The 288,358-nt window shown below is 36.9% G+C and overlaps 2 protein-coding genes, 1 long non-coding RNA gene and 1 pseudogene across 13 annotated transcripts; 1 reads left to right on the plus strand and 3 right to left on the minus strand.

Moving 5' to 3' along the window:
• Positions 1-35,101: 35,101 nt before the first annotated feature.
• Positions 35,102-139,723, minus strand: SCFD1 (sec1 family domain containing 1). 7 transcript variants are annotated; one of them, XM_003901676.5, is made up of 25 exons: positions 138,408-138,983; positions 132,672-132,742; positions 130,518-130,606; positions 126,991-127,081; positions 122,790-122,912; positions 121,162-121,249; positions 117,615-117,704; positions 111,304-111,359; positions 110,241-110,326; positions 107,414-107,513; positions 92,407-92,546; positions 89,450-89,540; positions 88,808-88,881; positions 87,733-87,814; positions 73,553-73,649; positions 68,187-68,257; positions 66,104-66,183; positions 62,827-62,889; positions 60,639-60,714; positions 53,225-53,278; positions 49,787-49,839; positions 46,944-46,977; positions 46,248-46,313; positions 36,051-36,119; positions 35,102-35,302 (listed from the first exon to the last, which is right to left on the minus strand). In XM_003901676.5, exons 1-25 carry the CDS (start codon positions 138,463-138,465, stop codon positions 35,279-35,281), a joined length of 1,926 nt encoding a protein of 641 aa, XP_003901725.2. In that variant the 5' UTR covers positions 138,466-138,983; the 3' UTR covers positions 35,102-35,278. The 7 variants fall into 7 exon arrangements, 6 of the variants coding, with proteins under 6 accessions (XP_003901725.2, XP_009209609.1, XP_003901726.1 ...); XM_009211345.4 differs by having other exon boundaries at positions 126,991-127,098; positions 138,408-138,480; XM_003901677.5 differs by lacking the exon at positions 132,672-132,742 and having other exon boundaries at positions 138,408-138,545.
• Positions 79,169-79,743, plus strand: LOC108586842 (annotated as a pseudogene).
• A 1,591-nt stretch (positions 139,724-141,314) lies between the features above and the next one.
• Positions 141,315-195,040, minus strand: G2E3 (G2/M-phase specific E3 ubiquitin protein ligase). Of its 5 annotated transcripts, none has more exons than XM_031668216.1 (13): positions 194,931-195,037; positions 193,370-193,465; positions 174,597-174,637; positions 168,914-169,011; positions 163,577-166,412; positions 162,499-162,615; positions 159,248-159,372; positions 159,012-159,144; positions 155,110-155,417; positions 152,829-153,010; positions 148,487-148,659; positions 145,345-145,535; positions 141,315-144,572 (listed from the first exon to the last, which is right to left on the minus strand). In XM_031668216.1, the coding sequence occupies exons 5-13, from the start codon at positions 163,606-163,608 to the stop codon at positions 144,316-144,318; spliced, it is 1,518 nt and encodes a 505-aa protein (XP_031524076.1). In that variant the 5' UTR covers positions 163,609-166,412; positions 168,914-169,011; positions 174,597-174,637; positions 193,370-193,465; positions 194,931-195,037; the 3' UTR covers positions 141,315-144,315. The 5 variants fall into 5 exon arrangements, with proteins under 5 accessions (XP_031524076.1, XP_031524074.1, XP_031524075.1 ...); XM_031668214.1 differs by having other exon boundaries at positions 193,370-193,501; positions 194,931-195,036; XM_031668215.1 differs by lacking the exon at positions 193,370-193,465 and adding an exon at positions 177,883-177,999 and having other exon boundaries at positions 194,931-195,035.
• A 42,591-nt stretch (positions 195,041-237,631) lies between these two features.
• Positions 237,632-248,745, minus strand: LOC108587037. The gene is made up of 3 exons (XR_001905214.3): positions 248,601-248,745; positions 239,910-239,970; positions 237,632-238,932 (listed from the first exon to the last, which is right to left on the minus strand). It is a non-coding gene; the product is annotated as an uncharacterized LOC108587037 (long non-coding RNA).
• Positions 248,746-288,358: the final 39,613 nt, after the last annotated feature.

Genomic DNA, 288,358 nt, shown 5'->3' on the forward strand with positions numbered 1-288,358 from the left:
GCATAGAAGAATTGAACATTGAAAACACGGTTTAAAAACAAACGGTATTAAACACTACATATAAGTCCTCAAAGATTTTGCTTTTTGTCCTTTTATTAGGGAGGAGCATTTAATATCAAAATTACTATCTGAGTGGCCATAATTCAAGAGAAAAAAACTGCAGAGGCTTGTGATTTTAGTAGGAGAATTTTTTGTAGCTATCTGTCTCACAAAGAACATCTGTGGGATGCATTCTTATTTGAAGGAAGTTTAACTGTCTCGGAGCTTTTGTGTTTTTACATCGAGGAGCGTACATTTGAAGGAGAAGTTTCTATCCTTATATTTCAAGCAGATTTGCATCAAAGCATAAGCTTCATGCACTGTTCAAGACCTTCCCACTAGGTTGTATCCTATTATTTTGCATAATTGTAACCATACTTCGGTGCTGCATTGATTCTCTAACCATTTCCTTTGGGATAATCGGAAACATCTCTTTTGAGATTGAGTCAGGAATGTAGAAGTAGAACTAATCAGGTTCCTGTGGCGTGTACCCGTTTCAAACCACCGTGCTCTTGGAGCTTTCTCCATTTCTTTCTGTGGTATGTCCGTTTACTGGAAATAATCGCCTCAAAACAACTAGGTCTATCTTGCTGAGTTTTACCCGATGGTTTACCTTTTCTCTCATCTTCTCTTTCCTCTTGCCTTCATGCCTCCCCATACTTCAGGAGTTATGCTCCTTTTCTTTGTGACATTTACTTGATGAGTATGACTGTAAAGACACTGTTAATGTCTCCCCTCGCCCCCACCCTCCCCACTCATCTTTGTGTCCTGGATAAGGGAGAGCTTTGATTTGAGGGAACTAAGAGTGAATGGTGAGTGAGCAGGCTGGAGCTCCTTGGGAGCCAGGCCATGCATCAGCTCCAACAAGCCCCGCCACTCAGGTGCAGCCATCTCCAATCCTGAGCTCATTTTTATGTCCCCAGCAAACATGCATAATCTTAGACAAATAAACAATCCTGCCAAAAAGGGCATCCAACAGTTCCTTAAGACAGAGCAACAATTCTTGGCTCCAGGATCAGTAAAATTATCTATTTTCAAAACAATCCCTGTTAAAAAAGGAACCAACAAAGAGGATAGTGTTGTTTATGTAACTTTTTTGTAAGGTTATAAAGTTTTTTTTTTTCTCTCTCTGGGTACAAAATGGGTACGGTATGTGTTCCCAAGCCTAGAGAGGTTGTTTGGGAAAGCAATGATATCTCTTGAGATTTTCCTTTGCTAATGACTTTAGCCTTTCTCCCTTGTGGAAAAAAAAAAATGTTGTTTTTAACGTTCTGCTCTACAAGTTCTTAGGAATGGTTGTTGGGAACCGGGTACCTTGGATCATTTCTCTTGCCCCTGAGAGCTGTTCTCAGGCCCTGTGAGGTGAACGGTCAGGGGTGACCTAGCATGGCAGCCATGGAGCTCCTTTGTTGCAGGTGGGAGGAGGTGGCGGGATCCTTGCAGCAGTGACTCCAGCTCCTGACTGGTACCTCTGGCCTCTCCGGATGTCCACCACGACTTTTTTAACCTGGCTGAACACAATTTCTCTAATTGTTTTTTTCTTACGACCTTCTGGCCATCAGCTTCCACTCGTTGCCTGCCAGTTAGCTGAAATTAGCATTACTGGAGCCCATCTAGAAAGAGGGCAACATATTATATGTGTGGGGAGAGTGGAGGGCTTCACACAGCCTTCAAGAAACCTGAAAAATGAAACCAAAAATTTAAAAATCCACAAATAAGGGATTCAAAAATCTTATATGCTCAGAGGCTACTGTAGAGAGAAAAGCAAAGATGAAAGAAAGCGAAGGGCACCCTGCCATCTTAAACAAGGAAAGAAGAATAAATTAACGTGAAGAGAGCTTTGTAGAAGGAAGAATGTCCAAACACAGGAATACAAGGCAGACTAGAGGTCCAGGTTACACGGAGTTGATCAGTGAATTCTCACCTAGTATAAGTACCAGTGGCACCATTTAGGGATGTGAAATGTGGGAGACAGTGGGATCTGTCCACCGCACCACTAGGGATTCTGGTGGGGGTCATCCCCAGCATGCTTTTCCTTGGAACTCCCTTTTCTTCATGTCTCGTGTCATTGGCTGTGTCATTCAATGGGGACGGAAACAAAAACGAGGCAGTTATTTGAGTTTCAGATCAGCTGTACCCACTAGCTATATTTCATTTGTTTGTTTTGCAGGGAGTAACTTAGGATCTCCAATGTAATTTCTGATTTTACTAGTTATCACTGAGAAGCAGTTCACATCAAATTTCAGCTGCATACCATGCTCCCATCTCCACTTAGGCTTAGATTGGACCTGGTCTTGGGCCCCTTTGGGATCTGAGTGTGTTTCATTTCTCTGTATTTCTTGGCTTAATGAAAATTGTCAGATATGTCTTAACTTTACTCATTTGCTCAGAGATAACCTTCAGGACACAGTGAAAAATAAGGATATTAGGCCAAAGGTCACCTGTTTGTTCAGAATTTCTGGAAAATACCAAAAATATTACTTGTTTTGACTGTACAAGTAGAGTTTTAAATTTTATTTATTTAAATTTTAAAGTACATCTTGCTCTTAAGAGCTGCTGCTTTGATTTTGGAGAAGGATAATTCTCACCCACCAACCATTTATTAATTTAGTACCTACTAAATACTATAAAAGAGCAGAGTGCAGAAAGGGCCTGGTTGATGTGACCCATAGATTTGGGCAGGCTTCCCTGAAGTGGGCTTTGACAAATGAGTAGGAGCTTCCCTGATGGAGACAGAAGAGGGAGGACATTTCAAGCATAGCAGAGCCCCAGAGCCATGCGAATAAAGGGCTTGAGAGGGGCAGCGACAGCTCCTGAGTGAGGCAAGCCAGCCAGATGGTAGAGCGAGAGGTAGGCATTGAGGTTAGAAAGAAAGATTAGGGTCAGGCTTTGTATGCCAAGAAAAGAATTCAGATTCTGTCCTTCAAGCACTGAACAGTCATCTAAAATTCTTAGGATTATGATATGGGAGGTATAGTGAACATTTTGCACCCTTCTTGGCTGGCCAGCAAACAATGATGCTGGAGAGATGGTGGAGAACTGGCTTTCTGTGTTAGAGGAGTTCCCCACCTTATGATGCAAGTAGGCCCCTGCTATAGGTGCTGAAAGTGTAATGTACCCTCTTTCCAGTCTTCCTCGAAGTTCAGGAATGGGCACATGACCTGGGCTCTGCCAATCAGATGTCTCTCCACTCCAGACTGAATAGTGACATGAAGAAGCAGAGACCTCAAGCAAGATCCATTTCTGGAGATGGAGCCATCGGTTCTAGAAGCAGCAGAGGGCAAACACCTGAGGGTCAGGGTCAAGTGTCCACTGGTTCAGGGTGGTGATGGAAGTTTGTGTGTCTCTGCCCAGCAGGAGCAATGATGCTTTCCCCACACCATCTCCTCAGCATGAATTTGGGCATTGCTGCTGGCCGCATAGCTTCCAAACCTGGCTTTTTAGCTCTCCAAGAGATCCAATGAGCTGCCTCATGTTTAAAAAATTTTTTAAGTCATGTCTTTTAAGGTTTAACTTAGAGTAAGATGTACCCTTTTAAAGTTTATAGTTCAATGAGTTTTGACATATATAGTTGCATGATCACCACCATAAAATATAGACTATTTCCATTAGGCCAGAAAGTTCCTTTGTGCCCCTTTGAAGTCAACCCCCTCCCTATTCACTCCTGGCGACCTCTAATTTGAATTTTTGTTCCTGAAGTTTTGCCTTTTCCAAGCACTCATATAAATGGATCATATGGCATGAAGCTGTTGTGTCTGAGATTTTTTTTCATTTAGCACCATGCTTTTGAGATTAATTCATGTTGTTGTATATGTCAGTTTATTTCTTTTTATTGTTGTTATTAGATTGTTTGGTTTTATCACAATTTGTTTATATGTTCACTAGTTGATGGACATTTGGTTTCTTTCCAGTTTTGGGCTATTAGGCATAACACTATTATACTGTGAACATTCATACAATTTTTTTTTTCCATTTGGTAAATACCTGGGAAAGATCACTGGGTCATATGGAAAGTGTAAAACTTTATAAGAAACTGCCAAACTGTTTTCCAAAGATTATACCCTTTTGCATTCCCACTAGCAATGTATGTAAGTTCCACTTGCTCTGCAGTCCTCAACAGCAATTGGGATTGTCAGTCATATAATTTTAGTCATTTTAGTAGGTGTGTAGTGATATGTCATGGTGGCTTTAATTTGCATTTCCCTAAAAGCTATTAATGTTGAACATCTTTTCATGTGCTTATTTGCATCCATACATCATTTTTGGTGAAATGCATGTTTAAATATTTTGCCCAGTTTTTATTGTGTTGCATATTTATCACTGTATTATAGGAATTCTTTATTCTAATACAAGTCCATCATCAGATATTTGTTTTCCAACTATTTTTCCAAGTCTGTGGCTTGTCTTTATTTTCTTAACACTACTTTTCAAAGAGCTGAATTTTTAATTTTGAAGAAGTATAATTAACTTTTTATAGTTCATGATCTTTTTGTGTCCTAAGAAGTCTTTGCAGAAAGTTATAAGTTATGAAATATAATAATATTGGATAGTCTATGAATATGATTTATCTATTAGGGTCTTTAGTTTCTCTCAGTAATGTTTTATAATCAATGTATATATCTTATGCATTTTTTGTTAGATTTATTCCTAAGTATGTCATGTTTTATAAGACTCTTGTAAATGATATTGTTTTTAAATTTAAATTTCCAACTGTTTGTGGTTAGTATATACAATTGATTTCGAGCAAATCATCCACTGCATCTAAGTTAGCCTAAAGTTCTTTATTTTTCCTCATTATTCTTTTAATATTTGTAGGATATGTGGTGATATTTCCTCTTTTATTTCTGGTATTGATAGTTTGTATCATCCTCTTTTTTTCTTGAACAGTCTGGCAAAATGTTCATAAATTTTATTGAACTTTTCAAAGAACTTGCTTTTGGTTTCATGAATTTTCTGGTTTTTCTGTGTCCCATTTCATGGTTTCTGTTCTTATTTTATCATTTCCTTCCTTCTTCCTACTTTTCTTTCACCTGGTCTTCTTTTCCTAGTTTTTTAAACTTGATCTTATCCAAGAGGCTGAGAAGTGATATTTTCCTAATTCATAAATGTAAAAGATTATATAATTGATTAAAGACCTTTTTTCTTTTTCTTTTCTTATTTTTGTAAGAGACAAGTCTTCACTGTTGCCCAGGTTAGAGTGCAGTGGCATGATCATATCTCACTGTAGCTTTGAACTCCTGGGCTCAAGTGATCCTCCCACCACAGCCTCCTGAGTAGTTGGAACTATAGTCATGCACCACCAAGCCTGGCTAATTTTTATTTTTATTTTGTAGATGTAGAGTCCTGCCATGTTGCCCAGGCTGGTCTTCAACCAAGTGATTATCCTGCCTTAGCATCCCAAAGTGCTGGAATTAATGCTAAACATTTATCTCCAGGCACTGCTTTAACTGTATGCCACAAAATTTTGATGTGTTGTATTTTCATTTTCATTCCATTGAAAATATTTACTAATTTATTTATAATTTCTTTTTTGGCTCCAAGGTTATCTAGAAATGTATTGTTTAGTTCCCAAATCTTTGGGGGGATCTTCCAAATATATTTCTGTTATTGGTATCTCGTTTAATTCTACTCTGTTCCAAGAACATACTTGGTATGATTTCAGTCCTTTAAAATTTCTTGATTTGTTTTATGGCCCAAACTATGGTCTATCCTTATGAGTGTTCCATGTGAACTAAAAAAAAAAAAAGTTTATTCTGCTGCTTTTGGGTGGAGGATTCTATTAATATTAGTTAGGTCAAGTTAGTTGATGGTGTTATTCAAGTCATCTATATCACTGCAAATATTTTCTTGGTACTTGTTTTATCAAATGCTAAGAAAAGAGTGTGTTGAAGTCTCCAGATATAGTTGTGGATTTGTCTATTTTTCCTTTGATTTTCATCAGTTGTCTTTTATATATTTTGAAGGTTTTGTTATTAGGTGCAAAGACATTCAGAATTCTTATATCTTCTTGGTGAATTGACCTTTTTATCTATATTTAATGCTTCTCTTTATCTCTGGAAATATTATTTGTTCTGATGTCTTTTTGACATTAATATGGTCTTTCTAGCTCCTTTTTGTTTCGTGTTTGTATAGTGTAGTATATCTTTTCTCATTCTTTAACATGTAACAGATATATGTCTTTATACTAAAGTAGTCTCCTTGTCAATAGATTTTTCTTTCAATCTGACAATCTCTACCTTTTAATTCTTAGGTCATTTACATTTCATGTGATCATTCATGTGGTTAATTTACATCTACCTATCTTGCTAGTTTTCCACTTGTCCCATCCATTTTGTTTTTATTCTCTTCTTTTCCTATATTCTTTTCAAGTTATTAGGTATTTTCAGTAATTCCATTTTATTTCTACTATTTGCTTATAAGTTACATATTTTTTTAAAGTTGTTGCTCTTGGGTTCACAATGTACACATCTTTAACTCTTCACACTTGACCTTAAAACATCTTCTATCGCTTCTCTTAAATAAAAAATATGCTTTTATTTCCTCCCTTCCATTCTTTGTGCTATTGTTTTGTTTTTTACTTCCAAACATGTTATGACCTCAAAATATATAGTTACTGTTTTGCCTTAAACAGTCAATAATCTTTTAAAAAGAGCAAACATTTTTTTACTTCCATTTGTTACCATCTTCAGGATTCTTCAATTCTTCGTATAAATCAAAATTTCCATCTGGCTTCACAGTCTTCCTGTCTTTAATATTCTTGTTGTGTACTAGTGCTAGCAATTCATTTTTTTTTCTGAAAAAGGCTTTATGTTATTATTTTTAAAAGATGTTTGCTGGGTATAGAATTCTGTGTTAACTCCTCCTTTTTTTCCTTTCAGCGAATAAATAATGCCACTTCTATTATCTTCTGACGTTCATATTTTTTGACAAAAAGTTTGCTGTATATCTTACCTTTCTTCCTTATTATGTAATCTTTCATATTTCTCTGGATGCTGTCTAGCTTATCTCTTGATATTGATTCATAGTAGTTTGATGTGTTTGTTGGGTGTGAGGAATATGTGTCTTAAATTTGCTAATTCTGTTTGGGGTTCTGTGAGCTTCTTAGATCTGTGGTTCACTAATTCAAAAAATTTAAGGCCATTATCTTTTCACATATTTTCTTCTGCCCCAATTCTCTATCTCCTTTCCTTTTACATCTTCAATTAATCCTGTGCTCTTATTTTCTACTCTTTTTCCTCCTGATGCTTCAGTTTGCATAACTTCTACTTACCTGTTTCAACTTCATTGATTCTTTTCTCTAGAGCATTTAGTTTGCTGATAAATCTATTAAAGGAACATTTTCTCTCCAATATTGTTTTTAATGTCCAGAATATTCATTTGAATTTTAAAAATTAATTTCTATTGATCTGCTGAAAGTTTTCATCTGTTTATGGATGTTGTTCGCTTTTTCCACTAGCTTTTAACACATTAATTATAGCTATTTTAAAATTCCATTCCAGGCCAGGTATGATGACTCATACCTGTAATCCCAGCAATTTGGGAGGCTGAGGCAGAGGAGGATTGCTTGAGCCCAAGAGTTGAAGACCAGTCTGGGCAACATAGGGAGACCCCATTTCTACAAAAAAATTTTTTTTTAAATTAGCCAGGTGTGATGGCATGTGCCTGTAGTGCCAGCTACCTGAGGCTGAGGTGAGAGGATTGCTTGAACCCAGGAGGTCGAGGCTTCAGTGAGCCATGATTGCACCATTGCACTCCAGCCTGGATGACAGAGTGAGACCCTGTCTCACAAAAAAAAAAAACAAAAAAAAAACCAAAAAAATTCTATTCTGATAGTTTCAACATCTGGGACATTTATGGGTCTAGTTCTGTTGACTGCTTTGTATCTTGAAAATGTTGTTTTTACTTTTCTTTTTTGCCTTTTGTGATACTTGTATAATTTTTCACTGGTTGCTGAACACTGTGTGTAGAACAGAAGAGACTGAGGTAAATCAGAATTGGGCATGCTTTTTATTCTGTCAGGCCATTACTGTGGAGAGTTGAGTCAATCTAGTCAGCAGTTTAGCTGGGCTTGAGTTTTGTTTTCCTTTGGTTACCTTAAGTGCACCACAGACTTCAACTTCTTCTGGTGGTCAGTGGCTGTTACCTCATACTTTGGGAGTAGTCCAGAACACTGAAGGATTTTTCTCAGTTTACACATTGTACCTACAGCTTTTAGCAGGTACTTGTGGTGTGACAGGCTCAACAAAAGTTAAAGTTTTATAAACTAAATTATTACTTTTTTCATGTTCTTAGGGTGGGAACAACATTCTCTTGTGGTTTTCTACGTCTGAAGTGGTTTTCTACATCTACTACACTTGGCGTTCTTTTAATAACCCCCCTTTTCTTTTAAAATCAGTTTTACACCACCAATATTTTTTCCTAATAGAGGAGACAAAGTATGGTAATAGTTAAGGGTGTACAAAATAGGATTCAGACACAACTAGTTTTGAATCCTAGCTCTGCCACTTAGCTTATCACTAACTTTACTAGCTGGATAATTGAGCACATTATTTAACTCTGTCATTCAGTTTCCTCATTTGTAAGATAAGAATAGGATGAAATAATATTTGTAACACAATTTAGCAATTTTTAACATTTAATGCCTGGCTCATAGAAAATGCTGTGATTGGTCACCATTATCAGGTTTGAATTTTATATGAGTAAGCCTAGTGACAGATTGGAGGGTAGAGAGGATAGACTAGTGGCTGGAAGACCAGTTAGCAAATAAATTTAGGAGATCATATGAGAATCATAAAGGCTTGAAATACTCCACAACAAAGAAGATAGAAGAGGCTGACCTGAAACGGCTTGTGTATAAACAATAGTCCCTTCATGTCATGTCATGTGCTTGTTATTCCATCATCCCAGTACTTCTCTATCTTCTGTATCAACCTGTGTTCAGTCTAGTTTTACACAACAGCAAGTGTTTGTTTGGCTCTCTTTCTCTCCCTGCTACATGTGAATTCTTTGAGAGATGGGCCATGTCTGATTCTCAGGAGTGTATCTCTGATGCTTCACAGAGGGTGCAGCACATAGTAGGAATCAATAAGTTCATTGACTTAAACTCGACAGGAAAGTGATATCCTTTTTTTTTGCTAATACATCACTTCAAATTGTGTGCAGCTAAATACACAATTGTTGAGCATTTCTATCTCAGTAGCTGTGACAAGCTGAGTAACCCCTCTGTTCTGATTCTAGCCAAACACTGGATTTTCTGGTGATCTTGTCCTATCCCTTGTTGGTTGGCTGGGGGAGACAAGGCCAGAACAGGGGCAAACTGTGAAACATGTTGGGGACCTAGACCTCTACCAAACAGCCAGAATGTCCCACTGCTTTGATGCTTTGATTTGTTTGGGAGTTTTTTTTTATTTTTTTATTTTTATTTTTATTTTTTTTTGATGAAGTCTTGCTCTGCTGCCCAGGTTGGAGTGCAGTGGTGTGATCTTGGCTCACTGCAAGCTCCGCCTCCCGGGTTCACGCCATTCTCCTGCCTCAGCCTCCTGAGTAGCTAGGACTACAGGAGCCCACCACCATGCCTGGCTAATTTTTTGTATTTTTAGTAGAGACAGGGTTTCACTGTGTTAGCCAGGATGGTCTCGATCTCCTGACCTTGTGATCTGCCTGCCTCGGCCTCCCAAAGTGCTGGGATTACAGGCTGTTTGGGAGCTTTATACTCTCTTGCATCTGTCTATATCAGACATCCCAAAGATGCTTTTCTTGATTTAGGTTCCAATTTCATTGACTATTAGTATGCAAATAATCAATAGGGTACCTATATTTACCTGTACTGCCAGTGAGTGTCTCTCCCTCACCATAGGAAATCCCTGTTGATCTGTGCCTTCTGGCTTCTTGGATTTATCGGCTTATAGACCCATGCCAGTTCTGCAAAGGTCCTTATGTAACCAGATGAAAGAAAAAATTATGTTCAGCAGAATTCCTTTCAGCAAGAGGGTTGTTTTTGTTTGTAAGAATTTCCTTGATAAACATTTTCGGAGTAAAAATTGATACCTCAAGGGACCTCACTGGGAAGAGAACAAATCTGAGAGAAAAGGTGAAAGATTCATCTCTGGCCCCTGCAGGAAACTCAGAACCTGGAGCTGAAGAGGTGATGGAAGGTGGCTTTCTTTGTAATGTGACTCCTCTTAAGTCTTCCTTCTTATCTCCCACATCATCAGTAAAGTCACCAACTTTGTATCATGCTTGGAGTGAGAAGCTCAAAAATAAAACCTAATATAAAAGGATTAAAAGCAGGTGTTTAAACAAAAACTTGAACATGAATGTTCTTAGCACCACCATTCACAAAAGCCAAAAGACAAAAGCACCCCAACTGTCCATCAGCAGATGAATGGACCCACAAATATGGTACATCCATACAATGGAATATTATTCAGTCATTGAAAGGAAGAAGTACTCTACATGCTACATGTGGATAAACCTTGAAAGCACTACGCTAAGTGAAAGGAACCAGATACAAAAGCCAACGATTTATCATTCCATTCATATGGAATACCCAGAGAAGGCAAATCTTTTCCCTTCCCTCCCCTCCCCTCCCCTTTCCTTTCTTTCGACAGAATCTCACTCTATTACCCAGGCTGGACTGCAGTGGTGTGCTCTTGGCTCACTGCAACCTCCACCTCTGGGTTCAAGCAATTCTTCTGCCTCAGCCTCCCTAGTAGCTGGGATTACAGGCGTGGGCCACCACGCACAGCTAATTTTTGTATTTTTAGTGTATATGGGGTTTCACCATGTTGCCCAGGCTGGTCTCGAACTCCTGACCTCAAATGATCTACGTGCCTTCACCTCCCAAAGTATTGGGATTACAGGCATGAGCCATCGCACCTGGCCTAGAGGAGGCAAATCTATAAAGACAGAAAGCAGATGAGTGATTGCCCATGGGAAATGTGTAGTGACTGCTTATGGTTATGCCATTTCTGTTTCTGTTTTTCTGATTAAAAAGCTCTGGAACTAGACAGTGGTGATGATTATATAACATTGCAAATGTCACTGAATTGTGTACTTTAAAATGATAAATTTTATGTTGTATATTTTACCACAATAAAAAACCCGTGTAGGTGCTGGGCTCTGAATTCACATAGGTTGAAGAGAGAAACCAGGGTGGACAAGAGAATGTGGAATTAGTGAAAGGAAGTAAACTGCAGGAACACCTGGAGAGAACTGGACGGCTTTTGACTATCTCAGTCGACAGCAGTGGGGTTAGGGCTAAGGCGAGCCAGATCTGTTGGAGACCCAGAGACAAGGGAGCACATTACAAAATATTTTTAAAATGTGCAAGTGCAGGCAATGTCTGAATAATGTATAATATAGTAAAATCCAAAGTGCATGGGTATTTATAGACGTACTGTCAATCTAAGCTTATGGTATTGTTAAAATGATTTTTATAGTGTTGGGTAATCACTTGATCTATTAACCATTATAGATTGTGGGTGTGGTTTATGTCTGTTCAGTGGTAAAACTGTCAGATCAAAGTTAAGTTTTGTGAATGTAGAAATATGTCCTGATACCGATTTTCATCACCATTACATATCATCTCAAGTATGGATATACAAATTTATTTAATAAGAATGAACCTAATAGAAAGCTTCCCTTGAAATTGACCATGGAGGATGATGCTGGGCAGCTAAAAACCCTAGAGAGGCAGTGGAAGGAGAGGGGCCTTTGTCATCCGAATGCCTGTTCAGCATCCTGGCTCTCAAACAGCACTGGAGTGCGTGACCAGGGAGCATTGCTGAACAGCGGTGCAGAAGGAGGGCCTGCACCTGACCCTGATGAAGAGCGCAGAACTGCTAGGATTCGCCTTTTTTCTTGTCATTAGCCCCTGTTCTCTATTGCGATCCTGAGGACCAATTTATTCTGGTGCTGAGGTCATAGTGACTCAAATGGTCTTAAGAAGTTTCACAGCATTTCTTCTAAGTTTCACCTCCTTCAAGTCTTTGCTGAACTCTGACCTTTCAATGAAGCCTGCCCTGGACTACTTAATGCTACTCTTCCTGACACATTTCCCAGCCGTCACCTTGTAGAACTTTTCTTTTTCCAATAGAATTTATATGAGTCTGCATTCTAGAGAGAGGAGACAGAAAATAAGCAATAAAGTTGACAAGTTACCTATTATGTTAAAAGAGTATAAATTCTGTTCAGGCACGGTGGCTCACACCTGTAATCCTAGCACTTTGGGAGGCTGAGGCAGGTAGATCACTTGAGACCAGGAGTTTGAGACTAGCCTGACCAACATAGCAAAATCCCATCTCTACTAACTATGACGCATATATGACACATATATGATGCGCATATGGTGCATATATGGCGCATATATGGCATATATATGTGTATATTCATATGACAGAGTCTCACTCTGTCACGAGGCTGGAGTACAGTGGCACAATCTTGGCTCACTGCAACCTCTGCCTCCTGGGTTCAAGCGATTCTCATGCCTCCAGCTAGTAGCTGGGATTTGCGGGCATGTGTCATGCCTTCCGGCTAATTTTTGTATTTCTTTTTTTTTTGGTAGAGATGGGGTTTTGCTTTCCTTGATGGTCCAAAGGCTGGTCTCAAACTCTGATCTCAAGTGATCTGCCCTACCTCAGCCCCAAATTAGGATTACAGGCAATATTTCTGTTACCTATTATAATCTTTAACGCCAATAGTAACTTATCCAGCTTTTCAATTCTTTCCTTTTCCTCTCTAGAATACCTGAACAATGCCCTTGTGAGAAATTAACATCCTTTTCCGGGTAATTATATTGGCCTTCTGACAACTTGGACACGACTTTACTTACCTAATGTCATTCAGCCGGTAGATATCAGGCATAGTTGAAGGTCTCGATTGTTCTCAAGGTCATTCCTACTGGATATCTAATTCAAAGACATCTGACTTCTGTGGAATTCTTCTCAATAAAAATTAGTTTTTATTTTGCATGTTAGTGTTGATTTTGAACTTCAGTGAAACAGTTGAAGGTGCAGTATATACAATTTTTTAGCCACATTGGAAACACTAGATAATGGTGTTGCCAACTGTTAAAATGGAGCTGGTTTGGCTAGGAAGAGTCACTTAAAAAAAAAAAGCTTCCCCTATATAATTTAACATTCAAATGTTAGCTTACAAGTAATTCATACTTAAAAGTAATTCACACTTTGGGAGGCTGAGGTGGGCAGATCACCTGAGGTTGGGAGTTCTAGATCAGCCTAACATGGTGAAACCCCGTCTCTACTAAAAATACAAAAATTAGCCAGGTGTAGTGGCGGGCACCTGTAATCCCAGCTACTCAGGAGGCTGAGGCAGGAGAATTGCTTGAACCTGGGAGGTGAGGTTGCAGTGAACCGAGGTTGCACCACTGCACTCCAGTCTGGGTGACAGGGTGAGACTCCATCTCAAAAAAGTAATTCATGTGCTTATTATAGCCAGAGTTGGTGCTGTTCTAGGATAACTCAGAGGGGTGAGTGGCGGTATTTAAGAGGACACCCGGGAAGGCTGTGCAGCCCAGTGATGTCTTCAAACAGCATCCGTAAAAACACGAAGAGAATAGCCACATTGCTATAAACACGGATAGGTGAGTTCTTGTCCTACATGGTAGCTGAGGACTTTGATGATTTTGTCCGTTTTTCTTTACGTCACGGAATTTACACTTCCAGTGGATTATCTGACCCAAAGGAAGACTGTGGTAGTCAGGAAAAGCCAGGAATACAATAGGCACATCTTTTCACCTGGGAATGGATGTGTTTGGGAGATTTATAATGTGAAATTCGTGGCTCTGATACACGGCCCCATGGCTTGTTCATTTATTCAGCCCTCTCTCCTCTTCTCTTTCTCTCTCCTCTGTCATTCAATCATTTTTTAGGCTTTTTCGTGTATCGGGCACCATGCTAGGTTGTGAGGAAACTGACATAATTAAAACTTTCACACTATTCTAGAGTAGCTCACAGTTTAGTTCATACCTTGTAGTTTAATGAGTGTGTAAGTTTGTATATTACAGACCTTTGTTTAGATTCTGTCACAGATGTTGTCAAGATTGGATGTGGTAAGGAGAATACTTTATCTTAGGAATAACACGTTAATAGTCTCACACCTGAAGAAACATTGTTTTCTTAAAAATCAGGTTTCAAATACATTAAGGCCTTTCTAATAACAGTAGCAAACCAGAGGGCTCAGAGATTTTCCTATTCCCAAAGCCATCCCAAGTCCCAGGCATGAGAAAAGTACAACATGATTATTGGTTAAGGCCAGCAGTGTGCCTTGGAAATGGGGAAGCAGAATTGTGTTTGTTCAAATTTAGCAGAGAGTAAAAACTTCAATGGCAACCCTTGAATAGCATGGGATATTCTGCAGAGCCTGGAGAGGCAGCCAGACCACCATTGCTTTTGTGTGGTTGTCGACTGGCCCTGGGAAGTAGACAAAAGCTGACAGAGACATAACAGTGTTCTCAAGATGGCAGTGGAAGGCTCCAGCTAATGTAATAGTTTGTTATCAGTGCTTTTTACTGCCCAACTCCTAGGAGTGTTAGACTCTCATTGTCAGATAAGAAACAAGTTCACGAGTGTGTATGAATTGATGGAGACGTGGAGGCTAAGAAGGAGTGCTCATGAGATTGGGTTGAGGACCAGGAATACCAACAAGGCAACAGCAGCATGAAAAAGCCAAGCCAGAGGTGATCCCAGGAAGCGCTGCTCTCTGCAGCTGTTGTTCGCTTTCCTCTTTAGTGCTGCTGAGTCTCAAGACTGTATTAGAAGAAGCAACCATTCCCAAACTATTTCCATAAAACCAAAACTGACCCTGGTTGATTGGTTTAATAGAGTAATTTGACTGGGCATGGTGGCTCACACTTGGAATCCCAACGCGCTGGGAGGCTGACGCAGGAGGATCACTTGAGGCCAAGAGTTCAACACTAGTCTGGGCAACAGAGTGAGACTCTGTCTCTACAAAAAATAAATATAAAGAGTTTAGCTGGGCGTGGTGGTGCATGCCTGGAGTCCCTGCTACTCGGGAGGCTGAGGTGTGAAGATCACTTGAGCCCAGGAATTTGAGGCTGCAGTGAGCTGACTGAGTCACTGCATTCCGGCCTAGGTGACAGAGAAAGACCCCGTCTCAACAAAATCCCGCCCCCCCACCCCAGCCGGCCAACAAAAACAAACACAGGGTAATTCTTTTGATGGTTGCTAGCTGCATGATCAGAGACTTCCCCCTCTGACTAAGTCAGAGATTGGATGGCTTCACTGTGAGGATTCACATAGACCCAGATAACAGTCATCTTGCCAAGCCTGTGGGGCCCCTGAACAATCCTATAGATAGGACTCATGAGTCCTGAAAGGTCAATGAGGATGCTGTGATTTAACATCTCCCCTCAGAATCTGGACTTCCCCAAATCAACTCTAACTCTCTACTATTAGCTGAATTCGGTCACTCTGAGTCCTGTTAGTTCTGATTGCTCCGAACGGCATTCTGCTTTATACTGCTCCTAACTGCTGCTCCCCTCTGCATACCCTGTCCCCAGACTCCTTGAGAGAGGATCTACTGGCTCAGCCACTTCCAAATATGAGATCCTCCTCTTGGGCTGAGACTGTCCCATGCCAGCTGATAGGTTTAAGTGCCATTGGGTCCAACTGCCAATGGCTACAGCGGTAGATGATGAGTTCCAGAACACGCTTAGGGGCACAGGGCCCACAAGTGCGACAGTCTCTCTCAGTGAAGATCAAACAAGATAGTCACTCAAAATTTTTGCTGGGGCAGTTTTATTGTGACCGGAAGACAATGAGCCTAGTGTCATGTCAAGGCTGACGCTAGGTGAAGTGTATCACATGCAAAGGATTGAGGATGACCATGATGTCAGACTCCACCTCCCATCATCAACCAGCTATGGGAGCACAGAGCTCACGGGGACACTCCACTTGTCCTCCCCACACATGTCTGGGTCTTTGTCCAGGTAACCCAAATGCTGCTAAGTGGACGGGAAATGCAGGGAAGAGCAGTCCTTGGAGTCACAGTCCTGGCTTCCAACCCCAGGATTACCACTTCCTTTCTAGACCAGTGGTGGTGGAAGAACCTCTCCACGCCTCAGTTCTTCTTGCTGGTGAAATGGGTGTGTGAGTGCCTACCTTGTGGGGTGGTTGTGGAGGCAGAGGGAGCGGCGTATGGAGCTAGAGTGTTCAGGCTTCAGCAACTCAGCGTACAATGTGGTCTGCTGCTTAATGCCTCTAATGTCCCCTGAGGGCAGAGATGGGGCCCTCAGTCCTCCCTGTTCTTGTGGCTATTTTGGAGTCCCCCAGTGAGGCCTGAGCTTCCCCTCCACTTTGTCCAGGCTGCTTTCTGTGACTCTCATTCTTTTTATGTGGTGGTTTTTGATGTCTTCCTTCTAGCCTGCTGGCCATCTTTTCACTGAACTCCTCTCTCCATCCAGAAGGAAATGTTTCCCCATTATGACCAGTTCTGGTTCTGAGGTGGGCAGAACCCACAGTGGTAGCATGGCTTCCATTTTAACCACCTGCCTCCTTCCAACAGGGTATTTCCAGCAGAATGGCTTGGGCTTTAGTGACACAGTCTCTTTTTACCCCAGAACCTTTCCTTTCCAGGACCCCCAGAGGTTCCCCGGAAGGCTGATTTTCCTATATTTCTTCATCACTTAAATGTGATTTTCCTCCTCGAGCATCTCCATGGCTCCCACTCTTGTTCATTACCCACATCTGAACAGACTGTGGACAGGGATTTTGTTCTCTCCCTTGTGGCTCGGGGGAATCTGAGGAGGCGCTGGGTACAGGCAAGGAGGCAGTGGCTGTGTTGTGCACATGGAACTCTTGCAGGGTGGTGCTTCAACGTCACAGTCGGCATGCTGAAATCCTCCCCCTGCCCAGCTGCAACCCCTAGACACATGTGTAAAGTGCTTGGCCAGTTCCTGGTGCATGGGAGATGCTCAACAAATGATTGCTGCAACGATTATTTCCATCTCTGCCAGGGCTACTTTGAAATTATTATTCTCTCGTTCTCTCTCTAATCATCTGTCTAATCCATCTAATCTACCTACCTATGTAGTATAAATATTCAGGATATATATACACACATATATACATCATTTGTACATATACATTTTGAATGTGTGTATATATACACACACACACGCCCACCTTATATACAGATATTCAGTTCCTTGAGTAATTGCCACTTTTGCTGGTTACTGATTATACTAACATTTTCAAGGCTTTTTAGGTGGTCTGTATTCAGCTTTCATCGCTTTAGTAACTCTTACATGAGGCACAAGTTTGTTGAGGAGGAATTCCATGAAAGATCTTTGTTATTTATTTTGTGTGTGTATGCATATGTAGCTGATATAACTTACCCTGTAGTTAAGAGTAGGCAGAACTTTTTCAGGATGTTGTGATTTTCTATTTTCCTTTGTACTCAGCTGAAATCTCTACTGAAACTTAAAGGGCGTGAAATCCCGAGGCCTGTTGTGGCCTCTGCATACCCGGTGACCATGGGCCACTTCTGTGGGTACATGGGGCACCAGAGAACACATCAGCCAGGCAAAAGGAAGGTTTGAATTTAATCCAAAGAAGGCAAAAGGACGCAATCTGATGCGTCAGTTTTCCTGTGCTGATGAAGCCTTCCTAGTGCCTGCTGCCTGATGGGATCGTGCACGCCTTTCATCTGGGAGGATGCTAGTGGGACCTATACACAAGGCCTGTGTATTGCATGAAGTCATTCATGGATCCTGTTCACACATGTACTATGCTGTGCTCCACAGGAGATGCTTTTCAGTAAGTGGAGCTTGTAAACATTCTGTCAGGACCCTCAGTGGCTCCATGAAAACAGAGACGTCTGAAGAATTGGTGAGGCTTCCTCTGCAGGAAGACTCTTCTGCCGTTACACACACACCGGCAGTTCTAGAACCACCTGTTCTTTAATGATGCTCATTTCTTTCAAAGCAAATTGCTACTATTACGGTGATGACAAGAAGCACAGTGTCCAAAGTTGGACTTGCAATTGAGGTGGAATTTCCTGAGCTTTCTTATTGTCTGGCCTGGCTGTCCTGAGACGGCTGCAACTGTCTCGTGCATCAAATATAACCCTGACCTTGAAGGACTGCTGGCCTGGGTGGAGGCCTGGTTGGTGGAAGGGTGATAGGGGGAGTTTGAGCAGTTGGCCTGGGAGCTCCATTCCCGAGCTTTTCTAAGTTTCAGAAGCTTTGATCTCAGAGAATACTAAGGCAATGGCTCCCAAACCTGGTTTGATGTCAGCCCCGATGCTCTCTATTCACTTATTACCATCCCTTCTTTTTCTTTTCTTTCAAAACAAAATAATGTCCTCATAATTTTAAAAAACAAGACATAGTTCCTACAGGCTGAGATGGGGACTTGGACCAGGGGTCAAATGATAGGAGGCTACAGCTCCCCGGTCAGTGTGCACAGGGCCACCGCAGTGAGAAGGCAAATTATATTGGATTATTTGAAAGGAGTTGGGAAAAACTCCTTCAATGTTGCTTCTCCCTCGACATCAATTTTCTGGATCTATCTGGGGTAAATCTATCAGATTGTGGAGTTTCCTGTTGATGCGAAAGGTCAGGTGTGTGAGCAAGCAGAGGAGGAAAAGAAAACATTAGGTGAGAAGGGCGATTCCCTAAAGGGGACGAAGAACAAAGGCCCCTTTGAGGCGGGAGTTTATTTTTACTTTTTGAAAAATATTTTTATTTTTACCAGCTTCAGATTCAGAGTGATCTCCTCCATCCTCACCTTTGGATTGCTTTTCCTCTAAACACAAGCAGCTCACTAGAAACCTGAGCATGAGGCACTCTGGAGCCCTAGGATTGTCTCTGAGGCGACATCCACTCTGCTCTCAGCATCAGGGGTGTTGGCCATCAAACATTTCTCTGAATTCTGGGAGCCTGGGTGCCAGGGCTCATAAGGCTGAGTCTTGGTGTTTGTGGAGACCTGGAGCAGCCTCTTGATGTCATGTCAGGCTTCAGAGTCTGTGCCAAGGCAGATGCACGGGGGTGGGCACTGGCACACTTGGCCCTGAGGGCAGCCAGGAGAAAGGTTACAGCTGGCACGCATCTCCCATGCAGACCACATGGGGGTGATCACGTCAGACGCTGTGCCAGGCGGGAGGCAGAGCAAATCACACATGACACCAAGGATCGAGAAAATGGGTTGACTTATTTCCTCCCTTCCTGTTACTACAGCCTGAGGACAACTGGGAACATTTTGCGGCACTCAGAGAGGAGATATTTGAACCACTGCCTGCACAAAGGCTAATGAGAGAGACTTGCCTTCTTGAGCGGAGAAATGTGATTGTGCACTCACGGGGGCTGCACCTTTGACCCCGACTTTTAGCAGCCTGGGAAAGGTGCAGAATGGGACACAGAATCTTGCTTCGCTATCCACAGAATCTCGCACCTACACTCTAGAGCTTGCATCATGACCATAGCGGGCTTCTTGAACAGCAATGGCACCAGAACCTCTGAGGCATTAGAAAGGTCTAGGCACATTTCTGATGTAACCACATAGACTGTCCTGGTTTCACTGTCGAGAGTCTGGTGCCTGGATTCTTGTTGGTAAGAACCACTCCAAGTGGACCCACAGCACCTTGGGGCAGTAAGGCCTCTGCTGGGAACAGTTAGCAGCTCCGAGTGCATCATGGAGCCCTGCCCTCATGGAACTTACATGCAGGCATAGTAAGAGCTAATGTGCACTGAGCTTCAAAGCTTGTCTCTAGCACTTTTATGGATTAGGTCATCTTATATGCATAGCAACCTTTTGAGGTTGGACAATTATGTCCCCTTTTCCAGAGATGAGGGGATTGGCGTTTACAGAGGTTAAGTACCCTGCTCAGTACACAGCTAATAAGAGATGAGGCTGGGACTGCATTCAGGCAATCTGACTCCAGGTGCTCAGCTGTGAACAAACATTTTTAAATACTGACACTAGTAATGACCCTTCTAGTAATGAATATCCATTCTTAGGTTTTCACTGATGGCAAGATGTGGAAAACTAGGTGCTTCTCTACAGCGTGATCTATGACACATCCAGTTGCACTTTTTCTTACCTTGATCCTTACCCAGAATGTCTGGACCTCAGGAATGACAGGAACAGACTGCAAATCAAATGACTCTACCTTGGTACTTTAAGCGAAGGATGCCCAAAAAGAATTTCAAGGAAGGAGTAGGCAACAATGTTAAATACTACACAGAGATAAAATAAGGTGGGAACTTAAGAGATTCGAGCAGATTTGCAGCAAGATTTGGTGAGCTCAAATTGTCTCCTTAATAATGGGAGGTGTTTTTTTATACACATGGTCCTAAATTTAAAATATATAAAAGTATACGATGAATAGCCTCCACACCTGCCTCCCATCCCTGCACCCCAGGCACCTATATTTTCCAGGAAAATAATATTATCAATGTATTGGGTACCCTTCCTGAGATACTCTATACATATATTAAGTGTATATACTCTTTTTCTTTTTTACACATATGGTACCGCACCCTATCCAGTGCTCTGTACCTTTTTGCTTTTTAAATTGAACAATACATCTGTGGTCTTAGAGTTATACATCCCATAACACTAAGAAAGAACTTCCTTATTGCTTTTGGCAGCTGCACAGGGTTCCATGGTACGGATGTGCTCTAATTTATTTAATGAAGGTATTTTTTTTTTGTTTTTTGTTTGTTTGTTTTTGAGATGGAGTCTTGCTGTGTTGTCTAGGCTGAGTTTAGTGGCATGATCTCGGCTCACTGCAACCTCCGCCTCCCGGGTTCAAGCGATTCTCCTGCCTCAGCCTCCTAGTAGCTGGGATTACGGGCATGTGCCACCATGCCCAGCTAATTTTTTTTTTTAATGGAGACGGGGTTTTGCCGTGTTGGCCATGCTGGTCTTGAACTCCTGACCTCAGGTGATCTGTCCACCTCGGCCTCCCAAAGTGCTGGGATTACAGGTGTGAGCCACCGTGCCTGGCTGTGAAGGTATGTTTTGAACTGATGCTGCAAAAGCATCAATATCTAGTAAAGATGCTGGAAATGGCATCTTTCTCTTTCAAGGACAGCTCTATTCATTCCCTTAGGGTATGGCGAGATAGCTCTCAGGAGAAGCAGATAGGGCGGAGGACCATTTGTGCACTACGGGTTACCTGTCCTAGGTCTGACTGCTCCTAATAAGAATTAGATTACTGCTGAGGGGTTTTCTTACATCCTACAACCTTACATTATGATTTAGAAACTTCAGTTATGAAAATGGCACCTCTTTTTTTACATCAGCTAGAGGAAGCTCCAATCTTTTGGGAAATGAGGCAAGTTATAAACCTGTCTTTCCATCTTTGTAATTCTAGCATCCCTGGAGTATCTTGTACATAAGAGGCGTTTAATATTTGTTTACTTGAATGAATGAATGAATGAATGAGGCCATATGGCCACATTGGATTTTTGAAGTAGTCAACAAATGAGGGTTTGTGACTAGAATCTGTCCTCATTTATCACCTGTTCTTCCATCAAACATTTACTTTAAGTACCAGTGTCTGCTAATTAATCTTGGGTATTAAACATATACCTTGACAAGTCAGCAGGCTGAAATAATTTGTGGGAGTATTTCTTAGTCACTCAGTTTTCTGCCCTCAAACTCCTAATTTCAAATGGAAAAGGTTCTAGATTCGGATCTTACCAGCTCAAATTCCACCACTTACTAACTGAATGACCCTGGGCAGTGGCTGAATTCTGGACTTGCATTTGCTCATCTGTAAAGCAGGGATAGTAGTATGTATTTTCCAAGGATTTTTGTTAGGATTAAATGAGCTAACACATAGAGCACCTAACAAAGCCCCTGACAGATGACAGAAGCTCAAACTGTTAATTTCCTCTTCTTTGTAATTTCCTTCTGCCTCCTATGAGATGTGACCCATGTGATTGATCATTGCTGATTCTTGGTATATGTTAACTTATAAATTACAAGTTTAGGCTGGATGTGGTGGCTCACACCTGTAATCCCAGCACTTTGGGAGGCTGAAGTATTAGTGTCACTTGAGCCCAGGAGTTCAAGACTAGCCTGGGCAACACGTCAAAATCCTGTCTCAAAAAATAAAAAAAATTAGCTGGGCATTGCGGTGCATGCCTGTAGTCCCAGCTACATGGGAGGCTGAGCTGGGAGAATAGCTTGAGTCTGGGAGGTCGAGGCTGCAGTGAGCCGTTATTGCATCACTGCACTCCAGCCTGGGCAACAGAGCGAGACCCTGTTCTCCACCCCCACCCACCCCAAATTACAAGTTTATAAATCAGCTTTCTGTGAGTTTGTTTGCAATCTTAGACTATTAATAAGAGTGGGGCATTTGACGATTATCTAATCCAAGGTAAAGTAGGGGATACATGATTAGAAATTCATTTGTGTATGAATTATACAGTATGAACTGTATAAGTTTTAAAATTAACAGAATTAATATTCAAAACACATTTTCACAGCATAATACAAAAGGTAGTACAAAACCAACTTAATCAATTTTTACCTGAGGAAGGTTCATAGTTGTAGGCCTAGTGTAAGTAATTGGTCAAATATAATAAAAATCAAAGAGACTTCTGGTGTCTAACAGACTAGGGAGTTCTTGAACTGTGGTTTTTATTCTGTGGGCACATCTCAATTCTGAACCCATGTCTGTGTCACTAATGTGTTTGGGCACCAGATCGTGGTTCTGTGAAAGAACCAGTTAGACTGATTATTGGCCAGAATTTGGCAATTATCTCATGACTTGTTTTGCAAATGAAAATCCTTTCAAGCTTTCTTAATCCAAAAAGGGGATTTATTGACTTAGGTAATTGAAAGAGAGAGCTGTAGGTCAGTGTAAGTTTTTAGTGACAAAAAATATGTAGGAGCTATTTTTGTTTACAAAGTTGACTTTTGGTTCATTAAAACTAAACTGAAAAAACTCAGTTCTTCATAGGCAAAGTTCAATTTATAAACATTCCATTAATATACTTAGCAAATTTTTAATCTTAGACATTAAATTTTTCAATTTCTAGGAGTTCAATCTGGGTCTTATATCTTCTACATTTCTATTTTAAAATGCTCACATTTTTCTGCCTTGAATAAATGGAATCTATTTATACTACTTAAAGTCCTTATTGACAAGTAATTCTAACATCTGTGACTTTTCTGGAACTGTCTCTATTGACAATTTTTCCCTTTACTATGGGTTTGATTGTCCTGTTTCTTATTTGGTAAGTTTTAATTTGGTTCCAGACATTGTGACGTTTACCTTGTTGGGCGATAAGATATTTTTGTATTCCTCTATTCTTGAGCTTTCTGGGACATGGTTAAGTTACTTGGAAACAGTTTGATCTTTTTGTGTCTTGCTTTCAAGGTTGTTAGATGGGACTAGAATAGTATTTAGTTTAGGGCTAATTTTTCCCATTACTTAGGCAAAACTCCTTTGAGTGAGTCCTCTGCCGGATACCCTTGTGAGCTGAGAGGCTTTCCACTCTGGCTGGTGGGAGCAGACGCTGTTCCTGGCCCCACATGACCACAGAGGGTTGTTCGCTTCTCTTTCATCCTTTTGTGGGGTTCTTTCTTTGGCCTTTGGTAGTTTCCTCACACACAGGCACTGATGAGCTGAATACTCAAGGGGGGACCTTCTACACATCTCTGGAGCTCTCTCCTGGGGTCCCTCTCTTCTCTCTGGTACTCTGCCTGTGAATTCTAGCTTCCTTCCCCTCCCTGGATGCCCCACTCTCTCCCCTCCATTCAGGGAGACTCTGGGCTAGCCTTGCCTTTGCTGCAGCCTGAAAAACCTCTCCAGGAAGTGAGCTGGGGAAATCACAGGGCTCACTTTGTTTCTCCTCTCTGGGGGCTCACCGTCCTATGCGTCCAGATGCCCATTGTCTAAAAACCATTGTTTCTTATATTTGCTTGCATGTCTTTGGCTCTTTTAGGATATTTAAATCATCTATTGGATTTTGCCTCTGTCTCAAGGTTTTCTTTGCCTCTGTGGCTGCAACTCTCACGTTAGTTTTTTTTACACTAATGGATAGACCCAGGGTGTTCAAATGATGTCACTAGGACATCTCTGGGCTCCACATTCTCAGGCTTCTTGGGCTGATATCCACAGCCTCATGTTTAAGGCCCCCCAGTTTAAGTTTAGCAGAAGACAGAGTGGCCCTCTTGTGCCTCAGAAGCAATGACCTCAGCAGGAGCCTAATTACCTCTTATTCGCTGGGTTTGGTTACATATCCCCTAACCAATTACTGTTGTCAGGAATGGCATCAGCTCCACCTGAGACAAGTGGATGAAAGTGGGGAAAGAAAGATCGGGATGACAAAAATCAGGGAAAATGATGCTGGCAGGTAAATCCACATACTGTTATTACAGTCAGCCATCATCCCAGGAGGTCCCAGAGTTCACATCACTGTCTCTGGATTCTTAGGGTACCATGCCATCTTCGTACATACAGCTTGCAATCAGCTTAGTGCGATCAGCTGTTCCTTTTGAAGTTGAGCCACATTGATGGGCTGATGCTTGAGAATCTAAAAACATCCTGAGATTTCCACTATAAAAGCATCTACAGATATTTAAAGACTGATACATATTCACCAACATCCAGGAATCTCTTCGGATATCAGTTTTTGAAATCCCACAATTCTGTTGAGCCTGGAGCAATTCAACAAATTCAAGTTGAACAGTCCCTAGTTGTCTCTGCTTAATGCGTGTTTATTTTGATGTGGTTGCTTGAAGAAATCAGAAATCCAGTTTCTAATTTTCTTGATACACATAGCATATTAGTACAGTCTCCTCAGCCCCTGAAGTCAGGTTGTCCCATGCCTTGTGATTAAAACAAACAAACAACAAAAACAAAAAAACCTCAAAAAAATTCACCAAGTGTCCACAGTCTGATCTGGATGCATTTAAGTGAATTCAAATCTTTACATCCTGCTTCAAGCTTCTTTTGATTACTACTGAAAGATTGCAAACTTTAAAGGTATTCGTTGAAAATTCACAATTTTGAATACATCAGGATGTGAGTCTGACTTGCAGGTTGTCACTATGTAAAACTACCTGATCGGTAATGAAACGGGTGTTTCTGTTTTAAGGCAAACTTATGTTTTGACTTGTATTTCCTCTCAGCCCTTTTTTCTTTACTTTTTTTTTTTTTTTTTTTTTCCTTGAGACAGAGCCTTGCTCTGTCGCCCAGGCTGGAGTGCAGTGGCACAATCTTGGCTCACTGCAAGCTCCGCCTCCCAGGTTCATGCCATTCTCCTGCCTCAGCCTCCTGAGTACCTGGGACTACAGGCGCCCGCCACCATGCCTGGCTAACTTTTCTGTATTTTTAGTAGAGATGGGGTTTCACCGTGTTAGCCAGGATGGTCTTGAGCTCCTGACCTCGTGATCCACCCACCTCGGCCTCCCAAAGTGCTGGGATTATAGGCGCGAGCCACTGCGCCCGGCCTTTTCTTTACCTTTTTCCCCACCATACGGCCCCATTTTATGCCGAGTGAATCGATCTTTCCCATGTTTGTGCCAAAAGTACTCAAATTTTCCCCAGCAGTGTCTAAGCTTGCTAGTCCCTGTGGGAGAGCTCATTAGACAAGGCGCTCATGTTGTTGAACGTCCTGAGCCGGCTGGTTCAGGTGGGCTGCATTGCCTCCAGGGCCCTGTCAGATGCTCCTCTCTGTGTAAGTCTTGTTGCATACAGGAGGAAGCAGAGGGGTAAAGTGACTGGCTCGGGTTGATTGGTGAGCAGAGGCCCGTCAAGGCTCTCAGCCTCCTGCCTCCCCAGCCAGGGAATTCTGAGCAGTGGAAAGGGGATGGATTTGGAGCAGACAGATGCGCATTTGCTCTTTGGCTCCACCATGTACCAGCCATGACCTTGAGCACGGTACTTATCCTCTCTGAGCTTGTTTCCATCTCTAGAATTGGAGCTGTACCACCTACATGGCAGTGCTGTTTGAGGATTAATTGATGTAATTTTGGGAATCTCCTGGTGGAGGAGTTCTCTTTCTTACTGATCTCCACCCTGCTCTGAGTGTTCTCAGGGGAGGGATCAGTTCCTCTGAGGAGAGTCACCCTTTGGAAGGCAGATCAAACTGGCTTCTGAATTAGCCAAACTGTGGGCTTGTTGGTACAGGACTGCTGAGCTGCCCAGCCTAAGCGAGCAGGCAGTGTTGTGGATGGCCGTGCTGGATGACCCACGCCAGGACAGACAGGGCTCAGCTGCAGACAGTTTGAGAAAGGATAGGGCAGCTGGGCACAGTGGCTCATGCCTGTAATCCCGGCACTTTGGGAGGCTGAGGCAGGTGGATCACCCGGGGTCAGGAGTTTGAGACCGGCCTGGTCAAACTGGTGAAACCCTGTCTCCGCTAAAAATACAAAAATTAGCTGGGCATGGTGGCAGGCGCCTGTAATCCCAGCTACTTGGGAGGCTGAGGCAGGAGAATCACTTGAACCCGGGAGGCAGAGGTTGCAGTGAATCAAGATCGCACCATTGTACTCCAGGTTGGGTGACCAAGTGAGACTCCATCTCAAAAACAAAACAAACAAAAAACCCAGGGCTTCCCTATAAAGATATTTTAAGGATCAAGAATTTTTATAGGTCCCATGAAAAAGTTTTGCTCTCAGAACCTTGGCAATGACCTTCTTTATATCTACAAGACAAAGTGTTTATGTGAATTTAAGACAACCTTGCAAAAAATCCTATACATTCATTTATAAGGCGCTTTCTTTCTTTCTTGAGACAGAGTCTCGTCTGTCCTCCGCGCTAGAGTGCAGTGGTACAATTTTTACTCACTGTAATCTCCAGCTGCCAGGTTCAAGCAATTCTCCTGCCTCAGCCTCCTGAGTAGCTGTGATTACAGGCATGTACCACCATGCCTGGCTGATTTTTGTATTTTTAGTAGAGATGGAGTTTCTCCATGTTGGTCAGGCTGGTCTCAAACTCCTGACCTCAAGTGACCTGCCTGCCTTGGCCTCCCAAAGTGGTGGGATTACAGATGTGAGCCACCACGCCCAGCCCATTAATAAGGCTGTTTCTTTCCAACTGATTTTTAAATGCAAAGACTACATGAAAAGAGACCATCTTCTTTGTATGGTTTTTGTATAGTTTCTACCTGATAAAATATTTCTGAACAAATGTTAAATAGTTCAAGTAGGACTTCTCCATTTCTAAGGAAACAGAGGGACATTATCTCCTCTGTACCTTAATTTCTCAACCTTGTCTTCACACAACATTCTCTCCTGGAGTCCTGGGCACCAACTGCTTTGATGGCTTTGGCAGATGATGTGGCCTCTGCTTTGCTAGGCAAGGTCAGGTGTATGTGACCCCTACCCCTTCTTTCCACTTTAAGGTAGCTCCTTCTCTTCTTTTCCTTTCCCTGTTTCATTCAGCTAAAGTAGGCGCAGCACTGGCCACATTCCTCTTCCTCAGGGAATATGCCTGGCCAGAAGCAGTCTCCTGGCCCAAAGACACACCTGCTTCCTGGGGACAGCCTGTATCAGTGACTGCTTGGCAAGCAGTATGAAGGACCGACCTCTTCACTCCAATTCACGATGAGTCAGGCCATCTTAGCTCTGAAGCTTCCTGTTGCGGGGCTGGGCCTTTGCTGCCCACTCCTGCTTCTGTCCCTTCTGCCATGCCTGTTAGTCCCGATCATCTTCCTCATGCCAATAACCTTCCCTAATAAATAACCTTCCTGCATGCTAAATGTGGTCTGAGTCTGCCTTCTGGGGGGCTAACCTGTGACAACTACTTTCCAGATTTCTGTTATTGATTTATTTTAAAATTTAAGTAAATTTAAAATTTATTAAGACATTTTTAAAGGTTCAGAATATGGTATACTTTAGTAAATGTTCTGAATGTACTTGAAAAGGGTGTGTATTCTGCTGTTTTGGGGGTGGAGTGTTATAAAGACATTATCCTGGATTATTTAGGTGGACCGAATGTAACCATGAGGGTCCTTTAAATGTGGAAGAGGCAGGCAGAAAAATTGTTGTCAGAGTTCTACCTGTGTGTATTAGTCCATTCTCATGCTGCTAATAAAGATATACCCAAGACTGGGTAATTTATAAAGGAAAGAGGTTTAATGGACTCACAGTTCCACATGACTGGGGAGGCCTCACAATCATGGTGGAAGGCAAAGGAAGAACAAAGGCATGCCTTACATGGTGGCAGGCAAGAGAGCTTGTGCAGGGGAACTCCTATTTATAAAACCATCAGATCTCATGAGGCTTATTCACTACCATGGGAATAGCATGGGAAAAACCCACCCCCATGATTCAATTACCTCCCACCAGGTACCTCCCATGACATGTGGGCATTACAGGAGCTACAATTCAAGATGAGATTTGGGTGGGGACACAGCCAAACAATATCATTGTGAGAAAGACTTTACTGGCCATCACTAGCTCACAACATGGAGAAGGCAAGCATCAAACTGTTTCCAAGTAACTTAACTACATCCCAGACATACTTCCCAGGAATGCAAAATGCCGCCCTTCCTGGATTTTGGCCCAGTGAGAACCATTCTGGACTTCTTACCCCTAGAACTGTAAGATAATATGTTTGTGGTATTTTAAGCCACTACATTTGTGATAATTTATTATAGCACCAATAGAAGACTAATACAGACATGGTAGGTTTTGTCTTTAGAAGTTTGATTTGGGTCTTTGTTATATCTTTCATGCCCCTACTCAAAAAGGTCAGTCTTCCCCTAACTTCTTGAACATATGAAATAGCTATAATACTTTACTATCCTCATCTACTAATTATAGCATCTGTGATGTTTTTGGTTAAGTTTAAATGGATTTTTTTAACCCTCATTATGTTTTGTGTTTGCCTGTTGCTTTGCATTCCTGGTAAGTTTTGATTAGATTTTAAACGCAAATTTTATGTTGTTGGGTGCTGGATATTTTTGTATTCCTATAGTTATTCTTGAGCTTTGGTCTGGGATATAGTTAAGTTACTTGGAAACAGTTTGATGCTTTTGGGCATTGCTTTCAAGCTTTGTTAGGCAGGACCAGAACAGTGCTTAGACTAAGGTTATTTTTTCCTTGCTACTAAGGCAAAATATTTGTGAGTTTTTAAATGCGATTCTCTGTGAATTACGCATTTTTATATTCTGGTTGGTTCCTGGTCCATCTGAGGACTATTCCTTCTAATGCTTTTGGGTGGTTTTTCTCCCAGTCTCAGGTAGCTTCCTCACTTGCACATGTCAAGCTGTCCACTTAACAGTACAGGAGAACCCTTTGCTGAGCTTGAGTTTGCTATGTAGGGCTCTCCTTTCTGGTACTCCACCTTGAAAACTATAGCCCTCTTGGTCACCTTGGACTCCCAGAACTGCCGCCTCAACTAAAGGAGACAAGGGGTCTCCACCTGGGTTCGCCCTTCTGGCACCACAGTCCAGAAACTTTCTCCAGGCAATAAGCTGAGGCAATCTAAGGACGCTCCCATTTATTTCCTGTCTCTCAGGAATCACAGTCCTTGTTGTTGATGTCCAATGTGTTAAGAACTGTCACTGTATTTTGTCCAGTTTTAAAGTTGTTTCTGATGGGAGGTTAAACCTGGTACATATGACTCCATCCTGGAAGAAAGCAGTGGTTTCATTTTTTAATATGAAGTGGTTTCATTTTACTTATACGATATCTACAAGATGAGTAGTAATGTCCCTTTTTTCATTCCTAGTGTTGGAGTTTTGTGTCTTTTCATTTTCTTTTTCTTTTTATCTGTTTTGCCAGAAGTTTGTTCTTCTCTATATCAGCTTGGGCTGCCATGACAAGATACTGCAGACTCAGTTGCTGAAAGAACAGACATTTATTTTCTCACAGTTCAGAGGCTGGAAGTCTAAGATCAAGGTGCCCTCAGGGCTGATTCCCAGTGAAGTCTCTTGGTGGCTTGCAGATATCCACCTTCTTGCTGGGTCCTCACACTTTTCTTCTGTGCACATGTGGAGAGAGGGAGACGTGTCTGGTGTCTCTCCTCTTACAAGGACACCAGTCCTATTGGATTAGTGCCTCATCTTTATGACCTCGCTTAACGTTAATTACCTCCTAAAGCCCTATCTGTAAGTGAATGTAGTCACGTTGGAGATTAAAGCTTCAGCATGTGAATATGCCACAGGGTGGGGGTGGTAACACAATTTAGTCCTTAACATTCTCTATCACGTTGGATTCTGACTCATTAATTTCTGCTTCGTTATTTCATTTTACTACCTTTTTCGTGTTGATTTTATTATTTTTCCAACTTCTTGTGATGGATGCTTAGTTTATCAATTTCAACCTTAATTTTTATAATTTGTTTTTGAATTCTAAATGGGCCTTAAAATTCTGTAGTTGTATCAACACATTTTAATATGTAGTATTTTTGTGGTTGTTCAACTTACTCATTTTAAAATATTTCCTGATTTATAACTTATTGGGTTAATTAGAACTGTGTCTCAACTCAGCCCAATGTGGGCTTTTGAATTGAAAGTCTGTTATTGATTTCTAACTTACATTGTGATTCAGATATGCTCAAAATTATTTTAGTCATTTGGCTTGCTTCATGGTAAGATCAGATTTTAAAAATATTCCATACCTGCTTCAGAAGATTATGTGTTCTCTAATTGTTGAGTACAGGTTCATTGTAGTCAATTAGCAAGGTTTGTTAATTGTACTTTCAAGTATTTTACATCTTTTTCGTGTTTGTGAATGCCATGTAAGAATCTCCCAGTATAAAGTTATTGATGTAAAATACACATAAAATGCGTTTTAAAGTTTACAATTCAGTGCATTACATATATTCACAATGTGGAACCATCACCACTATCTAATTCCAGAACTTTTTCATCACCCCAAATGAAACATCGTACCCATTAAGCAGTCGCTCTCCACTCTCTATTCCCCTAACCATTGCAACCACAAATCTGCTTTCTGTCTTTATGCGTTTGCCTGTTCTGGACATTTCATATAAAGGGAATAATACAATATGTAGCTTTTATGTCTAGTTTCTTTCACTTCGCATAATGCTTTCAAGATTCAACTACGTTGTAGCATGTGTCAGTACTTCACTCTTTTCTATGGCTGAAAAACATTCCATTGAATGAATATATCGCATCTTACTCATTCAATGATGGATATTTGGATTGTTTCCACCTTTTGGCTATTGTGCATAATACATTGGTGTACAAGTTTTGTTCAAACAGTCATTTTCAGTTGTTTTCAGAAGATATCTAGCAATAGAATTGCTGGGTCATACAGTGTGATATTGTGATTTGTAATAAGAAATATAGATTTGGTCTTTGTTCCCATTTCCTGGCACACTGATCCAGAAACCCTTGTCATAGCCAAAGTAACGTCTTTTTGTAAGGTTCTGAGATGCCTGATAGCTGGGAGCTCCTTGGTAGCCACCGGACAGGGGCTGGTTGCTGGGGGAACTCACCGTGTGATTAGAGGGTTGGAACTTTCAGCCCCATCCCTTGATCTCCAAGGATAGAAGAGAGACTAAAGGTTGAGTTGATCAGCAGTGGCCAGTGATTTAATCAGTGAAGCCTCCATTAAAAACCCGCAAGTACAGAGTTTGAAGAGCTTCTGGGTTGCTGAACATGGGGAGGTAGCTGGAAGGGTGGTGCCCCACACGGGGCATAGAAGCTCCACACCCCTTCCCGTATACCTCCCATAGCCCGGGAGGTTAAGGCTGCAGTGAGGTGTAATCACGCCGCTGTACTCCAGCCTGGGCAACAGAGCAAGCCCCTGTCTCATACATACATACATATGTACAAATATACAAACCCATAAAGTTAATGAGTACTTAAGAGATGGCAAAATGGGTTTATCTGTTTTACGAAATTATTAGGTATCATCTCCAGTGTTATCACTGCCACATTTTATCCAATCAAGGACCTTATGACACTGGCCAAACCTGTGGTTGGTTACCCCAAAAGTAGTGGCAGTTAAGTTTCTGCAAGTGACTACCCCCAACTGTTCTGAGATGGTGCTGGTTGGGATTCCAAAATCAGTCCAAAATATGTATTAGGCAACTTACAGGGTGCTAGAGTGGTACTTGTGATGGAGTAAGAAAAACAGATGTTCTACTATGTCTGCAACAAGGGGATTGGGATATGAATTTTATGTGGGGTTTAAGGAATACAGCTGAGAGCCAGGGCTAGTGTCTACATTTCATCTTGCAGTGTTTGGGCAGCAATAGAAACAAACTTATCAGTGCCTGGGAATGTCGCAGCTTGCAGGGGAAAACATGAAGCTAGCCGGGCCACACCGTGGTCAAGGCATTTTGTGTGTTGTGTGTCAGGGCAAAGAAAAATTGGGATTTGGGAGACCCTAGTTTCGGATCATTAAGAGTTCTTCCAATTTGGGTTGTGATGTATGTAAATTCTTTTTTAAAAAAACCGTAAGTTGTTTCAAACAACAATGTTCTTTTAGTTTTACGTAAGTTTTATTTTCATTCCTTTTCACACCTGGAATCACTTTTCTCCCATGTGAAGTACATACTTTAGACATTCCTTTGGTGAGATTCTGCTGGTGGCAAACTTTTTTTTTGGTCTGTGTGTACTTTGTCCTCTTAAGAGCATTTTGCTAGACATTAACATATACGCTGGCAGTTTACTTCCATCAAAGATGCCATTCCACAATTTTATGTCTCACGGTTGCACCTGAGAAGTCAGCTCTCTCCTCCTCCTCCCGCCCCCTTCCCTTCCTCCTCCCTCCTTAGAAGTGAATCTTATTTTTCTTGTACTGTTTTTGTAAGAGTTATTTTTGGTATTCTGCAGTTTCATGATATCAAGGGGTGAATTTTTTATTTTTTATCCTGCTAGGAGGTGTCTATTTTGAAAAATTATGAGGTATCATCTCCTCAAGTGTTATCACTGCCACATTTTACCTCTTTTCTCCTTTGGGAACTCCAGATGACTGTTAGACCTTCCCAATCTTTAGATAAGGTCTTGCTGTTTCCCAGGCTGGAGTGGTGGGACCACAGGCACGTGCCACCAAGCCCAGGTAATTTTATTTTTTGTAGGCGGTGGGGGGCTTCCTTTGCTGCCTAGCCTGGTTGTCCTTCCCATTATTCATCTATTTTATTTTCCTTTGCTCCCATTATCTTTGTGTTACACTGTGGATAATTTCTTTTGCTCCATCTTCTGATTCAGATTTTCTTCTTAGTCACATTTCATCTGTTGCTAAACCCATCCACTGAGCTAAATTTTAGGTATTTTATTTTTAACTTCTAGGTTTTTTCAAATATGCTTTCATATTTTTCTATCTTTTAGGTATTTTCTAACATCTTTTATATCTGTACACTCACAAAATCTTTCTCCAGTTAATTTTTTTTTTTTTTTGAGGTGGAGTTTTGCTCTTGTGGCCCAGGCTGGAGTGCAGTGGTGTGATCTTGGCTCACTGCAACCTCTGCCTCCCGTGTTCAACAGATTCATCTGTCTCAGCCTCCTGTGTAAGGTGGGATTATAGGCACCCACCACCACGCCCAGTTAATTTTTGTATTTTTAGTGGAGACAGGGTTTCACCACGTTGGCCAGGCTGGTTTCGAACTCCTGACCTCAGGCAATCCGTCCACCTTGGCCATCCAAAGTGCTGGGATTACAGGCATGAGCCATCGTGCCCGGCCCAATGTTTTCTTTACAGAAAGGATCTTGACTTTTTATACCTAAATTTCATCTTTTTTTTTCCTCTCTAGCCCTATGTCATACTTTATTTCTGGAAAATAGATATTTTTGACATGTTAATATATGGAAAATTTATATTTATGTCTCAAAGACTCAGTATAACATTTAAACAAATTAATGTGCAGGAAAAGTCTGAACTTACATTTCAAATACTATTAGTACACTGTCAGGAGCAGTGTGGAAGTTTTGCAAGCTTGATGAACACTGAAATAAAGTAAACGTGTGATGCACATTGCTGGCACTAAGAGAGGAAATACCATATTTGGTGTGAGCTATTCTCTGCCATTTTGTGTTTGTCCTGAACACGTTTCCACAGTGCCTTTTTTTTTTTTTTTAAAAACAGCCAAGGTTGGTATTTGATAACATTTGCTATAACATTTTTTTCAGGCTATAATTACTGGTGTTATCAAACTTCAGTACCCTGATTACTTATTTGTATCTGAATTAAGTTAAAAAAATATAATCTGGACCCTGACTAGAGATTCTTTTGTTCAGCTCATACCCCAGTGAGGTAGAGGCTTACCGTTTTGGGATTGTGTACTTTCTAGGCTCCTTTTTTAGGGATATGACTTTAGCTAGCTGCATAGGATAAATGTTATTTATGTTACTTAACAAAAACTGCTTGATGTATACTCAGTCCTTCCATTCCTCCACACACTTTACATTTTGTCTCAGGAATAAGTCAGATTAACAGACCCTTACCTATCTAGAATTATTTTTCTTGACCTGTGAATCTTGCATGTATTGTCAGTATATTGTTTGTAACATTAGAGATTCCTGTTGATATGTGGCTCATTAGAAGGGAAAGCTCCCTGGCCTTTAAAATACGAAGCGTTTATTTTTATTCCTTTCAAGCAATTGGCTTTTTATCTTATGGACGTGCTGAACGGTATGACGATACTCATACCATCATGCTGAACGGTATGACTGATCAATACTCTTTGTCAGTACTGCATACCAAAGAAGCTTGGAATCAAGTTTAACACTAACTTTTACATATTATTTAGAACTTTGAGATGAATGTTTTGTATATATGTCCATTCCAACTCATGTTAGTGTTGCCTTGATCACCATTATATGAAGGAGGGACTTTATGTGATAAAATGTACATAGGTGTGCCAGGAGTAGAGACATTAAAGTGGCTTAAAATCTCCATCTAAAATCTAGAAGCAACATGGATACCCTACAAAATATGAAAAAGTAGTTGTACAATTAAAATGTATACAAATAGGGGATTCATGAACCAATCAAATAAAATTTGTATATGATAACCTTAAAATGTAAACAGCTTCAATCATAACCTATTAGTTATTAGTATTTTAATATTATACTCAGATGGAGCTTGCCTTACTTCCAAAGTACTTTCTCAAACAGAGAAAATGAACAACGCTGAAATTTTATTTCTGAAATGTTTTATTCTTTTAATCAATACATATTAAGTATAGAATTTCCTTAAAAATTAACAAATAACTGATTTTCACTGTTAGGACACTGTTATGCTGCTCTTCTAACTTTTCTTTTCACATTTATCCACATTCCAAGTAGATTATATCATAGAAAGGTTTTTGTGTGTTACTTTTGTCCAAGTTGTGACAACTGAAACAAAACACAAAATCATACATAAAACTTTTAAAAAAGATCACAAAAGAAACATTCAAACATATTTGTAAACCCCTTAATAAATTACACTTCCTATTTTATTCACTACATTCCTAGAATAATAAATCTTAATGTTCACCACTAACTCAAATGTTAAACATTTATAGATATTTAAAAACTGAAGGCTGGGCATGGTGGCTCATGCCTGTACTCCTAGCTACTTGGGAGGCTGAGGCGGGAGGATCACTTGAGGCCAGGAGTTTGACACCAGCCTGGGCAACATAGCGAGAGACTGTCTCTACCAAGAAAAAGAAAAGGAAATGGAATTGCAATAAACATTGTCATAGCAAAAAAAATGTAAACATTATTAGTTAACGTTGAACTGATGGAAAACAAAAACCCTGGGAATTAAAAAAATTAGTGCTAACTTCGTGAAAATGTAAAGAGAAATGTCATGAGTGAAACACTACTGACAGGTCTCATATATTTTTGTGTTTCTAAAGGATCATTAAAAGCCAAAGAAAAGGCTTTCAGTTCCGGAAGGATGAGCAAACTCCTACTGGAAACGTTATTACTTATCAAGGTTTTGTTAGTCGCCCATGACAACACCTTATCTTGGTATAGCTGGATGGCTTTGGTTGCAGCTGGTTCAGGTGAGTAAGAGGTTTTCTTTCTCTCTTTTGAAAAATACCAATAGCAACTAGGGTATGTTAACAGAAACAAACAACAAAGGTATATACTTTACCTGTTTTATGAACTGTGTAGCATTAAAAAGCTCACTGCAGCCATATAAAATGTGTTTGCCTTGTTTCCCCTGTAAAAATCAGAGTCAGAACTTAGATACAAGTAACAAGAAATATATTCAATATTCCCAAGAAAAGAGATTAATATGCTAGTTTTTTTTTGTTGTTGTTAACAGTCTTTCTTTGGGATAGTGTTGGATTTTAGTGTCCACATCCACCTAAAAATTGCATGAAATGAAGAAGAATAAAGTGGTGAAATGAGCATAGTATTTTTGTCCCCCAAAATATATATTATGGCATACTATTGGTGCCATTTCCTGTTACACTAAAAATAGAAGGAATCTGACTGTCAAATTTCACAGGAGCAACAGTTACCTATAAAATCTTAGAACAACATTCTTTCAGTGTAGGATGTCTACTACTTGAATACATTCGAGTTTCTTTATGCTGAAAGTGGACTACGGTGCAGGTAGCATGGATTGTGCTTTTAGTCCCACTTGAGCAACACAGTATTTATAAGTTAATATATCTCATTCCATGTTGTCAAAATCAGGAATAAAAGTAATAGTTACAATGCTGGAGCCCAATCACAACAGCCAAAACTTCTCTACTGGGGATTTGCTAATTTCTTGTATGTATTCTAATTTCTTGTATGTATTGTGAACCTGAAGGTAAATTCATGAGATTTCTTTTGTAATATAAAAAAAGTTTATTCTAGCACAAAGTAATTTGATGATTCATCAAAGAACAGAGGAATGATGGCTTTGTCACACAACTCTGTGATGTATAAGCTGAGCAAACATTAGTGGCTGAGTACATGTCCTAGATGACCATCTCTGAGAATAAATAAAAAGCCACAACTCAGATTTTTTTCAAAATGAGATGGTATATAGGTCATATAATTGGGATTCTTGTGGCTAACAGGCATTAATTAAAGGTAGAGGTCGCAGTCTACAAGGAGAAAGCAGGCACAGGGAAACATTAGAGGGGTCCAGAACTTCTAGGCATAGCTCCCAGGAGAACCTGATTCTTGTTCAAGGAGAGGTCTTTTATGCCTCACTGGTCAGGTAGGCAAAATTGGGCTGCATGACCAGACTCAACTGCAGAAACCAAGGGAACATGACAGAAACCAGGTGCAAAATGTAAAATCAATCTTTACATTTCCTACTAAACAATGCTGGCAAGCCAGCGCAAGGTTGCCCCCTGGTTTATCGTAGTCTCTAGTCCCGGACTAGAATTCATCACTAGTTAGTACTTCATTCAGGTTTGGCTAAACGAACATCAGCACCATGGATCCCAGTATTCCTGGAGATAAGCACAAGGGTATAGTAGCCCAGTTGAGATTAATCCTGACTTGTACAGTCCCCACCCTGGGCCAAGCTTTCTTAACCAAATTACTCATCATCATTCTTTTCTAATTGCTTTTAGCCATCCAATGAAGTGTAGGTGTAATTTTAAAGAAACTGCAGTTTACCAAACATTCCAGTGCAGACTTGTTCTTAATCATGTACAAGCTTGATGACCCCTTTACTTCCTCTCTCAGTTAAAAATTGAACTTTATGGGCTGGGCGCAGTGGCTCATGCCTGTAATCCCAGCACTGTGGGAGGCCAATGCAAGTGGTTCACAAGGTCAGAAGTTCGAGACCAGCCTGGCCAGCATGGTGAAACCCTGTCTCTACTAAAAATACAAAAATTAGCCAGGCGTGGTGGTGCGTGCCTGTAATTCCAGCTACCCAGGAAGCTGAGGCAGGAGAATTGCTGGGAAGCAGAGGTTGCAGTGAGCTGAGATCACGCCACTATACTCCAGCCAGGGTGACAGAATGAGACTCTGTCTCAAAAAAAAAAAAAAAAGAAAAAGAAATTGAACTTTATAAAACGTACCAATATATTGATTCAATGTAAAATTAACTCAATGTAGTTCTTTCTCTAACCAATCACCTTCTATCAAGAGAATACCTTGTGGTTTTAAGTCAAGTTCCCAATTCGCCAATATCAGTATTATCAAATGTTTTGATAAAATCAGTCAAATTATTTTTTACCAATTATACCAAAGTTATGCCAAATAGCATTTACATTATGGGTTAGATTAACAACATTACTAAATAAATCAGAATTACAGCAGTATTTTCTGGCACTTGCCCCTTATGTCGTGGACTATTATAAACCAAGGGTCATGTTACTTAATTCTGTATTGCAGGTCTCATGTAGGCATAGTCGCGTGTTTAGTTTCATACTCCAAGACTGCACTGACAGAGGTTTCTAATGATGTGAGGAAGGCTGTCATAGACCTACTAGCTCAGTTCCTTCTTAATAGGGCTGAATGGTAGGGAAAAGATTGGGATTATTCAGGACAAAAAACGAAGGGATTTAAAAATCCTCTCAGGACAATTAAACTGGGGGGCTTAGTAGCTACTAAAAATTTAATGGATCTAAAGGGCATCTATGAATAATATAATAAAATATATAATATAATGGTCAAAGACTAGATGCTTTGCCCCTATGATCAGAAAGAAGACAAGGATGTCTGCTCTTGCCTCTTCTATTCAACGATGAATTGAAGGTTCTAGCCAGGGCAGTTGCAGAAGACAGAAAAGAAGCAATACTATATCTATTTATACATAACATGATCTTGTATATAGAAATTTCTAAAAATCCATTAAAAACAATTGGAATAAACTCAGCAAGGCTGTGAAACGTAAGATCAACATATAAAAATCAGTTGGATTTTTAAGGACTTCAAATGAAGAATCCAAAAATGAACTTAAGAAAATGTCTTTTATAACAGCATAAAAATATACTCTGAAGACTACAAAATATTGAAAGAAATTACAGATATAAATGGAAAAACATCTCATATTCATGGACCAGAAGCCTTAATTAAGATGAAAATACTCCCCAAACTCATCTACAGATTTAAGTATGCTCCCTATAAGAAAGTCTTTGTAGACATTCACAAATTCTAAAATTCATTAAAAAATTGCAAAAGACCCAGAAAAGCTGAAACAATAAAGTAGAAGGACTCACATGTGTCCTGATTTCAAAAAGTACTAAAAAAGCCATGATGATCAACACAGTATAATACTGGTGCAAGAACAGACCTATAGATCTGAAGAATGGAACTGAGAGTTCAGAAATAAACTCATACACATCAAGTGATTTTCAGCAAGGTTGCCAAAACCATTATATGGGGGAAATAATGGACTTTTCAACAGAAGGCAGTGAAACAACTGGATAGCCATATGCAAAAAGATGAAGCTGGATCTTCATACCATATTAAAAAATTATATAATTCTTAGAAGAAAACTCAGGGTCAAATCTTTATGACCTTAGATTTGGCAAAGGATTCTCAGATATGCCACAAAAAGCCCAGGCAACAAAAGAAAAAAAGAGATACACTGGACTTCGCTGAAATAAACTTTTGCGCTTTAAAAGACACCATCACAAAATGAGAAAAGACAACCCAGAGAATGGGGGAAAAAGATCTGGAAATCATATATCTGATACGGGAATTGTATCAAGATTACATAGAGAATTCTTACAACTCAATAATAAAAAGGCAAAATAACCCAAATAAAAATGGACAGAGGGGTCCGGCGTGGTGGTTCAAGCCTGTAATCCCAACACTTTGGGAGGCCAAGGTGGGTGGTGGTGGCACGTGCCTATAATCCCAGTTACTTGGGAGGCTGAGGCAGGAGAATCGCTTGAACCCCGGAGGCAGAGGTTGCAGTGAGCCGAGATTGCACCACTGCACTCCAGCCTGGATGACAAAACGAGACTCCATCTCAAAAAAAAAAAAAAAAAAAAAAAAAACCCCACAAAGGATCTAAACAGACATTTCTCCAAAGATATACAAATGGCCAATACACACGTGAAAATATTCTTGACTTCGTAAGTCATCAGGAAAATACAGATAACAAAGCAAGTGTTAGTAATGAAGTGGAGAAGTGAGAACCCTCATACACTGCTGGGGGGAATGTAAAACGGTGCAGCTGCTTTGGAAGATAGTCTGTAGTTCTTCAAATGATTACAGAGTTACTAAGTGACCCAACAATTCCACTCTTAGGGATATACTTAAAAGAAGTGAAAACATACATTCACACAGAATTATGGTGGCCATTATCTATGGTTCCATGTGCACAGCAACAGGTCTTGTCTAGAATAGACACTCATTTGGATGTGTATACCTGGTAGCTGCAGGAATCACCTTTAACATTATTAGAGGCCACAGCAGAAACCATTTCAATTTAGACCTCCTACTTAGGTATGATCTGATAAAGAAACCCACTTTACTGCAGGTGCAGTTCAACAATGTGCTAACCACCATTATCTACCATACACTAACTTATCTACCTCACCAAACACAGTGCTCGCTTCGGCAGCACATATACTACCTCACCAAACACAAAGTATTGGAGCAAATATCTGAAACACTTTTCAAATTGCTAATGAGAGACAGAGTTACTTGCATGATGGAATGTGTGTCAAAACATAAAGGGCATGGAATTAAAGGGGGAATCAACACTAAATAGATTATAGAGATACTTCAGGAAAAATAAGGGAGGGTAGAATAATAACACAGGAACTGATAACAATTTCCTCCATATTTCTGAACATTTTCCTTTTTCTCTGACTGATCATGTAGAACATGGATATGGATTACATTTACAAGCTCAGAAAGAAGGATCAGTTGCAAACATGACATGAAGATAATACCTCTAAATATAACTGTCTGAGGAATGATGGAATGGACTGTTTTTATTTTCACCGATCTAAGCTTGGAATTAATGGTTTTTTTGCATCTTTCCTCACACGTGGGCAAGACAGTCCTATAAACTTGTAGTTATTCACCCCAACTTCATGTGACTGGGAATGGACGAAGGGGAAAAGCACTGGCCAGTCTCACATTGCCGTCTGCTCCACAGGTAAGTCCTCTTGCCGAATCTGATGGTTCCTAACTCAAGGGTCGAGGTCTGGGTAAAAAACTAACGACAGGAGAAAGGAGGAAAAGTCTTTACTCTCAGAAAGGGAGCCAATAAGTAAATAATGCAAAAGAGAAAGTTAACATTATTTTGGTATCTTGTAAAAGCCTGGGCGCAAGAAACTGCTCTCAGCTATATTTATAGATGCCCGTAAGACCTGATGAAATTGTCTCCTTTACTTGAAGCTGTCTAAGGTTGCAGAAGATTTAATAATTTAATCTGCAGAATTTTATCTGAATCTTGATGGTGCTAATAACATCTTGAGGATAAACACAGAATAATTCTAATGCTTGCCTTTTGGCTCCTGTTGGTTTTATCTATTGTACAGAACCGCTTTGGGGAGGCAAAATTAGGACACTGTTGTCTCTGAAATGCACACAAACGATTTTGTTGAACAACGAAGTCACAGACCACCATGTAACTATTAAACACAGTTATGATTTGTTAAGAAAGGTGCCCAGAAACACAGACATAAAATAACTGCTGCATTTCCAACTAGTCATAGTGTCGTGTGCTCTAATGCCTATGGACCTTGTTTCTGTGGGTGGAAGGCACTGAGGTTAAAAAATTCTTGGTACTGAAACCAAGTAAGGGGTAACTAGGTGGGCTTCCCCACTTACCATTGATAGCCCTGCTCTTTCGCTGAGAATAATTACTACTCATATGACACTGTCTCGGGGAACGGAAAACTTTTGTCTCCCCTCCTCCGCCATCTCTCAGAAGGTTCCTGAAAGATTTTGGATCCAAAAGATATATTCAAACAATATTCAAGCTATAAAAACTCAATGGCAACAACATATTTGGTGGTTAAACCAATTTGGGCAGAAACACTGGCACAGTTCTATGAGTCCCATGCTAAGCCCAATTTGCCTTTAATGAAAAGAGACATACTGAGGAAGATGACTTAATGACCTATTGGTTGTTTACAAGAAATGTTATTTCAGGAGGAAGGGAAATGGTGGCAAGCAGCCTGGAAAAATGATAAAACAAACTCAACAGTTACATAAAGATGGGAAGACACATGCACCCAGACTCAAGAAGGATTAAGTATGCTCCTCAATTAAAAGCTGAAGCAGGGCAAGGAAAATGGCCTGGTATCTTGGCAGAGTGAGCAAAAAGAATGAATTTATGGGAAACTTACAGTGCCTCAGTCAATTATAACATTTTGGTATATAAGCAAGAGTTGATTTTGTTGAGAAAGACGAGAAAACATTTAGTAAGCAATCTAAATCATAATGTAATTGCTACTTGGTGCAAATGGTATCATTGGTGAGGTTCTAAGCAATCTAAATCATAACATAATTGCTATGTGGTGCAATACTGGTATCATTGGTGAGGTTCCTAAGAACAAATCCTATGACCAAATGAATGAGCAAATGTATAAGGAAATTGAATTAAAACCCCTACAAGATGGTCTTCTGGTAAAAGGCCAGATTATCAGAGAAAGAACTAGACTAATAATTGTTATAAAATTTCACAAAATTCAACTTTCTGTGGTAGAAAGAGGTAAAACTGTCAAGCTTGTACATGATTAAGAACAAGTTTTCACTGGACTATGGTAAACTGCAATTTTTTAAAAAGTTATAAATCTACTTCAGTCACTACAAATGATTAGTATTTTGGTGTTTATCTTCTTGTTTTTCTGTTATATAATGTAAAAGATGCCAAAAGAAGAATGATGACAAGTGATTTAAAAAGCTTAACTAAGGGTAAAGAGTGTGTGGAATGCATAAGTGTCTATTGCAACCATGTGTTTATCCCTAGAACACCTGGAACCAGTCATGTTGCTAACTATTGGCCAAATCTGAATGAAATGTTCTCAGTAGTGATGAATATAGTCCTGTGCTAGGGTCAAGACTAGGGGGCAACTTGTACTAGCTTGTCAGCACTGTTTATAGAGATGGTTTGCATCTGGTTTCTGTCATGGTCCCTTGGTTTCTGCTTTTGAGCCTGGTCATGCAACTTAATTTCTGCTATGAAACTAGAAGAGTATTAACCATTCCCGCTTGAAAACTGGCACAAGATAAGGATGCCCTCTCTGACCACTGCTATTCAACATAGTATTGGAAGTTCTGGCCAGGGCAATCAGGCAAGAGAAAGAAAAGGATATCCAAATAGGAAGACAAGAAGTCAAACTGCCTCTGTATGCAGATGACATGATCCTATATTTAGAAAAGCCCACACAGTCTCAGCTCAAAAACTTCTTAAGCTGATAAACAACTTCAGTAAGGTCTAGGAAACAAAATCAATGTGCAAAAATCACTAGCATTCCTATACAACAGTAACAGTCAAGCCGAGAGCCAAATCAGGAAGAAGCTCCCATTCACAATTGCCACAAAAAGAATAAAACACCCAAGAATACAGCTAACTAGGGAGGTGAAAGATCTCTACAAGAACTACAAACCACTGCTCAGATAAATCAGAGATGACACAAACAAATGGAAAAACATTCCACGCTCATGGATAGGAAGAAGAAATACCATTAAAATGGCCATACTGCCCAAAACAATTGATAGATTAAATGCTATTCCTATTAAATTGCCACTGACATTCTTCACAGAACTAGAGAAAACTATTTTAAAATTCACATGGAACCAAAAAAGAGCCAAAATAGCCAGGGCAATCATAAGGACAAAGAACAAAGCTGGAGGCATCATGCTATCCGACTTCAAACTATACTATAGGGCTATACAGTAGCCAAAACAGCATGGTACTGGTACAAAAACAGACCTACGGACCAATCAAACAGAACAGAGAACCGAGAAATAAGACTGCATACCTACAACCATCTGATCTTCCACAAACCTGACAAAAACAAGCAATGGAGAAAGGACTCCCTGGTCAATAAATGGTGCTAGGAAAACTGGCTAGCCATATGCAGAAAACTCAAACCGGACCTCTTCCTTACACCCATATACAAAAATCAACTCAAGATGGATTAAAGACTTAAATGTTAAACCCAAAACTATCAAAACCCTGGAAGACAACCTAGGCAATATCATACTGGACATAGGAACGGGCAAAGATTTCATGACAAAGACACCAAAAGCAACTGCAACAAAAGCAAAAATTGCCAAATGGGATCCAATTAAACTAAAGAGCTTCTACATAGCAAAAGAAATTATCAACAGAAAACCTATAGGATGGTAGAAAGTTTGTGCAAACTATGCATCCAGGAAAGGTCTAATATCCAGCATCTATAAGGAGCTTTACAAGAAAAAACTACCCCAGCCCAGATGCGGTGGCTCACACCTGTAATCTCAGCACTTTAGGAGGCTGAGGTGGGCGGATCACTTGAGGTCAGGAGTTCGAGACCAATCTGGCCAACATGGTGTAACTCCGTGTCTATTAAAAATACAAAAATTAGCTGGGTGTGGAAGGGCGTGCCTGTAATCCCAGCTACTTGAGAGGCTGAGGCAGGACAATCACTTGAATCTAGGAGGCAGAGGTTGCTGTGAGCCGAGATGGCACCACTGCACTCCAACCTGGGCAATGGAGTAAGACTCTGTCTCAAAAAAATAAATAAATAAATAAAAATAAAAAAAATAAACACCCATAAAAAAGTGGGCAAAGGACATGAACACTTTCAAAAGAAGACATACATGTGGCCAAAAACATATGAAAAAAAGCTCATCACCACTGATCATTAGAGAAACGCAAATCAAAACCACAATGAGATACCATCTTACACCAGTCAGCATGTTTTTTTTTTTTTTTTTTTTCTTTAAGATGCTGGTGAGGTTTTGGAGAAAAAGGAACACTTATACACATCCCTTTTTGGAATGTTGATGCAACTGTAAATTTAGCCATTGTGGAAGGCAGTGTGGCGATTCCTCAAAGACCTAAAGACAAATACCATTCGACCCTGCAATCCCATTACTGGGATTTGGGGTATATACCCCAAATGATATAATCATTCTATTCTAAAGATGCACGCACAGATATGTTCACTTGCAGCACTATTCATGATAGCAAAGACATGCAATCAACCTAAATGTCCAATGATGTTAGACTAGATAAAGAAAATGTGGTACATATATACCATGGAATACCACGCAGGCATAAAAAATAATAAGATCATGTTCTTTGCAGGGACATGGATGGGGCTGCAGGCCACTATCATTAGCAAACTCACTCAGGAACAGAAAACCAAATACTGCATGATATCTACGTGAGAGCTAAATGATGAGAACACATGGACACGTCAGAGGGGAACAACACATACTGAGGTCTGGTGGAGGGTGGTAAGAGGGAGAGGATTGGGAAAAATAAAAATGGGTACTAGGCTTAATACCCGAGTGATGAAATAATCTGTACAACAAACCCCATGACACAAGTTTACTTATATAACAAAACTGCACGTACCCCTGAACTTAAAAGTTAAAAAAATAAAAATAACCTTTGTACAAGACTAGGGCTCTTCTGAAACTAATGTATCTCACACATATATCTTGGTGGTTCACGATGCAAAGATGAAGCGTGTCCTATGAAACTAAGATAGAATCCCAAGTATAGTTGTTTGTTTTGGAGCTCTGTGGCATCTGCCTGTGTGTTTTTGTCTTCATTGTACCATAACCCTCTACCATCATTAAGGCATAAGGACATAAAGAATGATCATTATTTAATGTTAAGTGAATAAATGAAGATTACAAAATGACATTCTAAAAATAGCTAATTCTGTTGCCCGTGAATTTTAAATAGTGTTTTTCCTTTTCAAAGTATGTCCCTTCCTTCCTTCCTTTTTGCTTGTCTGCCACTCCCTGCACTCCCCTTCATTTGCTACCTCTATAGCTTCTGTTTGCTGAAAAAACAAAACAAAAAACCCCAAGTTTGTTAGAAGTATGTTGCTGATTTAAGTTAACAGGAGTAAAGTGCATATTATTCAGATAAATGAGTTTTGTAAATCATTTCATGAGAGTTTTGTTTTTTTTTTGGAAGAGCTTGCTTGAGGTCTCTAAGCATTTGATGTTATATTAAGACAGGTAGCTGCAAAGTGCATTTATCAATAAGATACATTGTTTTCTAGATTAAGTGCAATTTTAGGCCAGAAATGAATGTGATAGGAATAGGAAAACAATAAACATTTAAAAATCATATATGCATGATTTTTGAAACTACCTTTTAGAAGTTATAAAAGGATCAGGATAGCCATCAGAGAATGCTAGTGTTCTACCTATGAAACCATCTAACAACAGAATAAAAAGTCTAAATAAAATGTACCTTTATGTAGTCAACAAGATTTTGATATTCAATGTAGTTGCCTCCTCCCACCACAAAAACAATGGCCTAAAATGCAAACAGATTAAAAAAAAGCAACACGGTTTTTAGTCTGAAACCTATTCTAAAATTAAGGTTAAAAAATGCTAGCCAAAAGTCATATTCTAAGCACCTGATGCTATTTTAATTATTAGGAAATGTTTCTAAAAAGTCATATAAATTTCTATAAATTTCTAATGTCTCTTGAGTAGTATGAAGAGATTTTTCAGAAACAATTTAGAGGAAAATAACTATAATTTCCAGTATATGTTATTTACTGTATTTTTTATGGAGAAGCTTCTTTGTATTTCAAATGAAAACAGTCATGATATCTTCACAAATGTTTGGAATCCAATTTCAGAAAAAGGTTCCACACATGTAAAAAACTCTCACTGCAATCTGAAAGACTTCATTGCTTGTGAATTATTTGTCAGTTATTTTTAAGCTTAAAATATTATAAATATAAGCAGCTTTATAAATTAGAAAAATACAATTGCTAGGCCAAATTTTTTGACAAGAATCTTGGGTATACACAACTGGATTGATCAAAATTACCATACACTAGTCATCATAAAGCCACATTTGGAACAGACAGTCTTCAAGATTGGTCACCTTTCATCTTTCCTTTCTAGGAACAGAGAATTTTTATATGAAACTTACCTCTTGGAATGGATTCTTATTTCTGGGAACTGAGCTGTAATAAAGAAAAACCGTACTGAAAATTTCACCCATGGCTTTTACTATGAATAAAATAGGTATGGGAAATACACACACATGCACTATTAGATAAGTATTTACCATTCTACCTCCTTCACTTCCTTAGAGAGGTGGGTCCTTTAATTTTGCAGAGCCAGGTAGTGAACTGGGTTTCATAGGAAGAAGCTAGAAGAGGGAGATATCTCAGAGTCTAAAAGAAAATGGGTCAACCTATTACTTTAAAATAAAATTCTAGGCCGGGTGCAGTGGCTCAAGCCTGTAATCCCAGCACTTTGGGAGGCCGAGACGGGCAGATCACGAAGTCAGGAGATCGAGACCATCCTGGCTAACCCGGTGAAACCTCGTCTCTACTAAAAAATACAGAAAAAAACTAGCTGGGCAAGGTGGCGGGCGCCTGTAGTCCCACCTATTTGGGAGGCTGAGGCAGGAGAATGGTGTAAATCCGGGAGGCGGAGCTTGCAGTGAGCTGAGATCCTGCCACTGCACTCCAGCCTGGGCGACAGAGCGAGACTCCGTCTCAAAAAAAAAAAAAAAAAAAAAAAATTCTAGATGAGCAGCAGCTCCCATGAGAAGGAGTATAAGTCTGGGTATGTGGTGAATGGATAAGGCATATATTTTATGTGGTAAATTTTTACCACACTCAATATTATATATAGTTTGTGGATATCTACATTTGTGGAAAAACTGTATAAATACATCTATGGGAAGAATAACAACTCAGGAAGCAAATGGGGAAGGGAAGGAGGGATCTGAATTTTGCTGTAGCTTATTTATTAAAGATCTCTTAGACACCAAAGTATTATAAAAATATACATAATAAAGACATTTTTCAAAGCTTGTGCGAGTCTAGACTTATATTTGAGTGCTAAAACAGGTTGTACAATATGACTTAAAAGGACAACTTAGATTTTCCCCAAAAGTAATTTCTGAAAATCTCAACTGAGAAAAGGGGGCTATTATAACTTTCCTTAATTGTTCAGAGGCTGATGACACAGTTCTATAATCTTTTCCTCATTTCTATGGCCTGTCTGAATATTCCACAGAAGAAGCTACAAGTCCACCTGACTGAAATGCCTCTTCAGTGTTTCAGTTCCTTAAAGAGTAGACATGGATGAGGACAGGTAAGACTTACAGAATAGTATTACTAGTTATTAATCACCAAGATTTAACTGTGATGGGATAGCTCAGGAGAAGGCTCTGTTAAAAATGAAACTCTAAGCTTATCTGTCTTATCAATGCTAATATTCTTCCTCATTACCATGCATAAACTACATTAAGGATTAAACATTTCTCAGTAAATTTTCAAGAAGCCAAGTATCCCTTAATATCCATGAAGGACTGGTTCCAGGAACCCCCATAGACACCAAAGTCCACAGATGCTCAAGTACCTTATGTAAAATGGTGTAGTGTTTGCATATAACCTATGCACATCTTCCCATATACTTTAAATAATCTCCAGATTACTTATAATACCTAATACAATGTAAATGCTATGTAAACAGTATAACAAACTATATAGTTTACATTATATTAGGTATTGCTTAGAGAATAAACACAAGAAAAAAAAAGTCTGTACATGCTCAGTATAGATACAACCATCCATTTTTCCCCCCAAATATTTTCGAACCCTGGTTAGTTGAATCCATGGATGAGGAACCCATGCATATTGAGGGCTAACTGTGTATCTACTTGATAGCTAAATGCAAGGAAGGAAAAAACGTAAGCTGGAGAATCATCAATATAGGAAAAAGTTGCTAATCTATTGTTGTAAAGTGTACAATCAGTGGTTTTTAGTATATTTAGAGTTGTACAACCATCACTGTCTAATTTCAGAACATTTTTATCACCCCTAGAAGAAGTCCTGTACCCATTAGTAGTCAATCCTCATCCCCCTTTCCGTAATCCATTCTTTGTCAAATTCTCTCTTGCCAACAGCAGCTGCTGTTGGCAGTTCTTATGCAACTTTGCTTGTTATTTCTGGTAAATTCAGAAAAGGGAATAAGATTTCAAGTTATCAAGCAATTTAATCTAGTGACTAGATTATTTTCACACCATCTACAAAGATGTGAAAGCTTGGGATAGAGCGAATGTAAAGTTCTGAAGATCCCAAACATAAGGAAGAGGCAAGAAACTAGCTTCACTAGCTTCATCTACAGACAAATCATTCCAAGGCAGTTATTCCTGGCTCCCCACCCCCAATTCTGCCTATTCTTTTTCTGTATCTTGTAGGCTATCTGTCATACCACCGCTAATTAAATCATGAAAAATAATATCCATAAGGATATCTTACCATCCAATGTCTGTGGTAAAATGCAGAGTTTATTTATAGAATGCTTCATTGACACAAGGTGTTATATAGCAACAGTTCCCAGAGACTTTAATTTTATGGACCAGTTAAATAAAAACAACCAAACAACTGCTATCCAATATAAAGCTCCTATTTTTTTCAATTGGTCCAATAAGAATATTCATTTAAAAACACATGTTATCCAAATTTCCCTCACCTACAATTAGTTTCTAATACCGCCACCATTTCATAAAAAACACCAGTAAACATCTGAATGGATTTGTGTGTGTGTATATGTGGAAGGAAAAACATCTAAATGCTAAGTATCATTACTAGAGATATCTCTGGATAATGAGATTATACATACTGTTTCCTTATGAGTTTTCCATATAGTTTGGATTTTTAATAATAAGCAGTACTATATAATAAAAAAATCAATTATTTCCATTCTTGAGGGGAAAAAATCCATAACAAGTTAAACAAGACCAAAGCTGCTTACCTGTCATTGCCCCGTAGCATTTTGGGATCAAAATATCTATAGTCATCAGTTTCCTATTAAAAAAAATAGAACTTTACCATGACTGTGGAATTTCTCTTTAGAAGGTCAGTTTGGCTTAGAGTATCCTATTTTAATGAATCTATCCATTTTGTAGAATGTATAACAACCACCCCTAATACTTAATGAACACTTACTATGTGCTAACCTTTATTCTAAGTGCTTTAGATGAAATTACTCAATCCCAATAATGGTCTATCAGGTCGTTACTGTTACTCTCGTTTTTCAGATTGGCAGTGTGGGGTACAGAAAAGTTATGTAACTTTATAAAGTTACATGATTAGTAAGTATGGGAACTACAGGATTTGAACCCAGGCAGTCTAGTTTCAATGCCCAAGTTCTTAATTACCATGCCAGAGAAACTAATTCTCTTCTAGAGTGTTGACAGTCCTATCAAAACCTGATTCATGACAAATCCGCTACACATGCTGCTACTATTTAGTCCTGTACCCAATGGTGGACACTGCTAATCAATCATAGCACTCTCAGTAAACCCAAATACAGTGTAAGGATCCTTCAACACTTTGCTTCAAGAAACCACAACCAGCCAGACTTACAAGGCACGATAACCTATCTGATATCTTGCCTTAATTTTAATTTATTTAATTAAGAAATGAAAGGAAAACATTTAATAAATGAACTGAAAAAAATGCATCTAGAATTAGGTTACAGCATTTTAAATGGATACAATCGATTATCTGTCAGGTCTAACTTAGTATACTTTGCTAATCTCTTTAGTATTTTGCTAATCTCTTCATTGCTTCCAAATCAATTTGTCCATCTGGGAAGAGAAGGATGAGAATGCAGGCAACCGCCTCACCTAGCAGATGAAGAAATGCTTTCAAAACAGGAAAAGTTACTTTTTCTTAGTTAAGTGAAAAAATATCCATCTGCAATAATATGCCTTGAGTTATAAAGTCAAAGTCAAGGGAACTCATCAATGAACTTTCATAGCTTGGAGAAACATTTCGGTAAGATCCACAAGGTAGCCATCCATGTGTTCATGACAGAGAAATCTGGAAGGAATGTGTATGCTGGAATGAGCACCAGGCAGGAACATAGCAGTAGTAGGTTTCTGGTTCCAGTTCTGCTACTAAAAGTAGTGTAACTTGGGAAGTCACAACATTTCTTGGTTGCCTCTCCTCCACTGTTAAGATGACTTACGTTTCTTTAACTCTCTAAGTTCTGGGATTCCATGAAGGGAATGATTCTTGCCCTAATTGATACAGCATAATGGTAAAAAACTTGGCCTTTAGTTAAAATCTTAAGTCTGCCATTTACTAGCTGTGTGTCCGTGGGCAAGTTAATTGACTTCATTACACTACAGTGTCTTCATCTATAAAATGAGAATGATAATACTAGTACTTAGAAAGTTCTAATGAGGATTAGGTGAGATAATAGGTGAAAAATGTGTTTTTTTTTTTTTTTGAGGCAGAGTCTTGCTCTGTCACCCAGGCTGGAGTGCAGTGGTGTGATCTCGGCTTACTGCAAACTCTGCCTCCAGGGTTCAAGCAATTCTCCTGCCTCAGCCTCAAGAGTAGCTGGGATTACAGGTGTGTGCCACCATGCCCCACTAATATTTTGTAGAGACGGGGTTTCACCATGTTGGCCAGGCTGGTTTTGAACTCCTGACCTCAAGTGAGCCGCCTGCTTCGGCCTCCCAAAGTCCTAGGATTACAGGTGTGAGCCACCAAAAAATGCTTTGAATGATTTCTGGAACATGATAAGTACTCAATAAATGTTAGCTATTATTATTATTACTGTCATTATTTTTCATCTCAACTTCAAGATTAGGGACAGTAACAAAATATCACAATTTTTTTTTCTTTTTTTTGAGACAGGGTCTCACTCTGTCACCCAGGATGGAGTTCAGTGGCACAATCTTGGCACAATGCAGCCTCAACCTCCTGAGCTCAAGTGATCCTCCTACCTCAGCCTTCCGAGTAGCTGGGACTACAGGTGCACATCACCACACCAGGCTAATTTTTTGTATGTTTTGTAGAGACGGGGTTTCACCATGTGGCCCAGGCTGGTCTCAAACTTCTGAGCTCAAGTGATCCACCAGCCTTGGCCACCTAAAGTGCTGGTATTACAGGCATAAGCAACCACGCCTGGACAATATCAAAATTTCTTAACCCAATATCAAAATTTCTTAACCCAATATCAAAATTTCTTAACCCCCCTGTGTATTTGGCACCTGTCTAAATTTTTGCATTTACTTATATTTTTAATCTTTATAGTTGCTTGGCATAATATCTTGTGGAAGTTTATTGCCTATTAGGAAGCAGTATTCTCTAAATCAGTTAGTCATAAATGAATACCTCTCTTAGGCTTTTCAGGAAGAACCTTTTCTTCATGTATTCTAGAATGTAGTGACAAAGTCTATTATTATTTCATTGTATACCACTTTATCTGTATTGATTGCCAGATGGAAGAATCCAATCCTTTTTAGCTTACTATAAACGACTCTCCCATTCCTTTCATAATACTAACTGCCCTTTTGAGATGTTTTACTACACTGTATCTTTGTTTTCACACCAGTGAATTTTAAAATTTGTTTTTGTTAGTTTTTTCTGTTATTACAGTCATGTTCTGACAATTACAAAAAATGTCACACTCGTCTGAAGATTCTGTTCTCATTTTTTCTTAGGACTGGAATCCTAAGCCTCACTGCCAAGTCTATAGGGATTTATATCAACTCAAACCAGGGTTTTGATGTGGGTAGGATCATGCTGCCTGTTTTTGATTCCAGATTCTTGTGGTAATAACCACCTTTTGGTTGTGACAGTAACAGGACGGGATGTTTTATGAAACAGATTGTGATGATTTTTACATTCTTTTTCGAATTACAGATAGCTTAGAAACCCATTCTTTAAGTCAATGCTAACAATATTGACCCATTTGTCTATTCACCCAATGATTTCATTGTCAGTTTACTTATTCAGCCCAAAATAATTTAGTGCCCTATAAACATATGCACTTAACATTTTTACTATGCACTGCTTTCCTAATTTAACTTTTATAAAATTAAATTGGTTTGGTACTCTTTATACTACACCAACAAATGCTCACTGGTTCTTTTTTCATTTACAGAAATTTGTTCCTTAGGATATATTTCACATTTAATTATACAAATAGAATATAATCTACATGACATTTGAATGAGAGCTGGCCAGAATGGGTATAGCAGCTGAGAAAACCAATTCCCAGAATCTGTGATAATGGCTAAAAAAGGCTTCTTGAGAACATGGACTCTTCCTTTCTCTCATGTATTCTGCTGTGATTAGGCTCACAAGGAACTCAATCTGATTTTATCCTCTTTCATACTAGTCAGTTTGACACATTCAGGAATTTACACAAAGTAGGTTATATGGTACTCACAGGGTTTGACTTCATCTCCATAAGATTGTCCAAAATACGAGTAACAGGTAGATTCTGTGGAAAAGTATTTTGTTAAATATTAGAACGTCAAACCAAAACCATCTGATCATTCTACAGTTAAGTATGCTTACCTTTCAATTAAACACATTCTAAGATTAAGTAGTCTGTGAAGGGTAAAGGTGATGTCAAAGATGTAAATACTCTTGGCACTACTCAAGTTTCCATAGGAAAATATAATTCTAAGTAAAAAAGCTTCTTTAAGTGTGTAGGTGTATTCAGGTTTTAGTACAAATACATGTTTCGGCTTTTTACTTTGTTGGGTGTTTGCTTTTAATACTAGTAACTGCAAGCTTTTGTTTTGATCAAAGAAGAATCCCCCCCCCTTTTTAAAAATTTTTTTTAATTTTTGAGATGGAGCCTAGCTGTCATCCAGGCTGGAGTGCAGTGGCGTGATCTCGGCTCACTGCAGCCTCTGCCTCCTTGGTTCAAGCGATCTGCCTGCCTCAGCCTCCCAAGTAGCTGGGAATACAGGCTCATGCCACCTTGCCTGGCTAATTTTTATATTTTTAGTAGAGAGAGGGTTTCACCATGTTGGCCAGGCTGGTCTCAAACTCCTGACCTTAGGTGATCCACCCACCTCAGCTTCCTAAAATGCTGGGATTACAGGTGTGATCCACTATGCATGGCCAGAATCCCACTGTATTTTTTTCATTTCCTCTCTGTGGATTATAAAAGTTTTCTTTACAAATAAAGTAACTTTTAAAGTTCGTGCAAATGTATGATATTAAATGATGTAAGAGTTCATTCATTTCTAATAAAAAGGTATTTTTTTGTACTTTGGAAAATGGGGATATGGATACACAAACAACTTTATTGACCATTTTTATTTTGCCTGGGATAAATTCCAAGTTTTCAATGTTGTACTGCATCATCTTACAGAACAGATTCCACTTTGAACATGAAATGTACAACACAGGTGCTGGCAAAAGGCTGTCTCCTGACTTGTTTACAGGCTGTGGCATAAGAAATACTGTTACATTTCAGTCTGACAAGTTTTATTATTTTGAACATAAGTCAAATTTAGAAAATTTAGTAGGTGACTATTAAGTTTATTCAAAGTGCATTCCTAATGAAGTGTTATTCTGTTCATTTTGAACTGATATTTCCTTTGTGAATTGTACAGGATGTTCTGAAGAGAACAGTCTTGTATCTATTGTACTTTATGTATTTCAGAGACTTTGTATGACAAAAACATTCAATCTGATTGTTTATAGATCAGACTAAAATCTATAGATAACACATTACTATTATATAAGGATTTTCTGTTTTCTTAGATCATAAAACATTTTATTGTAATTAAAATGGACTGTCATTAAGGATACTGCTACCTTCCCTAGACTGGTAAAGTAAAAACCTTTTAAGATGGTCTCAGGCAAGTAAAATTAAAATTAAAGCTATTTCGTTACTCTCTGATATTTATGTTGGCTAGGTACTTTCAAATATAAATACAAGCATCAAATGTTCAAGCTGTCTGAACATACTTCCTGAATACTATTTAGATTTTTTTTTTAAAAAAAGGTGGCTCAAAATTTTACCTTTTAAGTTTTGTTTCAAATAAAATCGAGTCTGTTCACTTAAGAGTGAGTCTAAACCAATTTCTCTGAAGAGTAAATGGGTGCAGATTTAAATGTGCTTTAAAGAAAGATTTTAAAATGCTTTATCCAAAGGAGAAAAACTATAGTTATGTATTCCAAGTAATACCAACAACAGATATGAAGTGCTTTGCAACCTAACGAGAATAAATAATTTAAAAATTCTAGAACAAAACATTATAAATTGTTTTGTAAAATTTTACTAAACTTGACAACTTTATATCAATTTCTCTATTTACACTGAATTCTGTGTTTAGCTTCCTGCATTGTACTCTTAGATATATACAATGGAGGAAAATTTAGAAAAGATTATATGTAATAATAAACCATAAGGGTCATCTTATTTTTATTATATTTGTGAAAATAATTGGAAGTTTGAATATTCATACCAATATTCCATGGTAAATCTTTAATTAGTATAAAATGAGATTTTCCTAAGGATACAATTAAATTTTACTTTATGTTTTATAGTTCTGCTGTATCTGAAGACAAGTCTCCCAAGTAGGTCATTAAGTAACATAAGAAAAATTTCTTTCCAGCAAAGTTGTTCAAAAATTAAAGAGCCCAGAGACAAGTCTTTCTTATGTTTTTGTCTGGTTTTTACAACCAAATAACACACCAAAATCATCTACCACTCCTATACACTACAATATTCACATACTCCCATATATTAAAGGAAGCTTCAGGTACAGAGAATGGTTTTAAAAAATATATAATGTCTTTAAAATGGAAAGAGTACTTCAGGAAACAACTTTTGAGATCTGTCACCAGGTAATGCTCTAGCTAGCCTCCATTCTTTGCCTAAAGGCCTGAATTGACTTAATCATTAACAAAAATCAATTATATATTTAGGATAATTTACATTCCAGGTTAATCAAGTTTTACTGGTTAAGAAAACCAGATTTTAGCAGCTAACATACCAGCATATGGAAAACATCCAAACAAAACCATACAATATTCTTTGCTCAACAAATAGTGTGTTATCTTATGTGTCTTTACAAACATAAAAAGTCTGTGTGCTTCAGTAAAAGGGGTATAAACAAAATTTTATCAAATGAAAAACTCAATTGTTTTAAGAATTCCCAAGCATATTTTGTTCTTAGAAATTGTTGTTTAGAAATAAAATGGAAAACATTATTGTATAGTTTGCAACTAAATTTTTATTAGAAAGCTATTATAGATATAGATTTGAGAGACAGAGTCCTATACACAGGAATATCCTAAATTAAAGTTCTTCAAATTTGAAATACATGAACTAGAAACTATCTGAAAAAACATAGTGAGAAATCTATTTCCAAAAATCCTAAGTCATTTTATGACTTTAGTCATGTTTTATGATTTTAGTCACTGGAAAAGCTTAGGTAAAAACAATGTTAACTTTATTTCTGATGGTGTATTACAAAACAAAATAAAATATGCACAGAAACTCAAAGACAACTAAGAAATATAATATAGTTCTATAACCAAAATAAGGAAGTTTTTTTTCCTTTGAGTTCTCCTAGAATTAGCCACTTGTTGACCTATACTGACAACTGATCTATGGTGACTATTTCTAACTTTCCCCTTGCAGCCCTCGGCTTCAGATGATGCTCTGATGTTGAAGCTGGCAGTGGGGATGGGACAAGAGTTGCTACTGTCTTGACTACCAGAGCCCTGGAGAATGAAAAAGCCCTATGTGAACCTCCTGTAAGAGGACGCTTATCTTGAAGGCAGTTATCAGCCAAGTAAAGAATTAGATGGCATGTGTGGACACTGGAAACACTGGAGATGAGAGATGTATCAATGATAGAAGGGTGGAAAGTTGCCAGTGAAGTGAAGTTAGAAGGAGAGGAAATAAGATGGGCTGTCTCCAAAATTTAAAATTATCAACCAGACTGGGATCTACAGAGTGTATCTAACACCCTTATCTTACAGATGAGTTTACAAAATCATCTCATGTCCATGGCAATAAAATAAATAAAATGAGATTATGTGAACTCACTAAGACACATCTATCCCTCTATCACCCAGTTTCCACAATTATTAACTTGTGGCAAATCTTATTTCACCTATACTGTCACCTACTACCCATTCCCCTAGGTTGTTTTAAAGTAAGTCTCCAATGTACAATCATTTTAGCCATAAATATTTCAGTACACATATCCAAAATATAAAAACTCTTAAAAACCCCATAACACTATTACCACTCCTAAAATAATAAAGTAATTATTAATTTATAATTTATAGTATTATGTAATTAGTAGTGATTTATTCTCTTCTGCAGATTTATTGAGGTATGACTGACAAATTGTATATATTTTGGGTGTACAACATGATGTTTTGATATATGTATTTGTTATGAAATAATTACTACAACTTGATATCCAGTCACTGTTGTATAAATTATCATCCATCTCCCAGGCTCAAGTGATCCTCCCACCTCAGCCTCCCAAGCATGTGCCACCATGCCCAGGTAATTTTTTTGTATTTTTTGTAGAGATGGACTTTTGCCATGTTACCCAGGATGGTCTTGAATGCCTGGGCTCAAGCAATCTGCCTGCCTTGGCCTCCCAAAGTGCTGGGATTACAGGTGTGAGCCACCGTGCCCGACATATAAAATCATGGTTTATAGTTTTCTTGTTCAAATGATAATCTTAAGGGCCAAACATTGCAAATGTGTATTTTAAATCTTTTTTTAATCTATGGATTTTCACTGCTTGTAATTTATGTGTTGTTCACTTTTAAAGGAGGGATTATTTTTGCAAATAGGCCAAATAAAGTAAAACAGAAGTCTAAAATTATGCAACTGTATGCTACATTATTCATCTTCACATTCTTGTACAATTATCCTCACACAAACAGATTCCAAATCTGTGAATAACATTCAACTGGGTGTATGTGATAGTTGATACTTGTGATGCACAAAACTTATGCTGCCCATAAAACAAGGTATAAAAAGCTCTTATAAGTGACCTAGAAAACTGGATGTAGCTAATCCTATTCTGTCTAATTTATTTACAGTTTAAACTGTTTATTCAAAGATCCAAAACAATATTTGGAGATTTAAGAGGCATAAATTACTCATAATATTCCAAGAGTGAAACAGAACTGATCTTCAGCAGTGTCTTCTTTGATACCTCTTACCTCTCAGTTCCCAAACTGCCCAAGACCTCCCACCACAGTACCTCTAAATTTTAGAATATAAGGGTAATAGAGCTTTAACATGGACTTCTCTGAGTTTACATCTTTCTAGAGACTCCTTACTCGAGGATAATTTGGTAATATTTATTAAGAACAATTAGAAATGTCTACACTCTTGATTCTAGATTTCAATCTCAGCAATTTGTCATGTGGGCAGAAGTAACCAGAGATGACGATGTACCCAGAAAAAAACTAACATTTAAAGCTTAGATAAGCCTAAGTATTTGTCTTTCAGTACCATCTATTTTTTCTCTTTTTAAAGAGCAACAAAAAAAGACTATATTGTATGACTATTATTTTTACTTGAAGATAATATAAAAAGAACCATTCCTACCCCCTGTCAATACCTATTTCCTCTAACTCTGAACTTTTTTTTTTTTTTTTTTTAATGGCATAGCTCTTCTGGTAGTGGTGGCAAAAATACAGAGATGGGGTGACCACTGATCATTTCAAATTTTACTTTTGCAAGTGAGAAACTGCCTATGTCAAAGCGCTATGTTATTTGCAATATTAAAAAAAAAAAACAGAGATATAAGATCACAAAGAATTATTTTTATATTTTATGCACTCCAAATAAACTTTTGTGTTAGCACAATAAAATATTTAAGAATTGACCAATTTAGATGTCTTTTACAGGTATCATAGGGGATATATACCATGTGACTCTAAGGTAATAAGTTCAAAAACCATGATTATTCTAAAGCTTAAAGTCTAACTTCTAAATACTATGAGTTATATGTTATAAGAAATACTTTGTTTAGGGAAATCTTACTATTGGGATTTACTTCTAACAGTGACATGTGAAGAAAAATATGTAAGTCTCCTTAAAAATAAACTACATATGGTTATGTAATAGCCAGTCTATCCAGCAAAAGGCAGACATTACCATAGAAGTTGGAGGTCCCCCTTTGTCTCATAAAACAAAATCATTTTGTCCACAGTTGACGATAAATAAGAACGGGCCCAGGCTAAGCCATAAAGTATAGCACAGTTGTCTCTAATGTGCCCAAACTTCCTATTGTGCCTTTTCACATACAGTCTAAGAGGGTGAAGATAAGCTGATTCTGGGCAGTACTGTGAACGATTAAGAAAAAGTAGATTAAGTATTTGGTAGTAGCTCCTTACCAGGAGGTAGAATGAGAGGGACTGACAATAATTTCTAAAAGGGATAATGAGGCCAGACACAGTGGCTTGTACCTGTAATCCCAGCACTTGAGAGGCTGAGGTGTGAGGATCACTTGAGCCCCAGGAGTTCAAGACCTGCCTGAGTGACATAGTGAAACCCCATCTCTACAAAATATACAAAGGTTAGCCAGGTGTGGTGGTGCGTGCCTGTAGTCCCAGCTAGCACCACTGCACTCCAGCCTGGGCAAGAGAGCAAGACCTTGTCTCAGAAAAAAAGAAAAAGAAAAAAATAACTTATTAAACCACAAATAAAGATTATGTATGTAAAATACCACAAGTAAACATTATAAGAAAGAAACGTGTGGAGGAAAGAAAAGGTTTTGTTTTCTGAATACAGGTAAATAAACAATATTCAGATCTGAATAACTGATTCTTTTGATTTGGCCTTTAAAACCCTTCTCATTGCAAACTGAGTTTCTGTGTAAAACATTATCTCAGTTTTGCCTTAAAATATTCCAGTAAAAGTAAATAAAAAACACAAATGGGATAGATGAAACAAGAATGGATACTGACTTAATTGAAGGATTCAGAATTTGATAATGCATATTTGAAAATTTCCAAAATTAAAAGTAAAAAACAAATCTTTTGAAAAGACACCAAATGAATTAATGACTGAAGCAGAATATCTATATATTACAATAGAAAAATCACAAAAACAAAAAAGTCATTTAAAAGTGTCCTATATACAAAACGAAGGACTAAAAGAAAATGTGAAATCAAGGTACAATTTTATTATCCCCAAATATAAATTCTATTTAAAATACTTTGTTTAGTCCAATTTACATAGGACTTTAGATGTTAAGTTCATTAGCTTATTAATATTCTGATTATATGTTAAAATAAACGATACTCATTATGTAGCAGTTCACTATTCTAAATAGGTTAGGTTCATTCTTTCAATTAACGTACTTTCAACAACCTGATGGTAAAGACAAATCAAAATGTAAGTGAAGTCCAAATCCAAATCCAAATTTTTTTAAAAGGTATAAAATTACAGAGCTCTGAGCTACACATGCAAAAATACCTCAGAGTCTTAAATACACTAATAAAGAACTCCTTGGAACAGAAAACCAAATACTGCATGGGAGCTCAACAATGAGAACACATGGACACAGGGAGAGGAACAACACACACCGGGGCCTGTCAAGGGTGGGGGAAGAACAACAGGGAAGAGAGCTAATGGATGCTGGGCTTAATACCTAGGTGATGGGTTGATCTGTGCAGCAAACCACCATGCCACACGTTTACCTATGTAACACACCTGCACATCCTGCACATGTACCCCAGAACTTAAAAAGAACTCCTGAATAAATCCAGAAGTTGCTTTACCTGAGCAGTTAGCCTGTCAACATTTACGTTTAAAAGTTACCAGTATGTTTTCTAGCAAGTGTACTTACTTGCTGTTTCAAAACCAGGTTCTTCACTCCTTCCATCACAAACTGTGATCCTGTATTCATGACTCGTGATAAGAGACTAGGTGGGGGCAAAAGAGAAGGACCATTCTAAGTACAAAGTGCCTCTCCAATCGGTCACAGATAAATATTTACCTGATTACACACCACATGCTGATGATGCTTGCTGTACCTACCACCTTTGTTTTCACTAAACAGAAAGGTCTTGAGAATTTCTGCTGCCATGGGTGTCACTGCTGCAATTTTATTTAACAATAAAATAGTAATTAAAATACTCTGATTAGTCAATAATTATTAAAAAATATAAAAATAAAGAGCTGCCCTCAAAATATACATATTAATTTCCTAGTCTTAGCTATAGTTTTTTTTTGCAAGTTATAATTTGAAGAGAATTCCTTGCCTTCCTGATTGTCCAATCCTAAAAAAAGAAAAACAATTTAAAGCTAGTAACTTGGACAACTTGCTTTAGGAGTTCAAACCACAAGAACATATTGAAAATATATATGCCAGTAAGTACTATGAGTAAGTCAAACATTACTGTATTCTCTTATATCAGCAGGTGGATCCAATCCTACATTGTATATTGTCTCTCCTCCCTATACATAAAATCTATCATATAAAAATGTGAAACAGAACAGACTTACTGAATTTTGCCTCAACTCTGAAGAATGTTGTCTACATTTTAAACAACAACAAAGCACCAGTAAGTGGCTTGCCATACTGGGTTTATATCTGTGGTTCAAACGGTCTCTCACATGGAATTAAAAGATGTTTTGTGAGACAGAATAGTAATCCTGCATTAAAATCTCAGAAGGCTAGGGACAGCTTTCAGATCACCCAAGAGTTTCTTACAACATATTTATCAAAATCCCAACTGCAAAATCATAAGAAATCTAATAGGCTTTAATGTTCAATAAGATTTTTAAGGGATGAAACTGAAAAGTCTATTTTATTAAATACATGGAAGTAATTTTCCAAAATTATTTTCCTTTTCCTCGTCTTGCCTTACTCCACTCTGAAATGAAGAGATGGACAGGATGGAAATCTTTTCATTCACAGAAGCAAGAGAAAGTAATCTTTGTTGGAACGAATGGCCCTGGGTGATTCCTGTCACCAGGCAACTCTGAGGGGGTGTGCTAACCTGAGCAGCACTGTCTGAATTGGCCTGAAAATCCAGGCCAGCTGGATTCCTTTTGCCAAGTACTTACAAGGCTGAGTGCTTTTGTTTTTGGAAATTGTTTCATTAAAACCAGTTACTCAGTGTGGGGCTAGGATAAACCTGTTCTCCTCTGGCTTCCTGCTTTTGTTTTAGCTCTAAAAAGTAAGGTAGGAATTGGAAACTGTATGGTACCAAAAAGAGTAGTCAGAATTACCCTGTTCAGTTTCTCTGAAAATCACACATACTCCACTGGGGTCTCTGGAGTAAGATGTCATACCTAGCCCTGAGGACTTCCTATCATTCAGCACTGCTTGAATCTATCCTGAAGCTAGGCCTAGCTGCAAGTCTATATTAGTTATCAACATTGATATTAAAATAGTTTTAACCTTCAAATGTTTTCTGAAAATGAAAAATATGTTATAATAACAAACAAGTATATGAATAAAAACCATTTAGAAGACAATATTTGTTGTAGAAAATTTGGAAAATAAAGAAAAGTACCCAAAAGAAAAGAACTATACCCCTTAGAATTACCCACTATTAACATTTAGGTGTGTATCATTTCAGCTATGCAATTAAATGTATGTATGTATACTCATCCACACAGATACACACAGATGGATAAATGGACATATAGGGATGATACTGTAAAAAATGTCATCTAAGTTTCAGCTTATACCATGTAAAAGACATTAACTTACATTTTAAAGTGAGAATTTGAATGTGCCCAACACTAAAAAACAATGTTTGAGGTGATATACTAATTACCCTGATTGGATAATTACACATGGTATGTATTAGCACACTGTACCTCATAAATATGAACAATTATTACATGCCAATGAAAAATAATTTAAAAAAATAGAAAAGAAAAAGGAGAACTTCAGCCATCTAAATGTCACCAAAGGTATGGTGACATTTTCCGCATTCAAAGTGTCAGACATTGTGTTTTTAAGGCATGAAAGTCTAAGGTTTTGAGTACAAAGATGCAACAGAATTATTAAAAATACTTACCCCATTGGTTTAGTGGTAGTGCTGCCATAGCTGGCAGGAGCTGAGGCCATCTTGGTAAAAGCCCTATAAAAGAAGGAAGTTGTACTTAAAAGCTAATTATTAGAGCTAACTTGGGTGTCATGGCATTAAAATATCTATTGACTAACTTCTATGATGCAGACATTTTCTGAAAAGAGAATTTTTAAACTAATATAACTGTACTACAATTAGTACTAAAACACTGAATTATTATTTTTTGAGACAAGATCTCACTCTGTCACCCAGGCTGGAATGCAGTGTTGCCATCATGGCCCAAATGCATTAGTTTTCCAAACTTCATATTTTTCTTCATTTCTATGTGATCATTTAAATAAAAAGAACTGATATAGAGACTTGATAGCTTAAAAGAACAATCATATAATAATTTAGTCTTTTTACTGTTTCCTACATTCTATGCTCCCTTGTTTCCAGGTACATGCCTTTGCTCATGCTGTCCTTTAGGAGTATACATTCACTACCTTATTCAATAGAAACTGTATATTTCCTTTTAAGGCTAAGATCAAAACCACTTTCTTTGTTAACACTTCTAACTCTACCACTCAATGATTTTTCCCTTTAGTTATATTCTATACCAGACTTTTATACTTAATTGCATATATTATTTTCAACTCTTTCTAAATGTCCAGAATCTCTGTAACTAAACAATACAATGAAGGATGGGCAGAAAGATGGCATTTAGATGTGCTTTAGAAATATTTTTATTCTGAGAGTATTTTCATTGTAGAGAATCCAGAAAATATAAAATGCTCCCAGAAGAATCCTACCACTCTGAGGTAACCCCTGTTAAGATGTTGGTGTAGTCTTCTAATCTTAGGACACATGCCTATTTAACATATATGATTTAAAAACCAAAGTTAGCATCATATTCTATATACTGTTTTATAACACATTTTAGTAGCACACCATAAACATTTTATGCCAATCAATATTCTTTCATAATGATTCTTATTTTAAATGCTTTGTAACTGGGAAAAAAAGAGTACCTAAAGAAAATTTTATAAGGGAAAAAAATGTAAATCACTAAGATGTGGTAGTAGAAATGCTAAAAATACTCAGTTTCAATCTTGACAAAATCTGCCAACAACAGAGAAATCTCAAACAAAAATTTCAGTTCAGAAAGGAGGATGTGAATCAGCAGTGGATTAGAATTTCTGCATTAACAACAACAACAAAAATAGTTTTCCACTAGAAACAATATCTGAACAACAAAGAAGGGTTAAATAAATAACAGTGCATTTATATGGTTTAATATTAGGCAAACAGTAAATACTTCCATGAACTGGCATGACGAAAGCTATTAAGAACTAGAATACAAAACTGTATCTCTAAAAATGATTTCCCAGTTTAAAAAAATATCTGGCTGGGTGCAGTGGTGCACACCTGTAGTCCTAGCTACTAAGGAGGCTGAAATGGAAGGATCATGAGCCCAGGAGTGTGAGGTGACAGTGAGCTATGATTGTATCACTGCACTCCAGCCTCAGTGGCAGAGCAATACCTCGTCTCTAGAAAAAAAATCTGTCATATGTATAAAGAATGAAAGAATATACACTAATGTTTACTTGTACTGCAGACACGATGCCACAAGTAGAAAATTCCACATCTGACCTCATGTCAGGTTGCAGTTCAAATGCACAACTTAAGAATATTGATAAAATTACCTTTAGGCTATGTATATGAGACAATAATTGATTTTTTTTGTTTAGACTTGGGTCCCATCCCCAAATATCTCATTTTATATATATGCAAATATTCCAAAATCTGAAAAAATCCAAAATCCAAAACACTTCTGGTTGCAAGCATTTTGGATAAGGGGGACTCAACCTGTATTATAAAAATTGAGAAAGACAGTTTTCAGTTTTCCTTTTAAACAAAGGTTTGTTGTGTGTTTTTTTCTTATTACAAGAACACAGACAAAAGTAAGTTTCAAAAGTATAGATAATAAAAACACTCGTAATCTCACCACTCAAGAGATAACTACTGTTAACAATTTGGTATAATTCTCTTGCTATGCTTATTTTTTTTATATAATTGTGATCAGAAAGCATATTTAATCCTTTCATCTTAAAAAATTATTTTAAAAACTATTTTGAAGGCAATACTTTTTGTAGAAAATTTGGAAAATAAAGAAAAGCACCCAAAAGGAAAAAAAATTCTACTACTTGGAATTATCTACTATTAACATTTAGTTGTATGCCATTTCAACTCTGTAATTACATGTTTGTATGTATATGCTTATATGAACACATACATATGGATGAAAAAATGGATAAACAGGGATCATACTGTAAAAAATGTCATTTAAGTTTTGGCTCAAATGTGACTACCTACTAGATGCTTTCCCTGATCTGCTAAGCAAATTTAGCTATCACCCCCAGCAGGTTAAAATCTTATCACTTAAGTTTTATTTCCTATGTCATTTAACACAGTTTTAACATTATTCTGTTCATTTATTTGCTTATTTGTTAATTGTTTCCTCAACACAAATGTAAATTCACTGACAGTTGGGGCCTTGTTTATCATGCTCGCTATTAGGAAATATTTATCAAACAAATCAATAAAGAGTGTTATAATTTTTTTTTTTTTGACTTTACAATATAACATGAGCACTTCCCAATGTCACTAAGTAAGCCTTCTGATTTTTAATGACTCGACTGTATTTATCTTACAGAAATGCCACAATTCACTTACTAATACTACTGCTAGACATTTAGATTGCTTTTAAAAATTTCATTATTACAATTGTATCTAAAATCTTAGCTTCAATTACTAGTGGTCAGAGTTATTTTTAAAGAACTCTTTATACCATCCAGAAAATTTTTGACAATTTATATTCCTAATAGCAGAGTATAAAATGCACACATGAATTTTCCTGTATCCTTGGCATGGTATTTTCTAAATGTTTGCATTATGTTAATTTGCCTTTCTTGGATTGCTAGTCAAATTAAAATTTCCTCTTAATGCCCTGGAGACATTTGACTCCAGACATTTCAGTCTTTGACTTTCTCACCTTATCAGTAAAGAAACTATAAAGCTTGCCCAGGAAAGAAAGGCATAACTGTTTTACATAATTTTAAGCTGTAAACAGGGTGGGCCAGATAAGGAAATATTTATGCCACTGGATATATAAAACCACCAAGGCATTGTTCAGTTTTCTTATTAGCATTCCCATTTTCTTGGGAATGAAGCCTCAATTTTACTCCTTTAAATGACAGGAATTAAAGAAGAAAATAAAACTTACTTCCACTGTTTGATATATTGTAAAGGATTAAGGTTGCATCCTGCATCAGTTAAAGCTTTTTTATACTGCTCCAAATCAGCCTGAAATAAGAAAAGAACTATATGACAAAAATTTTTACTTTCATGAAAGATGTTATTTGATTAATTAAAAGTAAGACCAAAGGCATGAGTTTAAATTCTTGGCACCCAAGTAGAGTGGAGTCACGTCTTAAATGAGTACCCATGTGACCACCCAAGACAAGAAAATCGCATATAATGAAAATTACCTTTAAGAGGCTCCCAAATCACCTATAAAAGTACAGTATTTTAAAATTTCTCAGTAAGTCCAACAATGTTATTTTTTTCCTTTACTGCTGGGATAGACTGCTTTTCTTTGGGACACGCACTAAATGATTTGGTTTGACCAAGAATATTTCTAAACCAGAAACACAAGGGGAATGACACCAACTCAGGGGAGCTGCAGATTTGGGTTTCTCATCTCATTTTCATTCTAAGGGTCCAGATTCATTAACTGGACAACAGGTGTCCTGCACTTCAAAAAAAATTTTTTTTTCCAACTCTTCCTTACTCATTTCCTGATAAGTCTGGCTGAATTTGTGTAACTTAAAGGAGCCTATCTTAATGATCACTTACATTTATGAAAAGACATAATCCTTACCAAAAGTAAATAAAAATACTGTGGTTAAATTAAGGGAATACTGAATTAAGTTTTAGAATCATATATTCTTAAGAAAAATATTGTATTAAGCTATCAGAATCCCCTGAGATATATAGGTAAAACTCTGTTGATGAGAGAGATACTTTTCTTTTTGAGATAGAGTTCCACTCTTATTGTCCAGGCTAGAGTGCAGTGGCGCAATCTTGGCTCACTGCAACCTCTGCCTTCCAGGTTCAAGGCATTCTCCTGCCTCAGCCTCCTGAGTAGCTGAGATTACAGGTATGCGCCACCACATCCAGCTAATTTTTGTATTTTTAGTAGAGATGGGGTTTTACCATGTTGGCCAGGCTGGTCTCAAACCCCTGACCTCAGGTAATCTTCCCACTTTGGCCTGAAAGAGATACTTATAAAAAGAAAACCACACTGTCTTAAAAAATTAGAAGTGAAGCTTTGTGTTCCCAAGGTAAAGTAGAATGGCTGAGAGCAAATAGCAGGTTTAGTTTTGCTATTTTAATATGCCAAAGATTTTTGACCAACAGAAACCCTATCAATTTACCAGATACTAAAAAAAAAAAATTGCTGCTGGCAAAGCAATGGAGTTTAGAACAACCACATTCTAAATGGCATCTTGAGGTTCTTATGCTTCTTGCTCATCCAGTAAAACTATACAGTTAACATTAGAGTCAACAGTCTCTAACCCAGTAAGAAGTCTGATACCAAAATCACCACTTTCTTTTATAGAATAGACTATATTTTCTATATTGGACATTAGTTTTAAAACAATCTTAAAATAAGGTTAACCTTTCAAAAAGCACAGCAAATCTGATTAACTTAGTTTAGAATAGTTATTTTCCAAAAATAAGAATTTTGGCCACTTAAATTCAGTTCACATTCCAACAACTTAAAAGTAGATGTTTCACGGGTAGTTTCCCCTGGTAACAATAAAAGTTGCTATAAAATACAGCAGTACATAGAAGCAGCCTTAACAAATTGTTTTTATTTCTTTTCTTTTATTTGAGATGGAGTATTGCTCTCACCCAGGCTGGAGTGCAGTGGCGTGATCTCGGCACACTGCAACCTCTGCCTCCCAGGTTCAAGCTATTCTCCTGCCTTAGCCTCCCCAGTAGCTGGGATTACAGGTGCATGCCACCACACTTGGCTAATTTTTGTATTTTTAATAGAGACGGGATTTTGCCATGTTGCCCAGACTGGTCTCAAACTCCTGAGCTCAAAGTGATCTGCCTGCCTCGGCCTCCCAAAGTGTTGGGATTACAGGTGTGAGTCACCATGCCTGGCCATTTTTCTTTTAAAGGAATAAAGTAGATATTTAGCTGCAGTGACTTTTACTTCTATTTTTAAAATCTGAATTGTAGTAGTCTACAAATAAACATTCCCCTTCCTCCCAATAACTGAATAAAGGACATACCTCAGAAGGTGCTTGCTGTGTGCTTATATAATAGATAAGAAACAACCTCATTTTATCTTCTGGAGTTCCTGCTGCATAGGGGAAAAGAGGTTAAAAAAAGATTTTCATAATTGTGGTTATTATGTATTATAGTCAATGCAAGTATGTTACATTTCAAGGCATATATAAATGTGACAAAACAAAACATGGCTCTTGATTTAACTGAGCTAAGGTGACAGGTACTATAATCACAACCATGTAAAATACAGATATGGAAAAGATTAAATGAGGTGGGATGAGAGGGCTGTGATTATGACAGCATCTCTATTGTATTTTCCAAATTGTGTATAATGTTGAGATTTCCCTTTTAGATATAAACTCATAATGAAAGGAAAGGATATAAGCAGGGTAATCATACAATTCCAAAACAGATACTTTTGAGGTGGCAAAAGGGGTGCCACTAACAATTACATAAGGACAACTGGTATGAAAGTGGGACTATCCTGGGAAACCAGATGTATGGTCACCCTAGGAATTGGGTTATGAAACTTTGCTGGCTAAACAAAATCAACTAGCTGAGCCTAAAGCCATATTTCTCAAACTGGGGGCCCCTAAATACACGTGTTTCTGAAGGCTTTTATATTACTATAAGAATGGGAAAACCATATATTTTTGTTTAAAAAATTGTTATATCACATAGAATATATCTGCCTCAAATTTTAAGACAAAACATAAGATTTCAAACAAATATCTTGCTTGCAGTGCTCTGAGTTACTACTCTTACTACCGAAAGTCCAAGACTGTCCAGAGAAACTCATTTATTGTCTGTTCTTCTATAACGTGCACTTTGGTGGAAATGTGATGAAGCACTGGTCTTGACAAATAACAATATTCAGTTTCACTTTAAAGTGTATCGTAAGATGCAAGAACTCAGAATTGTTGTATTTTATTATAGAATAAAAACTAGTTGATTTTTTTCAAAACATAATGACTGACAGGACACTTATTTTTTATATGATTGGGAACACTAACACTCATTCTCTAATTATCTGTACTTCCTGAATATGACAAAGAATGGTAAAATAAAGATCAAGTTCTCTAAAGTTCTCATGTCTACAAATAAATATTGTATTTGGGGCATTTTAAATATTAGATTATGAGACTCCAGGGCCTGTTAAATCCTAGGACAATACTGATATTTTTGTTTTAGCAGGTAATTAGCCTGATTCAGTACGGGCTAATGTTCTTACCAGCCTTCCGTAGGTTATTCTTCCATCATCGATTCTATTTTCAAAACCTTTCGCAGTGCTATTGGGATCTGTCCCACCAACCAGTGGTCAGTCCGGGGACTGGGAGGTAGTCGTCTAACTCTTCCCCTCTCAGTCTTTGAAATGCTGTTTAGGATCAGCTTCATACATGTGCAGTTCAGGGGTGAACCCAGGAATTCATGAACAACTTTACGAGGTTACTTTCCTGAGCTCCTTCCTCTCCACAATCTCCCTGGTACTTTCCCATTTCCTTGGCCTTCCCTTTTTGGTGCCCCAGCTAGAAAGCTTTGGCTTTGGTCACCCTGCTTCACTGAGCATTTCCTGCCATAACTGCTGCAACTATGATCGACCAGCTAGAGGACAAAGGGCACAAGAGTAATGAGGCTTGTCCTACCCACTTGGGACCACAGATCCTAATATACAAGAGGAAGGTTCCCCTCCCTCAGTTTTCAGGGCCTGTGGGTCCCTGAGTTTGCTTTAAGTATCTTCAGCATCTAGCATAGCCTTTTCTAATAGCAGATACTTAATTCGCTTAAAGAAGGAACAGCTCCCACTCTTCTTCAAGGGGAAACATACTTTAAAACTGCTACAGTGTTAATAACTGCCTTAGAACATCTGCTAAGGTTTTAAAGACCAATCTGATGGTAAGGGCTGCTGATGGTAAGGGCTGCGGAGCATACTGATGGTTATAATGACATAACCACAGGGAAACCAAACTGAAAATGTTAGCATGTGTCCTTTACAACTATGATTATTCTAAAGCCTATAGCTACAGCCTGGAACCTCTTGTCACACGTACCTCTCTCCTTTGACTGCTACTTTAAAGTCAGAATTCCCTTACTGAGTAATCTGGTGTATTTTAGAGAAAAGTTTTAAGTACAGTTTGGAGAGCTTTTGTTCTCCCTGAAATTCTGAGAGTAAGATGCTGACCTGCTGTCCCATCACCCCCAAATGTTAAAGACATTCTCTAACACAGCCTCAGTAAAACAATTAGCAAAATGTGATATTAACACTGACACATTACATTGATGTGATATACTACATGATACATTCATTACCATTTAATCCTCAGATCCTATTTCAAGTTTTACCAATTACGTCTACAGTATATTTTATGGAAAAAGGATCAATTTCAGAATCACGTGCCACATACAGTTGTCATGCCTCTTTAGTCTTCTTCTGTATGAAACAGTTTCTCCATTTTTCCTTGACTTGCATGGCCTTGGTTACTTTTTAAGACTATAGGCTGGTTTCTTCCTAGAATATCACACAATTAAATTTTGTCTAATATTTCTTCATGATTAGATTTAGGTTATACCAAGGCAAGAATATCACAACAGTGATGCTGTGTTCTTTGCACTGAATCCTACTAGCCCTTTACCTCTCAGTCTTTCCTGAGCTCCTTCCTCTCCACAATCTGCTTAGTACTTTCCCACTATTTTATGTCTCTTTACTGACGATGTTCACTGTGGTTACCTAATAAGATATTTATCAGGCTTCTCCACTGCACGGTTACTTTTTCTCCCTTACGGCTAATAAGTATTTTGTGGGGAGGTATTCTGAAACTGCATAAATATCCTATGAAATTTCAATTTATTCATTTATTATGTCCACATGGACTCTTGGCATCCTCTTCTATCAGTGGGTTATAATCTGTCATTATTTATTTTGATGCTCAAATTGTCATCTTCAAGTTGACTTCTGGGTTCTTTTGACAAGTTCTATTATTTTTGGAGTCCCGTCCCTGCCTTCTGATACAACAAAAATGTTCCAGACTCATTTTGTACTTTTGCTCCCTGCCCCACCTCTGGAATCAGCCACCTCTCCAAGGAGTCCTAGTGGAAACTGTATTTATAAGCCAGCATCTTTACTAGTTGGGTATTGCAGGCCCTTTCAGTTAGCAGAGCTAGGGAATACATGAGTGTACACACCACCCCCGCTCCCACATACAATCTATATTTATTTCTGTATCTGAACAGATATATAGTGAAAACACTAAGTTCACACCAACACCTCTAATTTCAATCCAACACTACAGGGTTCATTCTAATTTTTTCCCTTTATATATTTATAAATTCCCTCTCTGACAATGGAAAATTGGGCTTTCTTTATACTATCCAATATATTTATCTAGCCAGTCCCCTGTATATAACAAATATCCCATCTCTGTTTCCATCCCCTTGCTGCATGGATGCCCTTCTTACTTCACTTGAGCTCTGATTTCCTGCAGTGGACCCATCCACATACCTAGACATACTTCTCACCTCACCTAGGCCCAAGCTGGTTTGTTCCTGCGTGGGGGTCACCCTCCTCAATCTGTTAGGGTTCTCACACACCTTACTAGACTACTCCCACATGTGGATACTCTGCTTTCCTTTACTGAACTTTGACATCTAATGCCTGATTACTAATCCTCCCTTTATCCCATGAGTGGCTGCCCTTAGCCATCTTGCTCAGGTTCCAACATCTTATTCTGGACCAAAGTGGCACTAGACTGCTACTTTGCATGAATGCCTACCTTGCTCTATCCTACTTAGTATCTTCAGGGATAAATCGTTTGAGAAAGGGGAAAGGAAAAAGCAGGACTGATTGCCTTTCTGTCAACATGCTTTTTTGTTTCAACTTTACTTGAAAGTTACTGTAAATAACAAGGAATAGCTCAGAAATGATGGACTTCATATAACTTTTTGAATTTCACTGTAAAATGCATATACCTTTAAAATGCTATGTTCTCACCACAAATCTAGCTTTCTAAAAGTGTGAGCAATACTTATGGCTTCTCAGATGTTTGTATAAATAGAATCTTTAATCATAAAATAGTTTGGACTTTTAAATTATTTTCTAATGTGGATTACAGTCTAAATTTCATACCAAAACTACAACTCAAAAACCATCATTATGCAGCTTAAATAGCTTATATGCAAAATGGGTCCCAGGCTTTCCATTTGTTTTGGAAAAAGCGGAGATTTGAATTCAAAACTATTCTGAAATGATCTATAGGTCTCTAAAGTTTAGGGAATTTCAGAGGCTAAGACGCTATGTAGATCCCACAATCTTTATAATTAAAAGCCACAATTGGATTACATTAAAATGTTTTTGACTATTTTTGCCTGTGATTTTTTTTTGAGACAAGGTCTTGCTCTGCCACCCAGGCTGGAGTACAGTTGTGCGATCACCGCTTACTGCAACATTGTACTCCTAGGCTCAAGGGATCCTCAGCCTCCCAAGTAGCTGTGACTACAGAGGCATGCCGTCCTGCCTGGCTAACTTTTTTCATTTTTGTGTGTATACGGGGTCTTGCTTTATTGCCTAGGCTGGTCTCAAACTTCTGGGCTCAAGCGATCCTCCTGCCTCAAGCTCCCAAAGTACTGGGATTACAGGCATGAGCCACTGTGCCTGGCCAGTCTTTACCATTTTTAAGTGCACAGTTCAGTGGTAAAAAAAAGTTTTATATTTTTTTGTTCCCTTCATGCCTCCACCTCTCTCCCTTTCCTGGCCTCTGGTAACTCTATCATCATAAGATCTACTTTTTAAGCTTCCAAATGAGTGAGAACATGTGATATTTGTCTTTCTGTGCCTGGCTTATTTCACTTAACATATTGGCCTCCACAGATCATATTTTCTAAGTACAAATAGTTATATTTTAAGAAAATCTAACATACAAATATTTAAAGTGATTGGCCATAGAGTTTCTTTAAAAGTAAATTCCCTAAACATGTAAAACAGAATTTAGTTTTAGATTCATCTTTTCAGGAAACTGAGGGTAGACCAAAGTAATTAGGAAGCGAATCACTTAGAGACACCTGCTTTGAATGTTATACCTTCAAATCTTCCTGGAACCAGTAGAAATTAAGCTTTACATATGAATAGCCTTAAACAAATGAATATAAAAAGTGCTTAAATACTATCAAATAAAAGTTCAATGAAATGAAATGCCAATCATTTTTCCACTATAGGAACTGCTAAGTTGTAAAATTTTCTCAGAAAATAGCTCATTTAATTATCTTGATATTAGCATTGATTGTCAGAAAAACAACAATTCTATTCAGTTTACTCAATTGAAAATGCTGGTTTCATCGGATATGAAACTTACATTAGCCTCAAATTTTTGGTACCTACCATCAGGGTCTGATATTATATCTAGAAGAGATTTATCCAGAGTAGTTTTGCTCATTATTTTTTCTTCATATTCAAAATATACATCCAATTTTCTTGCCTGTTTCAAAATAAATATGAGACTATATTAAGTCATTAAAATACATGCTGGTCTACTTACAAGTTTCTATTTTCTATGATCAATTTTAAGACATGTTCTTTGAGACAGGTCAAAAGTACAGTTCAGAAGTACCAGGCTGAAGTACAGTGGTGCAATCTCAACTTCCCAGGCTCATGTGATCCTCACACCTCAGTCTCCCGAGTAGCTGGGACCACAGGTATGTGCCACCACACCTGGCTAATTTTTTCTGTATTTTTTATAGAGATGGGGTTTTGCCATGTTGTGCAGGCTGGTCTTGAACTCCTGAGCTCAAGCAATCTGCTTATTGGCCTCCCTAAATGTTGGGATTATAGGTGTGAGCTACTGTGCCGGCCTTCATTTCTTAACAGAATTTAAAGTGCCTTACTTTTGAATACTTTTGAATATATATTTAATATAGGAAAAAAATAGATTATTTTGTTTACCATATTTGATGGATAAATTCAGCAGTAATTCTGCATACCATACATATATTAGCAAAGATAAAAACACAATTCTTACTTATTGTATTGGTTACTGGCATACAAATCATATTGTACTCCATGCAAAATTCATGTCAGGTGGTCAAGTTGTGTTTACTACTTTAGTGTGCAAATCCACACACATTCACATTAACTGGATGGAAAGTTACCTTAACTAAATTATTGTCCTTTTTGTTTTTTTTTTTTAAAACTAAAACTTTCCTTATTAGTTTTCCTGTTTAATATCTTGAAGTTTAAGATAATGGAAACTAGTAAAACTTGGCTGTGTGAGACCTTTCCTAATTGAAAATTTTGTTGATTAAAATTATCCAAATAAAGTTAACATATTAAGATCCTCAAAAGCAAATAAAAATGATCAAATATCTCTTAAGTTATGCTTCAGATAAATCAGATATTATTGAGGGTGTTAATAATCAAGTGGGAGTAGAAACCATTCATGAAATTATAAAAATCAATTTTTATAATTAAAGGTGTAAACAAAGTGGGAGTAGAAACCATTCATGAAATAAATTAGAATTTATAGTAATACCAACATAGAACCAATATACAAATATACAACATAAATACATTATGCTAAAAGGCAGAATGAAATAAATAGCCAATTGAGGAGGAAGTGATACATTCTGAGTTGAAGTCTGAAAGTGACTTAGGGACACAGATATAGTTCATTTCAGTTAAACAGATCATGCCAAGGCACAACAAGGTAGAAACATCTCAATAGTAGACTAAGGAGTGAATTTCATATATGGAGCAAGAAGAAATCAGAGTCCTCTCACTCCCACTCCCTTGGAGTGGCACGCAAGGCCAAAGTTTAAAAGATTAAATATCCAGACAGTTCAAAAATGAATACAACATAAAAAGACATATACTGAGAAGTCTTATTTTTCATCCCTGTCCTCTTCCACCCCATTTCTACCTGCTTCTATAGGTATTTATTATTATTATTATTTCTTCTAGGTTTTTAGAGTTTCTTTGTGCAAATATAAGCAAAGGGTCTGTATTCTAATATCTGTCTCCTTCCTGACACAAGAAGTATGATACTGTACTTTTCCGCCCTTTTCTTTCACTGAACAATATATTCTACATCAGTATGTAGAGGATTCCCTATCAGTGAGCTCTTATCTATGAAATCTCCAGCCCTTCATATTCTTCAGACTCTCTGATATAGGAACTATTTTAGTTACTCTATAAAGTTATTTTGAATACTAAAACAGAGAAAAAGTAAAGTCCTAGAAATGAGAAAGTCCCACCAATAATATTAAAAACGAACAAAAGAAATATAAGAGATTCTAGGAAAAAGACCACAGTAGTAGCTGTGGGAATAGAAAGGACAAGATGAGTATTTAATACTTTACATGAGAGAAAGGATATGGGATACAAAGCAGTGAAAGAAGAAAAAGAAAACTTTGGGGAACAACAATGATACTAGAAACTATTAATGTGAATATTAGCTTGGGAAAAGTCGTTATTTGCAGAGTGAAGTCAGGAATGGAAGGGGAAAGGTGCTAAAATAAGATGTTAAACCAACTTTCAGGCCCTCTGATCCAGCTAACCTTTACTATTTTATCACTACTCACTAAATTCTGTTTCCTCTAGTTACATCAAATAGTTATTTCATTAAACTTTTAACTTTTCATTAAATACTGTGTTCGCTTTTAATTCTCTAGTCTTAGGCTCAAGTTATTCTCTTAGCTTTTGCAGAATATATTCCTCTTCTACCATTTACTCAGTGAATTCTATTCATGCAAGATCTACCTTCTCTGTAGCTTTTCTGCAACTCTTCCTTCAATCCCTGCTCTCTCCCCTTTCTGACCCTCTCCCAGTGTCCTCCTTGGCCAAAATAACTCATTACTCCTTTATCTGTGTATCAACAGCACTTTACACACCTCATCATAATAACAAAGATCACAGTATATTACTATCCTTTGCTTATGTGTCTAAAACTATAAACTCCTTAGAGCATATCTAATTAACTGTTTAACCCTAGGAGTCTAACACAGCACCTGGCTTATAACAAGCACTTGCATTTGTTGAATTTCGAAACCAAGAACAGGACGTACACAGACCAAGCAATCATTTTAAAAAGTCATGAATGTAGATGAATGAACTTCTGGAAGTGGAAAACATAAATAATCTAGTCTTTTGTGACTGAATATATAAAACTCAGTATGCTAAGGTGTGATGGCACATGCCTGTAGTCCCAGGTACGTGGGAGGCTGAGGTGAGAGGATCGCTTGAGCCTTGGGAGTTTGAGACTAGCCTGGGAAACACAGTGAGACCCTGTCTCTAAATAAATAAATAAATAAATAAATAATCTAAATATGCTAAATGCCATAGCAGAATCTAATTTCTGTAACTATATAAATCAGTAAAAAGAACATGGCTCACTTACTTATGTTAAGTACAGGCAATTGGTTCACTTTGCTCCTTTTGAGATGTAGTAACTTACTTATAACATCAACTTCTAACGAACAATGGAATTAGGGTCCAAAAACAACTTAATGTGATTGCCACTAGGTAGGGGGTTTCTTTTTGAGATGACAAAAATGCTTTAAAATTAGATTGTGGTTGCAACCACTCTGTAAATATTCTAAAACCTATTGAATGATATGTTTTAAATTGATGAATTGCAAAGTATGTAAGTTACATCTCAATAAAGCTGTTAAAAGTAACAGCCCGTTAATATACTGATTATGAGGGAGCACCATCTAAGAGGAAACGGAGTGACGTGCTATACAGATTTTCTAACCTGCATAAGAGAACTAGTATCTCTTCGGCACCTACCATGTGTAAGGCACTTTACTTACAACTACGGCTTTCAAGTGTTTTTAAAAAGAGAGCCTCAGGACCCTCTTTCTCACACCAAATCTTCTGCAGAACCCTAAACACAAAATAGATACAAGTGATCCATTAAATGTCTCCATACAGCTCTAGGGTACCAGAGAACAGGGTTCAAAAATTACTAACTTACATGATCTCATTTAATTCTCCAAATAAAACTATGAGCTAGGAATTATTAATCTCACTTAAAGATGAAGAAACAGACATAAACATGTATTTGTTCAAGATTACCAGAGTAGAAGTAGTACAGAGTTGAGATTCAAATCCAGGTCATACTCTAATGTATACCATAGATAATAGGGAAAATTACACTACCCTCAAGAACAACTTATTGCTTCCTTCTATGGGCCTTTTCTCAAATTCTTGAAATGAGGAAAAACACTAAGAGAAACAAATTCTGTAATTCCAAAGATTAATTCTTCTTATATAACATGGGCTCAAAAGAATACAGTTTGGGTAATAAGAGTGACATAAAAAATGAACAAATTAAAAATACAAAATGACAAGGTCAAGATAAACTGAGATTCTTTGGTAGCTTCAATAAATATTAAGAATAAGTGAGTAAAAGGGGAACATTCTAGACAATCAAAAGCATGGAATACAGATTATATATAATGAATATAAACTCTGAGAGCCATGCATTTCTCAAAAATCCTTTTACAAGGACATTCTATGAGAGGAATCTCATTAAAAAAAATTCTAGTGCTTTTCTCCAAATTTTGGTCATTAGGTAAACAATCAGACTGATTTTACATTCATTTTTCAGTACACTGCCTCAATTTATATTATATCAAATGAACATTAACATGCTGTGCACACATACACACATATACAGATTGTGTTAGACATTTGATTGGCCACGGCCCACAGGGTTTGGAAAGAACAAAGGAAGGGAGCCCTTTCTAAAACTAGCTTGTCCCTTCTCACCAAAAAGGAATAATCTTAAAACTTATCTGACGCTAAAGCTGGACACCGTGGCATGCACCTGTAATCCCAGCTATTCAGGAAGCTGAGGCAGGAGGATCACTTGAGCACAGGAATTCAACAGAAGCCTGGGCAACATAGTGAGACTTGTCTCTAAAAAACACTTATCTGAGAAGTACAGGTAGTACACATGGTTTGCTTTTTGAAAATCCATAACCTGGGACATTTGCCAGATGACCAAGACACAAAACAAATTCCCTTTTCCTTTATATAATTAATTGCAGGGATTTTTCCTTCTGTTTACTATTTCTCTCCCCAGTCTAGCTACAGACACTACTGTTCTAGAACTCTATTCACTGCTAGCGATAATTCCCATTTCTTTTTTTTTTTTTTTTCTTTGTAGATGACATAATTTTTTTTTTTTTAATTATACGTTAAGTTCTACGGTACATGTGCACAACGTGCAGGTTTGTTACATATGTATACTTGTGCCATGTTGCTGTGCTGCACCCACCAACTCATCAGCACCCATCAACTCGTCATTTACATCAGGTATAACTCCCAATGCTATCACTCCCCACTCCCCCCTCCCCATAATAGGACCCGGTGTGTGATGCTCCCCTTCCCGTGTCCAAGTGATCTCATTGTTCAATTCCCACCTATAAGTGAGAACACGCGGTGTTTGGTTTTCTGTTCTTGCGATAGTTTGCTGAGAATGACTGTTTCCAGCTGCATCCATGTCCCTACAAACGACACGAACTCATCCTTTTTTATGGCTGCATAGTATTCCATGGTGTATATGTGCCACATTTTCTTAATCCAGTCTGTCACTGATGGACATCTGGCCTGATTCCAAGTCTTTGCTATTGTGAATAGTGCCGCAATAAACATACGTGGATAATTCCCATTTCTTACCTCTGTCTAATGACTGGGTTGATGACCAAGTCTAGAGTGATCCTTCTTGGCCTTCCCTGTTCTTCAGACCCCAATTCTATCCCCAATTACCATTCAGCAGTGAAAAGAAAGACAGAAGGGAATAAAGAGTTATACCTCCTTTCTCCCTACTTCTCAGGAGGTAGAGGGAATGATAAACCTTTCTCTGTTGCAATGCTACATTAGGAATAGTCCAGATTACGAATTAGATAGGGTTTGTGAGACAGAAACCTACCTACCACGTAATATCTATAGAAAAGTGTACCCCCACAGTTGCAGTCGTGAGCTCTCCGAATTCCTGTCTCTCTGCCAGCATCGCCTGGATGGCCTCCCCAAATCGCGACCCAGCCACCACTAGCATCGCAACCTCCTATAAAGGAGCCGAGCCAAGCTGGGGTGCCGCGCAGGGTCCCATGGGCAAAACAGCAGGAACTCATGACTCATGATGTGTGGTGACAAAGGCATTTCTGCCTTCCCTGAAGCAGACCACCTTTTCACATGGGTAGCCATCCATGGAGCAGCTGGCAGAGTCTATGAAGACCTGAGGTATAAGCACTCGCTAGAGTTCCCCAGTGGCTACCCTTACAATGCTTCCACGGTGAAGTTCCTCACACCCTGCTACTGCCCCAGTGTGGACACCCAGGGTAACATATGCATATGCCTGGACATCCCGAAGGACAAGTGGTCTGCCCTGTATGACATCAGGACCATTCTGCTCTCCATCTAGAACACTCTCCATCTCCAGCCTACTAGGAGAACCCAACATTGATAGCCCCTTAAACATGCATGCTGCCAAATTCTGGAAAAACTCCACAGCTCTTAAGAAGTATCTGCAAGAAACCTACTCAAAGCAGGTCACCAGTCAGGAGCCCTGACCCAGGCTGCCCAGCCTGTCCTTGTGTTGTCTTTTTAACTTTTCCTTAGATGGTCTTTTTTTGTGATTTCTGTATAGACTCTGTATCATCAGCTATGGTATTATTTTTGTTTTTGTCTTTTAAATTAAGCCTCAGCTGAGTCCTTGTGATGTATATTAAATAAATACATTTTGGTCATTAAAAAAAGTATATCCCAAGCTACAATGAACCTAGAACCAGACTTTCAGGATATAACCTACACCTAAGTTGAAGACTGTTTATATTCTAGCCATTCCTGTTTTTTTCTTACTTCTTCACATGTTTCATTTCTGCCATCTTTCAAAGGGCTGTATTTGGATATCCAGGTGGGTAGCACCAGTAATGCTGTATTATAACCATCTGTTGCTTTGTATAATATAACAAAATAGCCGTTTTTAATTTATTTTCAGTTATTCAGGTGTGCATTTTGCTGCAATTCATACTGGTGGGCTTGCCACTATATGCATGGGTTTGTCAATGTGAAAAATTACGTTACAAAAAACCAAGATGGTCCATAAAATTTATTTAAAGGTGTTCTATGATACAAGTGGCTGAAAACATTTACTTGTTGGGTTCCCAAGCTACAACGAACTTAGCTCATGTGCCATAGTGACTTAGGAATCTTGAATAAAATTCCTCTTTTTACTTCTACCTCTCTTCTGTGCACAGATAGGACAGTATACTATCAAGGTGAGAAACCTGGTTATATCTTCAATTTCCACAACAGATTATCAATCTTACTTAGTTGGTTATCTCATTTCCAAATATATGCATTTTTTCTCTCAACCAAGAGCATCGAATTTCTAGCATTCCAGGCCCAAATCAGAATGTATAACCTCAACTTGTTATCTCACTCCTATCAAAAGTCAAAATGAAAAAATGATATTACAGATTATTCAAAGAATATGCAATCTTTCCACTCCAGATACTAAAAATTCTATTCTTAGTTTAACAACAGGACGTATACAGAGGAACCATTAGAGGGCAATAAACTTGGACTTTGCTACGTCAGTAACTCATAGAACTGCTCTCATTGAATTGTATTTAATATTATATCCCTGGCTTTCATGAAAGCTGCTATATGAAACAGTCACATGAAATCTATACGGGTAACTGATATTGAATACTACATCATCACATCACTTAATTTATTCTAGATAATGCCCAATCTGAGCAATGTCTTTCGTAATGTGATGCTAAGAAATGGTTTGCTTAGAATAAAAAACAGAAAATCTTTCTGACAGAAGGTTTTTTTTTTTTTAAATCTTAATCATCTCTCTCTTTTTTATCTTGGCTGTGAGAAAATTCAAAGCCAAATTTGAGAATTAACATTATAACTATTGAGCTTTTACTGAATTATTTTTGAGCTTTTATTGGATTGTTTTCATTCTATGTGCTATTTGAGGGAGCTGCCTTAAATCTATTTTAGAATATGAACACAATATTTAATCTGTAAGTTTATCCTATGTATTGACTTGTGCTAAAAATATTTAAATTCAGACTAAAATGATCTATATAATAAAAAATTTAAAATGTACACAAAGTGATCTTTATAGATGGCAAGTATAAAAAATATAAACAGAAGTGACCTTATCATGAAATAGTGAAAACTGCTTTATGATATTTCTGTGACATTTGTAAAGTGTTGTCTTGTTTTCTATGGCTCTCAGAAATCATTTCGTTTTAATTTATTCAACCAGTATGTTGAGCGCTTTTTTTTTTTTTTTTTTTTTAGACAGAGTCTCACTCTGTCATTCAGGCTGGAGTGCAGTGGCACCATCTCAGCTCACTGCAACCTCTGCCTCCTGGGTTCAAGCAATTCTCATGCCTCAGCCTCCTGAGTGACTACAGGCATGTGCCGCCACATTCGGCTAAGTTTTGTATTTTTAGTAGAGATGCAGTTTTGCCATGTCGGCCAGGCCGGTCTCGAACTCCTGGCCTGAAGTGATCTGCCTGCCTTGGCCTCCCAAAGTGCTGGGATTACAGGCGTAAGCCACCGCGCCCAGCTGAATGTTGAACTCTTAAAATATATACTTAGAAAAAGAACAGCAAGTTAAATCCAAAATAGGCAGAAGAAAATGAGTAATAAAAATTAGAGCAGAACCAGTGAAATTAAAAACAGGAAATCAACAGAGGGAAATCAACAGAGAAAAAATCACAGACTATAGAGGTTCCCTACTACTCTCTATTTTTTGTTATTTTTATCTTTTATGAGATGGGGGTCTTGCCATGTTGGTCAACTGGACTTGAACTCCTGGGCTCAAGTGATCCTCCCACCTCAGCCTGAGTGGCCGGGATTACAGATGCATGCCATCACACCTTGCTTGGTTGTTATTTTTTCAGTTTAAATTATTCTTAATCCTATGGTTACTCTAAAGGGATTACAAAAGAGCAAGCAATTCTCATTGAATTTTAGTAGATATGTTTTACGGAACTACAGCATGGTAGAGAGAACATGGGACTTAAAAACCCAAGTTAAAATTCAGGCTTTAGTAGATGGTCTTAAGCCAAGTATTCAGTATTTTTGAGATTCAATTCCTCTGTAGAATGCGGGAATATACCTATTATGTTAAATATCTAACATAACAGTGAAAAAAAAAAAAAGTTTATTCTCCTTTTAAAAGAAAAAAAAACACCCCACATCTTATGTTCGTATTTTCAGCCAAGGATTGGTTCTGTTTTTCTGGGGAACCCTGGCTAATACAGGTTGTTTGCTTTCTCATTATTGAGTTTTGAGATGTCTTTATTCCTCTGAATTTAATCTTTATGAATCTATTAAACTGGGTCTTGCTAAATGACAATGCTTCATCCTCACAAAAGCAGGTATTAGGGAAGTGAGAGCCAAGAGCAAGAGAAAGTTGATTTCATACTCCTTTTTTTTTTTTTTTTTTTTTTGAGATGTAGAAGTAGTTCCAGAAATTCACAGTAAGGAGTTGAAGGATATTCCACTCACTGGAGAGCTATCTTTTGTCATACTTGCAATAAAAAACAAAACACTTCAGATTCTCATAGTCATTAATCTTATTTTGAGATGGGAAGAGATAAGAGACAAGTGATAGCTCATCCACTGTGACCTTTCTGATACAGAATATATTTTTCCTCTGTCTTGAAGACACCAAGGTAATAAGAACTTTCACTTGATATGTATACTGGACAAGAGATCATTTTAAACAAATCAGCACAAAATCCAGCCAGAGAAATGTTCTGACTTCTAGTATAGTAAAAGTCCTCTAATGTGATCAGGAGCAATAGTGATCAGTGAATCAAAGTCAGTTAATGTTAAAAAAAAAAAAAAAAAAAGTCAGTTTATGTGAAGAATAAAACAGGATCTATGCTGTATGTTTTAAGACCCAAAATATACAGTCTGTCAATCACTGATCTATGTCCAAGATTTCCTCTTTAAGTATAGAGATTCACTGACTGACATTTTTTTTTCTTTCTTGCATAAAGCACACCTATTGGAAATCACCTATGATTTCCAGGTTCGCTTCTTTTGGAGTGGAATAAAAAATTTCAGAGACATTGCAAAGCAATTTCAGTACACTATAGTATTTTCTGAGGTTTTCCAATCTTTTATGGTGAAGGTTTTTTACCTACACCTAATTCAAACAATATTTAAAGACTCATGTTCACTGAGTCTAAGATATGCAACTTAGTTTTATAGAAACAATCTTCTTTTCATACTCATACAATTGACACAAATGCATTAAAACACAAATAACTCATTAGTAAGCAAAAAAAAAAAAAAATCCAATCATGAGACCAGAAAAAGGCACAGGATAATAAGGAAATTGTTATGAGTTATCAACATGTTAATAATGTGGCTACTGGCCACTATGGTTTACAGAGGGCAACAGTTAATTTGGTGTGTTGACTAAGTGGAGATCAGTTAAGAGAGTTTCTACTTTATTTTGAAAGCTTATCTTCCCCATAAAAATATAAGGCAGTTGAACCAAAAAATAAAAATAAAAAATCAGTCCTCAGAAGGAACACTAGTGAAAAGCTAGCATTGCCAACAAGGGTTAAGCCTTCTTTAGAGTACAGACATCACCTAATCAGATGATGTCTTAGATCTAATTCAGTCCCTGTAAGACTGTCTATAAGAACCAGTAAAACAAAAATGAGGATCCAGTAACAATTAAGCCTTGCCTCACAAAGTTTATTGATACCTTATTCTTTACCAGCTATATCCAGTTGGTTGGAGCATTTAGATGTGGGTGCTCTTCCTGTAAGGTGGGAACACTGGAGGAAAGAACACATGATACCATTTCCTCTCTCATCTCATCAACTATGCCTTACAAGTAGGTTACTTTTCTTTAGGTATCTGGAGCTAAAGAGTACTTTATTCAGGTTAGCTACATAGGTGAGCTAAGAATAATTAAAATAGGCTGTCTACAAATTATGTAAGTAATCCCAGAAGCCATTCTTTAACGACCAGCAAGTGGGAAAGTTGCATTTCTATTTAGGATGAAAAAACAACTAAAGAAAGGGTTTAAAAATACAGATTACTCAACACAAATGAGTATTCGACAATTTACTCTTTATCAGACCCAAATTACCCAAATCACTAAAATCCTCAGAATATCAATAAAGTGAAAATGTTTCTTAAAGTTATGACAAACTGGTGTGCTCTAATTTTCCACCCAAACATCCTGCCAGGACTTCTAAAAAGATTAATTTCTTCCTTAGAAAACGATTGAAGGAAATGTAAGAGGCTGCCATACTCTTAACAAAAGAAGAAATATGTAAAACTAATACAGTCAAATACGAAGAGAAATGATGAGACCTCTGCATGACACAATCTTCTAGCTAATAAAAAATATTTACAGCCGGGCGCGGTGGCTCACACCCATAATCCTAGCACTTTGTGGGGCTGAGGCGGGCGGATCACGGGGTCAAGAGGTGGAGCCCATCCTGCCCAACATGGTGAAATCCTGTCTCAACTAAAAATACAAAAATTAGCTGGGCGTGGTGGCGCATGCCTGTAGTCCCAGATACTCAGGAGGCTGAGGCAGAAGAATCGCTTGATCTCGGGAGGTGGAGGTTGCAATGAGCTGAGAGCGCGCCACTGCACTCCAGCATGGTGACAGAGTTACCATGTCAACATGGGGGTTAGCCAGGATGGTCTCGATCTCCTGACCTTGTGATCCGCCCGCCTGGGCCTCCCAAAGTGCTGGGATTACAGGCATGAGCCACCGTGCCCGGCAAACTTCTGATTTTTAATTGGACTTAGAATGACCCAACTAGGAGTAGTGTGTTCCACAGATGACAGTATTTTCCCTCTGTAAAGCGAATGCCCTCAATAGCACACTTTGTTTAAATCAGATCTTGTGATGAAAAGGATCTTGACCGGGCGCGGTGGCTCAAGCCTGTAATCCCAGCACTTTGGGAGGCTGAGACGGGCGGATCACAAGGTCAGGAGATCGAGACCATCCTGGCTAACCCGGTGAAACCCTGTCTCCACTAAAAAATACAAAAAAAAACTAGCTGGGCAAGGTGGCGGGCGCCTGTAGTCCCAGCTACTCGGGAGGCTGAGGCAGGAGAATGGCGCAAACCCAGGAGGCGGAGCTTGCAGTGAGCTGAGATCCGGTCACTGCACTCCAGTTTGGGCGATAGAGCAAGACTTCGTCTCAAAAAAAAAAAAAAAAAAAAAAAGAAAAGAAAAGGATCTTTAGCAAGATAATGATTCAATAATATCTATTTTTCTGGCTGGGTGTGGTGGAATGCACCAATAGTCTTAGTTACTAGGGAGGCAAGGCAGGAGGATCCTTGAGCCCAGGAGGTTAAGGCTGCAGTGAGCTATGATCGTGCCACCGTATTCCAGCCTGGGTGACAGGGAGAGATCCTGTCCAAAATAAACAAATAAATAAAATCTATCTTTTACATAAAACCACTCAATATCTTGAATGACAAATTAGTTTCTTGGCATAAGATGCTCTGCCAGAGAACCAGCAACACTAAAGGAAACACTTTCTTTTATAAGACCAAGAAGTCTTCAAGTAGAATGGTTTAGGTCAGGCACGGTAGCATATTAAACTATCTCAGACAGATGGCCTCTGGTAGCAAAAACTGATCTGAAAAACTCACCTAAAATCATTAGTGTAAAATTATAAATAAGCATCATAAAAAATTTCACAAGTAAATTATGTCTTATAAATCATTTTTCACCTAGACATCTCTAATAGTTTCCTTACAGTTCCACTTTTATTTCCAGAACTCATCGTCCCTTATCCTCCACAGTCTTCTTTATTTTAAAACATAAATCAGATCATGTCACTAACCTCTAATGAGTTATCATACTTACATTTCTTTTTTTTAATCCCATATCCTACCCATCACTCTTTCCCTCCTCAATAAAGCACATTTGTCTTCTACGTTCTCAAACACACCGAATTTGTTTGTTGTAGGGCCTTTGCACTTCTTATTCCCTCTGCCTGGCATGGTTGGCCCTGAGATCTTCACTAATTGGCTCCTTCCTGTGATTCCTGTCTCAACTCAAACATCACCTCATCAAAGGTGATTTCGCTCACCACTTACTCCAGAGTAGACCTCTCAGCCATTCTCACATCCCATTGCCTCACATCACCCTACCCAGGTTTTGTTGTTCTCATATCACTGAAATGCCTGAAGTTATCTTGTTTTCTAATTTGCTTACTCCATTTACTGTCACTACAATATAAGCTCCAAGAGAACAGAGAACTTGTCTGTCTTGTTTACTACAGTATCTTCAGGGCCCAGTACAATATACATAGAGCCACTCAATAAATATGATTGGATAAGTAAATTAACCAAAATTTTCTCAAACTGTAAGCTCTAGTCTCCGATCTGAAGGAAATTCTCAATATAGCTCTCTGTTGTATTTCACCTGATGATATATCTATATATCTATATCTGTATCTGTATCACCTCCACAAGAGACAATGACCTTAGGTAAACAGATGTGAACACTCTTTTGCCATTTCACAGAGACGCTACATAGAGAAGTGAAAACATCAGCAGAATCACCTACAGACTGCAGTTATGCTTCTATTTCTGTATGAACCTGAAAAATATCAAGTACCAAGATGTGAAACAAAGAAAAAAAATTAGGTTGTTGGCATAATAGAAATCATGCAGGTTTAAACTGCATGCTGCAGGATGCCCATTATCTATGTAATGCCTTTCTAATGCTTTTATGGCTTTTAAAATTATTTAAATAATGCCTTTAAGTCCCTTCTCAATAAATCCCAGGTGTTATCAACATCTCTGACAGCCAGCAATTATATTCAGCTTTTTAAGCAGTTTCAAATGCATCATATAAAATGGAAAGTAGGGGTCAATATTAGCCAAGTTTTAGCATATGGTCAATTTGCCATGGAAATTCAGCTCCAAGTGTGGAGAACAAGTAACAGCAGAATACTAGAGGACTGATTAAGTAAGCTGAAAATGGGGTAGTCATGAACATGGTAGTGAGAAAAAGAACTAAAACAATATATAGAACTCCCAACATATTTGTTTCAAAATCACAGTTCAATGATACACAGTAAGAAGCTTTGATGCTAACAGATTCATCTAAATTTAAAAGGTTCAGAACAAAGTCACATAAATAAAAGTGATGTTATTAACGGATATTTTAGATAGAACTCTGGTAAGAGATTTCCAAATCTGTATTACTGATGCCGAGACACAAGTCTACTATTAATACAGCAGTATGTACAGCAGCGATATTGAGGCAGTGCAATATATTGAAAATATCATAGATTCCCACTTCCATTTACTAAACATGTGACCTTGGAAATCACTTATCTTTCTGGATTCCTAGGTTTCCTTATTTGCAAAAAAAAAAAAAAAACTGTAATACTGCTGTCTTCCATAATTATACTTCATGTTACAGTGGGGGCTCAATAAGATAATGAATATAAAAGCATCTTACAAAGCATAAAACCCTATGTAAACCCAAGTCATATTGCGGGGAGAAAAAGTCAAATTTACCTTTATATGTTCTAAAACAGCAGTGGCAACATTTGTATGGAGATCAATAAGTCTTTTTTTCTCAAGGAGTTCTGGCAAAGAACTGCAAATATCAAAAAATTAAATATTAACCAATAAATTTTCTAAAATGATGGAGACTTTATCCCATGTCTGGTGTTTACTCTGTGGAAACTCAGAACATTGAAACAGTGACAAGATGACAAGTTAAACTATCAACTAATTTAATCTCTAGGCTTGAATACCTACAGTATTTATTAATACAAGTGAAATGCTTCTTATTTTTAAAAATCTGGCTCCCAAATATTATTTCTACCATTTTACTTTCTGATTCCAAATTTTGGAGGTATAAACAAAATCAAATTAACGGAAACATGTTTTATCTGTATTTCTAAAACACATTTCCTCCCTCCTCCTTTTTTTTGAGACAGAGTCTCTATCTGTCGCCTGGGCTGGAGTGCAATGGCACGATCTTGACTCACTGCAACCTCTGCCTCCTGGGTTCAAGTGATTCTCCTGCTTTAGCCTCCTGAGTAGGTGGGACTACAGGCATGCGCCACCATTCCCGGCTAATTTTCAAATTTTTTTTAGTAGAGATGGAGTTTCACCATGTTGGCCAGGATGGTCTTAATCTCTTGACTTTGTGATCTGCCTGCCTTGGCCTCCCAAAGTACTGGGATTACACGCATGAGCCACCGCGCCCAGCCTCCTCCCTCCTTAATGGCATTCAAAGTACAGAAAAACACTGCTTAACTTTTAGTGAAGAAAAGAGTATCAATAATAAAATTAATAATCACTTGCCCTACTTTATCATTAATAGTATTTTCCTTATAAAATTACCCCTATTACACAATTCTAACTGGTGAAAGAATGAACGATCTCCTATATCTAAGTGGGAACTAAAATCAGCTTAAACATTTAGTTAAATATAACTTAGTTCTTTAAATTCAAAGTTATATTTGCTATTGCCTACAGTTTCCTACTGGGTAAAAACATTAACAATATTTTAGTTAAATAAAATAAATAAACAAAATCCTATCAACAGAAAGACTTCAAAGAGGATATATTGCTCACTTACCTAACAGCTGATGTTAGCTTAGCGGTATTGTCAGAAAGCATACTTATGGCTCCTTCATCTTCACCTTCTAGTCCCTTGTAAAGAAAAAAGGTCCCAATAGCTACTCAAAAATCCCAGGCCCAACCATAAAAATCAACACATTCCTAAGATTATTGATATACAGTAAGATTTTAAAGTCACCTAGAATAGCAATTCTCCTCCTCTGAGGTGCAAGCATACATATTTATGACAGTTACATAAAAGTTCTAGTAACGGCCAGTCTAATGGTTAGATGACTAAGTGATCAGCTGGCATTTTTTGGATAAGGAGAGAGGCCCAGAGACATGCCACAGGTCACATAGCAATAAATAATAGAGCTGAAATCTGAAGTTACATTGAAGTATGGTAGAATGAGCAGCACTGAACATATATCTCTAAAATAAAGCTACATTATATATTTTTTCAAATCATATTTATATTAATATTTAATTTTCTTCTCTTCTCAATATTTAGATTTCTTTTTGATCACTTATGCAAGTTGAAAATATTTTTGTTATAAAAGCATTAAATGGCCTTGAATTTTTATAAGGAAAAAACCCAAATCTCTTTAAACAGATAACCCTCCTCTTTCCTATAATTCTTAGAAAGCAAACAGAATCTTACCATAATGCTTTTAAGTCGTTTGACCTCATCTTCCTGTGCTCTGTAAGATTCTAGTTCTTGCTGAACTGATTCTGCAACTTCTGGGAATGGACTAAAACAGTATTCCACAAGAACTATGAGTATGACATTAAAAGACGGATTTTTGTGTGAATTCTAAAATACACACAATGAAGATTTACTATTTTAAATATACTTATTTGGATTTGAATATGTTATATATAACAAAGGCAGAAAACATTCAGCATAAATACAACTACATATCTTTCTGATATCTATATAATAAATACTATTTCTTTAAAATGCATATAATACTTTACATCTAAAATTTAAATTTCATTTCTATTTTTCATTAACAATATCATACATTCTCTTCACCTATATGTTTTTAGAAGAAAAGGTAAAATATTTACATGACTGAAAATCAATGGAAGACAAGTCATGGTATATCAAATATCCATTAAATATTCCTACCCAAATTAATACATAATGTCAAAGGGTCCATACAACTACAAAGATACCATTTAAAAATATCACCTGCAAGTAACTGTGAAAAAATTCTTGTAACTCAGAACTCATAATCTCCCAGACCACTACTGGTGAAAATAGCATTTGGGCCACAGTTTCGGTGGCCTAATACCTGATGTCTTCTTCTAGGACACTGTGGTTTAGCAGTAACTTACACAGACTTTAGGCAGAAGTGATCTGCAATCATGAGCAGCTCATGTAGAAAACACTGTACTAATCTTGACAAACTGTAGGTGAATACATGTTGATCATGAAATGTTTCTTAAAATGAATATTTTTCATCTACAGCCTAGGGGGAGGCCAGAAGCCTTTTCTCCTTTAAGAAAGAAGAGGTCATGTCTCATTAACAATGGAACAAGAACCTTTCCCCTCTTCCTCAGCTCTGACATCTGAAAATACCTCACTAATAATGAGCACATTTTATCCAACGGAGACTAGCAGAAACAGCAGTTCAGAAAGGATTCTGAGGAACATAGTTCAATTTCGCCTCACAACCACAGGCATTTACTCCAGTTCCAGCTGAGTCTATGTTGGCAAAATAGCACTGAGGCCTCAGCATTGCACTGGGGAGTCAGAAACCCTTGTTCCATCCAATTATAATGGACACTTCCTTTATAGGCAAGCTCTCACCCTCTCAGGGCCCTCGCTTTATCTGTAAAATGTGCGAGTTAAACTGGTTAATACTCAAAATCTCTGGTATCTTTAGGTCTCAGAGTTAATAGAGAATAATTGCTTACATTTATTGAGCAACTTTACTGTACATCAAACACCATGCTAAGAATTTATTTTTTTTTTTAAGACGGAGTTTCACTCTTGTAGCCCAGGCTGGAGTGCAATGTCATGATCTCGGCTCACTGCAACCTCATTTAGTCCTGATGAATCTGTTGAGGTAACTATTATAACTTAACCATTCATGGTTAAGACCGGGTGCTTTACGGTCTGCAAGACCTGGGTTTCATCCCTGGCTTTACCAACGAAAGCTGGATGACTTGGGCAAATTACTCCTTTAAATTCATTATCTCAATCTTCTTAAAAACCTTCCGAAATAGGGTAATAGGTAGAATTATTATCTCCCTATTTTACTGATGAGGAAAGTGAAGCTCAGAGAGGTTTACGTCACTTGTTTATGCTATCTCCAAGTGTCTTTGTGTCCATGTTACTACTGTAGTAAGATGCAGAGCAAAAGAACTACTCCTACTTAATGAATATGAGGTTAAAATTCTTACTATTCAACTGACCTGTTAGATTGTTCTTAAACATATGTTCTAAAAAAAAATTCAAAATTTCCATATTTGAATAAAGAGATTTTTTTCTTAAGCTTTTCTCTATTAGGGAATGCCAACTTCAAAATATTCTGTATTCTCTATAAATAATGCCTCTCTAATAAAAGTAATTTCTTGTCCTTCACCATTCTGGAGGGAAATGTAGATTATGGAATCCCAAAGGGAAGAGTATTATTTAAATTAATTAAAATTAATTAAAATAGTACCTAAAACTGCCATAGTGAGAAAGAGAAAGATAGGGACTTTTCTCCGCAGAGAAAGTCAAATCTTTGTTATGGCAATTTGATTTTCCAGCTTTAAAAAAAGTTATAAGTAAAAAAAAGATAAAACACATTGAAAACCCAGCATGTTGAACCAAGTCTTTATTCTACTTCTCTTTAAACAATAAATATAAGGCCAAAAAGAACAGCTGTATCAAGGACACACACACATTTTGAAATATTTTTTAAAAATCGTACTTTCATAATTGTTGATGAACAGTATTCTTTTTATCTGAGGAATAATATTTTTGTTTGTTTAGAGTGATTGCTCTAGCCATAATGATCACTAGATAACTTTTACAGCAGTAACTGAGCCTATGAAGTACCCTAAACTTTAAGGGGGCATAGCATCACATGGGATATGTATATCTGCCCACAGTAAATCACACAGCAAATTAATGCAGTTTTATCACTCATTATTTCTAATGTACTTTGAATACATTTCTAGGCTTCAGGCTTAGATACTCTCTCCACAAGTATCTAAAACAAGTTTTACAAGAGGGCAACATGGAACAAAAAGGAAAAAAATCATCCCCAAAATCACAAAAACCAATTTCAGTGAAAGGCAGAAATGGTCTTATAGAGTCAGTGGAGACAGCAACAAAACTGAAAAAGACTATCTGTAATAGCTTCAAAATCACATGGGATGATCTCATTGAAAGGAGAAGCGGTCCCTATAAAACAACAATTAACAAAAAACAACCTAGGAATCAGTGAGAAATGGAGAAATAAAGACAAATGTCTACGGACATTATAATTATAGCTTCCACTCATTGGGTGAATGAACCTACAGGACCCTTTTGAATTTTTTCTCAAATTCATTAAGGTGGATGACACCTTAATTTCTCTTTAAAAAAATGGATCTTTTACTTATTGATATTTTGCTTACCTTCCTTTATGTTTTTGCCAAAATTTATCAACCGGAGTTAAATCATAAGACTTCTTGTTTTTTCTCTTTGGTCTAGCACCAGCTGGAGAGTTTTCCACTCCTGAAGATTCTTCCAAATTAACCCTGTTTAAATGGAAATCCTAGGAAAAAGTAATCTTATGTTAAATAACTGTTTTCTAAGTCTCATCAAAATAGAATCTTGTTGCCCTTTCTAATGTTTCCAAAGACAAAATAGAGATCTGAAATTTAAAAGACCTCCTCCCAATCTTTTGTTACATACAAATGTAATTTTGTGTATTTTAATGAAAGTATTAGATGTATATGATTAAAATTTCAAACAAGAAACAGAAAAACATGTTAATATGCTTGTGTATCCTTCTAGAAAAATACTGATGCATATAATAACACATGTATATCCTCTTAATCTTTTTTAAAATGGGATTACAGTGCACATATATCTTTTTTCATCTAATAATGCATTTTACAGCTCTTTCTGTATCTGTATACGTACGTCTACTTCACTTTTATCATAACTACACAGTAGTCCAATGTTTGGCTAAATCAACTTATGTAACCAGGCCTCCTGATGCTTGGTCATATCCAGTAACAAACGTTATCGTAAATATTTTTAAACTCTTAGTCAATATTCTGATGTGTCACTTGAGTGATGAATTGCAATTTTAAAAATTACAATAGATGCTATAATAAGAAGTGATGCACCTCTTTCACATAAACTTTAAGTCAGGCCAGTAGTTGCTAAACTTTCTTGCCTAGGACTAATTTTATTCATGTGAGGCTTTTGTACCCTTTCTGTAAAAAACAAAAAAACCCCCAAAACCCAAAACCCAACCAAACCAAACCCACAAAAAACCATTAGTTTTTTGTATATAAAAGTAAAATAAAAGTAAGTATCTTTTTTATCTTTCCCCCAACTTCTTGCATTACATCTATGGGTTCCCTCACAAATAGCAGCATTTTATGGTTCAATGCCAACTAAAGAATAGTGAGAAATAAAACATGGCTATCAACAAGTAAATGATTAAGAAGGAAGATACAGTATGGAGAAATTATCCAGCATGACTGAAATATAATTATCTTAGTTCTAAGGTATCTGTATATATTTTAAATTAATGACTATTCTAGGTCTTAGCAAATTAAATATACTGAATGCAATTCAATCTCCTTTAGATAAAACAAGGTTATCAATACTGACTCTAGGTCCTTAACATAAACCTTGTAACTTTCTCAAATAAATGTTTTATAACAGTTTATTTCCTTGCCATTTTTCTTTTTGACATAAAAAACAGGATTTGAAAAATTACAGATGTCCAATTGTCATGGTGGAGTAACATGTCTATTTTCTTTTTTTTTTTTTTTTTTGAGATGGAGTCTCACTCTGTCGCCAGACTGGAGAGTAGTGGTGTGATCTCGGCTCACTGCAACCTCCGCCTCCTGGTTCAAGCGAGTCTCCTGCCTCAGCCTCTCGAGTAGTTGGGACCACAGGCACATGCCACCACGCCCAGCTACTTTTTGTATTTTTAGTAGAGACAGGGTTTCACCATGTTGGCCAGGATGGTCTCGATCTCTTGACCTTGGGATCCGCCCGCCTTGGCCTCCCAAAGTGCTGGGCTTACAGGCGTGAGCCACCGTGTCTTGCCTAACATGTCTATTTTCTATCTAGTAAGTTACAGAAGCAATGAGGCAGCCTTCTTTTACTTGTATGTGGAGTCCATCAAAGAGAAAAATCACAAAAAGCATAGCTATCCTTTTTTTCTTAATTATACTTTAAGTTCTAGGGTACATGTGCACAGTGTGCAGGTTTGTGACATATGTATACATGGGCCATGTTGGTTTGCTGCACCCATTAACTCATCATTTACATTAGGTATTTCTCCTAAAGCTATCCCTCCACCGAGCCCCCCATCCCCCGACAGGCCCCAGTGTGTGATGTTCCCCACCCTGTGTCCAAGTGTTCTCATTGTTCAATTCCCAGCTATGATTGAGAACATGCGGTGTTTGGTTTTCTGTCCTTGTGATAGTTTGCTCAGAATGATGGTTTCCAGTTTCATCCATGTCACTACAAAGGACATGAACTCATCCTTTTTTATGGCTGCACAGTATTCCATGCTGTATATGTGCCACATTTTCTTAATCCAGTCTATCATTGATGGACATCTGGATTGGTTCCAAGTCTTTGCTATTGTGAATAGTGTCGCAATAAACATACGTGTGCATGTGTCTTTATCACAGCATGATTTATAATCCTTTGGGTACATACCCAGTAATGGGATCGCTGGGTCAAATGGTATTTCTAGTTCTAGATCCTTGAGGGATCGCCACACTGTCTTCCACAATGGTTGAACTAGTTTACAGTCCCACCAACAGTGTAAAAGTGTTCCTGTTTCTCCACATCCTCTCCAGCATTTGTTGTTTCCTGACTTTTTAATGATCACCATTCTAACTGGTGTGAGATGGTATCTCATTGTAGTTTTGATTTGCATTTCTCTGATAACCAGTGAGTGCATTTCCTCAACAGACACAGAAAAGACCTTCGACAAAATTCAACGGCCCTTCATGCTAAAACCTCTCAACAGTTTATTGAACTATTGAAGAATGTATATTCTGTTGCTTTGCGGTGGAGAGTTCTGTAGATGTCTATTAGGTCCACTTAGTGCAGAGCTGAGTTCAATTCCTGGATATCCTTGTTAACTTTCTGTCTTGTTGATCTGTCTAATGTTGACAGTGGGGTGTTAAAGTCTCCCATTATTATTGTATGGGAGTCTAAGTCTCTTTGTAAGTCTCTAAGGAGTTGCTTTATTTATCTGGGTGCCCCTGTACTGGGTCATATATATTCAGGATAGCTCTTCTTGATGAATTGATTCCTTTACCATTATGTAATGGCCTTGTCTCTTTTGATCTTTGTTGGTTTAAAGTCTGTTTTATCAGATACTAGGATTGCAACCCCTGCTTTTTTTTTTTCTGCTTTCCATTTGCTTGGTAGATCTTCCTCCATCCCTTTATTTTGAGCCTATGTGTGTCTCTGCACATGAGATGGGTCTCCTGAATACAGCACACTGATGGGTCTTGACTCTTTATCCAGTTTGCCAGTCTGTGTATTTTAATCGGGGCATTTAGCCCATTTACATTTTAAGGTTAATATTGTTATGTGTGAATTTGATCCTGTCATTACGATTTTAGCTGGCTATTTTGCCCGTTAGTTGATGCAGTTTCTTCCTAGCATCAATGGTCTTTACAATTTGGCATGCTTTTGCAGTGGCTGTTACCAGTGGTTCCTTTCCATGTTTAGTGCTTCCTTCAGGAGCTCTTGTAAGGCAGGTCTGGTAATGACAAAATCTCTCAGCATTTGCTTGTCTGTAAAGGATTTTATTTCTCCTTCACTTACAAAGCTTAGCTTGGCTGGATATGAAATACTGAGTTGAAAATTCTTTTAAGAACGCTGAATATTGGCCCCCACTCTCTTCTGGCTTGTAGAGTTTCTGCTGAGAGATCCGCTGTTAGTCTGATGGGCTTCCCTTTGTGGGTAACCTGACCTTTCTCTCTGGCTGCCCTTAAGATTTTTTCCTTCATTTCAACCTTGGTGAATCTGACAATTATGTGTCTTGGGGTTGCTCTTCTCGAGGAGTATCTTTGTGGTGTTCTCTGTATTTCCTGAATTTGAATGTTGGCCTGCCTTGCTAGGTTAGGGAAGTTCTCCTGGATAATATCCTGAAGAGTGTTTTCCAACTTGGTTCCATTCTCCCCATCACTTTCAGGTACACCAATCAAACATAGATTTGGTCTTTTCACATCGTCCCATATTTCTTGGAGGCTTTCTTTGTTTCTTTTTACTTTTTTCTCTAAACTTCTCTTCTCGCTTCATTTCATTCATTTGATCTTTAATCACTGATACTCTTTCTTCCACTTGATCGAAATGGCTACTGAAGGTTGTGCATGCGTCACGTAGTTCTCGTGCCATGGTTTTCAGCTCCATCAGGTCATTTAAGGTCTTCTCTACACTGTTTATTCTAGTTAGCCATTCGTCTCATCTTTTTTCGAGGCTTTTAGCTTCCTTGCAGTGGGTTCAAACATCCTCCTTTAGCTCGGAGAAGCTTCTTATTACCGACTTTCTGAAGCCTACTTCTGTCAACTCGTCAAAGTCATTGTCTGTCCAGCTTTGTTCCGTTGCTGGCAGGAGCTGCAATCCTTTGGAGGAGAAAGAGTGCTCTGGTTCTTAGAATTTTCAGCTTTTCTGCTCTGTTTTCTCCCCAACTTTGTGGTTTTATCTACCTTCAGTCTTTGATGATGGTGACCTATAGATGTAGTTTTGGTGTGGATGTCCTTTTTGTTGATGTTGATGTTATTCCTTTCTGTTTGTTAGTTTTCCTTCTAACAGGTCCCTCAGGTCTAATAGGTCTGTTGGAGTTTGCTGGAGGTCCACTCCAGACCCTGTTTGCCTGGGTATCACCAGCAGAGGCAAAAGAACAGCAAATATTGCAGAACAACAAATATTGCTGCCTAATCATTCCTCTGGAAGCTTTGTCTCAGAGGGGCACCTGCGTGTATGACGTGTCAGTTAGCCCCTACTGGGAGTTGTCTCCAAGTTAGGGGTCAGGGACCCACTTGAGGAGGCAGTCTGTCCGTTCTCAGAGCTCAAACACCATGCTAGGAGAACCACTGCTCTCTTCAGAGCTGTCAGACAGGGACGTTTAAGTCTGCAGAAGTTTCTGCTGCCTTTTGTTCAGAAGCATAGCTATCTTTCATTTGCGAGGCACTATTCTTAGCACCTTATATTAAGTCATTTGATCCTTACAATAACCTGTAGAAGCAGTAATAAAATTCCCATTCAAGAAGAAAAAATTGAGGTATAAAAAAGTTAATTGTCCAAAGTTATACATAAATATGTGGCAGAACCAAGATTAAAACTAAGCAGTCTGACTTCAGAGGCAGTGCTTTTAAGCAATATGTTTTAATTGTATCACAGTGAGAAGAGAGTGAGTGGAACTAGATTCTATCACTTGAAATTCCCTGTAGTGCAGAACATGGGTAGCCTCAGGTGATAAATAGGCAATTTAAAGACTAGAGAGTTAGTTACAATAAATGGTTGGATGACAAAAGTATAGTATGTTATATTTCACTCTATTACTGTTTTTCCTACAGACCCCTCATATTATAATAGGACAAGAAAGTGACTTTACTTCATCCTCTCAGTTTCCCATCCTCGTATCTAAACTTCACTTTGCACAAAAATCATCCATATAGGAAGAAAGTAAAAATAGCACAACTGTGGAAAACTATTTTAAACAATAACAGCTACATCTGGGAAGAAGCCTAGATTTAAAAAACTCTAACAAAATAAGATATTGAAGAGAAACATCTTTAAACACTTAAGTTTTATTAACTAGAATTTCTAGTGAAGTACTATTTCCATGGTGATGACACAGCTCATTCAAAATAAAAGTTAACTTGCTAGTGAAATTCCTGCTTTAAAAGTAGGAAAGCATGTTATTACTGAAGTATTGACGGAATACTTAAAACACAAAATAATAAAGGAATAAAAGATGTTAAGAATTCTGAGAAATAATTTAATAGCAAGGATATTTCCATTGTTTGCGTAATAGCAAGGCAAATAAAGGTAATTTCAATCTTTGAAGTTAGGAAATTAAAACACTCTGTGCTGTACTCAATCATGTTAAAGCAACTGAACATTTATACACAAATAAAAGACAACAGAATTAGTTTTAACATGGTAAAGTCTAATCTGTTTCCATTGACAGTCACATTTTGCTAACTTAGAAGATAGGACAAAGGTGCCCCAAATCACTACATATAAATAAATCCCATCAGGAAATGCTAAAAACATTGAGAAGCCTTCGGCAGTCTTGTTTTCCTTTCCCAAGTTAAGAGCACATCAGTAGAGCAGAGAGAGTTAATGTTAACAAAATAATCTCTGGATAATATAGGCAATACCTATTTATGCCGACTTGTAGCTCACAGGCAAAGCAAAATAAAAATATCTTTTATTTTGGCAAGAATTTAACCAACAATCAAATTAACCAACAAGAGAAATAAAATACAAGGGAGAATCTATTTAAAACTGGGAACACATATAAATACTTCCTGATAACGATGGAATTGAACAGAACTAAGGGATGTGAGGAAGAGGAAAGGAAACTACCCACTGGTTCCACCAACATCTTCCACGGCTTTGGCTACTATCCTTTCTCCACATTAAAGCAATGTCCCATCAGTCATTTGAAGATGAGCACCTATATTGTCTCATCCTTGCACACAATCTTAGGGAGGATTCTCATCTCCAAAAAGAAGTATTTTCTTTGGAGAAAATCTTCATCTTAGGAGTTAAATAGTTTGGGGAATAGGGTTGACACCAATGAGAGAAGAAATGATAAAGAAAATGTTTAATGCACACAAATACATTTGTGTGTATTTTCTCTAGAGCAGGCAAATATTCCTCCTGTAAATCACAATTATTTCTTTCATACTTAAGATTTTAATTGTAAAACAAAAGCTATGAGTTTCATCACCTTTTGCCAAAGGCAGGTAAAAGACAAAATATGATAATATATTAAATAGAAGACAGAATTCTAAGACAGGAATAAGGATCATTGTCTTCATAAGATAGATCAACAGACTAATATATCAGGGTTTCAATATCTATAATAGTTTCAATTGGATTTAGGGAAAATTAAAGCATTATGAGAAAAATTTATTTTTCAAAGCTCATTCCTAAAACTAATTTCCGTAAGAGAAAATGTTAAAGACTAGGTACCTAAGCAAAAGGGAATTTAAAACTTATTTTTACTTTTCCTAAATGCTTCAAAACCAGTTTCTGTTCAACATTTGATACAGTGGTGATAATGCCTCTAATGACAATTTTACAGAAGCTCCTAGAGACTGTAATTCTATTTCTTACAGAGAAATCAATTATACACAACAATTAACAATTTTCTACCCTCAAAGAGCATGGATAACTATGGAACTCAATGAGAAGAGATCAGAAGCTTTACTCTAGAGAACAAGTTACACATCAGATGCTATTTGACATCCATCCCTCTACAACAGATACATATATATGAAGATGGGCTTGTAGCTAAAATGATGTAAATGTGTATTTATAATGGCACAGCTCTCCTGAGTGGCTGAAGAAACAAAATTCCCAGTCATGGTGATGATATGTGGTTTTAATCCATCTAACAATTTAAATCCAAATATTTTCTGCTTTACAGTCATCTGGTTTCTTTGGTTCACATAAATCAGTCTCTCAAATGAAACATAAGTAGAGCAAGGATTAAAACATGTTTGTTAGGAAGAAACAGGAAGACTCAGCCTTCCACTGATGCTTTCAAATTGTGTGCAAAGTCAACAGTCACTAATATAATTTTACAATTTCACAATACTACAACTTGTTATTTAAAAAAAAGGGTTCTTTAACCTCAGAGAATTTCACCATGGAAAATGTCTGGAAGCAAAAGTATCCCAGTAGAAATAAACAGCCCTAATAGCCCAGACTGTGGTACCCACTGTTTGTCACTCAAAGCAACCAAAGGCTTTTTGAGAAATGGATGCATCCAGGTCTGAGGCAGAAAATGAACATGATTAGCTTAGGATATTTTTCACACCAGGAAGCAAAGAAACTATCAAAGACTGATGGGGTTATGTCAAGAAGGTATCAAGACCAACATGACAGGCCAAAAATGAGATAATTCAAGCATCAAAATAAATGACTGTAACAGTGTAAAAACATCTCAAATATAAAAATCTGTTAGTTCATAAAATGATACTAAAACAAATGACTTCATTGATTGCCTCTGCAAATTACTAGGGTACTCACTAATTCTGAAAATTGACAAATGAAGACAATCAAGCATTTATCCTAAGTAGGTGATAAAAAAAAAAAAACTTCTTTATATAAGCATGTTGGCTAAAAAGATGGAGGAGGAATAACAGTATCAGAAAATCACCATTTGCCATCAGTAATTAAAACAAAGAGGGAATAATTATCAGTGACATTTAAACCTTTAGGTAAAAGATTTATGGAGAATCCTTAATGGATGGATCATGCTGACAATACCTGATCCTACTGATCAATCTGTTCACTAACATTAGGACAAACAGACATTATATACCACCTGATGTAATAAAACAGAAACTAAAGAATAAAACAGAAACTAAAGAACACTGCTAGTAAAGTGGCCTTGACAAAGAATTGAATGAGATCTAATCAATTTCCACAATCAATTAGTTTAAAGGAAGTATTGGGAATACAAAAGGATATAATCAGCCAAATGCCACAATGTAGAAAATTCTATAGAAAAAGGACCTAATTCTTTCGATCAAAAAATGGCAATTAAAAAGAAGTGAGGAGGGAGGAACTGAGAGATTTAAGAGATATATCAACTAATGCCATGTATAGATGTATTTCTGGATCCTTATTTGAACAAGCCAATTGTAAAGAAGCATCTTTGAAACAATGAATACAGAGCAGGTATTTTACCAGGAAACTATCATTAATTTTGTCGGGTAAGATTATAACTTTAAAAAATAGATACATGCTGAAGTATTCATCCTTAGATCATATAATACCAGGGAAGCTGAACAATGTAAATATGAGTTCATTACAGTATTCTCTGTATTTGTGTTATTTGAAATATTCCCTAGTAAAAGTTTTAAAAATTTCATTCATAACAGTACCAAAAAAATGAAGTACAACCCACAAATGTTTTGCTCATCCATACTGGATAAGGAACAATAAATACTATGACCAAGAAAAAAAAATCTTTATTATTTTATGCCACTGAGGTTAGAGGGTTAGACTAAGTAGCACAACCTAACCTATCTTAATTCAGAGGCCAAGGTATTCTTTACAGCATCAGCAATATATTTGGGAAGCTTGTTCATTTTTATTAAAGCAGAGCTGTTTACAACCCTAGGACTCATAAGCTGGAACCCTTCCACCCACCAGATACACTGCTGGCAATATGCAAACATTTCTACCAGTCTTCATGTGATAATTTCAGCTCATAAGCAATTCATTCAATCTCTAAAAGTAGTAAAGAATTTGGGCCTTATGATTTAGAATTGCACTGTCCAATATAGTTGCCAGTAGTCACAGGTGGCTACTGAGTACCTTCAATGTGGTTAGTCTGAATTGAGATGTGATGTAAATGTAAAATATATAATTTATAAGACTTAAATATAAAAAGAAAAAACATCTAATATCTTAAATTGATTATATAATTATTAATTGATTATATGATCCTATATTATGCTGAAATGCAAATATTTTGAATATATTTGATTATATAAAATATAGTATTAAATCTTTGTAAAATGTTCCATCATAAATATACACAAATGTTACGCAACTAGAATATAAGGCAAAAAAATAAAAACTATAGCAGCTAAAGTTAGATCAGCAAATAGTACATACTTTTTCTCCCTTAGATTAAATAAAAATTCAGTCCAAGTTCAGACACAGCAACAAATATGGAGATATACTGAAACAGTGCTATTTTTAAAAAGTGAATGAAATCAGGGATATCTTCTGGGCTTTTACATAGCCTACAGACCTTCAGTAGATACTTCCTATCAAGTACAGTAAAATATGTATTTGCTTGGATTAAATGAGTAAAAGTTTACATTACACTTTTGACTTTTAGGCAAATGCTTGAAATTAGGCTACATAGTGCTGATCAAGAGGTTTTGTGTTAATAAAGATTAGAGGATCAATAGAATGTTAACCCTGGACTCAAAGCATCAATCTTGAACTATATCTAAGCATCTGTTACACCGCAATTATACATGTTTAAGGAAATAGGTGTTCCTGAAATGCTTCTCTTATAACCTTAGCTAGGTGCATTAGCTCATGCCTGTAATCCCAGCACTTTGGAAGGCTGAGGCGTGTGGATCACCTGAGGTTAGGAGTTCTAGAGCAGCCTGGTTAACATGGCGAAACCCCATCTCTGTTAAACATACAAAAACTAGCCGGGCACGGTTGCACACGCCTGTAGTCCCAGCTACTCAGGAGGCTGAGGCAGGAGAATCACTTGAACCTGGGAGGCAAAGGTTGCAGTGAGCTGAGATCGTACCACTGCACTCTAGCTAGGGTGACAGGGTGAGACTTCATCTCAAAAAAATAAATAAATAAAATAAAAAATAAAATGCTTTTCTTACAATCTTTTAAAAAAATATGTATTTGTTTGGAAACCACTTCTTTTTTTTTAATTCTTGACCGGAAAAAAAGGTAAACTTTAATTAAAGTCCCTATGTATATTAGTATAACTTCCGATTTAATGTTTCAAATAATAAGAGTCAGTGGCAGAGGGTAAAAGGTTCAAAAAGAGAATCTAAGATTTGAAAAAACAAAGGCCAAGTAAAACACAGAGATAAAATAATGTCCATCCCTTTGACTGAAGTCAACAGTTCTCCAGCTGAACAATCAAATTCACCCCTCCTGCAACCAAGATATAATAAAAAAGAATCAGGGCTTCTAATTACTAATTTTGCTTCTTATATCCCAATAAAAAGAGATGGGTACTGCAAAGTTTTTTTTTGTTGTTGTTGTTTTGTTTTGTTTTTTTTTTTTTTTTTACCAGAAGAGTGCACTTCCCGTTTAAAATGAGAAAACTTATCTTTCTGACACAGAGGGAAGCTGTGTGAATTTTCATAGTTGTTTCTAAGGTCTAACATATAAACAATTATCAATGGTGCAGATTTTCAGGCAAAGACATTTAATACAAAAAGTAAACTGCAATTGTAAGTTAACATTTACTATCTAGTTACTCCATCTTGTGGAGGCAAAGGGTATAATTATTAAGTGTTTTAAAAGCTCTGAGGACCTTCAAAAGTAGCAGGTTTAACAATCAACAAAAATGTGTGTGATTATAATTTATGACATCTCAGTTATAGTTCGTTCACATCCAGAAACTACATTAGGATTAATGAACAGAATTAAGTCACGTTAAGTTGTACAGTTAATTATAACCAACCTCTTCAAAGATTCCCAACTTTTTATGTGAAGATTAAACAAAAACAACTCTACCATCTACTTTCACCACCTTTCATTTTTAAAAGGATATTTTTCACTTCAAATAGTAGGAAATAAAAATTAGTATAAAGGCCAGTATAAAAACACATTTCATAGTCTTTTTTATTCTCATCTCATTCTGAAATAGTGAAAACCTCATCAAGGACCAGTATTATCCTTGTTTGGTTTTAGGGAGTCTCTGCCCTAAGTTTTATTTTCCAATTTCCTCTTCTGACAATGGAGACTGAGTCTACTCTTTTCATGTTGCAATTATTTGTACATGTGTCTTATCTCCTGTACTCAAAGCACCCTGTATGTTAAATTCCTCCATCCAGGGGAGTGAAGAGGGAGCCCTGGGACTCTTAAAATTCAGGAATTGAAAAGGATCCCTAGACAACTCAGTGTTTTTAGGTTGCCTTAACACCACCACTGGCAGGTGTGATGAGGTACCCGGAATCTGTATGCTATGCTCTTATTAAGACGCTTGCCCCTTGCTCCCATCCAACAGTAAGGGCCCCACCAACCAAATATGATTCGAGACTACCAATACTATCCTATTAATGCCCATTAATCCCTGTACAACTCTTTAACTCCCAACCCCACTGAGACCCCATCTCCTATTCTTACCCTACTCTTGAAATACTGTCATCACTTCTGGAACCCACACTCAGTCATCAGCAAAATCTCCTATTCTGAACATCCTCTCTAAACTTTCCCTATTCTTTCTTGCTCTAATTGAACTCCAACTGGCTAACCCCTGCAGCCTTCTCAAATGGGAACATGATTTTTTAGTTTGTTTGTTTAACCTCTCACAGCTCATACCACTGGATCTGAGACTGGAATTAGGTGTCTTCCTTGCTACTCCCGGACTCTTTACTTGCCCTCTTTCCTAAAACTACTCTAGCCCTGAAACTCATATCATCAGCTTACTGTAACCATGGCTCTCAATTGGGCAATTTTGCCTCTTTCTGCCACCTGGGGTATAATTGGCGATGTGTGAAGACGTTTTGGTTGTCACAACTGAGGAAGTTCCACCGGAACCTAGAGAGTCAAGGCCAGGAATGATGCTAAGCATCCTACTATGCACAGGACAGCTCCCCCTGCCCCCCAACAAAGAATGATCAGGTTCACAATGTCAATAATGCCAAGGTTGAGAAATCCTGGCCTACCCTGCTCACCAATGCCACCTGCAGGACACTCTTATCTCCTGCATCATTAACTTTGCTCTTTGGATCATTCCCATTAGTATACAAACATATTGTAATTTCCCTCATTTAAAAATATTTTCCGTCTGGGCGCAGTGGCTCACGCTTGTAATCTCAGCATTTTGGGAGGCTGAGGACCAGACTTTTTTCCTGAACTCCAGACTCATGTAACTACCTACTCAACATTTACATTTTGATATCTTAATGGGCATCTCACTCTTTTTCGAGACAGGGTCTTTACTCTGTCACCCAGGCGGGAGCACAGTGGTGTGATCACAGTTCACTGTAGTAGCCTCAACCTGCTGGGGATCAACTGATCCTCCCACCTCAGTCTCTTGAGTAGGTGTGACACTACAACTCACTAATTTTTATTTTTTGTAAAGATGGTGCTTCCTTATGTTGCCAGGCTGGTCTTGAACTCCTGGGCCCAAGTGATCCTCCTGCCTTGGCCTCCCAAAGTGCTGAGAGTACGGGTATGAGCCACCATGCCTGGCTGGCATCTCACATTTAACATATCCAAAACTAAACATCTGATCTTCCCTGGGGAAACTGCCTTTTTCATCCCACTAAACAATGTCTTGCCATTTGCAAAGGCTAAAACCTTGGAGTCATCTTTGAGATCTCTCTCTCTCTACATCTACCTCCCACATCTAACTCATCAGCAAATCCTATACTTTACAGTCAGTATCAAAATCACAGCACTTACCATTTCTGTTATGGTATAAGCCACTATCATCTCAGCTAAGATAACTGCAACAGCCTCCTAACTGATCTCCTTGCTCTTCCTGTGCCCCCAAGGAGTTCATTTTCAATATAACAGCTAGAGTGACAGTCTTAAAATGTATACCAGAATCCTATGTGGTTCCCCATTTCCATCAAATTAAAATCAATGTCCTTTCAATGGCCTTTACAATAATGATACAATTACATACTATAATCCCTAGAGTTCTGTATTATATTGCTTCCTGGGTCCTATTCAACCTTTTCTCCTTCTCTTCTCCCCCTGCCTCACTTCATTGTAGCCATCTGGCTGCCTTGCCACTTTCCAAACATATCAGGCATCCTTCTGCTTATGTTCTTTTCCCACATAGCTATATAATTCACTACCTTACCTCCTTTAGATCTTTACTCAAATGTCACTTTATCAGTGAGGTTTTCCCTGTTTTAAAATTTCACTCCTGTTCACCATTATCTACTTTACTGTCCTTCAGGGTATATTCCACCTTCTGAAATGCTGCAAGTTTATTTTATTTATTGCCTGTTTCCCCTACTAGAATGTAAGCTCTAGAAAGACAGGAAAGCTATTGTTTTTGTTACTACTGAAGCCGGGGTTTAGAAAGTGTGTTAAAGAGTAGGCACTCAAATATTGGTAGAATTGAATTCCTCCTCTCCCACCTCTTACTTGACCTCCTAAAGCCAGCTTCCATGTTCTACTACTTAGGGTTTAATCCAAGAGTCCCTTAGATTCTTCCTGCCCTCTGTACTGAACTAAAGCTGACTGCTATTTCTTTGACACTCATCCTAGAGTCATGGCATAGGAGAACTGCCAATTTCCATCAGTAATCCTAAATCTGATTTATTTAAATAAACACTTTTGAGCCAATATCCAGGTTTTAAAGAAATAAACCAAATCATCTACTGTATGTCTTTCATTTCCTTTTTCTTTTTTAAGACTAGGTCTTGCTCTGTCACCCAGGCAGGAGTGCAGTGGCACAATCTTGGCTCACTGCAACCTCCACCTCGGTTCAAGCAATTCTCAAGCCTCAGCCACCCAAATAGTTGGGATTACACGCATGTGCCACCACGCTTGGCTAATTTTTGTATTTTCAATAGAGACAGGGTTTCGCCACGCTGGCCAGGCTGGTCTTTAGCTCCTGGTCTCATGTGATCCACCTGCCTTGGCCTCCCAAAGTGCTGGGATTATAGGCATGAGCCACTACACTCAGTATTTCATTTCCTGTTTATCTGACATTTTGGGCAATCTTTACAATCATGATATGATTATATAGTATAATCCCTAGAGTCCTGAGCTAGGAGTTAGTAAACTACAGTATTAGTTTTAACAAAGCCAATGATTTGGGTTCAAATTCTTTAATGTCTATCTATCAAATAGAGACTATTCTGGCCCTATTACATAGTGTCTCATAGAGAAATCATTCGTGTAGCTATTTTCTTTCCATTGCCTTTGAAGATTGAAGCTGTGTTTTATGCACCTGTGTATGTCACATGCTAAACATAACATTTACCAGCTAAATTTACATATGCATAAATACAAATTTTTGCTATAAACATAAAATCAGATACGTGGGATTACTTCAGAAAACATATGGTATAACATAAAAAATACTATTTGTTTTTTTTAACATAAAATGAGGTTTAACTGATTGCCACAGAAAAGGGAGAAATTGTAGCTTTTCTCTTAAGGGAGAACACATTTATTTACTTATTCAGTTTGAAAATTAAAAATAAAACATGATAGTCCATTTTCTTCAATTGTTTTCTTTTCCTTCTTTTCCAGGGCCAACAAAACCACTACTTTACCCTATAAAGATCATAAATTTGAAACTTTAAACTTCAATGGTTCACTATTTTCCAGCATCCACGCCCAGTAATACCAAATCCCATCACTTGTTTTGTTCATAGGTCTCAGTTCCATCCTTCTCATTTTTGTTTCTGTAGCCATGATGTTAATTTTAAATTAAGGGGAATACTGCATGTTACTACATTTCAGTAATAAGTGCTGTATTTAGTCTCTTACCAGTACATCATGCACCAATGCTTGATATGTCCAAGTATGATGTAAAGGAGTTGCCAAATCTATGTTTCTGTCAACAAGGACTAATAAGGGCCTTTGGAAGCTGTAAATATATATTAAAAAAAACAATTACATAACTGTTGATACCAGTGTATACATTTAAAATATTCTACTACTTTCCAGCATATGCCATTTTGATATGAATAATAGTATGCTAATATTGACAATTCATAATACTTTGTTTTTTAGTATATGTGCTGATGAAGCAAGCACCACAATACTTTGCTTTTTGTTGAGACAGGGTCTTGCTCTGTCACCTAGGCTGGAGTGCAGTGGCGCAATCATAGCTAACTGCAGCCTTGAACTCCTGGGCTCAAGCAATCCTCCTGCCTCGGCTTCTGGAGTAGCTGGGACTACAGGCGTGCACCACCACACACCTGGCTATTTTTAAACATTTTTATAGAGATGGGGGAGGCTGGCTTTTAAAAAACAAATTTAACATTGTCACACAATTACAGTGATGCTTTGGACTACTTAGAGCTTGTGTATGATGCCAGATTACAAATTTTACTTAGGAAACTTTATTTTTTTTTTTGAGACTCTGTCACCCAGGTTGAACTGTAGTGGCACAATCACAGGTCACTGCAGCCTTGACCTCCCAGGCTCAAGTAATCCTCCCACCTGAGCCTCCCAATTAGTTGAGACTCCAGGTGTACACCACCACTCTTGGCTAATTAAAAAATTTTTTTTTTAGAGATGGGGGCATCTAACCGCATTGACCAGGTTGGTCTTGAACTCCTAGGCTCAAGTGATCCTCCCACCTTGGCCTCCCAAAGTACTAGGATTACAGGCGTGAGTTATCATGCCCTGCCAGGAAACTTTAAGGAAAAAACTCTATGTAAATATTTCTATAGAATAAATTGTGCAGTTAGCAAAACAATAAGCTGCTTCTATTTAGATGTTTTTGACATTTTTGTAAAAAAGGCAGTAAGGAATAGTTATTGTCAGCTTCAGGGAAAACAAAGAGAGTAGGAGCTTATAAATTTACACAAATGTTTGACAGTTTCATAAATTATAATTTTTTCCCTATAAACACAAACTCAAAAAAGCAGACCCTGGAATAGAGCCTCAAAAAACTCTATACCACTATAATATACAAAATGAAAACATAATGCCATAATGGTACCTAATTATATTATTATCCCCTTAACAGAGAAGGCATATGACACCTCGTGTACTGTTACTCCATTATTACAATTTAGATGTGAAATAAACTACTACCAAAAGCAAACTGAGGCACAGTCATCTGGTTACCATGTGTCTACATTAGTTTTAGAGATCTGCTTTAGAGGCACTATCATATCAAGAGTGCACACCACTTTTCAAAAGGCATCACTATCTGTTTACATGTTTCCTTTTGCCATAGACTCATTATTTTAGTGACTCATTACACTGTTCTGGGTATAGGACAGTGGACTTTCCTAACTGCATTGACTCTGGGATAAAAAGTCAGAGTGGCACCCTCGCAATCTACTATGATTTGTTACACCAGAGCTAGACGGAAGGTAAGGGAGGATGGCCTACCGCAGGGTTTCTTAACCCTAGCACTACTGACATTTGGGGCTGGATAATTTCTTGTTATAGGGGGTTGTGGTGTGCATTATAGGATGTTTAGCAGCATCCTACAATGTATACTACAAGATTCTAGTAACACCTACCAGTTATGACAACCAAACATGTCTCCAGACATTACCAAATGGCTATGGGTGGGCAAAAACTGCTCTTAGTTGAAAATCACCAGCCTACGGTTGGATTTAAATGTATTTAACAATAGTCCAGCAAGGTTGTGACCACTAATGAAAATGATTAAGAAATACATCCAACAAGTTGAGAAACAAGATGCCCATATTATGATAATGTGAATAAATTTTAAAAAATTATCCAAATAAAACAGTGCCTTTATACTGGTTTCTAAGGCCTATACCAGAGAGCTATAAAAAGGGAACTATTAAGTAAGGTATGACACAGTGGTAGGATCTGTTTAAAAAAAAAAAAATCAGATGAGAAATTGATGTTTTTCTTCTACCTAATGAGAAACATTTTGAAGAATATTTAAAACCAGCAATGAAATCATAGAACCATTTAAAATAACGTGGAAACTGAGACAGTTAACCAAACAATTGAAACACAGTGTTAGTGTGAACTCTGTATTACACAAGTAGTTTATAAAGCTGTAGGACACACCAGACTGACTTGAAATGAAGTCTACAGAAGGTTATTATGAAGTTATTATTTCTAGTGGGCAGTTATTTCTCTGGGCATCTATTTATTCTCACAGGCTTTATTTATTAATTCATCTAAACTGGGGTTAAGAATTAATTTTCCAGAATATAATCTCTTCTTTAAATAATTCTCAGCCATTTGAGTGTGTTTCTTTACTTCTTTACTCCATTACTATTAACAATCAAAAGTTAAATATACTATAATGCATAGGGTTTTTTAGCATTTCTATTGAATAATAAGCAGCCAAAAACATTGGCATTACTTACTCATGCTAGAAATGCTAACAATGATAAAAAGTTTTGCAAGTTTAGACTATTAGTATTTAAGTATAAAATGGAAATTAGATTAATAAAGGTAGAAACAGATACAAGTATCAGAAGTTTTTCACTCTGAAAAACTACCAAGCAGTTTAATAATTGAAAGAAAACGGCTTCTGACCTTCAAAGTCTTATACACAGAAAAATTTCTTATAGATGATAAAAGAACAGTAACAAAAAAACTCTACAAATATTTTTAAGCTTATAAGTGTATTTAATAACAGTAATACCTGAATTGGCCAGCTCCAAGTGTATCACCTGTAAAAAGACTGTTTCTTGCATCTCTTAGATTTTCTCGAAGTTTCTTGTCTAGTTTCTGAAAAATAAAATTGTAGATTAACTCTTAACAGTTTCATGTAACTTTATGGAGGTTAATTCATAATGTGTTTTTAGTTTGATTACCAAGAAACTTGGAATTTCTTTACAAATAGCAAATCTAAAATCTAAATATTTTAGCTCCTTCTCACCACTTCAATATCATTGTAACTTGGACTTACAAAGATCAGTGCCTTTTCTACTGTGAGTCAGGCCTGATTTCACTAATAAGAACTTTACATTGACTAATTTTACTTTGGCTATGGGAAATGCTTTGCAGTGACAACCCACACTCTTTTCCCAAGCATGACTGTTTTATCAAGGAACGTGTCTATATGGAGAAAATGTTGACTTGGGTGGGTAGGAGTGAACAAAGTAGTGGTGAGTACAAGGAGCCTCAGAAGAGAAATGGAACGTATGGAAGAAGGCAGTCTTCCACCAGTCAGTAATTCACTTGGGCTAATAAAGTTCCAAAATACCTCCCTCTTTTTCAGTAATTCTATAATTTCTCTAATCCCTTACTCATTTCTTAATATTTAAAGCAAATTTATGAACACTTACTTTATACTTAATATTTTACTTCAATATAGTGGGATAGCAAAAAGCACTTCACCATTTTAAAAATGGTTATGATTAGTAATAAATATTTGCTAAATGAAGTTAAATATTAAATAATCTGGGGGATCAAATAAGTGTAAAATCCTGCTTGGTTAAATGAGGAATATACATTTTAGGTTTAAAAAAAGAAACAGGACTGGAATAGCACACTGGAGTAAATAATTTTACTTTCTCACGTGGAAGTAAACAATTACTTTTTATCTTTGGTGGAATCTCAATGTAATAAGATAAAAATATTTGCTATTGGTACTTACAACCAAGCAATCACATATTTAAATATTAACAAAACACTTGTGTTACTTGTGGAAAAACAATTCACACAATGTTATTGATCTCCGCGTGATATATGTATGAACTTACCACTGCTACCATTTCTGCTGCTGTTCCTCTTGAACATCTGATTATAGGAACAGCACCTATTTAAACAACAAATGTTAGAAATGACCTTGGCTCTTAATTAAAATAGATACTTATAAAATATAAAAATAACAGATGTGATAGATACATACAATTTCACGTTATATACATGATTTTATGTATTTATTTTTCCACTTTTAATTTAAAAAAATTAAAAAATATATTTAGGGGGTACAAGTACAGGTTTCTTACATGCATATATTGCATAGTGGTGAAGTCTGGGCTTTTAGTGCACCCATCATCCGAATAATGAACACTGTACTCAAAAGGTAATTTTTCAACCCTCCCCCCAACAAACACACATAAAAGGATTTATAATTTCCCCTACAAGCTCACATAACAGATTTATAATTTTAAGGGTAAAAGCAAGTTTCAGAAATGAACCTTCCCATTAATAAAGAAAACAACAGGGAGTCAGAAGAAAACTACATGGAGCTGACCCATCAGTGTGACTGCATTTTTTCCAATGGATTGACTAAATCAGTATTTTCATCTCCCACAGGCAGTTTCGTTTCTTTCTTTTTTTTTTTTTTTTTTTTTTTGAGACGGGGTGTCACTCTGTCACCCAGGCTAGGAGGCTGGAGTGTGGTGGTGCAATCATGGCTAGCCTTGACCTGCTGGGCTCAAATCATCCTCCCCCTCAGCCTCCTGAGTAGTTGGGACTGCAGGCACAGGCCACCAAGCCTGGCTACTTTGGCAAAACTCTGTCTCTACAAAAATTGCAAAAGCTCAGTGCCTTTTCTACTGTGAGTCAGGCCTGATTTCACTAATAAGAACTTTCTGGGCATGGTGGTGTGTGCCTGTGGTCCCAGCAACTGGAAAGGTTGAGGTGGGAGAATCACCTGAGCCTGGAAAATCTGAGGCTGCAGTGAGTCATGATCACACCACTGTACTCCAGCCTGGGCATCAGAGTGAGACTCTATGTCAGAAATTTTTTTTCTCTATGCTGTCCAGGCTGGTCTGAGTTTAAGTGATCCTGCTACCTCAACCACCTAAAATGCTGGAATAATAGGTGTGAACCTCTGCACCTGGCCTAGGCAGTTCCAATACATAAGCTTACTCTACTCACAGGACTCACATTAATTTGACTTAAAAGAAAAGAATGAAAAGAGCTTAGCTAATTTAGCAATTTGGGGACTGCTAGTTTTTGTTTATTTTACGAATTGACAATAAAATACTGTAGTTTTTTAATAAATACCAATTTAAATAATAGAAAATACATTATTCATATAGGTTGAAATCCTAAATAGAAAGTTCAATTGCACTGAAAGTCTCATAAGACAAACTGAGAACACTGTAATATTTATATGCTGAAATTGTCCATTTTAGATTCTATAAGAAATATCAGTCAATTGCAAAAGTAAAAACACAAAATAGCAAATTTTTCAAAAACTGTGTTTTCTTTTGACAGCAAAAGTTATGTTTGTAATAAAAAATTTAAATAACATTAGAAATGTATAAACTTAACCCTCTTGATTCCAGCCCTCACAAATAACCCCCATTAGAATTAGAAATGGATGCCTCCATGTTGTTTTCTACATATAGTCTAATAAGTGCATGTATATATGTAAAAAAACAAAAATAAGATAGTATATATACTGTTCTAAAACTTGTTTTTCCCCATGTAACAATTTAGTGTTGACATCCTTCTATGTCAGATTGGCAATAATTTCAATTTCTCCTTTGAAAAATAAATCACTGGCTAGGCATGGTGGCATATGCCTGTAATCCCAGAACTTTGGGAGGCTGAGGGGGGTGGATCACCTGAGGTCAGCAGTTCGAGACCAGCCTGGCCAACATGGTGAAACCCCGTCTCTGCTAAAAATACAAAAATTATCCAGGCATGGTGGAGCATGCCTATAATCCCAGCTACTCGGGAGGCTGAGGCAGGAGAATCACTTGAACCCGGGGGGTGAAGGTTGCAGTGCAACCTCCCTAGCATTTGGCAAAATTTTACAGACTCTGTAGGGTGACAAAATAGAAATAAAATTATGTCTGTTTAACACTAAAAGTTGTATACATGTGCTTTCTTTATATAATATAAACAACAACAACAACAACCCATGTGAGGGCAATGAAGGCAGTTCAAAGCAGGCAGAAACCGGAGGGGTTAACTCTTGAAAGAAGAGAATCACATAAAGTAATATATATTTTTAACCAGCTTTTCTCCTGAGGGTACTTGACACATTACACGGCACACAGGAGAAAGAACTCAAGCAGAAAACAGGAAAATTACTGAGCTGAAGAATCAAAGACTGGAGCTCAGGGCTGGAAATTAACGGAAAAAAAATCCCTGAGAAGAGGGAGTCATACAATTTGCATATAAATTCTCTACATGTCTAAACATTGTCTAAATCTTAAGACTATACATGGTAGCTCGTTTTTTTTTTTTTTTTTTTTGGTGACATAGAGATTTTATTAATCTAGTGTGAGGATCATTTTAACAAAAGGGTTTCAAGTGTCTAAAAAATTAAAATTGCAATTAGGCTTTTAAACTGATCCACTAGTGATAGTAAAGCACAAAGTCATATATTAGATACTAAACACAAGTAATTTTAGACAATCTACATCAGTGCTTTACATTTTGAATCAAGAAAACCAGAAGTTGTTTCTTTGAAAGGATAAACAAGATAGGTAGACCACTAGTTAGGTCAACAAAGAAAAAAAGAGAGACAATCCAAATAAACACAATGAGAAATGACAAGGGCAACATTATCAACAACCCCACAGAAATATAAAAAACCCTCAGAGACTATTACAAACACTTCTATGAACGCAAACTAGAAAACCTAACAGAAATGTATACATTTCTGGAAACATACAACCTGCCAAGATTTAACAAGGAAGAAACTGAAGTTCTGGAATAACAAATTCCAAAACTGAATCAGTAAGAAAAAACCTACGAACCAGAAAAAGCCCTGGACCAGATGGATTCACAGTCAAATTCTAACAGATATACAAAGAAGAGCTGGTACCAATACTACTATTATTCCAAAAAATCGAGGAGGAGGGACTCTTCCCTAACTCATTCAATGAGGCCAGTAACATTCTCATACCAAAACCTGGCAGAGACTAAACAAAAAAATAAAACTTCACTCTGATACCCCTGATGAATCCAGGTGCAACAACCTTCAACAGAATATTAGCAAACTGAATCCAAAAAAAATGAATCCACCATGATCAAGTAGGCTTTATTCCCAGGATGCAAGGTTGATTCAATGCATGCAAATCAGTAAATGTGCTTCACTACATAAAAAGAACTAAAAACAAAAACCATATGATCATCTTAATAGACACGGAAAAGGCTTTTGAAAAAATTCACCATCACTTTATTTAAAAAACCCCCAGCTGGGCGTGGTGGCTCACGTCTGTAATCCCAGCACTTTGGGAGGCCGAGGCAGGTGGAACACGAGGTCAAGAGATTGAGACCATCCTGACCAACATGGTGAAAGCTCATCTCTACTAAAAATACAAAAATTAGCTGGGCGTGGTGGCGTGTGCCTGTAGTCCCAGTTACTTGGGAGGCTGAGACAGGAGAACCGACTGAACCCAGGAGGCGGAGGTTGCAGTGAGCCAAGGTTGTGCCACTGCATTGCAGCCTAGCAACAGAGCGAGACTTCATCTAAAACAAACAAACAAACAAACAAAAAAACCACCCTCAACAAATTAGGCAATGAAGAAATATACCTCAAAATAATAGGAGCAATCTATGACAAACACACAGCCAACGTCATAATAAATGGGCAAAAGCTGTAAGCATTCCCCCTGAGAACTTGAATAAGACAAGGACACCCACTCCCATTTAACATAGCACTGGAAGTCGTAGCCAAAGCAATCAGGCAAGAGAAAGAAATAAAAGACATTCTAATAGAAAGAGAGGAAGTCATACTATCTCTTTGCAGGCTATGTTACCTTATACCTCACAAATTCCATATTCTCTGCCCAAAGGCTCCCACAACTAATAAGCAGCTTCAGTGAAGTTTCAGGATGCAAAAGTCAATGTACAAACACTAGGAGCATTTCTATACAGCAACAATATCCAAGCTGACAGCCAAATCAAAAATGCAATCCCATTCACAATAGCCACGAAAAGAATAAAATACCTAGGAATACAGCTAATTAGGAAGGTGAAAGAGCTCTACAACAAGAATTACAAAATGAAAAGAAATCAGAGATGACACAAACAAATGGAAAAATATTCCATGTTCATGGATAAGAAGACTCAATATTAAAATGGCCATACTGCCAAAGCAATTTACAAATTCAGTGCTATTCCTACCAAACTACCAATGTCAGTTTTCACAGAATTAGAAAAAATTTTTCTAAAAGTCATACAGAACCAAAAAAGAGCCTGAACAGCCAAAGCAAATCTAAGCAAAAAGAACAAAGCTGGGAGCATTACACATCCTGACTTCAAAGTAGTAACCAAAACAGCATGGTACAAAAACACACGCACGGACCAGTGGGACAGGTTAGAGAACCCAGAAATAAAGCCCCACACCTACAATCATTTGATTTCGATAATGTTGATAATAACAAGCAATAGGGAAAGAACTCCCTACTCAGTAAGTGGTGCTGGGATAACTCCCTGTTCAGTAAGTGGTGCTACCTGTATGCAGGAGATTAAAACTGAACCCCTTCCTTTCACCATATACAAAAATAAACTCAAAATGGGCTAAAGACTTAAATGTAAGACCTCAAACTATAAAAATCCTAGAAGAAAACCTAGACACCATTGTGAACACAGGCCTTGGCAAAGACTTCATGTTGAAGTCTCCAAAAACAACCAGAAAACCAAAACAGACAAATTGGACCTAATTAAACTAAAGAGCTTCTGCAGAGCAAAAGAAACTATCAGCAAAGTGAATGGACCACCTACAGAATGGGAGAAAATATTTGTGAACTATGCATCCAACAGAATTTATAAGGAACTTAAACAAATTGACAAGCAAAAACAAACAACCCCATTAAAAAATGGCCAAAGGACATGAACAGACACTTCTCAAGAAAAAAAAAAAAAAAAAAGGGACATACGTGGCCAGCAAGCATATGAAAAAAAGCTCAATATCACTAATCATTAGAGAAATGAAAATTAAAACCACAATGAGTTACCATCTCACATCAGTCAGAAGGTCTATTATTAAAAGTCAAAAAATAATAGATGTTGGTGAGGTTACAGAGGAAAGGGAACACTTATACACTGTTGGTGGGAATGTAAATTAGTTCAGCCACTGAGGAAAGCAATTTGAAGGCTTCTCAAAGAACTCAGAACTACCATTTGACTCAGCAATCCCATTACTGGGTATACAGCCAAAAGAACATAAATCATTCTATGAAAAAGACACATCTACCCATATGTTCATTGCAGTAATATTCACAATAGCAAAGACATGGAATCAACCTAGATGCCTATCAAGGGTGGATTGGATAAAGAATTTGTGATACATATACATCATGGAATACTACAGAGTCATAAAAAAGAGTGAAATCATATGCTTAGCAGCAACATAGATATAACTAGAGGCCATTATTCTAAGGGAATTAACAGAAGCAGAAAACAAAATACCCCATGTTCTCACTTGTAAGTGGGAGCTAAACAAAAAGAAAAGACACAAAGATGACAATAACAGATATTGGGGTCAACCTGAGCAGGGAGGATGAGGGTCAAAAAACTCCCTATCAGGTACCATACCCATAGCCTGGGTGACAAATTCATTTGTACACCAAACCCTAGTGACATGCAATTTACCCCTGTAATAAACTTGCACATGTATCTCCCAAACCTAAAAGTTGAAAATAAGAAAAAAAAATTAAAAATAAATTTTGAAGGTGTAGGTAGATTAGTATTATATACATAAACTTTTCTGGAGCCTTGGGCATCTGAACTTAACAGTTAACAAACATTTATTTCTCTATTTAGAAATGTGTTTGAAATTTTTAATAATGAAATATTAAAAGAAAATTAACAGGCACATAGGCGCTGAAGTCACCACCAAGGCATTCAAATATAGCAGAAAATTATAATTACCAAAGACATCTAAAATGACAACTCAAAAGATCTGCTAAATGTTAAGAGAACCACATCAAGTCATTGGAAGTATGTTTTTATATACTATTGAATACATATTTTACTCCACTCGAGAACCTCTAGAGATCCAGGTAAGTGAGAAAGAATCACATTACAGTGTAACACATTAAAATTACTTGTTAAACAATTTACTTTGAAAAATAACCATAAAGACTGGAAAACTTACCCAGAGTAACAAAAAAGCAGAAGAGGCTGTCAACTATAGTGTCCATAACAGTTTCCATTTCCGTGTCTGTGATATCTGGCCTGTTAATGGCTAAAATGACATAGGAAAAGGAGAAAACGCTGAGCCAAACTTATGCCTCATCTTTATGAAACTCCTAAAATTATTACTAAACTCTTAAGTGATACACAATAAAACTCAGTAAGCGAAATCTTTTTGGTTTAAACTTTTTTTTTTCTTTTTTTTTGTGAGACGGGATCTTGCTCTGTCACCCAGGAGGGAGTGCAGAGGCATGATCATGGCTTACTGTAGCCTCCTGGGCTCAAGTGATCTTCCCATCTCAGTCTTCAGAGTAGCTGGGACCACAGGCACATGCCACCACGCCCTGCTAATTAAACAATTTTTTTTGTAGAGATGGGTCTCCCTATGTTGCCCAGGCTGGTCTTGAACTCCTGGGCTCAAGTGACCCTCCTACCTTGGCCTCCCAAAGGGCTGGGATTATAGGCATGAGCCACCACACCCTGCCTGCTTTAAACTTCTTTTAAGTGAACAAATATCTGTTAAAAATTATACCACCTCAAAGAGAAAAATAAATAACCACAACAAACTACCTTAATATCAGAGATTAGGAGACTACTAATAAGAAAAACAACCCCATGATGTAAACTAACAAAATTTTTGCCAGAGCAAACAGGAAAATAAATATCATATTCCATAGCTTTATTCATAAACACCAGATTGCCTCAAGAAACTACTGATTCTGTTACCCAACTACAGCCAGAAAAGGAAATGCAAGTAAATTATGGCACAACCAACATCGCATATCATTTTCTTTATATTAAGTTATATAAATTTCTCTTCTGATCTACAAGAGTATACATAAGTAGTTCCCAAACTTTACTAAGAATCACTCAGGGAATATGGGGAAAAACTCTCCAGAAGTTTTTAAAAATTAAAGATTCTTATCCCTTTCCTTTAGGGATTCTGTATGGATATGAATAATTCTAAAAAACCTGTAATTTTGAGGCTGGGCATGGTGGCTCACACCTGTAATCCCAGTACTCTGGGAGGCTGAGGTGGGCAGATCATCTAAGGTAAGGAGTTTGAGACTAGCCTGACTAACATGGTGAAACCGTGTCTCTACTAAAAACACAAAAATTAGCCAGGTGTGGTGGCACACGCCTGTAATCCCAGCTACTTGGGAGGCTGAGGCAGGAGGATCACTCGAACCTGGGAGACAGAGGTTGCAGTGAGCTGAGATTACACCACTGCACTCCAGCCTAGGCGACAGAGCAAGACTCTGTTTGGGGGCGGGGGGAACCACCTATAATGTTGACAAGCACCTTAGGCAATTCTAATGCAAATAGGCGTTGGGGCTAGGCTTTAAGAAACATTGCTGTGTAGACTGTCTTTGACAAAGACCTTGACTGACTTATCTTCCTCTCACAATATCAAGGCCCAGCATCTGATGAAGTAGATCAATAACTATATGTTGAAAGATTGTCTAAACTATTATTTACAAAGTATTTTTAATGTCCCAATATCCTGAAAGTGAAAACACATATAAAATTTAATACCACTTGTGGTTACCATAAGAGGAAACCAGACTTCAACTGGATAACTCCAATTATCTATAGAAAGCCTGGCCCACCCAGACAACACATAAAAGAATTCAATCAGACAACACACAAAAGAATTCAATCAGGCAACACAGAATCTAAAAGAAGGAAATGGGCCCTTACTCAGGTGTTGCAAATACCATCTATTTCAATCAGATGAAATAAATATCATAAAGGATACAATCTGCATTATATGCATTCAGGGGATATCAATTCAAGGAAACACACCCAATTCATTTTATTAATCAGTGGTACAAGTGATCTGTAGACACTTCAAACCTTTTAGTTAAATCACTAGTACATTTTTGTTAATTACTGGCACTAGAAAAATCTACATGGAAGCATCCAGCCCTTGAGTCCTACACCCTAGTTCCACATTTCTGAATGAAAAGTAACCCTAACAGTCATAAACTGCTAATCAATAACCTCACCTCAACTTGAGGTAATGGCTTGCTTTGTCTAAGATAGTAGTCTTAGTTTGACTGAGGTAATAAATCTGCTTGCTCCCAATCCATGGAAAGTTTAGAATGAAAAAGATTTGCAAATCAATACCATGATATTAATATAATCATATTTAGGAATATTTGTTTAAAATTTTTAAAGCATTGTAACATTTGAGACAATTAGGTATGTGATTACATAATGATAAAGAATGTTATCTCTGGAGTGAGACTGCCTGTGTTTAGTAAACTGGCTCTACCATTTCCTCATCAAGTTACTTAATAGCTATGTCTCTGTTTTCCATTCTTGAAAATGGAAATAATTTCTGCTTCATAAAGTTATTCTGAGGATTAAATTAGCTTACATTGTAACACACTGAAAACACTGATAGGCATAGAGTGAGCTATTACTATTATCATTATTGAGAATCTGGGTGATTAGCCATGTGATTATACTTTAAAATTCGCAATTAACCTCAAACATGTGATCTTTTAAAAAAAGCTGGCAGGTAAAAAAAATGTAATTAAACTTATAAGTATACAAATATTTAACAAATTTTACACTCATTACAAATTTAATTATTTTTAAATAATTATTTAAACACTTGGGCAGATTTTGCTTGTTAGAATTATAAACTTGTCTGGTCTGGTATATGAAGTACAGTACCTAAAAAAAACCCACTTAATATTCTGAATTTATTAATAAAATTTAAAATGTTTAAGAGAATTCAACACACCAAGTTTTCCGATTAAGCTTGTTAAAGGGGACTGATTAGGAAAATTTAGTCTGTTCAATATGAGTTAATCCATCAAAAATAAAGATGCTTCATTTCACTTTACCAGATTTAGAAACAATGTAACACAATTCATATTCAATTTAAAGGCTTCAGGAAAACTAGGTTTTAAAATATGTAACTTAAATAACTTGCTAATTCATTTAAAATGCAACTGTAAATAGATTTCTATGAATAATAACCACTGTCAAAAATCTCTCACATGAACATTCAGCAAATACTTGTATCCTTTCAGGAATTTCCACGAGAACGGATGCTCTAGAGCTCAATGAAACCAAAAGATTCATTCTCTTCTCTCAGGGAACTTACCATCTGGTTCCAGTGTTTTGTAAGCACAGAGAAGTAAGCTAACTTGTTCTTGTCCAAGATCAAAGTACTAGATGATAAATTTGAATTCTGCTACTAAAATATTGTCTTACTTGCCATGAGTGAACCATTCATGCAAGTTGCTGTGGGGGTACAGAAAAGGTCAGAGAATTGGTACTTCCTTGAGTTTATAAAACAGGTTTATTAAACGTTTAAATGTAATAAAATTCAGTCTGAGCCTTGTTTTCTCTGTGTGCTTTTAAAAAGTTTCTATAGCTGTACTGCTGTAAACGAGCTAGTTTTGAAGTCCATTAAACATATTCACTTTTTTTCTTACAGTATACCATTCATTTTGTTAACAAAGAATTGCAACATTTCTATTTTTACATACCACGATATGAAACAAGCTCCTTATTTTGATTACATAACACAAACATATCATCTTCCAAAGTAATAAAATTGAGATATTGGTCAAAAACCTAGAAACAAAAGAAAAGGTTTACAAATCAATCTTACAATATAGCCATATTGAAAGTAAATTTAGTTTGCTCTAACCTACCAATGGTAGAAATGAAAAAAAAAATTGCAATTACATTCAATAACTAGAAATCGTACTGTGTAATAGCCTAGTTGAACAAGAATGAGGAGTAAAGAATAAGTTAAGGCAATAAAAACAAGCCTTTGGGCAATAAATATGGAGGAGGAGAGTAACATTTTGAGAAAACAAAATTTAAGCAGATACGAGAACTTAAATTGTGGTTGTGATGGGAATGGATATTAATTTTGAAGAAAACATACAATTTTAACAATCATTTTCATCACATTTTCCTAAGAAAGTCACAGTAATTGTTTTACACCAACAACTTTTATAATAAAGTGGGAAAAAGTTATGCCAGTTCTTTGGAAGTGCAAAGTAGAAGAAAAATTAAGAGAACTATTTGAAATACACTGAATTTAGTTAACCAAATTAAGGCTGAGTGAGGCGGCTTGGACCTGTAATCCCAGAGCTTTGGAAGGCTGAGGTGGGAGGACTGTTTGAGGCCAGAAGTTTGAGACCTACACAACATAAAAAAAAAAAAAAAAAATAGCTGGATGGGGTGGTACGAGCCCAGGAGGTGAAAGTTGCAGCAAGCAGAGATTGCACCACTGCATTCCAGCCTGGGCGAGTGAGACACTGTCTCAAAACAAAACAAGAAAGAAAACAAAAGTTGTTCCCATTATTTTATGTGAAGTTAATAAATTTTGAGCACAAAGATTAAAGGCATAAGCCTCAAAAACTAATCAGAAATATTGGTGGTCTATTTAAATCTAAGAATGAAAAATCTATCAGTAGAAAAAGAATAGAAAGTATATGCATGGTTGTTTAGTCTTTTACTTGCACTAGATAGTTGTCTGGAACTTTAATGCATACCTTGTCCAAATTCAAGAAACACAGAGCATAACAGGATTATAACCTGAAATATATTTTACAAATTGATTTATAACTGAAGCTGAACGTGACTAAAATGTCACTATGATGTAGAATTGCTGGCCTGTCATGGATTCTTTTTCTCTTAATATGCAACAGAGGCACTTTGGATCTCAATATGCAACACGGGCACTTTGGATCCTCTTTCCTAAGTAAAAAAAGATCTGGAAATAGTATGATGATTATAATGATTACAGATAAAACAATGTCAACATACTTTCAATACAGTTTATGACAATACAACTGTCAAATGATTTCTGAGTTGACCTAAAAAGATGATACAAATGACAGACTAAAGCAAAACTCATTCTGCTTTTTATTTCTGTCTTTCAAATTCATTAAATAATAGGTTCCTTTAGTTTGGCTTATTTTGCCTAGTTCAACTTGAAGATAATTTATATTATTAGAACTCTTTCTAAAGAAAAAGTATTGAGCCTAAACATTTCTGTCGTTCTGGTCATCTGTCAAATAGATACCTACGCCAACTACAGGTTTCAGAAGTGTTAAATTTTACATTGACAAAATGTCATCAACCAACCAAACTCTCTTACCTTGGCTACCTGTGTTACTGCACTAGCTGCTAATGCTGCATTTGCAATATCTTCCAGTTTACTTCTTGAAATAGCAGATATAAAATTTAAATAATATGATTCATATAGTTGATTTCGAAGATCCTATCAATACAATGAAAACTTCATTCTTACATGATAAAGAAGACCATGAATACATGTTTCAAATACCATAAGAGCAAAGTTGTATTTAAAAGACAGGATATTTAAATGACAATCCAAAAAAGTATCCCAAGAGAAAAAAGCTTTGAAGTAGTACTGGTTATCTGGTTATCAGATGTAACTAAAATGTATCTTAATAAAGTAATAAAATTATATTATCAACAAAATCTCATTAATTACAATACAGTACAAACTGCTTTCATATAGCCTATCTGCATTCTTCTTAAAATATCCAAATATGGCTCAATAATATAGCAAACGCTTGTTATATTTGGCAGACACGATCTTCAACTGTTTTGGACATGTGATGACACAACAAATCCTTCATTGCACACAGACAAGTTATAATTCCAATTACCAATTCTAGAAGTATTTCTTCTCAGTTGCTCAAAAGTAGTGCAATTTAAGTTATGCAAATTCTTAAGTCAAATTTACTTATCTTCTTATACTTTTAGCAAATAGATACTGAAATAACTGTATTTCCTCAAATCTAAGATGTCACTGACTGTAACCGGAACCATCATTTTAAGTAACACTAAGAATTAATGATGCCAATAAAATTTTGTGACATGATCAATTTTAAGATGTACCTGATTTCAGCGATGTGAAAATGTGAAAAATTGAGGGGTTGAAAAGCCTTTGTGAGGAAGGTGATCAGGGTAGTGGTTCAATCAAGGTCAAGAGATTATTTATGTATGAGGATTGAGAAATAAGTAATATGTTCACGATACTGGGAACCATGTTTTTTCACTCTGAGAAAGGAGTTACAAATATGTAAAGAGAAAAGGGAAACGCTAGAGTGAATCCTGTGTTGCTAAGCTGAAACACTTTTGGAGGTTATCTATTAATCTGGATAGGTGAGGAGAAGAGAGGGAGAATTGTAGAAATAAATATAGATATAAAAGTGTATGTATAAATACATAATTTCCTAACTTTTTCCATTGAGAGGACCTAAGAACAGTGACACTGTAGTCACAATGAGTATACCTAATGCCTAGATCCTGATTCCTAACTACCATTCTTTACAGAAAGCAACCAGAGCTCTTGAGAAAAATGTCCGAATCCTGGGCTGAGACAGAGAAAGTAAAATCCTAGGCTATATTGGAATATATTATTGTGCCAGAAGGTAAGGAAGTGGTCAAAGAATGATGCATACATTTCAAAAGGACATATAAGTTCAGCAAAGTTGCAGGATACAAGACAAATATATAAAAATCAATTGAATTTTTATACAATTGCAATGAACAATCCTAAAAATGGAGTAAGAATTCCATTCATAATAAGCATTAAACACATGAAAGAAAAAATTTAACAAAAGCACAAAACTTATGACAAGCTAATCTTAATTTGGAAATTCAAGAAAAGCTAAAATAATCTGAAAAAAAGTACAAAGTTGGAGGACACAATTACTCAATTTGAAAACTTGCTATCAAGTGAAAGATGTCAACACTGTGTGGTACAGGCATAAGGACAGACACAGATATCAATGCAATAGAACCGAGAGTTCAGAAATAAAACAATGTATCTATGGTCAGCTGATTTTTGACAAGGTTGCCAAGACCATCCACTAGGGAAAGAATACTTTCTTTAATAAATTATGCTGGGACTACTGGATAGCCACATGCAAAAGAATAAAGTTGGACACCTACATCCCACCATATATAAAAATAATGCAAAATGGAATCAAGACCTATATGTAAGAGCTGAAACTATAAAATTCTTAGAAGAAAACACAAGAATCTGGAATGGTTTCCTAAATATGACACCAAAAGCATAAGCAACTCAAGGAAAAAAAAAAAAAAAACGATAAACTGGGCTTTATCAAAATTGAAAATGTTTGTGCTTCAAAGGAAATTATCAAGAGAATGAAAAGATAATCCATAGACTGGGAGAAAATATTTACAGATCATAAACTTGTGAATGTCTAGTATCCAAGATATAAAAAGAATTCTATCAACTCAACAATAAAAAGACAACCCAATTAAAAACTGGGTGAATGATCTGAATAGATATTTCTCGAAAGACATACAAATGGCCAATAAGCATGTTAAAAGATGCTTAATATCAATTATAGAAATGCAAATCAAAACTACACTGCGATGGCACGCAAACCTATTAGGATGGCTACAATAAAAATATCGGATAGTAAGTGTTCAGCAAGGATCTGGAGAAATCAGAACCTTCATACACTACTGGTGGGACTATAAAATGGTGCAACCACACTTTGGAAAACAGTCTGTTTCTAAAAAGGTAAACAGAGAGTTATCATTTGACCATGCAATTCTATTCCTATGTGTTTATGGCCACAAGGGAATTGAAAACATGTCCACAGAGAAATCTGTACATGAATATTTATGGCAACATTATTATTAATAGCCAAAAGGTAGAAACAATCCAAATGTTCATCAAGTGGTAAATGGATGAACAAAATTTGGTACATCCACACAATGGAATACATTTAGCCATGAAAAGGAATAAGGTACCAATTCATGCTACAATATGGATGCACCTTGGAAACATTATGCTAAGAGAAATCAGCCATGTACAAAAGACCACATATTATAGGAGTTCATTCATATGTAATGGTCAGAGTAGGCAAATACACAGAAACATAAGGTAGCTTAGGGATGGAAGGGGATGGGGGAGGCGTGAGGATATGATAAATGGTACCAGGTTTCTTTTTGAGGTAATGACAATGTTCTAAAATTGACTGTGGTGATGGTTGCAAAACTCTGTGACTATATTAAAAACCAATGAATCATACACTTGTGCTTCTTAAATGGGTGAATTGCATGGTATGTGAATTATAATTTCAATCAAGGTGTTATTAAAAAAACGGAAGAAGACATTGTAAGTGGTACCTCTCTCATGAATAGTATACTTGAGTTTACGCAGGGTAAAAGAGAAACCTGGGCATCATAAAGCTACACAGAACACAAAATTTGCAAACTTCGTAACAATTTAAACAGCAATTTGATTCAACAGTCAATAACAAAGATGCTGTGACCTGTGGAAGACACTGTTACTTACCTATCCAACATCTATTTTTCTCCTTTTCCTTGCTAAAAGAATCTTGCTAGATTTTCTTTGGGGTGACAATATACTCATCTAAATATTGACTTTTGCAGTCACCCTTGTAATTGATTCTACCCAGTGAGAAATAAATAAAGGTCTTCTGGGAGTTTCTGGAAAGGCTTAGCTTTCCTGATCAAAATCAACAGTCAGGGCTGGCACAGTCCATTTCCCTCTTCTTCTTGATGTGAACATAGATTTGATGCCTACGGGAGCAGCAACAAGCAAGACAAGGAAAACCAACAAACTAAAGATGAATGATCAGTGATAGAAGGAGCCTGGGTCTTTGATTACCTTATAGTGCTTCTGCACCAGCGTGGACTTCCTAATCTCACTATTATTTTAGAAAAGGAAAATGCTTTATAAGTTAGAAAGGCAATATACTTAGGCTTTCTGTTTGTTAAAGCCAGACTCAGACTTTACCAGTACAGTGGTTCCCCTTATTTGCAGGGGTTATTTTCCAAGACTCCAGTGGATGCCTGAAACCAGATAGTACTGAACTGTATGTTTTTTCTTATACATACATATTTATGACAAAACTTAATTTATAGTTTATAAATTGGGCACAGTAACAGATTAGCAACAATAGTCAGAAATAAAATAGAGCAATTATAAAATATATTCTGCAATGAAAGTTATATGAATGTGGTCTCTCTCAAAATACTGTAATATGTTCACTACTGTAATATATTCAGTACCTGGTTAACTGTGGATAACTGAAACTGTGGAAAGTGAAACTGTGGATATGGGAGGACTACTGTATAATACTTCTTCAGCCAAAAGTTTTAAGTCTTTCAGGCTCTTTGGAATTCAAAGATAGTCTCAAAAATCAGGGTGAGAAAGTAGGCATAGGAATTTCTGATTTGTCGCCCTGGACATCTAAGAATTTTTCTTGAAAAAAAAATCTGTTTCCAAATTCAGGAGTCCAGAAAATAAGAACCCATATTACCTGACACATTCTGTCAATATTTTCTTCAGTTGGCATTACAAAGTATACTGCAGGAACATCTGGAATAGGATCTCGATCAGAGTGCAAAAGCCTAGAAGACATAAGGAACTAAAACTTATTTTTTTCTTAGTCACTTATCTAAAAAGATAGTTTAAAACAATATTCCTCAAAATGGGAGTTCACTAGCTCAAGGACAGTAACCAGTGCTCTAAAAGCTCTTGTTGCAATTAATCAGTGAGTTAACTTAGCTTTCTCCCATGTCAGTGTTGATATTATTTATTAGTATTAAGAAGACCCTAATTTCTTGTTAGTCCTCATTTGTCCTATTCTGCTCACACTTTCAGTACTGCCAATGGTCAGACACTCTTTTCTACCAACACTCTCCTTGAATGAGAACTAAAACATAGTCAAAACCAATCTTATTCCCACTTTTCATAGAAATATGGTGGTGGTCAGAGGGGAATGGTGAGTGTGAGGAAAGTGTGGCTCTCTGAGGGGAAAATTAGAAAGCTAGGGGACGCAATGAAAAAATTTTTAGAAGCAATTCTTTAGAAGCTATAAAAAAATTTAACCAAACATGAAATCAAATATATTTTTTAAATGAAAGGTATATAAATGTCTCCTTAAAACTTAAAGACAATCTATTTTTGCCTATTTATTGTTTCATAAGAGAATGTAAGCATCTTACAGATTGAGTCATTTTACAGTTTTCTCCTTTTACAATTTAGAAACAATTTCCATGCAAATATCCCAACATCAAACTATGCTTATATGAGGAATATTCACCTCTCTCTAGTCATCCTTCTATAATCAAGGAGAGGAAAGAAGCACATGCTGCCAGTTGGTCTGTGTTTAATAACTGTTGCCATTGATATCAAGAAGGATAATGTGATAGTTGCCATAGGTTGTTGTCTTTTTTTTACACTACTTGTCCAACTGCCTAATGGGCTACAACCACCATTTCATATTCTGGAAACGTGTAATTACTGTTTCCTACAAATCAGCCTAAACCAGTTTGCAGAGTATAAAGTAACTGATATAGTATTCTCCAGCAAATAGAGGAGAATGGTTGGAGGCAAAGTACAAAAGAGTTCACCATGGTAGCTGTGTAATATTTCCATGCTCTGGTGGCAAGTAGCAAGTTAGGCAGAGATTACCAGACTCTCAAACTGGTAGACTATACTATTACCCCTGAACGAAGTATTGAGTAAGGCCTCACTTCTGTTAGTTACTGTTACTAAGCCATTACAGTTCAGTAGATAAACAGCACAGAATTAGTGGTCAAGCAATGTGGCCATGGCTCTGTTATTAAGTGGTTGTACAAATGTGAGACAATCACTTAAGCCTTCTAAACTTTAGTCTTTCCATTAGTAAATAAAGGAGTTAAACACTTAGTACAGAGACAATGGCATTCAATGTTTATTAATAAACCACAATTTCCAAGGATAGCATCAAGTTAAACTTTACTTCAGTCCATAAGAATTAACACGCTATCAAAGCAAATATGCTTATTTCAGTCTGACATAAAAATGAAAGGAAAACTCATCAAATACCGTATTTCATGAAACCCAAGGTGGTAACAATTTTAAAACATCAATTTTAAAATATATTTTATATACTACTGAGAAATAAAAATGCTGCCAGTTATGACATATCATCAGTGATAAGACAGATCCTAATTTCAGAAATATAAAAAAGGACATTTGGATTTGACAAAATATAATAGTCTATTAATTTTAACAAATGCTGATTATACAACTAAAGAATTTGAGCTGATCAAACCAGATTCTGGTAAGTTACTTACCAAAAATCTAAAACCATATTCCCAATAATACATTTCAATTCAATATATAATATCATAAAAACTGGTTATAACATCATAAATACAACAAAATGCAAATAGCTTAGAACACCATAAAATTGGACTCTTATAGTATACAAAAGTATTACTATCTATCCATGAACACAGTCCCTCTCCAAATTTTTTTTTTTTTTTTTTTTACAGAATCTTGCTCAGCTGCCCAGGTCAGAGTGTTGTGTCACGATCTCGGTTCACTACAACCTCTGCCTCCTGGGTTCAAGCAATTGTCCTTCCTCAGCCTCCCAAGTAGCTAGGATTACAGGCGGGTACGCCACCACACCCAGCTAATTTTTGTATTTTTAGTAGAGACACAGTTTCACCATGTTGGCCAGGCTGGTCTCGAACTCCTGAGCTCAAGTGATCCGCCCACCCCCGCCTCCAGAAGTGCTGGGATTACTGGCATGAGCCACTGCGCCTGGCCCCTTCTCCAAATGTTCTACTAGGCAAGTCCATGAAGTACTGCAATTTGTTTTATTTTTATTAAACATATCAGAAGCAATATAATCACACAAACTTAACAGTTAAGACAACACAGATAGCCTCCTATGGTGATTAACAATCATTACTTCATAGTCACTTAAATTTTTCATATTAATGATTAATGAGATATTCCTTTTTTAAAAAAAAGTATAGAGAGTCCCTGACTTACAATGGTTCAACTTAGGATTTTTTGACTTTATGATGGTGCATATTCAGTAGAAATCATACCTTAAGCACCTATAAAAACATTCTGTTTTCAACTTTCAGCACTGTAGTCAATAAATTACATGAGATATTCAAGTTTATTTTTATTTTATTTAATTAATTAATTATTTTTTTTGAGACAGAGTCTTGCTCTGTTGCCCAGGCTAGAGTGCAGTGGCAGTCTCGGCTCACTGCAATCTCAGCCTCCCGGGTTCAAGTGATTCTCCTGCCTCAGCCTCCTGACTAGCTGGGATTACAGGTGCCTGCCACCATGCCTGGCTAATTTTTTGTATTTTTTTTTTAGTAAAGATGGTGTTTCACCACATGGCCAGGCTGGTCTTGAACTCCTGACCTTGTGATTTGCCCACCTTGGCCTCCCAAAGCACTGGGATTACAGACGTGAGCCACAGTGCCCAGCCTCGACAGTTTATTATAAAGGAGGCTATGTGTTGGATCTGACTTTGCCCAACTGTAGGCTAATGTAAGTGTTCTGAGCATGCTGAAGGTAGGAGAGGCTAAGCTATGATGTTTGTGTTAGGTTAGGTGTATTAAATGCATTTTTTTGACTTACAAAATTTTTAACTTACAATGGGTTTATAAGTATGTAACCCCATTGTAGGTCAAGGAGAATCTGTGTATTTAAAGGAAGAAATCACTTTTAGAGCTGGAAGAGACCTTAAGATTATTAGTTCTTTTCCTTTACGTAGAGGGTAAACCAAGTCTGTAGGAAAAGACACAAGGGAGAAAATTTAAATTCTGAAATTATAAAGCCTCAGACTGAGGATTTTTTTAAATCCCAGAAATAAGGGGTTGAATAAAAGATGATATGGGGAAAAAATGTTCAACACTACATAAATACTGTAACCTAACACTATTTTTCTCTATAAATGTTCTTTAATAATTTGATTTCAGGGTGGCCAAAGAAATTTTTAAGAATGTATTTGAAAATGAATGCCACTATTAGAAATATGTAAAAACTCACAGATGCAGAGTGATTCCCATGTCTCTCAGCTCCTTCACAGATAGCAGAGGAGAGATTATATCTTGGCCAAATCTGTCATAAATGAGTACCTATTAAAAAAACGATGTGTCATCATTATCATTGAACAACCAATAGTGAACCTATATTAAGACAATGTTGAAGCAAATTTTATTTTAACAAATCATAGATACTAAATTATTATCCTTTCCTCAATTTAATATTTTCCATCATTATTTACCCAAACGTCCATCCAGGGATTAATACATTCTTAAAGCATTATTACTCAGGCTAAAATAAATAAAGTTATATCAATTTCTTCTTACAAAATTCTTTTTTCTAGGTTTTAAAAAAATAGAGACTATAAAATCGTTAAGCTATAATAAACAACTTTGAACTTAAAGCCAATTCACATTCATACCCTTATTTTTTTTCTAGTTCACATATCTTTTCTAAAAACAGATATGTAAAAATTAGCCACTTTGAAAACTAATATATAACGAGTTCCAGGACTACAATAAAAAATTTAGTATTTTAAGCATCTCAGGTTAAAAAGATATTCATTAAAAAAAATTAAGTCCCTGGCTGTGGCGCAGCGGCTCATGCCTGTAATCTCAGCACTTTGGGAGGCCGAGGTGGGCAGATCATGAGGTGAAGAGATTGAGACCATCCTGGCCAACATGGTGAAACCCTTTCCCTACTAAAAATATAAAACTTAGCTGGGCGTGGTGGCACGCACCTGTAATCCCAGCTACTCAGGAGGCTGAGGAAGCAGAATTGCTTGAACCTGGGAGGTGGAGGTTGCAGTGAGCCAAGATTGCGCCACTGCACTCCAGCCTGGCGACAGAGCGAGACTCCATCTCAAAAAAATAAATAAATAAACAATTAAGTCCCTAAAACACTTCCTCACATTCTCAAAGTATTAAAACAGATAGTTTTGAGGAGTGGTAAGATCTCCAACTAGGCTTTTTAACTCAAAATTAGTTTCATGGTTAAGGCAAATAAAAGAGATCCTCAACTGGTAATCGTTCTCTACAACTACCTCAATAATTATTTATGGAGTAAGAAATTGCTAATGAGAGAATGAAACATGTTGTTATGAAAACATGTTTTCTTGAATGCCAGAATTTCCTTTAGAGAGACTAAAAATCTTTCTGCTCTGGTTATAAAAGGTTCATGTTGCATCTTTCAAAAATCTTCCCTCTTTTAATCTCAATACATGTGTATTATTAATTTTAATGATATAAAAAGTGATGGGTAGGAAAAGTATCTGACAAAAATTTGTACCCAAGAAATTCTCAAACTATTTCAACCAAAAGCTCAATATTGGTCTTAGAAACAAACAAGTATAGTTTATGCAAGAGGCAATAGGAAGATGCCCACAAAGGAACAAGAAGGAGAAAAATTAGGGAATACTCTGGAGCTTAAGCTATGAAATCAATACAGACAACTTTAACAACTTTTAGAGTTAACCCAAAGGACTTATAAAGACTCAAAAGAGTTTTCAAAACACCCTAAATTCTAAACATGTTGATTCGTTCTTAATTTTTAGCAAGAGAGAAATATAAAGAGACTGTTAACCAGTAAGTTTAAACCCAATCAACTGTATTATAACATCTGAAGAAAGAGAGTCTGCATGAAGTTTAAAATGAAGAAGCCTAAAGAACGGGAATTTTTAAAGGCTCTCCATTATTTCTCAAAGGAAAAGTTTGTAGATTGCTTTCTGATTCAATTAACAGTTTCATATCTCATAAATTAATAAACTGGTATTACAGTTTACAGATCATTTTCTCATGAGTTTGTTAAAATAATCCAGGCCCTCTGAATGTGACTAACCCCAAGCAAACTTATAAAATCCGAAGTCTGGACTTGAAAAGCTAAGGAACAAAATATCAACCAGGGTAATGACCTATCAGTGACATCCTACCAAAGAGATCAAATGGACTCACTAGATGAAAATTCCTATTTTATCACCTGTCTCACTCCATAGAATGTCTGTCAAAAAGATTCATATTAAGAGATCATGTTAAATAAGGATAAAACATTCATGATAACTAATATGTGTTACTTCTTCCATATTATAATAAATTCCCTCCAATTACCACCAATAAGGGCTGAGAAAAACAGAAATCAGTTCCCATCAAGATAAACTCTTACCTTCCATACTGGTTCTCCTGTGCTGTTTTTAATATGAGGCACATTGAAATTCAACATACGCTTCAAAGCCACTGAAAATAAAAAGTTTTATCAAATATTGTCATTGTTTTTTAGGATTTTATTTTTCCTCCATCATTTATTATTTACTACCCCAAAACAAAATATACTAATCAAATCTAGCAAAACTGATTAACCAAATGACTATATGTGTAGAACTAGGGGTCAGATCTCATAAGACTATTCCATCGACAGCTAATTGGCATTTTAGGATATTTCCCAAAATACAATAAGCATCTGTCCCCAGATGAAATCGTGGGAAATGTTCAGGAAGAACTTGCAATGGCCTGAATACACTGATGCTGTTGCCTGTGTATTGTCTGGCTGAAAGCATAGATTAAGATAAGTCCTTTTTTTTTAGTCTGAGTGGTCTAGTGAGAAGGATCAGTCCTTTCTTTTTCTTTTTTTCTTCTGAGACAGAGTTTCGCTCCTGTCGCTCAGGCTGGATTGCAATGGCGCAATCTCGGCTCACTGCAACTTCTGCCTCCCGGGTTTAAGCAGTTCTCCTGCTTCAGCCTCCTGAGCAGTTGGGATTACAGGCATGCGCTGCCAGGCCTGGCTAATTTTGTATTTTTAGTAGAGATGAGGTTTCTCCATGTTGGTCAGGCTGGGCTAGAACTCCCGACCTCAGGTGATCTGCCCGCCTTGGCCTCCCAAAGTGCTGGGATTACAGGTGTGAGCCACCGTGCCCAGCCTGGATCAGTCTCTCAAAACAAAATTATCCATGGCATATTCAATTGGTTCATATACAAAACCTTCATACAGCAGATCTCTCTACAGTTAAGAGTGTATTTTACAACCAATTTATCCTGTCAGATTCACTAAAAAGTTGCTTAAAATTCTATGTCCCTAGGGAAAACAGACCTTCCCATATAGTAGGTAACTGATAATTCCAGCTGAGCAAATATACAACATCAAAAATCACAGTTATGTCTGTTACAGTATTTTGTGCTATTTATCACTCATCTGTAACAGTGTTACAGCAAATGAAAATCCCTTAATATACTTCTTTGTGAAACTGAGATGGCCAAATATTCAAGAGAGTATACTAGTTATAATATCTTGATTTAATTTTTATAAAACTGACAACCTTAAAATCCACTTGGTTGATTGTTAAAAACATTTGCATCAGGCTTTAAGTAATACAGAATAACCTATACTCCAAAGTCCTACGAGAGACCTATATAATACTAAAATCACCTGAATATCAATTTACAGCATATTCATTCACTCACAAGAAAAAACTTCTATTAAATGCTTGTTTGCTGAGGTAGGTATAATGCTGTTAAAACTGCTATCACTGAAGAGACTGGACTTCAGTGATACATTTGCATACTTATGTGTGTGTACATACTGTTGTGCTGAACCCTTATTGCCTCCAATGGGGATGACACCATGTTTGAGAAGCCTAAGAAGAGACCTGCAGCCAGGAAACGAGACATGGGGCTTTACTGGGGGCAACACACAGAGGGGAGTCCAGTGACAGTGGGCTGGATAGGAGAACTGTATACTCAGTGGCGATGCGCTGGGCAGGAGAACCATAACCGCACACAAAAAGCGGTTTATATAGCAAAAACGTGGTTTATAAAGCATTTTCACTTAACATTTCCCTAACAACTTCCACCTGGCAACCTTCATTCAACCCAAAACTCGGGGCCTTGATCCACTGCATGGCCTATGTTTCACCGGATGGGTTGGAGGCTCAGATGTTTCTCATAGACAAGGAATGAATCTCCAGGTGGGCCACTTTCTGATTTCCTAGCTTGGAACACATATCCAGGTGTGTCTGCAACACAGGGTCATTCTCAGGGCATGCTTAAGTTATTGCTATCAGGCGTATTTACCATACACCTACAGACATAATTTTTGGTAAAATGTTATTACCTAATGTCCGGCCAATAATACACATTACCAATAATTAATACCTACTTCAGAGGCCCACAGGTGTTATATTAAATAAAATGTATTTCATTTAATGTATTTATTATAATAATATATTAAATATATTTAATATAATGTAAACAAAAAAACAGCTTAACACTTAAAACTGAAATAACACAGTAGGCATGGAAGAGGTTCCAGGATTAACTCTCCCACTGCGCATTTGCAAAGCTCTTCCTCCACCTCCAGGCAATAAAGACACCATCACCCTGGCACTCACGCCCACGCCCACGAGGGAGGAAACCCTGTTTCTTGGAACAGCTGTTCACACTCTTGAAGCCTGGTAATTTGGAAGAACGAAAGCCTGGGCTGCCATGCAAGCCTCAGGTGTTTAGTATGCTGCAGAGTTAGGCCTTAGCTAACTGAAAGAGGCCAGTAGCAGCAAATAAGATAATCCTACGCTTGCCTTCTCAGCCCAATCTGAGATTTTCTCCAACTTTGAACCTTGGCTAACTTATTGAAAGGTATTTTGATACAGTGGATTTGTTAATGGAGTACACGGCCTATGTTCAGAGTTTACAAGAACGTAATTTTACTTTTATCAGAGTTTACCCAAGGCTTAAACCATGACTTTTAACTGAAATGACAAACCATTTTCCTTACTGGCTCTAAACATACTACATGTTGAGCATCCCAACTCTTAATATCTGAAACCTGAAATGCTCCAAAATCAAAATGTTTTAAGCCGGTGCTCAGATTTTCAAATTTGGGATGCTCAACCAGTAATAATGCAAATATTCCAAAATCCAAAACACTCCTGGTCCCGAGCATTTTGGATAAGGGATGCTCAACTTGTATCCATATTCCTAGACTTGGTTAATGTCATTTCACAATTACCTGGAATGTTTTCTTCACACATGCACTGAACAAATGCTGTCAACTATACTTACTATTCATTCATTCAACATGTTTAATGAGTGCTCACCACAGGCACTGTAGTCATTGGGGACCTAGCAACTGAAGAAAACAGTGAATAAAATCGCCTGTCCTCAAGTAGCTTTCATTCTAATTGGGGGAGAGGGAAAATAAAAAAAAATAATAATAAGTAAAACACATGGAATGTAGATCATGGTAAGTGCTATGAAGAAAGGTAAGATTGGGAAAGGGGAAGATGGAGTTGGGGTGTAATTTTAAACAGAGTAATTGGGGAAGGCCTCCTGAGAAGGTAACATCTGAGTAAAGACCTAAAGGAAGTGAGGGAGTGAGCCATGGAGATTCTCTCTGAAACAGTATTCCACAAAGAAGAAACAAATACAAAGGCTCGAAGGTGGGAGCATTCCTGGTGGGTTCAAGGAGAGGGAAGAGAAATAGGGAATGAGGTCCAAAAGCTACATGGGAACCAGATCGTATAAGTAAGGCCTTGTAGAACACTGTAAGATCACTTTGGCTTTTATCATGGTTGAAATGGGAAGAAGCTGGAAGATTTTGAGCAAACATATGGCATGATCAGTTTGGGTACTGTGTGAAAAATAACGAAGGAGAACAGGACTGTAAAAGCAAGGAGACCAAATAGGTTATTGCAGAAATTCATGGTGGATAGGATCTGGAAATAGCAATGACAACAGTCAGATCCTGGATGTATTTTCAGGGTAGAACTGACAAGATTTACTGAAAAGATCTTACATGAGACATGAAAGAGAGAAGTCAAGAAAACTTCAAGGTTTTTGACCTGCAACTAAAAGGATGGAACTGCCATTAACTGATATGGAGCAGACTGAGTTCAGATGGGAGGGCCAGACTAGGGATATAAACCTGGGAATCATCAACATAGAGACAATACTGAAAGCTAAGTTGCTAGATGCTAACACTAATGGGACCCAGCAACATTGAGAAGCAGGGAAGATGTGCAAGAACTTGTAACGAAGACGCATTCAATGAAGAACAACAGTAACACAAAGCAGGAGGCAACTGATTCTACCTGTTGAACTGAAGGTATGGATAGAGAGGACAGTAAACCTGGAAGAAAGGAGATAGCTTGTGAGCTTGTGGGATGACATTCAAAAGACCAATAAAGATTTTTCAGGCAGGCAAAGCAAGAAACAGGCATGTTAGTTTACCTCTATCTTACTTTCCTCACCTGTAAAATGGAGATAATAATACATAATCACCTAAAGCAATGCCTAACCATAGTAAATGCTCAATAAATGCTAACAATTATCTCATCCACCCAAATATTCTAGTATCGAGAATATTTAAGGATTGCGAGTTATTTCCCAAAACATTCTCAATAGGCATGAGGGAAATAGCTAATTCTGTATTACAATATATACACAAGGATTTACCTTCCTCTGAAAATGAGGCAGAATTCAATGACAGTAAAAATTTGATAAAGAATAGATCTAGCACAATCTATCTAGTAATTCTGTAAAATCTCAACTATGTTTATTTCTGCAGAAATACAAACGATTAGATTTTAATGATCTACAAAGTTTCTGCATACAAATTTACTGCCATGCAAATTTATTTTTCAAAAAGTTCTCTTGTATTGGTACAGTTTCACTGACACGTTATTTTAATATGTAGTATAGTCATCAGAAACACAGCATTAAAACAAATGGAGCTTCTATTTGCTTAAACAGATACAATGAATGGCAGGTATGCCCCAAATCTTATTTGAACTTCCCTATATTTGATTATGCCTGACTTCACCTGATAGGTTACACTAAATTATTTACTGGGAAAAGCAGAACGCAACTCAGTATCTCTTGTGTGTCATTACTAGATTGAAGTCTAACATTTTTCTTTAATTTCTTTAAATGCCAAAGAAAGGAATCAAGTACAGCCCAAATTCCTTCTGTAGGTCATATGAATTATAAATTCATTTTTCTATTCATATTTATATCCAACAGGGCATAATTTCAGCAAACAGAATTCCAAGTATGCACATGCTTGATGCCTTATTTCTATTAGCTCCTCAGAATAAATGGCTTGAAAACTTTTAAGACAACTAGTTCAACCTTTAGTTTGTAGCTCACAGGTATAAACCAAGTTGTCGTAAGTTTTCAAATAAGGCAAAACTAATTTCTAAGAGGGAAAAAACCCCAAAACTCAAGAATATGTAGCTTCTTACATTTCTCTGCATAAATATAAGCTATATAAACATGCTCTATTGAAGATAAAATATTATTTTAAAACAATAATCTGTCAAACAATTAAAATGAGAAAGCTATTAATTCAATTCTTCAATGCCTTCCAGCAAGGTGAAGGAGAAAATCTTTTATCACCAGGCATTTTTCTGCAGGTACCCCCAAAAGGCTGGTCCGAAGTAGAGAAGTGGCGCAAAGCAGGCCGCTGTGAAAATACCTAAATTCTGTAATTGTGGTGGAAGTGCCAGAAAATGGGAGTTCTCTCAAAAATCAAAACCAGGACTGAACCACGCACAGAAACAAACTCGGAGACCTCATAGGTGGCAACATAGATAAGAAGCTATCTGCTGCTAGAATCTTGTTGTGATGGCCTTCTGATGCCCACTAGGAAGGAGACAAGAGCAAGGCCGTAGCAATCCGCCCACCGCTAAAGCTCCTTCTCCTGCACCACAGGAGGAATCGAGTCAAGCTAATGGCATCTTCTCCCCCAAAAACTCAAAGGGGAGGGGCTCTTGATGTTCTAGGGACTGGATTAAACTCCCGGAGATCGCTCTCTGAGCTGCACGCACCACGACCGAGTGAGGGCGACAAGCACAGGAGAATAATGTCGTCGGGGCAGTCACGAAGCTTCAAGAAGAGAGTAAGTCAGTACCTGTCTGCCTTTCCCGAATACTGGCTGCTGCTGCTGTCGCTGCCGCCGCCGACGCCATCTTGGCTCCCGCGAGCCACTGCCCGGCTGGCGAGCGGAGCCGGGGGATGACGTGGCTGCCCTTACCGCCCCGGAAGCAAAGCCCGGAAGGGCGGGGCCAAAGGGCGTGCCTGAGGGCCGGACTCCACCTCCTCGAGGAAGACCTCCACTCTCGATAGAACTGGGAGAGCCGGTGCAGGTTAACTCAGTGGCCCGTAATGTTAGCCGAATACTACGAGTTTTTATCCTGTCTTATCAAGCCACACTCTCTCAAATGGTAGCAACATTAAATTGAACTCTTAGGGTAGGAGCGTGTAGTGCTAAGAACCTAATTACTGAACTGTTGGCTTGGTGGCTTACAGAGCACTGACGGGGTGATAATACTCTAGGAGTATAAGGACCACAGGACTGAAGTAAATGAAGCTCCTGAAACACAGGCAACATTTTAACGTTAGCTCTGGTTTCTCAGTGCAGCAGGAGTCTTCCCTTTGCTCCTTTTTCCAGAGAAACAGAAAGCATTGGAGCTTTAATCTGGCATATTTCTCAGTCGCATCTCTTAAACAAAAAAAAAGGGTCTAGCTTTATGGTGGCGTTCTGCCGGCATGGACACGGGATCCAGGGAAGTACAAAATGAGAAATTAGCATCTCTCCTCTTTCCTTGTAGTAATTGCAAAATCACATTGCCGTGGGAAGGAAGTTGCCCAGGCTCAAGTGCGCAATCAGGGCTCACTGCAGCCTCAAATTCCGACTGTCAGACGATCCTCCTGCTTCAGCCTCCCAAGTAGCAAGGGACTACAGCGGCACACCATCAGCACAGGCTGATGTGCTAGTTTTTTGTTGTTGTTGTTTTTGAGATAGTATCTCACTCTGTCGCTCAGGCTGGAGTGCAGTGGCAGAGTCTCAGCTCACTGTAGCCTCGACCTCCTGGACTCAAGCAATCCTCCCAAACTATCCTTCCACCTCAGCCAACCCAGTAGTTGGGACTACAGACAGGGGCCACCACGCCCAGCTAATTTTTTTTTTTTTTTTTTGTAGAGACGGGGATTCAGCATGTTGGCCAGGCTGGTCTTGTGCTGGCTGTTTAATGTACACTTGAAGCCACGTGACCACAAAATTTACGGGATTTCTAACTTAATCCATGGATTTTACTGTATGACAAAAATGGATACACAATGACAGTTCATTTCCCGAGTTCATTGATGACACTTCATTATGAAGCTGCACCAAATTCTGAAATGAAATCAGACTCTGCCTCAAAAACTTGACTTTCAAAATTATATAAATGAAGTTAGCCTAACGATTATGTAAGACTGTTTTATAGTGTGAAACAATGGCTTTTTTCATTAATAAAAACTTTATTTTTGTGACATTTAAAATAGGTTATCTTATTTTTAATGCTATTAGGAAACATCCTAGCATTCAATTCTACCTTTTAAGAATTACATAATCTCTGCTGGGTGCGGTGGCTCACGCCTGTAATCCCAGCACTTTGGGAGGTGGAGGTCGGAAGATCACCTGAGGTCAGGAGTCCGAAACCAGCTTGGTCAACATGGTGAAACCCGGTCTCTACTAAAAATACAAAATTAGTCGGGCGTGGTGGTGGGCACCTTTAATCTCTGCTACTGGGGAGGCTGAGGCAGGGAGAACTGCTTGAACCTGGGAGGCGGAGGATGCAGTGAGCCGAGATGGTGCCCCTGCACTCCAGCCTGGGTGAGTGAGATTGTCTCAAAAAAAAAAAAAAAAAAAAAAAAAAATTATGTAATCTTTTTTATAGCTAATTGGCATATTCATTAAGAAATTAACTGGAATACGTGTGTTTCTTCAGTACTATTACTAATATTTTGAAGGAATCTTTAATGATCTAGGTGTGTTCCAACTAAACAGAAACTATTTCTGCCCTATGGGAAAGTTCTACTGCATTCTTCCGTCTCTATGAAATATAAAATATCTGAGAGCCCAATTTTGCTCATTTGGGTCCTTCCACTTTCAAATGCAAATCCATCATCGAGCCACTTCAGTTCCATCACAGATTCCCTCCCAAGACTATGAGTGGTGTTAAAATCACTAAGACAAATTTAAAATTGATGTACACTGCATACATAGGAAATGATAAAAACTCCTGACCGAGTGCAGAGAGTGTGGGCAATAGATTTATAGAAAAATACACCCCACAGAAGAACAGCAACCGTAGACAAATAGCCCTTGTAAGGCTGAGACTGAATAAGGTATTTGTTTTATTAGAATCAGAAAGACTGAAAATAATCTATGGCTACAGATTGTTCATTAACCTAATTTACTATAGCCATTTATCTGAGTCCAGATTTTTGGCTTAAATAATTTATTCTGGTTAGCTATTTTACGTTAGAGGATACATAGTTTTAACACAGATTCCCTCATTTCTATAGGTTCCTGGGTGTCAGACAGTAACTGCTTGCTTATAGGATCTCTCAAATGTGGAGAGTAAAGGAATCTTGTATCTTTCAGTTTTGTCAGAATCTTAATCTTGTTAAATCCCAATAAATTACTTAGTTTATATAGGCAGTTTATCTTTAATGGCATAAACACATTTATTTATTTATAAAACTTTGTTATAAATGTCATGCTTTTTGGTTAATCTGGCAGTCTTTAAAAAGGGTATAAATAGGCTGACATATAAACTATCACCTAGCATAATACCTGGCATAGTGTAGGTACTGGGATATGTTTAGGAATTAGAAAAGATAATGGTCAAAATCAGAACTTGAAAACTGAGTCTCTTCAAGATAATCCAAATTTCCCTAAACCACAGATAATATACAATGAAGTAATTCATCATTAAATGTGTTGTTTTGTATTGCATTACTTGAAGCATGAAACTTTGTATTGCATTACTTGAACCATAAAAACTAGTTTAATAGCTTATTTTAAAAGTAACAATGCAGTACATGATAATCACCATATAAAAGAATTACATGTTTATAATGTAATGATTTTGTTCTGATCATTTTCTTATAATGACTGAATGCTAAAGGCACAGTCACTGAAAAAACTTACCTAATATACTCCCCTTGACTTAGTATTTAGTACTGAATACAGAAGTTCCAATAGCTTCCATATAATTAGGGGAAAAATTTACAAATGCATAAAATAGAAACCGAGGTGAATTCTCATGCTGGGTAATCAAATAAAGGCTTTTTACTTAACCCAAACAAAAAAAATCACTTCCTCAAATTATAGAAACTAAATATTACAAAGTATAAAAGTATAAGTTTCTGGTGAGATATTTTAAAGAATATCTTGAATAGTAGAGAACTGTATAAAAGGTATTAAAATAAAGTTTCCATATTGGAAATTGTTTAAAAACAATGAATATCAAACTAACCAAAACCATTAACAGTAGATGCATTATATATCAATTTATAGTTTTCCTCAACATTGACAGCAAGAGAAAACAACCTTAAAATATACAATGTTTAGGCAATTTCAATATTTAAGAAATATATACACACATTTATAAAGATTTATAGCATAATTCTTTTTTAAAATCTAAAATAAGAATTATGCACTGGTTATAAAATGAGTAAGAAAAGAACAATTATAATACCAACCATTTGACAAAATGACACTGCAGAAAATAAATAACCTACAGGTTTCTCTGATATTCCTTGACCATACAGATTAATCTAAAAATCCTAATAATGGAACATCCTTCAAACCAGAAAACATTTCGCAAAATAAATATTTATGCTTCACTTGAAAACATGAATATCCTAAATTATTTACACCATCTTATCACTAAGGCCCTGTCTATATATAAAGTAAGTCAAATGAAGAATTGAAATACTGTTTTTAATTGTAGCTAACCCAAGTACACTGCCTCTCCACTTGCCACCCCCACCCTAACAAAGTATTTGTGTGTGAATTACCAGCTTTAATTTCTACCCTAGGGGAAATTAATTAAAAGTACAAACCAGAAAATAGCTTTAACTAGGTTTTTTTGGTTTGTATTGGTTTTTAACTGTTATAAAAACAAGGTGGATAAAGAAACAAAGTATCTTTTTATCAACATATTTGGAATAAAAATTGTATGGCGAGTTTGGGGTTTATATTAGCTATTCAAACTCTTTGATAATTGATCTTTCAGTTACTATTGATAAGGCAAAAGAATTCAACCAAAGACAAAGAAATGCCTTATTTAATGTTATTAAATATTTCAAGTTAAAGTAAAACAATTTGCTAGGTATGTTAGTGTATAGATTGAAAAAGACATGAGGGAACAAAGAAAAGTACACTAGAATTATGTTTTAGTTGTCCTTTGGTATTAAGAGATACATTATCTCTTTCAAATCTATTCTGTTACTTTTCTTAAAAAATATCAATAATTTAATGATATTTCTTAAGAAGGGTGAGAATATGACAACAGCTGACACCTGCTTTGTGTATTAAGAAAAATATGGTTAAAACATTTTACTTCCCATAGTGATTTACCTATCATAATGATTTACTTTCATGGAAAACTCAACCATTACATCATTTAAATTTGATAATAGATTAAGGACATCAGACTTTGTTTTCCAATTTTTTCTTTTGTGGGAGTATAAATATGGGGACATGACTCTGGGACTATATATTTTCACATTGTTAGCACATTGTTAGTACAGTTACTTTTAGGTATTGTCTTTTAGTAGCATTATTAAAGTTAAAAAATAAAGGAAAAGAAGGAAAGCGTTTATAGAAGGATACACAGAAACACAGTACTTATCTCTGAGCGGTGACATTAGAATGGGTTTTTCATTCTATCCTTTTTACTTTATTTATACATTGCTTATATAACAGATATCATTCAGGAGCAATGAAGATAACTGTATAATGCTATGGTGCCAACTTACCTTAGCATACAACCATCTTGATAATAAATAACAGTCAAATGGTCAAACCTACCAATTCACAGAGATCATTTAAATACCTAAAATGATTATGGATCAGATATACAGAATACCAAACACAGGATACAGAAAACAACAACAACAACAACAACAATAATTTCCCATGATTAAAGCCAAGGCTTTAAAGAAGACACACTTTCTTAGGTATTTTCAACAAAATGTTATCCACCTCAAAAGTGTTTAAGCTCGTGGAATGTCAAAATTTGTGCAATTCTGCCTTTTTTTTTTTGTGAGATGGAGTCTTGCTATATTGCCCAGGCTGACTGAGCATCTCGATTCTGCCACCTCAGCCTCCCTTATAACTGGGATTACAGGCACATGTGCCCAGCTTAATTCTGCTTTTTATATAATACTTCCAACTAGGCATAATCTAACTGCAGTGTGAGTCATCTTAATATAAATCAGTAATCTAAAAACATTTTAAACAACTAATTCGGTGACATCCTAGAAAAGCATGCATAGTAACACAAATCCCAGAATATAAGCCTCTGATTTATATAACAAAATTTAACCAATTAGCTTTTCTATTTAATGCTTTAAAATAAAATGAGGAATAATTTGAAAATTGAATAAATCTAGAAAAATTGTGGCATTCTATATGTAATCCTAATTTACAAAAAATGTAGAACAGTTTTTACTTTTATATACCATGCTACCATACCTAAATAAAATCCTTACAACCATTTTAAGAGTATTTATATTGAGGTTTATAAAGTATGTATATCAAGAAAATGAGAAACTATCACCTATCTTGACTAGTATGCTTTAACAAAAAAAATTTTTTTTAGCCTAAGTGGCCATAATATTCCTTTATATTAATATCATAAATTTTATTAGGCCAAGAAACTAACTAGTTAGTTCAAAGTGATGATGAAAAGGTTAGTGAAACAAAAGAGAGTAATCAATAGCAGCTTTTAAAGAAGCTTCTCTTCGTTCAAGGAAACATTTTAATGTCCAATGTAATGAGAACTTTCTTCCTTTTCTAGTTTTAGAGTGTTTCTTATGGTGAAGTCCATATTTTCTTGAAACTCTTTATATGTATTGGTGATTGGAATTGCTAAACAGTTATTACACTTGTTTCCAACAGGAAAATCCACATGCAGACACTCAATTGAAGGAGTGGGTTTAAATCCAGCTGGAGGAATGGAACTGCAACCAGTTGCAAAAATAAGAATGTCTTCCATTGTTGTTGTAGATTTACCATCTGAAAAAATTTACCAATAAAAGAGAAAAAGAAACAAAAGTAAATCCATGTTATATATTGCTATCATCATAGATTCTTCTCCAAATAGACTTGGAATACTGAAAGGCATAGACTCCCACATTTGTTTTGGGCAAACTAAATCACAAAGTCAGGTATAGTAACAGGCAAACAGTACATAAATGAATCTCAAAGTAGAAGGACTAATACAATCATTTAGTACAACTACTTATTGCATATTTGACCACTTCTAGGTCATCACTATTTGATACAATAGTTCAACAAATACAGACAGAAAAACTAAATGGTAAAAACCCAAAAATCTAGCTAAACAAAGTTTCAACTGTAAGTTAAATTCTTCTCCACTCTATTAGGCAGAATGATTTTACACTGCTAATGCTCAATGATAAATATCATTGTTACAGCCCTAACCAGTGGAAGAAGAATAATTCAGTTTAACTTCAAGTTGAAAATGATGAAATAGATTATTAGGATTAAGACTGTTCTATGCTGTGACAATAATATTTTCTAGAAAGAATGCCTTTCACCTCAACTTATCCAGAGAAAAAAATTACAAAATATAAATTTCCTCTGTCTCATCGTTTTTAACTTGGTCATATAAACTTGCTTTGAAATAACTTTCTTTTGTAAATACGGAGTTAGCATCTTAATATTAATACCAAAAGGCAAAACATACACACATAAAACCCCCAAAACAAATATGCTGAAACAAATATTCTGAGATCGTTAAAAGTAAAATAAAATATCCACATACCTTCAACAGCCTGTAAGTAACTGTTCCAAAACCCCAAAGCTTTTACATCAGGTAATGTGTGTACTGTAAAAAGATCACTAAGGATTTTTGCAGAAAGACTCTCAGGTTTATAACACAGGATGCTACAAAATGCTTCTGGATAAGCCTGAATTTTCTCCAAAACACCAAGGGTTTTCAGACCCTGTTTAAAACTTAACAGAAGAAAAATAATGAGCCAACATTCATACATGTGTGTTTGGTATTATATTAGGGAATATACATTTCCAGCTAATTTATCTGGCATTTTTTCAAAACAGCTAATGATTTTTAAAAAACAACCAAAAAAACCCTACAAGAGACAATCATATTTTCAGATGTGAGGGAAAAGAGAAGATATGGATATGCTATACTTGATACTTTCAAATCCATAAGCAAATACATTAATATAAAATGACTACTTTACATACCTACATTATTTGGCTATTTATAGTTTCAAAACTAACAAGTTTTTATTAGAAAGATGTCAAAATCTGAAGTGTTTTATACTTCAAAGCTAATTATTATAAAAATAAAGTTTCCCAGATATTACCAAGAGTGACAAATCCTCATTACATAAAAATGTAAAACCTATGTATTGTTAAAAAGAAATTAAGATAAAGCAAATGACAGATATTTAATATATATGACAGAAAATTAATTTTATGCAAGGAATACAAATTCTTCTGAAAGATCAATGATAGGGAAAATGAACAAAAAATATCTGATTAACAAAAGAAATGCAAGTTAACAACTGAATATTTTAAAATGCACATTTTCATTAATAAGCAAAGAACAGACATATTTTTGCCTTTCTAAATTTCCTATTCACCTCCTCAGATACTCTTGTATGTGAGTGGGATTTTGTATATGAGTGGGACATGAGTTTTAGAGTACCAGGAGGAGAATGTTATGGTTTCAATGTCTCATTTGAAACTCATGTTGAAATTTAATGGCCAGTATAACAGTATTGGGAGATAGGGTCCTTAAGAGGTGATTAGGTCACAAGGGCTCTGCCCTCATGAATGGATTAATATCATTATTGTGGGAGGGGGCTCCTGACAAAAAGGGTGAGTTCATCCTGATTTCCAGGGCACATCTCTGTCTTGAGTGCTCACTTGCTCTTCCACAATGCTATGATACAGCAAGACAGCTCTCACCAGATGTTGAGCAGATACTGGCACTATGCCTTTGAACTTCCTAGCCTCCAGAACTGTGAGAAATAAATTCCTTTTCTTTATAAATTACCAAGTCTCAGGTATTGTTATAGCAGCATAAAATGAGCTAAAAACACACATATGTTTATCTGTTATCAATAAAAAGAAAAACAAATAAAAGAATAAACCACAAAAAAATTGCCAAAATGGTTACTTCATAAAAGGTTGAATGGTAGATGGACATAGTATGGATGAAACCTATACTTCTTTGAATATACTTTCAGTATATTCTTATTATAATTTGACTTTGGAACTATACAAAACATTTTATATAATTTTAAAATAAAGTGAAATTTTAATAAAAATTAATCACTAAAAATAAAAAATGAAAATGCAATTTATGCCCAATTTTCAGCCACACAGAAAATATTCCAATGACTTATAAGCACAACAATTTGATAATGTTAGTACTGTTATTCTGAGACTATTGGTTATAAAATGTGGAATAAATCGCATGAATAGTTACTTCATACTCAAATTCCCCAGTGTCGTTAAGAACTGGAATTCTCAACACAAGACAAAGAAAATGTTAAGTAAAAACCATGCAATAGGGAATCTGAATTAGAAGTATCAGGACACACTCATAATGGATCTTTAAAAAAAGTTTGATTTAAAAAAATAGATAAAAATAGATTTAAAAACCCTTGACTTTTCTAATTTGGGTTCACTGAAAAGTCCTAGACACCATGACCAACCCAGCAAAACGAAGACTCTAATATCCAGACTGTGGTTGTGAATTACCCATTTCCCATTAAAAATAACAAAGGTTCCTTAGGCTAAAATGTGCAAAATAAGTCTGAAACACCTTCTGATACCATATAGCAAAAAAGTTTACAAAGACCATTAAGGCTCACATCAAAAGAATTAAAAACAACAACATAAAGAGACTTATACTGATCCAAGACATATAAACTTCAGTAATGATATTAACTATGAAGATTTTAAACACATCAAATATATTTAAATCTATGGATTAATGATACTACATTTTTTTAAATGAATTGATCAGGTTTGAGATGATATCTGGTATCGGCTTTAAAATAATACTGGAGTCAATAACAAGGGTAGGATATAGATGAACAAGACAGGCACAGGTTAGTAAGTGTTAGATCTGGATGGTGATTACAGACTACTTTCATATGTGTATTTCCATTATTTAAAAAAATTGTAAGAGTGTAAGGAGATACATAAGTTGTCTTAGACCAGTGTTCTAAACTAAAAGACAGCAAGAATCATACATACTTTGTTAATCAAAGAATGGTCAATATATATACTACCCAGCAGATAAAAGGTACTCAATAAATAGTTATTAAATGAATGCACAGAGATTAGTTGGCTCATGTAGTAAGAGTTTTAAAAAGAGTATTTTTTAGAAAAAAATTTATAATCTGAAATAGTGATTATTTCTATGAAAGCATCATACATTTACACAATTCTTTATTTTTTTTGAGAGGGGGTCTTGCTCTGTCACCCAGGCTGGAGTGCAGTGGCATGATCTTGGCTCACTTGGGTTCAAGCAATTCTCTAGCCTCAGCCTCCCAAGTAGCTGAGATGACAGGCACCCAACACCATGCCCGGCGAATTTTTGTATTTTAGTAGAGACAGGGTTTCACCATGTTGGTCGGGCTGGTCTCAAACTCCTGACCTCAAATGATCCACCTGCCCCAGCCTCCCAAAGTGCTGGGATTACAGTCGTGAGTGAGCCACCGCACCTGACCTACACAATGCTTATTAAATGATCAGAACAGTAATCATCCCAAAAAGGCTTAAGTTATTATTTTAAAATAGCATTTAAATTTTTTTCTGAGAAAAACATCTCACTTATTACCAAATATATCTCACATTACAAGATAATTAACCACTTTAAACATGTAATTTGAGAGAGCCATATATTAATAGAAACAACTTACCTTTCAAAGGGTGCTTGGACTCTCTGAATTACATGGTATACAAGTATGTCTTTTACTAACATATATTTATCACTTAATGTCGTTATAAGTCTGAGACATCCAATTAACTCAAGGTAGTTATAGCATTCATTTATTACTGACTTTAAGTCAGCTACAGTTGTTGCAGTATTTATCTGTAACGAAGGAGAAAATACAGCCACTTTACCCATTTACTTTTGAGTGACATGTACATTTCAAATGATATTAATTTATACTCAAATTTCTGAGTACATATGGGTGCAGTGAAAGTAAACCAAGAAGTATTTTTCTAGAATAAATGTCTGATGATCCAGTTCAACAAATTTGTCTATTTCTGCCTTCAAGAAATCCAGAGTATAATGAAACTATTTGTAAAGAAGGAAATAACTGACACTGAAAAATTACATAGCACTAGGTAAGACTAGCAACTAGGGAGGCTGAGGTGGGAGGCTTGCCTGAGGCCAGAAGTTCAAGAACAGCCTGGGCAACACAGCTAGTCCCCTTCTCTAAAGGAAAAAAAAAAAAAAAAAGGCCTGTTGTGGGTGGTATACACCTGTAGTCCTAGCTACTCGGGAAGCTGAGGTAGAAGGATTTTGAGCCCAGGAGTTGGAGGTTCAGTGAGCTATGATCGTACCAATGTACTCTAGCCTGGGTGACAGACTGAGACCTTATCTCTTAAAAAGAAAAGAAAAAAAAAAAGAGAAAAGTTACCTAGCACTAGATAGGCAAGAAAGATGACCTGGGAATTCATGAAAAAGAATATCAGCTGAGAATTAAAAGATGGACAGAATTTTACCAAGAGCATTTTAGTGAACAGCGTAAACAAAGAAATACTCGGCCATTTATGTGGAAGTGAAAGTGAAAGACAAGTGAAAGTGCAAGACACTTTCATACAGGTAAGCTCTTAAAGGTACAGATGAAAAATGTTAAAAATAGGAAACAATCCATTAACAGAAAATTTACTTACAATTTCCTTTTCCTAAAACATTCTTAGAGATTTACGTGACTTCTTCTCATTCATTCAAAATCTCTGCTGAAATCTCTGAAGTTTTTCATGACTATTATGCTCAAAACACTATCTTTACACCCTGTCAGAGTAATAATTGGGTGTATGTTGCCTCATCCCTGCAAACCCTCAACCCTGCTGGGCACATAGCCAAACTTTTGCTGCAGCTAGGTGGGGCTACATGACTGTTCAATGGGATGTAAGTAAAAACAATGTCTCAAATTTCCCTGCTCTCAACTTCCACTTTTCTCCTTTAAGAGCAAGCTTCAACCATGTGGATGAAGACAATAATGTTAAGTGTTACACGATAATGAGAGGGAGGAACTCAAGTCCTTAGATGGTTTTGTAAATCACGATGTATCTCGAAAACAGAGGGCCATCTGTATAAAGGGCCAGATAGCATTTTATGCTTTTCAAACTATATGATATCTGTTGCAGCTACTCAACTCTGTAGTGTGAAAGCAGTCAGATCAGTAGCAAATGGGCATGGTTGCCCAATATAACTATTTACCAAACAGGCAACAGGCCAGAACTTGACCTACAGGCCATTTTTTGTGCCAACTCTTACCCTAAAATCTAGACAATGGATTTTACGGAGCAGTAAACATCTGCCTTCTTTGAGCCACTGTCTGTCTGTGTCTACGTGATACAGAAGTTTAGCCTAAAACCTAACTTATATATACTCCAACCTTTATCTATCTCCTTTCTTTAATTCTGTTGTATGTATGTATGTATGTATATATTTATGTACATATTTTATTTATTTGGGATGGAGTCTCACTTTGTTGCCCGTGCTGGAGTGCAATGGTGTGATCCTGGCTCACTGCAACCTCCGCCTCCCAGGCTCAAATGAGCCTTTCAAGTAGCTGGGACTATAGGCGCACGCCACCACACCCGGCTAATTTTTTTGCATTTTTAGTAAAGATGGGGTTTCACCATGTTGGCCAGCCTGGTCTCGAAATCCTGACCCCTGGTGATATGCCCGCCTCGGCATCCCAAAGTGTTGGGATTACAGGCATGAGCCACTGCACCTGGCCATATTCTGTTTTATTTAGCATTATCATACATTTTACTACATGATAGTATATTATATTTGTTGTTTATCTTCTGTGTTCTCTCTTAATGTAAACTCCAAGAAGGTAGTGACTTTGCCTCACTACTCTATCTTTAGTAACAAAACAGTAGAGAGTACATAGTATTTCTTGAATGAACAAACACTGGATAAAAAGTACAGAAACTGGAGTAGATAAAGCCATGAAGAGAGGTGAAGGTCTTAAATGCCCTAATGAAGAGCTTAAACTTTGTTCAACAGGCAATGAGAAGCCATTGGGGGATTCCTGAGGAAGAAAGCAATATGGTCAAAACTGTACTTTTGGAAGAATCATCCCAAATAAGAATATTAGAACAACATTCTAATTGTCTGAGCCGAGGGAAAATTTGAGTTTGGTAAAAAAGGCACACTAGAAATAGGAAGTAAAGGTTGATGATAAGTCAGTCTTAGAGATAGGTGACTTGACATACAACTGGAAAATGGAGGAGTATGAAAATGACTCTCCAGGACAGCTTGGAAATAAGAAATCTCTTGGAAAGAAAAGGCAAACAGGTAAAAACAAAACAAAAAAGCCCCCCAAAAAACAATCAAACAAAAAATTCTGGGAAAAATACTATTTTCATCTTAAACATGTTGGACTCAATGTGCTACAAGACCCAGGTCTTATCTGTATATAAGAGTCCAGAGGCTCAAAAATACAGGTCTGTGAATCATTCAGAAAGATTACAGGAGAGAAGAAGCTCTCCAAATAATAAAGAATGAGGACTGTTAAGACAACACTGAAAAATGCTGTTTCAGGGGTAAGAAGAAAAAGAAGTAAGAAGTATTAAAGAGAGAATCATCAGAAGTAGGAGGAAGTACAATATTAAATAAAATATTGCAGAGAAATTCTAAGTGGTAATTGCAGAAGTCACAGCAGATGAAAAATTAGAAAAGGACTTTGGACATGGATATTTAGAGCCTCGGATATAAACTATGAACTAGCTAACTTGAGACTTGTGGTAGGGACAGAAGCCTGATTACAAGAAATAAAGAGGAAATAGGAAATAGAGACAATGAAGCTTAAATACACTTTTTTTTTTTTTTAGTAAAGAGGACACAAAAGGAAAAACAAAGAATTAAAGGGGTCAATTTAAAACACAGTGTTAGGATAAGCAGTCTTAGGGCAAATGAAGGAATTGTTATAATACACTACAGCAACTCACACTTCAGCAGTGCTCACTCTGTGACTTAGAAACTGAGGTTGAGTAAGATTAACATGCCCAAAGTGACACAGCATATAGTAGTTATAAGAGCTGGCATTCAAAGTAAAATCTGACTTCTGAGCCTATGCTTTATTTTATTTTACTTTATTTTATTTTTTGAGACGGTGTCTCCCTCTGTTGCCCAGGCTGGAGTGCAGTGGTGTGAGCTTGGCTCACTGCAACCTCAATCCGCTGGGTTCAAGTTATTCTTGTGCCTCAACCTCCAGAGTAGCTGGGAATATAGGCACACGCCACCATGCCCGGCTAAGGCCTATGCTTTTAATCATTAAACAACATTGTCTGTTAATTGAGACAATGGATAGAGTATGCTTAAGTAGGAGGGAGGTTAAGGAAGAAAAGTTAAATGGCTTACATTGTCTCAGTTTCTAAAGCAGTAACATGTTGGCAATGACACTTATATGGCATTATGATAAATGAGTGTTTGTACATGTGACATGTTTAGTACAGGACCCATTATAAGTGCTGAATAAATTGTAACTATTTTTAGGAGGATGCATTAAGTCCTCCCTGATCCCTACCACCTGTTCTCCTTTGGAAGAAATTCAGCCTGGTCTTTCTCTCCATCTATCATTCATACCTCCCTATAGAAGGAAGGAAAAGTATTCTAACTGGTAAGCCAAATCCTTCCTCTCTTCAGATCCACCGGCCTTGCATCAAAGTGCACTTTCATCTGCTTTCTAGCATGCAATAGGGAATCTGCCTCAAGTTGTCTCTAGCAAGGCAGGCAAATCCATGTATTTCTGAGGAGAATTCACAAGCCATGTTGAACACAGACCAAAATCACATCATCCAATTGGTTTTACTAACATTAAACCTGCACTTTAATCTCCAGCCATCTGACTTCTAAAACTATCTTTTAACTGGTTCAGAACTCCACTGGTAAACAGAAATATATGTTTACAATCCCTAACTCCTTCATAGATATTATTTTATTGCAGATCATTTACATTAAAAGATACCTAGAATGTAGTGTGCTTTTTAATAAACAGATCCATTGCTTACCCTGATTATAATCTGTGCCACATCAAAGTCTGAAACATCATCTAAAATTGGCTGGGTATTTTCTGGTCCATAAACAAGGCAGTTAAACAAGGTTTTAGAAAAGAAACCAGGTGAAGGACCACCGTGAACTAAAGAAATGGCAAGCATTTTGCCAGCTTCATAGTAAAGATTCTCTTTCAGAGCTGTAAATACAGATGAAAATATATCAAATACACTTCTATTATTGTAAGATAACCATCATTTTAAATATATATTAAAAATTAGTCCAAAAATCTAAGCATTAGATAAATATAATGCTTAGAAGCTACCATTATGTAGAAAATATAGATCTCACCTAAAATATAAAAAAAGACACATTTTTCTGAATATAAAGTAAAAATCTATTATAGAAAACATAAAACACAATAAACATATCACCATAATAACCACTGTAAACACTTTGGTGTATAGTCATGCACGATATTAGGATGTTGTGGTCAAGAATGGATGAAATACATTAAAGGTGGTCCCTAAGATTATAATGAAGCTGAAAAACTCCTATGATCTAGTGATGTTATACTGTCATAGCACAATGCATTACCTTTTGTATATTTAGATATACATATACTTACCATCGTGTTACAATTGTCTACAGTATTCAGTACAGTAACATGTTATACAGGTTTGCAGTCTAGAACCAATAGGCTTTACCATATAGCCTCGGTGTGTAGTAGGCTACATCAACCAGGTTTCCGTTAAGTACACTTTACGATCTTTGCACAATCATGAAATTGCCTACTGACACATTTCTCAGAACATACCCCTGTTACTAAGTGACAAATGACTGTATTTGTACCTCTTTGTGTATATAAATATAAAAACAATTTGACTTATGTTTTATCCACTTATTATATTGTAAACTTTTTATCATACTGCTCAAAATTACTCAAATCTATAGTTAATAAATGTATTTAGACTAACTTAGAGATGTACTATAATGCAAACCATCCCCCTATTACTGGCTATCCTGGCTAAGTGACATTTCCAACTATATGAGACATAATGTTATAGTCAACATCTACTCACATATTCTTGTTTATATTTATTTGATTAGGATTCCTACATATGGTATTAATAGGTCAAAGGATAGGAACATTTTTAAGGTTCTCGATCTATATCACTAAATAATCTTTCCCAAAGGCACAAATTTACTCTCAACAGTACATGCTGTCTTACCTTACTGTCAGAGCTTTGATTAAAATTGTCATTTCAAATGTATTAGCAACTCTGATGTGTCAAAACAATCAAGTAAATTTTTCCTTAATTTTTAAATTGTTGAAAGCAACTTATTAATAAGGGACATTAACAATACCTGCGCAATAATCTTGTAAGTTACATATTCATAATCACATTTTACAGATGAAGAAACTGAGATCCAGAGAGAGTAACTAAGGATGTAAAGAACTAGATGTGTACAAACTTGAATTCAGATTCTGTGATTTAAATTCACGTACTCTCCACCATACCAAAGCTGCCTTGAGTTAACATTACTATTTGGAAAGCTTTTTATTTATTTTTATGTTTTATTTTAAAGGGAGTTTATAATTAAACTGTGTGAACTATACAGAGTAAAAATGATGCTTTAGGCAATGGTGAGGATGTTTACAAAAAATATAGCAGGAAATTCAAATGAAATGAAACGAAATGCCTTCTCATTCTTTCGAATTTCCTATTGCAGCAAAAGTAGTAAAAAAGCCCCTAAAAGAGAATGCTAGAATTACCCACTGCTTTGAGATGCCTGTTATAATTACCTTAAGTTCTCACCAATAGTAAAGACAGAAAACTATCATATACATAATTGTGCAAAAAAAAAAAAAAAATATTGCAAACAAAAGTATACTGAAAAATTGGTTACATGTGGACTAGGAAACTATGTTATAAAAACTCTATGTTAACCGCAAATTCCAAATATACAAACAAGAGGAATTCAAATAATCATCCCCATTTGGCCACTCTATTAAAATGAGATTAAAGATAAAGTTACACTTAATTATGGATTAATTTTTAGAAGAATATTGCTATAAAGAATGTATATTCTTAAATAAAAAATGTTTCACCACAAAATTTACTTTTTCAACTGTCACTCCCCCTTCCCACTTTCCTGTGATTCTGTCAGTAGTTTATTAACAAAGTGAACTGTATATTTAGAGCACAGGTATTAAATATCAATTCTAACCAGCTACCTATCTCTTTTTCTATACATGTGATATTTGGTATATACAACAATAAATAAAATAATTACCTTGAGAATTTAGAGACAAGTTCTTTGACAAGGACCCTTCAAACAATGATGAGTTCTCAAGATGTTGCATTAAGAGACTCAGAAATTCTTGCTTTGATCCAGGATGCTCACTTCCAAAATTATCATTTTCAATAACATATGCTACTTCAATTGCATATGAAGGATTAAAGTTTCGATTTCTGAATGCATCTAAGGCACTAGTCCAGATATTGGCTTTGTTGATATATAATCTTTTAGTTTTTTTTTTAATTTGGAATCCTAACTCTATTAATAGTGTTGATACATTTCTTCTAAATTTGCTGCCTTGCCTATAAAACATGAATTTAAACATAGAGATAAGTACTTTAAAGTACTTTATGTGAAACAGCAATTATATAGCCAATAAAACATGACGAGGGAAAAAAAAAGATTAATAGGATATTCTTCCCCAACTTCCATCCAAAATCGTACCAATGGCTGCTACTAGAACCAAAAACAGTTATTTGATAATCTTAGTTTTAAATTCTTGATTCTTCATCCCAATCTTTTACCAAATTAGAATCATTTACAAGAAAGTTGATAGATAATTATCTCAAATTTAACCAACCAGTGAATTCCGGTTTACTAATCAGAATCTCAGGCCGGGCGCGGTGGCTCACACCTATAATCCCAGCACTTTGGGAGGCAGAGGAGGGCGGATCACCTGTGGTCAGGAGTTCGAGACCAGCGTTGACCCACAGGGAGAAACCCTGTCTCTCTATTAAAAATACAAAATAAGGCCAGGCGCAGTGGCTCAAGCCTGTAATCCCAGCACTTTGGGAGGCCGAGACGGGCGGATCACGAGGTCAGGAGATCGAGATCATCCTGGCTAACACGGTGAAACCCTGTCTCTACTAAAACAATACAAAAAACTAGCCGGGCGAGGTGGCAGGTGCCTGTAGTCCCAGCTACTTGGGAGGCTGAGGCAGGAGAATGGCGTAAACCTGGGAGGCGGAGCTTGCAGTGAGCTGAGATCCGGCCACTGCACTCCAGCCTGGGCAACAGAGCGAGACTCCATCTCAAGCAAGCAAGCAAACAAACAAACAAACAAAATAAGCCGGGTGTGGTGGCGCATGCCTGTAATCCCAGCTACTCGGGTGGCTGAGGCAGGAGAATCACTTGAACCAGGGAAACGGAGGTTGCGGTGAGCCGAGATCGCGCCATTGCACTCCAGCCTGGGCAACGAGAGCGAAACTCCGTCTCAAAAATAAATAAATAAATAAATAAATAAATGAATAAATAAATAAATAAAGCCCAAACTCTCACCTTCCTGGCTAATGGCTATAATTAAGTTTCTTAATTGTAGTTTACTTCACGTTTACTATATCCTTTTTTAAAAAAAGCAAATGTAATCTCTGCTTACTATGTAAGAAAATGTCTTTGAGAGATTACACAATATATTTTAAATCATAAAGTCATAATTAACAGTAGAGCTAATATTATAAACAGAATTCACAATTCCTAAAATAGTACCTTTTAGTCTAGACCAGTAAGTCACGAAGTGTGGTCCCAGACCAGCAGCAGCATTGCCCCAGAACTTGTTAGAAATGCAAATTATTGAGCCCTACAGCACATCTATAGAATCAGAACCTGTCAGCATGAAGTCCAGCAATCTGTTTTAACAATCCAAGTGACTATAGAAACCAGCTCAATCACTCCTTCCCTCAGTTTCTCCATCTGTAACTGGAATTAATGTTCTCAAAAATAAATTTGTTTTGGGCAATGCCCATGGATCATTTTCTATACCAAGTATGAATTTGTCCCACCCCAAGACATTACAGTGCCCTAGTGTGGGCCAGGTTTTGCTTTTTCTTTTTTTATATCATCCTCTCTTCATTAACTTATGTTGAATAAAAGCCAAAGTCCTTTGGAAGTAAGACAATTCTTCAGAAACATACCTTTTTTATAGCAGGTTGATTCCTTGCTCCTGCCTGATCAGGGGAATGTTGATGCTATTCTTCTAAACATGACTACATGTTAAAGCAGGAGCAAGGAGTCAAGCTTCCCTGGTGTAACATCTTTGGAAATCTAAATATTAAAATTATTTTAAAATAATGTGAACATCTATTTTGATACTAAAAGTATAACAATATTTGTAACAGATTTTTCCGTAGAGTTAACACAAGTGGCATAGTAAAACAGATATTCTTCAAATTTTGAAGAGTACTTAATATTCTACCTGTCTACAAATTCAGTTATCAAATGTCTTCACAAAAATTATCTTTACTATCTTCTAAGGTTTTAAACTTGAAACTTTTTTTTTAGAGACAAGGTCTTGCTGTGCCACTCAGGAGAGAGTATAGTGGCATGATCATAGCTCACTGCAGCTTGACCTCCTGGGCTCAAATGATCTTCCCACCTCAGCCTCTTGCCCAGCTAGGACTACAGGTGCACACCACCATATCTGGTTATTTTCTTAAAATATTTTTGTTGAGACGAAGTCTCCTAACATTGCCCAGGCTGGTTTCAAACTCCAGGGTTCAAATGATCCTCCCACTTTAGCCTCCCAAACTGTTGGGATTACAGGTATGAGCCACCATACCCAAACTGAAATTATTTTTAACAAGAAAGTATTTCATCATGCTTAGCGACTAATTTTCTACTTCTTCCCTATTGGATAAAGCAAGGCTCTAAAAACTCTTTTGCAAATCTATATAAACATAAAAATCTTAACTACAGCTGAACAAATACCCAACATTATAAAGATGTAATTCCAATCTTATTTAATTAAAATTTTGAAAGTAACTTATTATTTTGCTATCTTTTTTTTTTTTGAGTCTCGGTTCTGTCACCAGGCTGGAGTACAGTGGCACAATCTTGGCTCACTGCAACCTCTGCCTCCTGGGTTCAAGCGATTCTCCTGCCTCAGCCTCCCAAGTAGCTGGGACTACAGATGCCCAGCTAAATTTTGTATTTTTAATAGACATAGGGTTTCACCATGTTGGCCAGGATGTTCTCGATCTCTCGACCTCTAGGTCTCCCAAAGTGCTGGGATTACAGGCATGAGCCACGACACCCAGCCTATTTTGCTATCTTATGGGAACAGAAATTAATGTGATAATAGTATGTACGCCTTAAACTTTCTAAAGGGAAGAGCTGACATTTAGACTCTTGACATTGACAGTAAACAAGCAAACAATGATTATAACATCAAAGCTCACACCTGCAATCCCAACATTTTGGGAGGCGAAGGTGGGAAGACTACTTGAGACCAGGAGTTCAAGACCAGCCTAGGCAACATAGCAAGATGTCCATCTCTACAAAAATTTAAAAATTAGCTAAGCATGGTGGCATGCATCTGTAGTTCCAGAGACTTGGTAGGTTCAGGTGGGAGGATCACTTGCACCCAGGAGATTGGGGCTGCAGTGAGCCATGATCATGCCACTGTACTCCAGCCTGGTAACAGAGCGAGACTTTATTTCTAAAAAAAGACAAAAGAAAAAAATTTCTATTTTAAATAGGATTCTTTCCTTTTAATAAGGTGACATGGTATGCTTGATATTTTAATTTCCTGTCTTACTCTATAATCAAATAACATTTTAAGCACATTTTCCAGATCAGTGTTTTTCAAACTATCTTGAAAGTGATCTATAATAAAAAATATATTTTACATCATTACTCCATACACAAAAAAATTAATTAGGATAGATACACTTTTCCCAAGTATGATGCATTTTGGTATTTTGTATTCTATTCAATCCCATTTCATTTTCTTTAAAATGCTGCTTGCATTGATTTCATGATCACACGCTGGGTCCTGAAGGTTGAAAAACACTCTTCTAGACTACTGTATGATCACCTAATATTCTAAATGTGTATGGCATTTCCTATCATAATTTTCTCCAAATAGATTTTTATGTATTTCTCCAATTCAAAATACATACCTCAGTAGATCTTTACTCTGGGATCCAGGTGACTGCCTGGGTAATTTAGGTGATGACTCTTCCAACAAACAATCTGTAATCCCCACATTATTAGAGTTGGGTAATACATGTTTTTTGGCTTTTTGGAACTCTCCTACAGATTTAAATTTCCATGTTAGCATAACAGAGATATAGGTAAAAACTTTTAAATAATACACATTTGAATAAAAACTTTATTCAAAATTACAAAAAATTACCTGAATTGTAGATAATACCCCTACATTCCAAACACTCCCAATTTTGCTCCCATGACCGTAGTGAGGAGCAGGCTAAATGTGTGCCACTGGAACCACAACACTGACAGCGCTTTATTTCCCATTTGCTGAGGACATAAAGAAAAGCAGATACTTACATTTCGTTTATTCTAGTTTCAACCACTAGCAATGTCCACAGGGCCTCCCTTCTTACACACACACACACACACATACACCCACCCAATCGATTTTCTAAAGGAGGAAAAAGATTATCTGCTTCTCTAAATATCTCTAATATAAAAACCAAAACTAACTTATCACACTCATATGCACATACACAAAGAATATAAACATCAGACAAAATATGATTAAGAGGGAGAAAATAAATTTTCCTTTCTATTTTGAGATGACTATGCTTACAGGGAGATTGCTGTGTCAGTATGTCTGATATGGAAGAAACATTCAGTAAATTTCAAGGTGAGGAATATTTCCTAAAATAAGCTTGCTCAAACACCTCAGGTATTGCGCAGTTCAACAGAATCCAGACCTCCTACCTGGCTCATATTTATATTCTCTGTCATCTGTTCCCAGCTCCATGTTTCCCCACTGTGTTATGTGATGTATGCCATCACATATTCATATTCATATTTTCTCCATGACTATGTGTGTGGGCTATAGTGTGGGGCTCCAGCCTTTTTGTTGGGTATGACTACACCTTCTCTGTTTAGAAACAGATTTAGCTCCCTGCGTGTGTGAAAGTGTGAGTGGCAAGAGAGGTAACTAGACATCATCCCTACCCCAGAGGTGGGGGCATATCATCCCTCTGTGTGGGTGTGCATATGTTAGCGTGTGTCCTCTATATGTGAGAGTCTCTGCCCAGTGACAACAATAAGGAGGAAGAAACAGCTAACCTAAGTGCTTATTATGCTGCAAGTCCAGTTCTCGCTGTGTTCATATGAAAAGTTTAATCCTCACAATTGTAGAAGGTAGATAGAACCACTGTTACTTCCATTTTAAAGAGGAAATCAAGGCACAGAGGGGTCAATAACTTGTCCACTCAAGTCCACATTAGCCAAGTCTCAGACTGAGGTTTCCACTTCAGTTTATCTAGCTTCAGACATGCTCTTAAGCACTAACCATGCTGCCTTTCACTAAAACTGCCTTCCTCTCACTAGGATGAGAGGGTATGAGATTACAAAGCAGTCATTCAGATAGACAATATCTTTGTCCTAGAAAGAAAAGTTGTAACTACTGATTGAGAGACCAATGGTATACAAGAAATACATATAGGCAAAGAACAGCCTAAAATAAATTTGAAAAATATCAATATTATGAATGTATTGCTTCTTAAAATCCTATATACATTATGTCATCTATGCCTCAGCAAAACTCTTGAGGGAGGTATTATTGGTGTTAATGAATGAATAATCAGGGTCACTAGATAAGTAACACAGGCAAGAATACAGTTACTTGACACCTTCAATGAGATCTCTGCCTTCTAAGAATTTTTGGTTTAATAGCATTAAATTTAACGCCAACTATACTGTAACAAGCACAATGAAGGGAACCCCTAGCCCAGAGTAGGGAATCAGGAATGAGGACAGCTGCTTACGGGAAACTTTCCAGAGCAGGCTAGACCTTAGCTGAATCTTCACAATTATGTAGTAGCTGACTCAACTTTGTTTCATGAAACAAGGCTCCCAATATTCTGCTCTATACACTGAGCTTACTATGTTAAGTAAGATTACATAACAGTGATAACAATTTATTGAAATTTCCTATATAAATTTTGTAAACTGGATTTGTTACTTCTTATCCTACATCTTAAAAAATGAAGGTATTCTTGGTTCCTACTATGCAACACAGTACATTGTACCTAAAATGCACAAAATTACTGTTAAATAAAAGAGCCACTGACATTATGAAAGAGTAATCAATAAATTTCAAATGCCAAACACTTTTTATAGTGGTCCAAAAGAAACAGTGCTAGATAAATCTAGTTAAATTACCCTCTAGAACAGTGCTGTCCAATAGAAATACAACGTAAACCATATATGTAATTTAAAATTTTCCAGTAGCCACATTAAAAAATATAAAAAAGTTAAATAATATATTTTTATTTCCAAAATATTATCGTTTTGTTCAATATGTAATCTACATAAAAATTATTAACAACAAATTTTAAGTTATTTGGTCACATAAGTTCTTTAAGTCATAATAAAATGACTATGGGCTGAAATGTGTCTCCCTGCACTTCATATGTTGAAGTAAATCTTAAGTCCTAGTACCTCAGAAGGTGACTATACATGGAGATAAGGCCTTTTAAGAGGTAATTATGGCCGGGTGTGGTGGCTCATGCCTGTTATCCCAGCACTTTGGGAGGCTGAGGCGGGCAGATCATGAGGTCAGGCGTTTGAGACCAGGCTGACCAACATGGTGAAACCCCATCTCTACTAAAAAAAATACAAAAATTAGCCAGGCAAGGTGGCATGCACCTGTAATCCCAACTACTCGGGAGGCTGAGGTAGGAAAACCGCTTGAACCCGGGAGGCAGAGGTTGCAGTAAGCCAAGATCGTGCCACTGTGCTCCAGTCTGGGCAACAGGGCAAGACTCCATCTCAAAACAAACAAACAAAAAAAACAGGTAATTACAGTAAAATAAAGTCAGATGGGTGGGCCCTAAACCAATATGACTGGTGTCCTTATAAAAATAAAAGAGATTAGGACATAGACAACACACTGACAGAGGGACAACTCGTGTAGACACAGCTAGAACAGAGCCATCTGCAAGCCAAGGACAGAGGCCTCAGAAAAAACCAAACCTGTCAATACCTTGATCTTAAACTTCCAGCCTCTAAAATTATGAGAAAATAAATTTCTTTTAAGCCCCCCAGTCTGTGGTATTTTGTTAATGGCAGTCCTAGTGAACTAAGTCTTTACAGCACCTTGCAGTTTGGAAAAGGGAAATTTCAGGTGCTCAATAGCCACACGTGGCTATTGGCCACCAGATAGAACAGTGTGGCTCTAGAAAATAGAGTCTCGTGATAATACAACAGAGAAATAGGTTACAACTATACTAACCACAAAATTTCTCTGTAAACGGATGTAAATGTGCATTAGAAAATATCCCTCATCTCACTTTAAACTTCTAACATCCTAAGAGCAAAACTACGTTTCACTAACTATAAAACCTACTTTGTCAGCAGAAGGTTTAAACAAGGAACCACTAAGAACAACTGAACTTTCAGAAATACCTATCAGGTGCATTATAGTCTCGCCCTTCTTTGCAACGACATCTTCGAACATCACAACGCTCATGGTGCTGCAGAAGCTCTTGATAAGCGTTTTCCTCTAATTCCCAGGAAGCATCTCTATGAAAGAAACAAGATATAAAATATGCTTTGACCTATAAATAATGTTACATAAGAGGATCAGGAATGAATCTAAAAATAAAACTTTTTTTTTTGAGATGGAGTCTTGCTCTTTCGCCCAGGCTGGAGTACAGTGGTACAATCTCGGGTCAAGAGCAATTCTCCTCTGCCTCCCGGGTTCAAGCAATTCTCCCTGCCTCAGCCTCCCAAGTAGCTGGGATTACAGGGGCCTGCCACCATGCCCGGCTAGTTTTTGTATTTTTTAGTAGAGATGGGGTTTCGCCATGTTGGCCAGGCTGGTCTTGAACTCCTGACCTTGGGTGATCTGCTCGCCTCGGCCTCCCAAAGTGAGGGGAGGGATTACAGGCGTGAGCCACCGTGCCTGGCCTAAAATAAAAACTTTTATATACTTAGGAGAATAATAAAACTTGTCCTTTTTAGGATTCTCTTTAAGATATAAATCCATTAGTGTTATTTTATCATACAGTTAATTAGTCTCAATGAATTTTCACGATAAATGAAAAGTTAACAATAAATTTTTTACAACACATTTTTCCAAATATTTCACTTTCGATTTTTAATTTTAAGTTCACTATCATTATTTCTGGATTCTTCATGCTTAAGTATTAAGAAAATTCTTACATATTTTAAATCACATCTTGATTCTCTCAATTTATACATACCATTTTGAAGTCTCTTATAATTGTGTACAAAGTCAATCAATTAAAATTAGACATAGCTGAGCTACTTATAAAGAGATTATAAATCAATGAATGAGACATTTATGACACAGTCCTTGCTTTCCAAGAACTGGCCATCTGGGGGAGGAGGTTTTGCATTTCACCATTTGAAATGGCTACCTGTCCATGCTCACTGAATCAGACATAGGTGATCATTTCCATTGCTATTAAATCCTACATTTAAAATCTCTCTTTTTATCATAAGGCTAAATGTTACTCACTTTTCAGGAATATGAATTCCCATTCTCAACATCTCTTTCTGAAAGATGTCACTATTACTGCATATTGTACACCTAAAGAAAAACACTCCCGCATTTATTGCTTGAACCTACAGTGGAAAATAGAAAGTCTACTGTTAATGATTTAAGTCTGTTATCAGGTGATGTATTATGTAACAGAACATGTGCTATTTTTAACAATATATTATGAAAACATTTTCTATGCCAGTGGGTTCTCAAACTTTGTCCTTATAAACTAAGTTATCCCACTGCTAAAATCTAGAATTCTTTTTTCCCCCAATGGTTAAAAAAAAGCTAATTAATACTTAGCTTTAAATCACCCATATATTTTTTCAATCTTATTGTGTAATGTCATTTTACTTATTGTGTAATGTTACTAAATATTGTGTTGTCCTCTAAAATGTGAGAAAAAAATGAAACTCCTGAGTTACTTCATCTAGAAATGGCGTTTAAATGTTACATAAAAATCATCACTGGTTCTGTTTTTAACTCAATCTCTAAGAGAGCTTTCTTCCCAAAACAAGAGAAGTATAAAACCTATCCTCATTGCTATAGCAAATATAGATACAGAAGCACCAGACAGAGGGTACTCAGAAGGAAACAGGAAACTGTAAGCCTACTGGAAAGAGTAGCCAGTCCCCAGTAAAAACTAGTAGCATGCATTTAATTAACAGATAGTTAACTCCTGCTTTACAGATGCCAAACACCATGCCTCTAGAAGGAACCAACCCTTTTGACACTTGGATTTAGAATTCTGGCCTCCGGAATGGTGAGAGAATAAACTTGTTTTAAGCAGCCAATTTGCTATGGCAGCCCTAGGAAATGAATATACTATCAGTGCCACTAACTGAAATATAACAGTGGTATATAAATGGAAAAATTATTAAATGAATCAATCACTAGCAAAATACAGAACAGTACCTAAAACACTTTGGAACTCTTAAGATTGCAATTAAAATGCTCACTGATTCAGGGATTACAGAGTTACTGCTGACCCCTTTGAGCACCACCTAGGTCACTGGAGAATACTTGGCCAACCTGAAACTCTCCCAATGAACTGACAACAAGGAATTCTAGTTTGAGTTCACAAATGGGACTCTTCTTTTCAAGGGTTCACAATATACATAGAGAGGATTCAGGTGTTTTCAGAAAATAAGGACAGGTTGAATATCCCTAATTCAAAACTCCAAAATGCTTCAAAATTGAAAACTTTTTGAGTGCCAACATGATGCTCAAAGGAAATGCTCATTGGAGCATTTTGGGTTTTGGATTTTCAGATTAGAGGTGCTCAACTGGTAAGCAAATATTCCTAAATCTGAAAAAAATTTCAAATGTAAAATTTCAATCTAAAATTCTGGTTCTAAGCATTTTGGATAAGGGATATTCAATCTGTAGTTCCAAACCATAAGGGGACCTTTAGAGACCACCTTTTACCACAAGCTCACTATCACCAGGAAGTTTAGGAATTGATACTAATATCTCACATTGAATATCTCGCATGGTCCTTAGATTCATGCTAACCTCTCTCCCAAGGTTTTTCCTTGTGCCCTAGAACCTCTCTTTTTACCATTAACTCTCCTATCTTCTCGATATCTTCAAAAATAACTGCCTCCACTTCTTTGCCTCAACTAAAATAATGTTTCTATGTGCTTCCCTTGTAGACCTTCTTGAATAAAGCTGTTTATTTTTCCATCCTCCTTAATTTTCAGACTTGACACAGGGTGGGACATGGACAGGCGCAGGAAAGGGGACAAAGAGAACATTATTTTAGTTCTCTGTTCAATATTATAGGCCAACTTGATTTTCACACTTTGAAAAATTTGGACCTTTGAGCCTAATGACATTTACTTTTCTGTTATCTGCTAACTTCCTAGGCACTCCTCCACCTCAAGACTTTGGCATCTGTCGAAACAAAGTCTAAACAACTTCAGCATTTATGGGACAATCTTTCTGTGACTTCTTCAACTATAATGTGTCAGTGTCCTTCATTTCCCCTCCAGTGTAATGATGAATCCCCTCATCACCCAAAATGCTTCCCCATGAAAATCATTAATTCCAGTATCGCATTCTCTAAACAGAACTCCCTATACTTCAAATCTCATTCTTTCTCATTATTTTTACTCAGACCATATGGAGACATTTCCCTGCATACAGCATAGTGGCTAATACACAGAAGATGCACAAATGATAGCTGAATGAGCAAGGAGTTAAAGTTTAGAATGCCTATCCTAGAGAATAGAAAGGGGCACTGAATATAACCACACAATGTCAGAAAAGGGTCAGGAGATATGGAGATCATGAATTGCCAGTCTGCAAAGCTGTGTAATTTCTAACTCAACCCAACATTCCAATCTCAGCAACTGAGGTATTAGAATAAAAAAGTAAATGGTTGGGTTGACTCAGGATTGAAGGTTTGCAGAATGGCAGAGTGGAGTTATGATCATAATTCTGATGGTCAATTCTGATGGACATGTTGGAATAAGATAAGGAAGTGAAGTCGGTATTGTCACATGTATTATCCAGGGTCAATTAAGCTTTCTTTCACGGGCAAAAATATAAACTGTCCTCCTAAAACTTACCATATTTAAATGACAAAAATATGCATTGAAACATATAATCAAGGTCATAAATTTCTAGTACAGAAACCAACAGAAAATACTTCCCAAGTATTGGCAATATTTATGGCATTTAGTTAATAATAAAATAATTTACTTACCAGTTTAGAAGCTCTATTCACTTCCTTCCTGATATCTTCTATTAGAAAACCATAAACTCCTTCTTCTTCTTTACCTCTCTGCCAAATTCCACTTGACATCAACTATGAATATATTCTCAATTAGAAAATAATCTCTAAGAAACTAGTTGGGCACTAAAAATATATATCCATACTATTCAGTCTAATAAAAAAATAGACATAAAATGGCTCAAATTTCAAGTAGTTCCCTATAGGAGTTATTTCTCATGGTGAAAGTAAGAGCTTACTTACATTGTTTGATTCAGAAGGCATTGTATATTATCAGCTTGTATATCCTAATAAGTTTCTAAAAGTATTCCAGGAAGTAACAGAAAAAGAAAGAAAAAGAAAAGAAGATAGGAAGGAAGGCGGAGAGTGGTTAGGTGGGTTAGAGGAAGAAAAAAAGAAAGAAAGAAGACCTACAATTAAGCTTAACAAAAAGGAGTGGTGAATACAGATCGCGACAATTCAGATTAATTCAGGCTAACTCTAAATCTAGTTGAATTCTGAATCATTAAGGCAGTATTTAAAAGAAAACCTATTGAACCCTAGACAACATAAACGTTTGAATTTTAAAATCCAATGCGACAGTAATGAATGTTTGACTGTTTTAAAATTTGACTTAAGCTTCACTGTTTATATATGTTAAGAAAGCCTGAGTCAGAAAACGTGTAGAATGTGAATAAGAAATCCTGGCTTGAAAGCCAGGCTTCGCTGAAACTTGTGGAACCCTAGGCAAGTAATTTAATGTCTAAAACCTTAAACATGAAAATAAGAACACTGGATTAGACTGTATCTAAGTCTCTTTCCGCTCTAGCATTCTATTACCATTTGTAACATCACTATACTTTTTTGTTCATAATGAAATAGAATATTAAAAGAGTTGAGTCTGGGGTCAGTACTTTTTTTTAAAGTATTACACTCACTGAATAAGACAGAACATAAGGGAAATTTTGATATGATCAACTTAAATTATTACATAATTCAAAAACACTTTGTAGAGCAAATTTATGATTAGAATTTCAACCAGTATATCGTAAAGAAAAACAAGTGATAACAAGTGACACACACTAAGAATTTGTTATGAAAACATAACCTGCAGACAGATAAAACAGCTCTCCTAATTCTACTGCATAAAAAGTAAAATAATATAATCTTCCTTTCCTGATTGAAAAAAAAGTAAAATAAACATACAAAAATGAAAAGATTTTCTTTTTACTGCAAAACGTAATAGACTCTAACTTATAAACATATTTGGAATGACAACTTCATGTTCTCTTATAAGTAAGTTCCCAGGCCAGTGTACTACTCTATTTAACCTATGAGGTACTGAAGCACAAGACTGTAGTCTTAGAGGACCAAGTAATACTTTAGGTGGTTTCTCAAAGAAGCACTGAAATAATTTTAACATGGATAGTGGTAGATTTGAAAATATGTCCACAATTTGTTGATAGTTCTTCCTTCAAGAAATGGTGCTTAATTCCCCTTGAGTGTGGGCTACTAGACTTAATGATTTGTTTCCAATAGAATAAAGCAAAAGAGACATTAGTGAGCGGTTGTGATGACTAGGTCATATGGTTCCATCTTGATTTCTCTCTCACTGTCTCCCTCTCTGTCATCATTTGCTTTGGGGGAAGCCAGATGCCATGCCATGAGTAGCCTTATTTACCAAGAGGCCCAGGAGGTAAGGAGCTGAGGTTTCCTGACAATAGTTAGGAGATATTGAGGCCAAAAGCCACATGAAAGAGCCATCAGAGGTGGATGGATCCTGCAACCTAGTAAAGTCTTCAGCTGTAATCTGACTGACATCTCAAAGATAACCTCATGAGACTCTGAGCCCAAACTATCCAGCTCAGCCAAATTCCTGACCCTCAGATACTGTGTGAGATGACAAACGTTTTATCTGCTAAAATTTCAGAGTAATTTGTTAAGCAGCAGATAACGATACAGTATCAAGAAACACTGTATGTACTAATGTAAGGTAGTAATGTGGCATGCTAAGGCAGTAATGTGTCACTAATATCTTAAGGCACGAATTCAGTGAGGTGAGAAATTGGTGGAGGGGAGGGGAAACAAAGGAAAGACTAATTCTGAGTATGAAATCACTCATTTGCTTTCTTCTGAGTGATGCATAAAGTAACTGGTTTCCTTTTCCAAAAATATTTATTACCTTTAGCCAAAAGGTTTCTTTTCAGGTTCTGTGTGAAATAAAATACTTTTATTCTACTCCTTGAACCCTCAAACAAGTCTTTTCTCAGATTTATCACTAGCAACAAATGAAGTAAGAAAGTGGTAAAAGAAATACCCCCTTTATAGACCTAATCCTTTTCTCCTTTTTTCACTTAGGCCTTAAACAGAAAGAAAGAAAAAAACAAACAAACAAGTAATAATGATAAGTCTTTATATGTACCAAGTAACTTCAGAATCTTAGAATTCAATATAAAAAAAAGTCTATTTTTAGAGATAGACAAAATGAGATCTGGAGAAGTTAAATGACTTATCCAATTCTCAGAAATCAGTGTCAGAATCTTACTACCTTCTTTAGAATACCAAATTTCTAAAATTTAATTATAAATTATACTCACCAAACAGTAGTAATGTACAGTGAGATTCCATTTCTCCTTAGTTTTCTTTTCTCCATATTTATTAGGACAGTCATCGTTTTTTCGACAGAAAACACAAGCTAACAGGTAAAAAGTAAATAGATATAAAAATATATTTAAATTTTTCAAAAAAACCTGTGGAACTGGTGCTTCTCTTAATTTCTGTGTTAAAGTCTTTCTGAGAGAGCAAATCATATAATATTGACATCAGTAACTTAAAATTTCCAATACCTACTTCTGAAACATTAATGTAACTTTATGCTCTTTACCAATCTTTAATGATAAATTCCAGTGCACGGTTAAAATGGCAATTTATGAAGTAACATCACTGAAAGTGACAGACTGGGGAACTACAAAACTCTGATTAAACTGCCAAAAACTGTTAGAATTAACTTTTTAGAAGCTCTACAATCTAAATAAAAACTTACAAAAATTAGGAGAATGCTTAATGAAGAAACAAACTACTAATTTTGATGAGAACATTTTAACTTACCCACCTACCATTCCCCACTGCCCAGCTGGGCAGTGGTTTTGGGGTGGCCCATGTTCCTGGTACAGATTACTGGTCCAAGAGGGGGTAAAATGGACCTTGTTCTAAAAAAAAAGTGATTGTTTTGACTTGTATGATGGCTCCCTGAGGGATAAGCTCAGATGCTTGCCTTTCTTTCACCTGCTTCAGAACATTCTCAGGGCTAGAGCCTCTGCTGTTTGTCAAAAAACATTTGAAACAAATATACTAGCTGTAGTAGCCTAGGACAAGGGAAAACAGACAGGGAAAGCAGCAGACAGACTGAAAGGCGTAGGAAAGAAGAAACTGGGAAAAGAGGGTACATGAGGGAATAAAAGTTTGGAAAACCTTCTGCATAATACTGGAGAATCTAGAAGTCCACGTGCATGCCCAGAGATGTACACATGCCCAGAAATGACCCAAGAAATCCTAAGCTGTCACCTCTGGCTGATTTTTAGGCTCATGCAAGCCTATGTTAAAAAAGAAAATCCCAAATCAATAACCGACCTACAATTTAAAGAACTAGAAAAAAGAAGAAACTAAATCCAAAGCTAGCAGAAGAAACAAAAAAATAAAGATTAGAGTAGATATCATCAAAATAGAGAATGGAAAAACAACAGAGGGAGTAAAGAAAAAGTTGGTTCTTTTTAAAGATCAACAAAATTGATAAACCTTTAGACTAACCAAAAAACAGGGGAGAAGATTAAAAACTTACAACAAAACTACAGTAAGCAAAACAGTGTGGTAGTGACGTAAGGATAAACATATAGATCAATGAAAAAGAGTCCAGAAATAAATATATACATCTATAGTCAAATGATTTTCAACAAGAGTGCCAAGACCATTCAATGGTGAAAGAATAGTCTCTTCAACAAATAGTGCTGGGACAACCAGTTACATGCAAAAGAACATAGATGAACCCCTACCTCGCACCATATATACAAATTAATTCAAAAACAGTCAAGGACCTAAAATAAAATTCTTAGCAGAAAGAATAAGGGTAAATCTGTGTGACTTTGGATTTGGCAATGGTTTCTCAGAGTTCACATGACACTAAAAGCACAGGTAACAAAAGAAAAAAATGATAATTGGACTTCATGAAAATTTAAAACTTTTGTGACTGAAAGGACACTACCGTCTGGGTGCAGTGGCTCATGCCTGTAATCCTAGCACTGTGTGAGGCCCAGGCGGCAGATCACAAGGTCAGGAGTTTGAGACCAGCCTGGCTAACATGGTGAAACCCTGTCTCTACTAAAAAAAATACAAAAATTAGCTGGGCATGGTGGTATGTGCCTGTAATCCCAGCTACTCGGGAGACTGAGGCAGGAGAACTGCTTGAACCTGGGAGGTGGAGGTTGCAGTGGTGAGCCAAGATTGTGCCACTGCACTCCAGCCTGGGCGACAGAGCAAGACTCTGTCCCCCCAACAACAAAAAAAAAAAGACACTATCAAGAGAGTGAAAGACACTCTACACAATGCAAGAAAATATTTGAAAACTACATATCTAAGGATCTAGTATCCAAAATGCATTTAAAAAAAAAACCTCTTATAACTCAACAAAATCACCAACAATCCAATTTAAAAATAGGCAAAGGCTTTGAATAGACATTTCTCCAAAGAAGATATACAAAGAGCCATTAAACACATTAAAAGATCCTTAATATCACTGGTCAGCAGTCAACAGAGAAATGTAAATAATAACCACGAGATACCACTTCACACTCACGAGGATAGCTATAATCAAAATGTCTGACAATAACAAGTATTGACAAAGGACTGGAAAAATCAAAACCATCACACACTGCTAGTAGAAATATAAAATGGAGTAGAGCCTTGGGAAATAGTCCAGCAGTTCTTCAAAATTTAAACAAAGAGTTACCATATGACACAGTAATTCTATTTCTGGATATATATATCAAAGAACTGAAAACAGATATTCACATAAATACTTGTAAACTCATGTTCATAGCAGCACTGTTCACAATAGCTAAGTAGAAATAAGCCAAATGTCCATCAAAGGATGGATAAATGGAAAAACAAAATATGGTATGCCCATATGATGGAATATTATTCAGCAATAAAAAGGATGAAAGTAGTAATACATGCTGTAGCATGAATAAACCTAGAAATATTATGCTAAGTGAAAGAAGTCAAGCACAAAGGGTCACAGTATTACTCAATTTACTTATGGATTACTTTATCCAACATAAGTAAATCCACAGGGACATACAAAAAGCAGACTAGTGGTTACCAGGGCTGATGACAGGGAAAATGAGGGGTGACTACTTAATAGGTACAGGGCTTCCTTTGAGGGTGATTAAAATGTTTCAGAACTAGATAGTGGTGATGGTTTCACAACATTGTAAATGTACTAAATGCCACCAAATTGAACACCTCAAAATAGTTAAAGTGTGAATTTTATGTCTATTTTATCCACCCCTCCCAACACACACACAAATACAACTTGTAGAGTCAGAGATCTGAGTTAAGACTCAACTAATGCTTTTTTAGAAAACTGTATATACTCACAATGTTTAGCACGATGTTTTGATATATGTACACATTGTGGAAGAGCTAAATAGAGCTAATTATCATATGCATTACTTCACATATTTACCACTTATTTGTGGTGAGAATACTTAAAATCTACTCTTACTAATTTTCAAGTATACAATACATTGTTACAAACTATAGTCACCATGTTGTATAATAGATCTCTTGAACTTATTCGACCAGTCTATTATAAAATTTTGTATCCCTTCACCAATATCTCCCAATCCTCCCAACCACTGGTAACCACACTATACTGTTTCTATGAGTTTGACTTTTTCATATTCCACACATAAGTGAGATTATGCAGTATTGTCTTTCTGTAACTAGCTTATTTCACTAGTGCTTTATGACTCCATTTCCTTATCATAAAAATGAGGATAATAGTAGCTACCTCAAAAACTATGCCTTAGTGAGGACTAAATAAGACAGTGTATATTAAAATAATTAACAGGATATGACATATAGACAGAACTCAATGTTAGAATTAAAATAACTAATCTTTTCTGATATATGTTTACTTATACAGAAAATTTTATTAAGATGCTAATGAAACAAGTTGAAAATCACTAGCTGAAGAGAAAAGACAGGATCCCTAAGAAGTAGATCCCTACAAGACGAAGGATGCTTGCATCTCTAAATGATTGCATGCCACAGAAACTCCCTAACTGCTCCATCTTCCTTAACCCATGCATACTGGACTGTAACCTGACCAAGTAATAAACTTCTACTGCTTTAAACCAGTAAGATGTCAGGGTTTACCAGTTATGGAAACTAGTATTATTTACCTTGAATAATACATGTAATCAAGAATAGATGTCACATGTTAAAAGTTATTATATTTGTTAATAGGCAGCTCACCAAATAGATTCTAGAACTGAAAGAAATAGGGTGAGCTCATATTTAATATAGGGAAAGAGCCTAACTATTCTGCCCTCTCTCACTCCAGTTTAAAGGGATAAGTCATAACTCAAAAGTCTCTCTCCTAACCCTTTAAAATATTTCAGCTCCTCTTCCTTCCCTTCCATACAAGGGAGCTGTTCACATTAACGCCAGTAAATTGCCATTTGTTCATATTGGACATCCTACACCAGTAAGCTCCACCTTAACTCCATCCCCAATACCTACACTTTTACCTGCAAGTGTGCATAAAGCTCAAGAGAAAGAGGACTATGTAGAATTAGCTCAATCTACAAAACAGGAGTCCTTGTGAACTGGCTGAAACTATAGAAGAGGGAAAATTCTTGCCATGAACCCTGGACGGAGGTGCATCTGCTGTATGCTGTGGACCTGTGGTTTTCCATTTGTTCCTTTCTCCCTCTGTCTCCCTCTACCCAGTATGGAGGGCCCTGAATGCAGAACAGACTAGGTTTCAGGCATGCATTTTTATAAGTAGATTATTTTTATATTCATTTGTACCTTCCTGCTTTTAATGTTTAAAATTTGGTAAAATTGTCCTGATTTCATTATATTTATCATTAAGATTGCCATTTAGTGTAGTAAATGACACTCGTTTCTATTACAATAATGAAGTAGTTTCTACCTTAAATACATTCATGTAAAGAAACAATCTTAGGAAAAAGTATCAATAGTAGGTGTGTATTTGCATTTGGCAAATGCATAGAGGTAGTCCATGAAGTACGAAGTTTCAGAACTATTAGCATAGCTGACAGAAGTCTGGAGGCAGAAGCAGGGAAAGAAAGTAGAAGAGGTTTAGGAGCACACATTTCCTTTTCCAACAAAATGTGGTGTCAAAAGATACTCTAAAAGTAATGGTCAAGATATAGAGTTGTAAGAATATTATTTTAATTTTAGAGGGAATTTAAAAAGATCTAAAATACAGTGGGTGAGGGAGCGTGGCAGAAGTGTGTAATCATTTAAATTCCTCATCATATAAACAGATACTGTTTATAATAAATGAAGAAAACAACAACTAAAAGCAAAGGTCAAAACAGACTGCATCTATTTGGGAAGATTGTTATGAGCACGTAGAGGTAAGTTTTCCTTTTCCTTTTTTTTTTTTTTTGAGACAGGGTCTCCCTCTGTCACTTAGGCTGAAGTGAAGTGGTACGATCTCTGCTCACTGTAACTTCTGCCCCCCGGGTTCAAGTGATTCTCTTGCCTCGGCCTAGCGAGTAGGTGGGATTACAGGCATGCACCTCCTGGCTAATTTTTGTATTTTTAGTGGAGATGAGGTTTTGTCATGTTGGCCAGGCTGGTCTTGAACTCCTGACCTCAAGTGATTTGCCCGCTTCAGCCTCCTAAAGTGCTGGAATTGCAGGCGTGAGCCACTGCACCCGGCCAGTTTTTCTTTTCATGTTAAACTTTTACACTGTTTAAATTGTTCTCATCTGCATTTTTTCCTTTAAATAATTGTTTCATTGAGATACGAATCATATCTTGTATATATACATTAGAAATAAAACTTGGCAAATAAACTGTCTTCTGATAGGTTTTTGTTGAAATAAATATATGCAGTATTATACTTTAGTACGTGGACAAACGAACTAAGTATATGCCAGGGAATTCATTCCTCTTCAGTCCTAATGTTTCAGTAACATATTTAAAACTCACTGTAATAAAATTATTTTAAATACAGTTACTTACCAAGGTTCTGTGAGTCACCAGGTTTATTTTCATTCATTTTACTAGGAAAAATAACATTAATACAGTCATCTTAATTGCAAAAGTCTCAAATTAACAACTTTTATTAAATGCAGTCAATGCATCATGACAAATAAGTCATATAAAACTCTAGTACTGTAATTTTTCTTACCTTTAATACATCTAAGACCAGTAGTTCTCAACGGGGGTGTTAAGAGTTGGGGAACATTTTTAAAATTAAAGGGAATGTTTTTTAGTTGTCAAAACAATTAAGATGACCACTGGTATTTAATGGAAAGAGGCCAGGATTATAGGACATCTTGCAATGCACCAAACAATCCTACACAACAAACAATAGTGTAGACTTTCAAATTTCCATCTGGACATTCAAGAAGGTTAAAAAAAACCTATTTGTAATTATCTTAACCTAGAACCTAAGCCCATTTTACATATTAACAAATTATATTTCCAGAACTACAACTCCTATGTCAATCAAGGAAATTTCTATTTAATTTTTCTTCAAAGCTTTAGCCAGAATTGTTCATCATTTAGGAAAAAAGAAAAAAACCATCATCAATAGCAATGCCATTCATATTTATGCAGCCTATAAAACAATCCTTTGGCTGGGTGCAGTGGCTCACACCTGTAGTCCCAGCACTTTGGGAGGCTGAGGCGGGTGGATCACCTGAGGTCAGGAGTTCGAGACTAGCCTGGCTAACACGGTGAAACCCCGTTTCTACTAAAAATACAAAAAGTTAGCAGGGCGTAGTGGCACGCGCCTGTAATCCCAGCTACTTGGGAGGCTGAGGCAGGAGAATTGCTTGAATTCGGGAGGTGGAGGTTGCAGTGAGCCAAGATCATATCATTGCACTCTAGCTTTGGCAACAAGAGTGAAACTCCGTCTCAAAAACAACAACAAAAAACAAAAACAATCCTTGATTAGTCTATACCATATTTGTGGCTGTTGCATTTGCCAGGATTCTATATAGGACTGCAGGCACCTGACTGTCTCATTACCTCTTCTAGTACAGTGGTGCTCAACCATTTACATACTGAAAGACATTGGTCTGTCCCTATCTCTTCACTCCCCACTAGTTAAACAAATAAAAATACTTACAATCATTACTGAAATATAACTTTTTTCTAAAAGATCAAAGAAAGGAAGACTGACATCTTAATAACATTAATGTTTCACTTTATCAAGGGTATATGAACATTTCTAGCCTACTAGAAATGTTAATGAAATTTAAGTATAATGTATGTGCAATCTCTTGGTATTTAAGTGGAAAAGAATAAACATCTTAATGCCACTAGGTAAATATAACCTCATTTATAGTTGCAAAAACCAGTTCTCAGAAAGGTTAAACACCTGTCCAAGGTCAAGGAGTTAGTTGGTGGGAATACACTAATCCATAGCTGAGTGACTGCAGATTACACCATGGCACTTCACATGAAAATAATGAAAGAGCACAAAAAATAATACAGAATAATATATATCTAAGAGTGAAAATGACAAATAAAAATTGTTATCAGATTTCATGAAATCTAAGACACCACAAAATGTAGGACACAGATTATTTTATGAAGACTGATTAACCAAATTAAACTGATACAATGCTTCCTTACAATTAGAATTTATATTTCATACTGACTGTAAAAAGTGTTTCAGATTTAAACATAGATTCGCTCATATGCATTTCCGTGTTTTCCTAAAGTCATAGTCCAAATTTCTTAAATGGCTTTGACTCTAAGCCTTCAATATTTTTTTATTCCTTACAAAATCATATCCTATGCCATCAAGATTGGTATTCTTAAAAGAATGTATAAAACAACTAAGAGCCCAGTTTTAAGGGGGCTTTGGAGTTAAGTAGGTCTAGACTACTATTTTTCCTAGCTCCACTCCACAACTATTAATGTAGGGTTAAAGGAGCACTCCTTTATTGTCTCTTGGATTTTTTCTTTCTTTCTCTTCTTTCTTTTAGAGGCACTAGTAATTCTCTACAGGTATATGATGGCGCTTTTGATGTTTATACATTTTCAAACAATAACTGCAGAACTGCCTTAAGTGAACAAATTGATTGAGGATCATAAGCTATAGAACATCATTTTAAACATGCTGATACATCTAAGACCAGTTCTCAATAAAACTCAGAAACAGATCCATATTTTTCCAGTCATTTTCAACAAAGACACCAAAGCAATTCAACGAGGGAAAATAAAATCTTTTAAACAAATGGTACTAGAAAAACTGAATATCCATATGGAAAGAAGTGTGTGTGTAGAAGGGGTGAATCCATCTTAAAATTGATAAAATATAATAGGAAGATAAAATGCCTCCTCTTAAAGGACTTCTCTACAATTCAACCTTTGGTGATGAATTCAACGTATCATAAATCAATCCATACACATGAATTTATTGCAGAAAATTCCATAAACACACAATAGTACTTCACTTAGAGTAAACATAAAAAGTTTAATTTATAAAGGATGTTTTAGTCATTCGACAACACAGATTTACATCTACACTGTCATTCAACCTAGACACCACAAAATGTAGGGCATTTAAATTTTACCTAAATGCTATCCTTCTCCAAAATCCTGTACAAAATCTACTGTAACTCCGTTTGGTAAGAAGCCCTGTGGTTCCTCTCCTTTGCACTCTCTCTCACTGGAGTGGGTCAATAAATTTAATTTTATCAGACTACTGGTTTATCCCTGGTGGTGTTAGGCTGACTGGGCTAGGATGAGACAAAGAATAACACAAATGGCACAAAATGAACAATTAATGAATCTAGATAAAGGATATATAGGAGTTCCTTATGCTATTCTTACAACTTTTCTCTAAGCTTGAAATTATAACAATATTAAGTTACCTAAAAGTTGAATATTCTAAAGGCAATCCATAATTCATACTTTTGATCAGTTCACATTAGCCTTCTTCCTAATCCCTAGTATGTGCAATATAACTTTTGTTTCTAACCATGAATGAGGATCACTTTATTTCAAACAAGTCTCCAAAACAAAACCTTAGCAAAAAATACTATTCACGTATTTTAGAGTTGAATTTTATAATTTGTTTTAGATGTTTTCCTTCAAGAATATGAATATTAAGACTTCCCAAGTAGAATTTTTAAAAAATGGTATCTAAGTGTATATTTTAATAACAGTCCAAGTCTTAATAACAGATTGGGCTTTAGAAACAAAATAAAACCATTCCCTTCCCTGGAAAATCAACAATTTAATTAATACCTTCTATCAAAAAGTATTCTGAGTGTCCTCCACTGCTTACCTCTACTTGATCAGTCAGTGATACACTTTCATACTTCTTCCTTCAAAAGGTAGGGCCTGCCCCTCTCCTTGATTGTAGATGTGCTTAGTGCTTGCTAACTTGCTTCAACCAAAAAGACTGTGGCAGAAATGACAATGTCATAAAAGGCATTGTGACTTTCTCCTCACTATCATGGATCATATGCTATGGAGGAAGACAGCTGCCATGTCATAAAAATGGCATACACCATGGAGACATCCAGTTGGTAAGGAATGGAGGCATTCTACCTTCTGTCATGTGAATAAACCATGTTAGAAGTGAATCCTCTAGCCTCAATCAAGCCTTCATACGACTGCAATTTGGCTAACAGCCTGAGAGCAACTTCATACAAGACCCTAAGCCAGAACCACACAGCAAAGCAACTCCCAAATTCCTGATTAAAAGAAACTATCAGTAATTAAATGTTTATTATTTAAAACCAGCAAGTTCTGGAGTTATCTGGAGTTATTTGTTACATGACAACAGATAACTAATACAAAAAAGTAAGTCAAATTCCTTCTCATTCCAGCCAGAATTTATTCAAACGGCTAACATTTGAATAAATAAACAGATCCTAACCACCCAACATTTTGTTTTGTTTCCTTTTTTTTTTTTTTTTTTTGGAGACAAAGTCTCGTTCTGTTGCCAGGCTGGAGTGCAGTGACACAATCTCGGCTTACTGCAACCTCCACCTCCTGGGTTCAAGTGATTGTTCTGCCTTAGCCTCCCAAGTAGTTGGGACTACAGGCGTGCACCACCACACCCAGCTAATTTTTGTATTTTTAGTAGAGACAGGGTTTCATCATGTTGGCCAGGATGGTCTCAATCTCTTGACCTCATGATCTGCCTGCCTTGGCCTCCCAAAGTGCTGGGATTACAGGCGTGAGCCACCGTGCCTGGCCCCATCCAACATTTTCTAAAGTGCCTAATCTTACTGAAAAAGGTGACATTGAATATACAGAAAACATGCTGGAATCAGGCACTTGAAAGAGAAATAGATTGATTTTTTTAATCTAGCATTTTTAAGAAATGAACATTCTTGCTATAGAAATGACTTGATTTAAATCACTAATCAGAAAGGTTCAACTTAGTCTGTGCATTGCATTATTCGATGTACTCTAAATTCTTTCTCTTTACAACTCAGAAATGTTGTCTTTGGATGTCCTATACATAGCAAAGAATTAATTTTTCTGATTCAGCACTGCATAATAAAACATGATGCTTGTCAGATGCATAGTTTGCAAACATTTTCTCCTATTCTGTAAGTTGTCTGTTCACTCTGTTGGTAGTTTCTTTTGCTGTGCAGAAACTCTTAAGTTTAACTAGATCCCACTTGTCAACTTTTGCGTTTGTTATGATTGGTTTTGGAGTCCTTGTCATGAAATCTTTGCCCATTCCTACGTCCAGGATGATACTGCCTAGGTTGTCTTCCAGGGTTTTTATAGTTTTGGGTTTTACATTTAAGTCTTTAATCCATCTTGAGTTGGTTTTTGTGCATCGTGTTAGGAAGGGGTCCAGCTTCAATCTTCTGCATATGGCTAGCCAGTTATCCCAGCACCATTTAATAAACAGGGAGTCTTTTCCCTATTGCTTGTTTATTGTCAGTTTTGTCAAAGATCAGATGGTCGCAGATGTGCGGCCTCATTTCTGGGCTCTCTATTGTGTTCCACTGGTTGATGTGTCTGTTTCTGTACCAGTACTATGCTGTTTTGGTTACTGTAGCCTTGTAGTATAGTTTGAAGATGGGTAATGTGATGCCTCCAGCTTTGTTCTTTTTGCTTAGGATTGCCTTGGCTATTTGCGCTCTTTTTTGGTTTCATATGAATTTTAAAACAGCTTTTTCTAGTTTTGTGAAGAATGTTATTGGTAGTTTGATAGGAATAGCAGTGAATCTGTACATTGTTCTGGGCAGTATGGCCATTTTAATGGTATTGATTCTTCCTATCCATGAACATGGGATGTTTTTCCATTTGTTTGTGTTTTCTCTGATTTCTTTGAGCAGTGCTTTGTAATTCTCACTATAGAGATCTTTCACCTCCCTTGTTAGCTGTATTCCTAGGTATTTCATTCTTTCTGCAGCCACTGTGAACGGGATTGCCTTTCTGATTTGGCTCTAGGTTTGGCTGTTTTTGGTGTATAGGAATGCTAGTGATTTTTGAATGCTGATTTTGCATCCTGCAACTTTGCTGAAGTTGTTTATCAGCTGGAAAAGCTTTTGGGCCAAGACTAAGGGGTTTTCTAGATACAGAATCATGTCATCTGCGGAGATAGTTTGACTTCCTCTCTTCCTATTTGGATGCCCTTTATTTCTTTCTCTTGCCTGATTGCTCTGGCTAGGACTCCCAACACTATGTTGAAGTGGTGAGAGAGAGTATCCTTGTCTTGTGTTGGTTTTCAAGAGGAATGCTTCCAGCTTTTGCCCATTCCGTATAATGTTGGCTGTGGGTCTGTCACAGATGGCTCTCATTATTTTGAGGCATGTTCCTTCAATACTTAGTTTATTGAGAGTTTTTAACATGAAGGGGTGTTGAATTTCATCAAAAGCATTTATAAGGAACTTTAATTTACAAGAGAAAAACAACCCCATTAAAAAGTGGCCAAAGGATATAAGCAGATACTTCTCAAAAGAAGACATATACGTGGCCAACAAGCATATGAAAAAAAGCTCAACATCACTAATCATTAGAGAAATACAAATCAAAACCACAATGAGATACCATCTCACACCAGTCAGAATGGCTACTATCACAAAGTCAAAAAATAACAGATGCAGGTAAGGTTGTGGAGAAAAGGAAACACTTGTACGCTGTTGGTGGGAGTGTAAATTAGTTCAACCACTGTGGAAAGCAGTATGGCAATTCCTCAAAGAGCTAAAAGCAGAACTACCATTTTACAAAACAATCTCATTACTGGGTATATAGCCAGGGGACTATAAATCATTCTACCATAAAGATATATGCACACGAATGTTTACTGCACCACTATTCACAATAGCAAAGACATGGAATCAGCCTAAATGCTCATCAATGACAGAACAGATAAAGAAAATGTGGTACAAATACACCATAAAATGTTGCGCAGCCATAAAAAAGAATAAGATCATGTCTTTTGCAGGAACATGGATGGAGCCCGAGGCTATAATCCTTAGAACAGTAACACAGGAACAAAAAACCAAATATCGCATGTTATCACTTGTAAGTGGGAGCTACATGTTAAGAACTCATGAACACAAAGAAGGAAACAAGAGACATGGCATCTACCTGATGCAGGAGGGTGGGAGGAGGGCGAGGAGCAGCAAAGATAACTATTGGCTATTGGGATTAAAACCTGGGTGATGAAATAGTATGTGCAACAAATCCCTGTGACATGTTGTTTGCCCATGTAACAAACCTTCACATGTACCCCCAAACCTAAAAACAAAAATGAACTGTATTTTATATACTACAAATGCATGAAGGATCCTGGTCTGTATCCTGCACTGGGGAATAAAACTGCTCCAAAGGATGTCATTGAGGCAACTGACCAAAACAATATATTGTTGAAAGTATTTTATTTATGCTAAGTTTCCTGAAATTGGTATCCATACTTAGGTTATTCAGTAGACTATCGCTGTTCTTAGGAAATACTGAAGTATTAAGGGGTAGGGGGACCAGACATATGCAACCTACTCTCCAACGGTTCAGAAAAGGGAAAGTACATGCAAATGTACAACACTGCAGAATGATAAAGTGAATGTGGAAAATAATAAAAAGTGGTTAATCTAGGTAAGGACATATGTAGTTCTTTGTACTTTTCTTGCAACTTTCCTGTAACTTTAGAATTATTTCAAAATAAAAAAGGTTTAAAAATAATTGAATTAAAAGTAATATAAAACATTGCCAAAAAATTCAAGATCAAGACTAACCCAGTGTGATGGTTAATTTTATGTGTTATCTTTACCAGGCCACAGGATGCCCAGATAACTGGTTAAACTTACGTCTGGATGTGTCTGTGAGAGTGTTTCTGGAAAAGATCAGCATTTGAACTGGTGAACTAAGTAAAGCAGATGGCCATCCCCAGTGTGGGTAGACATTAGCTAGTCCACTGAGGGCCTGAATAAAACCAGAAGGCAGAAAAAGGTTAAATTCGCTCTCTGTCTGACTGCTTGAGGTAGGACATCAATCTTCTGTCCTTGGTGTTCCTGGTTTTCAGGCCTTCATATCGGAACTGGCACCTATACCATCAGCTCTTTGGCTCTAGACATTCAAACTACACCGCAGGACTTTCCTGGGTCTCCAGTTTGCAGACAATGGGGCTGTTCACACTACACAATCATGTGAGTCAGTACCTTATAAATTAATCAATCCTTCCCTCTCCTCTTCACACACACACACACACACACACACACAAATGTATATCCTATTGTTTCTGTTTCTCTGGAGAACTGTGACTAATACACCCATGCTACCTTGGGATAGATAGTTAATACACTTTAGGTGCTCCTACAAATTTGGAGACAAAAAAAATACTCTTAAAGATTTGTTAGTAACTTGGGTTCACAGTAACAGCAAAGATAAAATTAGAAGAAAGACATTGAATGGTAGAGGTTAAAAGCTATTAGAATTTTTCTTTTCATGAATCAATTATTCACATTCTAGGAAATATATATATCTCAAAAATGTACATAAAAGCCAGGCACAGTGGTATGCACCTGTAGTCCCAGCTACTTGAGAGGCTGAAGCAGGAGGATTGCTTGAGCTCAGAAATTTGAGTTCACCTTGACCAACACAGTGAGACCTCCATCAAAAAAAAAAAGTACATAAAACAACAGTATGATCTTCAATATTTTTTAACTATAAATTATTACAAAAAGTAGCATGGTATAGTAGAAAGAGTACTAGGGGCATTGAAGGTACGAAGTTTAGACTTTCCTTCGTGTTCTATATATTTTTTCCTGAGACCTCAGCCTCAATTTTACCATCCCTCAAGCTAGAAGCTAATTACAGGTTATTGTAAGAATTAGAAGCAACACATAAATGCCATGAGAGTACCTGGCAAATTTAGTCAATCATCGGTAGTTTTTCTTTTAATTAAAAAAAAAAAGGATAATATATCTTAACTGGGTTTATCTTAGAAATGTAAGATTAGATATCATCTGAAAATTAAAGTAATACACCATGTTAATAAAATAAAGGGGAAAAAAGTATTATCATCTCAATAGATGCAGAAAGAGCATCTGACAAAATTCAACAACCAATCATGATAAAACTGTAAAACAAACCAGAAACAGACGGGAATTTTCTCAACCTAATAAAGGGCATCTACACATGTGCATTAATTTCCACATTGTACTGCGAGGCAATCTCAACAGATACAAAAGGGCATCTGTCAAATGTCAATATCCAATCATAACAAAACTGTAAAGCAAACTGTGGGTAAAATAAATTTTTTCAACCTAGCAAAGGGAATCTACAAATGTTCACCTTAATCTCTGATTCAACAGTGCACTCCAAGGGAAAAGAAGACAAAACTGTGAAGGATGAAGTAAAACTGTTTTCACATATGGTCATCTACATAGAAAATCCTACCAACACATTTACAAGAATAAGTGACTTTAACAAGTTCTAATGAAACAAGGCAAATCTGTATAGCAGCAAGAATTAATCAGAAAATTAGAGAACAATTCTATTCGTAATGGGTAAAAACTTAGTAAAAGATGTGCAAAAAGACTACACTCTGAAAAGCTACAAAACATTGCTGAGAGAAATGAAAGACCAATCCCAACCAAAATCCCCAGCAGGTTTTTGTTTTTTTTTTTTAAAGAAACTGCTATGCTGATTCTAAAACCTACATAAAAATGCGAAGGCCTTGTAATAGCAAAAACGTTTTTAAAAAGAAAAAGTCAGTGGTCTCCAACTATGTGATTTCGTGACTTTTTATAGAGCTACATTAATCAAGACAGACATATAGCTCAATAGAACATAAGGGAAAAGTCAGATATATAGCTCAATAGAACACAAGGGAAAGGCCAGAAACAGACTCAGACAATTGCTTTTCAACAAAGATACCAAGGTAATTCACTGTATTCAAATGGTAGTCTATTCAATAAATAGTATTGAAATAACTTAATGTTTTGGGCAGAGGGTGGGGGAAGAACATTGACCTCATATATTAAAAGTTAATTCAAATTGGATCACAAGAAAAAAAACTTCTAAAAGAAAACATAGGGAAGATTCTTCATGATCTTGGGGTTTGGCAAAGATTTCTGAGGAAACTGAATCACAGAAAACACTGATGAATTAAACACCAAAATTAACAACTTTCTAATCAAAAGACATAGTTAAGCAAGGAAAAAGGCAAAACACAGATGGGGAATAAACATTGACAAAACATATAACCTGACAAAGGATTTATATCCATAATGTATAAAGAATGCTTATAACTCAAACAGAAAACATCACAATAAAATGAACAAAATGGACAAAAGATCTGACCAGACACTTAAAAAAAAAAAAAAAACACAACATAGCCAACAAGCAAAAGAAAATATGAACATGACTGGTCATAAAGGAAATGCAAATTAAAATGGAAAAAAAAAAACACTACAACACCCACAAGAATACTTAAGTCTCACAAAAAATGAACTCAAAATGAATTACAGTTCTAAATACAAAATGTAAACCTACAAAATGTAAACTATAAAAATTCTAGAAAAAACACACAGGAGAAAATTTCTGTGACTTTATGTTACATAAGATTTCTTAGATACAATACCAAAAGCACAAGACAAAAAAACACAAACTACACTTAAAGTTAGTATCGTCTGCTCATCAAAAGACACTGTTAAGAGAATAAGACAAGCCTCAGACTGAGAAAGTATTTGCAAATCATAATCTGATAAAGGACTTAGTTAGAGCCACAATATATTTTTTGAAAAACTCTTCAAATTCAGTAATACAGAACACATCAACAAAAATGGTGGAGCAAGGGGCTCTGCAGGTCTGTACCTCCCTAGAAACACAGAAAAACCTGGCAAAAAACTCACACTCAACAAGGTCTCAACAAATAGAGAATGTCAATAAAGCAGCAGAAATGATAAAAAGGAAACAGAAATTCTGCAGCTGTAAAGTATAATAACTGAAATAATAAATTCATTACAGAAGTTTAACAGCACGTTTGAGCAGGCAGGAGAAAGAATCAGTGAACTTGAAGACAGGTTAGTTGAAATTATCCAGTCTGAAGAGCAAGAAGAAAAAAAATGAAAAAGAAACAGAGCCCAAGAGACTACGAGATACTATCAAGCATACCAATATATGCTTAATAGGAGTCCAAGAAGGACCACAGAAAGTGGAACAGAAAGAATGTTTGAAGAAATAATAGCCAAAACCTTCCCAAATTTCATGTAAGACTGAAATCTATACATGTAAGACTTCAATCTATACATTCTTTTAAGAAGCTCAAGATCTTTAATCAGGACAAATTCTAGGAGTTCCACATTGAGACACAGTATAGTCCAACTGACAAAAATAAAGACAAAGAATCTTGAAAGCAGCAAGAAAGAAGTGATTAACACATAAAAAATATCCCCAATAAGATTAAGAGCCAATTTCTCATTAGAAACCATAGAGTTCCAGAAGGCAGCGAGATGACATATTTAAAGTGCTGAAAGACAGGAAAAAAACCCAAACCTGTCAGCAAAGAATCCTATCTGCAGCAAAACTATGTTTCAATAGTGAAGATCAGTACACATACTCACATGGGAAGCAGGCAAGTAAACAAATATTTCACCCACATGCAGTTAGTCTTATAGAGGTGGTGATATTATAACGTAATTGTGAAAGATAAATATGCTGAGCAGACAACGCAGAAAAAGCATTCTAAGTAGAGTGTGTGCAAAGGCACAACAGCGTGTGAAAGCCTGGGATGTCTGGGGAATGTCAGGAATTTCTTCTGGAAGTTGCTCTTGCTGATTCTGCCATTTGGTTGGATTATATAAAACTCCTTGGATTGGATAATCAGACAGTAATATAATTCCCCCCTTCACCAGCTTGTCCTAACTCTGACCCAGTGGGCAGCTCTTATTCCAGTCCTAGCCCCTTCCACTGACCAAGTCAGGCTCTAAATAACTAGCCCAATCCAAACTACCCTTCTTAAAGCAGGTGGCATCTTTTTTACTACGGTTCAGGCAATAAATGCTATTCTGTCACAGCTGCCACATGACCAGGTCTTCTCCCGTCTAAAAAAATAAGGCCTTAGTTATATCTTAACAGGACAATGTATCTGCTACCTTATGTGACAGAGCAATTAAACTCTAAGATACTAGACAGGACCCATGCAGAGGAACATGGTAGAAAGAACACCACACTTGAATCATACATTTTGTGTTTGAACTCCTGGCTCTGCCTTGTGTCCAATGGAGATGATAATACTTACCTATTAGGGTTCTTACACGCAAAGTAGAAGTCATTCGATGGCAAGAAGGAAGGGTGAAAGGAACTCAGAAAGATCAGAAGTTTCTGAGATCAAGAAAGACCATAAAGTTTCTAGGTCCCTAACTGTTAATGGTGGTTATCCCTGGGAAGAGAGAATGGGGTAGGGGCTTTTTCTTTTAATTTCTTATAAATTTTGGCATTGTTTGAATTTTTTTTACAATGAACAAAATTTTGTACTTAAAATTTATTTGGCACATATATTATACCTCAATAAAAAGTTTCTTAAAAGTTTACATTATATTCTTTGGAAAATCATCCAGGAGACAGATAAGGATGGCTGTTTCTCAGGTCTGGTAGACCTGGGGTCTAGGGTGAAAGGGAATCTTTTAGTAGATCTACTAGAGATGCTAATGGGACACCAGACAGTAACTCAAAGTCATATGAGGAAATAAAAACACCATTAAAGGTAACTACAGAAGCAAATCTATAAGCCAGTAGTGTTACTGCACTTTTGGTAATTCTCTTTTTTCTATATGATTTAAAAGAAAAACACGTAAAATAAATATAAAGCAATGTTATTGGGCACATTATGTATAAATGTAAAATGAGCAAAAAATATAAAAATGTAATTTGACACAATAACATTTAGGAAGAAGGATGAGATAAACAGAAGTGTAATTTTTGTATACAATGAAAGCTAAGTGGGTACCAATTCAAACTAGGTTGTTATAAGCTTAAGATATTAATTGTAATCCCCAAGATAGCCACTAAGAATATAACTAAAAAATACGTGCAGAAAAGGTAATGAGAAGGGAATCAAAATGGTACACTACACAAATCAAGTAAACAAAAGGCAATAATGAAGGACATGAAGAACAGAAAAGATATGACATATAGAAAACAAATACTAAAATGGCAGAAATCCTTCCTTAACAGTAATTAAATGTAAATGAATTACACTCTTCAATTAAAAGGCAAAGGTTGACAGAATGAATTTTTTTAAAATCCATACATACACTATCTACTAGAGTCAAGCTATAGATCACAAAACACAAATAGATGGAAAGTAAAAGGACAGAATAAGATACTTCGTACAAACAGTAATCAAAAGTAAGCTTGGGTGTTTATACTAATATCAGACAAAATAGGTTTTAAGTTGAAGATTGTTAAAGGACTCAAAGGACAATAAAGACTGACTAAAAAGCTCAATCCATCAAGACATGACAATTATAGAAGACATGACATCAAGAAGACATGACAATTATAAACACAAACCCACCTAATAAGAGCCCCAAAATATATGAGGCAAAATTTGACAGAAATGAAAGGAGAAATAGTTTAGACTTAACAGACATATACACCCTACAACAACAGAATGAAACATTCTTCTCAAATGCACGTGGAACAATATCCGTGGACAGATCATATGTTAGACCACAAAATAATACATTTTACAAGACTGAAATCACACCAAATATCTTCTCCAATGACTACAGAATGAAACCAGAAATCAGTAAGAAAAGGAAAACTGGAAAATTGAGAAACATATGCAGATTAAATAACACAACTTTAAATAGACAAAAGGTCAAAAAAGAAATCACAAGGGAAATTAGAAAATACTTAGAGATAAATAAAATCAAGCCCCCAAAACAATATCTCAACTTTATGCCCAAAGAAACTAGAAAAAGACCAAACTAAACCCAAAGCTAGCAGAAAGAAGGAAATAATTTAGAGTCCAGATAATGTAATAAAAAATTTTAAAATTGAGAATCAATGAAACAAAAATTGCTTGAAAAGATCGACAAAATTGAAAATGTTTAGTTAGATGATCCAGAGAAAAAAGAAGACTCAAATTACTAAATCAGAAGAAATCCAAGTGGGACACTGCTACAGACTTAATAGAAATAAAAAGAATTAAATGGGACTATTATGAACAATTGTACTCTAAGAAGTTAGTTAACAAATTAAAACAATAGGTTAAATAAACAAAAGTGACAAGAAGAAATAGAAAATTTCAACAAATCTACAAACGAGGGATTGAATCACTAATGAAGAACCTCCCAACAAATAAGTCCTAGCCCAGATGGGTTCACTGGTGAACCTTATTAAATATTTTTTTTGTATCCCCCCCCGAGATGGAGTCTCACTCTGTCACCCAGGCTGGAGTGCAGTGGCGCTATCTCGACTCACTGCAACCTTCGCATCCCAGGTTAAAGCAATTCTCCTGCCTCAGTCTCCTGAGTAGCTGAAACCCTACTAAACCTTTAAAGAAAAATTGGCACCCATTCTTTCTCAAACCCCTCCAAAAGATATGAGGACACTTCCCAACTCATTTTATGAAGCCACCAATACCCTGATACCAAAGCCAGAAAAAGACATCACAGAAAAGAAAACTACAAGCCAATATCTGTTATGAACATAGATGCATATATCCTTAACAAACTGCCAGCAAACTGAATTCTGATAAAGAAAATTTTGTACCACAACCAAGTGGGATTTATCCCAGAAATGCAAAGGTGGTTCAACATATGGAAATCAATCAATATAACATAGCATTTTAATTGAGAAAAAGGAAAAGGTCACATGCTCATCTCAATAGATGCAGAAAAACATCTGACAAAATACAATACTCAATGATAAATACACTCAAACATTTAGGACTATAAGGGAACTTCCTCAGCATCTATGGAAAAACCTGTAATTAACAAAATTATTGGTGAAAGACCGCACACTTTCCACCTAAGATCTGTAACAAAACAAAGACACACACTTCCACCACTTCTACTCAACACTGAACCAGAAGGTCTATTCAGAATAATAAAGCAAGAAAGCAAGAAGTAACTCTATTCAAAGAAAGCATGATCTTATATGTAGAATTTCCTAGAGAATTCATGAAAAACTGTTAGAGCTACTAAACGAATTCAGCTAAGTTACAGGATGCAAGATCAACACACAAATATCAGTTGTATTTCTATACAACAATGAACGATTCAAAAAGGAAATTAAGTAAACAAATCCAGTTACAATAGCATAAAAATTACTTAGTAATAAATTTAACGATGGTGGTGCAACATTTGTGCACTGAAAACTACAAAACAGTGCTGAAAGAAATTAAAGAACCCTAAAGAAATGAAAAGACATTTTGCATCCATGGGTTGAAAAACTGTGTCACTAAGATGGTTATACTCCCCAAAGCAATTTATAGATTTAAAACAATTCCTGTCAAAATCCCAATGGCCTTTTTTGCAGGCATGGAAAAGTTAAGCCTAAACTGCAAGGAATCCTGAATAGTCAAAATGATCCCCAAAAAGAAAAAGCTGGAGGATTCAAATTTTCCAATTCCAAACTTACTACAAATCCACAGTAATCAAGACAATGTGGTACTGGCACAAGGACAGACATACACATCAATGGAAAAGAAGAAAGAGTCAATAAATAAACTCACATTCTCTATAGTAAACTGATTTTCAATAAGGGTGCCAAGACCACTAAATGGGAAGAAAACAGTCTCTTCAACAAATGGTCCTGGGACGACCAGATAACCATGTAAAAAGGAATTAAGTTGGCCAGGCGCGGTGGCTCACACCTGTAATCCCAGCACTTTGGGAGGCCGAGGCAGGCAGATCACGAGCTCAGGAGATCGGGACCATCCTGGCTAACATGGTGAAACCCAGTCTCTACTAAAAATACAAAAAAACTAGCCGGGTGTGGTGGTGGTTGCCTATAGTCCCAGCTACTTGTGAGGCTGAGGCAGGAGAATGGCGTGAACCCAGGAGGCGGAGCTTGCAGTGAGCCGAGATTGCGCCACTGCACTTCAGCCTGGGCGACAGAGCGAGACTCCATCTCAAAAAAAATAAAAAATAAAAAAAAGGAATGAGGTAGATTGAACCCCTACCTCACACGCATTAAAAAAATCAACTCGAAATGGATCAAGACCTAAATGTAAAAGACGGAACTGTAAATCTCTTAAATGAAAATCTAGCGGTAAATTTTCATGACCTTGTATTTGGCAATGGTTTCTGAGATATGACGCCAAAAGCATAAGAACAAGAAAACAATAAATTGAACTTTACCAAAATATAAAACTTATGCATCTAATGACAATCTACAGAATGGGAAAAAATATTCAGAAATCATATAACCTGATAAGGGTCTAGTACCTAGAATACATTAGAAACTCTTACAATGCGACAATAAAAAGACAAGTAATCCAACTTAAAAATGAACAAAATATCTGAATAGACACTTCTCCAAAGAAAATATTCAAATGGCCAACAAGCACATGAAAAAAACCTCATTATATTAGTGATAGGTAAATCAAAGCCACAATGAGATACCACTCCATGTCCACTACTGTACTATAATAATTATTTTTACAAACTAAAATAGTAAGTGTTAACGATGATACGGAGAAATTAGAACCCTTACATATTGCTAGTGGGAAAGTGAAATGATGCAGCAAGGACGGAAAACAGTTTGGCAATTCCACAACACATTAAACAAGACTACCATATCACCCAGCAATTCCACCAGGTATATAACCAAAAGAATTGAAATGTTTCAATTCAAACAAAAACTTGCATACATATATTCATAGCAGCACTATTCACAAAAGATATCACAAAGGTCAATACTTTATTTGTGACAACAAAAAACTATAACAACGGTATATGGATAAAACAAACTGTGGTATATTCATACAAGAGAATACATTTACTAAAACTCATTGCACTATACCCCTAAAATGGACGACTTTTATTGCATACAAATTGTATACCAGATACTTGTTTAAAAGTTAACAATTTTTATTTAAAACAAAAAGATAAGTGTAAGATAAAAAGCAGTGGCTGGGCACAGTGGCTCACGCCTGTAATCCCAGCACTTTCGGAGGCCTAGGCGGGCAGATCACTTGAGGTCAGGAATTTGAGACCAGCCTGACCAACATTGCGAAACCCTGTCTCTACTAAAATCACAAAAATTAGCTGGGCATGGCGGCGGCTGCCTGTAACCCAGCTAATCGGGAGGGTGAGACAGGAGAATCACTGGAACTGGGGAGGCGGAGGTTGCAGTGAGTCAAGATCGCACCACTGCATTCCAGCCTGGGCAACACAGTGAGACTCCATATCACTCACACACACACACACACACACACACACACAAGCAACAAAGTTACAAGTTTACATTAAGTTATAAATATACAATTAGTCCTCAGGAAACAGGAGTCATCCTCCCCCACCCTGCCACCCATTGGCTCCATATGTCCATTTTCATGTTTCTTCATGATTCCACTGTCATAGCAACACATAAGACCTTTCGAGCTTGGCTTCCAATAGTCTTGTGATATCCTAACTCCAAAATCAAGATATCACATGAATGGTCTAGCCTGCATCAGATAGGCAGCTCCGATATAAATACCTGTACCACTTTTGTTGGGGAAGTGGTATGGGATGGGCTTTATGTTCCTTAGACCAACCCTACCCACTGGTTGTGAGAATGATGTCCCTACATTGTTGGACAGGTTTTTAAAGAAAAGCTATGGGCAAGGAGATTAGGTAACTGTCTTAACTGTTCAAACTGAAAAGGAAAAGTTTTCTGTTTTTTAATTCCTAACATTTTGAATTAAGATACTTCTTATTACACCTAACATATCCCACTCTTATAATTAAAAAAAAAAAAAAAACTGTACCAAGAGGAAGTTAAATATCTTAAAAATCATTTTAAAAGTTATTAAATCTCTTGGTGCCTCAGTTTCTTCATCTTAATATAGAGATAATAAAATGGTTGTGCGGATTAAGTGAGAAAATATGTAGAAAGCATGAATTAAATTCATGAATATTAACAAACATTGCTCCTGATTTTTTCCCACTTGAAATGTCTTCTGAGCCTATAATTTCAATACTTATTTTTCCATATTAAGTTTATAAACCATATGCTATCACTAAAATCTCTACTAAACTACAAAGAATTATATGCTATAACCTCAGAAAAAAGCCAAGCCTTCAAAAAAAAAAAAGCAACAACTTTTTTCAGTCATTAACGCAAGACAAAATGTGTTAAATTGTTAAAATAATAAGTACTCACTAACATACACAGTTCTAGAGTATTATGACAGTCACTGTTCTGCACTGTGCACTGTAGACATAAAAATTAAAAGGACAAGGGCAGTCTTGCACTATATATTTATAAGCAAATTGCACCGAGGAAGAAGCATGGTCTGGAGAAGTCTTTAAACCCATTTGAGTAAAATCTTATGGGGAAATAAAAAGGCTAATGGCTAAATATGTATAAAAAGGCCAATGGCTAAATATGTATAAATATGTAGTAAGAGATAGATTTGGAGGATTCTAGTAGCATTGGTGGAACATCAGCAGGTTGGAAGAGAGTGGCGTAATATTATGAAGATGGTCCTTGGGAAGAGAAGTTGGTACCAGACTCTGAAGGGCTCTGTAAATAAAAAGGAAAGCTAAGAAATTTGAATTATATATGGTAGACAATGGGAAGCCATCAGAGATTTTTATGGAGCAACATCTGGAAGGAGACTGAAGAGAGGCAAGAAATACCACTTTTTAAAAAAAGCATAAACTTTTGAGTTAAATCTAATTTCCGACTTCAGTTCCAATGTGTTATTAGTTGTGTGAGAACAAATTACTGAGCCACTCTTAGCCTGTTTTCTTATTTAAAGATAATAACTACCTCAGCAATATTGTAAAGATTAATGAATGTATGTGATGCGGTTTTTACAGTTTAGTAACTCAATGTAATTGGAGACTTATGTATCATTTGCTATGTGGCACACATTATTCTAAGGTCTTTGTATATATTAACTCATTCAACCCTCACAATAAATCTACAAAGTAGGTAACCCCATTATATGGTAAAGGGAAATGAAGCACAGAGAGGTTAAACAGCTTGCTCAGTGTCACCTAGCTATCAAGTGGTGGAGATGGGCTTCAAACCAAGGCAATCTGGCCCGAGTTCCAGGTCTTTAATCAACACATTATAATGCCTCTCTAGGACAGATCAAATCAGTGTTTTTAAAACTCACAGAATTTTCTAACCTTTCAGTTAAACATGCAGACTCTTCAAGGTCATCCTCCAGATCTACTGATTCGGAATCTGACGTCTGGAGTGCAGGAATCAGTATTGAACAAATCCTTCAAGGTAATGTATACAATAAATTCTGAAACTCACTGATTCAAGAAAGAGCAAAAATTCAATGAAAATAATACAGGTAGAAAAAAAAGAAAGAGATTAGGATATAGCGATCCATTTTTAAAAATTACCATTTGTTGACAGCACATATGAATTGAGCAGAAAGGCTAAGAGAAATATAGCCAATGTCTTTGTTACAAAGACTATATGAAAAATGCTCATATTTTAACTATCCTAAACACCGAGTATTTACATCTATTCTTCCTGGCTAACACTTAAAACAAAAGTTCAATAGCAGGAAGAATGGGTGTGCTGGAATAGCCAGCATGGGAGGAAGGAATGTCTTTATTCTGATTATTATGAAGTCCTACTTTTAAAAAGATATTTATACATTTACATGGTACAATACCATGGTGTTAAAATCTTAAAAGGAACTTAAAATATCTTTTAGTATTAAGCTACACAAAACTGACGATTTTTAATAAAGATATAAAACTTGTACACATTTAAAGTTCCCATTTATAGTTTACACTTATGGCACACTTTTAAAGCATTCCAGGAGGCATGACTTTACTACTGGGTTAGACAGAGTTCCATATTTCAGATAGTTCATCATTAAAAATAAAAAAGCCCAAAATAATAAAACCCAAACAGATGCTCAAAGCATTAGTGGATTACTTCCAAAAAGACTCCATAATAACCCAGTTGGCCAATGAATGAGGGAGGCGAAAAGGCAGGGCGGTGGAACTAAACCTTATCCCTATTGTTTGCAAACTAAGACTCTAGAGAATCACCACCGCTGTTACTATAGCCGGTTTAAATGAGCAAGAGTCTCGGATTTTTGCGGTACATGAAAAATGTCAACAGTGAAAGAAAAATATCCGGGTTTTAAATACAAAGGATACTCGAATTTCAGTTTAAATGCCACCCAGGCATTTCAAAGACTGTCACTTCCCTGCAGTCCAGAGTTAATCAAGGTTGTCCGGGTATCTCTCTTAGTAGGAACTCGGAGCCACGTAGAGCATCTTTTCATTCTAAATCTGCCCCAATCTTCCATCTTTCATAAAAAGAGATTTGTTTAAACGTGGCAACGCTTTCACAATGAGATTTAACGACTGTTGAAGCTTCAGCATTCAAGTCGAATTGGTGGATATAATAAACTACGGGTTAAAAAAAAGCCACGGAGGATGCGTATAAACAAGGTTTACTCTTGGGGGACCGGCAGGGCCTCCGAATCCTCAACACTGAGGGCTGGCTGGTGTGCGCAACAGTCGAGAGCGCTGATCGGCAAACGCCCCCAGTGCCCCGAATTCCCAAAGTCTCCAGGCCCGGACCCAGCACCAGACGTCCCCAAAACCACTGCGAGGCCCCTGCTGCGCCGTCCGGCCTCCTGACACCCTCTCCCACCCCACGGTCCCGCTTCTCACTCTGGAACGCTCTGCGTCTTCCCGTTCCCCATTTACTCACCAAGGCGAGCTGGACAGAAGTTCCAGAGCGTCAGTGCCACTTTTCCCGGCCCGCTCTGCGTCGCCGCACGCCGATCGCGAGCAGCCACATTCAACGGCCCACAGGATTCAAATTCGCCCACTTCCGCTCGCAAACCCGGAAAGAGCGGTCAGCCCCGCCCCCGGAGGCGGAACCCTAGGAGGTGCTAGTTGTAGGGAAGGGCCCTTGCGCTCCCGCCCTGCTGCCTGGTGGTAACCTGGCTGTGTCGCCTTGGCTTGTTTGTTTTGTCTGGTCTCTCTCCCTGTTTAGGAGCTCAGAAAAACGCCGGGCGCGGGGTCGTTGTTTCCGCCTATTTGCTCTTGAGGGAATCCTCTTGTTTCCGAAGTGGACAGAGATGTGCTGAAGTTTCGTCACCTTCGAGGAATGGGGCTAAGGAGACCACGAACCGAGCCGGAAGGGTTTTATCTTTCCCTTCATCCTCGAGGAAACAGCAGCAGCAGCAAGAAGGAAAACAAACCAACCCTCCAAATACTTAGTGCAGCCTTTCCTGGGCCTCCTCAGTCCTATCCCGGCACAGTCAGGGCTTTTAATTTCTTTCTGTCCCGGGTTTGCGGAAAACAAAAAGCCAAGTTCACCCGTATTCAGCCAAAAGTTCAAAATAAATGGTCTGACCAATTCCTGGTCTCAAATAAACTATTTGATGGTAAGTGTTAGAAGGCAATAAATTTTATTTCCCCCCTCTGATAAGGGCTCACTTTACGAGATTATTAAGTATTGTCCCGTGAGATTATTGAAACTACAGTATCTTTTCCTTTATCGAGGACAACAGTGTATCTTTCATCCAAAACCTCTTAAGCTTCTGAAGAGACGTCTATCTGGGAGCTTCCAGAAACTAAAGGAAGGACTGGAAATGCACTAAATAACTCTGACCTTTATGGCTGCGATTGATGTTGCCACCAGATCATCCTCACATCTGATAGCATTGAATTACCTAAACGGATCAGTACAAACCAAACCATGACAGCATACCTTTAGCCTTTGTTAAAAGTATAGTTTGAAAGGTTTACTAGATTTCTGGGAACCTGCACAGGGGGTGTGGAAACCGTTAACTGATGTACTGTTTTTAACAGTGGAAGATAGAAAAGAACCTGTGTCTACAAATAAGGGGTTAAATACATGTAAGTTTTGATACTTTAGCATCTAATATACTGACACTGTGGGCACTAAAAGTAATGAAGTAGATCAGCAGGTACTGAAATGAAATATTGAAAAAAGTTTAAGAAGGACTGTAGTATCCTTTGAAAGTATATGTGTGTATATGGTATGCAAAGTTTGGGGATGGATTCATAAGCTGTAAACATCTCTGGGAACGGGACTGGTAAATAGGAGTAGGAAGAGATGGAGAACTTTTACCTTTCACTTTATCACCAGTTGTATTTTTAAGATAATAAGTTTTTTTTTTTAATTTCACAATTTTGTTCTTTAAGGAAGATTGTTAGAAACTGAATACATTCTAGATACAAAATCAGGTTTAATAAGCGTATAAATTTCTAATGTTTAGATAGTCTATGTCCATTCATTCATTCAGCAGTTCTTTCTACACTTACATATAATGATTTGACCACACATTTTGTCATTCATGATATATTGTATTATTTTATGTTCCACATATCTAATATGACCCCGTTAAATATATTGCTCCTTGAAGTTTCTTGAAGGCAGAAACTATGTCATATATTTTCCTAGGTCTTTCATAATTCTTGGCACCTTCCCACCATTAAGTCTTATCCTTCACAGGAATTAAATTCTCAAGTTGACCTGTACACAAAAGTTAAAAATGCCCTGGAAAAGTCACCCAAAAGATTATACATATATCTGATTTTCTTTATACAACTCCATGGGCAAGGTCTTTTTTATATATATATATAAAATTAGTTTGTCGCCTGAGTTCTCCTTGGTCAGTCCTTCTCTACAACCCTTAATGAATTCTTCAATTTCTTCCACTAAAATGTTGTCAAAGTCATTATCACCCCGCAGCCTGGCTATCACTTGGAATAATGAGATTCAGTTCTCATCAGTGATGGAGAGCCCTGTAAAGTCATTCACATTTTTTCCCCATAAGATTAGCCAGGCTTAATTGTATTAATTGTCTAGGGCTAGTGTTCACTGAGTGGCCTATCTGGTTATTTGTACTATTTAAAATGTTGTTCTTTTTTTTCACCCAGAGTGAGTATAGGTGATTTTGAATACAAACAATATTCAAGTAATGTTACAGCATTTCGTGAAAAAAAAAGATCTTCAATAAACACCCACTGACTAAATCAAAGAGCCTGAGTAAATACAACTTACGGACTTTTGAAAGAAAATATTCATTGCAGGATATACTTAAATCTAACAAACCTGGCCATCAGACCGGGCATTCTGCGAGCTTATAAACATTTTAAATTAAGTGAAATTAACATAAGTATTCCACTTAATACATGCTGCAAAAAATGAAGAATAAAACTAGGAATTTTATTCAGTCTCTGATAATCCCTCAGTAATGTGAACTAGGTGAGAACTGAATTTTTAGAAAATTTGAGTCATAGCTAATGTAACCTTCTCTCTTTCCTGCTTTCCTCTTCATATTGAATCCATATACAGCAGAAAACAAGACAAAAACACTTCTGGGACCAAGGGTCATCAATTTTACATGGAAGAAACAACATAAACTGCTTTGGCAGAAGAGTTCCTATAATCTACGCTAAAAGATTTTTACCGCAACCACATGAGGAACAAAAATGATAAAATGTGTAGAAATTTAAAGAAAATTCACAAAACTAAATTGGAATTCGATTTAATTTAAAATAATTTTAAAATTTTAAATATAGTTTTAAAACATTTTATTTAAGAAAGATATAGAACCTGCTACTTTATAATTTGAGAACATAAGTGATTTCAGTGTTCATATAGGAAAATTAATATGTAAGAATTGTTAAGACATTTTAGAAAAAGAAAACAGAGGTTGGGAGTAGACAATTTGTCTTACTAGATAGTAAAAACTTACCACAAAGCTGCTACAAAGAGTAGCCAAAAAAAAAAAAAGACAAAAAATATAGTATTAGCACAAAAAAGAAAAATACTTAGAGAACCCAGAAAAATGAAACTATATAGAGAATATTAATATATTATAAAGGTGATATTTCCATTTCAGGAAAAGGATGGATTCATTCATAAATTAACAAGAACTGGAAATAACTGGCTAGCTATATGGAAGATATAAAGTTAGGCCTGTACCTTTTATCACATACAAAATAAATTCTGGAGGGATTAAAGATTGAAATTAAAAAAAAAAAAACAAAAGTATATTGGGGAGAAGTTTAGAATGATAACTGTGACTTTAGGGCAGAAGGGACTTCTTAAACAAGGCAGGGCCAGGTGCAGTAGCTCTTGCCTGTAATCCCAGCACTTTGAGAAGCCAAGGCAGGAAGATCACTTCAAGCCAAGAGTTTGAGACCAGCCTGGGCAACATGGCGAGACCCGTGGCTCTACGAGAAACAATTTTTTTTTTTAATTTATCTGGGTGTGGTGGTGTGCACCTGTAGTCCCAGCTACAGAGGTGGGAGGATCCCTTGAGCCCAAGAGTTGGAGGTTGCAGTGAGCTATGCACCACTACACTCCAGCCTGGGTGAGAGAGCAAGACAGGAATCCTAGAAGCTGTAAAATAAAAGATGAGTATGTTTGATTATGTTAAAGTTTAAAATATTTAAACAGCAAAAATCACCATGACACATTGAAAGATAAATGAGAGACAGTGATAAAATATTTATAAAATATAGGACACTAGGTTAACAATTCTAATGTAAAAACTTTTATAATTTCTTTTCAAAAAGCAATAAAAATGGGCAGAAGAAATGAACAAGTAATTCACTGAAAAGGAAATGAAAGAGGACAAGACACAAAAAATCCTCAACTGTACTACCTCACTTTTGGGAATACAAATCAACCAACCAAATACCAACTTTATTGGATTAGCAAAAATTAAAACAATTCACAATAGCCCACAATGGAAGGGTGTGGTGGTAAAATGTACACCTCTTTTTTTTTTTGAGACAGAGTCTTGTTCTGTCGCCCAGGCTGGAGTACAGTGGTGCAATCTTGACTCACTGCAACCTCCACCTCCCAGGTTTAAGCAATTCTCCTGCCTCAGCATCCTGAGTAGCTGAGATTATAGGCATGCGCCACCACGCCCGGCTAATTTTTGTATTTTTTTAGTAGAGATGGGGTTTCACCATGTTGGTCAGGCTGATCTTGAACTCCTGACCTTGTGATCTGCCCACCTTGGCCTCCCAAAGTGCTGGGATTACAGGCGTGAGTCACTGCGCCCGGCCAAATGTACACTCTTATCTGCAGGAGCATACATTGCTACAATTCTTGGAAAGTAACTCGGGCTTTTCTCAACTTTGGGATTCTCCTATAGAAATAAGCATGCTAGTGCTTTTTGAAGCACTACTTATAGTGACTGCTAACTGGAAACAACTGTCAAGTGGAAGATAATTGAATGAGTCAGGGTACATCCATCCTGTTAGGAGGCTATCCAAAGTTGTGTTGCGCTGCCCCCTAAACCACTGCCTCCAAAGTTAGGACTATTGAACCCCCAAAGACATGCAAATAAGAAGAAGGTATGGTATTCTTTAGAGAAATAACAATGCTCTCTTATACTGTAATGCTGATAAACCTGGCACTCATTCTTAAATTAGCACCCACTAGAATTAGTATACACTTTTGGACTAAACTGTCCTTTACAGGAACTCATTCCTCCCCTGTGTTAGCCATATTGAACTTCTGGTAACCCTTCCTGCCTTTCAAATGAGTCAGGTTTTTTTTTTTTTTTTACTCTCAGCCCCTACCTACATTTGAAGCAAATACTTGACTCATACTTAAGGCAGATCCATCCCTGAATGTCTGTTCACTTTTCTTTTATCTTCCACCTTGAGGATGAATTTCTAGCTTTTTCTCTAGCCTCTCTCCTCAGCAATACCTATTAATATTCTGCCTGTTATCTGATAACACCTCACTTATCTGTTGCTTGATTAGAGACCATTCCTGAGATCTTAGAATGAAAGTTTTTAATTAAATTTTCTGCTACTCAGAACCCTAATAGAGTCATACTATAAGAAGTATACTTTGGGGCCGGGTGCAGTGGCTTACACCTGCATTTTATGTGGCTCACATAAAATATGTCACAATCAGTTCCTCCTCAGAATACAGGCCACTGTAGCACTCTATTCCCAAACTTCTACTTCACTAACGTCCAACAAAAATGTAAAAGCATGAAATAGAGGTAATTCTCTTCTCCCCAATTGACTTTATATCTTAATCGGTCCTACTCTCCTCATGATCTTGTTACTGCTGCCGTATTTACCTCAGGTTTGTTTTTTACTTCCTCCTTTAGTGGTCTTTTTTTCTTCTTCCCCTCTCTGTGCTCACTGTTCTTATCTGTTACTTAGGCTTCCTCCATGATTCTCAGCAATATTTGAATACTTTGGAATACACTTAGTATTTCTAATTATGGCATTAATGCTGCAAAATTTTCATCCCATGATTCCAAAATAAATTAGCCTATATTATACTTATTATTATTAATTGTTGAGACAGGATCTTGTTCTGTCACTCAGGTTGGAAGTGCAGGGATATGACCATGGCTCACTGCAGTCTCAACTGCCTGGGCTCAAGTGATCCTCTCATTTCAGCCATTCAAGTAGCTGGGGCCACAGGCACGCACTGCTATGCCCAGCTGATTTTTTTTGTTGTTGTTTTTTAATTTTTGTGGAGATGGAGAGGGTCTCGTATTTTGCTCAGGCTGGTCTTGAACTCCTGGGTTCAAGTGATCCTCCTGCCTTGGCCTTCAAAAGTGCTGAGATTACAGGTGTGAACCACCACCCCCAGCCATAGCTCATATTATTGTTCACTTCTTGTGTAGAAATCATAATGATAATATCATATGAAATAAGTACATGACCATTATTAGTGTAGGACCCCATGATTAAAATAATTTGCCAAGCTTCTGCTATGCTGTCAGCAGTGCTAATATGTTTCTGAATGGAGTTGTATTCATTTTATCAAGCATAAAGGGCTTGCTGCCTGATGCACTAAAAGCCAATATAATATGACACTGGGCTTTTGAGAAAAGAAAAGCTTTTTGTTATATGTCAACTCACAAGAAGACAGGAGTCCAGCTCAAAGCTGTCTCTCTGTGTTGGCTTTACTTCTGTTAGAAAAGGTTTAGGGGGTGATTCTGAGACTAGTAGGTGATTGGTGGAAGAAAAGGGGAGGTCTGGAAAGTCCTCAGGCATGCCTCCTAATGCGTCACAGGTGCAAATTTAGGGGGGAGTTAATATGAAATGTGGTAGAAATTCAGGCTGTGACATCAACAAACTTGCTCTGCGCAAACTCCAGTTGGCCACATTGTTTCCAATAGTTTCATTCATTGTTTCATCCAGGTTTTTTAAATCCCTCAAGGAGAGGGAGTTTCAGCTTTTAGGCAGGTTGTTTCTTTTTGTTATTAACTATCCTTCAAAATTCAAGAATGTCTGTTAGTTATTGGTTTATTTAATTCTTTGGAGCACAGTTTCATTCATGTGTTTACTAATATGTTTCTTACATTTATTTGCCTGACCAGTCTTTTTATATCACTTTGTGAACTTGAATTAAAATACGTTTTTGGAAAAGTAGGTTGTCTGCTGTCAAACAGAAGTCTTTTCCTCGTTGTCTATTTACTTGAATCTTTTGATCTAAAATGTTCATCTAACTGTTCTTCAGTGTCTTGTAAGTTAAACACACCTCCTCCTGGCAGCAGGGAACAGCATCCAAAACAGCCAATTTCAGGTCTTTTGTTTCAGGGTTGTTTGGATAATAAGTAGCTATATAGTAACCACGTGATTTAGAATGACATCATGCCTGCTGGGTAACTGTACGGATTTTACAGAGGACTCAAAGTTTGCTTGTAGCCAATATGAGACATGTGTTTTAATATAGGTCAAAGATGTGGTATGTTTATGTTAACATTATTCCTCTCTAAGTTGGTGTTTCAAACAAATGATTGCCTGGATTGCTTTTTAAAATTGCTGTCTTTTGGCCTGAAGTGTTTACATAGAAATCAGAGCCTCTTTACAGTTAAGAGTAACTCCAAATGCAGGAACACACATTGGTAATGCCACCCAGAATAAATCAAGTAATGAACAACATGCTTGAACTGAATCTTTAACATTCTTGGATACAATTGCTGGCAATCAAAACTGTTTTCAGTTTATTTTGTGTACTTTGATTTTTTAATCCCTCCCAGAATACTCGCGGAAAATGACTCCGCAACTGAATTGATAAAGTGACTCAGTTACAATAAGCCCAATTCTTACCTGAGTGTTTTGTTGGGGGTGAAAGAAAACTTCAAATTCTCACGAAGGTCTAGGGCACAGAATCATCACTTAGGAAGCAGGCACTTGCTCAAAGTTTAGCTTCAACCCCTAGGGCCATTCATTAAGAAACAGTTTTCAAGGATAGTAAGTAGTGCAATGTTAAGAGGCGAACTTGAAAGCAAAACATGCTGAGGTTTAAATGCTAGCTCTTTTACTTACAAGCTGAGTATGAAGCACCCAATTCTTTGAGCTTCACTACACATTTATAAGATGTCAATAATAATAACTACCTGACAGGTTTCTTGTGAACTCTAAGTGAGAGGACATGTAATGGTAATTATAATTAGGCAAATGGGTAAGACAGTTAACATCCCCTTCCTTCCCCTTTCAGTGGCATCTGGCATTCCATGCCCAGTATCCTTAGGCTTGTGAGCCACTGAAAATCACAAAGGAACTCTCCTCCCAGGTGGATCTTAGCCTCAAATTCCTTTTCTCTGCCCTTCAGAACATACGATACATTCCTCAGTGACCTGCTGTCTACATTCCACCTTGGTAGTGATTTCAGTTAATCCATGGTTATAGAAAGAGATAATGAACTAGCTCTAATAGGTCATATTTGTAGCTAAAATAGTGAGAATTTCAGGGCAGTTTGATGTAATGTTTGCTATTTAACCCCTGTATGATTTTTTAAATTGTTTGGGTTTGCAAGTCTAGTATCTCCAACGTGACTCACTTCTTAGGTATTGTACAGTAACATATATTAAACTTTAGCCTTCCAACAGTGGTCATAATGGGGCAATGAGTCTTCCTGTAGGTGAGGTTAACTAATAAAAGGTATATGATTGGAAAAAAATAAAGGGAACTAACATTTGTTTAATACTTTCTACATTCAAAACACACACTGTGCTAAAACTAAATGTTGATTTACTTAATCTTGACAAAGTAGGTGATGAAACTAGGGCTTAATGAGATTAAATAATTTGTCCAAGGCCACAGTAGGCAGAACTGGTATTTTAACTATAGCTTGTTTGGTTGGACACAAAGCTTGTTCTTTTTCCATTACAATATTTCAGTTCACACACCCCGGAAGAGATAAGAGCAGTGATAAGAAACCTAATATTAATAGAAAACAATTAACTAATAGCAAAATTTGTTGTGTGGTTTTTTTTTTTTTTGTGAGAAATTTGCTTGTTCATCTATAGAACTGTAGGATGTTAGTTTGATAAAGAACCTCAGTTATCATCTAGTTTTAGGTAGAGGCTTTGTTAATATTAGTACAGAGATGACTTTTTAGTACTAGACTGAAGGATGAATTAGAGCAACAATTTTCAAAATGTGGTTCATGAGGTCAAACTATTTTCAAAATAATACTAAGACCATTTGCTTTTTCACTTGTATTCTTTCACAAGTGTACAATAGAGTTTTCTAGAGGCTGCATGGGGTGTGACATTGCAACAGACTGAATGCAGAAACTGATATGAAAATCCAGTGATTTTCTTTTTTTTTTTTTTTTTCCTTTTTCTTCTTTTTTTTTGAGACGGAGTCTCACTCTGCCACCCAGGCTGGAGTGCAGCGGTGTGATCTCAGCTCACTGCAACCTCCGCCTCCTGGGTTTGAGTGATTCTCCTGCCTCAGCCTCCCTAGTAGCTGGGACTACAGGCACGCATCACCATACCTGGCTAATTTTTTGTATTTTTAGTAGAGACGGGGTTTCACCGTGTTAGCCAGGATGGTCTCGATCTCCTCACCTTGTGATCTGCCTGCCTTGGCCTCTCAAAGTGCTGGGATTACAGGCGTGAGCCACCGTGCCCAGTCAATCCAGTGATTTTATATTAAATTATCCATCAGAGAGATTTATATAAAGGTAAAACAATGCCATTCTTCTCACTAAATTATTTTTGTTTTAGAAAACACAAATATTTATGTTAGCATGTAGTTTCATAATGTTATTTTAAATAACAATCCCACCATTCAGCCCAATGGTGGGCAGCTGTGAATATGTTTCTGGAACAGCTTGCACACAGCTTGCAAGAACCAGAACAGGAACCAGAACAGCCAAAAAGGACCATGTCCTGCAAATATTGGGGATCTGTGCTGTGATCCTTGGTTGCTGCATCTGATCACAGAGGTATAGGAAAAGAGGTGGTGGTCATTACGGTTGCACTAACCCCCATTATTGCAAACCCTCCCACCCCTCTGGCTAAAGTAATATCCAGGAGATTTAAAGAAGCAAAGCCTTTTCTCTCCCAGTATTTTTCTCTCTCTCCCCTTATGGAAGCCAGACATTGAAGACTAGGACATTCAAAAGCAACTGCATGATTTATAATCCTCTGTGTATATACCCAGTAATGGGATGGCTGGGTCAAATGGTATTTCTAGTCCTAGATCTTTGAGAAATCGCCACACTGTTTTCCACAATGATTGAACTAGTTTACAGTCCCACCAACAGTGTAAAAGAACTCAAATGTCCATCAGTGACAGGCTGGATTAAGAAAATGTGGCACATATACACCATGGAATACTATGCAGCCATAAAAAAGGATGAGTTCGTGCCCTTTGTAGGGACATGGATGCAGCTGGAAACCATCATTCTCAGCAAACTATCGCAAGAACAGAAAACCAAACACCATATGTTCTCACTCATAGGTAGGAATCGAACAATGAGATCACTTGGACACAGGAAGGGGAACATCACACACCAGGGCCTATTGTGGGTAGAGGGGAGGGGGAAAGGATAGCATTAGGAGATATACCTAATGTAAATGATGAGTTAATGGGTGCAGCACACCAACATGGCACATGTATACATATGTAACAAACCTGCACATTGTGCACATGTACCCTAGAACTTAAAGTATAATAATAATAATAATAATAATAAAGCAACTGCATATGTAAGGAAAATTAGAAAGTTACCACACATGCCCAGGTGAAGGTGCAGGATCAGCAAAGACCAGAGAAGGCCTTAAGTTTAAACCTCAGGCTGATGCTCAGTGCAGACACAACCTATAACAATAATGGCAACAAAAATAATAATAAAACCCAAAACACCAGCAAAACCTAGGGAAGGGAGAGAACCTAATTTCCAAAGGTACGACATTATTAGATGCAAATATACAGTTTTCAACAACAACAACAAAATCACAAAGCATACAAAGAAACAGGAAAGTATGTTCTTTTCAAAGGGAAAAAAACCCAATAAACTATCTTTGAAAAAGACTGGATGGTAGATCTACTAGACAGACAAAGACTTTAAAACAACTGTCTTAAAGATGCTCAAAGAACCAAAGGAAGAAATGACAGTCAACAAAATGATGTCTGAACAAAATGGAAAAATCATTAAAGAAATAAAAAACCTAAAAAGAAAAAAAATCGTGGAGCTGAAAATTACAGTAACAGAAATTTAATAATTCACTAGAAGTATTCAAAGGCAGATTTGGGCAGGCAGGAGAAATAATCAGTGAACTTGAAAATAGAACAAAGAAAATTACTGAATCTGAGAAACAGAAAGAAAAAGATTGAAGAAAATGGAACTGAGCCCAAAAGACCTATGTGACACCATAAAGCTAAACAACACAGGCATTATGGTACTCCCAGAAAAAGAAGAGAAAGAAAAAGAAAGAATATCTGAAAAAGTAGTGGCCAAAAACTTCCCAAATTTGATGGACGATATGAATATAAACATCCAAGAAGCTCAACGAACTCAATGTATGATGAACTCAGAGACCCACACCAAGATATTATAATCAAAATGTTGGAAGACAAACACAAAGAGAAGTGACTTGTCACAAGGGGTCATAAGATTAATAGCAGATTTATCATCAGATACTTTGGAGGCCAGAAGACAATGCACTTACGGTTTTTAAGTACTAAAACAAAATTGTCAAATCAAAATTGTATTATAAAAATAATGTATAACTTCATTTTTTTCTAAATGATTTAAAAGACTGATACACTTAAAAATAAACAATTATTAGTCTAAAAGCTGTTACGATAATCATGGTTTGCAACTCCATGCTTTATTCTTGATGTAATTTAAGACACTAATGTGTTAGAAAATTATTAGCTTATGTTTTTGGACAAACAGTGTATAAAAATTAATTTTATGACATTGACAATCAAAAGGGTTGGGGATAGAGCTGTTAAAGAAGCAGTGTATGTTATTGAAGTTAATCTGCTATAAATTCAAATCAGAGTGTTTTAACTTTAGGGTGTTATGTAATCCCATGGTAACCACAAGAAAATAGCTAAAGAATGTATACAAAATGATATGAGAAAGACATTTAAACATTTCCCTACAAAATATCAACTCAACACAAAGGACAGTAATGCAGGAAATGGACAAAAAAGCTTTAAGATATATAGAAAACAATAGCAAAATAAAGGAATAAGTCCTTCATTATCAATGATTATTCTAAATGTAAATGGATTAAACTCTCCAATCAAAAGACAGAGATAGGCAGAATCCTATCCAAAAAAAAAAACCATGATCCAACTATATATTGTCTATAGAAGACTCACTTTAGATTCAAAGACACAAATAGGTCAACAGTGAAAGGATGGAAAGGGTTGTTCCATGTAAATAGTAACAAAAGGAGCATTCTCCTTTTGTAGTATCTAAACTAATATTAGAATGACTAAAATTAAAAAGACTGATTATATCAAATGTTAGCAAGGATATAGAGGACCTGGACTTCTCATACATTGTGTGGAAATGTAAAATGATATGACCACTTTTGAAAACAGTTCACTAGTTTCTTAAAAAGTTAAATACACATTTACCTTATAATCCTGTCATTCCAACAAAGACTTGCATATATATGTTCATAGCAACTTTGTAAATAATCAAAAATGGAAAATGTCTAACAACTGGTAAATGTATAAACAATACAATAAATATTACAATAAATTAAATCAACTATTGATACATAATATTATTTAAATAATGAATCTTAAAATAAGTATGCTTAGTGAAAGTCAGAAAAAATACATACTGTATAGTTTCACTTATGTAAGATTCTAGAAAATATTAACTAATTTATAGTGATAGAAAGTAGATATGTGGTTGCCTGGGGATTGGGTGGGGAATGGGGAGAAATTACAAAGGAGCACAAGGAAATTTGGGGGAGTAATGTATATATTCAGTGTCTTGATTAAACATGGTGATGGTTTCACAGGTGCTTACATATGTCAAAACTTATCAAATTGTACTATTAAATATATATGACTTATTTTAAGTCAATTATACCTCAATAACATTGCTAGAAAAAATAGAATAGGGGATTTTTAGGTAACTAACTATATTTGTCTCTTATTAGTTACAAACTTGGTAGCTTATAACACCACACATTTATTTTCTTGTAGTCTGGAGGCTAGAAGACAATCAATTTCTTCCTTGCTTTTTTTTGTTTGTTTTAGACGGAGTCTCACTCTGTTGCCCAGGCTGGAGTGCAGGGGGCGCAATCTCGGCTCACTGCAACCTACACCTCCCAGGTTCAAGTGGTTTTCCTGCCTCAGCCTCCCGAGTAGCTGGGACTACAGGCGGGTGCCACCATGCCCAGCTAATTTTTGTATTTTTAGTAGAGACGGGGTTTCACCATGTTGGCCAGGCTGGTCTCCAAATCCTGACCTCAGGTGATCCACCCACTCGGCCTCCCAAAGTGCTGAGATTACAGGTGTGAACCACCAGGCCCGGCCAGCCCCAGTCAGTTTCCCTACGCTCATGTCAAAGTATTGGCAGGGCTTGTTCCTTCTGGAAGCTTTAAGAGAGAATCAGTTTCCTTGCATTCTCCAGCTTCTGGAGCCGCGTTCCTTGGCGTATGGTCCCTTCGTTCATCTTTAAAGGCAGCAGCATTATCTTCGAAATTCTGTTGCCGTTATCACATGGCATTTTCCTCTTCTGTTTCAATTCTTCCTCTGCCTTCCTCTTAAGAAAGATATTTTTGAATATTAATTCTTTTTGCAATTAAGACTTCCTCAAACCAGTAAAAAAAAAGAAAAGAAAAGAAAAGAAAGCAGACCATTGGGTCTTTGAGATTCTGTTTCATTTCTGCCCTTAAATCACCTTTCAACTGAATAATTTTGTTCACGTCAAATTGCATCAAATGGCCACCCTAATTCTAAATTATACTTGGTGAAATTATGCCATATAGATAATTTAGCACACAAATTTGTTATAGCATAAATACATGTAAAAACCAGGAGCCAACCCAGAGTTGTTGCAAATATAGGTTTAGACTAAGAAAAAGCCCTAAAGTTGAAAGTATTGCTTATCTATGTCATGAATCATTTTCCCAGCCTAATGGCTATGCCATGTCTATCTGTAAATCTCACTAATTTGCAGCTTCTGTATAACAAGTTTTAATAAAAGCTCTCACCAAACCAGGCATCTACAAACAAAAGAGCAAAACAAGAGACTCAGGAAAATTTACATTAAGTTTTAAGTGACACGAGGAAGAGTTTGTCTAAAAAATGCCTATGCTTTTCAGTCCTCAGGTCCAGCTTGTGGAAACAGACATTTATTGGGGCCTGTACCCATTCTTCCCTAGGAACATTCTCCTTAAGGGCATGTTACAAAGACGTATTTAACCAGGACAGACAAAGACAAGTAATGTTTTTAGTACAAAGGCAGATTTCCACCAAGATAAAAGTTACCTTTTCAGATAACGAAAAGATTCCTAAAACTAGTTCCTAACTCCTAGGAGGCAAAAATAAAGCTGAGATTTGGGAGTTCAACAAAAAGCATTCAGAGCTTGGCCCAATGCAATATTTACCTCCCTGTTATGGTCAGAGATACCCTTTGCCCACCAAATGGGAGTTTTAAACAATTTCTGAAGAGTGTACTAGTACTCCAGAGCCTTGGGGCCATCATGAAGAGCCTTGGAGCCCTTCATTGGTTCTTGGTAAAACCTATAAGATCATTGAATTCGGCCTCCCTGAAAAGTTCACCAAAACAACCTGTTAGTAAGACAAGGCTGAGTTTATTCTTACTGTGATGAGGGAGAGCACTACCTTGATAGATATTTTTAGTAACACCTGATAGTGGAGAGGAAAAATTCAGGATATTTATAAAGTTTTGGAGGATGTTTTAAGGTACTTCTTTTACTATAAAGGCTTGATTAAGATTGGATAAAAATTATGATACAATAGTTTAGGAATTGTGAACCCAGAAAGGCAAGGATTTTGAAGCAAATCTTTGAAGTCTTTGGGAGTAAATAGTGATTTGATGCTATTTGTTAAATAGCTGAAGAGTTTGACACTCATTTAAATGAGATTTTCAGGGAATTCTTGAGAAGAATAAAATGTTTTTTTGTGTAGCGTAAGAATAGACATATAGATAGTAGAATCAAACTGAGAGTCCAGAAATGCCCTGATATTCATGATCAATAGACTTTTAAAAATTGTACTGAGGCAAATTTCACGTAACATAAAAATCAACCACTTCAAAGTATACAATTTTATGCCACTTAGTACATTCACAATGTTGTGCAACCATTACCTCTATCTATTTCCAATATATTTTCATCATCCCCAAAGCAAACCCCATAACCATCAAGCATTTCCTCCCACCCACTCATCCTTATCCATGGAAAACCACTAGTCAGCTTCTTGTCTTTATAGATTTACCTATTTTGGATGTTTTATAAAAATGGAGTCATATAGTCTGTGAACTTTTGTGTCTGACTTCTTTTATTTCACATAATGTTTTGGAGGCTCATCTGCATTGTAGCATGGAAGTACTTTATTCCTTTTTATTGCTGAATAATGTTCTATTTTTTTAGATGGGATCTTACTATGTTGCCAAGACTGGTCTTGAACCCCTGGGCCCAAGTGATCCTTCTGAGATGGGGAAGCAAATATAAGAGGAAAAACCCTGATCTGGGAATTTCGTATTATGCTGCTGCCAGTACCATTGGTTGATTAAACAGATCAAACCTGACACAGAAACTAAAACTAAGAGAAAACTATGGACAGGAGTTCTACCCAATATCCAGCAGCATTCTTCACGGAATATGTGCCTTCCACAGAGGAAATCGATAGGATGCTCACAGACTGGGAAAAGCAAATTGAAGCATGAGACAAATATAGCCCAAGATGTCCCTATAATAATGATGCAGATATTGACTACATTAATGAAAGGAATGCTAAATTCAGCAACAAGGTAGAAGGATTCTATGGAAAACATATAAAGCTGAAAAATGTATAAAGCTGAAGTTAAACAAAATCTAGAAAGAGGAACAGCCATCTTAATCTCCTTCAGGAACTGTTTTGATTGCCAAATTGTGCCAGTAAACCAGGACTCTGTCTGTACCTCTCCTTTAATAAGTTGTAGAGAGATGTTCTATGAATGTCCATGTATTTTCATGCTTATTCTTATTATTCACTTATATTAGAAAAGACTGTCTTCTATTTCTGTGTTTAAAGTATGTGTTTAATGTGTGAAACCTGCTGGGCTTAAAATTCTTAGCTACAAATATATGAGTCATTGTTGTCCTGAAATTTGTCATATATCTGATTTGAGCTGGAGTTGAACTTGGCAGCTTCAGGGGTATGATGCTAAACTGGTACTAATTTTTTTCTTGTAAGCTATGGTAGGTGGTGAAAGGAGGGTAACAATGGTTATTGGAAATTCACCCTAGGCCCTCCTCTTCTACAGAAATAGTCACAATTACAGGTGCTTGCCTGTTCCATGCTCTACCCCCACAGCCCATGTGCATTTATGTGGGCAAACATAGGGAATAGGAGGCTGATCCTCTAATAGCCTTCTAAAATGTCACCTGTCAAAAAGCAAATATCCTTGGAAGAAAGTAAGTTAAAACATTTGGTAGAAATAGTATTTAAAATATATATAATACAATTTGTCAAGAAAAAAGCCTAATTGGAGTTTAAACCTTATTTCAACTGTAACTAAAAAATTAGAACATGAGGCTTGTGTAGTAATTATGGGAAATATAGGACAGAAAACCTGAAGTTAGGACTATGCCATAAAAGTGAAGGAGATTATCTATTTGCATCATTTAAAAAAAATTTGCAATCTCGGAAAGGCTTTATTTCTACTTCACCATGATTTCATATAGACTCAGAGGCACCATTATGTGTTTCAATTTGGTATCCTCTTGACTTTTTGTAGTGTTTTTCCTTAAAGAAGAAAATTTTGAGTAAACTCTATACATTGCAAGTTAATCTTTTGACAATAATTAAAAATGTTGTTGCTGTTGTATCATCAGTGCAAGAAGACCAACAATAAAAGTACAGGACAAGGAAATTCACAAGATATAACAGTAGAACAGACTGAGTCACATTTAGGTGATGGCGAGGACAGAGTAGCAGTATATACATGCACCCAAAGATGTGCAAATTGAGTAGAATAATGTATGGATTACACAGTGAATTTTCTAAGCCCATCTGAGGACTTTGTACCTTCTGAAAAATGTCCTGTATCCCCTCCAGTTTATAGAATATCTTTCAGGTCTACTGTGTGCCCTGTTATATAATAAAAGCATGACTGGCATGAATGAGATGAAAAAGTTGGGCATACTAGAAGGAAGCTCTGATTTAGTGAATAATGGACTGTTAAGTAAAGATGGTAATAGAAATGCATATTAATAAATGTATGCATATTCAATGTATTATTAATAGAGAAATTATAACATGATACATTCATACAATTATAGAATGAGGCAGATCTATACTGACATGAAAAGATGCTTATAATATGTCTATATAAAAAGAGGTTTGTAACTGGACATGGTAGCACACACCTGTAGTCCTAGCTACTCTGGGGGCTAAGGCAGGAGGATTGCTTGAGCCAAGGAGTTGGAGGCTGCAGTGAGCTATGGTGGCACCACAGCATTCTAGTCTGGGCAACAGAGTGAGACCCCGTCTCTAAAGAAAGATTTTAAAAATTAAAAAAAAAAATCACTAAAGGGTACCCATTTTACTTCATTTAATAATGTAAAAAGACTGCATTGATATGGTTAAATTTCCAGGATCCTCTGTTCCTTAGGGATGGACTAAATGGCTAGTATCATCGCTTGCAAATGTGTTTCAAACTTGACGGATCATATGTTAAGCAAAAAAGTTCACTATCTTTTAATCCCCACCCCCCCAAAAAAAGAATGATTCTTTCTCCCCAGTGTCTTGAGTAGCTGGGATTACAGGCATGTGCCACCGTACCCAGCTTTGAATAATGTTCTATCATATGGATATATCACATTTTGTTTATCCATTCTTCAGCTGATAGACACTTGGGTGGTTTCTACCTTTTGGCAATTGTTGATAGTGTTCCTGTGAACATTTGTGTACAAGTATTTGTTTGAATACCTGTTTTTAATTCTTTTGGATATATACCTAGGAGTGGAATTGCTTGATCATATGGTAATGATATGTTTAACTTATTAAGGAATCACCAAACTGTTTTTCACAGTGGCTGACCCATTTTACATTCTCACCAGCAATGTGTGAGGGCTCTGATAATCTCTGTATCCTCACTAACACTTGTTTTTGTTTGTTTTCCTTTTTTTAAAAAAAATTATAGCTATCCTAATTGTGTGAAGCAGTACTTCATTATGGTTTTGATTTGCATGTCCCTAATTAACTAATCATGTTTAGCATCTTTTCATGTGTTTTTGGCCATTTGTATATCTTTAGAAAAATGTCTATTAAAGTCCTTTGCTCATTTTTATTTTTTTTCTGTTGAGTTATAAGAATTCTTTATGTACTCTGCATACTCGTAGACTCATATCAAATATATGATTTGCAACTGTTTTCTCCCATTCATTGTTTATTTTTCTCTTTATCATGTGCTTTGATGCATAAAACTTTAAAATTTTCAAGTCCAATTTATTTTTTCTTTTGTTGCTTGTGCTTTTGGTGTGATGTCTCAGAATCCATTGCCAAATTCAAGGTGATAAGGATTTATCCCTATTTCTTTTTCATAAAAGTTTTATAGTTTTTAGCTCCTACATTTAAGTTTTGAGTTTATTCATTTTGAGTAAATTTTTGTAGATGGTACAAGGTGGGGATCCAACTTCATTCTTTTGCATGTGGCTATTTAATTGTCCTGATATCTTTGTTGGAGAGACTATTATTTCTTTATTGAGTGGTTTTGGTACTCTTGTCAAATATCAATTAGCTGCATATATATGGGTTTATTTCTAGACTCTCAGTTCTGGTCCATTGATCTATATGTCTATCCTCATGGCAGCACTATACTGTTCAATTATTATAGCTTTGTGGTAAGTTTACATGTGAGGAAGTATAAGTCTTCCAACTTAATTTTTGTTTAGCAAGATTATGTTAGCCATTATGGGCAACAGACTTTTGACAAAGGTGCAAAGACAATTCAATGGAGGAAAAAGGGGTCCTTTAAATAATTGGTGCCAGAACAATTGGCTATCCACTTGCCAAAATGATTTGGATGCCTACCATACACTATACACAAAAATTTGGACTCGTATCATACACTATACACAAAAGTTAACTCAAAATGGATCACAGACCTAAATATAGGAGCTAAAATTTTAATGCCCTTAGAAGTAAACATAGGAGTAAATTGTGACCCAGGGTTAGGTAATGATTTCTTAGATTCAATACTAAATCATAGTGATAAAAGAAACATTTTGTAAATTAGAATTCATCAATATTAAAAACATTCATGCTTCAAATGACATGGTCAGGAAAGGTAAAAGACAAACCTAGAGGCTGGAAGAAAATATTTCCAAATCATATAATTTGATAAGGGACTTGTATCCACAATATGTTAAGAACTTACAACTTTAGGGGAAGAAAGTCTTTTCCCTCTGCCCTTCTCTGGCTCGTGCCCTGTAAATTAAATGGACAAAAGAGATTAACAAGAGAGAAACAAACAGGAGTTTATTAATATGTGCATTGCACATACACGTGGGAGCACTTAAAGATGAGTAACTCAAAGGGGTGGTTAGAACTTGGGCTTACATAGCATCTTAATGAAAGAACCATACATTTTTAGAGAAGTGACAAGACAAAGCAAAAGGACTTTTAGCTTCTGGGGTGGCAAGTTGTGGGAAGTCAAATATATGGGGAAACTAATGGTAGATAAGGGCTAGTTTTAGCAAGGTTTGTGATGCAGATTCCACTGGTGACATCCCTAAGCAGATAAAGGTCTAGAGTTGGCTCTAGCAATTAACTTCTGTATTTCTTGGTAGAGGAAATTACAAATTTATGTCCTGTTTTTTGGTAAATAGGGGAAAAGCAGAGAATTTTCCTTGTATCTGTTGCTTCTCAATTGCCTTTAGCTCAAAATAATCCTTATGCCAAAATGGCGTAATTTGGGGTGGCAAATTTTGCTATCCTTCACAACTCAACAAGAAAAAGACAAATGACTCAATTTAAAAATAGACAAGAGGTTTACATGGACATTTATCCAAAGAAGACACACAGATTGTCAGTCAGCACATGAAAGGATGCTCAATGTCATTAGGCAATAGGAAAATGCAAATCAGAACCACAAGAGATACCATAAGACACATAACCAATAGATGTATATTTTTTAAATCCAGAAAATGGCAAGTGTTGATGAAGATGTGGAGAAATGAGGACCCTCATGTATCAACTACTGGGAATGTAAAAATAGTTCAGACTTGTTGGGAAACTGTGTGGTAGTTTCTTCAAGTGTTAAACGTACGAGTTACCACATGACCCAACAATCCAAGGAATCTATCCAAGAGAAATGAGAGTGTATCTTCACACAGAGACTTGTGCACAAATGTTCATAGCAGCATTAGTCATAATAATCTCAAAGTGAAAACAACCCAAATGTTCATCGACTGATGAATAGATAAACAAAATTTAGTATATCTGTAAAGTGGAATACTATTTAACAATGAAAAGGCATGAAGTGCCAATACATGCTTCAACATGGATGAATCTCTAAAACAGTACATTCAGTGAAAGAAGACACAAAAGATCACACATGGTCTGATTCTGCATATATGAAATGTCCAGAATAGGCTAATTTGTGGAGACCAAAAGAGATGGATGGTTGCCTCACACTGTTAGAGAGAGATGGGAATTGACTGCAAATGAGCACAAAATTTTTTTGTGGGGTGATCAAAATGTTTATTATACTGTGGCGATTTTTGCACAAATATTTAATTGTAATAACAATTATTGCCTTCTATATCCAACATGGGTGAGTTTTATGGTATGTTAATTACATCTCAATAAAACTTCTTTTGAAAAATTGTTTTCATCTTTTGTCCATTTGGGTAAGAGTTTCCTGGAAGAGTAAATCATGTTGATGAAGATGGAGGAATAATAAAGTTTTGTTAATAGAGACAGCAGAATAGTAAAGTCATATTTCCATAGACAGTAACTTATTTTGTTACATATGGTCTCAATTTTCAAAATAAATATGTATATATTTATTTTTAATCATAAACACATCAGATCATGATAACTGCAATGCAAGTATTAAAATATGGTTTGTCACAGAGAGTAAATGGGGGGCTATTCTAGATTAAGCATTCAGAAAAGACTTTAATGAAAAGATTATATTGAACCTGAGTTATGACTGATAGAGAGAAGCCAGCCTTGTTAATATGGGGGTGGGAGTGGGTGGAGGAATGGGAAGAACATTCCCTCAAAGAAAATAGCTGGTACAAATGGGAACTCTTTGTTAGACAGCAGCAAAGATTCTTATTTAACTCTTCAATATCCATTCATTTCTCTAGACATAAAAACAACACATTTCTCTGCTTTGCCAGTGCTCAGCAAACTTCAATTTATCGTGTTCTATGTTTGTTTCTTTTTGTTTTAACTTTTTTTTTTTTTTGAGACGGAGTTTTTGCTCTTGTTGCCCAGACTGGAGTGCAGTGGCACAATCTAGGCTCACTGCAAACTCCACCTCCCAGGTTCAAGTGATTCTCCTGCCTCAGTCTCCTGAGTAGCTGGAGAATCACTTCGTATTTTTAGTAGAGACAGGGTTTCACCGTGTTGTCCATGCTGGTCTCGAACTCCAGGTGATCCACCCGCCTCGGCCTCCCAAAGTGCTGGGATTACAGGTGTGAGCTACCATGCCCAGTTGTTTAACTTTTAAAAAACATCTTTGAGCTATAATTTACATACTGTAAAACTCACCTGTTAGGTGTGCAATACAATGGTAGTTAGTATATTTACAGACTTGTGCAAAAATGACCAGGATATAATTTTAGAACATTTTGATTACTTCAAAAAGAAACCTTGCAAATAATGTGACTCCTCTTTTTGTTGCGCTCCTTTTATTTTTCTCTCTTTCACCAATCAATGGTTAAGTGAAAATTTTTTCACTTTTCTACATTGGCCCACTGACCAGTAATTGGAAACAACTACTTAAGAGTATCTTCCAACACTAACTTATTCCTTTTCTTCTTTCTGGTTTTCTTTTTTCCTGAACTTCCTAACTTGTTCTTTAGTTGATAGTGTAATCTTCATTATCCTGGGGAAAACTAAAATTGTTATAGCAAAAATCAATGCAAATTTTACCATTTTTAAGCTTCAGGTAAGTCTCTTAAGAATAGAATAGGTTGGGTGGGGTGGCTCACGCCTATAATCCTAGCACTTTGGGAGGCCAAGGTGTGAGAATCACTTGGACCTAGAAGTTTGAGACCAGCCTGGGCAACACAGTGAGACTCCATCTTTACAAAACAAAAAATATTAGCCAGACATGGTGGCACATGCTTGTAGTCCCAGCTACATGTGAGGCTGAATTGGGAGGATTGCTTGAGCCTAGGAGTTTGAGGCTGCAGTGAGCTATGATTGTACCACTGCACCCCAGCCTGGGTGACAGAGTGAGACTCTATCTCTGGAAAAAAAAAAAAAAAAAGAATAATAAAATGTTAAGGTCCTGAAAAGAAAGAAGAACATAATTAGTACTAAAACAAAAATAAGAAACTAAAATAGATGCAGATGTACCTGATCCCTCCCAAGGCCCCTACCTACCTCCTCAGGATACCTACTCTGTCCAAGATTTTGTTGAGCATTCAATGTAATGCAAATGTGAACACTTTCCTCTTATTAACAGAACACTAGTAAGGTCCTTCTCCTATGGGAAAATGGGGTCTTCCTAGGGAGGGTGCTCCTTTAGGGACCTCCTAGACTACCCAGCTATGGCAATATCAAAGGGAAAGCCCTGATGGTATCAGAGAGTCAGGGTGGTGGGGAGACCTCCTCTGATTATAATTCATTCACTAAACATTTATACCAGGCACTCCAGACTCTGACTGTGCTGTGACTTTATGACAGTAAAATTTAAGTGAACAACGCACTGTAAAGAGTTATAATTTGGTAGATTTTGCAATAAATATTTATAAAACGTATTGTTTATAATATTCCTGAATAGAAGTTTCACTATGTTTTCATCTATTCACATAAATTAATGTCAATAGCCCTTGTCAATGTTTTTACACTGAAACTAGGCTCTTTAAAAACTATTAAACATTCCACTAAATAACTTCCATACTTCATTTGCTTTTTGAAAATAGTAAAGTCAGCAGGAGGGGAGTCCTTGCCAGCATTTATTCAAGTTCCCTCCTGTTATCCTTCTCTTGCTTCCAATCAACTCTTGGTAACCCTTGCTAACATTTTGTTCGCAGAGAGAAGATGTAAATAAAAATTTTCATTATAGAAGAAATAATAGGCTTATTTCAATAAAATTCTGATTAGAAGCCAAATACTACACATGGTGTTTCTCCAGTCTCTGAATTTTAAATGAAAATTTTTTAGCACATTCTTCTTGACAGCTAATATATTGGCTCTTCATTAATAATTGTTTCTTTTCTAGAGATAGGGTTTTGCTTTGTTACCGAGGCTGGAGTGCAGTAGTTCATAGGCACGATCACAGTGCACTGCAGCCGAAACTCCTGGCCTCAAACGATCCTCCTGCCTCAGCCTCCTGAGTAGCTGCGGCTACAAGCATGTGCCATCACACCTAGTTCTATAATAATTTATAATTAAATATATTCTAGAAATGCACTTCCTTTATTTTTACCCTACTGTGCTCCTTATATTAATTTTTTTCAAAACATTTATTGAACAGTTACACTAGCTAAATATTAGAGGGATACAAAGATACATAAATGCTGGTGTAGCCTAGAGAGAATGCCAGACTCCTTTTCTCCCACATCTAACTTCCTAACTTTACCTAGGTGTCTCTTTCTTGAGGTCTAGTTTCTCATGGGATTTTCTCTCTCTTCACCATGGGACAGGTGGGATAAGAACTGTGTAGAATGTGCCTTAGAATTATCTGCTGAAGAGACAAGGTGGGAGTATTTATTCTCAAATTCCTGTCCTGTCTTAGTCTATTTTGTGCTGATATAACAGAATATCTGAGACTAGGTAATTTAAAGTGAACCAAAATTTATTCACTTACAGCTCTGGAGGCTGAGAATCTCAAGAGTGAGGGGCCAGCATCTGATAAGGACCTTCCTGCTGCATCATCCCATGGCTGTAGGGTAAAGAGTGGGTGAGAGAAAGAGAAAGAGAGAGTGAGTGCACGCAACGGGAAAGTGGGCCAAATCCACTCTTCCATCAGGAAGCCACTGCTGGATAACTAACCCACTCCAGTATAACGGCATTAATCCATTCATAGGGCAGACCCCTCATGACCTGATCATCTCTTAAAGGTCCCATCTCTCAACACTATTGCGATAGATTATGTTTCCATCACATGGACTTTGTGGGGCACATCCAAACCCTGGCACCTCCCATTTATCAGTGGTTTGTTTCAGTACACCAGAATGGATCAGACAGCACCTAAAGCCATCCCACATGGTGACAGAAGTCTAGCAGAAAACAAGAGAGTCTTACTACGGCTAAAATGGGGTGCCCCCAGGCTGCATCTTCCTACAGTTTGTTGTAACAACCGTTCAGGGACCAAGAAGTGGGCCAGGAGGATACAGCATTAGATGTAATGATGTCCAATATAGCCTGCTTCTTGCCGGGGCAAAAAAAAAAAAAAGACAGTGGGTGATGCACATCTTGCTAGAAGACTTGAGTTTGGAGAAAAACCCTCATGGTAACAAAGAGTATACATTTACCTGGCCTTGTCCTTTATGCATGTAAATCCCTGGGAGCATCCGACAAGAAGGTGTAGCTATGGCATAATGGGATTAGAGGGTGACTCTCGCCATGGCTCAATCCATCTAATAGGCACAACTGAAATACACCATGACCCTTGACCTCAAACAGTTTTGCAAGTCTTTCTGGCATATTATCAACTGGGGTGTTTTTATGATTTGAGGATAACTGTTAAATGAAATATATTATAACCTTCCACTTGACAAATATACTTTTATTTACTACATTTTAAAAATGCGTAAAGCTATAATTTTTGTATGACTGAAAGGAATATATCAATGATGAAAATTTAATTATTGTCATAACTGAGTCTGCTGTTCATGAGTTGGCAATGTAATACAAATACATATATTGTATACATTCTATAATAAAGAGTAAGCATTTATATTTACATATTTATTTGACAAAATTACCTCAATTTCAGAAATTCATCTTCAGTCACTTAAAACCCTTTAAAAGAATCTTTTTAAAAATAATATCCAAGCTATTGTCTCTCTTGTTAAATCTATTTTTGCAGATTTACTTAGGTATAATTGACATACAATAAACTACCCATATAATAAATACACCTGTAAAACCATCACCTCAATCAAGACATGAACATAGCATGAACACATCTCATCCTCAAAAATTTCCTCTTACATCCTTTTGTAATCCTTCCTACTATTTTTCTGTCTCAAGGCAACTACAGATCTGCTGCCTGCCACTATAGATTTGTTTACATTTTCTGGAATTTTATAAGAATGGAATCAGTGGGTATGGCTTTTTTCATACAGCATAATTATTTGGAGATGCATCCATATTGTTTTGTGTATTCCATTGTATGAATATACAATTTGTTTATTTATTAATAGACATTTGTGATATTTCCAGTTTTGGGCTATTAAAATAAAGCTGCTATAACATTTAGGGGCAAGTAACAGGTATAACTATATGATTTGATTTCTTCTGGGCAAATACTTAAAAGTGGAATGGCTGGATTACCTTGTAGGAGTATGTACTACTCAAAGGCTTTCAAAATGGTACAACCATTTTACATTCTGTTAGCAATGTATGAGGGTCCCTTTTCTTCCATATCCTCGCCAATACTTAGTATGATCCGCCTTTTAAATATTAGCTATTATAAATACATGTGTAGTAGGATGACGGTTCGAGTTACTCCAGTTTTTAAGAATTCAGCCATTCTAGTAGGTATGTAGTGGCATCTAACGGTGGTTTTAAATTGCAATTCCCTAATAATTAATGGCGTTGGGCCTCTTCCATGTGCATGAAATATGTGTTCAAATCCTTCATTCATTTTTATTGAGTTGTTAATTTTCCTATTGCTTACTTTTGAGAGATCTTCACATAGTCTTTATCAGAAATGTAATTTTCACTTTTCTCAAACACTCTAACACTTTAAGGTTTTTGTTAGGTTTTTGCATCGGGGTTATACTGGCCTCTTGGAGAGTGATTTTGGAATAGTCCTTTCTCATTGATTATATGTAAGAGTTTCTCTAGAATTGGCATTAATTCTTCTATAAATGTTTTATAGACCTCATCAATGATAACTGGGCTTTGAGTGGACCCCAAACTGCTAAGACATTAGGGTTGTCAACATAAAGATCTAGAGCTCAAGAAAGTTCAGGGATGAAGAAAGAAGTTTAAAGTCATTGGTATATAGGTAGTAGCCATGAAAATGGAAGCTGTCATTCAGAGAAAAGACATTTAGTAAGAATAGAAGAGGTCTGAAAAAAGTATCCAAGGAAACACTGCCAGTAGAAATCAAGGAGACAGCTAAGAAGACTTAGAGAGATTAGAGAAGAAGGGGAGATCAGGAACAAAAGGTCTCGTAAACATAAAAGGGGAGAATAAATTCCAAGGAAGGGACTGATTTAAAATTGCAAATGTCTCAGAAAAGTTAAATAATGGAAGAACTGAAAATTAGTCACTAGACACTTTAGAAACAATGTTATCTGACAGGGATGGGAAAGTTCCAAATGCTGTATGTATACTGACTATGTATCAGGCAAGTTCCAAATACTGAATATGTGCTAACTCATTTCACTCCCACAATAATCCCAGCAAGCATGTATAATTATGATCTCCACTTTACCGACGAGGAGACTGAGTATATGGAGGTTAAGAGCATTGTGTAAAGCATTACAGATATAAGCTGATTGTACTGTGATTCCAACCCAGGTAGTCCTGACCACTATGCTCTCAGTACAGTGATGAAGGTAGAAGCTGAACTTCTTAGTACAAGCCCCGTAGCAGCAACGTTGCAAAAAGTCTTAAAACCTGTAGTTCTAATACAAAAAGAAAGGCCATGGGTCAGCCTAAAGCACTCTTAAACCCCAAGCCTTCAGCATTTAAGGAAGGACATCCCCTGATTCCCAATGGGGCATGATACACAAATGAGTCTAGCCAAGGTGCTACTGCTGCTTAAACTGCCGTTGCAGTCCAACCTAGTACCAACACCATACAGTTTAAAGCCAGGCGTAAACAAAGTAGCCAATGGGCTAAACTTAAAGCAGTATAAATAGTAATCATAAACAAACAAACAAACAAACAAAAACATCTATGGTAATCTGTACCAATAGCTGGGCAGTCTATCAAGGCCTAACCTTATGGTTAACTACTTAAAAAATATAAAATTGGCTAGTCAGCCACCAACCCATTTGGGGCCAAGCCATGTGGCAAAACCTCTGAAAAATGGGTCATCAAAAAAAATGTAACTACTTATCATTTGTCAAGTCATGTGCTTTTGGCCACCCCTGGCAATAATAAGGCAGATGCCTTGGCCAAACTCCAATGGCTGAAGTCGGCATCTACACAAAATGTGGCCTTGTGGCTACGCCAAAAACTGGAACATGTGGGTGGTAAACTAATGCCACAAGTCAATAAGCGTTGGGGTCTGTCCCTGCCCATGCAAAATATTTGGGAGGCTTGCCAAAAATGCCCAGCATGTGCTCAGGCATACCCTAAATGGAGGCAGCTGCCCAGTGTTACACAAGTGCCCTTAACCAGGTGGTAAGTAAACTAAACCGGGCTACTGCCAAAGTTGCAAAGGTATATGTGTGTGCTAACAGCTGTAAACACGACCACAGGCCTATTGTTCACCTACCCCTGTAGGGTGGCCGACCAACAGCACACCATCCCAGGCCTGCAACACTTATGTGCCCTGTATGGTTCCCCCTGGCTGTTAAAAGTAATAGGAAAACACATTTTACCAAACAACAGGTACAACATTGGGCACAACAAATAAACATAAAGTGAGAATTCCATGTGCCATACAATCCGCAAACTGTGGGTATAATTAAAAAACATAAAGGGCTCTTAAAAAATAAGTTACACTTGCATGTCACACCCCTTTCTTTGCAGGGCTAAAGTTCCAGGTTAAACCTAGTGCTCCAAACCTTAAACAGCCACGGAAAGGCGGCTCGCCCCTGTAAAGGCATTGTTACACCAAGCAGCCATCCCCGTTCAGTTGCAAATACACACTAAAAATAACCTTCTCCACCCAGGTATAAAAACAAACCGTAACCTGTTGTTGCTTGCCGCAGCACCCCTAAAGGCTGGGAAACAAAAAACCTGGCTATCGCCATAAACCCTCCAAGCCCCCAACTACGGGTGGTTGGCCGTTGAAGCTCCCTGTGGGGAGGGCCTACAGCATAACTTGCATGTCACTCCGTAAGTGTTGAGTATATGGCCTCTGCGGTCAATTGTTTGTAGAAAAACAGGAAACAACTCTTCTCCAGTAAACCTATGTACTACCTGTGTGGCCTATTATAAGCTCCCTCATAACTTTGGGACAGATACAAAACCCAAAGAAACCATGGGGAGCTAAAGAGGTGTAGTACCATCGCCCAGGGCAGAAGCCTTTGGCGGCTGCATTTTTATCCAGGAATAAAAAGTTAGCCTGTATTTTGCCTAAAAAATGTAATTTACCTCTGTTAGTACCAGTGCCTGCTCTGTCATTTCAACCGCAGGTTAACATGCTCCAACTGCCTTGTAAACTGGGCCCACACCTATGCTAACGTAACCAGCGTTTCCAACTCTTAAATCTGCACTGCCCTTCCAACAGCAGCTGCAAATGGCTTGCCTTGGCACATACATTCGGTGTCTGCAAAAAACTAAACATGGCTAAAAACTTGGGGTACCATGGCTAACGCCTGGAACACAACACAGCAAGCTTTAAACAAAGAATGCTGCAAAACCCACGGCATGCCTGAATCCTAACTGGCCCATAGCGTTTATAATAGGTGGGGTTAGCTAGTGTCGGAACATATAGTACCCCTGGCTCTGGTGCCGTAGGGCACAAAGCAACATTAGGGTAATACCACTGTGGAATGGGTACCTGTCATGGCCTGTGCAAACATAACATGTGTCACCACACTAAAGGTTTGGTGAGACAAGTGGTCCCACCAAGGTCAGGCCCCAGTAAACTTTGTGCCCCCTGGGAGTTTATGGGTTTGTAAAAACACAGAATAGCCTTACCTACAGCAAACTGAACTAAACGTTGTACTTGGGGGTGGCCTTAGGTACCCGCCGCTGTTCTCCCCACATTGCCCAAACACCAGCATAACTGAAAAGTACTACACTCTTGGTTTTTGCAAAGGCAACAAGCCCCTGGTGGTTCTACTCCTTGGCATTAATCATTCCTAAAGTGGGTGTCATAAGTGTAAAAGCACAAGTTACCTCTCTTGCAAAGCACACTGCTCAGGCTCTAAATTACACGCAAGTGGCCCTCGTCCTATTAACAAAGTTAAAAGGTGGTGTTACCTTTTGGAACCAAATGGCCTTAAACATAGTAACTGCTGCCTAAGAAGGCACCTGTGCCCTCTTAAAAACACGAAGTTGTACTTTTGTACCTAACAATCAGCAAAACACAATATCAGCCTTGCAAGGGGTCTTGCGAAAGTTTAAGGTGGTCAAAAGCCTTACTACAAACACCCTGCAAAAATGGTAAACATCCCTGGGCTCTAGCCTATGCTGGGCCCTAGTCATAAGTAGCATAGCTAAAATCCTAGGAGTAAATTGTTGCTGTCTGTATTGTTGTCGTAGGTTATAAATTCAGGACTCTACCCTATGAGCATGTGTCATTACCCACAAAATGCCCTTGGCCTAAATGGTGGCGTGTAAGGGAGATGGCTGCACTTTAGTCAGAATCAGGCTGAGGCAGCCTTCCAGCAAAGAATAACTCAGCGGGTTTGGAGTGCAGGTGCACAGCTCCACACATTATGTAACCACTCCATGTAAGGCATATTAAGTAACCACTCACATAAGCTCGTGCTTAGCTTGGAGCCACTACTGTTTGTAAAAGATATAGTTAATGTTGTATATACAACTAACGCCCCACTAAAAATAAAGCCATGTTGCAACTGCCTACAATTCCTCAAGTGCTTTTCCAGCTACCTGCCACCTGCCCACCAACTCCCCTCAAACCTCAGCTTGGGCTAAAACCTAACAACATACACAATATGCTTTTCAATAATGGAAGTTGTGCCTCTAAATAGAAACAAATGGAGGCAATATATTCCTGTATTAAAATTCAACACAATTGAAGTTTGATAATACATATAAATGAAATAAAAACAAAAGCAAGAATTATAGACAAGTTTTTCATAAAATAAGGTAAAATTTCTTGGTTTTATATTTTAGTTCATCACAACTGGATGCAAAGACCCATGTACTCTAATTTTTGTCAAACAACAACAACAACATGGGATTATAATAAGAAGTGATAAATAGTAATATTTGTAAATATTTCAAAGCTTCAAAATGTTTGGAAAATATACCCCCTAGGAATATATTATGCTCTTCAAATAGTATTTTAAAAATCATTTCATAAAACTTATTTTCTTTTAAAAATGAGTTATAGTTTTATATTTGCAGAAGTTTTGACACTGATGGCTCTAAAAAACCTAATACCCTTGAGACTGGTGTAACTAATTAATAAAATGCTCTTTGCAAACAAAATAAATCCAGAAGAATTCATGCCACAATTATAACATTCAGATAAACATTTGCTTCAGAGCAATCTGATTTCAGATGTTGCATCAAATAACAAGCTGAACACTTCACACTGTATTTATAGACCTTCTAAGAGACTAAATTATGCATAATTTATTGTAACTTTGAGATTGCCACCCATTATGTAGTGTTAGCAGCAAATACTTACCGTGGGACACATATAAGTATCAAAATAAAATTAGAGAAGTTGGGAGAATGTGTCTTTTAAGGCCGAGAACTTCAGCTCTTTTAGTATTTTCTACCATTCAAGAATTAAAGCTAAATCCATTAAGTTATCAACTAATGGTAATAAAAATACTCTATGATAATTCCTTCTACAGTTTTTCACTGTAGAGATTGTTGTTTCTCCATGTGAACTTAACAAATACTCTAGTAAGCTTGAAAGAATGAGACTTTTTCTTGTTTTTCTCTCTTCCATTTTTTGGGTCTGCTTTCTCCAGATGCCTCTGTTATGGACTTCAGCTGAAAGCAGCAAAACAGGTCTGGGTTGTATTATGAGCACATGCACAGCATTAGATACCCTGAGCCACACCACCAGTAGCAGGCCAGTTCACTGGCCTGGGTCATTCCTTCCAGCTGAAGCAAATGTGGGAACAAGGCCTCTCTGACAGCCTAGGCTAGCCACAACCAGGAATCCCACTGGGGATGAAGAAACAGAGAGAGTGCAAGAGATTACAGCTGTGCAAATTGCCTGATTATTAATGTGGTTTTCCTTGCTTAGAAGAAGGCATGGGCCAGGTGTGGCGGCTCATGCCTGTAATCCCAGCACTTTGGGAGGCTGATGCAGGTGGATCACCTGAGGTCAGGAGTTTGAGACCAGGCTGGCCAAACAACGTAGTGAAACCCCGTCCCTACTAAAAATACAACAGTTAGGCATGGGAGCTGTTTCGCTGTTTCTCAGAGGGAACTCTCGGTCACTTCAGACTTTGGTGCCAGGAATTCAGAGACCACAGAAAGGTAGAGAAAACTTGAGGATTTAAATATATGGGATAGATGTGAGGTGGAGAACGGGGTTTCAGGAAAGACTTTCGAGTGGAGGTGCCAGAAATGCAGTTTCTAAAATCCCAAAGAAAACAGGAGTGTTTCAAGCACTCTCTGAGAAAGGCAGTGTGCATAAGCGTTGGAGTCCCCATCGGCTCCCCCGTTCCCTCAGATTTGGAATTCTGGGGTCACAGTTAACCTCCTTACATGCTCTGTCTTCCAAGTGAAATGTACGTGCACAGGTGGGGCACTCGTGACAGCTGGCATAGATCAGTGAGCACCCCAGTGAAGCTGAAACCAGGATTTTTTTCTTTTTCTCTTTGATTTTTTTTTTTGTTACAGTTTATGGCTAGTAAGAATTACGTGGGTCTGGATATTGGTATTTCCCGATCCAATTACATTGGGTTTGTTTGGGAAATCATATTTAACAAGTAATAGATGCTTACATTGTAAAGTGCTGAAGCAGTGATCACATTTAATTTGTGTTTTATAATTTTTCATGAGTGTGAGGCTTGTACTCATATTCTTATGCCTCATGCTGAATGTCTGGCATTTAGGACAAGTGAACACGTGCAATATTTGGGGTCAGAGAAACTCAATTTTGAAAGTGCTGAAGGCTTTCCTGCAATGGAACACTGGAGGAGGCCTGTTTGTAGCATTGTAGCCTGTTGTTGTGATAGCCACTGTTTCCCAGACATGGGACATTATTCTGCTCCCTATTAGGAGTTTTATGGTAAGAAAGTTCTTAGTCAAACAAACTTGAGAAAAGCAGTCTTGAGCAAATTTACCCATCTTTCTCTTCCTGTGAGGCTTCTCAGTTTTTAATCTGTGAATGTTCATATTTAAACCCCAAGAGGGAACTATGCAGTGCAGTACTTCCCTGATGTTTTTGGTTATGGAATACTTTAATTTTGCATACTGATGGAGTTTAGGACATGCTACCCCAACATATGACACCTTGGCATTTGAGAAAATAGCACGAGCAGAAAGGCCATTCTCACCTTCTTCTTGTGCTTCTCCCCTGAAGCAGATCATACCCTTCCCTCTATCTGGAGAAAAGGAACATCCTTAGCCTTGAAAATACAGAGATACCGAGAAGAATCTGAACAAGCAGGCCTTGCTAAGTTCCCCCGAGTTTATTATCATTAGATCTTACCCTCTTTTCCAATCATACTTCTACACAATTGTCTACTCTTCATCAAACCTGACCAATGAAAACATGCAAGTTTTCTGTTTCTTTGGGTCTTTATTTTTGAAGGCTTCCTATGTCACATGAATTTAAATTTGTAAACTTTTCTCTTGTTAATCTGTGTTTTGTTACGGGGGCCTCAGCCATGAGCCTTGCAATGGGTGAGGAAAAGATACTACTTTTTCTCTGCTACAATACCAGTCAACGTCTTTCAGATAGTTTATTAGGAAAGTAGTCTGGGGACTACCAAGCTATGCAAAGGTCCTTGGCCACTGATTCCTGATTACTTCAGACACTGGACCTTTGGACAAAAGCATCGTAGGAAAAAGATACATTTACCTGGCTTTGGGCCCTGTGCCTGTATCCCTTGGGCTTTGTTATGGACAGGGGCTAGAGAGGATAAGGGTAGGTTGGATGGAGGAAAGGGAAAGGAAGGAAAGGTAAGGCAATGGTAGGACAAGATACAGGCATTCAGAAATCTTGCATCCTGACCAAATACTTTTTTAGTTCCACCTTTGATACATCTGATTGAATCAAAGACATCTAGGTTGAAATCAAAGCTGTACTAGCTATGAAAAGGGTGACTATGTGAACTTTGCCTAACTCCTAAACTTCAGGTTCCTCATGTACAAAATCAGGGGACTCTAACTAATATTGGATATATTGGGAATATAACTCATTAGATTATTGTAAGATTTATGACCTACCTGGCACATAAAAAGCACTCAGTAAGTATTTGTTGAACAAATGTACTTAATTTTGTGCCTAGCATCTAGTCTTCAACAAATGGAAACTTTTATGATGACTGCTATCATTAAAGGCCTGAATCCCAAACATAAATATAAGCGCAGACAGAAAGCACCTCAGTGTTGAGAAAAATACATGATACTCACCAAATCTAAATTTTATGCATGCTTATGGCTGTTTTTTTGATGAGATCATGTATATGGATCTATAGACTATCATAGAATTAGTTAAAGGCTTAAAATATTTTATAAAGAAATACTGAGTGCCCAGAGAGGGGAGAAGTAAAGTACCATGTAACCAGGGCAGCATATTGTGCTAGGGGGATGGATCAGCCTAAATATGAATAATAAGTTATCTGCCCATATCAAACTATCCTACACATCAATGTCAGAGGAATTTTTCCAAAACCCAATACGTCAGTTTGCTGTTCAAAACCTGTTAGCAGAGCAATGATCCCCATTGAGAATCTGACGACAATTATGGACATTCTTTCTAGAGAAATTCATACATGTACATGTAAAGATAATTTTCTCTATTATTTCAAGAAATTATTGGACACATCAAAGCCATTATAAACCATGTATGGTCCGTTGATGCCACCATTAGAACTTCTGAGGTTCATTCTAATGATACATAGTCCAGCATTTTAATCTTGACATTCAAGACCCTCTACAAAATCTCTGTATTACATCTACAATAGCTATAATGACTTTACTTTCTATTCCATTCTCACTCCTCTTGACCAAACACACAGACCAGTTTTTGCAGAACACGACTTACCCATTGTCTTCCAAAGATTTCAGAATCGGAGGCATCTATGTTGTCTCTTGTAACAGTTTGTAACTGTTCCTTTTGTCTGAAATGCCTTTCTTAGTCTTCCCTGGTTATGTAATTCCTTCCATCCCTTTAATAAAGGCCATTTCAGTTCCGTATATTCTGCCAAATCTTTTTCAAGCAATGATGACTATCAAAAGTCATCATCTATCGGTAATAAACTGGGGTGGGGAGGGAGAAGTTGGGAGGAAACTTAGCAAGTCCGGCTTGTTCAGATTCTTTTTAGCATCTCTGTGTAACATTTCTTCCCTACAGGACACCTGTCACGTGAAGGCCTTCAAGAGAGAAGGTCAGAGAGACCTTTCTGCTTCTGTGGTTTTCTCAATTTCCTTCAGCTTAAAATACTCAGTATGTCAAGATGCCATGTTTTAGAGAATTGTGTTCTGAGCTCTGACATTGCCTTTATCACCCATTTGAGAATTCCATGTGTGTTCTTTTTAGTTTATCCTTTCATACATATATGTCAAGTCTCCCTAACTCAATTGTAAGCCCTACAATGGTAAGGGCTATGTTTTATGCATTTTGGCTCAGAGCTAAAATATTGCAGAGAGTAATGCCATGTTTCTTTAGACGGTAGCAAAATCTTTAAGAAAACTAACACAATTTAGCCTAATTTCCCACATAAATACAATTATCTGACCCAAGCACAGATATAAAAACCAAACGACATTTTTAAAAATTTGAAAAGTGTTCTAGAATTTGGTAGAATTACAATCAGTCACCACTAGATGGAGGAAGTGATTTTCTTAGTTGGAGTGAATTTGAAGCTTTTCGTTTGAAGAATCACAAATGCTTACTTAGGCCTCAGATGGTTATTGTTGGCAATTTATCAGATCATCAATATTTTCAAGAAGATTAGTCTTCTTTATGATTTTATAAAAAGTATTCTCTATCTTCCTTTTTCGAATCCCACCCCCTAAAAAAGGGAAAAACAAAAATAAAGCAACAGACATAACTAGTATGAAATAAAACATATTAAACAAGTTATTTCAAATATACCTTGAGACTCAGGGTGAAATTTCATATGATTTCATCACACATTAGCATAATTAATGCCTTTTTATAATGAAATAAATATGATGTTTGTAGACCTTTATAGACTTCATTGTCTTTCTGAGTATCATGCTGTTTGACTATATTTATTGCTATTGTTACATGTTTACAACATGCCTACATCAAGTACAAAAACTTTTGCTTCAGTTGACTTTTGTTTTGAAAAGCCCTGTTTTGCGTTCCTTCCAAAAGGGATATTTGAAACTCAGAAAAAAAATTAAATTTATGTAACTGTGAAAATCACTTTTCACTAAGGGCAAAATTGATATCATTGCAGTTGATTAGAAAGTGAAACCTTCACCTTTCTTTCTTTCTTTTCTTTCTTTTTTTTTGGTAAATGTTGTTACTTTTCTATAACTGTAGCAGAAATGTTAGAATTATCATAAATGAGCTTTTGCGCATGCTGTTATTTCATCTTCTGTAAAAAATTTCAATCATATTCTTAATGTTTCTGTTTCCAAGCCAACTGTTTAATGCTCAAGGCTTTATTTCAGACTGCAGTTCAGACTATTCATTTATGCTAACAGTAGAGCTTGAACAATACTGTAAATTAAAGAAAATGTAATTTTGGGATTTGTCTTATAATTTACCATTTTCAAAAAGCACTCTCTGGAGAAATTAATAGCTTAAATATTACTGGAATAATGAGGATCAAGTTTGAGGAAAATATAGCTTGAAAGTCTATTACTGAAAATGATGGAAATAGGCATTTTTGTATTGCTATCCAAGCAAATATAATACCATACCATTTATCTCTAATTATCCCCAAGAAAAAGAACAAGAAGCACTGAAAAAACAAAGAGTAAAGATTTAAATGGATCTGTTATTCTCCTGCTTTCCCTCACCTACTATTTGTGTTATTATAAATATTAACAAAAATCAGCAAATAGAACTAGAGAGTAAAAACAGAAGGCTGATATATTCTTTGGGTCAACAAAGAACTTCTATGCAGCACATCAAAAAAATCTTGGGTCTATTATTCTGGGAAAATATCCTCGCATATAATCCAAATGTTCATTTTCAAATCCATTCATGTTCAACGAAGTGTGTGATTTTTCTATTCAAGTTAAAGAAAGCCAGATTGAGAATTTATCTAAATTCAGTTAATTATATTTGGTCAAGCATTGTCCTTGGCACAAATATTCTCCAGATCTAAAATTTTTGTACTTTTAATCAGCCATGGCTACAGAGGTCACTGGCTGCAAAAATAGAAATTTTAATTACCTCAGCATACCATGCTATAACTAGACCTTTATATTTTGTGTTATTTCTTCCTGTCCAAATAAATGGTGGGGTTTATGCAACAAATGTATCCTACAGAGGTAAAACAGGGACAAACAACATGGAACAGTTCAGTGAAATTAATTTGTATCTTAATGGAGCTTTGTGAAAGTTTAGAGCTTCATTTCTGAATGGTAAGTAGCTGCTGTCAGCCATTTGCATTGTATCTCTTATGGCACAGTCATCATTTGGGCTGGGTAGCTTCACCACCACCCAATTAATTTTTAAAATTATACCACAAGGAATTGACACATTGTCTTGATGCATTTATATCCGTGATCTTGGAGCTTTGATGCCTCACTTATCACCACCCTCCCCAACTTGTGAGAAAGACTTCTCTCCTTTGTAAAGGCAGGGATGTGAGACAGAAAAGAAGCAGGCAGAATTTTTACACCTCCTCTTGTCAGTCTGGATGATTCACTAAGCTTGGTAGGCTGTATGCCCTGTATCAATACAATTACATAATCATTACCTGTAAGTTAAATTACTTCACACACCCACTGGCAAAAATGTAACAATAAAGCTATTTTTATGATTTTCCCCTTCAAAGTAATTATATATAGTTGAGAAACTAAACTACATTCAAACTAATGTAACTTCAAACATTACCTTTCCCCTTATAAAACTTTTTGCTCTTCTTACCTTGTACTGTACTGAGTTTAAAAACAGAAAAAGAAAAGCTAGTTATAGTGGAGAGAAAAATTGTTCAGCTATTCAGCAGATACATTCAGAAAAAAAAAAAAGGAAACTGGTAGCATTTTTACACTGCCTAACAGGTAGTAGGGGCTCAAAAATCACCCACTTAAATAATGTTAAATACATACGTTTCTTTCAAAGTGACTGGAAAAATGCCCAGATTGCCAAGAATAAAAGTGTACATACAGGATCATTTTTTGACAATAAATGCAAGCATCAGAAAAATTTCCATGAATTAAGGGAAATAAAGATGACTTTCTGATTTTATAATTAGCTAGTTTTAAAAAATAGTGTGCCTAACTTCTGGGCATTTAAAAAATTTAGTGATAGAAGAGGAAGCCATGTAACCTCATAGGGCACGGGTTTGAATCTAACACAGGTTGTCACAGAAAGTTGATACCATTTGACAACTGCTTTGTGAAATGAGCTGGTCTCAGTCCAGTGGACAGATGTCCATATTACAAAATGCTCTAATTGGCAGTCTTTGCAGAGGAGCCAAGAATTGAATGGGCCTGGATTCTGAACTCTATTCTCACTCTCTAGAGGGGCAGACAGAGGTACACTGATAAAGGAAGCTTAGAATTGCTGGTGGCAATCATATATATGTTTTATGGATAAACAGAGGACTTTGTGTTTCAAAGCTGTTGGTCTAATTTTTCAATATATTGAAGTACTTTTAATAGGGCCCTCTTAAGCAGATTAAAGTGTTTATTTTTGCTGTAAATTTTTTATTGCAAGCTTGCATATTGTTAAAGAAAAAACAGAGCTAGACAGTAAAATGGTAAGAACAGATTTTATTTCGGAATGATTGCAGTAGGAGAAAAGAGACCTCAGTATAGAACTGGACTCAATTCTGAACAAAGCATGGACAAGTGGGGACTTATAGTTGGGTAGGGCTCAGCGGACGGAAAATTACTAAGAGGAAGCATCAGAGGTAAGGGGGGATTCTGGCTAAACCAACGTGACCTGAAGGCAGGGCAGAGTGATCTGATATCACCTGGGGGATGGTTTGGATACGAGGAATTTGCTCAGATATCCAGGGGATCAGATATTGAGGGCAGAGATTCTCACTGAACTGACTTGGCAGCATTTTTGCTAAAACTAGGTGATACGAAGATGGACACAGAAGTGCAAAGGTAGAGGCCTAGTAGAGGAGAGGATTCAAAGGAGTCTGATTCAAGTTTGATCAAGGAGACAGTTTTTGTCAATATTCTGCATTTCTCATATAAAATGTGTACTGTTGTTGGATTTAAAGACTATCACTAGTCAGCTAAAAATATCACACATGCCATGAAAACTGGCAAGTAAAATTCGGTAAATACTTGAACTTAGAATATTTTGCCTGTGGCTCAAAATGAGTCCAATCTGCTATAGCTTGTGTGCCACATTGAAGCAGACATTCCCCAAACCCGAGAAATCAGAGGGACTGAATTACTGGACGTATCTTTTTTAGAATTAATGATAGAGCAATAAGCTTGATAAGAGTCTTTATGCTGGATAGTGACAAATAACTGCCTACCTGATGTGATTTTAGCAGCTGTGAGAATGCCTACTATCCCCACGAGCTTGAAATTCCAGGCCTGAGGCATTATTGTTTCACTTTGGTTTTGATTTCCTCAGGAGAGGTTGTTTTCCAAACCATGATTCACAGAACACTACTAGTTTTATAGGTATTCTGCTAAAAACAAAAACAAAACCCCCAAATCACTAAAAAACCCCCACATATTAGAAATGTATATGTATGTATGTGTGTTTGAGGTGGGGATTCCATGGTTACATACATTTGGGAAACATTTGGTTAAGTCATGTTAAGTAGATTTATTTAGGCAGGATTTGCAGAGCCTTTAATGTTCAAATGTGTCTGTTGACTCTCAAAGAAGGGAGAATATGCAGCATTTTATATTACACATATTAACTTTGCCGGAAACTAGTGTTCCCAGGAACACAGATTGAGAGATGCTCTTCTTAGTCATGTAGAGTTGAGTGTTTGCTAATTGCTAATTATTACCTGATAGCAGGATTTTCAAAGGAAAGGGGGAATGTAGGCAGAATCTGTTAACCGTAGTTATTGGAGACTTATGGATTTTCCACAGTTTTGCTGCCATCACAACACTTGAAAAATAAAATCTTCCTCAGAATGGAAAATAGTTTACTCTTTGAGAAGTTGGGTGGCTTCTCAGTAGTGTGTTTTGCTCCTGGTACTATTCTCAGTAAATCTTGGGGGCAGTACAATTTCTTGCCACATTCAAACCCTTTGTCGCCCTTTCTCTTTAAACCTGTTGTGTGCCTTTTCTGCTTGGGATTGTCATGGCAGGCCAGAGAATACAAAATATTTGGAACCATACAATGGTACAAGAGAAATGTCACCCCAAGGGTCAGTTAAAGTAAAACTGAGTGCTGGGTCGTCTGACAGCATTGACTTACTAGCTTTCAAAGCTGAAACCAGGGGGTGATTCTCAACCCTGGCTACACAAAAGAATATTAAAAACAAACAAACAACAAACAAACAAAAAAAACTGCAAACACTGGCTCCTGGGTCGTATGCTCACGGATTCAGATTTAATTGATTTGAGAGTAGTCAAAGCATTGAGATTGCTGAAGTCTCCTAGGGTGTTTTCTGTGCAGCCAAGATTGAGGATACATGCTTTTGTGTTGATAGTTCTCATATGCCTTTAACTCACTAGAGATCTATTATGTAAAATTTGATCAGGAGATTCAAGAATGATCTCATTTGTGTTGGAGTCACTTGAAGAGTCTAACTACTGCATCCTTTGGCCCCCATGCCATGTTCTGCTCCCCACCTGATACACAATTGCAGCAAGTAACATGAGCGTGAATAAAAGGAAAGCTTTTTGATGAGTCTCTGTGATTTTTGTCATTTTCAAAAGGGAAAATATCCTAAACATATTATTTGATAATTAAAATATACCAGAGACTAGAACAACCAGGAAATTACCTGATGTATCAGGGCAAACATCCTAATTTAGAAGCTGGTGCATTTTTATTTGTAAGAGTGCCTGATAATTCATTGAGCTTAGGGTAAGGAGATTCATTTATATGGTCCGCAACCACTCCAGGTATAGTTATATTTCTAGTCATTCTGGTGTAGGGATGGCTGCCAGGAATACTTCTACCACCTACTGTGCCAACTCAGTCCATGTTAGAGTGTAATGTTTCAGGGCTAGAGTCTTATCATGATATCAATGTATCTTATGAAACTGCCACCGGTAATATGTGGGTAGTGGAGGAGAAAAACACTTTAGAAATGCATCAAACCAGAGCTAGCCTGTGGAAAATTTTTCTAATCATTATACGTGGAAAATTGTAGGATTTCATTCTCACTGACTCCAGTTAAAGTAGAGTTTCTATCCGGTCAGGCGTATACTTGATAATAGAGCAGAGTCAATTATAAATGCACCACTAATTTTTTTCTTTATTGATAGGAATTGCATGAGATAGGACTCATCTCATATTCCTGTTTGTCAGGGACAAATTTGTAGCAGTACTGTTATTCTTTCTGTGGAGAATATTGCAAAACCATTGCCATAGGAGGGATTCAAACAATAGCCAAAAAACATGGGAAAAAATAATAGAAGTGCATCAGACAGTTACTTCAGAAAATAGTAATTTTTGTGGTATTAAGATATTTATAGCATTTACAGCTTTAATAATTTTTCAATTTGCTTTGTTTTGATTGCACTCATTACAAACAGACTTGCTTTCATACTTAAGTGTTTGCTATTTTAATCAAAGATAGTACCTCTAGATTATATAAGATTTAGGTACCACAAAACTGGTATCTACTCGTGATACACTGCTCATAAAATGAATTAAAGTCGTATTCTCTTGTATGGTTCCTGTTATATTGATCTAGCATGCTTCAGGTAAAAACAGAAAACCATGATTCTCCATGTAAAGGGAAACCTTTGGTTGATGAGAGTTAAAAGAATTGTGATGGGTCTTCAAAAAGGCATGTATTTGGGTGAAGAACAGGAGCTAAAAGTAAGAAAAGACTAGAAATCAAAAAGAAAAGGGAAAGACTAAAAGAGGGATAGTGAACTTTGAAAAGGAAAAGAAAGATAAGGCAGTATGGAAACAAAAATAAAGGAATGAACAGAAAATAGAAAAAACAAAAGCAAGAGAAGAAGAATACCGGCTGGCTTTGTAATGGTTACTGACAACTGATTTCCCTTTTGGCTCCTTACTGAAGCTGATTGACAGGTGGGAATATCTACCTTTTCTTTAGAAATGACCCAGCAAAACTAAAGAGTATTGTGCTAGCTGCTTGACCACTATGAATCCAAAGTAGGTGTTAAACATAGTAATTCAGGTAAAGATTGTGGTCCTATAGATTTCTGAAGGCAGATCACTAAAATTAGACGAGATTACATGGGGTTTAGATAGATGCATGTTTATTTTATAATCTCTTGGAAAAGTTTAGAGATTATCTCAGTCTTCACTCCATACAATAATTATTCTTAAGAACAATATTCTGAAAAATAATGTATTCAACGTTTGCATGAATAGGTGCCAAGACTATAGGCTTGTTTCTGTATAAGGCACCCATTTCAATTTGAGGCAGTTCTACTTGTTAAAAAATATCTCCTTGTTGAGCCTGAAATCCACTTTCCTGTAACTTCAAATCCCTGGACTTAGTATTGTTTTTTGTTTTTGTTTCTTTGTTTGGTTTTTTGAATCAGAGTATCGTCCTGTCACCCAGGCTGGAGAGCAGTGGCGTGATCTCAGCTTACTGCAACCTCCGCCTTCCGGGTTCAAGAGATTCTTGTGCCTCAGCCTCCTGAGTAGCTGGACTACAGGCGTGCAGCACTACGCCTGGCTAATTTTTGTGTGTTGTTTTGGTAGAGACAGGATTTCACCATGTTGGCCAGGCTGGTTTCGAACTCTGGGCCTCAAGTGATCTGCCCACCTTGGCCTCCCAAAGTACTGGGATTACAGGCATGAGCCACCGTGCCTGGCTGGACTCAGTATTGTTGTTTGTAATAACACTCTATTTTCATTAAACAGATCTTCGAATATTTAAAGACCTCACGTTCACTTGGTATGACATGGTTTACCCTCATGATTTCTCATCTCGACATAATCTTGGTGATATAGTTTGGCTGTGTCCCCACCCAAATCTCATGTTGAATTCCCACCTGTTGTGGGAGGGACCCAGTGGGAGGTAATTAAATCATGGGGGCAAGTCTTTCCTGTGCTGTTCTCATGATAATGAATAAGTCTTATGAGAGCTGATGGTTTTAAAAAGAGGAGTTCCCTTGTACAACTCTCTCTTTTTCCTGCTCCTATCCATGTAAGATGTGACTTGCTCTTCCTTGCCTTCCACCATGCTTGTGAGGCCTCCCCAGCTGTGTGGAACTGTAAGTCCCCTTAAACCTCTTTCTTTTGTAAATTGCCCAGTCTCAGGTAGCATGAACATGGACTAATACACTTGGATAGCTTTCTCTCAAAGCATTACAGTCAGAGATGAACATGATTCTCTGCATAGAGATGGACCTACATAGGCACTATTTCACACTGTACTCCCATTCAATAGGCTATATTTGAATTAACTTTAGCCACTTTGGCACACTGTTGGCCCAGAGTAAGCTTATGATTATCTAAGAGCACCACCCCATTTCTACCCGCTAGGATTTTTAAATTTGAACTTCTAACAGGGTAGGTTTTCCTTGAATGTTATACTTGAGCAATTGTATTTTGAACTTTGAATCTAAGTGCAATGGTTTATATTTATTGTTATTAAGTTTCAACTTTTCAGTGTATGACTAACATTCTCACCTATTGTGATCTTTCTGAATCTTGACATTTAAATTCATCTTATTAGTTATTTCTTCCAGGATTACCAATAACTCCTTTCCTGACTAGCTGGTAACTAGCTGGATGAGGAAATTTGGGAATAGCTCTCAAACAGTGTTTCAATAGGATTTTCTGTGATGACGGAAATGTTACAACTATGCTGTATAATATGGTGACCATTAATGATGTGTAGCTATTGAGTATTGAAATGTGGCCAAAGGACAGGCTTAGGAACTTCCTTTTGAGAGGTTGACACTGTTACATTAAGTAACACACTTACATTTTTTTATTGATACATAATAGACATACATATTTTTGAGATGCATGTAATAATTTAATACACTCATATAGTTTGCATAATTGGGATATCTGTCAAAGAAACACACTTTTAATATTGTTTCCAACTTTGAATTTCCTTATACTCTGCTGCCACAGGTTCAGTATATCCAACTTACTCTTGAAGATAACACGAGATATTTTGTCAAATATCTTAGGGAAATATCTGATGCTGCTTTAACAGCAGCTAAAAGTAACATATTAGGTGTATGCTATCTGCATGGCAACATGGATGAATCTTACACACATACTATGTAATGAAGAAAGTTACAGAGTTTTATACATGTGTGTGTACATGTGTGTGCATAATTATGTACAAACAAAAAATCCATTTGGGAAAAACATGACACAAAAGATATATATTCAAATAATTAGAATAGGTGTTATGGGGTTGAGGAGATTGGGAGAGATATGGGGATGACAGAAAAAAAATAAAACAGCAATAAAAAAGACACAAGGCTTAACCATTGATGGTAAGATGCTAGGAATGGAGGAGTGTGGTTAATTCAATCTTCTGTGTCTGTGGCCGAAAGTAGATACACTCAGTTTACAGCACCTTTTTGATTTTTCCAGGCCAGTAATTATATAGCTGGGGGTGGGGCAGGGTGAGAAAATTAAAAATCAGATTAGTTTCACGTAATTCCTTATTCAGTCATTTCCTAGCAGCATAATTTCTCAAAGAACTCATACTGGCTCTTAGTAATCAGTGCACAGTTTGGATTTTTTTCCCCCCTAGGTGTAGTTAATAAAAGGCAAGACAAACCTTTTTTTAACATTATTTACTTAGCACCTGGCAAGTCAAAACAATGTTTAGTTATCGATTTTGTCTCTTATATATATAAATAGAGTCACAAATTCAAATTTGAAAGTAATTGGTTGGGACGTGGTATTGGTTAAATTAAATTAATTGGTTGAAATTAATTGGTTGGGAAGCAGTGGTTCCTGTTAAGTTTTATGTTTTTAGCTGCTTTGGTCTTATTGCTTGGTTCTTTGTATATGGGAGCAGAGTGCTTTAATATTTTTTATAATAACTTGAAACAGGATATAGACAGGAAAAATTTTAGTATGCTGATATGGTCTGAATGTTTGTATTTCCTCCCCCTCCCCAAATCATATGTTGAAATCCTAACCCAAAGGAGATAGTATGAGGAGGTGGGGCCTTTGGGAGGTGAATAAATCATGAGTGCTCTTCGCCCATGAATGGGATTAGTGCTCTTATTAAAGGAGACTCCAGAGAGCTGCCTTGTTCTTTCCACCTTGTGAGGATGAGTGAGAAGGCACCACTTATAAATCAGGAAATGGACCCATCTCAGACACCGAATCTGCCAGCACCTTGATCTTGGACTTTCTAGCCTCCAGGACTGCAGGAAGTAAGTCTCTGTTGTGTATAAGCCACCCAGCCTCTGGTATTTTGTTGTAGCAGCCAAAACAGACTAAGACATTAGTTGATGACATTAGTAATAATAGAGTTTCCTTGAGAATCTAATTTGTCTTGGAGCCCCCAAAACAATAAAAATGCTGCACATAACTGGCATAGAATAGAAAACAGGGGAAATAAAATCCTACCTTTTAATAGAAGTATAGTGAATCCACACCTGAAGGTTGTGTGCATAGCTGGTTGTTGCACCTCAAGAAAGACATAATGGAACAATTATAAATCTAGAGAATAGTAACTATAGAGACAGGGGGACTAATGTAAGGTTTGGAAAGAAAAAAGGCAAAACTATCCTATCTGAGAAAATGAACGCCTAGAGAAGATGACAATCAACTTTGCAGAATACTAAGGGATATGAACTAAAATGAACCTGAATTTAATAAAGTACAGCCACTATAACTAGGCTACATAGACTGATGCTTTTCTGGGGCTTTATTTCTTTCTGAGTTTCATCCTCTCTGTTTTTATACTCTAAACACCCCCTTTCACAGGATCTAATAGTTATTCATAGTAAAATGTTGGAGATCAAGTGTGTTAAATAGGAATTTAGGAATTACCACATTGGGTTGCATTTATGGTCCATAGGCTTAGCATTGTATATAAATGGAGCTTCCAGGATGTGGAAAAAAGTGCTTTTACACTGGGTGTAGTAGGTTTGAAGCAGCTAGAAGTAGTCTTTATTTCAAAAAGTCTGCAAGGAAAAAGCTCAACCAAGGAATCTGAGATTTTCTGTTCCTCGGGGGAAACTAAATAATATGAGACTTGTGAGTTAGTTCATTTACAGCTTATGTGAGCAAATTCAGTTTCCTATAACAAACGTATTCTTCAGATTAAGTGGACAAATACAATTTTCTATTGAAAATATGTTCATTATATAGTGATTAAAATATTTAATGTATCGTGATAATGCAATTAACAAACCTGTAATTTGTGACCTGGCCAGGTCTTTGGATCACCAATCTCTTGATCTTCTTTTTTTTTTTTTTCATTTTTATTGATCATAACCTGATTGTTCCAGTCACTCAAACTATAAACTTTAGAGCCTTCTTAAATTTCTTTCTTTAAAACACTTTTATTATTTTATTTTGTTTTTATTTTTAAAAATGCTTATGGATACATAGTGTGTGTATATATTTATGGGGTACATAAGATGTTTTGATACAGGAATGCAGTGTGAAATTAGCACATCATGGGGAATGGTGTATCCATGACTTCAAGCATTTATTCTTTGAGTTCCAAACAATCAAATTACACTCTTTTTAAGTTATTTTAAAATGTACAACTAAGTTATTATTCACTATAGTCACCCTATTGCACTATCAAATAGTTGGTTTTATTCACTCTTTCTAGTTTTTTTGGTACCCATTAACTGCCCCTGAGGCCTCCACTACCCTTCCCAGCCTCTAATAACCACCCTTCTGCCGTCTATGTCCATGATTCAAATCATTTTGATTTTTAGATCCCACAAATAAGTGAGAACATGCAATGTTTGTCTTTCTGTGCCTGGCTTATTTCACGTAACATAATGATCTCCAATTCCATCATATTGCTGCAAATGTCTGGATCTCATTCATTTTTTATGGCTGAATTGTGCTCCATTGTGTATATGTATCATATTTTCTTTATCTATTCATCTGTTGATGAACACTTAGGTTACTTCCAGACCCTAGCTATTGTAAACACTGCTGCAACAAACATAGGAGTGCAGATATTTCTTCGATATACTGATTTCCTTTCTTTTGGGTATATACCCAGCAGTGGGATTGCTGGATCATATGATAGCTCAATTTTTAGTTTCTTGAGGAATCTCCAAATTGTTCTCTGTAGTGGCTATATTAATTTACATTCCCAGCAACAGTGTTCAGTGTTCCCTTTTCTCAACATCCTCGCCAGCATTTGTTATTGCTTGTCTTTTGGACATAAGCCATTTTATCTCATTGTAGTCTTGATTTGCATTTCTCTGATGATCAGTGATGTTGAGCACCTTTTCATATGCCTGTTTGCTATTAGTATGTCTTCTTTGGAGAAATATCTATTCGACTTTTTTGGCCATTTTTTGATAGGGTTATTAGACTTTCTCCTATAGAGTTGTTTGAGTTCCTTATACATTCTGGTTATTAATTCCTTGTCAGATGAAGAGTTTGCAAATATTTTCTCCCATTCTGTGGGTTATCTCTTCACTTTGTCGATTGTATCCTTTGCCGTGCAAAAGCTTTTTAACCTCATGTGATCCCATTTGTCCTTTTTGCTTTGGTTGCCTATGCTTGCGGAGTATTGTTCAAGAAGATCCTCCTAAATTTCTTCCCTAGTAGCCACAAAATCCAATTGGTCACCAACTCTTCCTTAATGTTTCTAGAATTTTCTCCTCCTCTGCACGTTCATTTTCGCTGCTCTGAGTCAAACTCTCATTATAACTCACTTGGGCTATTGCAATAGTTTTCTAGCTAATCTTGTTGCTTTGGGAGGAATCATCTATTCCAGGGGTTGGCAAACAATATGGCTTATGGACCAAATCCCTTCTGTATCAGCCTTTGATGTAATCCATTCTCCACTCTGCAGTCAGAGTAATATTTCGGAAACTCAAATCTCATTATGTTAATCCTACTTAAAATCTGGCAATAACTTCTCATCACCCACAGAATAAAATGCCGATACTTCTATAGCAAATATAATTCACAGGACCATTATTCATTTGTCCCCTGCCTGCTTTTCTAGTCTCATATTCTGCCATTTCTCCGCTCACTTGCTATATCCTATTATGACAAAGTACTTGCAGTGTACCAGATGTGTGGTATTTTTTCCTCAAGTTCTTGCTTCTGGCAAACACAGTCATTTTTCTTTCTTTCTTTCTTTCTTTTTTTTTTTTTGAGATGGAGTCTCGCTCTGTTGCCCAGGCTGGAGTACAGTGGCGGGATCTCGGCTCGCTGCAAGCTCCACCTCCGAGGTTCATGCCATTCTCCTGCCTCAGCCTCCCGAGTAACTGGGACTACGGCGCCCGCCACCATGCCTGGCTAATTTCTTGTATTTTTAGTAGAGACAGGGTTTCACCACGTTAGCCAGGATGGTCTCGATCTCCTGACCTCGTGATCCACCCACCTCGGCCTCCCAAAGTGCTGGGATTACATGCGTGAGCCAACGTACCCGGCCAACCACAGTCATTTTTCAAGATTATGCACAACTGTTGATACTTAGGTAGACTCTCTAGATCTCTCCAAGCAGAAGGAAATACTTCCTTCCTGTGAATTTATCATTTCTTCTTCTTATCCTTATCACTGATAGTACTTATTTAAATTTATTGTTATTTTAAATGACTTCTCTGTTTTCCTTAGAGATTATAAGCCCTTGGAGGCTCTGAATGGTGTCTTATTTATTGTAATATCCCTTGTACCTCCCATACTGTCTTGTATGTAATAAACACTTATGGAATGTCTACTGAATAAATGAAAAAGAAACTTTAGCTGAGTCTTTCTTAAATAAACTTTCATGTGATCTGTAGAAAAGTAAACTTTTTACCATAACTCCAAAATGCTACAAATTACTTTTATGCTAAAATTTGTTGAGAAAAATAAAAGAGAAAAATACAACACTTCCCCATAAAGTTATATAATGGAAGAACAAAAATCAATTTTTTAAAATCAGAGGAATGAAAGATTTTTTACAATGAGAAAAACAAGGAAATGGTTTTGTTATTGATGGTAATTAGAAATATGCTATTATGTGGATCAAATTATATTATTAAAAGTTGAATTGATTAAAATACTCAGTTTGGCTTCATAACATAAAATGACTGGTGTTTCGTTTTCTAACTGCTTTGCCAGGTTTTACAGTCTGAGTTGACTGTACAAAATAATGTTAGGATTTCACACAGGAAATGTGAAGGTAGAATTAAAGGCTCCGAATCTAGATGAACAACAGATGTAATGAATACACCTAATCAGAGCACATAAAGCAACATCACACGGTAAATAACACACAAAAAACCAGATGATATAATGTTAAGTGAAAAGAGCAGAAAGTGAAAATATGTATTTACTCAGACTTTTAGAAATGGCAGAGTTATTTAACCAGAATAACCTTCACACAGATAACTATTATATATGAACAAGATATATTTACACCTCTCTCCATCCTCTAATCACCCATTTGAAAGTACTGGAGACCAACAAAACACTCAGATACCACAGAGTCTACCTTTGAAAGCCAGGAATTGCAACAGTGAGATTTGTCAGTATACACCTTTTTGCCTGAGGGTACGTCCTGTAGGGACCAAGAGCTTGGTCCTCTGAAAGTTCACTGAAAAATCAACTTGGCAAAGGCAGATTAATTGGAGAAAAGGCATACAAATTTATTTAATGTGTAAACACAGGAGCCTTCACAATGAAGACCCAAAGATACAGAGGAAATTGTCCGTTTTAATGCTTAGGTTCAACAAACTATAAACAGCCATGTAAAAATATGGTTGGACAAAAATATAATAGTAATAGATTGAGTGGGGAAGCCTAGCATGGCCTGTCTGTCTGGATTCTTGGCCTCTCCGAGCAGTATTCCTTCCTTCTGGGTGTGGGCCAGGACCCTCTTTGGAATGGGGGGTCTTATGACCTACAGGCAAACAAGGTAGGTCAGATAATTTCTTTATGGCTAGTTCTTACACAGAATATTTTTAGGTGTTATGGTTGGCTTTGGGGTAAAGAGGTTCTTCTGGTTTCTATGACCTGTCTTGGGGAATAGGATTTCTAGTTTCTATGGCTAGCCTCTGGGAAGAATGGGAATGAGAGACACAAGAGCAGGAGGGGTCAAAGAAAAACTTTTGCCTGTGAGTCTGCTTCTGAGGCCTTCATTTTGGAGTGTTGTTTTCTGAACTCCCACAGTACCAATCTGCACGGGCTCTGGGTAACAGAAAGTTGCAGTTTTACTGGCTTGAGGTAAAAGAGGAGTGAGTTCTAGGCTGGCAGAGAAGCTGGAAGGATTGAGGGGGAAATTCCTGGAAGGAAGGAAGCTGCGGAGGGAGGGAACCTCAACATTTGTGTGTACATTCCACCCAAACCTCCACTTAACCACTATATATGCCCAAGACTCCAGTGTCCTAGTGAAAATCAGCAGCTGGAATATGAAAGAATTGGGCAGAAATTTTACCTGCTACCCACTACAAGAGAGATAAGAGTTCGGATTGCAAGACTAGCCAAGTTAACTACCTCCTAGGACAAAAATCAGCACTCTTCAGAAGAATATAGATTTCAGAGTCTCTATAATATAGCTTTTGAAAAGTCTAGAATATGATAAAAAACTAGGTATGCAAACTTATGGGAAAATGTGATCTGTAGGAGAAAATGCAATTATTAAGATCTAGTCCCCCGATGATTCAGATGCTATAATTAAAACATAAATATTTAAAAGCTGCTATTATAAATACATTAAAAAAACTTAAAGGAAAAATAAATTAACAGAAAATGTTGGCAGAGAACAAGAAACTAAGAGCCAAAAATTATAGCAATGAAAAATACATTAATTAAAATTAAAAATTCAGTAGTTGAGATTAAAAGTTGAGTAGAGATGGCAGAAAACAGTCAGTAAACTTGAGGGTGGAGCAATACAAGTTATTAATCTGAAGAGTAGAGAAAAAGAAGAAAAGAATGAAGGAAAATGAATAGTGTCCAGAGGCAAATGGGACAATATCAAGAGGTCTCATGTATGTGTAAATTGATCTCCCAAAGGTGAGGGGATAGAATAGGGAAGGATAAAACATCCTGAAACATAATGGTTGAAAATTTATAAAGAACAAACTTACAGATCCAAGAAACAACAAACTCCAAAGAGAATTATTATAAGGAACACCACACCTGGGCACATCATAGGCAAAATCATAAATCTGAAAGAGAAAATCTTGAAAGCAGCCAGAGAAAGACAATATATTACAAACAAGGAAATAACAGTAAGCATTCTCATTCCACTGCCTACTCCTCTGAAATCATTGAGGCTGGTTGACAATGGAACAACATTTTTAGACCACTGAAAGAAGAAAAAAAGTCAGCCAAAAATTCTAAAACAAGAAAAACTATCCATCAAAAATGAAGATGAAACAAAGATCTTTGAAGATAAACAAAAACCGAGAGACTTTGTTGCCATAAGACTGTAATATAGAAATACTAAAGGAAATTCTTTAGATGGAAGACAAATGACACAATTGTAACTTGTATGTACAGGAACAGATAAAGAGCATTAAAAATGATAAATATTTGAGTAAATATAAAAGGCTACATATATTTTTCTATTTTCTCTTAATCTATCTCTTCTAGAAAACATTTAAATAGAGACAGGATCTTGCTGTGTTGCCCAGGCTGGACTTGAACTACTGGGTTCAAGCAGTTCTCCCACCTCAGCCTGCAAGTAGCTGGGACTACAGGCATGCACCACTGTGCCTGGCTCTCTTAATTTCTTTAAAAGACATTATTAAAAGCAAAAATTACAATACTGTTTTCTGTATTAGTGGTCTTTAATAACAATAATAGCACAAAGAATGAGAGGGTAAACAGAGCTATTTGGTTGTAAGATTCTCATATTTTAAATGAAATGGTATAATATTGACTCTAAATATATTGTGACAAGTTAAAGATGCATATCTCTAGATCAACCACCAGGAATAGAGGTATAGCTAAAAAGCCAATAGAATAATTTAAAAAATAAAATAAAATATTAAAAATATTTAACCCCAAAGAGGTCAGAATAGGAGGAACAGAGGAACAGAAATGACAAGAATAGTCCAGGCATGGTGACTTACACCTGTAGTCCCAGCACTTTGGGAGGCGGAGGCAGGAGGATTGCTTGAACCCAGGAGTTTGAGACCAACTTCGGCAACATGGTGAAATCCCATCACTACAAAAACATGCAAAAATTAGGCACGTGTGGGGATGCACAACTCCCAGCTACTTGGAAGGCTAAGGTGGGAGAATTGCTTGGGCCCAGGAAGCAGAGGTTGTGGTTGGCCAAGATCACACCACTGCATTCCAGCCTGAATGACAGAGTGAGACCCTGTCTCAAAAATAAAACAAAAAACAAACAAACAGAAAACTGAAAAAAAAACCTAGAAATCACAAGAATAGATGAAAAAAATGGAAAACACAGCAAAATGAGGTAGATCTAAATTCAAAGATACGATTATACCAAATATATTTGGGTTTAGGTATACCATTGAATGTCATTATTATGCTGAATATTGTAAGAAGCAGAGATTATCAGACTATTTAAAATAAGACCCAATTGTATGCTGCCTGCAAGAGAAATATTTTTTTGCTTTTTTTAAAAAAGGACCAAACAATTTGCAAGAAAAGGATGTAAAAAGTATATACCAGGCAAACAATAAGCACAAAATGTATAATAGACTAAAATTGTGTCAGAAGTAGTGTTGAATGAAACATTATACAGCAATGAAAATAAATAAATAACTATGCACAACAATAAGGCTGCTCCTCACAAATAATACTGAATGAAAACCCAGTCACATATAAAAAAAGGCAATTGAATAATTTCATTTATATTAAATTCAAAAAAGCAAAACTAATCTATGGTGTTTGTTGTCAGGGTGGTGGCTTTCTTTGGGGAAGATTGGGCAGTAGGTGCTGGATGAGTATACAAGGGAACCTTCAAAGTGCTGAATAATGTTCTTATTTCTTGATGTGGGGACTGTTTACATCAGTGTGCTTACTTTGTTATTAATTGAACTGGACACTTAAGATTTGTGTACTTTATGCATGTTTTACTTCAGTAAGAATGTTTGTTTTAAAAGATGGGCTGAATTAGGCTATGTAAAATCTAGAGAAATACCACACAATTAATGAATTGTCTCAGCAATAACATCATAGTGCAAAGAAAGAGTATATTTTGAGGGAAATATGTAAAAGAAATGCTCATCTATAAAGATTTTAAGTTTTTGAAAACCTCCATAGTTTGGAGCTATGGATAGTGAATCGTAATTAATGATAACTCTTTAGAATACTTTGTAAATGCTTTTGAAGTTTATTTAAAAAATAAGCGTAGCACCATAAATGAGATACCCACATCACTTAAAATATCTTGAATCTGCAATAATGTTTTTATCACCATTCTCATGCTTCAAGGTCTGCTTCCTTCTATATTCTTTTACAAAATAATTTTAAATTTGTTTTGCTATATTGCAGATAATTTCTGTGCTTAACGCCTTTGTGATAGGACTCAGAACTGAGCTGTTGACTCCAACTTCTAGGGTTGTGTTTCTGGTGTCAGACATCTGTTGTTATTCGGATGTTTGAGGTGGAAAAATATTGGGCAATCATTATTTAATTAACTCGGCGTCGTTGGGCTGGTATTTTCAAACCTCCTCTTCAACATATGAGAATATCTGATATTTGGCTTGATGATATCTTGCCAAAACTCCTGCCTTTAGCTCCTTCTTCACCCTCAGTTCCATTGAGCCAACAAATACAGGAACACAATTCAAACTTTGGAGTTTATTTTCTTCCAGCTTTAGCTATCTTAAAACTTCATTGCTAAATCCTCTATTAATTCTTAACCAGTTTCTTTACTTTTCCTTCTGAATTCCAAGTTCTTCTTTTTCTGATATTCCCATTAGGAATGGCTTCAGTTTGAGCATATATTGAAATTCCTATGGTTTCTACACTGAAACAAATCCAGCTTTATTAGAATTCCACATAAGGGTTATTTGTGGTAGGCAGTAGTACCATGTCCCACATTAACGATGACATCACTGGCATTTCTAGCTTTTAGAATTCTAGGTATTGTTTTCTACTTCATTTTACTTTTAATTATTTCCAATTTCCTATGCCAATTACCTTTATAATCAGAAAAACCTCCTGAAATATAACAATCAGTTATGGTGTCTTGGACCTGGCTCTTATTGGTTCAGGAGAGCAGACGATGTGCATCTTTTCCCAACTTCCTGTTCGGTGACCTCATGTTGGTATTGTGACGTCAGCAAATGTGGGAACATTTACACCATGGAAACTGGCAACACTAAAATTCAGGGTTTTGATTTTAGAGAATGTGCTTACCAGCACTCTACAGGCAAGCAGTATCTCTACATAAGCTGAAAAAGTTGTCAGTTGATTCTATAAACAGCAACTATAAACACATAAATACAGGAGGTGGGGCATGGCTGCCTTCATACATCACTAATTTTGGCAAAACCCAGCCTTTGAGAGCTTGGTGAACGGCTTACGGAAAATGAAAACATTAAACTGCTGACTGGTCGGAAGTGAATTCCGGGATGGGAAGAACAATTGTAGCTCTCAGTCCTTTGGCTTGCAGTAAACAAGGTCACAGAGGGCCTGAGAATTATTTCATTCCTTACATAGGAAGACATCTTATTAGCCTTACTGAAGGCTAAGCAAGAAATGATAAGTTTATGTTTTAGCTGCATTTGAAATTTGGGTGACATATAAGTGTTGTGAATTACTGGAATGTGTGACAAAGTTAGTCACCTAAAGTCTCCTTCTTTGGTGACTTTTCAGAGACCAGAATTTTTTTTTGGGGGGGGGGGTTTGGGGGTGGGGAATTGGTTTTATTTTTCCTGAAGGCAGAAGGAAAATTATGTGGTATTTTCATAATTTGTTTTAAATTTCTTGTAAGAATTACATTCACCTAAAAATAGTGGGGGAAGTGTTATTTTCAATCAGAGTTACTGGGTCTTACTATAGTGCTTTTCTCACCATGATAGTGTCAGGGAATGAGACTACTGCTGAGGATGCATTATTACTACTCACAGCAATATTTAAAGACACAAAAATAGAAATGTTGATATTCTGTTTTACTGCACAAATCAAAGCAATTGGAAATTGCTTAAGTAGGCCAGTTTTAAATTTTTTAAATGCAAAAGACTTCTAACCAATACCAAGCAAGAAATGTGCTAGAAACTAATTGGAATATTGTGCTCAAAAGTGATTTTAGTTGGGGTTCAATTGGGCTCAATTAAACAGACATTTGTGATGCTGTCTGTTTAATGTGATGGCCACTGCTTTGGAAATTAGATAATATTACGAAGACACACAGTGTTGGCTCTCATGTTGACTTCAAAGTGGTCAAAGCATAGTTGGAAGGGCTGTCACATAAACAGAGAAACCATCATTGTTAGACCCACCCACATCCCAACAACATTAGATCCATGTGATTTTATAAAGTATGCCTGGTTGCCTAAGCTCTCAGAACCCTAAAACAGCCCCTTGCCTGGTTGTCTGCTGTAGTCATGTGATAATTAATACACTGAAAACTATTTTTACATGACAAAATAGCCAGTCGATTGAGGAAAAACAATCCAGTTATATCATACAATAAAAAGAAAAATTACTTAAATTGGTTGTTTTGTAAAATTCAAAGAGAACAATGAATTATTTTAATAAAATGTTTGTTAGAGTTCGTTACAGTGTTTGCATAATTGCTTTTCTGATTTTGTACTGGCTGTTTGAGGTAATGAATAGAATGAACCTCAGAGTCCTGAAAATACTGCCACTGTAAAACTAGGAAAAAGGAGACAGCAAAATAGACATGCCATCCTGTGCAGGTAAAAGAAAATAGTGCCTTATGGGTGTGATGAGTACAACTAATTTGAAATTATCTAGACAGGAGGAGTCATGGATAGGCTTTGCTTCCACATTATTTTAGTTCTAGGAAGGTGAGACTATATCATTGAGGACATTATTGGCGTGATGAGAAGAATTCCACTTCTGTACACCTAAATTGTTATCTGGAAGAAAATACTAGTTTAGAAAATATGAATTTATTTTTTGACATATTTATGAAAAAGGCCATTTAGTTGTTTTCTTTAGATAGGTTGTTATATTCAAAATATTCTTTTCAAATTCTATTGCGTTTTATGTGTTCAGTATAGTAATTAATAGAACCTTAGTCTCTTAAGTAGGTAGCAGAGTAAAGAAACCATTTAAAAAAGGAACCAGAGACACAAAAAGAGAAACAATTTTCAAAAGAAAGCAAAATATCATCTAAAAAGTAAATTGTGATCTGTCATCATCAGATTCTTCAATGGCCTGCATTGTGAGGTTCTTTAATGTCCAAGAACTTTTCCTTCTGATGGCTTCCTGATCTATACAGAAGCCACCTGAGATGGACAATTTTAAGAGATGATAAGGTTCTCTGCAATAAGCCAGTCTCGTTCCTTTTGAAAAATGGTATATGAATAAACCAGATCAATAGAGACCCTCACATCTCACTTGAGATACTACTTCTACTTCGCTCCTTTTCTTCTACCCTGGTACCTTTAAGTAAAGTGGGTGGGAAAAACCACCCCCTAAAAGTTTCAGGCTTTCTCTCCCAGTTCTTTCTGATCTATTCTCGATTGTAAAAGTTAATAAGGAGCAAAATGAACAAAAATTGGGTCCCAAAAACGAAGGCAAGAGCCAGAACAATCAACAAATCTATGAGTCTTACCCTAAAAATGAGAGACTTGTCTTCAACAATTGAGGGAATAAACAAAGTCTTAAGCCGGTAGCAGTGCAGTTCGCCCCATGGCAGAACATCAGCAATGCCTAGGTCTAAAATGAAATGACCTACTCATGATAACAAAGTGTTTTTGATACAATACCCATGAATGCTTTAGAGGTAGAATAGCATTTCAAATTGAAGAAGGTATCAGTTTCAATATCTCTTTCAGAAAGCCTTTTGGTGGCATATTGTGTAGGTGTGCTGTGGATGTAAAGATATAAATTAAGTTCCTTCTGAGTTCAATTCATTAGTTTTATAGGGAGAACTTAGAGTTATTTAAAAAGAAGGCCTTGGGTTTTTTTTTTTTTTTTTTTTGGTGTTCGGTGCAGGTGATATTTATTAACAAGTAGTCTGTGTATAAAGAATATGTTTGTATGCATGCAAAGTGGTATTTTATTGAAGAATGCAAGGTAGGTTGTCATGGAGATTAAAAGCCTTGAAGTGCTATTCACTGGTGTTAGTTATGGTTGCTGGGCACTAGGATATTAGGTTCTGGCACTCTGAATGTTTCATTGTTGTAATAATAATTACACTTTTATCTTCACTGTAAGGGCTATTCAAGTAGGATAAATAAATACAGACACACGAACAAATCTAACTAAAAGGTAAATATAGCAACCCTATGACCCATCCCAGTGCAAAATTATGTAGCTGTGGTTACTACATCATCAAAATGCTTGATTTTCATTGCAGGGTCACTGAAGCTGTTTATAAGATGAATTTACAAAATGCACAAAATCTACACCTACCTTAAAAAGCAGCAGAAGAATGAAAGCTATTGACCGTTAGTGTAGTCACTAGTAAATTTAAAGGTTTCCTTTAGAAGCAGAGGAAACAAATGAAAAGCTTGTAACATGTTTTGCTAGCATTTTCTTGAAATACTGTATTTATATGAGATTTCAAACCTGACTTTGAGCTCTATGTAAAGCATAAAGTGATTTCTTTTCTGGTGTTCTTTTCTCTTCCATGGTTAGATGAAATGATCTTGACAAGTTTACCTTAGTGAGAAACTATGTATTTTCTATATAAAGAGAATACTTATGCTTGGCAGAATCAGTATGGACATTTTCTCAACCAATAAATTAATAGAAAGAGTTGCAATATAGAAAACTATACAACATACACAATATAACATTGAAATTTGCAGCAGTAAGTAATGTGGTTTTCAAAACTGCCTTAAGTGATGATTAACTAGAATTATATATATTTATATTTAAACTGACACCACAGAATTCTTTGAAGTCTTGACAGATATGTGGAATATTTAAATGTAGTAATTGCAGTTGCTAAACCTCCTGGGATTAACCTGCTGGAGAGATAGTGACATCTTACACAGAGAAAAATGCTTTGTACTGTGGGGGAGAAGCTGAAAGTGAAGTAATTCCATGTGTGTCTTATATTCTTATATAACTCTTTGGAAAAGAAGTTTATTGTAACTAATGAATTGGTAATATTCTGTAATAATCCACCATGTGAACAATTATATAATTTGTATAAATGTAGGCATATAATTTAGTTTTTTCAACACTGATTTTAGGTTTCATAATATAGCACAGTTCACAAAAAGTAAAACAGACTGAGAAACAGATCAGCACTGGATTAATGTTAATGGTAGGAATCTTGGATTTTTGTTTGAAGGTAGGTTCCACATTACTTTATCTTCTAGAAATGGGGACTGTTGTAACGGTACTTCTCATTTTAGGAAATATTTGTTAAATGCCTTTATGCTTCAAGCACATTTTGTTGAATTTAATTGTAGTCAAGGGGTAAAAACATTAACAAAGAGAGAGGGTGGTGATATATTCTTATCAAATAAAGTTATTTTAAAATAAGGTCACATGGTTACCATATTATCTGTAGATAGAAGACGGATTATAGGGATTGTCTGTTGCCCCCAATGTTCAGAACTTCTGATGAAGTTCTTTGAGTTGCATCTATATAACATAATTGAATAGCCATAACTTGAGCTTCAGAATCAATTTTAACGAACTTGGCAAGATAGAAATCTCTGTGCATAAGAGTGGAGGGAGAAGATATCGGCGAGTCTCTGGGTATACGCTTTCCAAGTCTAGACCTCTCTGGGCTTCTAAATAACAAACTGTATCTTAAAAGTACCTGAGATAGTGGGATAATCTGTTTTCGCAGTGGGGTAAATTGAGGTAGATATTTAGTAGAAATGTGCATTGTATAATAGTTGTACACCGGGGAGAGAAGATATTGAACTGAGAAACACACGTTTTAATTACAACTGTGCTACTAGACAATTGAGTGATTTAAAATCATTTGTTCATTCCACTGGGGGAACAGTGGTGACCCACCACACAATGGGAATTTCTTTAGCATGGCTGCTATTACTGCCAGTGGAGAAAAGGAGTAATTCTTCACTTAACAGCCTAAGACTTGGCTTTCCATACCACCCTGTTCCCAGACTCCCCACACTGTAGTGGCTTCCTTTCCTAAGGATGGAGCAATACAGCAATACCATCCTCATGAAACTTACAGTTGAGTGGGAGAAGACAGGCATTGAATAAGTCATTATAAGTGTGAGAAAACTTATAAAAGGAAGTCCAGGATTCACTAATTGCATATGTTTACTTGAAAGTTGCTGTGGATGGAGTATTTGGCACTACTAAGATGATTCCAAAATAGCTTTATCTCTCATCTCAGCCTCTTCTCAGAGGTATAGACCTATATCCCCAATTACATGCTTGCATTTTCAACCTAAATGGAATTGGCTCCTATAACTCAACTTATCCAAATCCAAATTCATCATCTCCTTACCAAAACAGCATCTCTTTCTAACTCTCCCACTTATTTTAGTGGCCCTATCCTTTTCCCAGTCACAGAAGACCTGAGATCCATCTTTCATTCCTTTGTTTTCCATGTATTAAAGATTCGATTTTGATAATGTCTCTTCTGTCTGGTCATTTTTTTTCAATTCCTGCACTCACCAGGCATTGGGCTTTCAAGCAAATTAAACATGGTCATTTGCTTCTTTATTCAACAAATATTTCAATGCCTGTCGCAGACTATGTCCTGTGCTGCAGATATAGTAGTAAGCAAAATGGCCATTATCCTGCTTTTACAGAGTTTATGGGGTCATAGATGAGGCAGGTATTAAATGAATAACCTTATTCATTTAATAAATGAATATACATGCTATGAAGGGAAAGTATAGGTGCTATAGAGTGCCACGCAGAAAGATAATATAGATACCTGATGTATTTTGGGGATGAAAGTGGGGCAGTCTTGTCTGAGGCCTATGGAATAAGTAGGAGTTAGAGGAGGAGTAGGAAGAAAACATTCCAACTAGAGGGAAGAAGTCTTACAAAGTTTCCATTTCTAGAGAGAGTGTAGAGCCTTTGAAGCTGGAGAGGAAGGCAGAAGTCAGATTGTGTAAGGCATCATCAACCTTTTTAAGGAGTTCAGATTTTATTTCAAATGGGATGGGAAGCCATTGATGGATTTTCAGCAAGGGAATGGAGCTAAGATGTGTTTGAGATACATATAGAAAGCAGAATGAGCAGAACTAGTTGAAATAATGTATATGAAGAAATAGAGGGGATACTAGATTTCTGACAAGAGCAACGAGGTAGATAGATGTACCATTTGGTGAGACAGAGAACACAGATTGGGAAGGCAGAATAATGAGTTCAGTTTGGGACATGTTTGAGGAAAGTATGATAGCCAAGTGATTGTTCAGAAGGTAACTGGTTATATATGAACATGTTCCTGCTGTCAAGGAGAGAGCCAACCACTTAACAGATGTTAAGATATTTATAATAACTACACAACAAGGTAGATTATAGTTAATGCCACACTAAATTGATGACTCAGGAAAAACCTCATGGAGAAGGTGACATTTGAGAGGGCCTTGAGAGAATGATAGAATTTTGACAAATGCTCCTTGGTTTTCTACATTTAAGAATGATGCACTAAAATGCCGATAGGATGCTCTAACTTTTGAAGTTAGTGTTTACTGACTGGTGTAGGATTGTAGGGGCTGCATTGGCCTTTTTGTGAGGTGTCTTACATTCCAGTATCTATAGATTTTTCTTTTGGGCTTGTCTTACTTCCAATTTCTTCCCTTGAGGGAAGGTATAAACTTGGCTGCCAGTGTTTTGGGAGTCATACGAGAGAAGGGAGCTCTGGGCTTTACCATCCAATATGTAGATTGTTAGTCATTTTTTGTTTTAATTATAGCACCTCTGCCCTTTGCTGTAGTTGATGATCCAAGACCAGAGTTCTTTAGATTTTATCTCACCAGAGAATAATTTCTGTCAGGGTGGGAAAAGTGAACTCACTTGCTGGTTGGAAGAGGGGGTCTGGGACTCTCATTGCTATTTACAGTTTCTTTCGACAAATTCTTCAGTCTATAGCCTTGCCCTCTACCATTCCAAGGTGCTTCTAATTCCCAGGCTCTAGAGCATATGAACCAGCTTGCCTCCTATTGGCTTCATTCTCCAGACTTAAGTTTATGCTTTCTCTGGCCTGCCAAATCAGTACCATTATCCATCTATATATGCTTTTCAGCTTCCAAATTTGTGTCTAGTGGTGTGTTCTGTTCTGTTTGTCTTTGCAGGCTTTCTTCACTGTCATTCAGGAGGGAGTAGAAATAAACTTGTGTTTAATCTGTCATGTATAATAGTAATGCAATTTTTAAAAAGTGCCTGACTATAATGATTTTAAGTACTGGAAGATAATAGCTTAATAAAGTACATAATCTAATTTCCTCCTATAATTTCATAATTCTTATTGTAAAGAAATACTCCATAAACTCAGACAGTATTTTGAACTTCAATTATTTTACAATTGTTTTAGTGCTGTTAGTGCCTCATGTTTCTTTGGGTGTCCTTTTTCTAAGTCCATTTGCATCAGATAATTGCTAAATTAATAAAAATATATTTACATAAAACTTTCTAGAGAACGGGCTTACTATGTTAAAAAGAAAACGTAAAGCTATTAGAAACAAAAGGCACAAGGACAAAAATGGCTATAGTTAATTAATACTAAAGTTGTGAAATCAACTGGCAAAAAGTAATGAAATTGAGAATTTATGTTGGTACTATGGATTTAAGTATAACCTGAGCCTGAGGACTTAAGATGATGGCATCAGGTAATATAGCTGATGGGATAGTCCAAGAATGACTTCTCAAAATCTCAAGTTAATGACAGCTTTCAGTAAATAATAGAAGATTCTGTCTTTTTATTTTCTTCTCTCCATTGCTTCTTCTATATTACCAAATCTACAGATCATTTCTTCATAGCTTTGTAATTAAATTTTATGAAAAACAGAGCAAACTAAGACCTTCATAAAATTTCCCTTTAAAAAAAATATTTTATAGTCACAAACTCCCATTAGTAAAGATGGGCTCATTCATTCGTCCATTCGTTCAAGAAATATTTTTTGAGCACTATTCTTTTTCTGCGGGGGGGTGGGGTGGGAGGACAGAGTCTCGCTCTGTTGCCTAGGCTGGAGTGCAGTGGCACAATCTCGGCTCACTGCAACTTCCGCCTCCTGGGTTCAACTGATTCTCCTTGCCTCAGCCTCCTGAGTAGCTGGGATTATAGGCACCCACCATCATGCCTGGCTAATTTTTGTATTTTTGTAGAGATGGGGTTTCGCCATGGTGGTCAGGCTGGTCTTGAACTCCTGACCTCAGGTGATCCACCTGCCTTGGCCTCCCAAAGTGCTGGGATTATAGGTGTGAGCCACTGTGCCCGGCCTTGAGCACTATTCTGTTTGGCACATTAGGAGGTTCCCACCGATATACTGGTGAGCAAAGGGAAATATGGTCCATGTTGTCAGGTAGCTTTTAGTCAAGGGGAGGAGACAGACATTAATTAACTAAGCCTACTAATCAAATAAACTGAGATAAATGTCCTCCTGGATAGATACAAGTTTTATTGGCAGGTGTGTAATGCAAGAGTCTTACCTGCACTGGAGGGATGGGGAAAAAGAAATGACAGTTGAGTTCTTAATGCCAATTTAACTAAACTGAAGGGATGCCAACTTAACAGTGGGATGGTGGGAACAGTATGTACTCATGTAGCAGGAAAGAGTACTAAATATTCAAGGAGCAGTTTTGAGACAAGGTCAGTGTGGGCAGGAATTAGGACCATGACTGGGCTGGAGAAGTAAAAAGAATCAGATTGCAGAATAATGGGAAGCCTGCAATACTGGGAGTGGGAATTTAAATGTGAGTGAAAATTTTTTTCCAAACAGTATTACTTGCATGAGAAATATTAAAACTGACTGCTGTGTTTCATCACAGATGATTCCACCAGGTCAAGCGAATAAAGGACCATGAATTTGTGTGACTGGGGGGCCCATAGGATATCAGATCCTTATTAGATCTAACTGAAGACTCCTTCATGACCAATGAACAATGGAACTCACTTGTTTTAACCAACTATGTAGAGAACAATGGAATCTTTAGCCAATGCAGAGTGCTAGTTTTCAATGCTTAATAACACAAACACCATAACTCTCCCTTTCTGACACTTAAACATTTCTGGGTTTCCCCTGCTCAGTGAACTACCTGTGAATTTTTCACTTGCAGGTGTTTCCTTGCTTGGCAATAAATATTTACCTCTTAATGTGTTTAACTTAAATGTTTTCTTTTTTTTTGACAGCATAGTATGGGGATATGGATCTTATCACATTTGAATCAAGAAAACCCTGTCTGGCTGTAGTTTGGAGAATGGCTTGAAGAATGAATCAGTGGATTCCAGGAGACAAATTAGATTACTTCTGTAGTCCGGGCCAGCATGATAGTGGCTTGCTCCAGAATGATAGTGGTGGAAACAGACAGTGGTGGACAGATTTGAGAGATATCCAGGAGACGAATTCACAGGACTTGGTAGTGGATTGGATATAGGAGTTGAGAGGTATCACAAATGACTTGTGGGCTTGAAGGGATGTTGATGTCAGTCACTAAAGTAGGGAATCCTAAAAGAGGTCCAGACAGAGAGTGGGGAAAGGGAAGATTAGGAGTTCAATGTTGCTTTGTTTATTACCTTCTACATTGTTTGTATGGGAATCAGAAGCTTTAAAAAGAAGAATTCTAAACAGAAATAGTTTTTATGTGTATCATATTTCAGAGTCATTAGAGCTACAGTTTTTCTCATATATAAATACTCTTGGTTTATTTATTGTGTATCTCACTAGATTTTCTTTGGGCAATCCTATTGGCATTTTCCATTTATAACAATTGCAGTCATTTCAAACTGCATTTTAAAGGAAGTTATGTGTAAAGGTGCTGTGCAGTTTGCTATAGATCATTTATGCAGAGTGGACCATAGAGAGTTCAATTAAAAAATAAGGCCAAAAAGCTAAGTCTTCCTTACACAGGTGCATTGCAATGTGTGAATTTGGTATGGATGAATGTAACTGTCAAAATCAAATACAGGCATGGGGAAATATTACCTATTGCTCACTTAGCATTGATTTTTAGTAGCAGCAGGTTTAGCTAAATATCTGTGATCAATGGACTGTTACAACTAAACAGTTTCTTTCATTTCCAAGGGAGGAGAAGAAACCCTGAATATTTTCTGGAAATAGTTTTCTTTTATTATTAAAGGCTTTCAATATAGAAAAACATAGAAAACAAAATTTTTGATTCTGGAATATCTGTTTTTTTTTTTTTTTTTCAGATATATGCCAGCAAACCTTTTTTCTTTTTTTTTTTTTTTTTTTTTTTTTTTTTTTAAAGATATACAGGGAATAGGAAACAAAAAGAATTTAAACAGAATCTCTAGTCCTAGCTGTGACCCACAATTCCAGTTGTTTTAAAAAAATTTAATTCTCAACTAGATTATCTACACCACCAGAATATAACTAGATTAAGAGTAAAATAACATGCTTAAATATGTTATATCCCTCCCTCAATATATCACTGATTGTTTAGAGATAGGATCTTGCTGTGTTGCGCAGGCTCGAGTGCAGGGCTGTGATCATAGCTCACTGCAACCTTGAACTCTTTGGCTCAAGTTATCCCCACTGCCTCAGCCCCCCAAGTAGCTAGGACTACAAGTGCATGCCACCATACCCAGCTGATGTTTTTTTTTTTTCTTTTTTAAATTTTTTGTACAGACAAGGTCTCACTATGTTACCAAGGCTGGTCTTGAACACCTGGCTTCAAGTGATCCTCCTGCCTCAGCCTCCCAAAGCACTGGGATTCCAGGTATGAACCACTGTGTCTGGCCCCTGCCACTGATTTTTAAGTAGCTAAAGGTGGTCAGATATTTTTGTAAACCTCTAATGTATTCTTTTGTGAGATTGGCCCCACTCTTTAAAAAAAAAAACTTCTTGTTCCTGTTTTATATCATTTGTCACCTTATCTGTTTAAGTATATTTATTGTGTTTATTTTATATTCTTGTCATGTCTACTTCAATATTTTCACTTCATTTGGTGTGTGTCATTCATGTTGTTGACTTTTATTATAATAGGTCATCTCCTTAGGTGTCTAGATAATGTGGCCTTTGAGTTCATGTTCTTTTTTCTTTTTTTTTTGAGTTGGAGTCACGCTTTGTCACCAGGCTGGAGTGCAGTGTCACGATCTTGGCTCGCTGCAACCTCTGCCAGGTTCAATCAATTCTCCTGCCTCAGGCTCCTGAGTAGCTGGGACTACAGGTGTGTGCCACCAGAACTGGCTAATTTTTGTATTTTTAGTAGAGACGGGGTTTCACCATGCTGGCCAGGCTGGTCTCGAAATCCTGACTGCACGTGATCCACTTGCCTTGGCCTCCCAAAGTGCTGGGATTACAGGTGTGAGCCACTTTTTTTTTTTTTTTTTTTTTTTTTTGAGACAGAGTCTTGCTCTGTTGCACAGGCTGGAATGCAGTGGTGTGATCTCGGCTTACTGCAACCTCTGCCTCCCGGATTCAAGCAATTCTCCTGCCTCAGCCTCCAGAGAAGCTGGAATTACAGGCATGCACCACAATGCTGGGCTATTTTTTGTATTTTTAGTAGATACAGGGTTTCATGATGTTGGTCAGTCTTGTCTCGAACTCCTGACCTCAAGTGATCAGCCCACCTCAGCCTCCGAAAGTGCTGGGATTACAGGTGTGAGCCACTTCGACTGGCCTTGAGCTCATGTTCTTTTGAGGGAGAGTGAGCTACCTTGTCTGTGGAAGGACCAAAGGTCATTCTGTGATCTTTCAGCAAAGTTTGGGGAGAGACGTGATGAGCCTTATGGTGGAAAGCCCTGGGAACTACAGGCCTCTTTTTGACCACACCCCTGCATTCCAGCCTGGGCAACAGAGCAAGACACTGTCTCCAAAAAAAAAAAAAAAAAAAAAAAAATGTTTCATGCCTGTAATCTTAAATTACCTTCTAGTTGGCACTCCATATCTGCAGGTTTCACATCTGTAGATACGACCAATTGTGGATAAAAAATATTTGGAAAAATCCAATAAAAATAACACAACAATAAAAAATAATATAAAATTTAAAAACAATAAGTAAAAGCAACTATTTGCTTAGCATTTTCATTGCCTCAGGTATCGTAAGTAACCTAGAGATGATTTAAAGTATATGAGAGGATGCGTATAGGTCATATGAAAATAGTATGAATTTCATGTGAGGCACTTGAGCATTTGAGGATTTTGGTGTCCATGGGGTTTCTGGAACCAATTCCCTAGAATACCAAGTATGACTGTAATCCCTTTTTCCTGAGAAGGGGAAACTGATGGCTCGAAATGACCCTGGAACTATCCCGAAGTCAGGCATTAGTTTATTGAAGTAACTAGGCCCTGTCCAATTTGCAACTAGTAGTCAATTGACTTTTATGTAGCAAATCCAATACCACTTGTTGGGGGCCACAGTTAATATGTTTTTTGCCCTAAACACCCATATGGTGCTTTAAATAATATTGTAACATTTTGGTGCCACTTGTCAAGAATGGTCTGGCTCCAGGCAATAAATCTGTGTATCAAAACCATTAGGCCTATCTAAAGCAAAATAATTTTTGGTGCAGTCTGTAGTGTGTCTTACTTGAGAGTAAAAGTGAGATTACTTTAAAAGTGAGATTACTTCCAAATACACAGCTTTAGTTTCCTAGTTTTCTTTAATGTTTTACATCTGTGCAATTTGGCTATAAAATCTAGCTATCACAATAGGTCCTCAAGTATTTGGTGGAGACAGGAACCTCCCTTTCCTAATACAATGTAATAGGGCATTTTAGATTTCTGGGTTTCTGGCCTGTTGTGGTATTTGCCATCTAAAGTTCCTTAATTATTAGTTGAGTTCAATTACCCACTAAACCAATGCTTTATTACAAAGAACTGGTACCAAGGGAAGCTGGGTGGCTTCCAAAGGAAAATGTCTACAAATCCAATAGTCAGAGTGGTTTTGGCTTAGCCAGTTCATACATAAATTGGAACTGGGTGACTAGAAATGTAAAAAAACGACATTGAATAAAGCTTTGTAGGTAACATAGTTAAAGATAGCCTTAAGACCAGCAAAAGAAGAAATTACTAGGAAAATAGAACCAAAGAATGTGTGTTAAAGTGGGCAGTCGCTCGTCTTGTTCAATGGCTTTTGGGTGGAGGCTATTGACATATCAGGTAGACATTTATTTGGTTCAAAGATTTTGGGCGAAGCCGTCTCCTGAAGACTGTCTACTTCTGTAGGGCTTCTGAGAATCTTTAGCTTGAGAGTTCTGGTTGGGAGAGTCTTTTAGTGATTCAAGGATGATTATTCCCTTTTTCATTGAGAGACATGAATCTAAGAATCAGTCCTTTGACGTTTTACTGCTATGTTAGAACATAATGGAGTCTTTACTTTAGAGTTTAAGGGCTGTCTTTCTCTCATGTTTCTTCTAGGAATTAGGTCTTTAAGTATTATGTTATGCAAGGATTGTCTAGGAAAATATTGAAGAAGGGTTGCTCACAAATGATGATAAGACTGAGTATATTGCATAAATCTCTTTCAGTATTTAGTTATGACTGTTTGCAATAGTGTGTAGAGTTAGAGATGGCATTCTTAGATTCACGGGACAATACATCAATAATTTGTAAGGAAAGAGTCAGTGAATCCAAGGAGTTGATTTCATTGTCGTTAAAGCCAATAAAAATACTTTAGACCATGGAAGTTCAAATGTCTTAAGAACTATCCTAATTTGAATTGCAGAATTCCATTTATGCTTTCTGCCTTTCTAAAAGATTGAGAGTAATATGGACTGTGAAGGTTATAAATAAGTAACAGAGCTTTGCAAAATTCTTTAATATTAGTCCTAGTAAAATGGGCTCTCCTATCATTTGAGATAAATGTTAGCATCCCCCAAGTTGGGAACACAAAATCAAGTAATTTTTTGCTACTCTAAGAGTCACAACTCTCTGGTAAGGATTATGTCAATCCATCCCTAATATGTAAGGAATAACCAGCATATATTAAAAAACCCATTTCAGGAAGTTGTATCAAAATCATTCAGGGATGTCCATAGAGAATAGGGGTTTTGGGCTCTTGCATGTTCTATTTTTTTAGAACTATACCAGGATTGTGATGGTGACAAATAACTTATGCATCACTGGTGTACTCAAAACTTTATTGATGTTTTTCCCACTACTGTTAATTGTGTATAGCAGGCAATTTTGTCCTAATCATGCTGGGCAATTTAATATAAAAATTTTATAAAGTTTAGTTTTAGAACTTCTGGTGCCACCAGGGGATCATCCTGAGAGTTATCCTTGAACTCCTCAATGGATTCATCTTTTTTTTTGTTTGTAGGGTTGAATTAGAGTCCAACATATTTATTTTTTAATTTTATTTTTAAAGAGCAGTTTTAGGTTCACAGTAAAATTGAGAGGAAGTAGACCAATTTTCCATATACTCCTGCCTGCACATATGCATAGCCTCCCCCATTATCAACATCCAGCACCAAAGAGTACATTTGTTGCAATTGATGAACTTACATTGTCACATCATAATCATTCAAAGTCCATATTTTATCTTAGAGTTCGCATTCTATGGGTTTGAACAAATGTATAGTGACATATAGTCATCATTAAAGTATCATACAGACTATTTTCACTGCCCTAAAAAGACTCTGTGCCTCACCTACTCATCCCTTGGCCCCACCCCGGCAGTAACTGATTGTTACTGTTGCCATAGGTTTGCCTCTTCTAGAATGTCATATAATTGGAATCATGCACTATGTAGTCTTTTCAGATTGACTTCTTTTACTTAGTAATATGCATGCCTTTTGTAAGAAACTCCCTGCATATCTTTTGTAGTTTGATACCTCATTTATTTTAATTGTTGAATAGTATTTTATCTACTGGATGTACCACAGTTTGTTTACCCATTTACCTATTTGAAAGACATCTTCATTGCTTCCAAGTTTTGACAATTATGAATACATCTGACATAAAGATTCAAGTGCAAGTTTTTGTACAAACGTAAGTTTTCAACTCCTTTGGGCAAATATCAAGGAGTGCAATTGCTGCATGGTATGGTAAGAGTATGTTTAGTTTTATAAGAAACTGCCAAATTGTCTTCCAAAGTAGGCTGTACCATTTTGCATTCCTACTGGCAATGGATGAGCATTCCTGTTGCTCCATATCCCCACTAGCATTTGGTGGTTCAGTATCCTGGATGTTGGCCATTCTAAAAGGTGTGTAGTGGTATCTCATTGTTGCTTTAATTTGCATTTCCCTAATGAAATATAATGTGAAGCCTCTTTTCGTATGCTTATTTGACATCTATACTTTTTTTTTTTTTTTTTTTTTTAAGATGGAGTTTCATTCTGTCTCCTGGGCTGGAGTGCGGTGGTGTGATCTCAGCTCACTGCAACCTCCGACTCCCTGGTTCAAGCTATTCTCCTGCCTCAGCCTCCCGAGTAGCTGGGATTACAGGCATGCACCACAACGCCCAGCTAATTTTTTTTGTATTTTTAGTAGAGACAGAGTTTCACCATGTTGGCCAGGATGGTCTTGATCTCCTGACCTTGTGATCTGCCCGCCTCAGCCTCCCAAAGTGTTGGGATTATAGGCATGAGCCACCGTGCCCGGCTTGATATCTATACATCTTTTTTGGTGATATGTCTGTTTGGGTATTTGGTTGATTTCTAAATTGAGTTATTTATTTTCTTATTGTTGAGTTTTAAGAGTTATTTTTACATTTTAGATAACAATTCTTTAATATATGTGTCTCTTGCAAATATTTTCTCCTAGTCTGTGGCTTGTCTTTTCACTCTCTTGACCTTGTCTTTTGCATAATAGAAGTTTTTAATTTTAATGAATTAATGTATCAATGCTTTCTTTTATGGATCTTGCCTTTGGTGTTGTATCTAAAAAGTCATCACTATACCCAAGGTCATCTAGATGTTGTAGACATTCAGTTTTTCACATGTGGATGTCCAGTTGTTTCAGCATCATTTGTTGAGAAAATTGTCTTTTCTCTATTTTGTTGCCTTTGCTCTTTGTCAAAAATCAATAGACTATATTTATGTGGGTCCATTTCTGGGCTCTCTATTATGTATCACTGTGTGCCTATATCAACAACATAAATTGCTGGGATTTTGATTGGGATTGCCTTGAATCTATAGATCAAGTTGGGAAGAACTGACATCTTGACAATGATAAGTTTTCCTACCCATGAACGTGGACTATCTCTCAATTTATTTAGTTCTTCTTTGATTCTCGTTCATCAGAGTTTTATAGTTTTCCTCATATAGATCTGTACATATTTTGTTAGGTTTATGCCTAATTGTTTCATTTTGGGGGGATGATAATGTAAATAGTATTGTGTTTTTTTATTTCAAATTCCATTTGCTCATTGGTGGTATACAAGGGTATACCAAAGTTGCTGGATAGCAAAGTTGCTGGATACTTTTGTATAGTACCCTTTCAGGAACTGGAAGCTTGAGTCAAATCTATTTTTACATGAAGTGCTTTTGGGTGAGTCTCCAAAAAACCTTCTCCAACATCTACTGCTTTTATCAACAACTTGGGTTACCTATGAAATTTAGGATCCTTAAGTTATGCTTAGGGTCTTCCCATTTTATTATTTGCATAAATTTTTTTTGCATATAAGGTTCTCACAAAATGTGAACCAATTGCTACAGATTTGGGCGCTCTGGAGTTTACATTCCTAAAATCATACTAAATTCTTCTATAAATTTCTATTTGTATTAGTCCATTTTCACACTGCCATAAAGATACTGCCTGAGATTGGGTAATTTATAAACAAAAGAGGTTTAATTGACTCACAGTTCTGCATGGCTTGGGAGGCCTCAGGAAACTTACAATTGTGGTGGAAGGCAAAAGGGAAGCAAGGCACATCTTACATGGTGGCAGGCGAAAGAGAAGAGCAAAGTGGGAACTACCAAACACTTTTAAAACCATCAGCTCTAATGAGAACTCACTCAGTAAATCAAGAACAGCATGGAGGAAACCATCCCCATGATCCAATTGCCTCCCACCAGGTCCCTCCCTCCACACCTGGGGATTACAATTCGAGAAGAGATTTGAGTGAGGATACAGAGCCAAACCATATCACTCCTTCTCTTATCTAGACTCTGGGAATTCTTTAACAATGACTCTTCACTTAAATGATACTAGAACTTATATTCAGCCATTAGGGTTTTTTTCTGTTCCACAGGATGTTTAATTTTAAGAGTTAATTTAGCTTTGGGTGCTACTGGGTGGCTAGAAAGGAAGGGAGGCAGATCAGGAGGAGTTATAGGAACAGAAGGAAATGTAGAAGCATAGGATGGATAAGAATAGTAAAGGTCATTCACTTCAAATCAAGATTTGGGGTATCTTGAAGAGAGCTAGTTCTAATTTTTTCAAATTTTTATTTTCAAATTTTCAAAATTGTATTTTCTCTTGGCCAAAGAATCTCTTAATAAAGCAATTTTGCCATGTGGATTTCTTTGGCATACTTCTTCATGTCAATAAAACCATGCAGACCATTGGTACTGTTTTTTTGTGTTCTATGATACCCTTCAAATGAATAATTTTGTTCATATCTAAGCTCACCAACATGACTACTATAAATTCTATATTGTGATACTATGTTACTTAGAAAGATAAGTAGAAGAATTTGAGATGTGGCACAAATACATGTGAGAAGGAGGAGTCCAGCTCAGGGTAGGTAGGGACATAGATTTAGACAGAGACTAAGCTATGGGGGTCTGGGAACAGTCTGCTCATGCACTTTGTGAATTGGATCTCTAGCCTAATAGTTGTGCCATCTCCAGCTGCAAACTCAACTTATTTGTAGTTCCCAGTGGATGAAAAGACTTAGAGAGGAAACATCTCTCAGAGTCAGAATCTCAGGGACAACTCAGGACAGAGGAAAGGTCTCACGATTCACGATGTTTTGATAATTGACCCAGGACAGAGTTTGTCCAAAAGACACTAGTCTGAGAAGAAACCTTTGGAAAATCTCCATTTCCAGAATAGCTCAATGGTCTTATCATGGGCCTATCATTGGGAAGTTCTCTTCCCAATGAACTTCCTCTCACAGATGCACAACAACAATAAAAAATAAGGGCAGATAGAATTAAATAGTAATATCATTAGTAATTGTCAGGTTTTCACTAAGGATAAAAGTTTTGTAAATCTTATCAGATAATAAAATAATTCCTAAAAAAGAATTTTGTATTGTAGGAGTCAAAATAAACTCATTGTGTGGGGAGGTTAATAAAATAAAATAAAATAAAATAAAATAAATTGAAGCTCAAACCTAAAGTAGACTTACTTCACTACTACTGTCATGGAGATATCCGAGGAAGAGTTCCAAGAGGCCTTTGAGGAACACTCTGTTCTTTGTGGAGAGCCTTAAGCCACTGCAGTGAGCAGGTCTTGGTCACATACTGGTGGAAACTCCAAGACTGCTAAATGCTAGCTTCCTGAAAATACCATCAAAATACCCTGCTGATAAAACAAAGCCAAGCTTATTGTTTATCGCAGTATGAGCGATCACTACCTTAACAGTCTTAGTGACATCTCTGAGAAGGAAGAGTAATAGTAGTATATTTATGAAGTTTTGAGAATTTGAGTTAAAATTCATCTTATAATGCTTAAGATTAGGCAGAATTCATGATATGATAGTTTGGAATGTGAGGGTTTCAAATCAAATCTTAAAGAGTAAACTGTCATTTGAGGAGCTTAATTAAACTATTGATTATCTTGAGAAATGGGTATTTACTCTAATAATGGTAAGCTGGGTAGCCTAGTGGTCAGATAAATGAAATTTTGCAAAGTTCCTGAAACAAGAAATGGTTATTGCAATTTTAATCTTTCTTGGCAAGAACTTCCTACAATAGTAAATGTATGTTAATGCACAGTTGAATAGTAACATCATGTTGTAGACAGTAAGTTGTGGAGATGGTTTCAGTTGTCAATACTTCCCCCCAACATAACACACATTTTATTTCCTGTTGAAACTTTGGAAATTTAGGTTCAGGAGCCATATGAAATGTTGCATCAGTTTGCAAAGTTCTTTCTGTTTGCGGTGACACTTTTTCGCTTAGTTGACTTAGAATTTGCTTTATTCTGTTGTCAGTTGGGATTTATTTTGTAAAATGAAATTAAAATGCCAACAGAGAATTTAAAGTGCATAATGGCCTCTAAAAACGAGAACATTTAGCCACAATCAACATAACTTTTTCCATTTTAAGTCATGGTCAAAATTGGAAAGAAAAATTTACAAGTATGATTTCTTTTTTTTCCTCCCAGCAGGCATTATTAAATATAGAAAGCTTAAAATTTCAGAAACAGTCTATGTTAACATGATTTAAATAAAATCTTCTGTTAAGATCATTTAAAAAAATAGAAATCTGGGGTAATCTTAGTGCTATATTTTCATTGTACACTTTTAAAAAATATTCTTTTGCCACATTCAAAATCAGTTAAAAAATTGCAGAGCATACTTATTTTTTGCTTCCAGATGATTTGTTGAAAATAACATCTTTTGATTTTAAAAGCAAAGAAATTCTTATTATAACATTTTAGAAAATTTAGAAAAGTACAAATAAGAAAGGAAAATTTGTACAAATTACTACTTTCTAGAGACAGTCACTGTATTCATTTTCTAGGCTGTGTGATAAATCAACACAAACTTAGCAGCTTAAAACAACAGCACACGTTGATTATTTCACAGTTTCTGTAGGTCAGAATTCCTGGGACGGTGTAACTGAATAATTCCGTGCTTCTAGATCTCACCAGGCTGCAGTCAAAGTGTTGACTGTGTTGTGTTCTTATCTGGAGGCTTGTCTAGGAAAAAATATGCTTCCAAACTCATTCAGGTTGTTGGCAGAAATTATTTCTCTGCAGCTGTGTGACTGAGGGCTCTGTTTTCTTATTGACCACAGGTGCGAGGGCCAGTTTCTTGCCACACGACAGCTTGAATTTTCAAGCCAGTATGATAATCTCTCTCTCCAGTCTGCATCCATCACCTTGCCATATTCTATTGGTTAGAAGCAAGTCATCAGTTCTGTCTTCACTCAAGGGTAGGGGATTATACAAGGGCCTGACTCGTTGAAGGTCAGTTTCTGGTGTTCACCACAGCCACTTTATTTTTATTTTTCATGGAGAGGTCTACCCTTCCACGGTTTTTCCGTGATTGCATAAATACAGTATATTATAAATATAGTACAATTTTTTTATTTTGTCAACATTCTTTAGAAATGTGTTTTTAAATTTAATATATATATGTAGTACATATATAGCACATGCATATATACTGTAATTATAATAGTGCTATAATTTGTAATAAAATGTGTACTAATTTATAGTAGTAAAATTTATAATAGAAAAACTGCATCAAATCTGAATGCCCAATAAGAGGAGATTCTTATATAACTTTTAATTTTAAATTTTCTCTTACTGTAGATTAAGATTATTAGTAGTTTTTAACTATTATACATAATTCTTCATAAAAATTTGCATATAAATCTTTGTGTATTTTTTTTTAAAAAGCCTTTAGGATAAAAACCTGTAGTAACAAAATTACTAGGTCAAATGGCAAGACGTCATAAAGGATTTGAATTTATAGTCCCAAATTAACTACTGGAATGGCGGTACCAATTTAAATTCCTCCCACTCTTCAACATTTTATCAGTTGGATTAGAGGAGAAATAGTATCTAGTTTTAATTTTTCTTTCTTTCCCTATAAATGAGCAAGACATTTTCCATATGATTTAGTCCTTATTTATATTTATTCTTTAAAGAATACTGTTCATTTGCTAATCTTTCTCCTGGTATGTAGTAATTTTTAAATGAAGAAAATAAATTAAGAGATATGAGAAGCATTTAAGTTTTTTGTGTTGCAAGTGACAAATCCTTCAAAATAAGTGTGAAAATATATAGATAATATCAGTGAATACTAACACCATATAACATTGCCCACTGAAACACTAAAAAGTACAAAAGTTCACAACATATTGTAAGGGAAATTCATCAAGAATCTGCTCTGTTATCTTGGAGGTACCAGACATACCATATGCTGTGTCTAGGAGTTGCTATGGTAACTACTTTTAAAATTTAAGAACAGAGTAAATTGTTGCCTAAAATCTCCATAACTTAGTGAGTCAATTAAGATCTTGTCAGAGCACTGCATTCCTTTCACTACCTGGTAATGCTTTATTTCTTGCAGTTCTATAGCATGTAATGTCTCTGGGTCAGAGAAGAATGTGTTTATTTCTAGCTATTTAAGATCCTGGAGAAGATGCTGTTCATTTAGTATTTTTTATGATTAGTTAATGGATCATTGTTAAGGGAGATCTCAAGAAATAGCCACACGGAAGATGGGTAGATTTGAGCATGAAAGTGTAAAGTTGAGAGAAATTTTTAGAGCCCTGACCTCATATAAAGACATGGAAGTAGAGAGACGTGGCCACAATCTTTTGGAGTTAGAAGGATTGGGATGAGAAGCTACATTTCTTGCCCCCCATTGTATCACCACACTGTAGTATTTTCACAGTTTTGTCCTTTTTTAGAAAATTAAGTTACATTTTTATCAAGGTGATACATTAACCCATCAATGCCCCCAAAGTGAACTCAAAGTTTTATAATAAAATGATCAGTTTCTGACCCTTCCTCACCTCCTGCCAACCTTAATTTATCAAATTTTGACATTTACCATTTTATCATAATGGTAATGTAACCACACAATGGGTTCTCCTTGCCTGCCGCCTAGACTGACAGGGGAATTGCAATACAGAAAGAGTTTAATTCACGCAAGCTGGCAGTATGGGAGACTGGAGTTTTATTATTACTCAAATCAGTCTTCCTGAAAACTTGGGATGGGGGATTTTAAGGATAATTTGGTGGGCAGGGGCCAGTGAGATGGGAGTGGTGCTTGGTTGGATCAGAGATGAAATCATAGGGAGTCAAAGCTCTCCTCTTGCACTGAGTTGGTTCCTGGGTGGGGACCGTAAGACCAGATGAGCCAGTTTATTGATCTGGGTGGTGCCAGCTGATCCATCAAGTACAGGGGCTGCAAAATAGCTCAATCACTGATCTTAGACTTTACAATAGTGATGTTATCCCCCAGGAACATTTTGGGACGTCAGAGTCTTGCAGCCTTCAGCTGTGTGACTTCTAAGCCATAATTTCTAATCTTGTGGTTCATTTGTTAGTTCTACAAAGGCAGTCTAGTCCCCAGGAAGGAAGGGGGTTTGTTTTGGGAAAGGGTTGTTAATCGTTTTTGTTTCGAGGTTAAACTATAAGCTAAGTTCCTCCCCAAATTAGTTCGGCCTGTGCCCAGGAATGAACAAAGGCAGCTTAGAGGTTAGAAGCAGGATAAAGTTGGTCAGGTCAGGTCTCTTTCACTGTAATAATTTCCTCAGTTATAATTATGCAACAGTGATTTCAGTAATAGAGGTTTTAACTATTTTATACTCTCCTCTGCCCTCTTCTCTCTCATATTCTGAAAAAAATATATATATTAGTGTTTAATTCAATAATCAAATTTGTGAAATCATGATCTTGTAAAATATTATTGACTGCAGAAGCAAGTAGATTCCTTTCTCATGTAACTTTTTGTTTTCCTTGGAATTAATACTTGTCTCCTTTAATTTTCTAATTTCTATGTCCTCTTCACTATATTTTTTGGTCATATACTATCATTTTTTAAAAAAAATAGTCAAACACAATTTTAAGCACTACGACATTTAAAGCTCTTACCCTGAGACATTCCTTCTGAAGCCATTGTTCTTCCTCTTGCTTCCAGTTGGACTAGTTGCTTTCCAGGCTGCTACGTAGCTGTCAATCTGGATTTCCCTTCATTGTCCTCATGTGTTGAAGTTCCTGCTTTTTGAAATCCATCTCTTGCTCTTTCTCCCTCATGTTGTGAAGAAGATCCTCTAGTAGCTTCCTAGAAAACAGCACATGAGAGACCAAAAAAATCTGTAACTTCTTCCATATTTGAATGGATTTAATCTTACATTTGACTGATAGTTTGAATAAGTATACAATTATAAGTTAAAAATAATTTTCCCTCAGAATTTTGAAGGCCTTGCTGCACTATTTCCTAGCATTCATATGCTACTGAAGAGCATTCTCTTCACCCCGGTGTTCTGAAATTTCACGATGATACCTTAGTGTGGCTCTTCTTCATTCATTATGGGGACCCTCTTCTCTAGATATTTATGTTTTTCAGTTCTGAGAACATTTCTTGTGTGATATCTTTGAGAATTTCCTCCCTTTGGTTTTCTTTGTTCCCCCTGTAATACTTTATTGAAGATTTACCCAAATTGATTTTCCTACCCTACGATTAAAAATTTAAAATTTGGCTTAATTCCTAAGAAATCCTTCTCTGAATATTCTCTGACTTCCCTCTTTTCATACCCTTCTATTTTTCTATTCTTATTTCATGAATAGACAACCTTCTTTTATTTTTAAAAGATAATCATTGTAAGTTTTTAAAGGAGTTATTTTTTCTTTGGCTATATGTTATGTGCATTGTCTCTCTTTGCCTCAAATTATTTTTTTATCATTAGAAACTTCAAGTATACTTCTTAAAGATAGACATACAATTATGAGATTTAAGTTCATCTATTCTACCTTATTTAATATTATGACAGACAAATTCTAAGCTATTGAAATACATTCAAGAAACTTCTTTATAAAGTTACTAAATGGCAGTGATTCTACATTTTGCTTTTTTATTTCCCACAATACATATATGCAAATAAAACTTTTAGAGTGCTTATAGATGGTAGAAAAACTATTGTATCAGAAATTGCTTAGTCAATTTTCTAGTAACTTGTAAACGGTACTCTCCATGTATCATCTAGTTTTTTTAAATCTTTCTTCTCTAGGTCTCTTACTAAAGCTTCCTGTTCAAAGTCTGGCTGAGAATTTTTGCTGCTTCTTTCCCTACCTCCTCGTTTCCGAAGGTAATTCCCTGGTCAGTCTCTGTTTCTAATAAATTATATATATAATATCTAATGAAAAGGTCAAGGCAAGCCAGGTAACAAATCTTCATATAATTGAATATGAAAAGGAATATTTTTTATAGGAGTCACTGTAATAAAACATTGCTAGGGTACTTACGAGGTCAGGAGATCGAGACCATCCTGGCTAACACGGTGAAACCCCGTCTCTACTAAAAATACAAAAAACTAGCCGGGCGAGGTGGCGGGCGCCTGTAGTCCCAGCTACTCCGGACGCTGAGGCAGGAGAATGGCGTGAACCCGGGAGGCGGAGCTTGCAGTGAGCTGAGATCCGGCCACTGCACTCCAGCCCGGGCTACAGAGCAAGACTCCGTCTCAAAAAAAACAAAAAAAACAAAAAACAAAAAACGTGTCTTCAGTAAGTCTTGGGAATGAACAGATTGATTGTGGCTTTTATCACACAAAACAGGGGAAAACTTATAGTGCAAATTTTATTTTTTTACTTTTGGGTCAGTGAAATTCTAATAAAAAACCAAAGTATTGTAAAATAATATGTTCCTACACTGGTAATCAAAGAAAGAATAGTTTATAGTAGTGGCCATCCCTTCTGATTTGTTTTTCTAGCACTTGAAATTAACAGTTTGAATCTTATCTTTAAGAGAATTAAATTTAACAACAAATATTTTGAAACTGGTTATTTAGTCCTTTGATTGTTATTTTAAAACTTTACAGAGGCCAGGCGCAGTGGCTCACGCCTGTAATCCCAGTACTTTGGGAGGCTGAGGCAGGCAGATCTCGAGGTCAGGAGATTGAGACCATCCTGGCTAACACGGTGAAACCCAGTCTCTACTAAAAATACAAAAAATTAGCCGGGCGTGGCAGGGGGCACCTGTAGTCCCAGCTACTGGGGAGGCTGAGGCAGGAGAATGGCGTGAACCTGGGAGGTGGAGCTGGCAGTGAGCCAAGATTGTGCTACTGCACTCCAGCCTGGGCGACATTGCAAGACTCTGTCTCAAAAAAAAAAGCAGACGCCGGGTGCGGTGACTCACACCTGTAATCCCAGCACTTTGGGAGCCTGAGGCGGGCGGATCACGAGGTCAGGAGATCGAGACCATCCTGGCAAACACGGTGAAACCCCGTCTCTATTAAGAATACAAAAAAAAATTAGCCGGACATGGTGGCGGACACCTGTAGTCCCAGCTTCTCGGGAGGCTGAGGCAGGAGAATGGCGTGAACCCGGGAGGTGGCAGAGCTTGCAGTGAGCCGAGATCGCGCCACTGCACTACAGCCTGGGCGACAGAGCGAGACTCCGTCTCAAAAAAAAAAAAAGAAAAAAAAAAGAAAGCAGAGACCCATTTCCCTTTTCTGTCATTAGTTGTTTTTGTATGTTTACAATTGACTCCTTTGTAAATGTGTGGTGTTAAGGGTTTGGCTTTATTTTGAACTCTATTTAAAAATGGAACTGCATTAGTCTTTACTGCTTTTTTTTTTTTTTTTTTTTTTTTGGTAATGATCAATGCAAAAGATGCACCTTTCCCAATTGTAGCTGATCTCTGTCGTTCACTGTTTCTCACCTTTCCTAGGAGGTACCTTTCTGGCTTCTCTGTTGAACATTTCCTAAATAAAGTGTGGATGAAGAGCAATAGAGGAGGGAAATACAGAAAATTATAAGGCTGAAATAGAAACTGGCCACAGCAGAGATTAAACGTAGGTAAGCATGTATTCAGTATATGCTCATATACTCAGATACACTGTGGCCCTTCCGGATCTTGGAAAATCTTGAGCAGAGCATATTTATACCAGGATTCAAGTATATTTGCTTTTCTAAGCAAGTAATCTTAGGCTATGGACTATTCATAGTGTAGTTAGTTGGGTTATTTTAAGCAAATGTTTTCACCTTCTCCATGCACCCTTCACTTGTCATTTGTCAAATGGGGGTAATGTCTACCTTAGCACACTGTTTTGAAGATCGCAATTAGCTAATGGATTTGAAAGTACTGTAGCAAGTTAAAAATGTTCTACAAAGGCAAGGCATTTAACATATTCTTCAAAGGCTCTGTGCTGTTCTAATGCGTGGAAGGGGAGTTTCTTGGGCACCCTGCAAGGCCAAGATCAGTGGCAGTTTCCCAGGGATCACTGGGTGTGGTTGGCTAGGTAATGTGAAATTGCATATGCCTTCACCCAGGACCTGGGACCCCTAAGGCTATAGGCAAGTATATTATTTCTTTGTCTTGTTTTTTCTTGATTTCAGAGATGTACTGATATGGTTCTCAAAATGTGGGGAAAAGAGGATACTGTATGATTAAGTATAAGAATCATCCTTCATTCCTGAACCCACCACTTACTATTCCTTTTCCCTAGTACCATCTTCTTTTGAAATGATATTTCTTCTATATGATCAAACCTATGAAAATGCTCTTAGTCTAGGATGGAATGCCTGGGTTCAACAATCACAGAAAAGCATTGTGTTAAGATCTTTCTGCAGCAAGTTATAAAAACAAAACAAAACAAAAACCCCAAACAAACAAACAAACAAAAATCTTTGATTCATTGTATGATCAGCAGCTCACAAAAATCATTGAGGACCCAGGTCCCTTTTTCTTCCTGCTTTGCTGTCCTCAAACATGGTTTCTTACAGAGGCTGATGTCAAAGAAAACCACAGGTGGGCAGTTAAGTAGTTAAAGAAGTAAAGGCAGATTTTACTCAGAAATTATTATAATAGGGGAAAGAGACCTCAGAATAGAAATGGGCTCAATTCTGAATTCAACAAGGAAAGGTGGGGATTATAGCTAAGGAACAGGGCTGGGTGGATGGAAAATTATTTAGAGAAGAGGCCAATTCTTTGCTAAACTGGCCTAATAGGATTCTTGCTGAAGGCAGGCCAGGGTGTTCAGATATTACCTGAGGGAAGGTGGGTGATGAATAATTTGGTTGGATATTGAGGATGATCAGATATTGGGGGTTGGGGGAGGATTCTGGCTAAACTGACTTCTCAGGATTCCTGCTAAAACTGGACTCTCCAAGGACAGAGACAGAAGCCCAAGGTTGTACCTAGTAGAGGGTTCAAAGGAGCCTGACTAAAGTTTGGTCAAGGAGAGAATCTTTGTCATTGGCTTCATTTTTACAAGATATACAGTATATATAGCTGCAATAGTTCCAAGTTTCCTATCCAGACCCAATAACTTCCAAGGGAAAGTGAAAGTGTCTCTTTCTTGAAACTATTTTTTTTTTTAAAGGAAAAAGGGCTTTTCCAGAAGCTCCCACTTGACTTCTCTCATATTTAATGGCTGTACTGCGTGATGTGCCAATTTTAAACCAGTAATTGAAAGGAGAAATGGGTTACCATGATTAACTTAGACATATCATCTTGCTAAGTCAATCACAATGAGCACCACTAGAAGGATACTTTTTGTTTAACTTTGAATTACATATCTTATAACTTTTCTGTACTGGATTCAAAATTCTCTTTTGATTGCTAGATCTAGTAAAACTCTGCAATTACACTCACAATGATAATGTGCCTTCAGATGTAACACAATAGGCAATTGATTTTCCCTATACCCCTCATTCACAAATTGGGTGGGCTAAATTCTTGTCTTTTGAGCATGGACGAACGTAAGGTGTGAGAAAGAACAATATTGGGTAGAGATATCCAGGCAACTCTTGGAAAGTGGAGGCAAAAACAGACCCCTACATTCTCAGTGTTCTTTCTACTTAATCTCTTTAGATCAGGTTGATAAACTGTATACCAACCAATCAGGTATTCCTGGAATCACTGTCACTCTTTTGTCATTCTAGCTAGCTACAGGGCTCCAAATTATCTCCACTTAAATTTAAGGTAGAGTAGAAAACCACAACAATTTGATGACAAAATACAGCTAGAACCAAGTAGGCTTGGAATGCAGAGCCAGACTCGTGGGAATTTCTGTTTGGCTTGGTAGACAGTAGCCACTTCTGGTCTATTTATTTATTTCACAATAATGCATGTGCATTTTACATAATTATATTTTCAGATTTTATTTATTGAGTCTTATTAGAATTTTACTGCATTTGTTCTCTGGTCTTCATACAGGCAGTATGGCACAGTGGGGAGAAACCATGCTGAAGCATAGTTTCCCTAACTTGAGGATATTACTGATTTCTCCTATTTGTCTCAGAAATTCTGAACTAGGTGAGAGAAGAGGAGGTAGTAGGACAGAAGAAAGAGAACGAATAGCAAGACAGAAATGCATAGAAGTTAAGGGGCATTGTTCTGGGGAGATTTTCACAGAGAGAAAAAGACTTTCTTTTAAATATTCTTTCCAAATAATCACAGTTAGTAATAAAGAAACCATAACTGACCATGGCTAAAATACTGAGAGTAAGAAAACTTTTACCAAGTGATGAAATACAGTTTATGTATTGTATTAGTCAGAACCAATAGGACATATATAGACATATAGGAAGAGATTTACTATGAGGGATTGGCTCACACAGTTATGGAGGCTAAGTCCTACAATCTGTTGTCTGGAAGCTGGAGAACAAGAAAAGCTGGTGGTGTCATTCTAACTCCAAACTAAAGGCCTAAGAACCAGAAGAATCAATGGTATACATCTCAGTCTGCATGTAAAGGCCTGAGAACCAGGAGGGCCAATGTCTGAGGGCAGGAGAAAGTGGGTGTTCCAGCTCAAGAAGAGAGGTCAAATTCACTCTTCCTCTGCCTTTTTATTCTATTCAGGTCCTTCCTGGGTTAGCTGATGCTCGCGTACATTGATGAGGACAATCTTTGTTTAGTTTGCTGATTCAAATTCTCATCTCTTCTGGAAACACCTTCACAGACTCACCAGAAATAATGTTTTACCAGCCATCTGGGCATCTGTTAGCCCAGTCAAGTTGACACTTAAAATTAACCATCACAGGTATGATATGAATAAACTAGCTGGCCTAAGCAATTAAATAGAAAAGTAACTGAGTAACAATGGCATTAACTAACGTGCCGTCATGGGTTGACATAACAAAATGTTCTTAATTTTCTTCATACTTATTTTCAACCTTAGCGAAATATGTGGTTTTTACACTGCTGCAGAACAAATAGAACAGAACTTATGGTACATAATTTATGTAAGTGATTTTATGTGTGTTTTTTAAAGAGTTTTAAAATAATTCTTTAAAAATAGTCCCATTGAGACATAATTTACATACCATGAAATTCACCCATTGTAAGTGTACAATTCAATGATTTTCTAGCAACTTTATAGAGTTTTGGGTAAATTTCACTGTGATTCAATTTTAGAACATTTTTCTCACCCCAAAAAGTTTTCTTATGCTCATTTGCAGTCAGTAACCACCCCCCCACCGAGCTCTAGGCAGCCATTTATCTGCTCTCAGTCTCTATAAATTTGCCTTTCCTGGAAATTTCATATAAATGGAGCTGTACAATATGTAGTTTTTTTATTTTTGACTTCTTTCACTTACCATACTGTTTTAGGGGTTCAACCAAGTTGTAGTGTGTATCAATAGCTCATTCCTTTTCATTGTGCAATAGCATTTCATTGTATGGATATGCTTATCACATTGGTTTTTTCCATTCATGTCAATGGACATTTGTATTGCTTCCAATTTTTGGCTACTATAAATAATGCTATGGACATTTCTATACAAGTTTTGTGTCAATGTATGTTTTCATTTCTTTTGGGTACATACCTAGGAGTAGCATTGCTAGGTCATATGATAGCTCTAGGTTTAACTTTTTAAAAACTGCCAAACTATTTTTCAAATGGCTGTGACATTTCACATTCTTTCCAGCAATGTATGAGGGTTCCAATTTCTTCATATTATCACCAATATCTAGTATTGTCACTCTTTTTGATTGGTCATTTTAATGTGTGGGTATGGCATTTTGCTGTGATTTTAATTTGTATTTCCCTAATGACTAACAACATTGAGAATGTTGTCATTTGCCTATTATTCATTGTTTTCAGACATATGATTGGCATACATTTTCTCCTAGTCTGTAATTTGTCATTTTATATTTTTATTGGTAACTTTTGAGAGTAAAAGATTTTAATTTTGCTGAAGCCCAATTTGTCATTTTTTTTTTCTTTTCTGATCATGCTTTTAGTGTCATATCTAAGCATTTTCCCCTTTAATCCAGGAGTTTCTCCTATGGTTTCTTTTAGAAGTTTTATAACTTTTGCACTTACAATTAGGTCTTATAACTTTTGCACTTACAATGAGGTTTCTAATCTGTTTCAAGGTAATTTTTGTGTAAGGTGAGGGTCTAAATTCATTTTTGTGGTATTTATTTGCCCTAGTAACATTTTTTGAAAAAATCATAGTACTCATAATGACTCAATTGACCATAAATGTCAGGATTTATTTCTAGACTCTGAATTCTTTTCCACTGTGTTATATGTCTGCCTTTATACCTATCACACTGTTGTCATTATTGTAGTTTTATATTAAGTTTTGAAGTTGAGTAGTATACATTCTCTAAATTTGTTATTTTTAAAAATTATTTTGGCTATTCCAGGCCCTTTGAATTTGTATATGAATTTTAGGATCAGCTTGTCAATTTCTACAAAAATGACTGTTGGGATCTTGACTAGGATTGCATTGAATCCACAGGACAATTTGGGATATATTGCTATATTAACAATATTGAGGCTTCCAGTTTATGAACATGGAATGTAACTTTATTTATTTAGATCTTTAATTTCATTCAGTCTGTTTTACAATTTTCAGAGTGTAAGTTTTCCACTTCTTTTGTTAAACTTATTCCTAAATATTTTATTTTTATTGATTTTATTGGGAATGAAATCATTTCTTAATTTTACTTTTGGTGTTTGTTGCTATTACATAGAACTAAAATAGTTAATTTTTGCATATTGATCTTGTATCCTGTGGCCTTTTAAATTTATTAGTTTTAATAGACATTTATGTGGCCAAAAAACATATGAAAAAAGCTCAACATAACTGATCATTAGAGAAACGTGACTCAAAACCACAATGAGATACCATCTCACACCAGTCAGAATGATAATTATTAAAAAGTCAAGAAACAGCAAATGCTGGCGAGGCTGTAGAGAAATAGGAACGCTTTTACCCTATTGGTGGGAACATAAATTAGTTCAACCACTGTGGAAGACAGTGTGGTGATTCCTCGAAGTGCTAGAACCAGAAATATCATTTGACCCAGCAATCTCATTACTGGGTATATACTCAAAGGAATAGAAATCATTCTGTTATAAATATACATGTATGTGTATGTTCATTGCAGCACTATTCACAAGATCAAAGACATGGAATTAATCCAAATGCTCATCAATGATAAAGTGGATAGAGAAAATGTGGTACGTATACATCATGGAATACTATGCAGTCATAAAAAGGAATGAGATCATGTCCTTTGCAGGGACATGGATACAGCTGAAAGTCATTATCCTCAGCAAACTAACGCAGGAACAGAAAACCAAACACTGCATGTTCTCACTTGTAAGTGGGTGCTGAAAAATGAGAACACATGGACACAGGGAGGAGAACAACACACACTGAGGCCTGTTGGGAATGGGGGGTAGGGAGAGGGAGAGCATCAGGAAAAACAGCTAATGCTTACCAAGCTTAATACCTAGGTAATGGGTTGAGAGGTGCAGCAAACCACCATGGCACACATTTACCTATGTAACAAACCTGCACAGGTATCTTGGAATGTAAAATAAAATAAAAAAATAAAAAATAAGAAAATAGATCCCTTAGGATCATATCATTCGTACATAAAAACACTTTTACTTCTTTCTTTTCAATTTGTGTTTTTTTTTCTTTCTTTTTAAAATCAAATCTCTATTCTTTACTTGCTTTTTCTTGCCTGACTGCACTGGCTAGAACCTACTGTATCATGTTGCATAAGAGTGGGAAGAGTGGCTATCTCATCTATTTCCTGATCTTGGGGGAAAAGCATTCAGTTTTTACCATTAAGTGTGATGTTTGTAGGTTTCTCATAGATGTCTTTTTTTGTCAAGATAAGGAAGTTCCCTTCTATTTCTAACTTGTTGAGTGTTTTACATTCAGATGTCATAATGAGGAGTTTGGCTTTTATTTGACAATAAAGAGTCAAATGTTTCTATCACGGAAGTGGCATGATCAGAGTTATTCTTTAGAAAAGTAACTCTTAGAGTGGCGTGGGAAAGAAGAGACTGGAGACAGGAAGGCCAGATAAAAGTCATCTGCAATAATCTAGGTTCTCAAATTTTAGTGCATATCAGAGTTATCGGAGTCTAGTTAAAATATAGATTGCTGGTCTCACCCCCAGAGTTTCAGACTAAATGGGTATGAGGTGGGGTTTGAGGATTTGTATTTCTTACAAGTTTCCAGGTAATTCTGATGCTGTTAGTTCGCTTTGCTGACCGCTGGTCCAGGTAGAGAAAAGGAATACTTGAACTAGAATGGTGGCAATAGGATAGAAAGATACCAGAGTGAAAGAGTCCATGTCTCAGGAACTTATAGGATATGGAGAATGAAGTTGGGAGTTCATGATGACATGAATCAGACTTATATAATTGGTGGTAGTGTTAATAGAGGTAGTTGTGGAAGATTACTCGAAGAGGTAGATTGATAATGCATTTATTTATGAAGTAATGCCTACTGGATTTGAGATGCAAGAAAGATACTTAGGTGGAGATTCTCAGCAAACACTTGGAAATGGGACTTCTTATTTATGAGAGGTTGGGGTCAGAAATGGAAGTTTTGAAGCCATCAAGCCATCATCACTCATTTCCACCCACTATATGGAAATATAGCGGGACTGAAAGGCCTGAGCCAAAAGCAGAACTGTGGAGATTCTTACCTTCTCAAAGTGGGATAAGTAGGAAACAAGAGTGGTCAGGAAAGAACAGTGTTTTCAGTGCAAAAAGGAAGAGAAAGGTTCAACAAAGAGCCAAGAGGGTCCAATCCTGCAGAAAAAGATGAGTAGCCTCCAGTGTCATTAGATTCTGTGATGAAGAAGTAATTGGTGACCTCTAAGAGAGAAATTTCTGCAAAGTAGGAGGGCAGAGATAAGATTCTAAAAGCTTAAGGAGTAAGCAAATGGCTACAAAGTGAAGACCACTAGGGCAACCAAATACGAAGTTGAAACTGTTGGGGCTCAGAAAATGATACCCCAAATTACAGCGCTTTGGCCTGCTGAGTACTTTGAACTAAAGGAGCCTGGAAGGCCTCAGAAGCAGCCCCAGAAGCACAGCCTCTCTCTGCCCTTCTTCTGCCCTCCTGCCTCCTGCCCCTCCTTCTCCCCTGAAGCGAGTCATAGAGACCAGAATTCCATTTCCCTAAGGCGAGTCATAGAAACTAGAATCCCTGTCCCCCAAAGCAAGCCATCAAACCTAGAAAGACTGCTCTTTCCCTTTTCCATTCTCTCTTGAAGGCCCTCATTCCATAAGGATCCTGGCCCAAATCTGGCAGGAAGAATGCTGCACAGAGAGGCCAAGAAGAATCTCAACAGGCAGGCTTTGCTGGGTCTCCCCGCTCAGTCTGTTACCTTTAGATCATACCCTTTTGTCTAATCACATTTCTACACAGGTGTCTATTCTTCATTGAACCTAAGTATAAAAATAAATTATTTTCCCTGGGTTTTTAGGTTTTCATTTCTGAAACCTCCTATATCATGTAAAACTTTGATTAAATAAATTTGTTATTTTTTTTCTTGTTAACCTGGTTTTTGTTATAGGAGTGTTGGCTGTGATCATTATGATATGTGAGGAAGGATATCACACCTTTCAGCCTTTACAAAACTAAATGGGAATTCAGAAAACAATATTTAAAAAAATCTAGGAAAACTCAATGGGAAGTTTCAACATGACGCTCTTGGACAGAGAGAATGACCTCCATGTTTTTAGAGATTTGAAAAGCTAGTGTCTGGGAGTTTGGTGAAACCAGGAAGGAATTGTGATTAGTAGCAAGATGAGGATCAATGAATATTAAGCAAGAAAAGGAGTGGTGGCTTAGTAAATGGAAACACCACTGAGGCACAGGAAGAAGAGAGATGTGGATAGAAAAATAGAAAAGGGGGAACGCAAAAGGGACCAAAATGTGTCCATGAGAATGTAAAGGAGAAAAGATTTCTTTTTTTCACGCATTGCTAGGTTCATAACTGAATCCCTTATAACAAAAGATAGATTAACAAGAGAAAAGCATAACAAATTTATTTAATATAGGTTATAGGTGACATGGAATCTTTAGAAATGGAGACCCAAAGAAAGAGAGAAAATTGTGTATTTTTATGCTAAGTTTGGTAAAGGAGTTATGGGGAAATATGATTAGACAAAAGGGGGTATCATCTAATGGTAATAAACTGGGAGGAACTTAGCCAGAATCTGTTTGCTCAAATTCTTCTCTGTGTCCCTCCCTTTCTTCTGTGTATAGGGCATACAAGGGTCTTATGACCTACTTTAAAATTTTTTTATTTTTAAAAATGGAGATGAGGTGTCATTATGTTGCTCAAACTCCAAAGCTCAAGCAATTTTCTTGCCTCAACTTCCTGAAGTGTTGGAATTACAGGTGTGAGCCACCGCATCTGGCCTTATGACCTACTTTAGAGGAAGGTCAGAGCATTTGTGGTGTACTTCAGACAAGCGTAGGGAAAAATCAGAGAGACTTTTTTTTTTTTTCTTTGAGATAGAGTCTGGCTCTGTTGCCCAGGCTGGAGTGCAGTGGCACGATCTCAGCTCACTGCAACCTCTGCCTCCCGGGTTCAAGCGATCCTCGTGCCTCAGGCTCCCAAGTAACTGGGACTACAGACACCCACCACCACGCTGGGCTGATTTTTTTATTTTTACTAGATACGGTGTTTCACCATGTTGGCCAGACTGGTCTCGGGCTCCCAACCTCAGGTCATCCTCCCGCCTTGGCCTCAGAGAGGCTTTTGCTTCTGCTATTTCCTCAAATGCCAAGGTGCCATATTTTGGGAGAGCATATATCCATCAAGGGATATATTTACGAATGTTCTAGTACAGACAACATTATCTTATTTGGTTACTCAATCCTCTCATGACAAAAAGGAATGTTAATGTTGCCTGAATTTACTCTTACATACACCTGTTTCTTTCTTAACACCGAAAATTAATGGCAGTCTCTCTCACCTTCAAGTGCAGTCCATAGAAGTCTAAAGTGTGCAACAAGATACTTATTACTGAGACAGTCTGTATTTTCCCAGTGCCACAGTATAGTGATGTGATAGGACTTTACAGGTGTCCCTGAAGGACCCGTGGGTTGGGACTGATGAGAACTGAGAGAAACATTCACATAACCCTATGAAAGAGGAGTCCAAATGCAGTTCTTATACAATTAAACAACACAGAAAAGTACTTTTGTCATCTTTTGTATCCCTTCCCCCTCTTTTAGGTCATTTGAAACAATAGTTAGAATCGTATGTGATTCCACACCAGACCTTGTACCTTGTGATTTTAGTTTTTTCAGGCCAGAGGAGAAATTTCTTTAGCTGAACTGCTTGCTCAGCGTACATTAAAGAACTGGTGTTCACAGTATAGCTGATAGCTGGTGGAAATGAAATAATCTGTATTGACACATTTGGAAGTTTCACATCTTTTTCCACTTCACGTGCTAACGTGATAATTGCTAGACTGATGATTTTTCCAGTGACAAATCTCCCTTTGTCAATATTTAGACCTGTGTATAGAAAGCTTATCTAACACACCTGGCTAATTTTCACTTCATTTAAAAATAAATGGAAGATGTTTAGCTTGCCGGGTTAAAACAAAAAAAAAAAAAAAAAGGAGTTTCATAAATAATTTTCTCAAAACACCTTTATGATAATAAGATAATTGCTATAAAAAGTAATTTTCTTCATTAAATGTATTTGATCAGATTTAAAATCTTAGCTGAAGTATGTATGAAGATCATCTTAAGGATTTTGAGGCTTTTCTTTTTTTCTTGAGGAAAATTCTTTGGAAACTCAACAAATCACTTGGAATATTCAGGGGAAACTGATTTGGATTTTGCAGCTTTGAAAGCCTATCCCAGAGTTTGATTTACTTGTTATTGTTTTGAGATGCTCCACTTGTAATCAGTCCCTGGTGCATCATGAGTTCCACAAACTCAGAAGAATCTTGATCTTAATTTAGTGTCTTGAAAGATTAAAACTTATTCTAGAAAAACTGTCCTAGATAAATTGAAGGTGACCCATTCTCTAAGACTCCTGGGGAGTCACCTAAGAAGAGAAGGCTACAAAAGAGCCTTTACTCACTTCATTGCTTCCTCACTGGGTGGACGGCCTTTGTTTTACTTCATTTTGGAAAGCAGGAATTTCTGTTTCACATATGAATCCCTTTGGCAGCCACTGGTGCTACCCAGCCTGCCCCACCACCCTCCACGTCCTTGCAAGACTGATAGAGTGCCAAGAACTAGAAATGCTCATTTCAAAAAGCTGAGGTGAATGGAGATCTAAGTTGTTTTCTGATTGTTTTGTCATCATCATGCTTTTCTGGGGTTTTGATGTTCCTTTCACTCCCTCTTCTTCCCTTTTCATAAAATATAATTGCTGTTTAAAATGTTAGCCTGAGCTTCTTTTGAAAGTAGAACCACACTGACAGTAACTGGGTTAACTGTATTGTTAAGTTTTTTTGGTTTCCAAAGGATGCTTCAAAAGTATGGAAATAAAGCTCCTTTGCTTTTCTTGTTCTTCTTCTTTTTTTAATGGCTAACAACTTCCCAGCCTTCTAATTTGCTGTCCTGTTGCATTGGAGTTCATTATCTTTGTATTACCATGTAGTCATTCTGTTCGAGTTTCTATCCTTTCTCTTCCGAGTTCCTGCTGAAAACGGCAATAAAAGTAACACAGCTGAAGCTAGCAGGCAAACCAAAGACATAATGAGAACAGCACTTCCATAGGAATTCCATTCTACATCACGGATTTCATTTGCAAATATTCAGAATGAAAAGCATACTTAAAGTATACTGAGTTCTTTCCCTCTCTTCTTTTTCCGTCTAGAATCAATTATAAAATAAAGCCATCGTTTTTGTCTTCACTTGCCTGTAGAGGGAATCAGGTCATTTAGCCTCTGAAGATTTGAGTAATGGCCCGAGAAAACATTAAATATTATCCTTTTTGTTGAGCCAAAGTGCAAGGTATTGCAACACCAATGTTTTAAGTTGTAGAATAAATTAAGTTAAAGCTGAGTGGCTAGACCTTGCTAGTTATTCTGGAAAGTCAACTAAAAATATTGACCATTAATTATAAACTTGCAAGCAGATGCAATAACTAACTAAGGGCAGCCCATAGAACATAGACCATGTAGAAAACTGTCACTTAATGATGAGGACACATTCCAAGAATTGCATCATTAGGCAGTTTTGTCACTGTGGGAACATCATAGCGTGCACACACACAAACATAGATGATATAGCCTACTACATACCTAGACTACATGGGATAGCCTATTGCTCCTAGGCTTGCATATTACTGTACTGAATACTGCAGGCCATTGTAACATAATGACAAGTATTAGTCTATCTAAGCATAGAAAAGGTACAGTAAAAATACAGTATTATAATCTTATGGGACCACCAGGGTATATGTGATCTGTGATTGGATGAAACTTTGTTATGTGGTGCATGACTATATCCCACGAGAAGAAATACTCTTAAAAGATAGCTTATATTTTTTTTCTGTCACCCCATCACAATGATATCAAATAATTAAAAATAATGTCCATTTTAAAGCAATAATTCTAACAACTCAGTGAACTTCATGGGCTTGCATTCTTTAATAGGAATAGAAATCTCAGCATTTGTAATTAACAAGACTTGGTTTTCTATTCATTATTTTGGCAAAACAAGATTCACAATAAAGCTATACGCAGGTACTTCCTAGAATTTAGTTTTGATTAGAACATAAGCAGTCAGACAATTAAAGGATAATGAAACTGAAATAAATATAAGCACTTCTAGAAATGGATAGTGAGTTAAAAGAATAGCATAATTTGAATGAATTCAGTTACGTGTAAAATACAGTGTTTTTCATGCCCTTATCAGATATCACAGAGTATTTTTTCTTTAGAAACTATCAATCTCTTCCTATAGGCAGAACTATATGGGAAGCCTAAATTATTTTTACAAAGTTGCTTGGAGGACAGGGAATCAAATAAATGGGGTGAGGTTTAATTTGATGTTTAATGGAAGCAAGAAGATAGCCTGAGCTATCCTTCTTAGGGAAGAATTGGTTTTATAAATGGAACGAGAATACTGGAGGTCCTTTGAGTATTGCTCCCTCTGTCCTGAAAGAAGCTTAGAAAAGTTATGTTTGGTTGCTTGATCCTTCTTTCTAGATTTTTTGTTTTGTTTTGCTTTCCCCCATCCCACATATTCTTTGTTTAGGATGAGCTGCATAATTTAATCAATGTGTAAGTATGATGGCCATTTGGTTCCTTCAGTTCACTTTACATGTTTATATTTTGGTCCAGTTCATGCTCATCTTATAGTTTAACCCTCTGGTCCTTTAACTATGTATTTCAGTATTCTCTTGGGACCTTTGAATGAAGATTCCTGGACCCCCAAGAGTTACACCTGTTCAGTGGATCAGGAGTGAATCCCAGGAGAGGACTTAGTTGCAGGAGACCCTGGGATAGATAACACTGTGAAAAACACTGCTAGAGAGTATTTTATTTTATTTATCTTATTTTTTGAGACACAGTCTCGCTCTGTCTCCCAGGCTGGAGTGCAGTGGCACGATCTCGGCTCACTGAAACCTCTGCCTCCCGAGTTCAAGCAATTCTTCTGCCTCAGCCTCCTGAGTAGCTGGGATTACAGGAGTCCACCATCATGCCTGGCTAATTTTTGAATTTTAGTACAGATAGGGGTTTCACCATGTTGACCAGGCTGGTCTTGAACTCCTGACCTCAAGTGATCTGCCCGCCTCGATCTCCCAAAGTGCTGGGATTACAGGTGTGAGCCACCACGCCCAGCCCTAGAGAGTATTTTAAATTAAATTTTTGACTATATAATATATGGCTCAAAAATAATAATGCCAGTCTCAAAGCTGCCTCATCTCTCACCCCTGTGGCCCACTGAGAAGCAGCCACCAAAATGGGATTAGATGTGTATGTTTGTAACCTGTGGAAGGAGAGAGAAGGAAATAGGATTGGATAGAAGTGTCAGACTGCAGCCTAGCTCCAAGAAAGGTCAGCTGAGCTAATAATGGGAAGTATCTTGTAAGAGGAGCTTCCTGGCTTGCTGGAATGGTTTGTCTTAGTGCCCTAATCTTAGTGCTCCTACACTTAGTCATTGTGTGGGAGCAGCCTGTGGGACGTTGGCCTTGGCACAAATATAATGGTAGAGATCCCTAGGGATGGTGGCTGGGGCCATAAGCCAATGATGCTCCCTGCAATAACATATCTGAAAGACACAGTTCATGGCCATTATGCATTGTTATTAGTTTCTTGTGAATCCCTTCAAAGTATCTTTTTGGGCCGGTTGCGGTGGCTCACGCCTGTAATCCCAGCACTTTGGGAGGCCAAGGTGGGCAGATCATGAGGTCAGGAGATCAAGACCATCCTGGCTAACACGGTGAAACCCTGTATCTACTAAAAATACAAAGTATCTTTTTGTATATAAAAAAAAGTAAGGATATTCTCTGTTTTTCTTCTTTTTTCACAAAATTAGGAACATTCCACTTGCCTTTTTCATCTAAATCTCAGACACCTTTCTATATTAATACATGTAAAACTTCCTCATTCTTTTACAGTTCGCTAGTGTTCTATT

The sequence above is a fragment of the Papio anubis genome, chromosome 7, assembly GCF_008728515.1.
Source record: "Papio anubis isolate 15944 chromosome 7, Panubis1.0, whole genome shotgun sequence".
NCBI classification, from domain to species: domain Eukaryota; kingdom Metazoa; phylum Chordata; class Mammalia; order Primates; family Cercopithecidae; genus Papio; species Papio anubis.

Coding starts and splice junctions, on each gene's coding strand:
- SCFD1 (XM_003901676.5), bottom strand. CDS start 138,465: ATGGCGTCGGCGGCGGCAGCGACAGCAGCAGCAGCCAGTATTCGGGAA. Junction 87,815..88,807: donor AAGCTAACATCAGCTGTTAG/GTAAGTGAGCAA, acceptor TGATATTTGCAG/TTCTTTGCCAGAACTCCTTG. Junction 36,120..46,247: donor ATCTTGTTGACTACATAAAG/GTACATTTTATT, acceptor TGATTTTTACAG/GGGAAACAAGGCAAACACAT.
- G2E3 (XM_031668213.1), bottom strand. CDS start 163,608: ATGTTGAGAATGGGAATTCATATTCCTGAAAA. Junction 145,536..148,486: donor GTCCAAGCACCCTTTGAAAG/GTAAGTTGTTTC, acceptor TCTTCTGTTAAG/TTTTAAACAGGGTCTGAAAA. Junction 144,573..145,344: donor TTACTTACAGGCTGTTGAAG/GTATGTGGATAT, acceptor AAATTTTTTCAG/ATGGTAAATCTACAACAACA.